The sequence below is a fragment of the Camelus ferus genome, chromosome 9 (genome assembly GCF_009834535.1).
Source record: "Camelus ferus isolate YT-003-E chromosome 9, BCGSAC_Cfer_1.0, whole genome shotgun sequence".
Lineage (NCBI taxonomy): Eukaryota > Metazoa > Chordata > Mammalia > Artiodactyla > Camelidae > Camelus > Camelus ferus.
Window position 1 is genome coordinate 50,390,832 of NC_045704.1, and position 288,358 is coordinate 50,679,189.

Sequence of the window (288,358 nt, forward strand, 5' to 3'; positions counted from 1 at the left end):
TTAGGGCAATATAAAGATCGCTTATGAAAAGTGCACGTATGTTACAGAATGTCAAGTTCCTTAACTGAAAATGTAACACAAAATAAAAAATACCATTAATAAGATATTAACTAGATAAAGTTTCAATCCCAATAATGACAACAAGGAATATTTTTATATGTTGACTGTTATGGCAAAGAAAACATTATTTATATTGAGTAGAAATACATTTGGGAAGGGGCTTTTGGCAAAAATGTTATCACCTCATAAATAGGTTTCTGAGACCAATTTCATTGTGTGTGTGTGGGCTTCCCCACACCCACAAGCAATTCTCAGACACTAGCAGTGTCCCGAGATCACATCAGATTCCACAGGTTAAGGGTTTAGGCCTACCAGACAGTCATTCTCCCCCCACTTCAGACTCCAGTCAGGAGCCCAGGTTGTTACCAGTGCTTCTGACTGACCAGCTATAAATCAGAAGCTCCCATGACCCCTCCTTGAGTTCAGTTAATTTGGTGGAGCGGCTCCCAGAACTCAGAGATACATTTTACTTACTAGGTCTATGGTTTATTATAAAAGAATGTAACTTAGGAACAGCCAGATGGCAGAAATGCATAGAGCAAGTTATGGAGAAGGGCGTGGAGCTTCCATATCCCCTCCAGGAGCACCACTCTCGCTGAATCTCCACGTATTCACCAACCTAGAAGGTCTCAGAATCCTGTCCTTTTGGATTTTTATGGAATCTTTAATTCCATAGGCACGAATGATTCATTACAGCCCCTCTTCCCACCCTGGAGGTCAGGGGTAGGACTGAAATTTCCAATTCTTCAAACACATGTTTGGTTCTCCTGGCAACCAGTCCCCCATCCTTAGGTGCTTCTGAAAGTCACCTCACTCACATAACACAAGACACCTTTACCACTGTCAACACTTAAGAAATTCCAGAGGTGTGGGAGCTCTTGAGCCAGGAACCATGGAGGAAGACCACATGTATATGAGGAATATTTTTTGATCATCTGAATGAACAAATATATATTTCTTATAAATCACAAAAAGAATCAAGTTTGAGTAGTGACATCAACAAAATTGCAAGATAGGAAGACCAGCCTCTCCTTCCCTCAGGAAGACACTCACAAGCCAATTGCCTTTGTAAGAAATCCAGAAACCAGTTAAAAGTTTTAGGCACCAGATAAAAATTTACATGAGGAAGGGAAACAAAGGAGTTGCATCTTAATCTCTTCCCAATCTTTTGATGTGACCTTGTTCCACTATGACCTGATGATCCTTTTCCAATCTGAAGTACAGTCCAGGAGCCTCTGTGTACACTGTGGTGGGACATACATTTCTCTGGCAAGTTGTACCAAGAGGAAATTGAAAGCCTTATTTTACAAATTCTAACCCTTTGGTTTGATTTATAATGCTTTCTCAGGCAGGGTCTGGCCCATAATATGCGTATGCCAAACCCAAAGCACCAGCAGTTGTTTTTATCTTAATCGGTGGAAAATATAACCACAAATGCATACACAGGGAGAAATGATTTGTGACGTCTGAATCAGCAGTACAAGTAATGTGCAAAATTAGGTCTCTGTGCTTTTCTGATTTTTCCCATTCAGACTCTTTTCTTCCCCCTGACATTAAGCACCACTCTGGTGGAGTTGGAGAAAAGAAGCACAGGGGAGTGGGACTTGGTGACCAACACTTTCCTGCCACTAATGAATCATGTCCCTCTGGCACATTGTCATCTCTCTCCTCATCAGATTTCTCATCTGTGAAAGTGAGCTGTCATCATACAATGATGACAACAACATTGACTGTAACTCCTAGGGGCTTTCATGTAACAGGCATTGTCTCAGCCATGAGGTCGATACTCTACTCATCCTTGGTTCACAGATGAGGAAACTAAGAATCAGGGAGGATAAGCACCTTGCTCAATGGCAGGCTGGGTGGGAGGTGATGCTGGAGCAGACCTTGAACTGGGGCTGCCGGTCTCTGCATTGCCCGCTCAACCACTACTCTGTACAGTCAGAAGGCTGAGATCTAAGGCCAGAAATTGTGGACCTGCTAGGTATTAGGCACCTAGCAGGGGGTTGTCACACATTATATCACAACGGCTTTTTAGTCATTATTCTCTTTTTTTAAAAAAAAAGGAATCAAAGACCAGAGTAATTGAATCACCTAATCAGAACCACAGTGAAAGTTGAGTTCATATCCAGTCTTCTCTGTTTACAGTGTCCAGACTCTCCACTGCTTCACGTAGTCTACGGTCTCTCCCCACTGTGACCATCAGGCAGGGTGCTGGTGCAGTGGCTTGAAATGCTCAGTGCTTCTATTCAGTCCCAGCCTTCAACTCCTATTACCATAGCTCATTGATATAGAAAAATCCATCATTAATGACTGCCATGATAATTTACACTTTGTCATAGAGAAGTTATTGGCAGGAGAGGTTCCATTATTTTTCATTTTTGGTATGTGTTCAGAGCCTTTGAAAATGTATTATCTAGTTTGTTTTATGGAAACAATTAAGTATAAAGTATTAATAGGAAGACAGCTTTTCCAGAGAGCCTGGGAGCCATTCATTGAAGGTAACAGTTTTAGAGCTTTGCAAACCAGAATACTGAGCCTACTCACTGTGGCACTCTGGACACACTGCTTAACTTCACTGAGGTTCGGTCTCTTTGTCTGTTACCGGGGCATGGTGATACTGCCCTCAAAGATTGCTACAATAATTTAATTAGGTAACAAATGGCATTTATATCTGCTTTTGCTTAACACATTATGTTTGAAGATAGCAAAATCTGGGGTGTAGGCCTAGAAATACAGAGTGAACACTCAAGGAATGACCCTTCTTTTCCAGTGCTGTTTTTTAAGGGGTTTCACTACCACTCCCAGGGGTCAGGGAGGAGCTGTACTCTTATCCGAGGGACGTGCGTCCTAAGGGTGAGGCCAGTAAAATTAGAGTCAGATATAATGAAGTCCAGTCCTCAGTTCTTCACATACTAATTCTGTGATCTCGTCAAATCACTTAAATTCCCTGTTCTTGTTTTCTCATCTGTAAAATAGGAAAAGTAAAAATACCTATTCTGCAAGAGCTAAACATACTTGTTTAGCCGTTGTGGTTATACAGGAGGATGCTTCGTCATTTCTCCCCTATTTCATTTATTCCACAGCAAGGTTGCTGCTGCTGCTGGCTTGTGTTTCTTCTAATTTGTAATCACCAGAAAGTGCTTGAGAGCTCCAATATTCACTACTTTTACAAAATGTAGCACATTCTCAGTTAAATATGTTGACATTATTTTAAAGAGATTATTTATCCTTCTGTGACACCATGTGATACACTTATCATTATGTGACATTAATTCCATTATTTAACTATTTTAATATTCTATTCAAGAACTGGCAGTGTCCATGGACCAGCCATTAGAAGAGTAATTTTTCTGTAGTCGGTGATCTTCTGAATTCAACTTTACTCCTCTCTCTTTTTGACCATTTGAATTACATCTTTATATTGCTTAGGTTTGGTGTGTGTGTGGGTGTGTGTGTGTGTATGTATAGGGGGTTCCCTTCAGTGGTCCCATTATTTTTATTTTGGGGCCTTTTGGGAATCATTATTAAAGAATTTGATGTAGAATGCCACTGTTGTATTAATAGACTGACGCATTCATCAAAATAGATCTATCTGAAGCATTCAGTTTGTGGATTTGTACTCCTGATACACTAAAATAAGAAATGTTAATTTCTTGCAAACTATTACTAGATGATTTTAAATATTTGCCAAACAGGAATGTCTGTTTCCCTGTGAGGCATTTCCATAATAAAATCCTGGCACCATAGCTGAAGAGGATAGTTTTATATAAACAGAGAAAAACAACAGCAAGTATTTTCCCCAAGGACAGTTTTAGCTACAATTTACCAATGCTGCTTGGTTATTTCTGTCTCATTTTATGCCTTTGTTTTGAAACATAACGCAGTTTTACCTGGATACACTCCCGGATCATCAGGAATTAGCTCAGTATGTTGCCTGGCTCTGCTGAAGGCAAGACCTCCAGAGATTCAGGAGGCTTCACCACCCCGCCCTTTGCCCACCGACGTCTCCAGAGGGGAGCAAAGGGTTAAGGATTATTGAAGAATAGAGGAGAGGGGAGGGAGCCCCGAGGAGGCCCGGGAGCAGCAGGCCTCGCCTCCAGGTCCAGCTTTCATCAGCAGCGCTGCGCGCTGTGGAGCTCTGAGGGCTGCTGTGAATTTGGAGGAGGGATGCTGCTGCCAATTTCTGGCTCCACGGCTGCGAGGAGTGGGCGTGGCTTCGGCTGTGTGGATGCTTGTTAGAAAAGATGCTGGGCGCTTTTCAGTGAGCAGTCAGGGCTGTGGTGTGTGTGTTTGTGTGTGTGAGAGAGGGAGAGGGAGAGAGACTGAGAGAGAGAGAGAGAGAGATTGGGAGGGAGAGAGAGAGGGAGGGAGAGAGAGAGAGAAAGGGAGGAAGAGAGAAGGGAGGGAAGGAGAGAGAGAGAGACTGAGAGACCCAGAGGTGCTGAAGACCCAGACAGAGCTGGGAGAGGGACTGAGAGCAGGACTGGAGCGCTCGGAGAGCCACTCAAGATCCTTTGCGGGAGCCCAATAAATGTGAACATGGGGTCTATCACCAGAGCTGTCCTCAAGACGCTACTTCTGTTATCTACTCCAAACTGGAACAAGGTTTTAGCTGGAAATTCCTGTAAGTATACAGCAAATGATTTAAAACTTGCAGGGGGCCTCTCTGCAAAACTTTAATTCTATTTATTATTATTATTATTATTATTATTATTATTATTATTATTATTATTATTTATTTGCAGTTGGAATTACTGCAAGTGTATTGCTATAAGTGAAGCATCACTTAAAAATCTTGCAAATGTAGCTGGGTTTCCACATGCCATTCCTCCCGGTTTGGTCACAATTTGCAAAGTGTCATTTCTCTTTTTGTCTGTGAGCAGCATCTTATTCTCTGGTCTTTGTATCTTCATTGAGAAAACTCAAGTTCTAGTAAAATATTAAATTTGCATCTTAACCAGGGACTAGCCTGTGAATGTCTTTGCTTCTTCCGTGCTTTAGGATTACTGAATTTTATTGGAATTATGTCTAACAGGAAAACAACTGGCAGACTTTACATTATGCTGCATTAGCTTAGATTTCTGAAGTTTGCAATTTGGCAGACTGGTGGCCAGCTGCATTTTTAAAATGATGCCAGGATAATAACTGAAATGTACTGCAGAATTCAGGAGCAGAATTGGTGGAGGTGAACCTCAGTATTAGGAATTGTGCCCTCACTGCTACAAGAATGAGGCTTGAGCACTCCTGAAAGAAGGGACTTGATTCCTATGTTTTGCTTAAAGAAAAAACATTAAGGTGATTTTTCAAAAGTATTATTCTTTGGGGGTTGAATTTTTAACTTTATAAATTTGTGATTGAATATTATGATTCTGAGTTAATGAACTCAGGGAAGATTTACTAAGACCTTATTTCTAATTTGAGTATCATCCAAAATAATTTGGCAGAACCCCTTCATCCACTTCTCCTTAGAGGTAAGAGAAAGTTTTTTAAAAGTTACCTTTGGCTTCAAATCTCTAAATGGGAGAATTCCCCCCTCCTTGGATCCATGAGCTCAGCAAATACAACTTTTTCTCTCTTTCTTGGATTTTAAAGGAAAAGCTCATCTGCTTTTCAAGAAAGGGCTCTGAGGCCTATTCAGGAATTTATGTCACTGCTGTTCATCCAGTTGTATGTTTGGGGGACACAAATAAGACAGTAGCCAGGCATTTGCTATGTCACGTCCCTGGTGTGCACTGAAGGGCTCTGATGTGGGAAGAATATTATAAATGACCTTCCTGGGGCAAGTCAAATACTCATGAGCACTGCTAGGCCACTGTGCCTTGTTCCATTCCGTATTAGCTCACTTAATGTGTATCTATCACTCTGAAAGAAGACAACTTCACTCGGATGCTGCGCTGATTCAGCTTCTGTTTTAACTTGGGGTGGGGTGTAAGAATCCCAGGAGTCAATAAAATGTGCATATTTTTACCTACTCAAAGTCTTGGAATGCTGTAAATGGTAGCATTTGACAAACATTACAACAAACAATAACAACACACACACACACACACACACACACACACACACAGAAAGTTATGTAGAAAAGGCATAAGTAATTCATCCTCCAACTACCGAAGTTTCACAAAAAAGAAAGGCACTAGAGGTCACTCTTACAATGTAAAGCACATCATTTGAAGCATCCTTCCCTTAAAAGCAGAGCTTAAGTCTGGCCTAGAGGCAGTCTTGTCTTTCCAGCATGCTGCCTGTGCTTGGGCTTGAAATCTATTAATGTGATTGATTGGGCTGCTGGGTGTTTACATTTGTCTGTTTTCTTGAAGTCCTATAACAGGCAGATCAAAATTAAATAGCTTCCCTTGTAATGTATCTTTTTTAAAGGAAAGATGAGCTGCTAAGAAGATCTGAGGAGAACAGAATATTCGTAGGTGCTTAGCTCTGGCTGGGCCTCTCCTGACACCTGAAGTTTCAATCTTGTTTCTGTATTCTTTTAGCCTTGGTTTTAGTCTTCAGGAGGTAGTTTAATGCTCTTTTGAACATTCAGTAAAATTAAAGAACCTATAACATTCAAAATTATTAGGAACATTTAAATATTAAAGTTGGAATTCATGTTTACCATATATTTTAAGGGTTGACTGTTCTTAAGTGTCAAACATGCAATTAAATGACTTTAGATAATTAAAGTTGCATTTAGTAATTTCTTGTTCCTACCGCATTGACAGTGCGATTTACAGAAGTGGATATAAAAGAAAAAAAATCATTTCCTCATCTTTATTGCATCTTCAATATTTAGTACGTATTTTGGAGGTGGGGAAGGAAGAAACTTCTACCTAGTACCGAGTCATGGTACTTCCTATGTTGTATCTTTTTTAGGGGGAACAAACCTATATGTTTACCAGCAAGTTTGGAATTCATTGTATGGACACATCAACCAGCCTCAGCACTTTTATAGTGTTGCAATAACTCCAGTAATTCTTTTGGACAAGACTTTATATTAAAACATGAATCAGTCTTGAACACCAGTATTGAAGTCAGGGAGAACAGAATAAAAATAAAGTTAAAGGCCAGTCTCTCAGGTGAATACAAAAATATTTCGCCTTTATTTACAGCTGATTCACCAGGAGCTAATCTGCTATCCACTGATATGCCACGGCTGCCCGAGGCTGCCAGTGTGAAAGTGTCTTTGGGGCAGGACCCTGCAAACCAGGGATAGCTCACGGATTCAGTACACTTTAATTTGAGTGTCAGTTGACCTAATGAATCAACAAGGTAACTTTACATTAGAAGGATTCTGTGCAAACACACACACACATATACATGCTCATGAGTATATGTTCATGTGTGTGTGAGTATATGTGTATACCTGTATAAACATGTGTAAACCACTAGACCCATGTGCTCATCGCATTTTTGGTGGCTCTGCTTACTCCTCTGCTGTCTAAAGATGATATATGTTGAATGGACCGCATTCTTTGCCTGCCAGCACCCTACTTGACATTTCAAAATCATTGAATCAGTCCCAGATCTTTCCTCTTTGTTCTGGTCAAGGTGAGTTTGTTGTTAGATTGAAGGGTTTCCTTCCATGAAAGTTTAGAGAGAGAGCCTTGTGGCAGGGCTTGCTCTTTAATGAGTTGCACAGGCTATCGTTGGTTTCTTCACTTGCCACTAAAACGCATGCACTGAGAGGGGAGTCATCTCTTTATTTTACAGTCACTCTTATGAACCCACAGTTCCTTCTGAACGTTAAGACATTGTTGGGGGAGGGGCTGACTCACTAGAAAAGAACAGGTGTAAGCAGTGAGGCAAGTAAGAGTGTTGCTTTTATTTTGATTCTTGCACATCATGTGATGGATGCTCTCTGGCTTCAGGTATACTGAGAATATTTATTGCTCCACAAGTAGCCTATAAATGATGTAATTTAGAAGTTAATTTCTTGCTGCTTTCTTTCTTTAAGTAAAGGTTATATCTGATATCTACCCTGAAAGAAGCACTAAAGAATATGTTAAAATTAACATTAGGTGAAGGTAATTACTTGGGTAGATGATCAGTCTTGTGGGCTCTGGAATGCCACCTACATGCCACTGGACAGATTCTCAAATTATGAAAACTCAGCCTTGGACTTCTTTCTAGAACCCCCCTTCTTTTCCTCCTCCTCCCCCAGATACCTTCCCATCTCAAAAAATAACTGGATAAAACAGTTAAGTACTGATAAAATACAATTATATGATGCATTATATAAGTAGCTGGGTTTTGGATGTAAATGTGAGCCTGAACTTTGACTCACTTTCCTGACAGTGATACTGATTTGTTTTCGTCAGTCAGGTGCATCCTCCCCACTCCTGATTGTGTGCCCCAAATCAGTTCATAAGGACAGCCTCCAGCTATGGGGATGACACGGTTCATAGCCAACCCGGGGATTGAACACATGACTTTCGCGTGGTGCCTAGTGCTTACTCTAATGTCCTCTAAAATTAATTTCAGAATTTGTATCATAAATAATTCCTTTATGGGAGTGAATCTCTATATCAAGATTGAATTAATTTAGCTCTTCAGTGAAAACAAATTAATAGAATTCTATAATGTCAATTGTAAGATAATTTAATATTTAGTTCAGAGGTTGTGCTATGTGCCATGTGCCAAATCTGGCCCACTGACTTTTTTGTGTAGCCTGTGAGTTAAGAATGGTTTTTACATTTTTAAATGTTTGAAAAAAAATAAACAAAGAATTCTTTGTGGCACAGTTCTATGAAATTCAATCTCAGCTGTTCTTCCTTCTCATTAGTAAACCTGTATGGCAAACATTTATATCCCATTATTATTATATTTTTAACTTAATCAGTAAAATTACTTAAAATTGATTTCCCTTTTATTATATAAGGACCTATATAATATTCTTTACTACTGAGCTCTTTATAAAAAAGTTCATTGACCTTCATTTAAATAATATACAATATAATATGAGACATGGATAGTGTATAAATTGTGTAGTGCTGTGATAAAATTTAGTCTTACTTATTTAGCACACAAAATACATTCTTGAAGAATTGCAGTGGTGAAGGTATGCTCTACTGCCAGGAACTGTAACAGAAGAAGCCTTTGTTCGTATCTTCTTTGTGTGTGTCTTCCTAAAGACTTTATCCTTCAGAAATCTTGTTATTTCCATGGGTATGAATTATTTATAACTATTTGTAAAGTTTCAGCAGTTTTGGTTGCTAAAGAGGCACTTTCAATCTCAAGTAACCGCATTATTATCAGAAGTTCAATAAAGGGTGTAAGTAATTACGTCTTAGATATTTTGAAAGAAAATTCTGTTGTTATTTTATACTTTCATGAGTGTAAAATATTCCACTCCATACTAATCAGGAACTTGCATTTGAAATCACTGATTGTATGAGGAAATCGTCTTAACTTGGAAGAGTGTTCTTGTCCCTATGGCTTTTACAGTAGTAGCTTCCTTAAAATTCTGAAATTGGCAAACTTTCTAGAATAAATTGAAAAATAGATTTTCATTTAAGCACTGCCCACTGAGAATTCATAATAATTAAGCAGGTGCCTTTCACCTACTCATGCCAAGATAATTAATTCGTAAATGCCTTGTCCATTCGAAATTGTATTTAATTTTCATTTCTAAGAGCTGATGATTGGCCTCATTTTATTTACGTTACATTGTTTATGACAGTGTTTTTAAAAAGTTTAAGTTAAAAAATATGATGGGATATAATATTTTAAAAATTCTTTTGATTGGAATTTCATTGTGCCATTTTTTCCCCCCAAATAAATGGTCATATGTTGGAATAATTTATTTTTCATAATACTGTTTATGATGGTTCAGCTCTAATAGAGATTTCTGTCTTATAAAAAGACCAGTTTCCATATCAAAGACAACCTAGGACACTCTCGTAGAGCTTACTTAATGTGACTTACTCTGGGTGTCAACAAGAATGGTGATGGGGCCCATGACTCTTCCACAATAAATAGATGATAAAGGATCATGACACTCGAATTACATGGTTCTGAGGTTTTTTACAACAGAATATCAATCTTGCTTTACAGATACCTATTTTTCACAATTTGATACTATATTTAGAATCTGAGTCCCCTTGACCTTAGATAAATCAATATTGAGGCCTTAATATTGTCAACTTATGAATCACATGACCAATTAGTCAGGTTATTTAAGAAATCCTTCTCCATCCTATAAAAAAATCTTTTCCTTTCCTCCTTTGTGACTGGAAGTTTACAGAGTGACCTAGCCTCAGAAAACAGTAGGGAGAATAATAAGAATTTATCCAGCATTGTTACATAAGTCCCAGGTATGCGTATTCAGATCGGTAGGTGAATGTTTCTGGTGAAACATTAAACAGTACAGACTTTGATTTTTTCAGTGGCCTGGTGTTTCAGTTATTGCTTAGCTTAATTTTTTTTTTTACATTTTTATCGATTCAGAAGTCTTGGCCTCAATAACTTGTTAGAATTTATCTAGAATTATTGTGGTTTTTCAAGTTAACTAGCATGATAAGGAAGGATGGACCTAACACAAAATATGTGTTCAAAACAGAGGATGTTTCATGGATTAACCACAATCATAGAGTGAACTGAGCTGTGTTATTGTTGGTGGTGGGGTGAATTCTCATAGAATATATGGAGCATTGTTTTAATGGGTATTTCAGTTGGGAACTTTTAGAAATACTCTTTAACAACAGATCTTTAAAAACATATCTTGAATTGTGATGTCGTATGCTAAAGTCAGATTGATTTTGGTCCCTTTAAAAAGAAAAAATCTTAGAAAGAGAGATAAATGCCCCAAACTAAATGCAGACAAAATTGATGGCACTTTAGAAGACCTTATGGATATCATTGCAAGTCCTTAAAGGAAGAATGAACTCATCAAAAAGCCTCAATTAATTGAGTATACATAAATAAATAATTTACCCACAAGATTAATATTGTAATTTGAAGGCTTTGAGTTTTTTTTTATAAGTTTAAAATTTCTTGAGAAATAATGGATACTTTACCCATACCACTATGTTACACTAAATGCAATTCTAAATAACAAAGATGTCATTGACCGTTCGATTATCTTCTTAGTTACTTTTTGGGGGAAACTTTGATGTCTGAGATTTCAACATTTAAATTTCTTCAGTGAGTTCTAAGGCGATCATGTGGGCTTCAATTGGGCATGTTTGTATGTCTGTATGTGTTTATATTTATTTATATGTCTTCTAGAACTAATACATTACAAATTATTATTACTTTAGTTCTCCTGAGGAAAACTGGCATTTAGAAGAGAAAGAGTATGTACTTCATTTTTTTTCTCCCAGTGAATTTTCGTCATGGTTCACAGAAAAGTGGTACTCTGGTAATAAAACTGGAGAAATAGCATAACAGGAGGTAAAAATGAGCCTGTTTATGTTACAGTTAATGAGTCATTCCAATGTAATAATTGGAAAAGTGAGTGAAGCCTGAAAACATTTGACATTTTAAGTAGTTTAAAATTAGTAACTATAAAATTTTTTTATACCATAAGTATTTAATAAAGCAGTGATGAAATTTACCTCTAAGGTTTTTAAATCACAAAGGAAAAAAATAGTGTAGTATGTATCAGTTGGCCTATACCTCTAATTACCTTTTTTATTAAGTACCTCTCATTACTTGGCAGTGCTCTAAGATGTTATGTGCTTCTAAAATGTAAAAGACACGTTTGTTTCTGTAACCATTTTTCCCCCACTGGCAATTATGGTACTTATTAGTGAGGTCACAGGTTGACATTAGTTTAGAAACAGCATGTGAATATATGAATTCACCTGCCTTCCTAAATTACTTTTATTGTATAGTTTTAAGACAAACTACAACCTGTCATTTCATTTACTTAGACTTGCTCTGAAGTTATAACCTATAGAGACATATTTTTTAAATCCTTTGAAGGACACAGTCCTCCTAGAAGTTGCTTGCATGCCTTGGAGTGGTAGATGCCTGGATGACAATGAATAGACATTTGAACCCTGTGGCCCACGGCTGAGAGCGCCACATTTTCCTCTTAATAGAAACCAATTATATTTGCATATCAGACCCAAAAGAGAGATTTTTTCAGAAAAGTTGAGAAAGTTCAATTTCTCTCTGGACTAATAGCTCTGTTCTAAAAGATTGAATATGTGTGTAGATCTTCAGGGCTTGTTTTTAGTTTTCAAAGATACTGATATGTGTTTGTCTTTTAAGATTATGTTCATCAGCAGATAACCAAACAGAAGGAACTAAACAGAAAGTGGTCTGTAAGGGAAATGAACTGCTGAAGTGAAATTGTCATTGTGTGTGTGTGTGTGTGTGTGTGTGTGTATGCATAAATATGTTGGAAGATATTGTGGGTGGGAATTGGAATACAGGCCACGTTGGTAGAGAAGTGGAAAACATTGCCCTAGGTGGCACATTTTTAATTAAATATTGTTCAGATATATAATAAGATTTTTAATTGCTACCGTACCAGAATAGTCTCCAGTATAGTTTTAAAATAGCATGTGGGGTTAAAAAATAGTGAGAGGTCTTTTTGGATCCAGTTTAAACTCATCCCAAACAGAGGGACAGTGTTGCCTTTTTGTGCCCAAAGTGCTTTATTTTCTGGGATATGCCATGAAGACCTCAGGATTCCCCACACTTAGCTCAGCTTCTAGTCAGTCCTAGGGTGCTAGTCTCTATGGCAGACGAAGGCAGAAAACAACAGGAGAAATTTTGACACTTAAAAGCCACTAGGTAAATTGAAATATAATTTAACTCTCTAAGACAATGCAATAAAGTGATGCTGGTACCAAGAGAAGGGCATTCTAAACAGTTGTGCGTCTTTCATGCCACTCACTTTTATCTCTCAAGTTTGGCTGATCTTAAGCAAAAAGACTCTATGTCCAAGGCAGAAAGCTGCCTGAGTGCTCAGCGATCCTCATAATTAAGGATTTATAATATTTACATTTGCCATGTTTTAGATGTTTAGGACTTAATTAAAAGAACATTGCTAAAATAAAAGCAATTCTATCTAAAGTGGTGGGGAGGGAATTCTGTGCAAGGTTATAAAGCTGCTCAGTGAGGCTCTTTTGTTCCATTGTGGGTATGATTTCTGTGCTTATTTGAACTGTTGTACTTTACGTGGAGCCTGTATGATGATCCTGTTAAGAAAACGTCAGGCACCTGTAAAATGTCATAACACAACCTCTTAAGTACCATAAGATGTGTAGCCCTTCCTAAAACACACAAAAGAGGAAATTTGGAGAGAGAACTAGGATACATTTAAGAAAGCAAAGAGCAAACACTGAAGATAACTTCTGGTTTTTTAAACTCATAGCATCCTATAGCATCTAATCACAAAACGGAATATGATAAAATACTTCATAGTCAAATGTCTACTAGAGAAAGGGGAAAAGGAAGCCACTAAAAATATGATGTAGAATTTTAGGTACTAAGAATAAAATTATGATCGCAATAATATGCTGTGCTCGATGTATGAAACTGAGTCATTTGCTGGCATGGCCTTCTAAATGATCATAGTCACTTCTTGAAAGCTTTGATATGTGCTTGCTTATGGAATGTTTCTCTCTATATCTATATCTATATATCCAAATATACATTTGAGGAATCTTAAAAGATGATGACATTTTACAGGAAGATAATTTAAAAAAAACATGCATGCAATTAAAAGAGGAAAATAAAAATTCAGGACTCATGAATGGTCAGAATTACTAAAGACAATGAAAAAGTTTTGCAAATGTTTATAGGCAAAAGAAGAGCAAAGAAGCTACAAGCACACTCTTTATAAAGTTAATGATAAACAGAAAAAAAAAGAGAAAACTGATTTTATTTTTCTTTTACCCTCCATCAAGGAGAAAAGTCTTCAAATGAGGAAATGTAAAATAAAGAAATTGAAGTGCAAAATAGATGAAGGAGTTGAAAATCTCTTCCTGACATACAGAAAGAACTTTGTAGGACAATTTTCCAAATAGAAAGCAGCGAGCTAGGAGGTGCTACAGAGATGGAGAGGCACGGGGATGGCTGGAAGGGGGAAGGTGCTGTTCCAACTTTATACTCATGTATTTTTTGTCCACTGAACGTCTTCAATCCAAAAGTCATCTGATATCATGGCCTATCAAGTTACATTTGCTATAAATAAAAAAGGAAGCAGAGACAGATAGACATACATTTTCTAAAAAATCAGGTTTGATACTCTACGGTCAGGAACAGGTGAACACTCAAGGTCCTACTGAACTTCTGCTCAGAGAATGGAGAGAGTTCCACGGAGGAAGGAGTGAGAATTGCTTTCAGTAGAAGTTTTCCAGGGGCATTTAGAGGGAAGTGACTGAGGGCAATCAGGCAAAGGGAACAGCAGATGTAAAGACCCTGTGACTGAGGCTAGAGAGCACTTGGAGGGCAGGATTGTGAGGGAGAGAGAGCAGATACAACAGATAAAAGTGGAAAGATCAGCAAGCACAGAAGAGGAAGATACTTGTTTTCTATGCTAATAAGTTTGAACTTAATTTTGAATACACCTAACAGTGAAATACAGCTCTGAGGCAAGACTTGCTTTCTTTTATGATAAAAACCTGAAAATTTGATTAAATATATCAATGCCTTATGGCAGACTTACCTAAAAATACGATAATATGTGTAGTATTTAAAAATATTGCATGAGTCACAGGAAGTAGTGAGGAAGGAAGGGGACAGCTGCCTCGCCAGTCCTATCAGCCAAATCAACCCTGGCAATCGCAAAGATGACAGATGCCACAAGCAGATCATCCTCACATCCAGGAAAATGAAAGAGGGAAATGTTCACAGAAGGCTCAGTTCTGCTAACTCAGAAAAACAGAGCACTGCTGGCATCTTCTCTAGAGAATGTTTCAGAGATTAATGATACTACATACATTCTTTCCATGCTCATCTATTTCATGTTGCAATTATAATATATTTATATATATCAGTGTATATGTAAGTGTAAAATTTTCTTCTCTGAATTGTGCTGACACTCCTGTACCCATGCTCCTTGGTACCCAAGGACCTATCCATTCTGTCTAAATTCCTTTGAGACAACAGTTTCAAGAACGGATTCTAAGGGGCTGGAACAGCTCAAATCTCAAAGAGAAACCAACTCCTTTCTGCAAGATTGCAACACTGCCTGACCAAGCATGCTGCCGCTTTGCTTCTTTCCTCTGTAAAACCCCTCTCCCTCCCCACGTTCAGAGATATGCTCCCTTTGGGCAATGTATTAGTCTGCTTGAGCTGCCATAGCAAAAGACCACCGACTGGGTGACTTAAACAACAGAAGTTTACTTTCTCAAAGTTTTAGAGGCTGGAAATAAGAGATTCAGGTGCCAGGTGGATTGATCTCTGGTGAGGCCTCACTTTCTGACTTGTAGATGGCCACCTTCTCTCTGTCCTCACAGGGCCTCTCCTCTGTGTGTGTGATATGTCAGAGAGAGCGTTCTGGTGTCTCTTCCTCTTCTCATAAGGCCACCAGTCCTATCCCATTAGGGCTGCATCCTTATGATCTCATTTAATTTTATTTTTCTCCTTTTTAAAGGCCCTGTCTCCAAATACAGTCACATGGCGGGTTGAGGATTCCCTGTATGAATATTCAGGGAGGACATAATTCAGTCCATAGTAAGTGCTCTCCCTGTCTCAACTGCCCTTGGTATTTGGGAGAATTTTTGAAAGTTCAACAGCAGATATATTGCTTTGACCTATTCAAACCTATCAGGTGAGTGAAGTCGTCTTCAGGTAGAACCACCCTCAGTGGGTTGCTGGGATCACATGCAGTGTGCTCGTCCCCCAGCTCCCACTGCTTGGTTGCCAAGGGGTGCTGCCCCTCCCCGCCCCACCTCTCTTTCCTCTTACCTGCTCCTGGTACTCTCCAACTGCTTCTGCTGTGGAGTTTCTGATGTCCCACAGAGGGCTGCATTGTAAGGATACCAAAAAAATGCCTTCCCATCATGTCACACTAGTTTTATATCTTGGAAGCAAGTCATTCCCTTTGAGTGCATGATTCTGTTCTAAATAATCCTTCCAGCAAGTCTTAGACACAGATGAGACAATACTCTACTGTCCTCTATTAAAGTTACCTCTCTATTTATCACCTGCACTCACACAGCTATTACCACAAATACTGTTTTATCCCCCTCCAAATTATTTTCTCCTTAATGGTACCAAGCTCCCAATGTGTTGTGATTCGCTCTCCGTGTTTCTCACGTCCCCTCCCCAAAAGTTGATTTTACAATTTGTTTTCTCTGGCACTTTTCCAATTCTAAGCTCTAAACTCAGAGCACACATATTCTCCCCTTTTTTCCTGTGATGCCTTCTATGTCTAGCTAAAAAACAAACAAAACACAAGTAAAACAAACGAGCAATCATCATTATAATAACTACTTTAAATTCAATTTAAAATTTGTCTGATTTAAAATTTGTAGAATGCCCTCCTAGCATTGGGAACTGGGACAGATGTTTGCCATACATTGTTTCACTCAATCTTAACACAGCATCTGTTCACACCCGTCTTTTCTCTTATGCATATTTTCCCATCCTCTCCAGTGCATTCCTCTTGTGGCTAAATAATCTTTGTATTTATCTTTTTAAATGGCACTTAGTAACTTATCATGTGGATGCGTTCTTATTTAAACATTCCTCTATTTTGAACCAATTGGTTGTTCACTGATTTATTTTTAAATTTTCTTAGTCTGTCAGTGTCTGCTTCTGGTAGTGTACAGCTATCTTAAGATTTCTGTAATTCTCTAAGATCACAGTATCTTAAGCCATTTACAAATGGCAGTGTCACGAAGTGTTCAATGTCTTTGTCTCATTTTAGTGAAAATCTAAATTTATTTTGGAAGGAGAAATTCAAAGCAATAGCTGTCTTACACCCTTCCCTTTCCTGCTCAAGAATTTATAACACTTGAAGATGGTTCTGTGTCTCTTCCAGCAGTATCATTTGTTCAAACATAAATCAGAGGTGGTGGGTAGAGATTGCCACATTTGACAGATCGCAGAAGCACATCTGTCACCCTCCAGGAAACCTGCTCACTCATCAATTGGTCTTGTCAGTTATACACATAACCGTCTCGTCTCTGCAGCCCTCAGCAGCACCACCAATCATCCCTCCGTGTGTCCCTCTCAGGAGTTCGGTGCCCGTGGCCTCTGATGGGCTGTTGCAAAGGCAGGTTTTCAGTTGTAACCATGAGCCTAGTGTCTTCTCCAGAAGGTATGAGTCAGTATTTATGGGAAGAACCTCGTAACTGCCATATCAACTCCTCCCTTGGTACTGATTTTGATTTCCCTCTGGCGTCATCGAGTTTCATCTGCCTTAAAAAATATATATAATTTCTTCCATCTTTTTGAGAAAAATTTCAAGATCTCAAGAAAACAGACTTGTCTTCCTCAATACTTTTATTCTCTCCTTAGTCAGGAAAAGCAACCTATGTTTAATGAAGATTGTATTCAAAAAGAAAAGCTTCAGATTTACAATTTCATTGAGATTTTACAATTTTCAGTAAGAACTGTTTCCACATAGCTAAATGTTGAGCCAGTCTCCCGGAGAGTAGATGATTCTGTGAAATATCTGATGTGTGTTTGAATGGTGTTCATTAATCCCAGTTTCCTTCTGAAAAAGAAAAATATCAGACATTCAGGGCACTTTGTGTCTCACTCTTTCTCTGACTGTTGACCCCTATTCATCTAGTCCAGCTCTCTTTATATCTATGCCTGAGGCTCTTTACAATTTCCTCCTTACTCTGCACAAGCAGTACACTGCCCCTTTAAAAATTTGCTCTGTTGAACAAAGCAATGAGATAGATTTTATATTATCTTTGATATAACAATATTGATGAGCTTTCTAGTTCTTGACATACCAATATTGAATGTTTTCTAGTTCTCCAGCTTCCCAATCACATGGGTAAAAAATATTAAGGGAAAATGATTTCATTGGACATTAATTAATTGGCTCTAAATGAATTTATTCTTAGTTTGTACAGTCCACTTTTGGGGTGAACTTCTGTGACTCTGCACTTAAGCACTCTTTCACAAAGTATTTCTTCATAGTTCTATGGCTCTTTGCTTGGAACTAATTGGCTATTGTTGAAAATAAATGTATTTAATTACAAATTTCATCTGCTAGGCAAAATACCAGGTTGAAATACCATCTGAGAATTGAAATTTATTGCATCTTCTAGAATGAGCCATATTTTTTCAAATTAAAATATACAATTGATGCCCAGAACTGAATGTTTAGCATTTTTAGCAGAGTGATTTGAACTGAAAGTTATGATCAGCTTTTATTCTTTATGTTCAGCAAGCATCTCTTAAGCCATACATCCTTCTAAGTGCAAAGATGTAAACAGAGTTAGTCCTTATCTGTCTACCGGTTGCCATTTCAGGGATTCTGCTTATTTTCTTATTTTTTAAGTGAGCTTCCAGTGTGATGCACAGAAAAACAAATCAGAGTTACTCTAGAGTTCCCAGATTTTGGAGGGTGAGTGGACTAGGTAAGGAAATTATCTGTCCATCTGTTCAGCCTTTAAAACAGCTACATGTGAGTTTCTTGTTCTAGTCAGAGTAGTGGGGTAAAAATCATAAATCCCTGCCATTCAGAGGCCCGAAAACCATATGGGGAAGACAGAAAGACATGCCTTAAAGTAACTCAAATGAAAGAAAAACTATGGTACACGCTACAATCTAGATTCCTGGTGTAATTCCATTCTTATTTATTTGGTAACCAATGTGTTTCCTCTCATTTCCTTTAAAAATCAATATATGACCAGTAATATTACTAGAGTTGTAAGATGAGTTATTGTATTTTTCATTGACTGTGAGTTGGTGGTCTGGGAATTTATCCCCATGAATTACACTGGGTGGATATGTTCCATATTAAATGAACCCTGTAATTGCATTCTTTGGGGCTCTGGTTGTTTTTCAGTTGGCACTGATGATTTAGAGACTTAAATTTAAGAAAGAAAGAAAGAGTAGCTAAGAATATTATGAAAATTCTTAGTGAAATAATGTTTGCATTGCCTAGACATATTTAGCTTCAGACAAGCAATTACTTTTCACTGGGTTGGGTCTATTAAAGTCTTCCTTACCCTTGTAATTTGAGGCTTCTTGGGGTTTCACATTACTTTGCTCATTTTATTCATTTATTCACTCAACAGATATTTAGTAAGCCTCTGCATTTAGTAAGCCTCTGCTACCTACTTGTGGTACTTCAGCATCGGTGGTTTTGAAATGTTATAATGGTCAGAGTCAGTAACTTCTTGCTAACAGTGGAGAATGGAAGTTTTGACTCCTAGATACTTGAAGCTTTTGAGATCATGTTTTATGGCTAAGATTTTGATTTTCTTACAAGGAAATGTACAGTATTGTTCAGGGTGCTTACAGGGTGGCCAGTTTTACTACAGACAGTGTGCTCAGTTGCTGTCTTGGCTAACTCTTAATCAGCCCACACTGAGCTCAAAGCTCAGCATCACCACTTTCTAGTTCTGCAGAAAAGCACAGCAGTGTGATGGGCATGATGAGAGAGAGAAATACAAGGCATTTGGGCTGATTATAGGCAGAGCATCAGAGCATCAAAGGAAGAAAGCTCTTTCTTGGACAAATAGAAGAGCCAGGAAAGGTAAGTCGAGGGAAGCGTATTTCAGTTCGAATGAGCCTCAGAGTTTGGAGCATTTGAATGCACCACGAGTAATCCAGAAGGACTGGCCAAAAGTGAGGAGTGGCAGCAGATAAAGCTAAAGAAATAATCACAAAGCATCCTAGGTTATGAGTCTTATATGTAAAGCAAAGACCTAATTATTCCCTAGAGGGTCATCTTAATGTTAGAAGTGTTACGTGCACACGTGTGGGGGACACTGATTAGATTTGCATTTTGTAAAGTTAAGGATGGAATGATGAGGGGAAGGGAATGGAGTCTATCTTGGAAACAGAATCAGATATTTAGCTGGTGATTTAATTCCTGTAAGAAGTAATAAGAGCCCCAGAATAACCAAGACAGTGACACTGACAACAGACTTGCTCCATGTAAACATGTAAGACTGACAGAACACCAGGACTGATTGAACCTAGAGAAATATGAGGGCAAGGAATGGTCAATTCCAGTTGGTGGCTTTACTTTTGTTTTATTATAACTATATTTATATGCCAAAAAGTGTAACGTGCTTTTTGTATGTAGCTGCTTTCCTTCTGAATAAGGAATTTTAATTCATTTCTATCGTTTCTTTTTTTTTTTTATTCTCTTACCCACCCTCTTTACAAAGGATCATGTTTGAATTTTTTTGAGATTGTGTGTAATATGTATGATGCAATATTTTATGAAGTTCTGTGCCATGGTGATATATTGAGTAAAATCTTTTTGAAATAAGGCTCAGAGTACTTTTTGGCATCACATGTTGTTGCATTTTAATGACATCTCTTATTTTTGGAAAGAACAAGAGTAGATTCTGAATGGAAGTTTTCATAGAACATTCTTCTTCCTCATCACTGATAACTATGATGTTTTCCTGTCTCCCACTCAAATGTCTACCCACCCCACCCAGATGGCTTAGAAAGTAGAGATTCAATACTCTCTCCTTATGACAAAAGGTTGAATTCCTGTAGTTGGGTTGATTTTGTAGTTGAGTTGTTTAAATGCTTCAGGACAAATAAAGTATGGGTTGAAGTTTCTATCACTTGATGTGTAAAAAGAGGGCATAGATAAATTGGAAAAGCAAAGTTCGATTAAAATTTTACAACATGCACTTTAAGTTATGTTTAATTTAATTAAAGAAACGTTTAGTTAAGTGCCTTCCATGTTGAAGCACGTGCTAGAAAACGGGTATATAAAGAGTATAGACTCTGCTCTCTACATGGAATAGAGAGAAATGGTACAGTTCACTGCAGTGGTACTAATTGTACCATTTTTGGAAATGCCTCATCAAGTCCATTTCTTTTGCTATATTAAGGATTCAGAAGCCATATGTGAATGCTGTTGAATTACTGGCCATCTTTGATACCCCAGGCATTGAGAAGAGCCAAGGTAATTGCCCCTCCAGAGAGCTTTAATTCTCCAGTGTGTTTTGCAAGGTTATACAGTCTTGTGAGATTTAAAAATCTGTGGCAGGAAACATTTGAGGCTTACAGTTGCTCTCCAGTGGCAACTGTTACATTTTTAAAATATACTCCTGGACATACCTAGCTATGAAGAAAAACCCTGAAGATTTTTACTCAACAAAGCAGTAAAGAAATAACCTTCACTAACTTAGAAGTAAACTCAGAGGATTTATGAAAAATAAGAAGAAAAGCTCTATTTTAAAAAGTATTTTAGTATTTTGAACATCAGAATTTCAAGAACAACAAAATCAGCAACTGGTCTTTAACAAGCTGTTTTAATTGATGATAATCATTTAGCTAACTCTCTTGGCCACTTACATTTAAGCATTTGTAACCCATTACTATTTAATTTGAATTTTGCTTAAAACCAGCAAACATGTATTCAAAATTCTATTAGGTAGGAATGCGCCCTACCCATATTAGTGCTCTACATTGCAAAGAACTTGAGGTATTGAATGAATTGCAATAAAAGATGATTATTTATATTTATTTTTTACTCAACCACAGTAATATATTTAATTTATTATGTTGCAGCTTTAAAAAATAAAAGGGACTTCCATATGTGCATATTATGAGCTCCATATGTGCGTATTATGAGTTATTTTACAATGGAAATTAAATCCTTAGTGCTGAGGAATGAGTCAGTGATTTTACAGAATCTTGATTCCAGTCTATCACTTAAACTTCTTCCAAGTTAATTTAAATATATATTCTCAGACTATGAAATAATGGATTGTTGTCACTTAAATTAGTCAACATTTACTAAACAAAAAGAAGCCCAGAAAGTTATGATTGATAGATAGACAGATAGATAGATAGGTAGATAGGTTTCCACTCTGCTAATGGTTGTATGTGATCATCCAACATACTGTTTTCAGATCCCTTCATCCAAAGATTCCAAATAACTCGCTCTTTCTGATTTTATTTGGCATTTGCAACATGTAAAAATGTTTTAAATATTTCTTTGAAAAATATTACTCATACCACAAGATCTGATAAATCAGATACTAACCTAGAAGCCAGAGATCATGTCTGGCTCTTCTGCCCCCTCTTCTTTGTATCAAATGTGTTATTTTTTCCTGACAACCCATGGTCAGAGACCCTACAAGACACTTGGATTTCTCTGCTACCTTCAGCCATCTATTCAAGTGGTCACAAATTACTGGGTCTTCCTTCTTCAGTGTCTCTGCATCCACCCCTTGCCTTTCGTTTTACTGTCACAGTCAGAAAGATGGAGCCTTTCAACTAAACTGTCAGGCTGAGAATTTAGACAGGGACAAGAAACGTGTGAACAAAGAGTTTCAATATATTATTTTAATTACTATGCAAGAGTCTTAGATGTGGTACCAGGAGGACAAGGAGGACACTTGAGCCCAGGGAGGTCAGATGATGGCTCTTTGTGTAGAGGCCATTCTCAGCTGACAGCCTCAGCAGTAGCACAGAGCAGTGAACCTGAATAGAACTGCTAGTTTAATCAAAATGTAATAGTCGAGTTTAACCAAAACATAATCATCAAAATGTTATAGTCCTGGAGCATTCATATGAAGGGTTGCTGGGATGGGGGTGAGTAGAGTTGAAAATGAATTTAGAATGGGTGCTCCAGGGTTTATGGACGGTGCTTAGATAATTTAGGTTACCCCATTCACATGTAGGCGGAGAGGCAGTGCTGGGAACGAGCCAGAGCCTCAGTTCTAGGGTTGAACCAAGTGGAGACATTCATTAGAATCTGAAATTAAGGCAGAAAACCAGTAAGTGGAGTGACCACATTGTGGAAGTAATAGGTGGCTGTAGCCATTTGCTCTTCAAGGGCCCAGTTGTATGCAGGGATATTGGCCAACTGGCTTGTAAACCGTCTCCAGGACCACACTCCCATCAGTGAGGATATCTTCTGAGATGCAGACCCTCAGCTCTCTTATCAAGCAAAGGAGTGTGCATGGTGGGCTTTTAACATTGATTATGGATTGGGGAGGAGTGTGTAGGGCAGAAATGATGTTCAAGTGAAATTCGCACTGTACGGATTCATCTTTCCTGATTGTGACTCAGTGTTATCTAGAACCTGTTAGAGATTATTATTTCTTTTCTTTTCTTTTCTTTTCTTTTTTTACAGTGTTTTATCTTCAAAAAATTAAATTAGCCAGCATTTTGAAGGCGATATCTGTAATATCATAGATGCATTTAAAGAAGGCTCACAACAGAGAATATGTTCCATTGTTGTCTGTTATATAGAGAACTTTGCCTAGCCCACATCAGGTCCACTTAGGATAATGTACTCAATGTACTTGCTCAAATAACCCTTTAAAAATTCAGGCAATAAAGTAGGAGAGTTGTGCTGGTAGCATAATATAGTCATTAAAAGTAAAGATGTTGAAGAGGAAAAAAAAGCCCGAAGTCTTCAGCAAGAAATTTAAATTCTCTGACCTTCAATTCCCCATCTAGAAAACGGAGATAATATCTTCCTCACAAGGTTGTTGTAAGGATTTAACGTGACCAAGACGTAGCATGCAATACTGGTAACTATTATTGTTATTAGCATTTTTCTCTAGAGGGCTCCAGTTAAAATATCACTGGTACATTGGCTTGCATCAGGTCATCCTATTAATGCCTCAGTTGCTACCTGTAAGTCATTTTGCAGTAGGTTAGATGCTGTGACATATGTCAGGGAAGTACCTGAATGATGGGTCAAGGAGAGGATGTCTTTTATATTGGAGTGGTGATGGTGTGAACAGGTCACTAATACTTCGTCAACTCAATAGCATTTTGTAGGAACTAACAGGAAAATGATAACTTATATACAAGAAAACAAAGTAAACACTATACTTCATTCTTTCTAATCCAGAGAAGTGAGAGTAGAAGTATACAAAAAGTTACCGTAAAAAAGAGAAAATTTTTGAATGAGACTATTGAGTTTTATCTTTTATTATGGGAATAATCAGTTTTTAAGTGTGGCTGTCTTGGAAAGCAACATGACATACCATGGCCACTTGTAATATCATCATCATATTAAAAGCGCTAAGTATTATTTTAAGCTAATTATTTTAAGTACTAAAGTCAAATGACAAATATTCAAAGATTTTTTCAAAAATTGTGTTTGGAGGCCAAAAGCAAATCATGGATTATGCAAAAATTGAAACATGTATTTTCTATTTTTAAATAATTTATCTAATTCAAGAAAGTACACATATCTAAGGTAATATTAACAATTTACAAAGTATGTATACTCATCATATACATTAAAAGAGCAGAAAGTAAATGAGTTACCAGGATTTGGTTTAGTTACAGAGGACTGTTATCAGGATGTTGGCAGGGTTACAGTAATTTTAAAAAGAGACGAAGGACCTAGAAACATCAAGGGTGCATCTTGTGGTCTCTTCTAAGTCTTGGAGTCCTCTCCAAACTCTCATGTTTATTAGCAGAGCTACTTTGCAGCCAAGGCCCTCAATTCTGTTCTTGCTGTCAGTCTGGAGTAGTTCTCAGCTCCTAGAGACCACTCTGTGGTACAAAACACATGGCAGTTTGCTCCTACAAGTGGGAAAGATTTTTCTCATACTTCATGTCCTCTCTGACTTCTTTGTGTCTTTAACCTTTAAGACTTTTTTGAAGGGATTCCTTGATCAGGTCATGACCACCCAGGATAATCTCACTTTTGAGTAACTAAAAGTTGAGTAAATTAGGGATCTTATTTAATTAATTACATCCCCAAATCCTTTTTGCTCTGTAATGTAACACGATCCCAGGAGTGATATGCCATCACATTTGCAGGTTTTGCCTGCACTCGAGGTGGGGGAGGGTTGTACAAGGTTCTACAACAAGGGGCTAGAATCCCCGGGCCTGCTGAGAGGCTCACACACCTGGCTATGGGGCCGTGATGCTACCTACGTTCAAGGAGAGCAGGGGCTGGAAACATCTAAGTGTCCTTGAAACTGTGGTGGTTCTTGGTGGGAGTGTGGCCTTGTTGGAAATAGGAAGGTTCCACAGCTCAGAACTGGTATCAGCCTGTTCCCCCGTTGAGCTAACTCCCACCTGCTCAGCCAGCTTTTAACTAAGCTGTCAAAAACAGTGCAGGTCAACCCCAGAGGCCAGCCAGGCTTGTCCCTTGCTCAGTTATGAAATCAAACACAATAATCTCAGCCAATGAAATGGAAATATCCTCCACCTAACTTCATGTTATTACTCAGAGAAGCTTATTCTGTTTCGTTAACTTGGTTCCCCCTCCACCTGCAACCCCTTGCCCCTTAGTTAAAATAACTATTTATTAAAATAGCTCTATGGATTCACCCATTAAAATGCATTTATCTGCAGAAGATTTTCTTATCACAGGACTTGAACCTTCATCTTTAAGTGTGATATTTTGAGATACCAATAACAACTCTCAAAATAATCTGGTAATAAAATGGAATATTTGTTCAGAAATACCAAAATATCACCTAATATGACTAGAAAAGGAATTGAATTGAGGCTTACCCAATTTTCCCTCCAGGAATCAAAGTCTAAAACATGGCAATTTCAGGTTGAAATTATCAGTTAATGGAAATAGCACATACTTAGGAGGTCACCGTTGCTGTGGCTTCACGCACGTGTGATGTTGCCAGGCACAGCATGAATGCCTCGAACATTCTAGCTACATCATCAGAGGTGTCTAAATGAAGAGATGCCCGTGTTCTCTGAGTCCTTTCCGCTTTCCTTATGAATCATGGCTGCTCAATTTCTGCACTATGTGCAGTCTTAAATTCTATTTTTCTGGAGTAAATGAAACAACTCTAAAAGTTAAAAGATATAAAGAAAAATACGGCTTTCAGAACATTTTAAGTTCTTCCTTAATAGAAAAACAATGCATCCCAAGAACATTTAACTTCCTTTTTAGGTTAATAATTCTGTGCCACTTTTTTAGAGAGAAAATATCAGTGTGACTAGGCATGTTAAGTGCTGCCCACTCTTTCTCCTTCTCAAGGGTTAAGTCTTATAATAAGATTTTTATAAGAGATATGCAGCTAAATTTTAGTCAGTTCCAACTCTTGAAATTTTTGAGTTTATAATAATAATTACTTCAGGTGGAATAACAGACACTCACATAGTACTTACTATATACCAGGTACTAGTGCCCTTTATATGCTGACTCATTTAATTCTCAGAAAGCCCTGCTTACCTTAGTACTGTCATTATCCTCATTTAGAGATGGGGGAATGCAGTTTTAACAAAGTGCCTGAGATCAGTCAGCAGTTGGCAGAGGTAGGACCTAAGCCCTAGGGGATGGCTCTGAAGCTACACTGATCATCACTATGCTATGTTGTATCTTGGCTTCTGGGCGAGGTAACAGGTAACTTACGATGCTGACCCCCTGGACACCTTCATCCCAGCAAATGGAGACCCAGGTCACCTGAGAGGTGCCATAATAGAAGCCTGTTCAGGTTAAGGAGGCACCTTCCTGAGTGATGGGAGGGGTGGTGGCCTTCAGGAAGGGTATCATAGAGAATGGGGAGCCGCAGCTGAGACTTGGAGAAGCAGGTGCTCAAAATGAAGGGAAGAACATGTTTCACCTTTGTGCATTGAGGAGAGGATTGGGATCATCTTCCAAGTGATGTTGGGAATGATGCAGTCTTGTCTATCTCAAATTATAATCACACAGGTCGATTCCATTGTGAACTCTAATGGCTTTACTCACAATAGGAGGTCTCATCATTAAAGCAGTATTTATCTGTCACTACATCAGACTCAAAACTACTTTTTAACAATCTCTGGCAATGTTTTAAATCTGAAAATAAAGTCATTTTTTGATTCTACACCTACAGTTTGGTGACTGTGGGAGGTAGAGTAATGACCTCGCAGGGGTGCCTAAGTCCCAGTCCTAGTGATGCAGGAAAAATGGATGTGGGGCATGAGGAGGGCCATGTCCTAGGCCTCAGTTGAGCCCCTGGGACATGCCCTACCAAGTGTGGGGTCCTTGGCTTTGCGCAGGAAAGAATTCAAGAGCGAGCCACAGTTTGAGTAAAGGCGTATTTATTTAGAGAGATACATACTGCATAGAGCATAGGCTGTTTCAAAAGGTAAGAGGAAGGGCCATGAGGTGTGAGGATTGGGTGCTCAGATTAGAGTAAAAGTAGGTACACACTCCATAGACAGAGTGTGGGCCATCTCTGAAGAGGAGAGAGAGAGAGGTGGCCACGAGGCGCCTTGTTGCCAGTTTTTATGGGCTTGGTAGCTTCATATGCTATTAAGTGGAAGGACCAGTCTAACTAGCCTGGGGAAGGGGCTGGGATTCCCAGGAAGTTGGCCATTTCCCACTCTTTGACCTTTTGTGGCTAGGCTGTCATGGCACCTGTGAGCATGTTATTATTCACCATGGTAATATATTACAATAGGCACATAATGAAGCTCAAGGTCTACTAGAAGTCAAATCTCCCACCATCTTGAGCCTCAAGGCCTACTGGGGGTTGAATCTTCCACCATTTTGATGTTAATTGCTGCATCATTCCTTGAATGGCTGTGCGCTGCCCCCTTCGTGTATCACTAGAAATCTGAATATTTTACCTTACAAAGGGACTAGCAAGGGGACATTGCAGATGTCATTAGATTAAGGTTTTTGAGATGGGGAAAATATGCTGCATTATCCAGGTAGGCCCAATGTCATCACAAGAATAAGTGAAAGAGGGTGGCAGGAGTGTCAGTAAGCAGATAGGATGATGGAAGCAGAGATCAGAGGGCCATGCATAATGCAGCCGGCCTCTACAAGCTGGAGAAGGGAAGGAAACAGATTCTCCTTTAGAACTTCCAGAAGGAATTTCACACAGCTGACACCTTGATTTTAGTCCAGTGAAACTAATTTTGGGCTTCTGACCTCCAGAAACGTAAGACCATACGTTTGTGTTGCTTTAAGACACTTAGTTTGTCGCAGTTTGTTATAGCAGCAACAGCAAACGAATACAGCAGCCATTCACATCCTCTGCCTCGATTCCTGGGCTGTGAAAAATAAGAGTTTTTACACGAACCTATTAAAAAGGAAGAAAAAAAACAGAAGAAAAATTCTTTATACTATACATTTAAACCTATTGTCTTTTAAAGACAAGCCTTCATTACTGTTTGACTAGCTGTTCTATCATAGATTTATAGACAAGTTAATCTATGTTGTTTGCAATAAATGGAGGAGGGTTCACATAAACTTCTATGCATGAGCTCATACTGTATACATCCCAGAATCCGTGTATAAGCAACTGTAGACAAAACTGCCTTGGATTCATTTAACTGTAATACTTTCTACATCTTCCATCCTTTTGCTTGCTTGACTGTATGTTATGTGTTTAGATTGTCAACAGCATAGACCGCATGCTTGGTAAACATCATTTTTATTTGCATTAATTTTCTTTTTTTGTACCTATCAGCTTTTAACCTTACATAAGAATTTTCTTTGGACTGGGCTTCATCTTTATTAATTTGAAGCATATGTTATCCAGGTTACATGCCTATTAATGTTCTAAACCTCCCCCCACCTCCACTCCACAAAAGTCCTAAGTTTGTGAGAGGACCCTTTTATCACTGTTTTAAACATCTTACATTCTATAATCTATTATTTGAATGATTTTGAGTTTTATGCTTATTTAAAGTTTCTCTCTTCAAGTCCTTTTTCAGTCAAAAGTCAGTTCTGAAATTTAGGTTGGTCATAAAAGGAACAAATTTGAGATATGGTTACAAGTCTTAAATCTACTTATCGTGATGTCTCATGTGACCATTTTATCCGTGTTGTGTGCAGATTCCTGGAACACTGATACCCTCTTTACTTTTTAATTATTTCTTCCACCCCTTCACCTTTGGTTGGTTTTGTTTGGTGGATTTGTAGGTCTCCTTGTCTTAATATCTGGACTTTAAATGGTTGCTATTAAACCTCTAAAAGCAATCAGCCTCTGGCTGTCCTGTCATTAAAAGTTAACTGCCTTCCCATTAATCCATTAATTGTGAAGAATAATTGGGAAAGCTATTCAAACCAAGGCTATAACTTGGGGCATGTAAGCCAGCATTTACCTCCAAGTGAAAGCTTATCCTGTTAACGTCACAGAGTATTAACTACGACATATTTGTGTGTGTGTGTGTGTGTGTGTGTGTGTATGTAATTCACCATGGCTTATGTAGGAGAAAATGCATAGAAGCTTGTAGGCTGCTGCCAAAATAAATTCCTGACAACTAGAAAATCATCCTTGTCTTTGACTCAGCTCTAGAAAAAATACTGATAAATATTTACTTGTTTTAAATTGCAGCAATATGTTACTTTCTAGATTTAAGCCAATGATTGACAAAGTTAAAAAGCTCATGTTTGTCTTATTTCTAAAACTAGTATCCTCAGTAAATGTTAATTTTCACGTCAAAGTCAAATCACTACTCCAAGAACCTGAAGACTTCAGCAGTGATCTATACTCAGTGGTAGTTAATTGAGCTGAAATGTTATTTTGGGTAATGATGAGACAGAAAATCAGGATAGACCCGTATTTTATCACCTACTCTTATGAAAAATTACATTTTATTGAAGCCCAGTTGTATCACCACTATTCCCTAAAATTTATTCTTTTTCTTTTTTCTCACCAGAATGTCACTGTGCGGTAGCTGCCTCCACACACTGTCAGTTGACATAGCTGCATAGGGAGAAAGAGATGGGGTGTGATGCCATAACCATTTCTTCCATCTTTAAATAGCCTCATGAAACAGTATGAAAAGCATAACGAGTTTGGCGAAAGGAACAAAACTCTCCATTGGATAGAAGTTAATTTACAAGTCTATTTTAGTGGTTTCCAAATTAGCATGGTCCTGGCTAAACTGCACCCCAGACAAAGGAAGTCAAGGTGACCTGGAATGGAGCACAGTCATGGGCAGGTTTTAAATCTCTTCCATATGATTCTACTAAGTAGCCAGGATGAATTACTGAAGGTGCATGTTCTATGGAAGTGACATCTTAGGGCTGGTCCATCTATTTTTTTTTAAATCAGGAGGTTGATGCTACTTTTCAAACGTACTTTTCAAACTTGTTCTTCGACAGGCTCTTAGGGTGGGCTTCAATGGCTTTTCTTTGATGTGCTGAGTGAATGCTTGGGGGTGGTTTCAGCTGTGAGGATGAGCCTGCAGAGCTGGGAAGAGCTCACTGGCATAGAAATCAGTGAAGACCACCCAAATGAGAAGAGGCACAGACTTGTTTTAAATTTTAAAATTTATTTATTTTTAAAGTTGCAGTATATATATTCCTTTTCCTATTCTTTTTCATTATAGGCTATTACAAGATATTGAGTGTAGTTCCCTGTGCTGTAGAGTAGGACCTTGTTGTTTATCTGTTTTGTATATAGTAGTTTGTATCTTCAAATCACAAACTCCCAATTTACCCCTCCTCCCCTCCCCCCCTCCAGTAAGCATAAGTTTGTTTTCTATGTCTGAAGCGCATACTTTTTGTTTGCTATAGCAAGGGGTCAGTCACCATGGCTTGTGTTTGGCACAGACTCAAAGGCAGGCACGGGAAAGCTTTATTGTGAAAAAACAAAACAGAAGGCTTCAGGCATGCCCTGAGTGGAGGCTGTTGGCAGGAGAAAGCTGTAGGCAGGCTAACCAGAAGCAGGCCATCCTATGTAATTGATTATGAGTGTACATTTGACTTCCTCTGTATTTAGTAGAGATTTATCCAGTCCTAGGTAGGAAGCTGTAAGATAGTTATCAAGTCCTGGCCGTTTGGGGCCATTTACTACGGGGGTTATTATTTGGCTTCCTGAGGAAGCTACTGAGGATGGTAGGTTGGTTCCTGGGCTGGTTGCTGCAGGTTGTGGATGAGAGTTCTATTTTTGTATCTAGTGTGGCCATTGTCCGCTTGTGTATTCAGTCTCTTGTCGGGCAGGAGTGGGGCATCAGGGACTGGATCCTGTGTCATGCCGGGGCAGGGAGATGGGACTCCTCCTGGAATCCTGACACTGGACCTGAATAATCTCTAGAACTAACTCATATTTGGCTTGTGGTTAGAGAACAATATTGTTTTTCACTTTTTCGATAAACTCTTGCCTTCTACACAGTATCTTTGATGTGTGTCAGCAGTATTTTTGATAATTCTACACTTTCCTAAATTAGTCCATGATTTCCAATTTCAACTGAATGACAATTTCAATAAAATAGATTAGAATAAATCATTTTATTCAAGGAAATGGATTTCTTGAAGGGAAAGTCATTCCTTCATCCTGAATCTATCAATGGAATATTTGCTTTAGGTCTAAATAGTAAACTGTTTTCTGAAAAGACTGAAATTCCAACATTTCCAACGCTCCCTGTAAAGGTCCCACTCCTGCCGCTAGTATATGGGAATTTTGGAAGATTTTACGCATGTTTCCTACCTACCCTATCCTGTCCTTTCCTATCCTTCGTCAATGAATATCCCCACGGAGAACATGATTAATTAGCTGGCATACAACTGATTTTGGCAGGTCTTCCAAATAACAGAGATGATTGTTTTACTCAGCTGCAACTAAGCTGAATGCTACTGAAAGTCAGCCCTATTTTTTGCTTAAGTATGTTTTAAATTACCAATACTTGTTTCACCAATGTGCCAGCTCAGAACAGCAGCTTTGTGTCTTTGGGTAAATTTTGAACAATTGTGCCCTCTTCTCCTCAATTGTATAGTGGAGTTAATAGTATCAAATAGTATAAGGTATTTGTCAGGATTTAATACATACAAGCACTGAGAACTTAAGCAGCCAATAATATATACCCATTATCTTAGTACAGATAATATTTTACAGAGATTAAGAAAACTAAATTACTTTTATTAAAAACTGAACAGCTCTTATGCTTTAAAGCCCTTTGTAAGATACTATTAAGTTACTTTTGATCAAGCTATATTAATATAGCTTGCATCTTTGTTTATAAGAGGCTATTGAGTTTTTTCAAATACACAATTTGCCAGAGATCTAATTTATCATTGTCTTTTTAATGACAATGGTAAGTTCTTCCCTCACTGTGAGAAGTAAATGATGACTTCTCTGAGATATCGACCTGAAAGCTGTAGATTTGTGTGTGTGTAGTGTGAGTGTGTGTGAGTGTGTGTGTGTGTGTGTATGTATGTGTGTGTTTATGTGTACACGTGCTCAGGAAAGTCTCAACAGAAATTAAAATTAGGTCTTTTTTTTTTCTTTGGACTATGTCTATTTTAATAGAATTCTTTAAAACTCTCTAGATGTAATCTATGTATAGAACAGTTTTTTTTACAAAAAAAGACAAAATGATAGTTTCACATTTCCAACTGTATATCAAGTTTAATGTGGAAATTCTAATGTGACTGTTAAAACAGTTGTATGAAAAGTAATATAATTCTGGAAAAGCATACAATAAATAGTAAGAGTGATGGTCATTTCTCCTTCTAATAAAAAAAAAAAAAAAAGACAAATTAACCAAACATAGCCTGCTGCTATTTTGAATTGTACAAGCCTTCTCCTTTGATACCGTTTTTTAAAATTTCACTAGTGACTGGAGTCTTTCAGCCTCTCCTGTGCCCCCCCCCCCCAAGAAAGTGCTTTTTTTCGCCTAGTCAAAGCCCCTTCTTTATTAAGTGTTAACCAAGCTGTACCCGGTCCTCTCCACTTTGGGCTGTGAGTAGGGGCAGCGCAATTCACCAGCTGCACCTGAACGGGGTCAGAGTGAGACAGAGGGTGGGAGCTGAGTCCCAGCATGCAGTGCGGCAGCCCCAGGCGTGGTCAAGATTGGTAACTATGTGTGAAATGGTTGTGAGTTCTTACTAGAGAGTGCTCACTGAACGTGTGTGTTAACTATATAAGAATAACTTTAGAATATTTTATTGGTAAGTAAACATTCCACAGATTGTGGGGAAATGTACATATCAATGTAACCGCTACTCAGGCCAACAACTAGAACTTTACCGAACACCGGAAGCTCTCATCTGCCCACCCCTGATCCACTTCCCATGTCACATGTCCTCCTCCCCATAGATGGAATTAGCACCCTTTCTCTTGTATTAATCCCATTCTTTGAAGCCAAACATAGAACAGTATTGATTTTCAATTTATAGTGGCAAAACAAATGAGCAATAAATATATGCCCTCTAGAGTGATTGCAATAGAGAGGCATTTTACATCTGAAACATTGATTTGAATCTGCATAGTTGATTGTGAATTGCAGTTAAACAGCCTTTTGGGGTCACACTCATACCTGAATACTGATAATGCTTAAAAAATTACTGTGCTTGTGGTAAACACACACCCACATACGCACCCCCCCCATAGATAATGTACTCATTTGTGTGTGCAAACATACACATCATAGTTTCCACAATGTACTAAAGCATTTTGGTTGTTGCTTGTAATTGGATGTGATCAAAATTTCCTTCAACACTCCAAGGATTGTTATGTCTTTTTATTTCTACCCTCTTTAACACTTGAATTACAGCTAGATTGGCAGTGTCAGTACTTAAGCCAATCAATAGACATGTAGGAACTATGGGCCGGTTATCAAGTCTGTCCTAGGAGTTAGCTAAAGAATTGAAGGTGTGAAAAGATAAAGTAGACTTTAAATGAAAATGAAACAACCTTAAAAAATAAAATGCTGTCTTTAGCAAATTCTTGTGAAAGGCCTTCATATGTTAAGTTGGTAAATTTTTACTTACCACTTATACCTAAAGCCTTTAACTTTAAAGAAAAGTGCATATTTCAAATAGCAGGACTGCAGAAAAATATTGTTGTTTGTATATTTAAGCAGTAAAATTGCTAGTGTCTATTTTAAAAAACTATATCAAGCAGAATAGACTTTATAAAATTGCAGCTGAATCTAGATAATTCATAGATTTATTTCACTTAAATTGTTTATTGTTAATTTAAAAATTGGTGCGATAATCCTGCATGATTTTTCATTACAGATATATGTTAAATCCTAAATAGAAATATTTTCTGATTAGAGCAAAAATGGCAACAACTTAATAATGGTAGAAAATGAAAGACAAATACTCTGAAGATGTGTAGAATGAGGAAAATCAGCTGAATAAAATGAGCATGTATAGATGTGGCCAATGTGAGATTATTCTTAGACTTTTCCTCACCCTTTGGGCCTTATTTTTTTATTTGGTATGTGATGCACATAATAGGATAGATGATAAGACAGGTATATACTTTCCTATATATCCTTACACACTCACTAATATACACATCTGTCACACACACGCACACGCACACACACTGCCTCCCCTCAGAAGTAAGCACTATCCTGAATTTTATGCTTTTCACTTCTTTATTTTTTTGCAATACTTTTTTTAAATCACATATGTCCCTAAACAGAGTATTACTTAGCCTTGCTTATTTTTAAGATTCTCAAAACTATCAACATATACTCTGTGGTCTTCTATAACTTGAAGACCATTAAATTTTTTGTTTCATTAAATTTTTTGTTTCTAAGATCCAACCGTTTTTTTGTTTGTTTGTTTTTTGGTGCGTGTTGGTATAGTTCTTTTTACTGCTGTGTTATTTCATTGTCATGATTTATTGATCTGTTCTTTGATTAGTAAATGTTTGGATTGTTCATCAGTTTCTGCTATTATGGTATGCTATTATATTGTGCTAGATTGTTATACATCTCCCTGTGCACTAATACAAGAGTTGCTCTAGGTCAGTGCTTCCCAACTTTTTTCTGATGGCACACAGTAAATACTAGTATTTGTGTGACACCCAGAAGGCAAGGCTTCTTGAGACCAGCAGCTCATAATAGGGAGGTTCTGCCCAGGAGGACACACATCAATGGAATTGTTGGAACATAGGGTATAGAAGTTTTAATATGCAAGCTAATGACAAATTGTTTTTTTTGAAGTAGGTGCTCATGTTTACACTCCCACTAGCAGCATGTTGGAGCTTCTTTTGGTCCACATTGTATGGACCATTTGGTGTTGTCAGACTTATTAAATCTTTCTGGTCTATTGTTCATAAAATAGCATTTAATTGTAGTGCTAATTTACACTTTGGGTTTGAGCATCATTTTATAGAGGTTCTGTGCTGTGAACTCTCCGGTCTAACCTTGTTTATAATTTTTTTTCTTGTGTGTTTTCTGATTTAAAGGGAATTTTTGTTTCTGTTTGTTTTTTGTTTTGCTTTGTTTTCTTGCAATACTAATTATATTCTGTTTGTGAGTACTTTCTCCATGTTGTGATGTTTCTCTTCACATGTCTTTTGGTGACCCCAAGTTCTGAATTTTAATGTAATTAAATTTATAATTCTTTCCTAATGTACATTTATTTGTGTAAGTTAGGTATACTGATTAGGTATTTTTGTTTAAGTAAACCTTTTCTACCTCAAGATATCATTTTATAATTTCTTTGACATTGTCCTTCTCCATTTCCATATTCTCTTGTCTTTAAATTCCTTTTCTCTTATTGAACTTATTAGACCTCCAGGAGAATACTAAACAGAAGCAGTGGGCATATTGTTAGAGATCCTAGGTTTATTGTTTTGTTTTCTTTGCTTATTTATTTGTTTTATCTATTGAATCCAAGAAAGCTGTCAACATGTTACTAACCTGAATGTGGAATTTTTCATTTTGGCAGATAATTGTGATGACCCTCTGGTGTCTGCCTTGTCTCAGGCATCCTTTAGCAGTTCATCTGAACTCTCTAGCAGCCATGGTCCTGGATTTGCAAGGCTAAATCGAAGAGATGGTAAGTCTGCTTTTCTTCCTCTGATTAGTTCATAATGAATCTCATTCCTTTTCCATTCTCTTTTTAATAAAATCATTTTAAGTGATATGTTATAAAAGGAGGAAAATTTCCAACTAAGCAAATGGGAGAAACTCATGGGATGTACATGAAATATAGGATTGGTTCTGGAACGGCAGAGGGATGCATCCTATTTCAAAATCCTGTCTCATCATTTTAGCACCCAAAGAATTGAATTCCCTCAATCTGGTGATTTTTTAATGTATCTTAGAAACTTTTAAAAAATTATTTAATTTTATTATTTTTATTGAAATATAATTGATATGCTGTATTATTTTAGTTTATGGTGTACAACATATTGGTTCAGCATTTAAATACATTATGAAATGATCACCATTTTAAGTCTAGTAATCATCTGTTCCCTATACTAAGATATTATGGTATTATTGACCATATTCCTTATGCTGTATATTATGTCACATGACTTATTTATTTTATAACTGGAAGTTTGTACCTCTTAATTCCCTTCATCTATTTTGCCCAGCCCCCCGGCACCCCCTCCTCTGGCAACCACCCCTTTTTCCTCTGTATCTATGAGTCTGTTTTTGTTTTGTTTGTTCATTTGTTTTATTTTTTAGTTTCCACATATAAGTGAGATCATACAGTATTTGTCTTTCTCTGTTTGACTTATTTCACTTAACATAATAATCTTCTAAATCCATCCATATTGCCACAAGTAGCAAGATTTCATCTTTAATGTCTGAATATTTCATTGTGTATATATACCACATCTTCACCCATTCACCCACAAAGTACACTTAGATTGCTCTTATATTTTGGCTATTGTAAAATAGCCAAATGTAGAAGTACATATCTGTTTGAATTAGTGTTTTTATTTTCTCTAGTAAATACCCAGAAGTGAAATTGTTGGTAGTTCTGTTTTTAATTTTTTAAGGAATGTCCATACTGTTTTCATAGCAGCTGCACCAATTTACAGTCCCATTGACAGTGCATGAGATTCCCTTTTCTCCACAGCTTCACCAACACTTGTTATTTCTGGTCATTTTGATGATATCTCATTGTGGTCTTGATTTGCATTTCCCTAGTGATTAGTGATGTTGAGCATCTTTTCATGTATCTGTTGGCCATCTGTATGACTTGTTTGAAAAAATGTCTATTCAGGTCCTCTGCCCATTTTTTTGATTGAATTGTTTGTTTTTTTGGTATTGAGTTCTATGAGTTCTTTATATAGTTTGGATATTAAACCCTATTTGGATATGTCATTTGCAAATATCTTCTCCAATTCATCAGGCTGCCCCTTTGTTTTTTTGATGGTTTCCTTCACTGTCCAAAGCTTTTTATTTTTATTAGGTCCCATTTGTTTAATTTTGCTTTTGTTTCTCTTGCCTGAGGAGACAGATCCAAAAAGATATTGCTAAGACCAGTGTCAAAGAGCGTATTGCCTTTTTCCTCTGAAAGTTTTATGGTTTCAGGTCTTACACTTAAGTCTTTAATCCATTTTGAGTTTGTTTTTGTATGTAGCATGAGAAAGTGGTCCAGTGTGATTCTTTTACATGTAAGTGCCCAGTTTTTCCAACTCCATTTATTGCATATTCTTGCCTCCTTGTTTAGATTTATTCCTAGGTATTTCATTCTTTTTGATAGAATTATAAATGTGATTTTCTTAGTTTATTTTTCTTAAGTTTGTTATTAATGTATAGAAAAGCAACCAATTTCTGTATATTAATTTTATATCCTACAACTTTATCTGAATTTATCTGTTAGTTTTAACAGATTTTTGCTGGAGTTTTTAGGATTTTCTCTATATAGGATCATGTCATCTGCAAACAGTGAAAGTTTCATTTCTTCCTTTTGAATTTGGATTCCTTTTATTTTTTCTTGTCTGATTGCTGTGGCTAGGATTTTCAATACTTTATTGAATACAAGTGACAAGGGTGGGTGTCATTGTTTTTTTCCTATACTTAGAGAAAATTCTTTCAGCTTTTCACTGTTGAGTATGATGTGTGCTGTGGATTTGTCATATATGACCTTTAATATATTGGGGTGTGTTTCCTGTTTCCTCTGTACCCAATTGTTGACAGCTTATTATATGATAAATTGATGTTGAATTTTGTCAGTAGCTTTTTCTGTGTCTGTTGAGATTATCATATGGGTTTTCTTTTTCTTTTTTTTTTTTTTTAATGTGGTGTATCAAATTGATTAATTTGTAGATAGTGAACCATCTTTGCATCTCTGGGATAAATCCCACTTGATCATGGTATATCATCCTTTTAATGTATTGTTGAATTTGTTCTGCTAATATTTTATTGAGGATTTTTTCCATTCATGTTTATCAGTGACATAGGCTTGTAATTTTCTTTTTTTGTGGTGTCCTTTTCTGGTTTTAGTATCAGAATGATGCTGGCCTTTTAGAATAAGTTTGGAAGTATTTCTTCCTCTTCAACTTTTTGGAATCGTTTGAGAAGTGTTAAGTGTTAACTCCTAAAATGTTTGGTAGAATTCATCAGTGAAGCTGTCTGCTCTTGGACTTCTGCTTTTTGGGAGTTTTTATTTTTGTTTTTGTTTTTTTCTCTTACTGATTCAGTTTCATAACTAGTGATTGGTCTGTTCAGATTTTCCATTTCTTCCAGATTCAGTCTTAAAGATGGTATGTGTCTAGAAATTTAATCATTTTCTATGTTGTCCAGTTTGTTGGTATATAACTATTTGTAGTAATCTCTTATGATCCTTTGTATTTCTGTGGTTTTGATTGTGAGTTTTCCTCTTTCACTTCTGATTTTATTTATTTGGGTTCTCTCTCTCTTTTTCTTGATGAGTCAGGATAGAAGTTTATCAATTCTGTTTATCTTTTAAAAAAACAGTTCTTTGTTTCATTGATCTTTTCTTTTTGGGGGGGAAGGTCTCTATTTTATTTATTTCTGCTCCGATCTTTATTATTTCTTTCCATCTGCTGACTTTGGGCTTTGTTTGTTCTTATTTTTTTACTTTCTTTTTGTGTAAATCTAGATTGTTTATTTGATATTTTTCTTGTTTCCTGAGGTAAGCCTGTATTGCCATAGATGTTGGAATGTTGTATTTCCATTTTCATTTGTCTCAAGGTATTTTCTGATTTTCTTTTTTATTTCTTCAATAACCCATTGGTTGTTTGGTAGCATATTGTTTATACTCCATGTTTTTATGTTTTTTCTAGTTTCTCTCTTGTAGTTAATTTCTAGTCTCATACTGCTGTGGTCAGAAAAGAAGCTTGCTATGGTTTCATCTTTAAATTCACTGAGACTTTTTTTGGGGGCCTATCCTGTTTGTGATCTATCTGGAGAATGTTCTGTTGCCTGAAAAAAAAAAAAGAATAACATGAGAGTTGTTAGTTAAGTTTTATTTGGGGCATAATGGGGACTATCACCGGGGAGACAGACTCTCAGATTGCTCTGAGGAACTGCTCTGAAGAGGTAAGGGGGAGGTCAGTATATATTTGATTTTGCTGAAGGGGGATATGTAGTCAAGCACACATTTTGGCAGAAAGTTGCTGCTACTCACAAGGAGCAGATGTCTGTTAATGAGACTTTTCTAGATATAAGAGGATGCAAGAAATTGGGCTCATAAAATCTTCTCCTGAAAATATCTATCTGAAGGCCTTAGTCTACCAGTTTTTCCCAGAGCACAGGGTGCCTCGTTCCTGATCTCCACCCTGAACTCCTTTCAAGGTGTATGAAGGTCAGCGACTACAATGACTAGTGACCTGTTCCTTGTATAGGCAGATGGCAAGTGACAGTTTTTAATTGGCAGTTCTGTGTGCCTTTGAAAAGATTGTAGTCTTCTATTTTTGGATGAAATGTTTTGTATATCTCTGTGAATCCATCTGTTCTAATGTATAATTTAAGGTCATTGTTTCTGTATTGATTTTTTTGTCTGGATTATCAGTCCATTGATGTAAGTGGAGTATTAAAGTCACCTACTTTTATTGTATTACTATCAATTTCTCCCTTTATGTTTGTTAATATTTGCTTTATGTATTGATGTGCTCCTATGTTGGGTGCATATTTATTTACAGGTGTTACATTTTTGGTTGGCTTGATCCCTTTATTATTATGTGATGTCCTTCTTTGTTTCTTCTCATACTCTTTGTTTTAAAGGCTATTTTGTTTAATATAATTACTGCTAACTTGACTTTCTGTTTGTTTCCATTTGCATGGAGTATCTTTTTCCATCCCCTCACTTTCAGGCTTTGAGTGTCTTTAGATCTGAAGGGAGTCCCTTATAGGTATCATATATATGGGTCTCTTTTTCTAATCCATCCAGCTACTGTATGTCTTTTGACTGGAACATTTAGTCCATTTACATTCAAGTAATTATTGATAGGAATTGATTTATTGCCATTTTGTTAATTGTTTTCTGCTCATCTTTGTTCTTTTCTGTTCTTCCTTCTTTTCTTTTCTCTTCCCTTGTGATTTGGTGATTATTTTTAATGTTATGTTTGGATTCCTTTCTCTTTTCTTTGTGTATGTATTACAGATATTTTTGGTTTGTGGTACTATAAGGTTCATATATAATGACATATATATATGTATCTGTTTTAATTTGATGATCTATTAAACTAAAACGCATTGTAACAGCCTTACATTTTAACTCCTCTCTCCACATTTTATGTTTTTGATGTTATGTTTTACATCTTTTTATTTTGTATATGCCTTAATTACTTATTGTAGATATAGATGATTTTACTACTTTCGTCTTTTAACCTTCCTACCAGCTTAGAAGTGGTTAATTCCAAACCTTTACTATATGTTTACCTTTACCAGTGAGATTTTTTTTTACTTTGTAATTTTCTTATTTCTAGTTGTGGCCTTTTCCTTTCTGCTTAGAGAACTTCCTTTAACTTTTCTTGTAGGCCAATTTAGTGGTGCTGAACTCTTGTTGCCGAAAGATTGGCCCCCATCCCTGACGAGCCAAATAACACAGAGACAGGGTCTTAGAGTTTAGAAGAAAAGAGGCAGTTTTATTGCTTTACTGAGCAAAGAGGACTCACAGCAGGCTAGTGTCTTCAAAACTGTGAACCTGTCTTGGGGTGGAGCTTAGTGATTTTATAGACAAACAAGTTGGAGCGTAAAGGTGATAATGGTCAACAAGGGTCGCTGGTGAAACTTCCTCCTAAATCTTGATGAGTCTGTCTGGCATCATGGAACCGTCCTGTGGTCTGGAAGGTCATCAACCCATGACCTTCTTTATCTAGTCAGACTCATCTGGTGCCATGGAGAAACTCTGGGAGGTCTGGTCATTCTCCTAAGGTTATTGTCCTGTGACTCCCTTACTGGGGAATAACTCAGAAGCCAAATACGGTTGTAAATTTTAATTGCCAGAGTAAGGCAAAAACAAACAGTAAAATCAGTAACTTTAGCTTTAACAATGGGCCTGGGGCTGGGAGCAGTGTCTGGTCAGTCAGGTTTGCTGACTATTCTAAAAGCAAACAGTAAGCATAAAGCCAAGAATTTGTTAGCCTAAGTGCAGCCATTTTATTATTTCTCCTTTACTCCTAGCTTTTTCTTGTCTGCAAACTCTATCTGTCCTTCAAATCTGAATGATAACTGTTAAGTAGAGTATTATTGGTTGTAGATATTTTTCCTTTCATTATTTTGAATATATTATGCACTCCCTTTGGCCTGAAAAGTTTCAGTTAAAAAGTCAGCTAATAGTCTTATAAGAGTTCCCTTGTATGTAACTGGTTGCTTTTCCCTTGCTGCTTTTAATATTCTCACTTTAATTTTTGCCATTTTAATTACAATGTGTCCTGATATGGACCTCTTCGGGTTCATGTTGTTTGAGACTGTGCTTATTGGATGTCTGTTTCCTTCCCTAGGTTAGGGAAGTTTTTGGCAGTTATTTCTTCAGACAAATTCCCTGCTCCTTTTTCTCTCTTCTCCCTCTGGGACCCTTATGAAGTGAATGCTCCTATGCTTGATGTTGTTTCAGAGTGCCCTTAAACTATCTTTATTTTTTTAAGTTTTTTTTTTCCTGTTTAGTTTGGTTGATTTCTATTATTTTGTCTTCCAGATCACTGATCTGTTCTTCTGTATCATCTAATCTGTTGATTCCCTTTAGTGTATTTTTTATTTCAGTTATTTTACTCTTCCTCTCTGATTTTTTTTTTTTTTAAATTCTGACTCTTTGTTGAAGTTCTCACTGTGTTCATCCATTCTTCTATCATGATCTTTATCTTGAATTCTTTATTGGGTAGATTGCTTTTCTCTGTTTCATTTAGTTCTTCTTCTGGAGTTTTGTCTTATTCCTTCATTGGGAACATATTCCCCTGCTCCCCATTTTGCCTAATTCTGTGTATTATGTAGGTCCATTACATTTCCAAATCTAGTTGATGTGCCTTCCATAGGAGATGGCCTAGGGGGCCAATGGCACACTGCTCTGGCCATCAGAGCTAGATGCTGCAGGGGTGTCCCCTGTGCAGGTTGCATACACTCTACTATTGTGGCAGGGCCTACTACTGTGGGTGATCTGGTAGGTGGTGCTGGTCCCCCATATGGCTGGCTTTGTGACCCACTGGTGCATAGCTGTTGTGGGCCTGCTGGTGGGTGTTGTCGGCTCCTGGCACTAATAGTCCAGAGGGAAGATTCCACAATGGCACTTGCCAATGCTGATGTCAATGCAGTAGAAGGAGCTAACAAAAATGGCCACCACCAGTGTCTCACTCCCCTGGGGTGGTCTCTTCTTCCTCCTGCCTTTCTTGGAAGCCTCCAAGGACATCATGTGGGTCTGACCTGGGTGTCTTTCAGACTGCTTCCTCTGTGCTTGGACTTGGAGTGTGTGAGATTTTGCTCTCACCCTCTAAGAATAGAGTCTCTGTTTTCTAGGCCCCTGGCTCTCCCGAACATAAGCCCTGCTAGTTTTTGAAGATGGGCTTTCTGGGGTCTGATTTTCCCTGGGCTGGGAGTCTGATGTGAGGCTTGGACACCTTGCTCCTCATGGAGGACCTCTGTGGGTGTGATTTCCCTCCTGCCTCTGGGTCCTGACTAGACTACATCTCTGTCTCTGTACCTGTATTATTGTGGCTTTTTCTTTATATCTTTAGTTGTGAAAAATCTTTTCTGCTAGTCTTCAGGTCATTCTCATAGATAGTTACTCTGTACGTAGTTCTAATTTGGGTGTGCCTATGGGGGGAGGTGAGTTCAGAGTCTCCCTACTTTGCCATCTTGATCCTAAAATGAACTTTTCTACAACAATATACAACCATTATGTATACACTAGCCATGAAAACCATTGGCCTTCTAATTCAAGATAAGCAGGGAAGTTTTTAAGAAGTGATACTGAAAGTTGCTAGTTATTTAAAAATAATCTCTGTTTATTTAATTCTCAATGTGGATGCCATGATTTTTCTCTCCTGTTGAGGAGTAGGAAGTTAATAAGCTTTTATGCCCCTTTAGGAATACTCAGTTCATATTGTTAGCTATCTCCTAGGTAGATTGTGTTTGATTGCTTGAGTATGTTTAAAGGAAAGTGCAGATAATTAAATGGCAACTTGCTGCAGAAATAAGAGAATTTCAAAACTCTATGCATTTAAAGTCAGAGTATCATTGTGATCACTTTCTGTAATATGCTAAGGCAAAACCCATATGCTCATGCATCCTATGGAGAGAGGATAGAGCGGATTGGCAATACTAACAAAGAAGACATTCTGAGCAACAATAAAAAAACACACCAACATCATATATTATTAAAACTGTGATTCATTCATTCATTATTCCCTTCTCACATGCCATATGTCGGCCACTTCTTCTAATTTTACTCCCTGATGTTATCCTTAGTGCTATTGTTTAATGTTTGAGGACACTGAACACTGAGCATAACAAGTAGATTGTGTGCATGTTTGTGTGTGTGTGTGTGTGTGTGTTTTGCCATCTGGTACATGTTATAAATATCTAAGACTGTAGCATGAGTTTAAATTTAAGTTTATTTAAAATCTTTATCTGATATTGAGACAGTCACCTATGTGTATTTCTTTTTTTTATTGTATATAATTGCCATAGCTTTATGTATTTCTTAGTGTGAGAGTATCACTGGAGAGTAATAATTAAGATCCTTATAACAAATGGGGAATTGGAGGGGCCTTGAATATATTTGTGTAGATAATGCTTGTCTGTTGCTTTTATTTGCCTTATAGTGAAAGTTATTGGTCACACTGGACTGTCTCTTTCTATTTTCAATTTTGAATTGCTTTCCATGGGCAAGTGGGCTTTCCTTTCCCCTATGGGGGTCGATCCAGATCCTGTACCAAGGGTCCTCTCTGTAGGAATGCTGTCATCACAATACTGCTCTTAGAATGAAGTTTCCATTTTGTACTTCTTTTTAAAGTAAAGAGGAGTTTTAACTACCACTCCATTTGAGTAATAAAAGCTATCATAGGATTTGGCCCATGAAAAGAGATACAAAATTTAATGTCACTGTTTATTTCCTTTGTTGAGGTTCAATAAATTACTATGTATATAAAATATATATGTTATTTTTTGGATCAAATCGTATTTTTCATTAATTTATATACTCATCAGGAGCTTCCATCACTGAGACTCATTTTCATTCTTAATTTGTTTCTATGGCTCTTGGTGAAACACAATATTAAACTTCATGAATCTCATTTGCATGTTAATGAAATGGAGAAACAAACAGGATCTTTTTAATTATCTTTTGCTGGTTGTCAACTTACTTGATTACATTTTTTCTTTTTTATTTAGTTTTCCTTTTTTTCCTATTAATTAAATGAAGTGTTCACAAAGAATTGTCAGCTTTTGAGTGATTTATTAGAAGTTATATATTATATCTAGTATGGCAGTATTCCTTGTAGTGTTTAAATCAGGCTGTGTAAGGGTATTCAGCTAAGTCAGCAGGTCATATATAAATAGACTAAATCAGCAAAGGTTCCAGTATCCTAGAAACACAAATAGGGTGACCTCTTTGCTGTGGAATCTATAAAATTTGGAGCCAAAGAATAGACAAGCAAGAAATGAGGAATCAAGTTCAATAACACACTGCTTTCCATCTATAAGATAAGAGGTGCCCTGGATAACACTGTGATAATGAGTAAGCCCTGTAATCAGGAAAGGAGATCAGAAAAATACTGCTGTTAAACATAATGATTCTATTTCTACTGGTAGGGAGGAAGAAAAATTTACTTTTTTTTTTTTTGAGGTATATATTAATTTAATTTTGCCACTTAATCCACTGTGGGTTGAAATGTGTCCTCTGAAAGGATACGTTCATGTCTTAACCCTGATTACTTTATAAGTGTGACCTTATTTAGACTTGGAGTCTTTGTAGATGTGAATAAGTTAAGATTAGGTCATTTTGGATTAGGGTAGGCTCCAGATAAGGCCTTATAAGGAGAATGAGATTTGGATACACAGAGACAGAGAGATCCATGGACATTTAGGTTGCTTCTATGTCTTGACTGTTGTAAATAGTGCTACTATGAACATTGGGGTGCCTGTATCTTTTAGAATTATAGTTTTCTCTGTATATATGCCCAGGAGAGGGATTGCTGGATCATATGGTAACAAGCTTTGACAGAGCAAAGGAAACCATAGATAAAACAAAAAGACAACCTACAGACTGGGAGAAAATATTTGCAAATGATGGGACTGACAAGGGCTTAATTTCCAAAATGTATAAACAGCTCATACAACACAATAACAACAACCAAAAAAAAAAAAACCCAATCCAAAAGTGGGCAGAAGACCTAAACAGACATTTCTCCAGTGAAGGCATACAGATGGCCAATAGGCGTATGAAAAGATGCTTAATATTGCTAATTTTCAGAGAAATGCAGATCAAAACTGCAATGAGGTGTCACCTCGCACTGGTCAGAATAGCCTTCATTAAAAAGTCCACAGATGATAAATGCTGGAGAGGGTGTGGACAAAAGGGAACCCTCCTACACTGTTGTTGAGAATGTAATTTGTTGCAGCCACTATGGAAAACAGTATGGAGATTTCTTTAAAAATTAAAAACAGACTTACCATATGATCCAGCAGTCCCATTCCAGGAAGAATTCTTATCCAGAGCTTTTAGAAGGTGCGTGACTGCTGTGACACCTTGATTTTGGACTTTCGGGCTCCAGAATAGTGAGGGAATAAATTTCTGTTATTTTAGGCCACCCAGTTTGGAATACTTTGTTGCAGCCACCCTAGGAAACTAATACAGATTTTGGTACTGTAAGTTCTGTGCTACTGAAACAAAGATTTAAAAATATGGACGTGGCTTTGGAACTGCGTAATGGGTAGATGTTGGAAGAATTTTCAGGTGTATCATAGAAAAGTCCTAGATTGCCTTGAAGAGACTCTTGGTGGAAATGTGGAGGCTAAAGTGCTTCTGGCGACGTCTCCGAAAGAAAAGAGGGTCATATTATGAGACACTGGAGGGAAGGCAATCCTAGTTATAAAGTGGTGGGACTGTTGGATGAATTGTGTTCTAGTAGAATTTGTAAATGATGAACTTCATATTTAGCTCAGAATGTTTCCAAGCGACATACAGAAGATGTGCCCTGGTTTCTTCTCACAGCTTGTAGTAAAGCACCGGAGGAAAGGGATAAATTGAAGAAGGAACTGTTAAGCAAAAAAAGGAACCAGAATTCGATGAGTTGGAATGTTCTCAGCCTATCCATAGTGCAAAAAATGCTCTAGAGAGAACATCGAGTATGTGGCTGGGCAAATTTTGCTAAAGAGTGTGACTCATGAGTCTAGTCATCTCAGTTGAACCTAGGAATATAGATGAGGTTATTCAGAAGGATCTGGGGAGAACATGCTCTGTAAATTGCATGGGAGACAGTGTTTTAGAGAACTTTATCCTAGCAGAAACACTACTTGCCTAGATTAATAGAGGTGGAAGCTAGGGCCAGCAAGATCTCCATGGGCCCAGATTCTGGGACCAGTGGGGCCTCTGCAGGACCACAGGGCAGAACATCAAGCCACAGATGGTTATTCTTGGGCCTTGAAACCTAGTGGAGTCTGCCCTGCTGGGCTTCAGACTTGCTTTAGTCTCATAACCGCTTTATTTCTTCCAATTTCTCCGTTTTGGGATGGGACTGTCTGTCCTATGCCTGTCCCACTATTCTATTTTGAAAGCAGATAACTTATTTTCTAGTTTCACAGGTCTACAGATGGAATGGTTTGTTTCCCCAGAATGGACCATACCCAGAGTCTAATTTAGATGGTTTCGAAGATAAGATTTGTGAGTTCTCGTATTGATTGTATTTAGATGAAATTTGGGACTTAGAGTTGATGCTAGAATGGGTTAAAACTTTTGGGGATGTTGGAATGGGGTGAATATATTTTGCATGCTGATAAGTTATGAATTTTGGAGGAGCAAAGGGTAGATGTCTGTGGGTTGAATTGTGTACCCCTAAAAGCTATATTTAAGTCCTAACACACAGTATCTGAGAATATGACCTTGTTTGGATCTAGGGTCTTTGCAAATGTAATCAAGATGAGGTCATGATGGGTTGGGGTGGGCCCTAAATCCAGTGACTGGTGTCCTTATGAAGGGAAAGAGATACATAAAGACAGAGGAGACAGAGGGAAAAGGTCCATGAGAAGAAGGAAGCAGAAATTAGAATGACACAGCTACAAACCAAGAAATATTGCCAGGAAACTCCAAGGAGAAGGATTTTTCTGTAAAGCCTGCAGAGGGAGCATGGCCCTGCTGACACATCAGTTTTGGCCTTCTAACCTCAAAAACTGTGAGAGAGTAAATTCTATTCTTTTAAGCTGTGCAGTTAGTGATACTTTGCTGTAGCAGCATTGAGAAGCCAGTACAAGTGCCGCTGACTAAGTGACTTCTTTTTTGTGTCTCTTTTGCACTGGGAACATGCATCTCTATTTGAACCCAACAGGTTTCATAGCTTGGAGACATGTGATCCAAACTTAACTGTTAACCACACACACAAACAAAAACCAGTCGCTGCTTATATTGGCTATGTAATGGAGTTAAATCTCTCTGCTTTTATATAATATTCCCATTTTTGCGGTTTCAGTGTAGTTTGAATGATAATCAGCACATTAAATTTTTGCCATTATCAGTGTAGAGGTCAAACAGGTTCTAGTGTGCCATTTGACAGTCCAAGTGTGTTCTTAGGACAGAATATAAAGAAGCCATATATATAGCACTGTTCCTAATTTGCAGTATAATCCAAATGAATGGTTTTTATTTTCATGTATTTTATTTCCATGGGAAACCTTGGAAATGGATTATTGCCAACCAATGTGCTTGTGTATTCAGGTAAAATAACAAAGCAGTAAATTAAATGATTGTACTCGGAAAAGTAAAATATTTATATGTGTGAATATAAGCACATATATGTACTTTTTTTTTAAATTATACAGCAGGTTGCTTCTATAAGTAAAAATGCTATTAAGTTTTTTTCTCATCTGTTCTGTAAGATCAAAATATTTCCTTTGTTGCTAAGTGGAATATTTGTCTATATTTGCCCATTGTCCATTTTATTTATCCACAGCCAGGCCCTTCTACAGTAAGCGCTTATAAAGCAGTGCTTTCCTCATGCCTATAGCGTCTGCTGTTAAAATCAAGCATCTATCTGTAAATAAATTAGCATATGTAGTTAATTGACAGAACTCTCATTTCTGGATGTACTTCTAGTGAGAAAAATTATAACATTCTGTGCACAATTGTTTGGCTATTCTTACTGCCCTAAATCATTGAGCTTGTTTGCATACAACTATTACACTTAAATTAAAATCTCAGTCCAAAGATAAATTCCCAAGATTTGCATGGTACATATTAGTGCTTAAGAGGACAGATGAGGTGAATATTTCCTGCTGCTAAACATGTTGCATAAAATTGTTCATAATTATCACATTAAAAAATGATAGCATTAATATATTCAATAATCAGTTCTTTCTTTATGAGGAAAAGAATAAGAGATGAATTTTGTCTGGGATGAAGAAGCTCAAGCCTCTGGGAAGGAGAGCCTCATTGGCAAAGTGGGTGTAGGGCTGAAACACGCCTGGTGGTCCACAGGACCAGAGATGGAGGGTGAGCCTCACCGAAGGAGGAGTGTAGAGAATTCACTGCATTGGGGCCGGTCTGTTCTCGTGGAGTTTGTTAAAGAATAAAAGATGCCAGCAGTTTATTTCCTTCTGTATCAACTGCTTCCCCATCACCCCCAGAGTGTGATGTGCCTGAGTAAGCCCTCAGCACCAGAATAATTACCTGAATTGCAAGGGTCCTGCACCTCCATGCTGAGTCAGGCTCTAAGTACATGGCTCCATTGTAGCTTTGCCTGATTTTTTTGTCTTGCCCTAACTGATCGCCGAGATTAGGTGATGTACAGCTCTTAACATTGGGATGAGAGCACTTAAACCCGACGAAATCTCTAATCATCAGATCCCTGAGAGTCACCCCTGCAGTCACAGGACACAGGCTTCTCCAGCACACGTGAACCTCAGCTAACCTCGTCTACTTCTTCCTTTGTACTCTCTCCAGTGGATCGTGAAACTTTAGCTGAAAAACGAACACTTCCATCTTAGACATATCAGGGATCAAATTCACCATTCCTGGGTTTAAACCACTCCTACTTCTTACTCATTTAAGGAGAGAAGAAATATTTAACTTCAAGGTTTTAACTCACTAATTTTCTATTGGAATAGTAGAGGTACTACTGAAATGGCTTTGGCTTTATTGAAAATGATCATGGCACTGTGGTATGGCTGCAAGAATCACAAAAGCGCAGTCCCAGTAGGATGTTAAATAGTTTCAGAACGTGTTCTGCCAATTAACCCCACTTTAGCAAACCTCACAGGACCAGTATATACATTAATTTATACAAAGGTAATCTCAGAAAATTCAGGCTTCTGCATAACTCTGAAAGAGTCTATTTATTCCTGATCAGTTATAGAACAAAGCAGGATCAAAGAATTATATTTTATATGTTCATTATTAGCTTGAAGTAAAGATAAAATGTTCTCAAATATCCTTAGTCAAAGTCTGTGAACTAAGGTAATCTGTTGGTTTTATTTAAAATATATTTACTTCTTTAGCAATTGGAAATTGGTTTATGAAGTTTAAAAAAAAAACTTACTAACATTTTGATAAAAATTTGGAAAATGAAGTTCCAGATCATTTTTTGGTCAGTGGTGTGTCACATGTGCTTGAAGATTATTTTTTGTGTACTGGCCTTGAGAAGATGAAATACAGATGAGTGAAGATTTATATCTTATTTCTCCATCTGCCCGTATCATCTGTTCATTAAAGCACTGGCGAGTGCGGTCACTTCTGGGATTAATACGGAATCAGTTCTATTCTTCTGTCAGTTAATTTGACTTAACACTAGAGATGTTGCCCACCTGACCATTGGGTTCTCTCTTACTTGGGTTGGAGCTCTCCCTGCTGGGCCCCCTTCTTTAAGGACATGTTTTACCCTCTTAGAATCTCTCGTGAGTCCTTTGTTGTCCTTGTCTGCCCTGTGGCATACTTTCTTCAGCTATAAATCAGTCTGATAATGTAATCCCAGTGAATATACCAAGTAGCCAATCCTAAGCAATTTATATTGATAAAAAATGCTGTTTTTGAAATCACAAAAACTAGGTTATAATACTAAATTGTGGGTGGCCTTGGGGGAATGACATTTCCTGTCTTTTTTTCCTTTCCTGTAGAAGTACGGGTTTGAATTGGAAGATCTCTACATTATAGGACTTTGCACTCTTTTTATTTGTAATATTCCATAGGGAATGTTTCTTTCCCTTTTAACTCACTCTAATAATGGAAATTTTTAAAGTATGTGAGTGAGTGACATTGATGGCTTTTTGGTGTAAAAGTAGGGAGAGAATCTTAAGGCAGACAGCCCTTCTAGGTCCCCTCAAACTGGAAGATACAGGATGCTCCTGATGTAGGAAATGTTATAAAATGTAGGAATTCAAGTTATAAATGTGATCCTATTGAAACTGATACAGAGGCTAAATTTTAGGTCAATGAAAATGCATTCATAAGATGAAAAATTATTGTTAATGCATAACTTATATTCCTTTGTATATATCTAATATTTTTCACTATGTTGAGGAAAATTTCACATGAATGTGTATTGAAAATGAACAGTGAGGAAGTAATCAGGTGGTGTCTTGCGTTGAATTCTCCCAGAAGCACACCCTGGGCCAAAGATTGAGGTGCCAGTTGTTTCTTAGAGGGTGGCTCCCAGGAGAAGGCAGTGAGGGAGTGTAGGAGGCAGGGTTAGAAAGGGGAAGAAAGCAGTTTTGAGGGAAGTCACACACACAGCCTGATCTCCCAGGAAACTCTGGATGATGAATTTTACCTAAGACTGACCTCACGTAAGGGAACTGAATCTGGCGAAGTGGCTGGCTGTATGACTCACTTAGAAAAGCTAGTGTCTAAACACTCGCTTCATACACCATAACAAAATACAATGGACTAGGTTTCTTAAACAGCGGATGTTATTTCTCACAGTTCTGGAGGCTGGGAAGTCCAAGGTCGGGATGTTGGCAGATTCGGTTCCTAACGAGAGCCCATCCTAGCTTGTAGCAGCCACTCTCCTGCTGTGTGCTCACCTGGCCTTTCTTTGGTGCTTGTTTGTGGGGAGAGAAAGAAGGATTTCTCTGTCTTCCTTTTCTTATAAGAACGCTAATTCCATCATGAGGGTCCCGCTCTAAAGACCTAGGTTAAACCTCACTACCTCCAAAAGATACCAAATATCGCGTTGGGAATTATGACTTCAACATATGAATTGGGCCAGTGGGACCACTCAGGCCATACCAGTTAGCTGCATTTCTATAAACTAGTAAACTAACTAGAACGTTTAACTGCTTGACAGTATCTGAGAGAAACCAAGATAGCAAGGCCTTCAGGGTCAAAGATCCTGGAGAGAAAGGAAATACCATATAGTGAGCCTGACATTTTCTGCACCAAATAACACAGAGATTCAAGATACAGAAAGAAAAATGGACAGAAATAATAGGAGAATAGACATCACAAATTGAAACACAAAGCATTTTGAGGGGTTTTTACTCTCTCTTTCTGTAGCTTATTGAAATATGCAAAAGAAAAAATCAGTGGAAATACAGATTTTAACAGCAAAGTTAACAAATTTAACAAAATATTTAAATATGTAATTTATATTTATATAATGCATAACTATATAAAACTCTACCCCCAACAGCTGCAGAATACACATTATTATCCAAGGTACCTGGAATATTTACTTAAATTTATTCTGGGCCATAAAAATTGTTTCAGCTAATCTCAAAGGATTTAAATCATGCAGAGTAAGTGCCCTTGGTACAGTTGAATTAAGCTGGAAATCAATAATTAAAAAATACTTAAAAACCCAGAAAGGTGTGGAATTTAATTAATACACTTCTCAAAAAGAAATCTCAATGGAAATTAGGGAACATTTAAACTCAATGATAACAAAATACAATAGGTCAAAACTGTGAGATGCAGCTTAGATCAAATTGATAGCCTTAATTGTGCATATTACAGAAGAAGGAAGTCTAAATATTAATGATCCAACCATTGCATACTTCAGTTTCTCAAGAAATTGGAGAAAGGACAACGGATTAAACCCACAGTAAGAAAAGGAAAGGAAAAAAAGAAAGGCACATTAATTACTGAAATAGAGAACATGCAATATAGACAATCAGCAAGACAAAAACATAATAAGAGGCTATTTTAACAAACTTCCTGCTAATTATTGTGAAAACTTAAATGAACTAAAAAATTTATTTGGAAAACACAACCTAAAAAATTGTACCCGAGGAGTAAAACAGAAAATTTAAATATTCCTCTGTTAGGTAAAGATAGTAAATCTGTAATTCACACACTCCAACAGAGAAAACTTCAAGCTAAAATGAATTCATATGTGAATTCTTCCAAACACTTTTAAAGAAACTTTAACTCTAATCTTACTCATTCTCTTTCAAAGGATAGGAAAAAAGTCAAAATACTTCCCAACTCATTCTATGAGGCCAGCATAACCTTGATACCAAACCCTGTCAAGGACAAACAAGGAAGGAAAATTAAAAGCCACTCTCTCTCATGAATATAAATGTGAAATACTCTAAACAAAATATTAGCACACATGTATAAAGGGACTCGGGCTCGGCCTCAGCATGAAAATGCACCCGCTACCACAGGCCCTTTTGTCCAGGGGTGGCTGCCACATTATTGTTGCTGAGGGGGTATATGAGTGGGAGACTTTCTTTTGCCATCTTGCTGACATCACTTCATACCTGTCTATGTATCTATCTATGTAATAGTTCTGTAATTTAAAATCTCTGCCCATAAATTATCTCATTTGATTTTAAACTGTAACTCTTTTGAAGGCTGCCCTGCAGATGTAATTCCATGAGATAACAAAAATTACATGATTTTAGGACTTCTCTGTTTCTGCTTAAAGAGGACTTTATAGCAAAGATTTTCTCCCTCAGTGGGAATTATCAAGTCCTTAAAGGTCTAATAATTTAAGTAGGAAGCTAGCCTAAAATTACATTTCAGTGATTTGATAATTACTTATTTTTCTCATCTTTTTCTCTGATGCCTTTTTGAAAAAATTGACACATGATGAATATTAACAATAAAAGAGACACATATCAAATTAACTATATAATTGGCTATATAAAATATAACTGACTTAATAGACTGTATACAATTGTCTGACTGTATAAAAATAAAACACAAAATAAAAAAACTCCATGCCAAGCATATTCGTGTGGGTTTTTTCCAAAGCTGCATGTTTGACCTTGGCGTTGGGCACGCCCTCCCTGAATGAGCTGGTCCTCTGCCCGTGCAGACCCCTCCCACATTCGAGCTGGAGGAGGAACATGTCTAACAATCTCCTTTCTTATATTTTCAACTGCCTGCTGGAATTTTCCAGCTGCCTGCTAGATGTCTTGTCTTCACACAAAAAAAGCTCAACATATCTTAAGTTAAATATATTGCCTCTAAACCAGCTTCTGCTTGTAATTATTTTTCTTTTCTGGTTCCTGGTGGTTATCTTAATCACCATGGCTTAAAGATCTTAGAATCACCTTTTATTTCTCCCCTGATCCCTGCTGGTGAAGATGATAAATTCTGTGTATTCGTGGTTTGCAATCTCTCCCTCTCAGACTCTTTTTTGGCAGGGGGTGGTTTCCATTGCTACTACCCTAATGTACTTTTTTGGATTTCTAACTAAGGTGGTTTTAATGACCTTGCATTTTTGAAGTCATGCAATTTTGAAGCTTTCCTCAATAAAAATAAATTTTAAAGCACAGCTGTGACCTTGTTTTTTGCCTGCTTAAGACTTACTCAACCTTCCCCTTCCCCCTTGCACGTATAGGTGTTTCTGAATGTGCTTTCCAAAGTCCAGCTAATATTCTACAGTGGTTGGGCAGATAATTTGGTAGTTTCAAGGAAAAAGGAATAAAAATATCCATAAACTTTCCACAAATTAAACTGTAAGAATTTATGAGTTGTCTGCAGTTCACTAACAGAGTGTTACAGGCATACCTCATTTTATTGCTCTTTGTTTTATCGTGCTTTGCAGATACTGTGTTTTTACAAACTGAACATTTCTGGCAGGCTTGTGTCAAGCAAGTCTATTCGTGCCATTTTTCCAAGAGCATTTGCTCACTCTGTCTGTGGCACATTTTGGTAATTCTCACAACATTTCAAACTTTTTCATTATTATTATATTTGTTGTGGTCATCTGTGATCAGTGATCTTTGTTGTTAGTACTATGGTTTGGTGTAGGCTCAGATGATGGTTAGCAGTTTTTAGCAATAAAGCATTTTTAGTTGAAGTATGCATGTTGGGGTTTTTTTTAGATATAATGCTCTTGCACACTGAGGAGATGACTGTGTAGTGTAGACACAACTTTTGTCAGCGCTGGGAAACCAATTTGTGTGACTCATTTTATTGCGATATTTGCTTTATTGTGTGGTCTTTATTCTGCAATATCTCTGAGGTACACCTTGATAGTTTCTCTCAGCTGACCTTCCTTTGCTTAATTTGTTTGCTATTACTTATATTTCTTCTACAAATCGAATAAATATACAGCATCATAAATGTGAGAAGTGACCATGATTTTAGTACAGAGATTAAATTATACAGGCTGGGATATGTGAATATTAGAATGCGGTGATTTCATAAAAGATCTAAATAAGAAAACCACTGGATAGACAATTGGACTTACTAGACAAAGACTTTAAATTATCTCTCTTAAATATGCTCAAAGAGCCAAAGGAAACCAGGAGAATGATGTCTCAACCAATAGAGAATATCAGTATAGAGTTGCAGATTATAAAATGGAACTAAACTAGTGTTTTCTAATGTGAATGTTGTGAATTTTTCCAGTGGTAGAAAAGAACAGAACAAGATATGGATCAAAGTTGCACCCCATCAATATCACAATATTATGCTTTGGGAGCAAAGCAGAATGAACTGTTCGCAGATTCCTCTCTTGAAAAACACTGTCACAACCTGTAAATTTTTTTAGTAGTTCTGGATGTGGAGGAGTAAACATTATGATGAAATGCTAGTGGACCCCTGCTTTCTTCAGTAGAAGAAGTACTTTGATTTCTGAGTTTTAATCCTGCTTCTGCCTATATAAGCGCAAACCACTCATCAGCCTTGCAGACCAGTTAGCCTTGGTGACTCACACTGTAGGAGGAGACGCTGTTCCTTGCATTCTGGATCATTTGGTGCACCATGCTGCTGACCGGAAAATGCCGTGGAGCAGGGCAGAGGCCGCAGTGGGTGGACACAAGTAGCCCTGGTCATGGAGGAGAGTGGGCAGGCAGTAACAGGTCTCAGCGGGACAGTCTCACCAAACCGAGGTCACTGCAAAATGTGGGGTTGGCGGTTCTCTTTATTGTGTTGTACAGAAAAAGTGGGCAGGAGTTTGTGCTTTTTTTGCATGAAAGTAAACTGGTTAATGTTGGGAAAGGTGAGTGCATAAATTCCTTTAATGAAGGATGAACTAAAAGCATTTTTAATGACAATGACAGTTGCCTTAGAGGCTATTTCTGTGTTTGGGGTGTTGGGGGAGTAGGCATGGTCCTTCGTCTCCCCTCCCAGCTCAGATAGGCACACACCACCTGAGGCTTAAGGGAAAGGGGATCACTGCCCAGCTTGGGAACAAAGTTAAGTGGGTACCTTTTAGATCTAAAACATAAACAATTCAAAAGGGGAAATGACCAGCCTGAAGGAACCCCTTACCCCACTGAGGGAAGAGAGAAGGAGAGTGGAAAGGAATGAAGACGATTAGATGTGAGGAAGCAGGTGTGAAGGATCATGCTCCCAGAGGTCCTGTCCTCAAACTAAGTCCACAGTAGGAAGCTTGACAGAACCCTTCATTCCCATTCAGGTGTCTGATGTGAAAGGTGTGCTTAGAGTGGGTGCCTGGAGAGGAGACTGCCCACCCCAGGAGAAGTCACTAAATCCTGCTGTTGCTGCAGTGCAAAGATGTGGTGTGCCAGAGACCCCACATCAGCCCCATATGGCGTGCGAGGAGAAGCAGGAGCTGCTGCGGGCACCAAGGATGGATGCAGGGGTTAGGGCGTGGAGCGGCGGGTGTGGGCAGGGCATCACACGTGGGGCGGGAGGAAGAGCATCAGCGTGTGGTGATGAGGCACGTCCCGACTCACCTGCCACAGATCCCCACAGAGCAGAGCGGAAGCTGCCTGACTGGTCGCGCTAAAGACGGGGAGGTGGTCCCCATCTCCACTGCCTGCTGGGTCAGCAGGAAGGGAGGCAGATCCCTGTGAAGATTTTGAAGCTGAAGGTGACAGAAATAAAATCCTGAATTGACTGAGAAACCCACGAATTGGACTGAGTTCTCTGAAATGATTAGATTGATTTTTTACATCGGACAGAATAGGAGCTCAAGAGAGAAAATTAGATTGAGTTAGAAAAAAATGCGTTTTTCATACCTGAGGCCATAACCGAGAAATTCATAACTGCAGTGTGATTCCAGCTGCTTTGCCCAAGTAGCTTATCTGAGACACAGTCTGTAAGCTGCTGGCTTGTGAAAGGGGCTCTCCCCAACTCAGCATTGTCAAGTTGGGAGCTTGCAATCAGCCACAGAGGGAGCGTTTACACCGCAGGAATTGACAGGTGCTGTAAAGCAGGACTTCCCCCTAGAGGACAAGTTATTAAACCCTTACCAGCATACCTGGACTTACCTCTCATGAGCCAAGATCTCACAATGTTGGGAGAAAGATGTTAGAATTTCTTTTAAAAACTGAACTGTGATGCAAAAGACATGAACCAAAAGAGTCTGACATGTTCCCAGTGCTTGATTGTTTGTTGCTCAAAAACATAACTCCATAAATGTTGTTTTGTGTATTCATAGTGCATATGTGTTCTTCTCAGTGACATTTAAATTGAGTTAAGGTTTTTTTTCTTTAATAAATATCAAGAGTGAGAAGTTAAACCAATTAGCTATGGAAGCTGCCCATACACACCAAACTATATAGCTTGGTAAAAGATTACAAATACCATCTTCTTGTAAAACAGTGTGAAGAATCATGCATATTATTAGTGATCTTAAAATAGTGTTTATTCTGTACATTTGAAATCAGGGCTGGTGCTCTTTATTAAGTTTTCTAAAATTGGTGATCCACATGTGTGCCAAACACAAAACACATACTAGATGGTCCTCAGATGCTGAAAATTTGATGGCTGTTTTCTTAGCTTTGAATGGAGATCTTTCTGCAACCTGGTTCAGCTCTCCTTTCTTGTCGTAATGCCCACTGCCCTCTCCAGGCCCACTCACTCCCTTCAGCCTGGTTACTGCCATCCTGAGAAATGGGCCTTGCACTTGTCTGCCCTCACATCATCCCTCTGCTCACCCCCTTCCTTTTGACCTTTCAAGATCCCACCTTAGAGCCTGCATGAAAGATGTCTGTTCCCCTGATCACTCAGCCAGCACTCTTCCCATCCCAAACTTCATTAGTTTGTGTTCCGTTTCTGTTCCTCATAACACATGTCTTTCCCGCCGACGTGCCATCTTATTCTTTCATAAAGGATGAAGTCTGTGAAGGTGGAAGCCACATCGTATGTGACGAAGAACAGGCTCTGAAGGTGGACCCTGTTCAGGGTTTTGCCCGATTTACTACAGCTTCTGTGACCTTTCACAAGTGACTTTACCTCCCCTTGCATCAGTCTCCTCATGTGTAAAATGGGAAAAATAAGTTTCTATCACTTAGGCTGATTGTGAGAATCAGGTAAGTTAGGACAGTGAAGGACTTAGTACATCATAGAACACATAGGTGATTTCTATTCTAACTAGCAGGTCTGGAGTCATTCCTAGCATTTCTTTCGTTCTTTATAAAGTGACGTATAGTTGATTTACAATACTGTTAGTTTGAAGTGTGCAGCAAAGTGATGCAGTTATATATTTCTTTCAAATTTTTTCCATTATAGTTTATTAGAAGATATTGAAGATACTGAATATAGTTCCCTGTGCTATACAGTAGGGCCTTGTCGTTTATCTGTTTTATATGTAGTAGTGTGTATATGTTAATCCCAAATGCCTAATTTATCCCTTCCCACACCTTCCTTTTCCCCTTTGGTAACCATAAGTTTGTTTTCTATGTCTGTGAGTCTATATCTGTTTTGTCAATAAGTTCATTTGTATTATTTTTTAGATTCCACATATAAGTGATATGTAATATTTGTCTTTGTCTGACTTACTTCACTTAATATGATCATCTCTAGGTCCATCCATGTTGCTGCAAATGGCAGTATTTCATTCTTTTTATGGCCAAGTAATATTCCATTGTGTGTGTGTGTGTGTGTGTGTGTGTGTGTGTGTGTGTGTGTGTGTGTATCTCACATTTTCTTTATCCAGTCGTCTGTCGATGGACATTTAGGTTGCTTCCATGCCTTGGCTATTGTAAATAGTGCTGCTGTGAACATTGGGGGTATGTATGTTTTCAAACTAGAGTCTTTGTCTTTTCCAGCTACACCTTTTCATTATGCAGTGCCGATGGATATGTTGATCAGGATTTAGGATGTAAATTTTGGGTATTTATGATGGTGATTAGAAGGATATTGATAGTTCCTTGTGTAGAGGAGTTTTCTCTGTGTGAAGAGTTTGTGTGTAATGTAGTACTGAAAACCATGACTAGTCTTTGTGATTAGGGAGATAAATTCTATATACTTTATTATGAGGAATGACATTTATGGATTTTAAAGAAGGTGGTATTTTATAACCTTCCAGTTTCTTGTGCTTAATAATTTTTCTTAAGAATTGGAAATATCCTAAATTTCATAGCCTCTCCTTCATTCAACTTTTAACATCCCATTTCTGTCTTCTTCCTATGTTGAAAGGTATGAGGGGCTGTCTGTTTATTAGATTGTTCAAAAATATGAAATCTAACCACTTTGTAATCTACACACAAACTACAGTAATTTAAATTTTAAGATATTTAATTATGTTGACACTTTATTACGTTAATATAGCCAATATTCATTTATTCATTGGCATAATTGCAGATAACTCCAAAAAAAAAAGATGGATGGAAATCAATCAGAGCTATATCTTAGGAAAGCAATGACATAAAGAGAGATCCTGTAAGATCCTTTGGTATGTCGACCTTGCTCATTAAAAAGTCTGTCATTTTACTTTGTTACTAGAAAGCAAAACTCTTACAGGCCCTTTGACCTTCTGAAGTCATCTCAGAATCTGCTGTATTTCAGTTGCTCGGAGTTTGGCTGTATTAGAACCATAGCAGTTCAGCTGATGGCAGGCCTCACTGTCACGTCTGAGCAGCACACAAACCTTTTTAAAAGTAGGTTTCAAATACGACAGCAGTATTCTAATATGGAACTTGAGTCTTAGTTATTAATTTAACAAACATAAGTAAACTATCTTATCTCATATTACAAAGTTCTTATAGCTAGATTATGGGAGAGGTGGCATTTGAGCTGCAACTGAGAGATGGAGGAAACAGTCCTGGCAGAGAGGCACAGGAATAAGTATAACTCAAATAAAATTGTGGAGAATGAGAACAGATTTCAGACAAAAATGGACTCTTTTCTGAGGCTCCAATACCAGACTGAAGTTGCATTAGATGCTGTGCTAAAAAGGATGCTTTTTGCAACCAGGAGAAAGATTACTCAACCTGCTTTTACCAAAACAACTCTGGGAACAATGGCAAAAAAAAAAAAAAAAAAAAAAAAAGACTGGTTATCTAAAAGACACATACTGAAGATTTTTAGGAAGGGTAGGCCATCAGGCCCAGAACACAATTTCCTGATTCCCTCTCTGAATCCTATAACCATATGCAAATCCCCCGGGCCTTGCCTATTTCATGTTCCTCACCCTCTGAAGACCTGCCCCTGTGCTGAAGTGACTCACTCACAACATTCTGACTTCTTCTTGCTTCCTTGTGATTCCCGTTCCTTCAGTTTTACGTCTTTCAGATTCCCTTCCACTGATGGCTCTTCACTCTCCGCCCCGCCACCCAGAAGTTTCCCAAGCTGCCAGCCTTGGCTTTGTCCTCTCCCTTCTCCTGCCCTCCCAGCGTCTCATGTCTAAGGAGTTATCCACAGGTCCTCAGTTCTGCCAGTTCTGCCTCCCTAAGATCTCTCAAATGCTTTCATGTCTTTGTCATTCTTTCATTCCCTCACTTCAAAGTCATACCCCCAGTAACTGAAAATAAATACAGAAAATAAGTTTTTAACTGAATAGTTGACATAATAAGGGCTCAAACTAAGGTAGGAATCGCAAAAAAGCAAGAAAGGGGCACAAAAAATCACTGTGGAGGTAATATTGACCAAATTTGGTAATTTCTACACATAGAGAAATTTCTGTTATTGAAGGGGAATAATTAGAAATGATTTTTATATTTTAGTCTGAGTGACTTGGAGATTGGAATGACGTGGCCATCTGGTTTTGACAGGAGGGAAGGCATCCATTTTTGGAATGTGGAGTTTGAGATATCTATAGGGCATCCATGAATAGACGTATAGGGAGCATTTAGGATCTGAGATACAGATTTCAAAGGGAAGTCAGAGCTAAAAATAAAGATTCAGGCTCATCATCCGAAAACAAAAAAATTAATTATTGCAGCCAGAGGCATGAGAAATGTAGTCCACTGAGAATGTAATGTGAAAGAGGAGAGGAGAGTTGTGGTAGCTTCTCAACAAAAGTAGAGAAAGGGAGCTCTATGAAGGATGCTGAAAAGGGCTGGGCGGAGGGGTGAGAAGAAACTCAAGAAGTCACTGTGTCACCTGGAGCTAAAGGGGGGACTTGCTCTAAGTGATGAAATTTTGGTCATGAAACCTTTCCTGATGGTTTTATTTGCAGCTTATTTATTGACCTAGATAGATATTTTAAAGATACAGGATGTCAGAGCAAAAGCAAAAAGCTGTTGTTCTTTTTTATGAAAGCATCACTTACCAAGAATTATGTAAATCATGAATCTGTTGTTGAAACTCTAAATGTAGATCATCTGGGGGACCCCCTTATATATAACATCGATACAATCATACTGTCCCTCCTGTTTTTATGTGAAGGAGCCTAAAATCCTAGGAAGTTTGTATCCAGGCTTCTATAGAGTTTTGCAAAAAAATTTTTTTTACAAAAGGCAATTAGGACACCACAGTTTTCTTCTACTCAGTTACACATCTGATGAAGGAAAAATTGGTGCCTTAAATAAAAATATGAAGTTCTTGACATTTATGTTTGGCAAGCTCAGCTGACTCTGAAAATACTACATTCATATTTCCTAAAATTATGAATTGCTAATTTTTAAAACCACTTTGTTGAGGTATGATTGATATGCAGAGGACTGTACGTATTTATATGCAACTTGATGAGTTTGGAGATAAGTATATATCCACGACACCGTCACCATAATCAAAGCCATAAACTTACTCATCACCTCCGAAAGTTTCTTTCTACCCTATCAATCTATGTATCTATGTATTTATTTTTCTTAAAAATTAAAATTTTGGTGGTAATTTAAAAAATTAAAATGCATAATTCTGAACTCCAAAGGTACATTCCAAACAGTATCAATAAATTGACCTTAATTTTTTTTTCAGAAAAAGAAGATAGTAAAAACAACAATTGCAACATAATAATCCACGTTGATAATTGACTTTCCATTTTGCTTATCAAAGTGTTCTTCAGAGTCATTATAGCTGTCCTCATGAACATGCACTGAGCTGCTTCTGCTAAGATGCTGTTTTTCAGTTGCCACGCTCTCCCGTGTGGCGACAGTGTGCGGGAAGACGCAGTGGTGTGAGTGAGAGTCACAGCATTGCCAGGAGCGATTTGAAATTGGCTGGGCACCAACATGACCTACTTTTGGGGGTCCATCTTTTCCGATCCAGAAAATGTTTGCGTTAACCCTCATTCCCAGCTGGAAGCCCTACTTTATTTTGACTCAGTGGATCAATATACACTGGGAACCGTGCACCATGACAGGTGGCCTGACAGTCATGTGAAAGGCCTCATTGGTTTGAGTGGAAATGAGGTGGCTTTGTGAGACTTTCTTTTTATCAAAAAGAACAGTTAGAACTTTCCATTTTACATTACAAATAGAAATAAATGGAGATAAACAGAGCAAAATGATGTTTTTTCCCTCTTCTGCTTGGGCTTCCCCACTTTTCACATCCTGAAGGACTCGATCATTCTCCTTAAAAATAAGATGATTTTTATCTTGGTGAAGCCAGGGCACTATGTGCCTATTCTTTCTAATATAGAATAATTGGTGATGTATAATTTTAGAAAGTCTTTATTGCTCAGTATAGGTGATACAATGACAAAGTGACAAGTTTATAACCATAGGCTAAAATCAGATTAATAAATAAAAGAGCTTAACTGGAAAAAAATCATCCAGCAGTGGTTTGTTACATTTACATCTATTTGGACTCTTCTGTATTTTGGCACAATAAACTATCCCAAAATCAAATATGCTGAAACTTGATTTGTTTTCTATAATGAGGTAAAGAAACTTTTAAACACATGTAATAATTTAGGGTAGGTTAAAAATCTAGATGTATGACAATCACTGGCAAAATTAATGGTCATGTATCACAATTTTGACAAAAATCTCATAAGAGCATATTTTCCCCTATATTTTAAAAATAAAATTGTAACCCTTGTGTGCTCCTATATTTGTACATAGGCCAGGAGCCAGATGGAGCTGGCTTGGGTGCTCAGATGTTAGAGGAAGCGATTCATTTGTATAGTGAAAGAGTCTGCAATCAAAAGCATTTCTAGAATTGAATGTGCGCAATAAGGAATATTGTACCTGCTGGCTTCAGACACTGAATTCTATTTGTATCCTACTCCACTATGCTATTGTAGAACATTATAACTATTAAAGCCAGTAGATTTTGTGTATGTGTGTCTGTGTGTGTGTATTGATGTGTTTATTTCTGTCTGCTTTGTACCAAAAATCTTTGTGATGCCTAATGGATGCTGAGTGATTCTGCTCTAGAATGCAGACCTGACTGTGTCAGTGCTATGCGTATGGCAAAATATTTTTTGAATCAGATAGATATAATCGATTCTGGTTGACCAGCCATGTACGCATGCAAGTGACATTGTTCTTGACAATCCACATACAGTTTTAGAAAATTATGACTTATTTAAAATGCATAAGCAGCAGTTTGGGGGATGTTAAGCATGCACACAAAATATTCTTAAAGATAGTATCTTCTAATCATTTATACCTGAAATACTGGTTGATCTGATTTTCTCAAGCCAGTTTCAAACCTCTGAGTCTGCAAGTTATGTTAGTAGTTGAGAAGTAACATGGAAACACTGCATATTTTTCAGTATTTTAAAAAGTTCATCATATGGAGTATTGTTTTAAGATGACAGAGATCGTGTTTACTCTTCAGTCCAGAGACTATTTCCATGAGTGCCCACTTATCAGATCACCTCAAACCTTCTATCCTCTGCTGGGTAAATTGGCCTTCTTTGGTTGTGTCAGTCTCTTCCAGGTAAATGCTCAGACCTTCTGATTTCCTAATATTTTCTCTGTTCCTTTACAAAATGGCCATTGGCATAGAGGAACTCAGAAGACGCCATGGTGTGGTTGGGCTTCCCTGGCATATGTTGGTTATTGTGTTGATGTCCACACAGGATCACTGTTTGGATCCTCGTGTCCCAGGTCAGTGATACCTGCTGAGCGTGATTTGGTTGATCTTAACCCTGAATATTGACATACACTGCCACATTTAGTGGCCAGTTTGTCCCTTTGACTATTCTCTTGGCAAAGGCCATCATCTTCTCTGGCTGGGCCCCATGGCACTTCTTGTTGCTGTTGGGATTCCCTCAAGCTGGCTGTGACATTCTTTTGGTTGATGGGGAGAGCAGGTGTGTGGTAGTCTCTGGGTACTGTCCCTAGCATGAAGAATCCCTCTGGTTAGCCCTGTTCAGACCCTCATTCACTTCTAAGCATTGTTCTTTATCTCCTTAGACTGTGATTGTGTAATGGTTTCTGGGGATCATGACTCATTAGGTGGAAAAATGAAAAACGCATTGTTCTAATAAAAAAAAAACCATTATCTCCTGTCAAAGAAAAATTACACTGGATTGAGTTAAACAGACAAGAAAGACTTTATTCAAGACTGTAACAGTGGAGGGTCAAGACTTTTGCAATAGGGAAGGAAAACTGAACACAACTCTGTTGAACCAAAGGTGGGAAAATTTTTAAACACTAAACTGAGCTAGTGGAAAAGTACTGGAGAGCATCAGGGGAAAGTTGGTCAGCGTGATTAGGCCATTTGTGTTTGCTAATTGGTGCTTGTGGAAGTTAGGCTCCTGCCCTCCCATGGAGGCTGGGAGACAGGGGCGCTATCTTTCTTGATGACTACATTTCAGAGGAATGACTCAGGTCCTTGAGAAAAACATTCTTGAATTGTAAAACTGTGAAGAGGCTTGATGAAGATTTACATCTCAAGGGGCAGAGAAACAATTTATAACTGCAACTTCCCTAAATTAAATGCTCTGAGAAAAGAGGTCAGGGGGTGCCTATGGTCAGGAAAAAACCTGTCTAAAGTTTAGTCAAGCTGAGGGGAAAGTTAAGGCTATCTTGGTCATAGGCATCACTAATCATTTTTCCCATTGCCTGTGAAATAAAGTTTCCACAGAATAATACTTAAAAAGGACTAAATCATGGAATTAAATAAAGAGTGTGTATTCAAGACTTAATTCAACAAATAACTAAGCCTAGAGGTAAACATATCTCATTAAGTGGAATCATGATGCTGTATTAATATGTTTTAGCATTTTTACACACTGGGAAAACATTGAATGATTCAATCAGTCAAATGCCTGGAATTGATTTTGCACTTTTTATCTTTCTGCTGTACTGTGCCCTAGTATTGCTGGCTTTTCCAATCATTACTTGGAAATAATGTCTGTTGGGTACAAGAGAGCAGCTTCGGTTTCTTGACCCACGAGTGATATGAGGACATTTGACTCATGACAGCTTATCATCTCCCTCAGGCTGGGGAAGATATAAAAAAAAGGTAGGGAAGCAAAAAATGGTTTTTCAATCTCTGGGATATTGTCAGTATGCTCTTTGTGATGCATGAGGTCATTTACTGAAATGACCTGCCTCACTGTGGTGGATCTAAATCAAGACTTTTAGAAAAGTAGTGTAATGGTGTTAGAAAGCCAAACATGGGCCAGTCCTGATTCTCATCTGAGTTTGTAGACATCATGTGCTCAAAGTCATTTTTCCGAAACTACTAATTTGAATGAAATAAAACTGGCTGTGGCAAAAAAAATTAAAGCACAGAATTTGTTGTTTTTGTAATTTTATTTTAGTATTCTAGAGGAAATTTGACTGTCCCAAAATTTGCACATCAAATATACAAATCACAGTGCCTGAGCAGAGAAAGGATGTAAATATTTACTGATCAATCCACTGAATTGTTGAAGACTTCAGAAATGTTTGATCTGGCAATACAAGAAGTAGGACTGAAAGTCAGGCTGCCAATTTTCTGGGAGGAGAAATTGATCAACAGCAAAGAACTTAAACCTACAAGAATTTAGTGAGGTATTATTAATTTAGAACCTTGCTGGGGAGATGAACTGAAAAGCTCCTCTTTTTCGTTGTATCACAAGATCCAAAAACCAAGCAATAAGTATATTTAGGAAATGTAGTTTACACGTGATTAAACTGTGTAATTTTGAGACAGGTGATAGACATTTTGTGTACATGTGCATGATGTGTATGTGTGCACCAAGTGCATAAGCTTTCTCTTTGAGGACTTCATTGAAAACACCATTCTACCAAGAGAAGTGTCCTGTGCTTTTGCTTAGTTTGGCTCCAGCTCTGCCACTAGTTTGGTGTATGAATTTACAGGTTTATACCCATATGACTGTGGAGTTTTTTATTCCCTTATGCAGTAAGTATTTATTAAGTGTCTACAGTGTGTCAGTCAGTGTGCTAGATGCTTAGGATCTAGGATCTATCAATTAGCAAAACAGGCAAAGACTCTAGGCCTCACTGAGCTTATATTCTAATAGGGCAAGGTAAAGGATAAACAAATAGAATAAATAAGAAATGTATGTATAAAGATGTCAATATCTGACAAAAATGAAGAAGTGGTTAAGATTAAGATGATTGGGAGCAGGATTGCTGGGCGGAAGGAATTTGAATAAGGGAGCCCAGGAGACGCAAACTTGTATAAGGGCGATCACAACTGAGCAAAGACTTGCTGGCAGCAAAGATGTTAACCCTTCTATCTCAGAGAAGAGCACTCCAGGCAGAGAGGATATCCTAACAAAGCATGGACTGGGCGATAGGAGGATGCTGTTTGCTCAGAGAACCTCAAGGAGGCCATTGTTGATGGAGGGGAGTGAGCTGGGAAGAGGAGGACAGGAGGTCAGATCTGGGCTGGGAGCCGTGCCCAGCGGCAGGTCATATAGGAATCTGAAGGCTGTATAGTAATGACTCTATCTTTCATTGTATGTGAAAGTGAGAGTTACTGCAGCTTTTTGAGCCTAGAATACTATTTTAAGCCTGCTGTGTAGGGCATAGAGTCTCAGTGAGCAAAGGAAGAAGCAGGGAGACCTGTTAGGTTGCTTTGGCAGGAACCAGGGCTGGAATAGTGTGGCTTTTAGGAAAGGAGTACCAGTGAAGATGGAGGGACCCTCCAATTCTGGAGAGGTGAGTGGCCCTGACAGTGTTTTCTGTTGGTTTGGTAGAATGGTGAGAGAGAAAGAGAAGGGTCAAGCACAACTCCATTTTTTCTTTCTTTTTTGTCCTGGGTAACTAACTGCAAGAGTGGAATCATCATAGACTGGGCAGGAGAAGTATGTGAATAGAGTAGGATTTGGGGGGAAAAAGAGGGGCTTGGTTCAGGAAATATATCAAGTAGGGAGTAAATATACAAGTCTGAAGTTTAGGGAAGAGGTGGGAGGTGGGGAGGTAAATTAGGGAGCTATCGTCAGGTGATACTTAAGTCCGTGAGGCCAAAAGAGGCCACCAGGGGATGAGTGCAGGTTGTGAAGGAGCAGGGCACAGGACTGAGCCTTGGAGCATCTCAGCCTTAAGAGGGAGGAGACGAAAGGAAGAACCAGCAATGCAGACTGAGAAGGAGCAACTAATAAACTAAGAAGAAAATTAAGGGAATGAGCTTTTGTGGAAGCGAAGTGAACAGAGAATATCAAGGTATTGGGAGTAGTGGAAAGTAAAAGTGGGAAAAAAACAACAACTCACATGTACATTAATGGGAATGATCCACTGAGGAGAGAAAAAATAATGAAAGAGAGGAGGATTGCTGTCACAGTGGTCTGAGCAGGTGCAGCACTAGTGGAACAGGCTGGCTAGTAGCTCACGTGCCTGGGAAGCGCAGGGCATGCACTGCAGGCCCAGTGGACCTGGTGCCGACCCAGCCGTTGGAACTGGGTCTCGCCTCATCTCTCAAGTCCACTTGGCTCGACGCTACTTCGCTCAGGTTTCCCACAATGATTGCTCCTATACAGCTCGATGCCTGATTCCCATCCTTTCAGCATTCACAGCAGGAAAGACAGTCTTCCTCCCATAGTCCCAGCACAATCCTGGAATTGCCCCACTGGCCTGGCTCAGCTGACCTGGCCATCCCTGTACCAGTTGCTGTGACCAGGTGCGGCACTGCCAAGATTCAGGAGTGTCCGTGTGCAAAGATGAGCCAGGCACGCGGCATGAATTGTGTCATATTTCCTCCCGGCGAAAAGAGCTGCACCAGTAAAAATACAGTGCTTGATAAGATTCTAAATGGTGGTCCTGGGACACTGCAAACCATTTTAGGGAGCCAGACAAGTAGTGGCACGATATTCTTTGTTTCTTTACATTATTGTAATTTAATGTCAAGATCAAGATGAGCCGGGCAAACTAACACTTTCAGTGAAGTGTAAGTGATTTCTAGATGAAATCACTTGTGAAAAAAAACACGTGTGACAATTTTATTTTATTTATTTTTTGATAAATGTTTATTTTATTTTTTACTTTATTACTGAAGTATAGCTGATTTACAGTGTCACGTTAGTTTCTGAGGTGCAGCATAGTGATTCAGATATATATATCCCTTTTCATATTCTATTTCATTACAGAGTATTACAAGATATTGAGTATAGTTCCCAGTAGGACCTTGTTGTTTATCTGTTTTATATATAGTAATGTGTATCTGCAAATCCCAAACTCCCAGTTTATCCCTCCTCTCCTCTCCCCCTGGTAACCATGTTTGTTTTCTATGCCTATGACAATTTTAATTAAGCCAATTATTTTTTAGAAATGTAGATGCTCTAATGGTGGCAAAGACTGTCATTCAACTATGTTCATTTATGTTTTGTATCCTTGAACATCTGTGTCCATTTACACTTTAAATCTTGAGAAAGAAATATGACTCCCCTTTCTGTGGTTCCAACCTTTGCAATGTTGACAGACTCTGACACCTCACCTTCACTGAGGACCACCAGGAGTGGCAGTCATGCCATCTTTAATATTAGCAGGGAATAGAAGTGATTCTTTTCTGTATTTTAAGGCTCCAACCAAGAGTATTTTTTCTTCAGTTTTTCTTTTACTTCCGTGAAATTGTAAGATGTGCCTCCATGTGCAGAACTAAATATTGGTGCTGCCTGGTAGATGGGATGTAAGAGTTTTACATATAATTCAGCCAGCTAGCTATTTCTATTTAAATAACACTGAATGTATTATTTGAAGTTATTCTTGGAATAAAATATACCACTCTGGGGCAATAATAGTTGTATAATTATTTCAAGGGTAAAGAATGAAAAAGGAGGCAATTTTAAAAAATGAGATCCTAACAGATTAAAATCATTTAAAAGGTAATTTCTCATCTATACCAAAATACTTTGTATAATATTGGGAAATTTTACTTAGCCTCTGTAAATCTCTTTTTGTAAATTTTTATTTGAAAAGAAGAGTGGTTAAAACATGTTTCATCTCACTAGGTAATTTTAATAATTAAGTTTAATATGGTACATAAAATTTCTGGTAGCATACTTAGCATATAATAGGCAATGGATAATTTTTAGTTCGCTCTTCTTTCCTGGCAGTTCATAGCAACATGTGTTATAGAAGCCAGTTCCTTTGGAACCTGATTTTTAAAAGTGGTAGGCAACAGATACAAGAGATCCTTTGATTGTGGTCATTCAATAACTAAATTTTTTCAAAGCTTAGCTTTACTGTGATCGGAACTCTTTGGAGTCAATAGCAGTAATAATTGTTTTATAATTCAAAAAGTAACAACCACCATATCCTCACCTGCCTGCTGTGTGTGAGAGAAATCAATAGGCACTAACTGTGCTTTTTAAATTTACATCTCATAGCGCTACTGCAACACTTAATTTTTAAAAGTCTCATCAGTAGGGAGAGGGGTTTTATTTTTAAGTGTGAGTTTTCATGCTGTGATACGAAGATGCAAGAAATGGTTCTGTTTGAATAAATTTATGACATTTTATTAAGCCAAGTCTCAGTAACAAGGCCAAGGCAGGAGAAGAAAGAGGATGGAATAGGGGAAGGAAGCCTGTGATATGGGGAAGAACATGAGTGGAGGGACAAGTCTCTTTGTTTTGTGGGTTGTGTCAGCAACCATGGAACAGTGGGGTTATGGGAAGATGGTCACTGGTGTCACATTGGTCTACTGTGATGTTGGAAATGTTGGCATATTGAAAGTATCACTAAGGACAAATAACACCCAATCAGCAACTGAAAGGTTTAATTAATAAATATTCACTTTATTTTGTATTAATTCAGGGTTAACAATTTGCTGGAGTTAGCCATCATTTTCTCCATTGAAAAAGTAAAAATGACAGTAATGTGTCTCCAGAAGACTAGACGGTTTGGCAGTGGCCATTCAGCTGGTGTAGCTGAACCTCAGCTGCAGTTGTATTTTCAGTTAATGTCACTGTTGTCCCTACATGTCATCATAGGCTGGCACTACCAAAGTGTGCCAAGTTCTGTATCCATGTCTGTATATCTATATCTGTCTCTGTGTATTTGCATTTTCCATATTACTGTTCAACGTTTGTTTTAAAATTAGAACAAGCATAACACCCCATCACACACTTAGACCGTATGTGTCTGCAGAGCCACACAGTTGAAAACCCGGTAGGAATCTCTGGATTCCCTGTGGCCGAATTATCCTGCTGAAATTACTTGGTAATGCCTAGGAGCGGCTGAATTTCCATTACTTTATTGGTGCACCTCGTTAATGATATCACTTGATTAGCATATCAGTAGTACCTTTTCGCCACAGGTGAGAAATTGAAATGTTCAAGGTCAATTAACTGCGAATGTTTCAAGTCGGTTAGTGCAGCTGTGACGGTGAGCGATGCTGGGAAGAGGGGCGGTCAGTGAGAGGCTCCTCTTGCTCCTGATGAGAATTGATGATCCAATTTTAACTCACTGGAATCACACCGATTCTTCTTCTTTTTTTTTTTTTTTTCACCGTGCTTCTCTCTTGTGTCCATGTTTTAAATACTGGTCTGTAAGGAAGTGTCAAAATGCCAGAAAAATATTATAAAATTCTGTATTAAAAATGGATCTTCATTACTGCCTTTAGACCATTAAAATTAACCAGAAAGAGCAAGAAGCAAAATAACCAGCACTTTCCCGAGGTATAAGTTGATGGAGCTAAAATTCCAAATGTAGAAATTTCAGGTAAAGATGATGGCTGGCTCGGGGCACTTCATTCATCCTTTTTCAACTTTTCTGTGTAAAAAAATGATAAAAATACAGAGAGGCAGTTGCGGCTATGTTGCAGTTGGGCCAAGGATGCGTGGTTAACGTCAGGCCCCAGGAGACTGTCAGCTTCCAAGCTTTCGATAGGCCCTGAGGCAGGACAGTAAGATCAGAAAGGACGCGGGGGTTGGGGGAAGCTTGCACCCGCTGCCCCCTTACTTCAGAGACATGGTCATTTGTTAACTCCAGGGGGGAAGGTTTTTTGGGAAAAAAAAGTGTGTAGTCTAAAAACAATGTATGAGGTAATCTTGGGAACCGTCCCCTGATACAAGCAGGAGGTAGTGTGGTACTGTCGAGAGAGAACATTGTTGTCATAGAATTCTTTTTTCAAAATACTTTCTTGACTCAGTTTGAGGCCCTGACTAGAAAACAGTCAGTTCCCCTTCCTGAGCAGCTGCTTACCTCCAGACCCAGCCACGTCCCTGACTGGGCTCACATGCTCTGTGACCGCCGTGTGTCATCCTTAATTGTTCTGGAGCTGGGTCCCCGACACCTGGATGAGCCCCTTCAGGTTGGCCGGTCCACAGGGAGCTCACAAAGCCTCGCCAAGCCCTCCCTCCCTGTCTTGCATCAGCTGCCCCCTGCGGCTTCCGCTTGTTGCCCTTTCTGTGGGTGCACCCCTGGAGGGGCCCTGCCTGCCAGTCTTCTCTTCCGTGGAGCTGTAAGTGGCACAGAGTTCTGCCTTTCGTCTCAGAGTGTCACTGTGTTGTGCCTGCCACCCAGAGGATTTTTAAATCTTATAAAACAGTTGTTAACGCACACATGTCCCTTTAGGTCTGACAATGGCATACCATAGTAGTACACCTGCCACACCATGTAGATCTGTGCCACGCCAGGGTAGCAAACACTTACTGGGTATCTCTTTGTGCTAGGGCCTGATTCAGGGTTTATAAAACAGGGCATGGATGCCAAGAATAATGCTTGAATAAAAACTGTATATAAATTAATGGTCATCTCTATCTAAAATGTCAGCACTTATTAGAGCCTTAAGGTAGATGACAGAAGAACAGGGGAAAGAAAACATGTACTAAGATTCTTATTTGGTATGTTATATAACAGATACTATATTTTAATGGTTATTGAATACTAGATAGTCATGGATTCAAGAATGAGTTAAATTGTATTTCATGACTTTTACAGTGATTACTTATTATTTACAAAATAAGCAATGTTAGTATTACTTAAAATAAATAAATTCCCAAATAAAGCATTATTATAGTAAATTGGAAGAATGAAACATCTTACTAGGACATACATTAGGTAGTCAAATCTGTAATCTCCTAGTGTGCATTGGATAAAACCAAACAATAAATTCTGCTCTATCCATACCACCTTGACTATACAACAAACTCCTGTTTTTTTTTTTTTTTTCTAACCTCTGTGTGCTGAAACACAACTTGCTCTATGATGTTTTCCATGGCTTTCCCATCCCCTATACTCTCACCCACCACTCCCTTTCCCAGGTAGGTAGGATACAACCAGTGGATGTACTCAAAACTGGCTGAGGTGGGAGTGGGTACTGATTTGTAGAGTTTGCCAATTTTCTTGGTTTAAATACTCCCACCAGGGCCAGTTGCAAAGATGGCTATGTTTACCCATCAGCTTGCAAAATTCCTGAAAATTTAATCGTTTAAATTGCACACACTGTTGCAAGCCAGTTACCCCTGGATAGACCTCTCCAGCATTTACTGTGTTACTGTTGCCTGCACCTGCCTCACCATTAACATTTTTCATGTTGTGTTTCAAACGTGCTTTCAATGTCTGTTCCTCCCCTAAGACTGCAGACACAGTGAAAGCAGGAACTGTTCCTTGATCATCTTTGTATTCCTGAGCTTAATGCTGTACTTCTTTCCCAGGAGCCTAAACATGATCAGAAAGGGAGTTTTCTAGTCCTGCTGTAGTGTGAAGGTAAATCAAGCCCCGGGCCAAGGGACAGAAGGCCAAATCATTACGTAGTCATGCATGTGGGCAGTAAATATGCTAGCTCCAAGTGTTGACATGGATGTCTGCCTATTGGATTAAGCACTTAAACACTGAATGAGTTTAACCTCATTGAATTAAGCTTCCCAGTGTCAGAAGGTTGTAACAACTAGAAATGAGCATAATTAAACACAGGCTCCATCCGTTTACATTACATTCTTGTTTTTCTGTATTCTTCTACAATTAAGGGAAGTTTCAAATTTTGGAAATTTGACTTTCTTAATTTCCATAGAGCAATACAGTCTTAATTGGCATTTCTAGTTCACTAATAGATTTTTAATGAATTCTTCTTTGCCAATTTCTCCTGTTTCTGTTTTCACAAAAGGAGCTGGTGGCTGGTCTCCACTTGTGTCAAACAAATACCAGTGGTTGCAGATTGACCTCGGAGAGAGAATGGAGATCACCGCTGTGGCCACTCAAGGGGGATATGGGAGCTCCAACTGGGTGACCAGCTACCTCCTGATGTTCAGTGACAGTGGCAGAAACTGGAAGCAGTATCGGCAAGAGGACAGCATCTGGGTATGTTTCTTTATTAGAATACACAGTCTCTCAGAGAAAGACGCACAGTCATCCCTGCATGCTGTTTATGAGTCTCTTTAAGTCTAGAAACAGAATCTTCAGAATTACTTAAGAAACATTTTTCAAGAGAAGAGGTATTAATATTCATTTTCTAGTATATATTATGGTATAATTTATGAAAATTCTAACTGTAAACTTACTTCACAGAGTCCTCAGAAATAGAAAAAAAAAATCTTACTAGTCCACAAAATAGTGTGGAAGTCTAGGAAGTAAACAAAACCTGTATAAAAAATGTTAAGCTTTGCCCAGTAACGTAGTAGTTTTGCATTGTCTTTATTTAAGGTTAGTGCAAAGAATTTATTCCTTTTATTTCCTTTGGTGACTGAGATTTCTGAATTAATCTCTTTCTCTCTAGTATGTGGAGGTTTTTATATATAATATTTGGAATATTTATATATGTTATATGTACACATATACATATATATATATGATTTGTATATAAACTTGAAAAGTCTTTTCAAGTGTGTTAAGTGTGTAAAATGCTGTGTTTTGTGGACAAGGGCACAGCTGTTATAAGAGAGACTGACAGGGAGGCAGTTTTTAACACAGTGGGTGGTATTTGTAGTTGACTGATGGTGTATAAACACCCAATGGAAGAAGGAAGCTGAAGGAGGTTTGCTTGGTGATGAAGACAGGACTTCTTTGTTAGTGTAGAAAAGTATTAGTTTGGATCTTATGTGAGCCAGGGACAACATAGTGCAATCAAAAAACTTTTTTAAAAAAAATTTTCCTCTGGCTGAGCTGCTGGAACCAAAGAAAATGAGTAACTTAATGAAGCATCATTCTTAGCATACAGATAATTTGGAAGCCTATTTGGGCACATAATGACAATTTTCTTTGATCAGTCAGTGGCCTTTCTTTTGAAACTTCCTACAACTCTGTTAGACATGATAAACTCATTGAAGAAATGGACTGTGATTTATTCACCTTTGTATCTCTAAAGCACTTGGTGGCCATTCAGCACATGCTTATTGATGTAAGTGTAATTGAGAAGATGTAGTCCTGCTCTTTCTCTAGAGAGAACAACAGTCAGGCTGGAAGAAGTTTTCTATAAGCATTTTTAAGAAAAGCTGCCTTGAAGTCCAAAGCAAGTTGAAGTTCTGTATAAGAGCGGAAAAAATGGGTATTATGGTTGAATTAATTCCATGAAAACCATTCAAACTAGGGATAATATAAATAGTAATTATGAACCAAGAGCAATGAAAGCTTAATGAGGTATTTATTTTAACTAGGTGTTTGGATTATCTTTTACTCTTTTTTCTAAATTAAGCATTGGATTTTAAACTAGATAAGTAGTGGCTAATTCATGCTAATATTTATCTGTGTTAAGTAAAATGTATGTTTTTGACATTTTTTTGAATGATAGATTAACCATGAAAATTAATCATTTTTCATTAATCAAGTCTGAGGAAAGCCAAACCTAGAAAGTACTATTTGCCTTCTGTTGCTTTCTTATTAAAGGTGAGGTGCGCAGGGTGGAATAGCGATGTGAGTGAAATCCTCAATTAATCCAAGCCAATCATTGTAAAGACAGATGCCATCTATCCAAATTACCTGTTAAGGTAATACTAGATTTTAGGCTATGTTATAATTTGTTGGCTTATTCACTGTTTTTCCCCCTTGAGTGTGAGTACCCTGAAAACAGAGGCCCTTTCTTCCAACCTTTCATCCCAGCATCCCCAATCTTAACAGTACCTGGCATGTTGCAGGCTAATACTAAATGTTTATGGAATGAATGAATGGGGGAATGAGTGAATGAACCATCATGAAATGCACATTCCTGTAGGATACTTTTATGACCATAGCAACTGAAAGTGACCCCTTCCCCCTCCCGTCAACTCCTCCCTAAGCACTTTTATATTGTACCAGTTTAATATACTTAGAGTTAGAATGCTACGCTTCTCTCTCCCCTGTCATTTTGAACTTTTTTATTGGGAGAGGGATTATCTCTCTCATCTCTGCATTTCTAGCTTTCAACACCCAGTGTGGCACATGACTTGATTAGTGAATTGGTGAAAAAAAATCAATCAGCGAATGAATAGATTTGAATACACTGATTTCCTAATCTGTGCCTAACTTTGTACAAAATTCTGTAATAAAAGAGCTCATGTTAATGTTGTGGAAAAGATAAAGCACCAGAGCAAACCAAAGAATGATTCAGAGGAGCATGCTAGTGTGTGGTAGACTCCCAGAGCTTTCGAAATTGACAGAATATGGAGATCACTATAGACTGAATTGTTCAAAGAGGAGAATTTACCTGGGTATTTTAAAAAGTATTAAAACTTAGATTATGGAAGGATTAAGGAAGCTATTCCATGAAGCTGGAAAAGTGTAAACAAAAGCACGGACACTGGAGATATCCAGAGATACGGTTTCCCATGTCATAACCAATGAAACTGTGGTCAGATTGGACGGTCAAGTTTGAGAAGGACTGGACTATAATTCTGGATATGGTAAAGAAAGTTGATGGATAACTCTGAACGTCAAGATCAAAATTGAGACTGTGCCCCAGATGCCCTGACCACACATAAAACGATTGTAAGGTTATTATACAGGTAAAACAGCCTCAGATCTTCACACACACACACACACACACACACACACAAACACACACACACACACACCCATACTCCCTGTTCATCCCAGGTAGGCTTGAAGTTCTGTTCTTATCACTCAGTTATTCAGGTCCCACTCTGAGGGAAGCCCCTCTCTGTGAATCTACAATTGACAAAGCAGGAAACAATGAAACATGGTGAATTGTGCTCTGGCTCTTGACATTTTCACCTGGAATAACACAGATCAATTTGGTTTGATTTTTTTTTTTCAGCCAAAGAACAGTTTTTAATTGATGTACATAGTAAGGAATTTAACATTTTGTTACATGTAAAAAAACATGTATTTCCTAACTTCTTTTTCTTTTCTTTGGTCTTTTTTTTTGGGCCCAGTTTTTCTGGATATTATGGGATGTATCCAAATTACACAAAACATGCCAATTTTCCTTAAGAGCTTCACAGTCTGCTCCAGATGATACAAATAAATCTATGAAAGTTAGGAAACACATAAGGCATTATACGAGTATGTGATGGAAAGAGGAAGAAAAGGCAGTTGTTGTAAGGTTGGAAACAAATAAAATAAAACCCATCAATGTGGATGGAAATGCTGCAGTGACAACTCCTCATTCTCCCTTAATTTATCCCTCCCAAAGCACTAGAGAGAACAATGACTTCTGTATACCTGAAAGAATTAATCAAATGCTCTGCTGCTTCTTGCAAATAATCTTTAAAAAAAGACAAAATATTTTATTTATTATCTATGCAGTCATGCATATATTTAATAGAACTATAAACTCAACAGATACATGATATTAAAAAATTATTCCTTAGAATAAAATTATAGCCTAATACTCATAAATGCAATTTATACAAAGTACTCTACTAGATGGCATATAAATATTTTATAAAAAATTAGAAAATGCATGCTGCTGAAATTGTTCCTCTCAAACTGAAGACAAAATAAAATCCCTCAACCTCTATGATCAAGGCTTTTTAGCCAGTTTATTGTAAATGATTGGAAAAGGAAATGTAAGGTATAATTTTCACCCATTTAAGAACAATTGCTGAAATTTCATGAAACTAACATCTTAGAAATTATTTTAAGCAGATCAACATGTGCAGGAACTTTACAGCCAAATTACACAAATTCTCCCTTTAACACTGCAGACTATAGGGCAAAGAATTGGATGGTACTAATTTTATGAACTTTTATGAAATGAATCATATTTAAGTAAATGGGACTGTTAAGCACAATAGTTTACTTTTCTGTGGATTTCAATTGTATCTGATTTTTCAAACAAAAATCCATAATTTCATATTAGCATATTTTCTAAAGTTAGTATTACTGTTTTTAATTAGAAGTGTCAAATGTCATGGTTTTGGGTTTGGCTGGTGAAAGACACAGAGCCCCTATGACATGAATAGTCAATTAGACATAAGTATCACCTGTCACACGATATTCATGCCATTATTATCACTGTGAATGATTGAGTTGTCAACCTTATGTTCTAGACAGGGCAGAAACACCACCTGCAAAGATTTTAACATGTATTTATCTCTAGTCAAATAAATAAGTGACTGGGGGCGTTTAATAGAAAACCGAAAGAGCAGAAGTGTAAGCAGGGGGTGTGCAGTAAGCCTGGTGGACTCCCCGCTTCATGAGGCCCGTCTTTCCTGGACTTTTCCCTGTATTGAGCCCTTATTCTAGTGACCTAAGCCTACAAAAATCACGTGTGGTGATATAAAGTGTAAAAGTCCTGGTCCCGTGTCACTGTCAGAATGTCAAATCATCAAGCTTAATGCCTTGCAATCCTTGGCTCAGTACTTGGGCAAATGCCTGCAGAGTGCCTTAAGCTGCTTCTGCCTTCAACATTGCCTCTTCTTGAATGCCAAAAGGATGTTTTTATCGAAAGTCTGTATTATTTGTCTGTATCCTCAAGGAATCTCCTGTTTATATTTCTGACTGTGAGTTCTCCACCCTTTTGAAAATGATTACCCTAGTAGTGGATGGTTAAAGGTGGCTGCATTTGGGTTTTTAATGTGGCGTCAATCAGGATCAGCCCAGTTCATTTGCTAGGCGCCCTCTCTATCAAGCCACATTGTTTATTTCTCCTTGTTGCATCCATGTCCGTCCTATAGCATGCTCTGTCAGTCCCTTCTCACAATCTTCTTTAGGCACACGTATATCGGAAATTTATAGCAATATCTAATACACAAAAATTTTGTGAATGCCTATGAACTGTGGGTGCACACATACAATGGGATATAAGCTAAATGGTAATGCTGCTTCACATTCTTCCCATTGACCTGTCCCTAAGCAAGCTAAACACAGATAATTTGAAGAGAGTAATTAGAGTTAGCTGATTTGATTTGGTGCCCTCTTCAGAGTGCACAAGCACATTCAGGTTATTCTCAAGTCATCAACCAGAGGTTGGCATGTTTTAAAAACGCTTCACAATTTGTTTCTCACATTTTACCATGTGCTAGTTCAGTGACCAAACATCACCCTCTTTTCTCCCTTCTTTCTTATTATTGCTGTGATGCAGCATCCTGGATGACTGCTTCTGACTTTTCTGATTCCCCAGGCCCAGGAGGCTACATTTGGAGAGCTTCTCTCTTGGAAGCAGTTCTGTCCTTTTGAAATGCTTCTTTGTTGTCCTTTAAGACCCAGGCAACTAGGTCTTCTAGAACACTAGTGCATGAGTCTGTCTTTCCTATTTCACATTTTTAATTTTAATTTCCAAACTTATCAAGCATGAATCTATCAGAGAAGAGGACAGGAATATATATAAAGCTAGAAAAGAAGATCAGATTTGGCATTGATATAATATATTCCTTAAAAAGCTAAGAGAATTATTATTTTTAAAAAGATAGTTCAGTAATGCACCTAACAATAAAATTAATTCTTAAAATCAGTAATTTATCTTCCTACATGAAAATAACTAGGTAGACAATATAAAAGAAATACATACTCCACTTACAATAGAACCAAAAATGAATAAATCTTTAAGAAAAACTGAAAAGAAATTGTAAAAGATCTATGAAAGAAATGAACAGATAGTGTATTTAACCGCAAGGACGTATTTGTTTTGAAATAAAAAACAATATTATACAGCTACTAATTCTACCTAAAACTCACAAAAGGGAAATCATTCTGAATTTCATACATAGTGACTATGAGAAAATAGAAAAGTTGGCAAAAATAACGGTAGTAAGGAGAATCTACATGTTAGGAAAATTTTACAAATCTTTGTTAATTAAAACACATTGGTACCGGCACATTAAAACATAGTGGAAGAACTAATTAGAATATCCATTACTAAGTCCAAACTCATTTAGAGTTTTGCCTAAGATGGATATAGCATTGAAAATATGTGAAGGAAAATTAGTCAGTATGGAACTTGGTAAGGTGTAGTTTATAGAAAAACAAATAACTTTTTTTATATCAAAATAGATTCCAGATGAACTGAATATTTAAAAACAATACAGACACAGAAAAAAAAGTATTAAAAGGACAGTGTGTAATGTAATATTGGAAGGGGCATGTTTTTCTAAGCAAGAGAATTAAACCCAGATGCCACAAAGATGAAAAATTAGGTAGTATTTTAAAAACTGATAAAAAATAACATAAACAACATTTAAAGAAAGAGTATAAATTTTAGAAAATATTTCTAGCCTGTCTGATGGTAGTGCCCACTTTGATTCACCAGCAGCAGTGGTCTTGGGTTAAGTTTGATATTCGGACTGACTATGATTGAATAGACTGCGTTCACCTGCAAGTTGTCTTAGGTATAAGAAAGGATCAAGGACAAGCAACAGCAGAGCACGTGCAGCAGCAGCATAGTGGGTGCTCAGTTATGCTGAACAGCTTCCAAGTATCCCAGCAACTTGAATTGGGATAAAAAGAGTCACAACGGACAAGACTGAGTGGGTGGGACCACCACAGACTAGGACAGCCATCAGCATAAAAGCACAGGTAAAGATTAGATTTATATGAGGTTTCAAAAGGAATAAAGTAATCTGGGAGTGAAAGAAACAAAGGATTAACATAAAGGAATGGATTGGAAATAATCCAATTATTGAATTTTTAAGAAAAATATATAATGGACATTTCCCCCTTGTTAAATGACATTATCTTGTAACATTTATTGATATTTTCGAGCCTATGGGAGTTCTCAGGCAGCATCATATATTATTTTTAACATTTATTTTAGTAGGTTAAAATACATATTTGTATTACGTATGTAATGGTTAGATGGCACTTATTTCTGTAGCAAGTCATCTAATCTTTGATCATATTGTGACAGAATAAAAAAACACCATAGTTCTGATGCTAAATTGGTTTATGAGTCAGTACCCAGTCAGAAAACCAGAAATTACTCTGGGCATCTGAAACTGCAAAGTCATCATAGGAAATTGATTCTAGGTAATGGAAAAGTTGATCAAAGCAAATCAGATGTGAGGTAGTGAGAAACTCAGAGCCTAGCGATAGCAGATACAGTGACTCCAAGAGCTGGAGGGATAAGGAGAAGCGTAGAGGCTGACATCGTCCAGTTAGTGCGAGAACCATGGCAGGGGCTGCCCAATAGGGGATTCTGGAAGCAGACGGTGTCCATGGGGAGCAGGAGCCTTGGAAGAGACTCAGCCCCTCCGGAGAAGCTGCCTGAGGCAAAGCAAGAGTGGGAAGAAATATCCTGGCTCCTCCCTTCCTTTCCCCTGTCCAGCCCTAAGCTCACTAACACAAGAGCCTGGGATTCTCAGTCTCCATCTCTCAGCCCTCTGGTGTCTCCGAACAGAGCAGGCACATGGTGATGCATGGTTCTAAGTGAAGCAAGCAAATGACCAGCACAGCCCTAAGAAAGTGTGTTCCTAAGGACAACTCACCTCTGTGAACTTCTTTTTCTTTGCCTACAGAATGAGAGAGAATCTAGGTACTTACTGAGTGATCGCTCATCCCCTTTCAGTTGTAAAATTGCATGCTTTCCCCGCCAACCCATGAGGAAAATAGATCCACAATATTTGATCCTGAAGAAATTGAGATTTAAGATAAGTTCCCACCTAGGTTCATGTTAACTAGAGCCAGATTTATAAAGTTTTATGTTTCACATCATGCCAATATTGATGAATATGCAAAGCTAAGAAAGAACAGTATTTCAAAATATACTGAAAGAAAGGAATTCATGATGAAGGTTAAATCATTGGTTTGGTGTCATTTTTTAACACATAATCTACTCTAAGGCAAGAGAACAAACATAATAAATTATGAATTCAGCCCTTTGTTGTTTATCCAAAAAGGATCGTAGTTCAGAGTATAGGGTTGCTTTCTATGTGGGAAAAATAGCATTGCTCTGTTTCTCATCAGACGTTTTGCAGATGCGTGCCAGGGCTCCCTGAAGAAGACTGGGTAGAAGAGTTTATCTGTGGATTAGTACACATTTATTGTTGGGCCTGGAATGGGGCTGTTACACGCGTTTGTTATACAAAACCAGCATGCTGCTGTTTTGTTGAAATGTTTTTGCTTGGCTGGCAGAACTGATGGCCCAGTCCAACTCCAAATCTGGCACATTTCATTGGCGGCTTCCTCATGCACCACAGCTCCAAGCTCATCTCAGATACTTAATCGTCACTCTTAGGACACTCACCAAGGTTTCTTGTACTTTGACACCTCTCTTCTGGGTCGTGCTCTTCATTTATCTGAGGCCTGCTTCATCCCTTCCAACTCAAGACCTTCCAGTCACTTACTTTCTAGTCCAACTTGCCCTGTCACTTTTCCAATAGTCACCAACCCATCTGTAGGGTCTTATTTCCAGTGACATCTTCCACGGTATTATTTCTAGGGAGTCTTTTTGGGTTACTTTGTATGGTTTGTATAACCTTCATCGGCTGAATCTCAAACCCATTCATATATTTTTTCATTCTTTTTTCACCCTACTTTTATGTTTTCCTTTATTTCAGTTGTATACTTGACATAAAAAAATACCCAAATGCTACTGGCTAAGATGCATATTATGCATACTGTATTTATTAAATAGTGTAACCATTTCTTCTTTAAGGTAGTGAATTCTAAGAGATGGGAACACCATGCCTTTTTGCTAATGTGGTTTAGAACAGATATTAGTAATGCTATAAATAATAAAAGGTAATGCTTTTGTTATTACTGCAAATCCCCCCCCAAAAAACAATAGTCCGATGATTTGTCTCCTGGTTTACAATGCAGAAGTCTGCTTATGTGTTGAGATCCATCTGATACTTTGTATAAATATGTAAAAGAAGAAATCTTAGTCATAAGAACCAGAACTAGATCTATATGTCTTTATCCATCCCTATTCTCAGTTGCCATTTGAGTCCTACCTCTGAGCTGGCATTGTCTAAGATTTTCTCTTTATTATCTGCATCTTAACTCCTTTCATAAATGTTCACAAAGAATAATCCTTTGGTTGATTTAGGAGAGCCATGCTTTAGCAAAGTGTTAGGGCATTCAGCCAGAAGTAGCCATGAGGACGAAAGGAGGAAAACAGGAAGCAAAAATACCAGGAAATATTCTGCAGAGCTTTGTCTATAAATCAGAGAGATGCAGTTCAAAAGAAATCATATTTGATTTGTATTCTGCAAATGAAAATTTTATTTGGCTTTGAACTCCTATCTTCCCTTCTGTGCTTCTTATTGTTATTATTAATCTCTTATACTGAAAGGTTGTCTTCCTTTTGGAACCTTGAACATTTTAAGTACTTAATAATAGGGTTCTTTTTCAATAAGAGAGAGGGAAGAGAAAAATTGCTGGAGCAGTGAAAAGAGATCCTCAGGGAGCAGTGGCTTTATTACAATATGTCAGGCTCATCATGAGTTGGGGGTGGGCTGGGGAATATCAGTTTCAGGGAAAAGAAAACTTGTATTTATTTTAGCAAGTTTGTAGAAAGTTGCAGAAAATTGTCCCAAGGGCTACAAAACTATTATGGTAATGGCAGTTCCATTTTTACACTCTGAAATGTAAAAAAAAATTTTTTCAATAGGTTACTTTGGAAATAGATTTTGATCCTTAGATTAGAATAAATACGTGAATTAATTAAGATCACAGTGATATTTATGTTCTCTTTAAAATTTGCATGTCAAAGATGACATGTAGATACTTCAAACTTCTCTAAATTAGAAATTAGTCAGTTTAGTCTTTTTTTTTTTCCCATAAAATCAAACTGTCTGGATACATGAGCACACAAATACTAAATTTCCGTATGAGCTTCTCTCACTTTCTTTGTTTGTACTTTAAAAATCTTAGCCTTCAAGTATTTAAACCATCTGAGCTGAATAACATGTAAACTTGATTATAGCACAATTTTTAAAACACATTTTCACCACCAAGGAACTACATTTTGTGTGATTAGAACAGGCATATATTCGTGAAATATATTCCTCTATCTCACTCTACTTTGAGCATTGCATAGGGCTTTGCATTTGGACCCTTTTGCCACGTGGGAATCTATACAAATTTTCACATTGGGCCACACCGTAGAACATGACTATCTCTTGCTCTACTCCAGGGAAAACCCCTGGGAGTCATCCCTTCCTCTCCTCCATTGAAACTCACCATGCCCAGGCTCTGGATTGGAAGCAGAATAAACATAACTGGACCTGATCATCTGGGACAAGGGTGGCAAACACCATCAGCACACTGTCTCAATTTTTGTACACATGCTTAGGGTGGCTTTCTGGAAACCATGGCCCTATTTCTCTAGTCTGAGCCAAGAGTGACTTAAATAGCTGGAATGTCAAATCAAGTCCAATTCAAAGTACCAGCGCTATAGCACGCCAAAGGAGGAATAGATGGGAGGCTCTGGATGGTAGTTAAAGATGTCATCTCTCTTACTGGATTGCATGTCCTCAGGTGCAAGCTTCATCTTTTACAAGCTGTGCGATCTTGTACAAGTTGCTTTTACCTCCTCCAAATGGGCATAGCAATAACACATGCCTTAAAGAATTTGTATGAAAATTGAATACAAAAGAAGATGAGAAGGAGGTGGGGTGGGGGGAAAGTGAGGGAAGAGAAAGAGAAGAAGGGAGGGAGGGCGGAAGGGAGGAAGGAAGAAAGAAACCTTTGCCAAATTAAATGCGAAAAAAAAAAAAAAACAAAACCCAAACAAACTCAGAACTTATGCAAAACTCATGCAGAACAATAGATTGTAGGCTACCAGCACTTCAGCTAAGAGGTAAAAATAAATGCCTGACTGAGTGCAGTGGTTTTTGGAAAGGAAACATAGTGAGGAGGAGGAGAGAGGAGATGGCACATACTATTCCCAGTAGTTTGGCTGTGTAGAGAAGGAAAATGGAAGGACCATAAAGAGATGGAGATGGCTGATGTGTAGACAGATAGAGGATTTGTTAGCGGAGAGACTTGAGCTTGATTAAAACTTGAGTGGAAGCTCATAGAGGTCCAGAGGTTGAACATGAAGGTGACTCCAGAGGGTAGTTGATGGAGCAGGGGATCCACATCACAGCTGCTTTTGAAGAGAGACGTGTCTTCTTATGAAAGAAGAAAAAAAAGTAAAGGTGGGTTTGAACTTCAGTCCATGAAGGGTCCTCAATGAGGAGAAATGTCCTGTATTTTCTGAGAATGAAGAGAGGGAAGTAAGAATCGTGCTGACAAGGAAGAGAATCCCCATGTAGCACTGAGTGCCCAGTTTAGGCTAGAGACCACACACGGGCACCTGTGGGCACTGTAGATTGGTTTTCTCCATCCATGAGCGGCTGCCCATGTGCAGGAGCAGAGGGTGTTGGTTGTTAGTTTGATCCAGGGTTGGAATCTTTAAGGATACTGTGGTGGATGTGTCTAGGATGAGGACACAGATGGGCTGGCAAGAGCATAGAGAAAGAAAAGTGTCGTAGAGTTAGCACTGTGTAGGGGAGGACGTGAAGTCAAGGGGGGATGATGGCAGACTGTATTAGTTAGGGTTCTCCAGAGAAATGGAGCCAATAGGATGTACAGAGTCTTATTTTAAGGAATTGGCTTGTGTGATTAGGGAGGTTTGGCAAGTCCACAATCTGCCAGGTAGGTTGGCAGGCTGGAGACCCACAGGAGAGGTGCAGTTTGAGTCCTAAGCAAAATTCCTTCTTCTTCTAGGAAGGTCAGTCTTTTTTTCTACTGTGGCCTTCAACTGATTGGATGAGGCTCACCCACATTATGGGGTGTAATCTGCTTTACTTAAAAGTCTGGAGATTTAAATGTTAATCTCATTTTAAAAACACCTTCACAGAAGCATTTAGAAAAATGTTTGACCAAATGTCTGGATCCTGTGACCTAGTCAGGGTGACACACAAAATTAACTGTCATGGAGATGGAAGGAGTCAAAGGAACAGTGGAATTTTTGAGGCTGAAAAGCAAGTAAGAGTGAATTGAGAGAGCTGGAGAGATCTAGTGGTCTGGGATCAAAGAGTAGAATATGAGCATTTATAATTTCAAAGACGGTGCAATCACAGGAGATGATTAAGGACCAAGATGTGAGTAGGGAAGTGCTGAAAAGGAGCATATGAAGGTTGTTTAAGTCTAGGATGTTTTATGGGTCATCCAAAGGGTATTGAAGCAGAGAGTTGCTAAGAAGATTGCAATGAAGATGAGAAAATGACATGTAGTTTAGGAGAGGACCCAAGCTGAGAGGACCAGAATTTGCTATAACCAGCTAATATCCGTAAAAAGGAGGAGAAATGTGTTCTTTCTCTCTTTTTCCTTTTGCTGGTTTATTTTCATGAGGAAGAAAGAAAAATCACATGGAATTGACAAAAGATCTATAAAAATACTTACTCCACAGACAATGTAGCATTTGGGAAAAGTGAACAAAATCACTTTAGTTTCCAAAGTGCTAATTTGAATTTCACTGGCTATGCTAATCTCTTTTGGAAGCACTGTCACAGACACACTCAGAAATAATGTTTTACCAGTTATCTGGGCATCCCTTAGCCCAGTCAAGTTAACACATAAAATTAGCCATCACAGATGCCTTTTATTCTGCACTGTTCCTCGGCTATCATAGGATGTAATTAAATCTGAGCCCTATTTTCTGGTCCTTAACACATCACTCTAGTTCACAGGAAGATATTGGAAACAGGAGAAAAGAATGCAAATTGCTCATAATTTTTGGAAGCGACTGCGGAAGGCATCCCAGGGAAGTTCTTATACCTGGAAAAAGAATGAAATTAATAGGAACTCTTACCACAATCTAGGGTTTAAATAGTTTTCCTCTGCTAGTTCTCATTCTATGTATAAGTTTCTTTTCCATTAAAAATTTAATTTGTTAAATTTATTTCATCATTTAAACTTTCTTTGAAATTTGGAGTTGGCATTGGTTTTACTTTGTCTTTGTCTGTTTTTGATTTTAGCTGAGTCGATTCCAAAATAATGAGACTCGTCCTCTTAACTGATTTTGTCTTATTATTGCCATTCTACCTTGTGCATGGCAGCCAGAGGTCACAGCCTCATTACTCAGATGCTGTTTTATCATTCATGTAAGCTGCATCTATTAATCATGCTTTTCCTCCCAGTGGAACTGGAGATTAACCAAGCTGTGACATTATCTTTTGAGTGACTTCCGATATTCTACTTTTAATTTAGTAGTTATGTGCACACACATCAGTTTCAATCACTACTGACTGATCTTAGCTGGTTCTGACCAGGACAATGGTCCTCATCTTTTGTCTAAATTGATTCATGGATGTGTAATATTCTGGCTTCCTGTACCGTACTTGGGTTAATGATATGTGAAGGATTTCTCTATACTTAAGTTCAGATTTAGAAAGATCTGCTTAACGTCTACAAAATGGTATGCATCTTGAGGACCTCAGGGTGTGAAATCCTTGGCTATGAGTAGATTCGTCTCTCTGGTTTAATGAGACTTGCTCAAATGCTTGCTGTAGAAAGTCAGAATTTCATAGTGACTGGTTCTACCTATTTGTTGAGGAAAATATTCCACCAACTGAAATTGAGGTTTACTGCAGTATCTCAGACATTCTAGATCCACTATTTTCTGCTGGAAAATGTGTTCAAAATGACCCTATATATTTAGGACTAGGTGACATACACTGTATTTTTAAAATTTGAATAAAATGCAGTATCTTGCGGTTTGTGGCGTTATTCTAATATGGAAATCAGTGGGGTTAAGGGTGGTGACAGATACGTATGATTGCTGAGGGAATCAAACTGTTTCTGGCATTTGCATACAGGCCTAGGATTTGCATATTCTGATAAACTCCATAGCTCTCTGTATCACATAATTGGTCTCGGTTTCACTGATGAAAAGTATGTTAGAAACTAAGTTCCTTCAGATTGCAAGATTACTTTGAAATTAGTGGTGCTGTACTTGAAAGGAAAATGATGGGTGCATTTTGTGTTCTGTAATTTTTTCTGCTTTTCCCCATTTTTAAAATGCAAACAGTTATGTGAATAGACTCAGGCAAAGTGTAACAATAAGAGGACTAAGAGATGACTTTGAAACTGAATGTGATTAGGGGAATTTTTTTTTTCCTTAAAAACTTTCAATTGCTTATTCGTTATTAGAGAAACTGCTTCTGTAGAGCTGAAGAGCTGTGTTCTTACCACTAGACAATGCTTGGAACAGAACAATGTGTACTTCAACCATCCATAAATATTTAAAAGTTCTGATGATATAGCAGCTACCGAGGATAGAGCCAGTGTGCGCTCAGGAAGTCATGTACACGGGATGCTTCTTCCACACCACAAGCATCAATATGTGCGCCTCAGAAAGCCAAGAAAAAATTATGAGCCATCATGAAGTCATAGTTACTTTCTTTTCAGTTAGCTCCCTTCCATTATAATTATTATTATAATATTACAGACCATCCCTGGACCTTGTCTTCTGTTACTGTCTTCTGTGACTGTGCTCAGCAACTTCCCCAAGTTTTCCTCCATACTGTGTAACTGCTTTTCTCTATTACCTATTCGCATTTACCCACAATTCCTTTTCCTAAAACTGTCTCAGGAACTTATCGATACTTTCACATTATCTTCCCCAAAGTGCATTTCATTGGATGGGCTAAATTTTAAAATCCAACAACTTTAATGAAGGAACTTTAATGAAGGAACATTGTCCAAAACTCAGCAGCCCCTGAAGAGATTAATGTAGAAGCCACTCACGAGTGTGTGGAGTGAATTCCCAAAACTGACACATGAGAAAACACACAATAGCTTCCTTGTCCCCCAACCCGAGTCTTTTCCCAGCAGAGGCTCTGAGAGTTGTTCTGCTCTCTCCATGAAAAGTCATAATAAGAATTCTGACATCATGCTATTGGAAGAAGATACAGGTAGCCAGTGATACTTGAGGGATTAGGCTGAAAAGGGCTCCAAAATTTACTGTAGGATGACCTGGATTCTACTTACCCTTCCTTCACGGGGTCATCACTTTTCATCTGGATAACCCTTCAAGGGTGAAGACCATTTCAAAAGATTAACACGTGGCTTATGTCTACCACTCACATTTGGTCAATCATCTTGACGGAGATGAGATGAAGAAAATGACTAGGGTATACTACCATTTATTTAAGTAAAAGGAATGGAAATTCACACATATATTTACATATTTGCTCATATTTTTTAAACAAATGGGAGGATAAGCGAGAACAATTTTAAAAAGTTAGCTCTGTGAAAACCTATGGCAGGGGAATGGAATAGGAATAGGAGCCAGACTTTTTTGAATATACTTTGTTTTTCACATATTAGTATAAAGTGATAGATACAATTTAATAATTGTGCACCAATATTAAATAAAATTTAGGAAGCTATTTCTGAAGCTCAAAAATAACATGAAACAAATAAACCTGTGTTGAGTTAAAGGCAGACACACACAGAAATGAATTATTTTAAATGACTTTAAAACACACAGTTGTGTATCCTTATTGTTTGAGATCCCATTGACAAAAAATCTTAAACTGTTTCCAATAATCATATTTTATTAATTATACTCATATTTTATTTAAAATATTATATCATGACTAAAACTTATTCTGATGAAACAGTTAAGTGTTCATATTAATATCATTAGAAATCATAGTGTAAGAGAAAGAAACAAATCTAAAATTGAAGAGGTTAAGTAAATATTCTACAGTTCTGAGTTTGAACTGAACATATCAATGTGAACTTCAAATGTATTTTCTCTTAAGGGAAATTGAACTATTTCCTAGTTCTGTTGATCAAGAAAGTCTGACCAACCTAAAACTGGTCTCCCCTAGCACCTAGATTGTGGACCCCAAATATCACTTTATTCTAAAAGAACTTAGGACTCCTTGTGAAAAATAGCTGAATGTATATCTGAAGCATTAAACATACAAAATAAATCTGAGATATCTCATTGTACCAGAAAACTAGGATTTTTACCAAAGACTACTGGGGTCATGTCAAAAAACTCAGGAGCCAACTCGAAAAGGATTTCACTGGCCAAAATAAAACAACCGGAACATCAATAAGAATAATACCAGAAATGTATTGAAACACCAAGTAAGTTAAACATTCATTACTTCATAATAATACAAAAAGTTCCTTTTTACCATCATTGGAAGATACTAGAGAATCAACTCACTATTCTGAGCACTGGTTCATAAAAGGAATAATCAATACTATGTGCTTTTTCTGATTAAACTATATCCTAGAGTAACCAAGTATTTGATGAGAGAAAGTTTCTCTTTACGGAAGTATTCCAGATTTAAAAAGATACTGAGGAAGGGATGCTAGAATCAGAATATCACCATTTTATAACCTCTGGTGAAGTAACGTGCTTGGAGAACATCAGGGACCACAATCATACAACCAACCACGTATAACGCATCTCCTGCTGGATGTCCACAGTGTGTTCTTTGAGGGATTCTTGCTAAAAAGTCAGACCTAAGTCAGGTCACGCCTCCAAATCTAACTACCAGCTTATAAACTGGGTAGAAACAGGACATATACAACACCATAGAGGGGCAGTTAGCAAACTGTGGGAAACCATAAGACCATGACCAGCAGTTTTCCATAACAAATTGCAAGAAAATGAAAGGGAGGTGATCGATAGGTAAAAAGATAGTTGAGAGAAACATCAACCATATGGAAATTTTGGGTAACCTGATTTGAACAATTTTGCATACACAGGCACATACACTTTTATGAGATAAGCGGTCATCACAGGATGTTGATGATATGAGAGAACTCTTGTCAACTGTTTAGGTGTTGAAATTAAAGTGTGCTTTTGTTTTCAAAGTAATCCTTTTAAAGACATATTTTGAGATATTTATGCATGAAATAATATAATGTCTGAGTCTAGATTTAAAATAATCTGAAAGGAAAGGTCGTGAAGTAGGAGGGGACATGGATAGAGTTGAAATAAAACTGGCCACAAGCTAGTGGTCTTTGAAACTGGATATGGATGACTTTATTGTTCTATTGTATATACTCAAATAGGGAGTAAAAATTTTAATGCCAGATATATGCTTTCTCCTATTTAAATTTTTAGTAGCATACATTCCATTCTTACACAGTATAATTTTACTTGCAATAAGGCTGACAGTAATGAACATCATTAGAGTCAGGTTGAATAAAGTATCAAGACCAATGTGGATTTGGCTGTCTTCATCAAGGATGAAAGGAGGTGGCCCAGACCCGAGGGAGGCTGATTCTGATAAAGGAGCTTGGAAGCGGAGAGACAGAGATTCTTACTGCCACTAAGAAATAGAGAAAAGGAGGGAGAGGCAGGTTTTACAGGAGAGAAAAAGGAAAGAAATGAGGAAAAGAAGGAAATAAGAGGATGGCCACATCTTCTCTTGTTTCTCCATCCCTACACTTCAGGCTAAGTCATGCCTGAGCCCAGCGACCACGTGTAGCTTTGGCTGTAACTGACTTGCCACTCAGTTTTCCACACTTGGAGAATGTTGGGCAGAGAGGAGCGGACTAGGGGATTAACTTGTCTGGTACCGACCTTAACAGTGGGGTAGCTCCTTCACTTCTCTCACAGGGACACTCACGGAAGGTGATTGGAAGTGCTGATTGGTGTTAGCCAGGCCTTCTGGTCACCTCAAAATCACCTAATTTGCATTTGTCCAGGCTTTTAAAAATAATTTCAAAAGTATAAAGCATACTTTTCAAATATATATGCTTTATTGATAACACATTTTCACAAATAAGAGTTTCTTTTATAATGATTCATCAGCATCAATGTTTATAGTTCTGCTGTCTTTTCCTCTTAAAATACCTAATATCAAGTAAAATTAGAAAATGGGAACAACATGGAAAACATATTTTAGTACATGAGCTACATTTGAAGTGTGCATTTAAAATTTAAAAAAGTCAGTGATTTCATTTACAGTCACTATTCAACCAGCAACATTATTTTTAAGAAAAATAATCTAAGGCATACACATAGTGAACATATACATATGAATTATTCTGACACCTGACAGGTGCAACTTGTAAAGTATGAAAAGCTTATATGTTAGGAGGGAAATTACAAGTCTTTAAAGATCAGTTGTTTATGACATTATAGTCATTTTGTTGATTTGCCTTGAGGCTTACTACAGATTTTCCAACACTTCGTTAAAGCAGTAAGAGTTATACCATAAGTACAATTAACTTTAATTATTTGTGATACTTAATGTTTCTGTGACTTAGCCAATAGTAGACTGTTGCTCCTGGGGGACGTACAGGGTTAGGTTCCTGTGAGCCTCTGGTCACATTTTCATCAACCAGTCAGTGCATAATTTTGTATTATGTGTGTTTCTATTTAAAGACACTATGTTTCATATGTACAGGCATACCTCAGAGATACTGCAGGTTCAGTTCTAGACCACCACAATAAAGCAAATATTGAAATAAAGCAAGTCACACAAATGTTTTGATTTCCTCATACACGTAAAAGTTATGTTTACACCATACTGTTGCCTATTAAGTATGCAATAGCATTATGCCAATGTATATATCTTAATTAAAATATACTTTATTGCTTAAAATGCTAGCCATCTTCTGAACCTTCAGCCAGTCATAGTAGTAACATTAAAGATCACTGATCACAGATCACCATAACAAAGATAATAATAATGAAAAACTTTGAAATATTGTGAGGATGACCAAATTGTGACACAGAGACAGGAAGTGAGCAAATGCTGTTGGAAAAATGGCATGGATGGACTTACTTGATGCAGTGTTGCCATAAACCTCTGATTTGTAAAAAGCACAGTATCTGTGAAGCACCACAAGGTGAAGTACAATAAAACGAGGTCTGCCTATATTGCTGATTCATTGCCATTGAACTCACGGCCAGCAGCTGTGTAACTCATACCTGAACGAAGCTTACTGATCACACATACTTTCTCCATGAAGCACATCACAGCCTTCTTGCACTGGAGACTAGACCGCATTTCAGCACTAATGCTTATGGGGCAGTTCAAATAGCAGAATCCACAACAAAAGTAAAAAATATGAATCTATGACACTAAATAGACCACGGAAAGGACTCTACTTTACAGGATGACAACTGAAACAGGAAAGCAGGGCACTGCCCTGTTTCAGCCCAGTGGAAAACAGGCACCAGGGGCAACTCAGGGTCTCACCTCTGCGCATGTCCACCAGTGACCACGAAAGCACCACAGATACTGACCTTGAGGTTACAAATATGTGTCAGTGAGTAAGTGAGTTTACCAATACAGAATCTGTGAGTATTGAAAATTGGCTGTAATTTACTATCTGCTGAAAAAGTACAATATGGGTCACTAGCTCAGGTATATTTTCTACAACTTTTGTGATGTTTACAGAACCAGGCTTAGGCAAAATCGTGAAATGAGCACATTATTTTCTCTTAGAAACTTTTTCCTTCTCAGGGATATACTTTTTACAAAATTCAGTCTGTGTTTGCTTACAGGAGTTAGTAAGACTAAAATCTACAATGCAGCCTCCCAAAGATAAGTCTGTCTTATTTACATTACTTTTCCAGAGCCTCACTTGGTGCTGGAAACATAATAGGTGCTCAGGAAATATTTCAACAAAAATAAATGAGTATGTGTCATTAATAATATGCATTCTAGTATGGTAAGAAGAATGGCCTTCCAAAGATATTTACATCCTAAATCTCAGAACCTGTGAATATGTTAACTTACACGAAGGGAATTTCAGATTGCAAATGGAGTTAAGGTTGCTAATCAGCTGATTTTAGAATAGGAAGGTTATCTTGGATTATACTGGCCAGCCCAGTGTAATCATAAAGGTCTTAAAATTTACAGAATGAGGCAGAGTTGGATATTCAGAGGGAGAGATGGCTATGGAAGGAGGTCAGAATTATGATGTGAAAAAGACTCTCGAAGCTGCTGTTGCCAGCTTTGAAGATGAAGGATGGGGCCATGAGTCCAGGAATGCATGCTGCCTTTAGCAGCTGGAAAAGGCAGGGCAATGGATTGTCCCCTAGAGCTTCCCCAAAGGAACACACCCTGCTGATATCTTAATTTTGGCCCAGTAAGACCCGTGTCAGATATCTGCTCTACAGAACTGTAAGATAACACGTTTTTGTTGTATTAAGACCCTAAATTTTTTTGGCAACTTGATACACAGCCCTGCCATAGAAAATTGATGCCCTCACCAAGTGGTATTTATAGTCTGATAAGTGATGTCACAAATTTGAAAAGCCGTTAAGACACACAGCAATGTATATTTAGGTGTCAACGTCAATATCCTGATGAGGCCTGGAACTGATATTTAGGGAGAAACTCATTCGCAGTCTTCAGATCTCACGATATAATTTGGCAGCTATTCATGAAGATGACTGATTGATTTTGTAAATCCTTTGGAACCAATTGTCTATCTTGCTTTAGGGCTTAAATAATTGATTTTGTTATCTCACTATTCTGTCATTTTCACGTGTGAGATAAATTATTGTTTTATATATTTATAAATCATATACTTAGTGATCCCTCTTTATTTCTAAAATTTTTAAATAAGGTTTTGTGATAAAATATGGTAAGCTCAATGAATGTCCCAGTACTAAAAAAGAAGAAATCACCCTCTGAAACTTCAGAATTAATGTTCATGAAATAATTTAGCAAAGAAGTAATGAAAATTAATGTTGTTTTAAAAACCATTGAACATGGACAAAATCTTGATTGCATGTTGTCAGCTAATGTGATTTAATAGAGGTTTAGATAAGGATGATTATATTGTCATGAGGATGAACTAGAATGATGCAAAGCGCTTGTTTCTGCTGCTGAATGTTTAGGCTGTGTGCAGTAAATGTGAAGTTGTTACTGTTAAATCCTTGATGTCATTGCTGTTTTTGCAGAAACACAATAGGGCTGTGTCTCCCTCTTTCCTTCTTTTCTAGGCTAGTGAAAATATTTCATTAAAAACATTAATTTTTCTGAAACCTAAACTATGTAACTATTAGTCATTAGAGGTGTTTGCCAGTCTGCTTTGCCCCCAAAGTGAAAGGCTTTGTGTTTCACTATCAGTCACTGACTTGAGTTACATATAAATTACCCTCATGTGTAGGTGGGTAGCAATTACTTCACAAATTCCTACCTTGTGGATTTAGCTAAGTCAGCATCTTGTGGTGTCAGGAACATTTCTGAGACGTTTACCCGGAGAGTTCATTATAGCATGCCGTTTATTTCATCCATCATCAGAAAGGCAGCAGCATCGTGTAGTGCCAGAAATTCACTCTCCTAGAAAGTCAGCAATTTTCAAACATTGGTATAACAATTAAAATGGGAAAATACTTTTCCTCTGCACAGCAAAACACCATTCTTTCTTATTTGGGGCAATGATGAAGTGGTTCTGAAACATTTAGAATTGTACATTTAGTAGACTGTTGATTAAATGGATTTGAAACAAATGAAGGTGACATTAATATGGTTATAGTACTTTCATAAATATGTCACTTCACACAAGGTGAAGTGAACACAAAATAAAAGGAAAAACACAAGATACTAAAATCAAAGTTATCATGTGTCACACTATGACTTGTCGTAACATCTCCTGTGTAGTAGTATCATTTTCTATGATAAACGAATATGTGTATATTGATTTATTACCTATCCATGCCAGGAAGTATTTTAGACTGTATATACTTTTTCCTCAAGTAAGCCTACATTAACAGAAGTATTCATTGACATTGTACATTCAAGGAAACTAAAAGCAGAGAAATTAAATAATGTTTTCCCAGTCAGACAACCTGAGTAGTATATGACTTCAAAGTAAAGTCTGTCCCAGTATGTTCTGCTTCTAGTGTAAAATCATTCATATTGTGCTTTAAACTATAATATTTATTAAGAACTTCTGTGCCCTTATACAATTCTAGAAAAAAGGGGGAGTAGTTCTTTAAAAAATGAAAAAATGTGCATGCACCTAATGAATATTTTGTATATATGTATAAGCCAAAATATTATTTATTGGTATAATATAGTGTACAGCACACTATATAGTATATAACAAGATACAAGTATGTACAAAAATATTTTTACTGATGAAAGAAAGAAAATGGATATTGCTGGATACTAGGGAAGCTCACGTGTTAGAAAATGAATGAGCAGAGTAAATCTTTCTCTGTGTGGGATCAGGAATGCAGTGGTGTCACATAGGCCATGTAGACCTGTCGAAGTCCGTGTCCTGACACAGACGTGCACACACAGCACGTATCAACTGAGTCTACATTGTGTTTGTATCGGCCTCTGAAACTTACACCAACGTCACGGGAGTTCTTTCTGCAGCACTGCTCTCAGCGGTTCCTCCCGCCAGTGCCTCAGCGATTCTGTTTATGGGAACCTCATTATTTCACAATGGTGACCTCGTCTGTGCTCAGATATTCTGATTCTTTTTTCTAATATGCCTACCCAAACTCATGTATTTTAGTTTGGGTTCCCCCAGAAGCAGATGTGGGGGCAAGAATTTAAGTGCAGGTTATTTATTTGGAAGGTGATCCCAAGAAACAACAGTAGGAGAGCGGGGAAATGAAACAGAGAAGGGAGGGCGGCTAATGAAAGTGCCATTTGGGCCACGGGAGCTTGATCCCGGCAGGGAATTCTTGGAGCCGGTGTGCTTTGCTTGTCTCAGGGTTATCACCCACGGGGCAAGTCATCCACCTTCCCCTGCGGTCATTGTGGAGAGTTCATCCTTCCTCCCTGGGAGACATATGAAGCCCTCAGATAAACTTACATGGTGCTGGAAGTTGGGAGTTAGCAAGATGAATCTGGAAATGGCGAAGACCTCAGGTGTATGGTGAGTTATTGACATCCCTTGCTGCAGTGGTCCTGCTTTATCTATTGGAGCTCATCTGCTGAAGCCATTAAGTTCTTCATCATTGCACTCGAGGTCTGTTGGGCTGTACCACACTCTGAAGACCAGGGTCTGGGTTGTATCCCTCTGGCAGGACTCACCTCCTCCTCGAAACCTCAGTATGTGATTACACTAAAGAAGCCCAGTGTTCTTCATTCATTAAGCTTTCCCAGTAGGGGCTCTGTTCATGAACTGGAATTCAACCCTCTGTCTTCTGGCCCCACAAATAATAGGTACCAAGAGACTCTACTTGTGAGAAGTAGGCATTGTTCCTTCTTTTCAGTACATTCACAAGGGCAGTCCAAATCCAAAGCCTAGGATGTAGCCTGAAACCCAGCTTGTCCCTGCAGCTCCACTCCTGGTACCAAAATCTGTATTAGTCAGGGTTCCCGGGAGAAACAAATCCAGTTTTATTTGTGTGTGTGTGTGTGTGTGTGTGTGTGTGTGTGTGTGTGTGTGTGTGTGTGTGTGTAAATATATATTTACTATAAGGTATTGGCTCATATGATTATGAGTCGTAATATGATTTTTTCAGTCATATCCCTGCCTCCAGTTCTTTTTCTCACCAATGGCCGTCTTTCCAATTTGTATCTGACTTGTAGAAATTGCTTTTTTATGGGAGGGGGGCTTTCTGAAGCGTACTAACGTTTATTTATCTAAAATGTCCTCTTATGCTAAACTGCGTGGTGAGCTTAGTAAAGGTCAGGGTGGCATTTTGTGGCTCAACTAGACTACCCTAGGTGACCTCGTATGATATTCATAATCTGGTTTACTCATCAGCAGTGTCAGCATCACTTAGGAGCTTGTTAAAATGCAGAATGTGAGACCCCACGCCAGACCTGCCCCGTCAGAAACTCTGGGACTGGGGCCCAGGAATCCTGTTTTAACAGTTTTTCCGTGTTATGTCACACACCAAGCTCCAGGAGCACAGCCCACGGCTCTGCTGCTCCAGGTGTGGTTCTGGGACCAGCGGCATCAGCACCAACCAAAAGGGGAGCTCATTAGAAATGAGACATCTCAGGCACCTCTCTGGCTGGCTGAGTCAGAATCTGCATTTTAACAGGAGCCCCGGGAAGCTTGTGAGCACATTAAAATTTGAATAGCACGGTTCCATGGGATTTAGCTCGAGTTTTCGTTTCAGTGAATGAGATGTGTCAAATTATTCAATGAAATTAGCATTAGAAACAGATCCTAATATATTTTAAATGGAGAGTTATGTTAAAGAAATATTCCTAAATATCACCCACCCAAAAGGAGAAGGCACATTAACTCTGAAATCAAAGTTCTCATTGGAAAGCCGTGAACCAGGATGTTAAGTATCCACAACATGAGGCCTACAGGAAGACAGCAGCTGGAGAAAGAAGGGTAGAGGAAGTCACACGGCAGACCTACTTTCAACTTCATTATGTTTTTATAAAAAAGACAAGACACTATAAGTCTACTCAGAATGACTGGAACACATCCTTGAGGAGGTGGGGAAAATGTCTTCTCTCAGTGCGTGGTGCAGAGATTTATTTTCTAGCAAACACTGCCAGCTCTGCTCTGGCACATACTGTCATTCGGGAAACGAGGCTCAGTCAAACACAAAGAAAAAAAATAAATTTTTTTGGAGTGTTGAGTCCTTAGGGAAGCACTCTTATTTGGAATAACAAATGGACGTGGAATTTGAATTTTTAAAACTTGCACATGGACACGGATACCTGGGCACAGATTTGATCCTTTTGCACAGACATCCCTGAGTATCCTGCCTGGAGACAAGATGACCGTGGACTATCACCGCGGCAGGGCAGGTGGCTGCAGGTGCAGTGCTGGGCGGAAGGGAGCAGAGCGCTTAAACCAGTGTCTCTGCTTCAGACCCGCCCTTTGCTTCTTGCCAAGTCTGAGAAATGGAGTCTCAGCATAAGAGGCTTATCAATTTTTTTTTTACATCCTTCAAAAATGTTTTAATGTTACAGGCAAATTAGTTTTTTTTATTCTTTTTTTTTTTAACATTTTTATTGATTTATAATCATTTTACAATGTTGTGTCAAATTCCAGTGTAGAGTACAATTTTTCAGTTATACATGAACATATATATATTCATTGTCACATTTTTTTCTCTGTGAGCTACCATAAGATCTTGTGTATATTTCCCTGTGCTTTACAGTATAATCTTGTTTATCTATTCTACATTTTTAAAATCTCGTCTGTCCCTTCCCACCCTCCACCCTCTTGGCAACCACAAGTTTGTATTCTATGTCTGTGAGTCTATTTCTGTTTTGTATTTATGCTTTGTTTTTTGTTTTTATTTTTTAGATTCCACATATGAGTGATCTCATATGGTATTTTTCTTTCTTTTTCTGGCTTACTTCACTTAGAATGACATTCTCTAGGAGCATCCATGTTGCTGCAAATGGCATTATGTTGTTGGTTTTTATGGCTGAATAGTATTCCATTGTATAAATATACCACATCTTTTTTATCCAGTCATCTGTAAGAGGCTTATCAATTTTATCACAAAGATTTTAATCACTCTAAGCCTGTGAAATGGATGTAACAACTGTGATTGTCTGAATTGCATTCTGAGATCAAGCTCTTCGTCATCCTTTTTGTTCCTGACACATCATGCTCCAAGAAGCTCCACCAAATTCACTATCTTACAACATTTTTCCATTAGGAAAAAAAATCCCTATAAATTGATACTTCATTGTTACCATGGTTATTCTCAACAATTGAGAACTGTTTTCATATCCACTGAGGAACTCCAGAATGCACCCTCGATAGGACATGTAATGAATTGATCAGTAAAGCTCAGAAGTAGTATTACTCAGATCACAAAATGAGGAGGGGCGTGTCACCAAGTCGACCCTACTTTGTACCATATCCCTTATTTCACACTTATTTATCCCAGTGAACATGCCTTCCAGTTATCATGTGGGAGTTCGTATCTCTGTTCAATCAGAGCGTGCTCAGCACTGGACACCTATTCTGTGCTGCAGGACTTGCAGAGGTGGAGGAGACAGAGCTCTGGGCCCTCAGGTGACATAGCTCATGCTGCACGGACAGTGTCCTGACTGCGGGGGGTCTGGAAGGCTTTAGTGAGGGCTTGGGTGAGAGGAGGAGGATACTTTTGGCAGAGGAGAAGCTATGCAGTTATGGTAGTGGGGGTGGGGCTCGTGGATGCCACATTCAGGCAGCGCTGAGAGGCTCCACGGGGAGGGGAGGGCCACTGGAGGGAGGCTGCAAACAGTTCGTTCTGGTGTTGAGCTGCACCCCCAGCCCGCCTCCGTAAGAAGATTCTTCAGCCTTCTGTGCTGTGAGGTCTGGCTGAAATGTAGAAGTCCTTGATGCCTTTTCAGAGATCCGTTGCATCTATCCAGTAGCTATAAAATAACTTAAACATTGGGGGCTTAAATGTGGTTAGAGAAAAAGAGAGTCAGTGCAAATGACTTGTTTTTTTTCCCTAATAAAACAAACTCTATTAGGCTGTGAGCACTTTAGTGTGTCATATATTTCCTCTGATTGTTGTTCCTCTGGATAAACTTCTTCATGGGGATGAACAGAGAAGCCAAAGAAGATCAAATGGAGCAGGGAGAAGAGTTATGCCTGTTTATTATGGGAAGCTCTGGCTTCTACAACATCTGAAAATTCATGAGAAAATATGTACCTTTAAAAATTTATCATTTGACATTCATCATGAGAGGCTCTGATCTTGGTGGTAGAATAGAGTTGGTTTTGCAAGTTGACCTCGAGCAAGCTATTTAAATAGTGTCTATTTAAATGGAGTTTATTCTGTAAATCACAGATGCCATGTCCTTTACTGTCATTGAAATCGGGGAGGTTGGATTTGCAAGTGCACACACACGTGCACATCCCACGGTGTTTGGAGTGTGAAAGAGGAGATATGTCTTCCAAATGCTAATTAGCTGTCACAAAAATGAAAGATACCGTATTTGTTGGTATCAAATTTCGATTATAAAATTACTTAATAGATGGAACTATAACTTTCAACAAGTAGCTCTAGAGGAAATGACCCAATTTTCTGCTACTTTTTAGAGTGCTGAGATGGTAAGACTTTTTTCTTCCCTTCTTCTTTCCCCTGAAATTCTGTAACAACATTTAAAAATTCCTTCTATAATGAAAGTTTTTGCTATTTAAAATGAAAGTTATACTCTGATATAAAATACTTATTGAAATTAAATTTCTGCATTCTTGGTATCTACTTAAATATGATTTAGTTCAGTAAGAACATTATCATTATCACGGAGACCCTTGGCAGTGTCAGTGAACGAATGTGTAAAACCTAGAAGGAGCATGTAGAGAATTCAGCCCCTGTGATGAGTGATGGGTCAGTCACATCTTCCCACCATGGAAAGTGCCCAAAGTTGAAATCCCCTCTTGGGTCTTCTTCCCCTGCCAACCCTATAACAGGTCGTTCATAGGCCCTTTTTACTTAGGGCTGCTGTTACTCCCCCTTTTCCAAAGTGATAACATGATAAACAAATTTCTGCTGATTTAGTAAAACAACTAGGCAAATCAGTGTGACCAGAGCTGCCACACATTTCTCTTTTCCAGAGACAGTTGTATGTTTGAAATAGTTTACTTCTGATGACAACACATGACTGTCTTGGAGGAATGTGCATAATGACATTAAACAGAAGCCGATTGGAAAGCACTCAGATCAGGCTTCAGGGAGATCACGACCTTCTGAAATTGCTCAAATCAGATCCTTGGGGGACGTCAGAGGACTGGACATGATTAATTTTTTTTCCACTTTCACTGTTCCTTTTTCAGGCTGAAGGTTATTAAAATAGAATGTGATAAATTATTTCATTTGGAGAGGAATTGTATTTTGAAAATGTCTTCAGTAAAAATAAATGTATGAGGAGAACCTTTTGGCAGCTCTATCTTGGTCATTCAAACTAGTAACAGGCACCAGCCACACCGTGGCCCCCTAAAAAGATCTCTGGTTTTTATTAACCTGAACAATAAAATAAAATCATGTTGATTAAAAATAAGGAAAGCTCTCAACATCAACTAAAAAATAAGACATTTTAAGTGACTTCATGACGTGGAATTCATTGACAAATTTCGCTTCCTTGAACTGACTTCTTAGGCATTTATACATCTAAGAGAGCAAAAGGAATAGCTTTGCATTCCTTGAAACCCACACCATCGCAAGCCATTTAATTCAACAAAGAACAGCAAACAGACTGATTTCAGCACTCCCTGCCATGCTAACCACCGGCCCGTCCCCACCAGAAACAGACCTTCCACTAAAGTTGGGCTTACTGCCTGTTCTAACAAGGGAGAGGGCGCATCGTATTGAGTGTCCTGATGTTTGTCTAGGACCTGGAAGATGCACAGAGCTAAAGCCGCAACTGGTAAAGAAGGAGCAGCCAATCACACTAGCCCAAGAGGCGGGCACTACACTTTTGAGGTGTAGACGTTATTGCAGCTTTGGTATGTGTTCAGGCAGGATTACAGAGGGGCCTTATTTTTGTTTCCCTCCATCACAGTCTTAGAGTGACCTTGTGTGATGTTGGTGTCTTGTGACGTTGTTTGTGTTCAGTAGTAAAACACTGGCCTGGCTCCCAGCTGACAGCAGCCAGGGCTGCTTTGATCTTTCTCACTGTCCTTCACCTCCCGCATACTGTGTTCAGTCAGCACACGGGGCCTGCACACAGCTCACTCACTCTTCAGAGCTGCCCGGTGAGAACAGGAGGTCTCATGGTTCCCAGTTTCCACATAAAATCTCCACGTGGCTCAGAAGTCCCACAGCTTGCCCGTGGACTGTCCGGGAGGAACTGAAGCTATTTGTTATAAAAGCATAATTAGGTCAATAGCCAAACACACAAGAAGCCAGGAAAAGCTTCAAAGGAAGCAGAGACACAAGTGGTTGAGGGGAACCAAAGATTTGTGGAACTGGGGCATTCGAGATGTAATTTCAGTAGTGATAGAAATTCCAAGAGAGGTTTCCTGGATAGACGGGGTTTGGGAGTCGTTCCAGGTCCACTGGGAGAGAAGGCGGAGAGAGCAGGTGGGAGAGTATGAAGGGCCGTCTGGCCGGAATGATGGCACCCAGGGCCGGGGCTCGGGAGGAGAGTATGTGAAAGTCAGGAGTGGAAGACCCGGGGTGCAGGACTGGGCTGGATCTGAACGGGAGGCTTGAGAAGGGTGGGCTCCATTCATCACAGAGTGTTTTTGACCTGGGACTAAACAGTATTCCTAGTGGGGTGGGCCGTGTGTAATAAGAATGAGCTTTTAGCATCAAATATTCATTCATTCATTCAGCAAATACTTATTTAGTGTTACGCATTTAGGCAGTGAGATACTTGCAGGGGAATTAATCGTAGATAAAGCACTTTGCTAATTTTTTGAGGATGTCACAATCACACATGCAAACCAGACTTTATAATCCAGCATCTGTGTCAGTAACTATGTGAAGGAGACCCAGGGGCCTACAGGACAAGAAACAACATATCCTATATGGGCACGAGAGATGAATTTATACAGTAGGTGACACTTGAGCTAGGAGTTCAGAGGTCGGGGCGCCGTCTCCAGGTCGGGGATCCATGGATGATGTTGGTGGGGGGATGGCGAAAAGGAAGACTAAAACTGGGAGAAATTGTTGGATATGACAGAAGAGTATGGGTGACCATGAGGTTTTTTTTTTTTTTTTTTCTTGCACTGTTGTCAGAATTGTGGGGAAGTTCAATCATAAAGGGCTAAATATGAACAGGAATGGTATAAGCGGCAGCGGCAGTGGCTGTTTGCCCCACTTCTGAGCACAGCGGGGCAGGGCATGCAGTAGAGGGAAGGAAGCTTCAGATCACGATGGAGCAGCATTGGATGGTGGCGGGTAGGTTTGGTTTCATTATAATGCATTTTTCGGAATAGAACTATAGCAACTGTTACATACCTAAGGGTCATAGTAAAAAGCCAAAAATAATGAGGGTCTAAACCATAAAATACTAATGTTATAGTCAGTTCATAAATTCTGTCCTTTCATGAATAAAAGGTCATAGTTATCATCACAGCATTATAAATAAATAAACAAGTGAATATAGATGAATGTATGAATGTGTACACCCCCCCCCAACACACACAGAGGGAGACAGAGAGGGGGGGGTATTCTATGCTATAGGAAAACTTAGACTCATGTAGTGCAGAGGTTCTCGAACTCTGTTTAGCCTGCGTCAGAATCATCCAGACGGCTTGCTAACTGCCACATAATACTGCGTGCTGGGTGTCTACTTCTCCTAATACCCAGTCTCCCAGCCATGGACACTCGCTGTCATCTCTCAGCCACCATGCTGCAAAGAGCACCCCATACCTCCCCGCACGCACTGATGTGAGAATTACTTCTGTCTGCGTTACTAGGAGCAGTCACTAGGTAATAGGAGATTCACATATCAGTGGTCAATCAGTGACTGCGCCACATGGTGCAAGGGTGCTCTCAGGAGAAGCTGTATCAGTCTACACTCCCACCAGCCATACATGACCATCCCTGTACCCCTGCATTCCTGCCAACACACAGTATTATCCAGTTTCCTGAATTGTGCCAGTCTTTTAAGCACACACAAAGAGATATCTTATTTCTTACTGTCTTTTTGCATAATGGTGTTGAGCATCTGTTTGTACAGTATGTTTATTTTTCCTGTCTTAACTTGCTAACTGTGTAATCTTGGATGTCTTCTCACTTTTCTGAGTTTCAGTTCTCATCTATAAAATGAGGAGAAGGTAAATCTCTCTCTCATAGGAAGGTCATGGAATGAGATAATGCATGCAAAGTGATTTGTACTGGGTCTGCAGAGAAGTAAGCTCCCCCAAGGAATTATCTATATTTGTTGTTTTTCTTCAATATGATATAAAAAATGATTTATCAAAAGGCAAATTTAGAAAGAATTTAGGGAATTGGGTTGTTATAAAATTGCCAATATTTGGAATTCAATTAGGGGATATTCTTATGAGGTCACGGGAACCCATGATAAGAGATTGGGAGAAACCGCAATTGATAATGTGTAGGAAACTGATAATGTCCAGGATGAGGGCAAAAGGAAAGAGACTAACTGTGGATGAAAGATGAATAGTATATTTCTCTTTTTCTTTTTTTTTTAACATGTCTGTGTGTAAGTATTATCATGTCATTAAAAATTGCCAAATAAAGGAATTTAAGAGGAAGTTAAAAAAGAAATCCATAAGGTTATCCCTTAACAAACCACTATTAAAACTTTAATGTATCATCTTTATTCTTTTCTTATTATGCTTAACTTTGAATTAACTTACAAGTATTCTGATCACACAATCATGTACCATACTTAAGTAATGAAGAGAGCATGCTAATTTTTCAATAGTCTGCAAAAATCACCATTTTAATTGCTTCATAATATTCCCTCAAGTGCATGTGCCAGGGTAATTATATTTTAGTGCTCTGGACTTGAAAGCAATTCAGTATCTTCAAAAATGTATAGTATAAGTTATAAATTATTTTAATCAAATGGATTTAGACATGCTAACATATCTTAGTGGAAGTCAGTGTGCTTAATAATAACTCATATTTGCATAGCCCTATAGAGAGCAAACACTTTTAGTAATACTGTTTGCAAGAGGCACTGTGATCTGGGCAATCTGGGTATTATTACTGTGTTAGAGATGAAGGAACAAACCAAGGCTCTGACCTTTGGAAGAACCTGTACAGGAGTCCCTTCTCTAGGGCCCTTCCTTAAAACAACACCATTCTACTTCTTTTAGCGAAACAGCGCAGAGTAAGGTGCACTAAGGGGTGAATTAGAATCTCTCAGTATAGGTGGGTGTTTGGCAAAATTGATGAATCATTCTTAAGTTGCTTGGTACGTGGTGTCTTTATATAAGGTTCTGGCAAGATTTTTGTGAGCATTAAATGAATACATGGAATCATTTAGCACGGTGAATAGACATGTTAGAAATTTAAGATTTTATACAAGGATTGCAGAGTGCTTCATATGAACACTCGTATTTTGAGGACTTCAGAACTTACGACAATGACATTGTGGTAAAGAATTTATGATGAATGTATGATAAAAGCATGTGTATCAAATAAGGAAATAATTTCATTTCTTTAGTCTGGAATAGAAAATGACACAGAATTAGTAGATTGCTCCAACACAGTTGTTAATGAGCTTCTCATCAGTAGAGCTGTGGTTTTGCAGTGTCACTCTGTGAGCACTTAGCGCTCACTCTCAGAGGTAATGTTGGGTCACATGATTCTAGAGACACCCCCCCCCCAAAACCATGGAAGCTTACCATTCACTCCTTCCCTGTGGTCCTTTAGGTTTGACCAGTATAATTGCTGAGCAAAATAGAATGGAGAATTGCAATTTTCAATATCATCAGTGCTGTAATAAATTATTTTGGAAATGTAATGTATGACAGATTATAATTTTTTATATAACTAAAGAATATAATGCAGAAACTGATAATTTTATCAAACATTATCAATCTTGATTACTATATAAATCAGTTTTTTTATGGTGCATTGGGAGCTTTTAAGTTGACTATGTATGTTAATAAATAATTTCTTGCCCGTCAGTAGGTAACTTTCAAGATATATACTTTGATGAGTGAAAAAATGTTACTTATAAAGGGTTAGCTTGTAAATATATTATGCTTCTTACATACACTAATTCATTTAATCTTCCCAACAATCATGGCCCACAGGTACTCCATACACACAAGTAAAAAGAGTAACAAAATGAACACGTTTGTACTCATTCCCCAGGCACCAAGCCATGGCCAATCCTGTTGCATCCATCTCCCCAGCGTTTTACCCCCATTGCATTATTTTGAAGCAAACCACCAACATCCTAGCCTTTCATCCTTAACTATTTCAGTATGAATCTGTTAAAGATAAAGCTTTTCTTAAAACCAAATTTTAAAAAATTAACAAAAATTCATTTATAATATCAAATATCTAGTTGATTTTCAAATTTCTAACAGATAACTGAAAAAAACTGCATTTTCTTATTCCGAGTATACAAGTAAAGACTATAACCTTTCAAAGACCTCAATCTAATACGAAATAAAGTTCATATTAAGGACTGTTGATGCCAGAGCCTGTTCTCCACACATGTACTCTGTACAGTACTGTTGTCTATTCTTATAGAACCGTGACCTTCATACCTGAGCTGAGAACAAGGCCAGAATAGGTCACTGTGTCCATCATTCCTTTACTAATAGTTGTCACATTTGTGCTCTAAAAATTTGTGACTGTTCTGGAAGTATTCAAAGGAAACTTTGAATGGATGTAAGAACACACTTTACATTACATTTCATGTTAAGATAAATACTATTTAAGGGTAGAAGAATAATCCCCAATACCATGTCACTGGAATTGACTAGAGGTTGCTCTCAGACTCATTCATTTTAGCTTCTTTATCTCTAGAGAGGAAGGAGGCATTTCATCTGGTTCCCTAAGGACATATTTATGGTTATTCTGTATATTATAAACAATGTAGTTTCTTAAAATTCAAATAAACAGAATTTTAATACCTACACAATATCATTAAAATCACATGCAATATGTTTTATAAACAGACTTCAAGGATGCAGACAGATATCTCTTAAAGTTATCTTGTTTAAATGTATTACATACTTTTGGAAAATTTTTCAAATGTTCATCAACTAATCTCAGTTTCATTGAAGCAGAAATAATATGGGCATTTAGGAACCTCTTATTGCTGCGTGGTGCTATAATTACACTGACTGAAGTATAATCTCCAAAATTTATATTCAAACGCAAATGAGTTTAAAAAGAAATAAAACTCTATATTCAAGAAATTAAAACTATTTTTGTTTAAGTAAGTTTTCTGGGAAGTATTTTCTTGATAGTTTTTGTCTTAAAGTTAAAAATATTGCCAGCTATATTCAAATAAGTATTTAGCTTTAGTTCCTAAATGGGATTGTCATTTTGATCAAAGGACATTTAGAGGAGATGCTATTTCTCTTTTGACTGTTTGGCTGGGAGACTCAGATATTAAACCCAGATAGTGCTATTCCGTCAGACTAAGTCGCTGTCAGTGAGAGTGTACCATCTGCGAGGACTTGATTGCTACACAACACAGCAACCGCAACTGCACTTATCAAAGCTTGTTATGAGCCATGTGGATGTTAATTTCTTTATTTTACTTAATTCATACTTCAAACTTGGAGAGTAATTATTTCTATTCCCAATTTATAGCTGAAGAAACTGAGGTTTAGGAATGTATCTCATTGAAGTTTCTTCAGCTATTAAGTGGTAGATCCCTAGCTATTAAGAGCCACGATCATCTTGTTTTTCCAGGGCAAACTAAGGTCTCTAGATCAAGAGTTTAGATGGACATCTTGAGTTTTTCCTTATGGAGAGGAGGTGAAGGCATTATTAACATTTCAGTTGTTGTTATAATGATAATGATTATTGGGGCTTAAAAAAGTTGTCTACAAACGTAAGAGAGAGATTGGTTTGAACGTGATGAAGTAAGTGAGTTTTTGTCGTCTTTGTTGGGTAGAGGAACTATTTCCCAAATCACAGACATCCTAGCATTAAAAATGGAGCACAGGCCTTAAGGCCTTTAAGTTTTCTGTGTTCCATTTGTCTATGTCGAGGTACCTGTGGGCATGTGAGCCATTTACTGCTTTGTTTTGTTCCTCTGTTGCACCTGGCAGAGCTTCAGAAGGCAGTGCGAGTAGGCGGGTGTAATTATTGATTGCAGTGAAAACACTTTTGCACTGGGCCCTCCAACCTGGCGTCTGCTGCCTGCAGTTACTCACCCTGTGCTCCCAGAGGACCAGCGAGTTTGTCTCTTTGGTGAAGAGTGGAATAGGTCTGCACGTCTTTCCTCTCCGACTGTGCTATTGCTAAATAAAGTAGTCTCTCTTTTGACTTTGTGTGTAATGAAACTTTAATTGTGTGTCCAAATTATACAGAATCTGAAGGTCAAACAACCCAAAATAATACTGCATTGTACTTTCATCTATGTGTTCTAAAAATACTTGGCTAAATTTGAAGTTGGCACCAACTTTAAGGGTACTTTAGAGGCCATTAATCTTTGTATCTTGCTAAGACTCAGTGTTACAGTAAGGCAGTCCTCAGAGACTGCGTGGCTTCTCTGAGTGACAAGCTTCTTTGAAGGTCTAGGTTATGATCTAAATGAAGATACAGTGTCCGCCAGTTAAATAAAGTATATAGTATTTAATTTACATCACAGTGTCTACTGCAATATCAATGAATACACATACAATATACAGTAATAATATGAAGTATTTAATACATATTAAATAGGAAATAGCTTCAGAGGCCGAAATGAGAACCATTGATTCTAAAACTAAAACACTATGGGCTGATTGAACTCAATTCAAGCTTTTTAAACATTTCAGTTTTTCAATTTAAGCATAATAAATGGATATTTTATTTTATTCTGTTGGAAAGATTGGTTGGTTTTTTAGTCTCTTTCTAAAACATATATTTAAGTTTCTAGTTGAAAAACAATTAACAATTTATTTAACAAATAAATGGCATTTTGAAGCACTCTAAAGACTAATCAATGTATTAGAAAGGCTGCATAAGAGCGTTAATAGGATATGGAGGTAAGTGAAGAATATTTTACTGTAAATTTTATAATATCTGTAATAGAAAACTCAGTAGTTTTTGTTCATCACTGAACAATAGTTATTTTAGTGGTAATGGTCTTAAGAATGCCATTATTCTTTGTAACATTAATGGTAAAAGGAAAGATGCTAACAGAGCTCATTATGGTATAATGCATGATGAATTATACGTTATCTAAAACCCGAAGTTGAAAGGTACTTCTTATGGTGTTCTTAATGATCTGTAGAAAAGCACATAGTGAAAAATACAAATTTAATGAGGTATTTTTCAAAATCTTTTTTTTTTTTTTTTTTTTGCTTTTAGTTAAATACATGCGAATTTAAATCTGGATTATCTTCACTGAACTACCTTTTAAAGCATTAAGGACCTATTTATTTTCCATAGCTCCCAAGATTATTTTCATTTAACTTTTTATATTGATGTACAACACACATCCAGAAAAAGGTGAAAGGCATATATGTATATAGCTCATTGAATTACCAAAAAGTGAACACCCTTTAATATAAATATTACCTCTGCCAAGAGGTAATTAAAGAATCTCAAACACCTCCTTTCATGCTCCTCCTGATCCCTACGACCTCCCTCTTCTCCCAAAGTGATCACGATCATGACTTCTAATGCCAGTTTTGAATTATGTACAAGGGAGATAATGTTATATTTTTTTTTCCTTTTTATACCTGGCTTCTTGGGTTAACATTATGCTTGTTAAAAATATCCTTGTTGTGGTGTGTAGGTGTAATTGATTTATTTTCATTGCTTTACAACATTTTTTTATATGACCGTGTCTGAATTTGTTTATCCATTCTGCAAATGGACATGTGAGTTGTATTTTAGGACTATTCTGAATAATACTTCTGGACCATGCCTGTCTTTTGGTGCATGTCTGCTTTTCTGTTGGGTGCGTTCTTCAGAGTGGAATTTCTGGTTCATAAAAATAAATGTATGTTGAACTTTACTAGAGTATGTGAAAGGCTTTTTATGGAGATTGTGCTAATTTCCACTCTCAGCAGTAGTGTATGAAAATTCCGTTTGCTCGACATTCTGAACCACACTTGGTCTTGTCACATTTATTTTAGCTTTTTAATGTTTCCCTCAATTTTAGCCACCCTGGCTGATGTACAGAACTCTTCCTCTGTGGTTTTAATTAGTAAGGCCCCTATGACTAATGAGGTTGGACACTATTTTATAGATTTGTTAGTCATTTAGATGTTTCTCTTGTCCCTCTTTTTCTTATTGCTTTGTAGTCCTCTCTCTGCTCTGGTTACTAATATGCTGAAAAACAGCTTCTCCCATTCTGTGACTTCTCTTTCCACTGTTTTTAACAGTGTCTTCAAATGAACAGACGTTCTGCAATTTCATAAGACTCTGATTTGTCAGCCTTTCCTCTTATGGTTCATGCCTTTTGTGTCATATTTTAGAATCTGGACTACTCAAAGTTGTGAAGATATTCAGCTGTGCTGTCTTCTAGTAGCTTTATGGTTTTGCATTTCACATTAGGCCTACAGTCTTACTCAATTCATTTCTGCATATGGTTTAAGATCAACCTTTCACAAAAATTTGTTTTCTTTTTTCTTTTTTTCCAGTGTGGATATTTGAGTGACCTAGCTCCATGCATTTAAAAGAAGTTATTGTTGTTTCCTCTTTTTTTACTGCTCTGCATTGCAGATATTGTCAGAATTCTCTGTTCTGTTCCATTGGTCTGTTTGAGTAATCCTCTGTCAATGTGACATTCTCTTATTATTTTTTTTTTTTGATGCCAGATTTCTTTTTATTTATTTATTTATTTTTTACTTAGTAATATTTTATTTTTTTAACTTTTTATTGATTTATAATAATTTTACAATGCTGTGTCAAATTCCAGTATAGAGCCCAATTTTTCAGTTATACATGCTCATATATATATTCATTGTCACATTTTTTTCTCTGTGAGCTAACATAATATCTTGTGTATATTTCCCTGTGCTATACAGTATAATCTTGTTTATCTGTTCTACATTTTGAAAACCCAGTCTATCCCTTCCCACCCCCTGCCCTGTTGGCAACCACAAGTTTGTATTACATGTCTATGAGTCTGTTTCTGTTTTGTATTTATGTTTTGTTTGTTTGTTAATTTAATTCCACATATGAGCGATCTCATATGGTATTTTTCTTTCTCTTTCTGGCTTTCTCTTTCTGCCTTTCTCGTCCTCCTCCTCCTCCTCCTCCTCCTCCTCCCCCTCCCCCTCCTCCTACGCCTCTGTAGAGAATATGCTTGTCTGGGTCCCAAACTCAAAACGGCTGTCAGCATTTCACCCTACTTGGGATGCTAACGCTAAGATTTCTGTAGCTATTCTTTACAGAGTTAGAAATCCCCTACTTAGCTAAAAGTTTTAACTTTGTTTTGGTACTGAATTTAATCAGATGGTCTTTCTGCATGTGTCTAGAAGACCATCTTTTTTTTTTTTCTTCAGTTTGATTAATTACATCAGAGGGTTTTTAAATATTAAGGAATCTCTATATTCCTGGAATAGACTTGATTGAGTTTTGACCTATTATACTTTATTTTTATGTTCTAGAATAATTTTGCAACTATCTTTTAAGGATTATTTGGTCTATGTTTTAATAAGATTGGCTTTTATTTTCCTTCTTACAAGTTCTTTGTCAGATTTTGATATCAAGGTTTTGCCAGCCTCACAAAACAAGCTGGGAAGCATTCTATTTTTCTAGTTTTTGAAGGTGCTTATATGATATCAATGTTATTTTATCCTTAAATGTTTAGAAGAATTCACTAGAGGAGACAACAGGGCCTGCAATTTTCTGCATGGGAATGTTTTTAAATTATGGATTTAATTTCTCCTATATATGGGCAACTCAAACTTTCCTGTTTCTCATCTGCCTCGGTAAATGGCAGTTTGTTTGGAATTTGTCCCCTTCACTTAATTTTCAGAATTACTAGCATAAAATTATTCCAGATATCCTCTTATTATCATTGTAATGTGTGTAGGATCACAGTAAGATGCTTTTTTGCATTCCTGGTATCAGTTGTGTCTGCTCGTTTTCTTTTCCTTGATCAGTCTAGCTAGGGTGTCTTTCATTTAAATATTTTTCAAAGCCTTATTTTTATCATCTACTTTCTGTTTCATTCTTGGTTCTCATTTATTGTGTTTTTTCTAATCTCTTCATTTATCCTCAGGTCATTGATCTCCTTTCTTCTTTTGATGTCCATGTGCTCCATGTCAGTGATTTCCCTTCCACTTGTAATATTAATAATTTGAGTCTTCTCTCTCTTTTTTTCTTGGACAGCATGACTAGAGATTTATCTATTTTAGCAAACTTTTCAAAGAACCAGCTTTTGGTTTTGTTGATTTTCTGTTTTCCATTTCAATAATTTGTGGTCTAAATTTGTATTCTTTCTTTTCTTCTGCTTATTTTAGACTTAAATTGTTCTACATTCTTTAGCTTTTATGATGGAAACTTAATTATTTATTTAGATCTTTGTTTTTTCCTCATTTATGTATTTAATACTATAAATGCTGTTGTATCCCACCAATTTTGATAATTCATTTAGATTTTTTCTTTTTAATTTCACTTGGGATTTCTGCTTTAACTCGAATTCTTTCCAAACATTTTGGGATTTCCTAGCTATCTTTCTGTTACTGATTTGTAGTTTAATTCTATTGTGATTTGAGAGCATTCTTTATATGATTTATATTCTTTTAAGTTTATGAGGGTATATTTTTAGGGCCCATAATGCAGTCTGTTTTGGTGTATGTTTCATGAGCTTGAGGAAACAGTTTCTCCTGTTGCTGGGTGGAATATTCTAAAATGCCAATTAGATCCAATTGATTTATAGTGATACACAGGTCTTCTACATGCTTAACTGTTTTTTTCTGCCTCCTTGATGTATCAGTTACTCCAACTGTAATACTGGATTTATCTGTTTCTCCTTGCAGTTTTGTCAGTATTTGCCCCTTGTATTTTGACTCTCTTGTTAAGTCCATATGCATAGAGGGTTGGTATACTATCTTGGAAAATTGATCATTTTGTCATTATGTATTGTGCCTATTTACCTCTGATAATCTTTCTTCTTCTGCAGGCTGCTTTGTCTGAAATTAATATAGCTATTCTAGGTTTTTCCCTTAGATTTAGCGTTAGTGTAAAAAGTAAAGTACAAAATGAAAACCAAACTTGAAAATTACCTGAGCAGACAAAACTTAAGCCATGTAAGCAAAACTAAATCTAGCTTATTTCGTGAACATAAGCAAAACTTAACTTAGTTTACTTCTTGTAAAAGCCTCATAATCATGAAAGAAACTTAGTCATCTTCCTAAAAATTGTATAAGACAATCACTTTTAATCAATCTCCTGCTGTCTAGAAACCCCCACTGTAGTAACCAATCATTGTAAAGGTTAAGCCATTTCCTCATTTTCACCTTATAAGCCATCCTGTAATATTATGATTCTGAGCTTCATATTAGTTTTGAGGTTGAAAGCTCCCAATTTTCAGTGGTTCTTAGAAGCAAAATAATCTCTTTGCTGATTAGTATTTTATTGATCTGTTGGTTTTAAATTTGCTATTTCTGGATTTTGACACTAGCATGGTATATCTTTCTCCATCCCTTTACTTTTAATCTAATTTTCAGTCTTTTATTCAAACTGGATTACTTGTAGATAACAAGAATGAGTCTGGTCATTCTTTATACTCTGATGATCTCTGTCTTTTAAATAGTGTATTTAGATCATTCACTTTTAAAATGATCTTTGATATATTTAGATTCATACCTGTCAGGTCTGTAGTTGTTTTCTATTTGTTGTATTTGTCTTTTGTTTTTTGCTTCCCCTTTTAAATGCTTTTTATAAATTCATCTGAGCACTTTGTATGATTCCATTTTATCTCTTACCATTGTTTCTTTAAACAGTAATCTTGTAATTAAGAATAAGAAAAATGAGTTATTTTATCTTATTTCCTTTTATTCTTTCTCAGATACTCTTCATCTTCTTACATAGATCCAAATATCTGACATATATCATTTTTCTTTTGTCTGAAGAACTTCTTTTAAATATTTCTTGCAGTGCAAGTCTGCTAACAATGAATTCTCTCGGTTTTTGTCTGAGAAGATCTTTATTTCTCATTTACTTTTGAAGGATAATTTCTCTGGGTGTGGAATTCTATGATTATTTTTATTTCTTTCAACATTTTAAATATTTCATTTCACTCCCTACTTGCTCTTGTGATTTCTGATGAGAAGTCCAATGTAATTCTCATCTTTTTTCCTATAAAGGAAAGGTATTTATTTACCTCTGGCTTCTTTCAATATGTTTTCTTTATCTTTGCTTTCTACAGTTTGAATATGTTATGACTCAGTATAGTTTTTAGTTTGATTTCTAACCTGCTTATTATTCTTTGAACTTTCTGGATCTGCTTTGGTGTCTGTCATTGATTTTACAACGTCATTGGACATTATTACGTCAAATATTTCTTCCGTTCCTTTCTCTCTTTACTTACCTTCTTGTGTTCCACTTCTGCACATGTTGTAACTTTTTCAGTTATCCCACAGTTCTTGGGTATTCTCTTCCACTTTTTTCTTTTTGCATTACAGTTTGGGAAGTTTGCATTTTCTTATTCAAGCTCACTGATTCTTTCCTTGACTGTGTTGAATATATAGATGTGCCCATGGAAGACGTTCTCCATTTCTGTTACAGTGTTTTTGATTTCAGAACACTTTGGAATCTTTACTTCTTTCTTCGATTTTCATCTCTCTTATATTACCCATTTGTTCTTGCATGTCGTCCACTTCTTCCATGAGAGCATTTAGCGTATTCGTCATGGTTGTTTTAATTTCCTAGTCTGATAATTCAAACACCTGTGACATATGTGAGGCTAGTTCTGATGATTGTTTTGTTTCTGCAGACACTGTTTTTCCTTGCCTGCTGGCACCCTTTGCGACTTTTTATTGAAATCTGGACATGTTGTCTCTAGTAATGGAAACTGAAGCAAATAGATCTTTCATGTGAGAATTTATACTAATCTGGCTAGAAATTGCACTGTATTTGTTTGCTGTAGGAGCGTTAGGTGCCAGAAGCTTCAAATTCATCCAGCACCCTTGTACTTGCCTCTCCTTTTGACTTTGGTATCCTCTTCAGAGATGGTCTGGGTTTTGCTTTTCTTTCAGTTTTATCCAATGTTATTTTACTGGAGTCCTGTTGGTGTGGTGGTATGATGTAAGGGAATGAGCTCATGATACAGTATTGCAGTTTAAGTCAGTGTTTTTATTGGGCCTTTGTCTTGAAACTGTGGCCTTCACTAGTGTTTCTAGTGTATAGTTTATTCCTCCCCTTCCTCTTCTTTTCTTGGCTGCTGATTTTCCAGTTTATATCCTTGAATCCCTGACTCCTGCTGACTACTCTTCCTCTTAGGTGGGACAGGAAGTCTAGGGAAACTGGAGTGGGAGGAATGTCCTTCCCTAATTGGGGGAAGGTCTGGCCAAGTCTTTCCCCCAGAAGGTAGCCCTTTGTTATGGAGAACACTCTGGGCATATTTCACAGTATTTTCCTTCCCCGCTCCCTGCCACAGCCAAGAGGAAGTCTTTTTCTCTGACCTTCACCTAGTACAGGGAGGCTCCTGGCAGTAGGGCCTGTGAAACGTGGAGGCCCTCTGAGACGGCAGTCCTCAGATCTGAGACGGCAGTCCTCAGAAGTGTCTCACTTTCATCCTAGGCCACGGTCGGCCTCCAGCAGTCAAAATTACCAGAGGAGAGTTCCTATCAGCTTATGGCACCCCTGGATTCTGCTTTGGGTGGACAGATTTTTGCTCTGACTCTTTGAGTGGACTTTTCTGATTTCAGAGGGGTGATTTGCCATGTGTGTTAGTCAGCTCAGGCTGCTGTATCAAAATGCCATAGACTGGGTGGCTACAGGCATTTATTTCTCACAGTTCTAGAGGTTAGAAAGTCCAAGATTAAGGTGCTGGCTGATTCGTTTCCTGGTCAGGCCCCGTTCCTGGCTTACAGATGTCAGTCTTCTCTCTGAGTCCCCACCTGGCACAGGGAGAGAGAGCTCTGGTCTGTCTTCCTCATCTTATGGACACTAATTCCATTATGAGGGTCCCACCCTCAAGACTTCATGCAAACCTAACTACTTACCAGAGGCCCCACCTCTAATCACTGCCACATTGCAGGTGATTAGGGCTTCAGCCTATGAATTTTAGAGGAACACAACTCAGTCCATAGCACCATTTAACCTCAGCTTTCTGATAAGTTTAAGAAAATTCATTGATTTTCAGTTTGTCCTGCTTTCTTGTTGTATAGCATAGAGTGATGATTTCCAAGTTCTTTAAATAACATAGCTGATGCCTTTACTATTTACGTGTGTGTGTGTGTGTGTGTGTGTGTGTGTGTCTTTAGGAGTATAGTCCTAAATTTCCCTTTAATAACATTTTTTTGCTGATTTTTTTTATTTTGTATTGTGTGTAGGTCATTATATATGAAAAATTGAACAGATAATTTGAATCTAGAAGACTGTCTTCCTACAGAGTATAATTACAATTGCTTCTGCAGGCAGCAAGGAGCACAAGGCATCTCTGAGCATTGTGATGTAATTCCACAGATGGAGAAGATGGGAGGAGGAATTTTCATCTCTGGCGGGGGGGCTGTCTTTCTCTGACTTACCATATATTATGAGTTGTAGACACAGAGTTCTATCATAAAACCTGTGGAAGCTTATGGCATATTACTATCCTTGAGGATCTAGAACTAAAATTTTAAAAGTCTCTAATCTTATGAAGCTGTTAAGAGATCTGCTTAGTTTCTTTTGTGCAGGAGCTCTGAAGTCACCTAAAGAGGAGAAAAAGGGCCACAAAGTTAGGGCTGATCTTCTTGGGTGTTCTTCTCCCAGATCTTCAACACTTAATATTTTATTGTCTTTCCGCACTTCCATTCTTATTTTGCATTTTGTATAGTTTTTTTAGCTGGAGAGTTGTTCAGGAACTCCTCATCTACCATTACCATAATATAATTAATTTTTAGTTATTTTCCATCTCAGTCAAATTTTAGTCTTCCATAAAACTGTATGTGTGTGTGTGTGTGTGTGTGTGTGTATATATATATATATATATATATATATATATATATATATATATACATACATATATACATATATATACCGCCCTAATATAAATTTAAGCTTACTGATTTGTCCATGCATCATTCATGAAAGAATTTATTGCTGTGTCTCAACAATAGTTACAGAGTGTAGCAAAGACTGTCTCTTTCATGTGCTTTTTCTCTCTTGCCCTTTGGTATTTCTGTCTTGAGAATTCAAACACTTCTATGCTAAGAAGTCCTAATCAGTATATTTTACAATTTTGTACCTCCACAGATTCTGGTATAATGGCTGGCTTGTGGTTTCTCAATGAACTATTATTAATAATTTGGTATCCCTTCAAGTAAATATTTTCAAGACACTGAGTATTTTCTGAGGGGGTAGTACAAACGGCTTTAATATTAATAAAATTGTACATTCTCATTTTGAAAATTGAGAGTTAGTGTATATACAGAATAAAACTTCACTTTCTGGTTTGACTGCTATACTCTCATTGCTGTTTTTCTATTACAATAAATGAATTCCATTCACACTCAAGATAGAATCAACTCTTGTAGATATTGTTATAATGTCTTATTCAACATATGTTTTAAGTGGTACTCTTATCTGGGTTTATGTTGGCAAATTTCCCATTTTTTTGGTAGTTCTTACTTTTCTTTTACACTTTTCTAGATGAGAAGATCTCCTGGGAGACACACTTAGTAAAGATTTATGACTAACATCATAAAATAAAGAGCTGATTTCCATTAGACAGTATGTTGCTATGATATACTTAGTGTCTGCATATTAGCTGACCGTGTCAGAATGAGCTGTTCTTGGAAAGAGGTCATATGTAAGTCACACGAATGAGAGAGTTGAGAAGATGTTAATGTTTGCCTGTGTGTTGTGTTGAATTTCTTCTAGTGTTGCTGTTTATTTTGATGGGAGCTGGATGAATTTTTATGTAATGACAGACCTGCTATATGACCACATGGAACTGGTCGTGTTTCTGATTTGTTACAGCAGGGTTTTGGAGCCCCTCGTGGACTGCCATATGGCCATCTCCCTTCATGCACCTTGGCTTTCATAGATGAGTTGCTCAATTAATATTTGAAAAAGAAATGAACGCTATTACACTTCTTCATAAACTTTAGAATCGCTGTGAAAATACTTAAAATCCTGTGACAAACTTTCCTTCATTAACTCCATAAATTATCTTGGCTAGCACACATTTCTAAGCCATCTATGAACACCTCATTGAGTTTGAAAATCATTGGGTCTCAAAGAAAAGAAAAATACAATTAAGGCTTTTTGATTTTTATCACGTAAGACACATCAGCTTAATTTTACTTGTAGATATTTCATATATTTGATGATCTAACGGCACATTCTTTTGCATTCTGCATCTATTAGGAGATTGCCATTTATATGCAAGATTCCTGTTGATGATTGAATATTTGTCTTTTATTTTTATTCAACTGCAATAATTTTGAGATGTAAAATTAATAGAACAATCCTTCTGTCTATAAAAGTCCACTGGTAGAGCTGTGTCCCAGTTCAGCAATAATCTAAGTTGCACTACTTTCCAATGTGTCAAAGATTTTAAATATAAATTATGAAAGAAAGGAAAAAAAGCCTCAGATAAAATATCAAGTTTCCTCTGGGGTGAGTTGTTTGCTTTCATGTTCTGTTACAGTGAAGCCTTTTGATGGCTTAGCTAAATTATGGTCTTTTGATTCAGAAAAGACTGGAATTAAAATCCTTACTCTGTCACTTTCTAGCTATGTGGTTTTAGGCACATAACCTCTATAATTTTCATTAGTCTCAGTTTTACAGTGGGTACAAAAATGGCTACTTCACAGAGCTGAAGCAGATAGTAAAGCTACATAATATGTGTTTCTGCTGTGTCTGATGCTGAGACGCACACTTTTACAGTGAAAACATTTAGATTGGTGACACAGAAGACATTTTGGTACTTACTTCTTTCTTTGGAAGTTAGCCCTAGTGAACTCCTCTCTTAGAATCTTGTCCTGCTCCGAAAATTTTTGAGATAAAACAGAGAGAGAAAAAAAGAGCATGATTTACCCCCAAGGTGGAAGAATGTTTAAAGAACAGGCCAAAGACCAAAAGGATGAATCAGGTTGGCCTCATTGAAATGCAGATTCCAAGGCCTTTCCCTCAGATTTGGTGCATGAGATGCAGGACCTAGAAATCTGTGTTTCTAAACAGCATCTCAGGTAATTCTGACATGCACTAAAATTTAGAATCTATTATATAAGGGAAGACATAAACATTCTTATACTAAAATTATTTTTTAAAAAAAGAGAATGAGACATTTAAACTCATGTATTCTTTTATGAATTGTGATGGTATGAAAACGATCTTCATAGTAAATTGAGAAAAGTCCCCTAGGCAAAGGAATTACATTAGAAACAGTAATTTGCTTTGGACTTTTCATTTATAAAGTAACATATCAATTCCATATCACATTCACAGACATTCTAAAAAAATCCCCACTAGATATTGAATTTCACAGAAGAATCTTTGTAATCTTATGTATTAAAAATGTCAAGTGGATCAAAACAATACCAATACTGTGGTTCAGTTAAATATATTTAAGTAGTAGTAATGGTGCATGTTTTCCCAATGACGTTGATATTAAAATATGATTTAAGGTGCCCAGAATGTCACTAAGTGATATTTCTGCCTGTTCTATCACTGTACACACTTCCATGCTTATGTCTTACTTTATTTTACTAATTCTTATAAACTTAATACATGCTCATTAAAAAAATCCAGACATGGGTAAAATGTGCCAAGTAAAAATCCCATATCCCCCATCTCACAATTACTTTTGTCCCTCGTGAGAAATAATCACTTAAAATTTTGAATGTGCCCAGATGTTTTTATTACTTGCACAAAGTAATTTACATTTCTTCTTTATGTTCTAAAAATTCAAATAACTCATAAATCGACTAGGTAAACTGTGACAGGCTTCCTTTTACAGACTTCCTCTTTCCAGTTACCTGTCTGCTGTCACTGTCACGTGCATCTTTTCTTGCAGTGCCATGAAATGCTGAGGTCGTTGTAGTGCCATCTATCTCAGTCTGTGAACTTACATTAATTTTGAAAAAATGTGATCTCTTTTGGAGGGTTATCGAATTCATCATCCAGCTGTTCACTGCAAAAATCATAATTAGGTATTGTATTAGTCTGCCAGTGGTACCCAGGAAAATAGAATCAGAAGTGGAAGAAGGTCTGATTAGGATGAATGTCTGTAAACCAGATCCTCCACCCTGGAGGCACATTACCCTGATTTGGGGAGCCTGCAAGGACACACACACATACAGCAGTGCCCAGGGTCTGAGCACTGGGAGCCATAATGTATAGTCCAAGTTTGGGAAACACTGTCCTAATGGGAACTGCCCTACATCAGCCATTCTAAGGACAGAGGTGGTAGAAATGGGCATCAGATGGAGACCATGGTGCCCTAGAGGTGGACTGGGGATGGGGATTGGGCAGTGCAGTGCAGAATACAGTTAACCTTTCCTGTCAAACCCTCTGTGTGAAATTTTGGTGGAATAGAATGGAACATTCTAGAAGGGTCTGGTTATCAGCGTCTAAACATCTGTGAGATTAAATAACGTCCTCCGACTTATGTCCTGGGAGATATCAACAGGAATGTGGGCCTAGCATGTTTGAAACATGCTGGATAACTACTCCTCCCTCAGGAGCTGCTGTGCTCATCTGTACATCCTCATCTGACATGTTCTGAGACAGACTGTAATCAAGAAACCTGTTGAACTTTGTTATTTTTTGTTTTCAAGCCCAGTCTTTTCAAAACATACACATCCAACAGATATTTTGTTGAGAACCACTTTAAGCCAAGCCATGTTCTAGGTACCAGAAGGAAGGAAGGCAGTAAAGGTCCCTGGTCCCTGCTATAACAGAGCTTGTCTTCTAGGGGGAGACTATACACAAATAATGAAGAAGACCCCCAAATAATGAGTGACATGAAGAGAATAAAACAGGAAGAAAAGACGTGGGGTGCCAGGCACACTGCTTCCGAAGCTGTGATCGGGAGGGGCCTGTTTTCCGTAGTAGTGTTTTCACCGAGGCCTGAGGTGGCCAGAGGAGCTGATTGCGCAAAGAGCTTGAGGGAAGGACTTTCAGAGCTGAGTTAACAGCTGCTTCAAAGGCCTCTGAAAGCAGGGCTGAGCTTGGCTTCCACAAGGAGGCCCTGTACAGTTAAAGGATCATGGAGGATGTTGCCGAAGACTGTGTATGTTTGGTAAGGAGACTGGGTTTTGTTTTAAGCGGTAAAGGCAGCAATGGAGGTAACGGTTTACTTTACCTATAAAAATCTTACTGACTGCTCAGAGGGGAAGAGATTAGGGATTTGGATGAGGATGGAAAAGATAAGAGGCCTAGATGGTTCTGATGAGATGATAATCTGTTGAACTAGGTGGTCATAGCGGAGATAAAGCGAGATGCCCAGATTTGGGATATAATTTGAAGGCACCAATCCAGAGCTGCCTGTGGTGTGTGAGCCTGAAGATAGGGTGTGTGAGGTCTGGGGCGGGTTGGGGGCAGTGGGTAGAGTGTTGACTGATAAAGGGAAACAAACCAAATTAGTATGACTATGAGAAACCCAACTCCTTTCTTTCACTGTATTAGGAAATATCTTGGTAAATGCTACTAAAGTGAAGTAGAAAGTAAAAGAGGCAAATGAATAGACTCCCTGGGTATTGGTATTCCTAAAATATTTGCTTTGTCTCATGTGACCTACATGAGAAGGGTGACCTTCTTTGTTGATCCAGTCATGGTCAGGGGGCCTGTCACGAAGCAAATAGGCAGTAGCATCATCCCTTATTTTGTCCTGCCATATGCTGATGGTTACAGTTCAAAAAAGAAAGGAGGAGGAGGGGAAGAAGAAATAAAAATTAAATATCAATTATTCACTGTGTGGTGAATGAAATTTAACAACCTGTTAACAGAATGTAGTTCTGATTTGAATGTCAGGTGATACTTTTATGTTATTAAGATGAGAAAGTAAAACTATAGAAACATGTCTTAACCTTCCTCATTCATTGACGATGTGAGCAACTTCTGTGCTAAATCAGACCTAGTTTTTGAGTACTGGGAGAAGATTCTCTCAATATTTTGCATGGTTCCTAATGTTAATAACTTTTAAGTTTCATCTGCACTTAATAGAAACACACTTTACTGAGGGTATCTTAGTTGAAAGATGCCTTAACAAGGATGGTGGAATTTAAATTACTCGATATAGAAAGTTTAGACAATAGTAACTTCTGCGGATGGAAACACATCATGGCATAACTGTTAATAATGTGATTTTCTTAAAGAAGGTAGCCATTTTGTAGCAAAAAAGCAAATCCAACATTGCTTATTGGTGTTACAGGGGACAAAGTGAGACGAATATTCTCCAGATACGCTGATTTTCTTCTCTTTTCTTCTAGGGATTTTCAGGAAATGCAAATGCAGACAGTGTTGTGTACTACAGACTCCAGCCTTCTATCAAAGCCAGATTTCTGCGCTTCATCCCTTTAGAGTGGAACCCCAAGGGCAGAATTGGAATGCGAATTGAGGTGTTTGGCTGCGCATATAGTAAGTGTTTGTTTATCCAACACGGTGAAATAGATATCAGAGGAGATGTTTTAAACGCCAACTGTACACTGAAATTGACTTTAGAGCAATGCAAAGAGACATAAAAACAGGAGTGATTTTTGCAGAAAGCTTTTTTATTTGTGCCCCAGACATGCCAATATTTACTTAAGTTTTTAGCTGCTCTATTTTATATCAGAAATGGAAGCATTTCATAGATAGACAAGTTGATAAACAGACATAGATATATGTTTATATATGTGAATCCCTGTGTCCAAATCTGATATTATTGACTAGATACTAGCTTTAAAATATCAGAACTTTCCCCCCATGGACTATATTTGATGAGGTTTCATTAAAGCACCCTAAATTTAATAAAAGAGACAGTGATCCATTAAGTATAACCGGTCATCTGTTATGAGACCAAAGAATGTTTTTCTCTCTAGACTAAAAATAATACGCTGTGTAACGCACTTATAAATATGCTATGCCCTGAGCATAGATTCCTACAGAAGGTAAAGACCCCTGCCAAAATGTAAAATGTGTTTGAAACACTTTCACAGAAAAAAAGGTAGAAACCACAGATTTCACTTAGTCTCCTCTTAATGAAGCATTTTATTATGTCTTTTTGTGGGACAGGGACTTAACGGTTATTGATAGCCCACCTCAAGCCATACCATCCTGTCAGATGCTCTTTTATTATAGAACAATGAGTTAGTTAACATGATCTACGGTTATCAGACGAGCAGTCTGAGGTTTGGAGAGAGTCAGTAATTTGCCTGGCGTCTCATAACTAGTCCAGAGGAGAATCCGGAAAAGAACCCAGACCTGTTCAATTCCACTATACCCTTATTCTGCTAGTAAACCTTTATTTATTTTTTTTTTTTAGCCACTAAAGCTTTTTGCACACACATAGTTCATCACTTTTTCAGGTTCACTTTATTTACATTAAAGGAAGGCATGTCAGAGGGAGGGCAGACAGCTTGTGGTAGTTGTCTCCACTCAGACAGAGAAACCACGTTGACAGAATGTAGTAACGGTAGTAATATCAATAGTAATCATAATAATAGCAATAGCACTGATGTTGATAGGGTGAATTTTTATAATTCTAGACGTAAGTAATCTTTCTTGAGTGCTTTTTATATGCCTGACACCCATATTAAACAGTTGGTTTATAATTCCATGCAAAGCCCGGGTAAATATTGTAAGAGAACTAACTATTCCATTCCCCTACTTTGCAAACGAGGAAGCTACAGCTTAGAGAGTCGACTTTGAGGCTGTATGACTTGCTCCAGCCGCCCAGATAGGAATCAACAGGGCTGGGTTTGCAGCCAAGTCTGCCAGACTCCAGAGGCCCATCTCCGGCTCATGCCTCCTCCAGCGGCTGAGTCAGTGATGAGCCACGGGCCGCTGGCTTCTCACCATCTGCCTAACTTCCTGCTTCCTTGGCTTCCGCAATTCAGCTTAGCTGCTCCTGGTATGTGTTATCTCCTCTTTTTACAAGGATCCCACTTGAATAAAATCATCCTTAAGAAAAAAAGATCCCACCAGAATTGCAGTTCTGGAACACAGAATCTGGACAGTGAGCCTTATTTGTCTTTGGATTACAGAGTTTTAGCAAGCCCACGCCATGCAGTGGACAATCAGCAAAACCAACTCCAAGATGATTCGTATTTATAGTTACATTTTCTACTGATTGAGAGCATCCACCTTGCAAAATATGTATTTATCACAGTATAGTAATAGCGAGCGGTTTTGAGCACTTATTCTGTGTGAGATAACAGTTTTTTATGGGCATTCTAATTTAATTCTAAAAATCACCCATCTAGTAGAGTCACAGAAATATCAAGCAGTTTTCCCAGCAGCACACACTTAGTACACATTCCATCTAGTATGTAAATTCAGCATCAGTCTCACAGGCTATTGACGCCGTTTTGCCGACACTGACGCACCAGTCCTAACGTCCCTGGGAAAGTGACTGCTGAGGTTCAGGCTCCCGATGCTGAGCTCTCTGCTGCCATGTGCTGGGTGACAGCCCGGATTCCTGTCATCCCGCGCTTTCATTGGTCTGCAGCCCCCGCGGCACATGCTTCTTGCTGTGACTTCACTTGCTGTCTCTTGGAGTAAGCACATCGTCCATGCGTTTAGTCAGCCTCCTTTCACAGGCCCATGGTTGAGGGAGCAATACTGGGAGCCAACATTTGGCACTCAAACATAAACACATGTGGTAGAACGATACAGCAGAATTCAGTGTAAAATGGCTGTTGGATAATCATGGATAAAAGAGAAAACTAATACACTTAATAGAAAAATACTCTCATAGATGACCTAAAATAACCTCATACTGGGTTGGTTGTGAATGCCTGTGGGAATGTATTTGATCAAATTGACTGTAACTCCTCAATTACACCATAGTCAGCACTCATATTTTCCACCTACTCATAGCATCAGCCTTGCAGAATATTAGTCTTTTAATATTTAGCACTGAGTTATCAGATTTGAGCAGCTATCTGGAAGGTGGTGTCCTCTATTGGGAGGGGGCACTGGAAAATAAGTAAGCTCTGGAAGGGAGCCAGAGAGAGAATTAATTCCATTGTTGACTCGTTGAGTTCAAGTGCCTGTGAAATATGGAAGATTGGAACACTACACCCTCTGGGTTGAAGATATAGAATTGAAACCTATAAAATATCATTATTGTTATTAAATCACATTTCCACTTACTGTTGATAGTAAAAGTTTAAAGTGCTGTGTTTGAACAACTACTCATGTCTTTGAAAAACAGAAATGCATTTTATCATAACTAAAGCAGGCCCTTTATAGTGTCTTTCAGGTTCAGATAGGGTGCTTTTTTATGCCAGGACCCTCCCCGCCCTGTGCCTAACGTGTGTGTTGGCTGAAGTTACAGGTGCAGGCGGGTTCTGCGAATATTGCTGGGAAAGAAGCTGTTGTGAGAACCACACATAGTTTTATTACCCTCTCTCTCAATGAGTTAGGGCAGTAACTTGTTATAAAGGAGCATCAGGTGAACGGAAAATCCATATCAAAGAGCATGTTCTACTTTTATGTCGGTAAACCTGAAGTTGTTTTCCTGAGTAATGAGAGAAACAGAAGCTAAATTTTATGGGTTCAAAGGGAAAGTATAAATTTCAGATGTCTTGGCCATTACAACTGTGACCATGTTTATAGATCTAGACAGGAGGTGCATGTAAGAAAGTAACTTGTGGAAGAAAGAAGAAGACAAGGACATGTTTGATGTTAAAGAAATATTACTCCGCTTACTGTGTCCCAAAGGATAAACAATAGTAAACAAAAGCAAAAAGGGAAGAGAACTCGATGGACGTGAGTGTGTGAGAAGTCCCTGGGAAGTGGCAGTTAAGCCGCAGGAGGTAATGTTTAATTGCGGATGAGCTGCTGAGGCGATTGCCCTGAGTATAAATCCTAAATTTCTTTTCTCTCATTCTTGCATAAACATTCTCATTTTGCAGTCCGTGACCCCTCCTTCCTCATCCTCAGCAGAATAAGCACATCCCACTGCCTGGCCTCAGTGAACTAATTTCAGTTTCTTTGACATGCCTCGATTTCAGGATTTTTCTGGTTTTAGGATCTTTGTGCAGTTCGTAGGGCGATCGCCACACACCCAGCCTTCATCCCTCTGCCTCGATAATTCTTTTACTCATTGTCTTTTCTTGGCATAGGAATCACTGTTTCTGACAACTTCTCAAGGACCTCCTGCTTAGGTCAGAGGACGTTTCCACCGGCTCCTGGAACAGCTGTCCTGCTCCCGATCGTATCATGCACACGTTAGGCTCTGTTGTAACCAGATGTTCCTTTTTTTTGGCATTAGTCTTCTGAATAGATAAATGGATGACTGGAGGCAGGTTTGAGGAACCTGGGGAAGCCTTTTCCTATCATGCTAGCGGCACATTCAGCCTGTTAATGATCAGGCATCGAACCCACAAAGAACTGAGTGAGAAAACTGGAAGAGAAGAAATGTACAGAAGTGTTAAGCTGTTGTGTTTATTTGCTTAAATGCAGACCGTTTTAAGAGAAAATTATGGATTGTGTTTAATAAATGGAAACAAGTCAGTAATTACAGAACTCGTGTGTAGTTTAAAAAGTAAAGAATGTGCATTTCACAATGTAAAAAATCTTGAAGTTGAAACCACTTACATCAGGAGATTTCCATACAGAAAATATTTGAATAGGAAATGTAAGAAAAGAGCATGAGAATTGCAAATATTCACATGGGTGAAAAAACCCTGAGAGAAAACTAAGTAACAGTCTTCTGTCTCCTCAGGATGCTGCTCTCACACCACGTGCCCGCTTAGGGGAAAGATGAAAAGCAGGGAGTTTGTTAGATGTTCTCTCCAGAATAGTTGTGACTGAATCCAGTGCCTACTTACTGAGCAACTCCAATATGCTAAATGCTCAAATCCTGACAAGGTGCTTTAAATACAACCCTGTTCTCAGATTGTTTATCAGCTAATACTATACCTGAGGAATCCCGTTTTGTTTTTTTTTTTAACATTTTTTATTGATTTATAATCATTTTACAATGTTGTATCAAATTCCAGTGTAGAGCACAATTTTTCAGTTATACATGAACATATATATATATATATATACATTGTCAAAAGATATGGAACGCTTCACGAATTTGCGTGTCATCCTTGCGCAGGGGCCATGTTAATCTTCTCTGTATCATTCCAATTTTAGTATATGTGCTGCCAAAGCGAGCACTGAGGATTCCCGTTTTATGTCAGAGTTTAAAAAGAAGGTAGATTCTGGTCCATCTTAAATCAAAGAGGATAAATTCTAATTCTTTGCAAGTTTATAGTCTTAATATTTTAACTTGATCCTAAGTGAGTTTATGTTAAACTTAAAATAAGGTTAGATATTATAATACCAGAAGATAAGGGAACTATGAAAATCTACCAGGATTATGTCAAAAGAACTCAGAGCCAACTGAGGAGGCTCTCACTGACCCAAGATGGAAATGTTTTAGCATCAATAAAGATAGTAACTACATAAAATGTGTTAAATATACTTAAATGAACAGGTTCATGCTTTACTAAAAAAAAAAAACTCATTGGTCACCTCTGAGAGATATTAAGGGATCAACTCATTATTTTGAAAACTATTAAGTGAAGGAAGAGCATGAAGCATTTATCCTACTTTTCCTATGTAATCTCTACCTCAGGGTAATCAGGTAGAAGCCCAAATAGAAGACAAGAGGGGATTTCTCTTTAAAGTTCTCTTCCAGGTGAGAAATACAGAAGGAATAGCAGACTTAGCAAATGCCCATTTTGCAATCCTAAATAAATTAATAGACCAAGTCAGTAATTATAAAACTTCACAAGAAGAGAGACTATTTGCTTTTAGGTATCCGTCACAGCAGAGTAGCTTTTAGTGGACTGTCTTGCTGCCCACAGCAATGATAACTGCTGAATAAAAAAAATATTTTAAAAATTGGTCCAGGGTTTTGAAGTTCAACTCAAACCAGGCAAAAACTTGAGAAGACTATATGCCTGAAAGATGGAAAGCAAACTCCCAGAGGTCCACGTTTAACTGACTTTCTCCTTATGACATCATAACGCTTGAGCAGAGAGTAGCCAGATTTTACTAGGCTGAGGAGACAGAGGTCACAGTTCAAGGTTGTCAAAGAGGCTTGACATTTAGGTGGAATACTGAAAAGAATGGAGTCAGAGAGGGAGAGCCCCGACTCCTTCATAAACATCCCTCTTAAATTCTTGCCTGATTCCTGACCTGCGCATGCCCACGATGCATCAGGAGATTAAAGTCCTAAAGACTTCATTCAGCATTTGCCTAGTTCTGGGAAGGACACCTTTGGAGTTCAAGTCTTGCCAATTTAGACAAACTTGTTACAAACACTTTGGGCTTTTAACTGAAAAGCCAAAAGTGTACTGCCTTAGGAATAAAGACCATAACTGCGGACCAATTGTTATGTCTTAGGACTAAGGACAAAACCAAAATAGACCTGTCCCAGCAAAACTTGGAGCCAAGCTTTCACAGGGCCAAGGTCATCTGCCAGTGTTCGTTTCCCTGTGGATCTCTTCTGCTGAGTTCCTGCCATGCCATCTATCCCTCCGCAGTCTCTCCCACCCTCCTAGTTCATCTCACCCTTTCCTCGTTACCTCACTTTCCCCTCCTCTCCTGACCCTAGACATTCTCATAGGTGTCATCTAGCCAGCTTAAAGATCACTTCCTCAGAGCTGTCATTCCTAATCAACAACCTAATTTAGATCTTTCTGCTCAGAGCTCTCATATAACCCTGTGCTCTTCCTTTAAGCTCCACTTACAATTTGTGAAAACATCTGTTCACATGGGGTGAGTTGCCCAGTGTCGTTCTTTTCCTTACAACTAGAGGATCCAAGAGGACAGAGTGTGTTTACTGTACCACCAGCTCCTCCTGTAGGACTTGCACAGAAAACGTTCAGTAACTATTTGTTAAATGGATGAATTCAGAAAAATATCTGATTAGACATGATATAAACCAAAAAAATGAATAAATATTGTAAACATCCAAACTTATTATACTCAAGCAGTAGCAATTGACAAAAGGAGAGATATCTCTGAAATGAACATACGAGATTTTCAAAGCTGTTACTATTAAAATGATAATAATATACTAAATAATAAATGTCAGAGCATTTTGATATTTCCATTGGATACCAACAGCTTTTTTGTGTAGCATGAAAGGTTGGAATTATTCTCCACATATTCCAAATAAGGAAATTGAGAATCAGCATTTAATTGATTTCTGTGACATTATGAAAGTTACTAATGTTAAGAAACCCAACTTAACATAGTCCAGCAACACACTCAAGTGTCCTTGATGTTGTAAATGTTACCTATTTCAAATCGATTTAAAAGGTTAATTTAGATTGATACGTTAGTGCCTGATCGTGTTTGCTCCCATAACCTCCTGGAGTGTTGACACTGACCTTAACTCAGTCTATTTAAAACCATGATGGTAAAGTCACCTTTTCCCTGTGGTTATATACAGCACTTGATCCTGTGCCTTCTTCCTTTTTATTGTATTAATTTTAGTTGTTTTAAAGTTGAGTCCCTTAAATCATCCTGTGTTCTCTTATGCTACTGTGCAAAAATAGAACAACCTATTTCCTGTTGATTTCTCGAGTGCATGGTCTGTCCTCTCCATCTCTTTAAAACCCAGTTCTGTAATGCAGATCTCAAGTGCCTATACATCATGCTGTAGCTTTCATATTTCACTATATAATAGTTTAACGGTGACTCAGTCTGATTAATGTTTCTTAGAAGTCAAAATTGGACCTCACTTTGTTTGGTGATTCATAGGTAGTAATTTTCCAATAAAGAGGCAGTATGATCGGTGTTTAAGACTGAATTCAATTTAGACAAGAAGAGTTTGGCCCATAGCTCTTCTCTCCAGTGGTAGCACTCTTTTTTTGTTTATGTTTCTAGGGTGATTCCCAAAGAATTATTAGAAGACTCTTGTGTCTTTTTCAAGAACTCTTTCATGACCTTCAGTGAAGTCAACGTTCTGTTTTTTAATGATTTGTTCTTCAGTTCATGCATTTTCTATTCCAGTTTTTCTCTTTTTAAGTTTCTTAGTTAACCAACCTCATCAATAGGGTGATGATTCATGGTTTAACTCACAGAATCCATTTCTCCCTGAAACATCTTTCTGAGACAAGTCGCTACCACCTCCATGATTTTCTGCAAGTACCACCTAAGATAGAAATAAATAAAACAATTTTGTTTTCCATAGTACAATTCAATATGCAATGAGGTTGTTCATTTTCAGAGAACAGTTTTCTGTAAGGTACTCGTTCTTGTCGAATAACCCTCATGCTGTCGTCTGCCTCAGAATCACTCAGGATCCTGTATTCCTGAGACAGCTCCCAGAGATTCTAAATTAGTGGACATCAGGCAGAGCCCAGGATGTTGAATGTTTATGGAAACCACAGGAGACTCTGCTTAGCTGCTTGTAACATGGTAGGACCATGGAGCACAATTTGAGAAACCATGCTCCTGGATATGTTTTTCCTAGTAACTCACTTGTAGGGTGGGGAAGACATTGCTTTTTCAAATGGCAACCCCTCACAACTGAAGAAGCCTCAAACTTCTGGAGTGGAGTAGGAAGCGGGGGGAGGGAGGAATGCTGGGTTAAGTGGAAGACATTACAATGATGAGTGTGTTTGCACGTGAAATATGCAGCGGTAGAAAAACAGTTTGCTGCTCACAGAGGTGAAGCATCTCTGCAATTTAGTTAACATCCTTCTCTGAGGCTGAGAGGTTCAGCTCCCGCTACACATGTTAGAAGTCATTCGGGAGCCAGCCCTGATACAGAAGCGAAGCTCTGAGCACCGGCATGAATAATCACAACTCAGGGACATGTGTCCCCCCACACCCCCGCTAGACTATAAGCTCCTGAAAAAAAATGCACTTGGTTTTATGCATTGCTGTGTCTTCCACTGTGTTCGCAGAAAGGTCTCCATAAATATGTGTGGCAGGAAGGAGCACAGAGTATGTGTTTCAGCAGTCCACTTCTGACATAGCTCCCTGAAAGAAATCTGAATATTTTCTATCAGAAGACTTCATTCTATAGGAGATTGTATTTCTGAATCATGTGAATCAAGCAGGCTTTCTTTAGCTGATTTATGGAGTCACAGGGAGCACTGATACAGGAGTAGGCCTGCAGTCTTTGTGGGCCTCTTCTTTCCCTGATTCCTGCTGTAAATGAGAAGATCTGAGGTGGAGGTATTCACCGAGGGGGATTCAGGTCACTGACAATTGCCGTGGTGAGTCAGCGCAGGCATTTGCTGACAGACAGAGAAAAAGCCACAGAACCCGCAGATGGCTCAAAATCATTCTTGCTGCATAACCTGGCAATGACATTGGTAATTGAGCATTTCTTGTGCACTTCAGAAATTCATTATTTTTTAAAGAGTCCACTTTAAAAAAACAAACACACCAAGTGTATTTATTAAACTACTTTTGCTATACCCTTTTCCCTGCCCAACATTCTAATAATAAATAACAACATTAGCATTACTAGTAGTTAACATTTATTGAATTCTAATTATGTGCCAGCAACTTCAAAAATTATGTAGGTATGCATTCATCCAACAATCCTATGAAGAATATACTGTTATTAACATAATACTGAAAATCAACCATACTTCAATAAAAACAAGAATATACTATTAGTATTCACATGTTACAAATGCAGGAACAGGGACAAAGAGGCAAAGAGAGTAAGTAATTTGCTATGATAGAGTAACTCCCTTTGACCATAAATACGTCACATTACACAACAAAGAGACTTCACAGTTGTCAGTAAGTTAAGGATCTTTTTTTGTGTGTGTGATAGGCAGGTGCTTAATATCTTTAATATAGAAGCACTTAGTTAAAACCATAACATTGATCAAGTTCAGGTTTTTAAAAAGTGTAGCTGGAGTAAGTTAAGGATCTTGGGTTGGGGAGATTGTCCTGGATTGCCCTACTGGACCCAGTATAATCACAGGGGTCTTAATAAGGGAGAGATGAGAGGGTCAGAAAAGAAGCTGTGACTAGGAATGCAGAAACGAGAGAGAATGAGAGAGAGAAATTTGAAGATGCTGTGATGCTGGTCTTGTACATGAAGGAAGGGGCCATAAACCAAGGAATGCAAGTGGTCTCTAAAAACAGAAAGTGGCAAGAGTGGAGTCCTTGCCAACACCCTGATTTTAGGACTTCTGAATCCCAAAATTGTTAGATAAGAAATTTGTGTTGTTTTATGGAACCAAGGGCATGGTCATTTGTTACAGCAACAGTAGAAAACTCATACCCTTGCCCAAGATAGAATGAATAGTCAAATCCACACTGATTAGTTGCCTTAATTACTAGGCTAAACTATAATTTATTATGAAAAATGGCTGAAAAGAGGACTAGAGTAAGAGGAGGTGAACGTGTCAAAAGAATTTGCAACTTGTTACTAGAAAATTAGAATTCATGGCCTCCCCATGGTGGCCACATTATTCATAGTGATGATAATCCAGTCATTAAAAATATAACCCCAATTATATGCCAATCTCTTTTGCAAAAAGAAGTAAAAGAATTTAGACAAAATATTAGCAAGTCAAATACAGTGATGCATAAGGATAACATAACATGCACATTTGCGTCCAGGAATACAAATTTAGCATTTTTGGTAATCAAGTAATATAATTCACCATGTTAACAGAGTAAAAAATAAAAAATATGGTCATCTGAATTTATTCTATATCAATATTTGATAAAATTCAATACCTAATTCATGATGAGAACTCTTTACAAGATAGGAAACAAAAGGAACCACTTCAATCTGATAAAAGTTATCTACAAAGAACTTAACAGCAAGCATCCTACTTAATGGTGAATTATTGAAAGTTTTCCCCTGAGATCAGGAATGAGACAAGAATGGTTACTGTTATCACTGCTATTCAGTACTCTCTTGAAAGTCAGTGCGATAAAGCAATGAAATAAATACCCACTTAAAAATAATAACCTCAGTTAACATAAGCACACTACTGAACAAATTTACAATTAGAAAAATAAATCTCCCTTACAATCAAGTAACATGTCTCCTCCTGTGTCTTTGGACTGTAGACCTTTCACTGTTACAGATCTTGTTAACTTCTAATTTTCAGGTTTTCCCATAGTCCATTTTCTAATAATGGGGTATTTTTCAACTTTTCCTATGTATACAATTGGACTGTGTACAAAAGATTGTTTTACCAAAAGTGTTTGACAGAAGATTGGAATAAATGTGTTATTGACTGTTAATTTAAATATTAATATTATTTTGGATGCTTAATTTAGTGTTCCTATCTAAACAAATAAATATTGAGTTGGATTAATTTTATTAATAGTGTATATTCATATTAGATCTTTTATAGGTTAGTTTCAACATGAAGAAATACTGTTACAAATCATCTGAACTCACTCTTTTGTGAACGTGTGTTTGCTTGGCAGTACTCTTTCAAGAGTTAGAAAATCTGAAAATCTTTGTGAAATAGTGAAAACAAATTCACCCTAAACGTTATCAGTGATGGCTCAGACTTGAAATGTTGCTTTCCCCAGTCAATTATGTGAAGCCCATTTGCACTTTTAAATTAGTAGTGAGTTTAAAAGCAAAATCTTCAAAAATGTGAAAGCATGGCTCTCATTCAAATATAGAATAAATACATATTAAAGATGCATTTGATTTATTAAAGAAGGAATCTGAAGAATGAAAGCTAGTTCAAAGAAAATTCAAGAGACTGAGTAGATATAGGAATCCAAGAAAGAAAGTTGGATTACTATTACTAGGTTAAGTACACAAATGGTTAATATTCAACAGGGCAATAAAATCATAACTTTTGGGAATATATTTTCTACCAGATGAAAGTTATTTACATCTGTACTGGGGGAAAAAATTCTGTAAATTAACGTGTAAAAACCTAGAGTCTGGCCCTAATCAGTAATAAAGAATAAAATCAGACATTTGTGAATTCACCAAGTATTAAATAATCTTTAGACAGGCCTCTTTTAAAAAGCTCCAGTATGACACTGAAAGGATATGAAGTTATTCCTTTGATGTATTTCCAGTTTTTCCAATTTTTCCTAACAGTGGTAAGATGACTTTCAAGAGCGGCTACATACCTCTCTCTCCCACTGGCATCCTTGGAGAACTAGGTGCTGATGTTAAATTCACATTCTTTCTCTCCCACTCCCCCTCTGTGTCTCTCTCAAAAGATTGTTTTTCTCAGATAGTTCCAGATTTTTATATCACTAACTATGTATCATAGCATAGTGTTTTGTGATTATTGCTCAAAATTGTATGCTTTTTATATATCAGATAAGTTTGTAAATAGCTTTTTATAACAATGACTTATATCAGACCTGTTATGAGTGAGTTTTCTACCTAAAGTATTGCTGTCAGAAGCCATCCTGAATTTGGCTGTTTTGTAAGAATCCGTGTGCATGTGTTGCACTCATGTAACTTGCAGTTCTCCTGTACTGACATTGTATTCACATTCTGAATTGTATCTAGCCTCTCCCCCCAGAGAGTATTATTTTCCACATGCTTGTGAAATCTGTGATGTGATTGTGGTGAGTTTGTGGAATCCTATCCTGTGCTCCTTTCTTGCTTTCAGGCCCCCTTCTTCAAGGGCAGCCCCCTTACTCCTCCCTCCTCCCTCTGGGAGCTGAGTTTCTGACTGCCACTGGAGTGTGTCAGCGTCCTCACAGCTTCCTTTCATGACAGTGAAGGAGAGAATGTCTAGGCCTCTTGAAATTAACATAATAAGAGCAGTTCTAGTTTATGGGGACAAGCATGGGACTTGAAGACTGAGAAGAGTAAGAAGATTATTGATTACTATCTGCTTAAGCCTCAGGTTTCTAATCCCGAGAACTGAGTTTCCCCAACTACCTTAACTAAAGAGACCCCAGGCTGCTTTTATTCTTGATCAGAATGCCTGTTACAATCTGTAATGATTTATGGACATATTTGTTCACTGGCTACTTGTCCATTTTCACTGAACGTAAGTTCCCTGAGGGCAGGGACCATGTTGGTATTGATCCCTCTTTTTATCTCAGCATCCGTCACAGTGCCTCCGACAGGATGCGCTGAGTAAGTGTTTCTTGAGTGAAAGCATCCAGTTACTTAGTGTGGTGCCTGTGAAGTAAGAAGATGATAGGTAAGAGTGAGAGAAAATGGCACGTGCCTTCTGTGTAAGACACGAGACAGAAACAGTATCCCGCTGCTTTAGGCGCCACTGCTCTAATATGTTTTTCACTGTCCCGTGTGGCTGATGGAAATGTTCCCAGCACAAAGGCTTTAGGTGCCATGAAAGGCTAATATGACCATTATAATGTAATAATAGTGAAGAAGAGAGAAAAAAAGAAATAGAAGGCTAAAGTAACACAGGCTAGACCTTCATTAGGAAAAAAACTCTAGCTAATTCCAAAAATAGACTTTATCGGAAATAAAATCATTATAATGATGGTTGCCTTTAAGCGATACATTAACTCAGAGATAACTGCATTGCTCCAAATGTGTCAGCATTTAAAGTCTGTCTTATTGGAATTTTCTTAATTTATTGTAATCTAATAATCATAGAACACATTATTTGTATTTGACACAGAGTTATGTTTTTGCCATGCACATTCATTCAGCTATATAACAAGGAATAATTGTTCAGTTAACATTATTCTTTCTACAGAATGCAATGTTTATTCATGTGCACTTGGTGAATGAATTCTTTATAAGCACATTAACAAGATGTGGAAAAATCAAACCTCTGAATTTCCAAAAGATAGCTGCATAAAATAGTTGAAAAAAATTGGGGGCGGTGGTAAATATAAATGGTTTGCATTAGGTATGATGATAATCTGAGTGAAATGCATATTTGGTCACACAAGTAGACGTAATAATTTTGTCGAATGAAACAAGATGAGTAAACTGTAATGTCATTGTGTTGACTGGGAGAAGTCACCTAACCAGTTGAAAAATAGCTTCCTATTTTATTGGGTTTCCCTAACCTCTTCATTTGTTACATAAATGCGCTCTCAAGGGTAATTGCTTTTAAAAAAATCTTTGACTTGTGAAATGTGGAAAACACTGCTAGGCTTTGTGAGCATCATCGGTTCTTTTTTGTGTCTCTTGCTCAGGGTGCAACTGATTTTGACAGATGTACTGTTATGTTACTAGTATAACATGACATCTTTTTTTCAGATGAACTGAATAAAAGTGATCTTGACAATGAGTAGATAAGACACTGTCAGAAAGCTGAAAAACCTGTCAGTGTCACAGTTGTGACACAAATGCAGCAGAACAGCCCTTATAATGTCATTAAGTGACTATCTTTCCAACAATGCCCTTGAGAAGACAGAAGATAGCATTGCTCTTAAATACCATTAGTTAGCCATACAAATAATAAAACACAAAGAGCAGTTTAATATATACTTGAGGAGGCATTTGATGAGTCTGGTACGTGTATGTATTTATATGTGGATCTCTTTTATATATAGCACATAGAAAAGTATTGTGAGATTTCAGAACCGTGTTTTAGGAACTCAAAAACCATTTAACTTCAACATTTCAAGAACATCATTAAAATGTTGATCATGAAATATGCAAAGTGCTTTTATGGATATTGATTATAACCTTCTCCCTGATTTTTTTTCTTATGGAATGAGAAACAGTCTTTAATAATATAAAAGAGAATTAGGAATACATTTCACAATGTACTTCTGGATCATGCATTTTGTAAATAGGTGTGTAAAGACTGGAATGGAATCAATCCCAGGTATCAAGAAGGAAATAAGATGTTTGGCTGTTTTATTTTCCATTACTATGATTGCCTTGAGCTGAACCACATGTACGGGTGTATGTATAATGCTCTCTTTATATATGTACATTTAAAATGCTTTAGTGAAAAGCGTATTTATCCTTAGAGTGACTTTTTTAATTTCTTTGTCTCTAGGATCAGAGGTGGTTGATCTTGATGGAAAAAGTTCCCTTCTCTACAGATTTGATCAAAAATCCCTGAGCCCCAGAAAGGATATAATTTCTTTGAAATTTAAAACCATGCAGAGTGATGGGATTCTACTCCACCGGGAAGGGCAAAGTGGAGATCACATCACATTGGAATTAAGAAAAGGAAAACTCTTTTTACTTATTAATTCAGGTAAAACTATTTGGTCTTAAAAATCTGGCCATTTAGATATCACTTTAGTAACTTTATGCTTTTATAGCTTATCTTTTTAACAATTAAGGTGCCTTATTTCCACATTCAAGAGTTTATGTGTAAATGCCATTATTGCACTTTTGGGTAGAAATGGTTCCTAATTTGAAAATTGTACAGGACTCTCATTTGATGTTTCTAATGTAGTGCTGATAGAACTACCCAGCTATTTTCAAATGATGATGAAGGGGATGGGTCATTGAAAAATACTGAAGGTAGTAAAAATAATGAGGTTGTAGCAAAGATAAAATTTACATTGTAAATGAGTGTGTGATGATGGGTAATACTAATAAAAAGAATTAACAGTGGAAGAAATTACACCAAGGTTGAGAGGATATTATATTCAAACATCGGGTAAATTCAGATTGGTGTTTTGGAAGGAGTGCCTGGAAAGAGATTGCAGTTATTATGAGAGACTCTGCTCCACAAAAAAGAAACTTTTTTTTTCCTTTTTTTAAAATGGGGAATAATGGTGCTTTATTTTTTTCTCTTCTAAGGTGAAGCTAAGCTGCCCTCCACACACACCCCGATCACCCTCACCCTGGGCAGCCTGCTGGACGACCAGCACTGGCATTCTGTGCTTGTCCAGCACTTGGGCAAACAAGTCAACTTTACGGTGGATGAGCACAGGCATCTTTTCCACGCCCAGGGAGAATTCAGTTACCTGCATCTTGATTATGAGGTGTGATGGTTACCTTTCGATTAATACAGGTTTTGTGATGTATCTGTGGTGTAGCCACACGAAAGAAAATGCAGTATAGAAAACCCACCTTCAGAGTAAATCAAGGTCCTGATGAAGTGGTCCTCTAGGTGACCTAACTCACAGTAGCAGGTTTTGGGTATACACTACTGAGACGTCATTTTTCTCCCAATATGTTAATTTACTATTATAGAGAAATGTATAGTCACAAATGGCCACATGTGGGAAATCTCCACGAAGAGATCTCATTACCACAAGTAACTGTAGAGTGTGTTCCATGATTCTGAGGGGATACAGGGCACCACAGTGTAGATTTATTGTGAAGAGAATGTAGCAATAAATAGATTAATTAATTTATTAATAATCAATTCAAATGCACAAGTATCAATGCCAGAAGTGTATATAAAATAAAATATCATAATCATTTACAACTGTTAAAGAAGTCAAGGTTTACCATGGATATAAAGATGTATTTTTCTTCAGCAACTGATAAATACCAAAATCAGGTGTGATTAGCAACTTGTAAGAATAAGCAAATTCTGATATAAATAAAAACTGAAAGTATATAAATTTTTTTAAAAATCTGCATCTTAATTTTTTTAAAAATCTCCTTTTGAAATTGATGATACGGCAGTGTAGGAAAATGAAAAATTGATCTATCTGTGATGATTACAGCTATAATTGCTAATCATAATTATTTAAGCAAATTATCAGGAAATCACTAAACAATATTATTGATGCCATTTTTCTTTCTAAGATCAGCTTTGGAGGGATTCCAGCACCTGGAAAATCTGTGTCATTCCCCCATAAAAATTTTCATGGCTGTTTAGAAAATCTCTATTTCAATGGAGTGGATATCATTGATTTGGCCAAGCAGCAAAACCCACAGATCATCGTCACGGTAAGAAAGTCTTCAGTGAATGAACGAGGAAAACTATGTGGCTTTTTCACACAAAACATTTTGCTTCTTTCTGGATTTCCACTTGATACGATATTTTAAAATTTACTCTTTTTCTTTAAAAAGATTTCTCTGCTTGGCAACATGCATGTAAGGAATTAATTCTATGTAAAAAATTTAAAATTCACAGGGTATGATTATTTTATTTCTATATAAAGTAAAGCAGATTTTTTTTTGGTACAGCTGTTAATGTATTTTGTTGTGATATTATTAGTCCTAGGAGACTAATTTCTTTTGCTTTGTAATTTTCTTGATAAGATATTCACTGACACACTCTCTAAAGAAGCATACCAAGTTCCTGGAATCATAACATCCATGTATATTAGAAAAGCATTTGAAAAACTTGTATTTTGCCATGGTCAATCATAACTGATAAAAGAAAGTAACGGGCTCTTACAATATTGCATCTGCCGATCTGTCCCAAGAGCAATGCTGATCAGGCTGCATTGTATTCTAATTATATGGAAGTGCGGCCAAATTTAAATACAACAGTGTTGGTCAGGGTCCAGTCAGGGAAGCAGCACCAGTGTGAGTTTAGAACAAGGAATCTATTTTTAGGACTTGGATCTTAAGAGTTGTCACAGGCTCGGGGAAAAATGGAGGCCAGATGTCTGGAAGAAGAGATGGAGCAGAGTGAAAGAGAACCATCACAAGCTGGAACAAACCAGCCCCTCTGTGACTGTTGCCGAATCCCGGCCTCTGTGCCCCGACACTGAACTGAGATCTGGAGACAGAGTTTTGGGTGAAGCAGAAAAGAACAGCTTTATTTCTTTGCCAGGCAAAGGGGGTCACAGCAGGCTAATGCCTTAAGACCGCGAGCCCGATTTGGGGAGGAGTAGCAAGGACCTTTATAGTGAGAGTCCAAGGAACAAAGCTTCTGATAAACACCTGTGAACGTGTAGGGGCTGCATTCTTTCCTCCCTGACATGGCTGCTTTGGCGTCAAGAAAACCTAATGATGGGGCCTCCTGTTTCTTTGGTTATCAGACCATGTTCTCCTCCTCCAGTGGGCCTTAGTCTGGTGTTTGTCTTCTGCACCAGGAGTTAACAAGTCATATCCCTGGACATTTCTGTGCCTGGAACAAAGGTTGCTTAAGAGGGAAGATGAATGCTCTAAGGAAGAGAGAAGCATGTGCCGTTCAGAGTCAGGCTAGAATGTGCTTCAGCATGAGGAAAGCCATCTTTGGTTACTGTTATATGGGTACTTCAGAGAGGAGCTACAAGCAGAGATTTGGGGGAGGGGCCTGTCCCCGGAAGGCCCCATGGGGTCCTGCTCCATTACATGATCATCCTTCACTGTGCTTTATCACACAGAAAAACTTCGGAGTGAAATGGCCGACCTTTCACTCCTGACTCAAATGTCATACCGGCCCCCTTTTTGGCTAACTTTTAATCAGAACCAGACAAGAAAGGTGATTCTGGGAAAATGTGGTTTCCAGCTTAACGAGCTTGATGATAGAAAAGCAGACATAACTATCATTTGAATACATTTCTGTAATTGTTCAAAATTCAAAATATGTTAATTTTAGCTCATGTTGTGTCAGCAAAACCTAGCACACAACGTGGGAATGTTTACTGTTTACAAAAGATTTTATTCCTAATTATCTGTGTGAATTGATAGCATTTATATGAGTACACCATCCAGCAAGATTTTTAGATGGTTTTTTTAATAAAAGGGAAAAGAATTTAAAAAGAAAAGAAAAATATTACAAAGAAATAGATGTGAGTGTTTCATTGCAAAATGAGTTTCCAGAAACTGCTCACGCAGCTAACACTCACTCTTCATTGCCAAGAGGATTTGCTGCTTGCAGGGTAGTAGACAGCTGTCCAAATGCAGCTGGTAAATGTTTCCATTTTTACCAGGTTTGTTAGTCTTATAATTGCCTTTACATTACGGGTCAGTGTAGTTCACTCCTCAGCTTTCGTTATTTCATTTATTGGGACAGGATATTTGTCTGCAGTGAAAGCTAATTCACTTTTAGCAGTATCACAATATAGCTAAATGTTTTCGTTTAACCAAGACCTGTGGTTTAATTCCAGTGTGTATTCTCTTAAATAAAGTCATTTCATTGACTTTTCAAATCTATGCTTAGAAAATTTGTTAAAGATTATTTTCAGGAAAAATGAAAATATTTATCTTTATTTCTGAAGCCTGCTAAGGAACATGCTAATTATTTCTAAATAGTTCATACCTTAACATTTTTTAATCCATAAATATATATTTAACCCTAATAGTAAAATGATTTTTCATGCACAATATTTTAATGAAAATTCACACAATTCTAGTGTATCTTGAAGATCTATTTTAAAACCATTAGATGAGAAGTAATACATGTAAATCTGATGACAAGGGCATAATGATAAGAAAAAGATAAAAATCTTCAAAAACAGAATGCCAATAGTACATCGTAGTGTGCAATGTTAAACCTAAAAAAAAAAAGAAAAGAAAAATGAAAAATAGGCAGAGATTATGAACAGACCATTCTAGGGAAAGCAAGTTCAAAAAAGCAACAAACTCATGAAAAATGCTCAGGTTCACTATTAATCAGGTAAGTACAAAGTAAAAAAGAATGAAACATCATTTTGTCATTTTGTCATTAAATTTGTGCAGATTTAAAGGACATATAATACCTATGGCTGTCAAGGATGTGGGGAAAAGCATATCTTTGTATACTACTATTGGAAATGTGGAGAATTTTAACTTTTATTTGGAGAGGGGAGGAGATGCTGGAAATATTTATTAAAACATGTAGATACAGTAGTTCTATATGTCAAACCCTGTTCTGCAGGACTGAAAATGCCAGCACAAAGAGAAGCCTGCAGAGTTATTTATTCCAGCATTGGTAAGAGAGGCAAAACCTGAAAGCAAAGTGAATGCACATTAATAAGAAAACAGTTGACTAACAACTGAAACATTCACATAGTAGAATATTATGCAATCAATAAAAGTAGGAATTAAGCTTATGCCAGATAACTCAAAGAAATTTCCATAAGATATTTCTTAATGATTAAATCATGATACAATAAAGGGCGTAAAACATGGCTCCTGTTTTTGTAATACATATAATGCCTAGTGTGTAGATATATGTACTCAAAACATTTATTTATGTGTATGTGTATGTACATATAACTGAACACCTAATTTAAACATATATCTAGATATATATGTGTATATATACATATATATGTCAATGGAATCAGAGAAAATTATGAAAAAATATGGAAGGAAAATGGGTAGCTCATTAATATTCGTTATGTTATGGGGTGGGTTACAAGCCAAAGGCAGCAAAAGGGTGAAAAAAGTGACAACAGAAAACCAACTAAACCATGAATAATTGTTTTAAATAAGTTTTTAGTGAATTCAGTTACATTGAGTTAGATGTGTTTATGAAAGCTGAGAGATGGGGAGAAAATTTCACCCAAAACTCCCAGGAGAAGATTTGCCTGACCCTAATATCTCTGGATTTGAAGAACCTTTAAGACATGGCAAGGTTTTGAATACCCATGTTGATGACAATTTTTGTTGTTGCTTTAAATCAGGGGTAGTTAGAGACTGATCCACAACCTCTGTGACTATTTCAGATTGTATTACTAATATGATATGTGTGTTATTCTTAAAGCTTTTTCTTTTACTTTATTCTCAGGGAAATGTGTCGTTTTCCTGTTCACAACTGCAGTCTGTGCCTGTGACTTTTCTGAGCCCCAGGAGTTACTTAGCACTGCCAGGCTCTTCCAGGAAGGACGAGGTTTCTGCCACTTTTCAATTTCGAACCTGGAATAAGGCAGGGCTTCTGCTGTTCTGTGAGCTTCCGCTGGTTTCAGGGGGTCTCCTCCTTTTTCTTAATGATGGAAAACTTAAGCTGAATTTCTACCATCCAGGAAAATTATCCAGTGACATCACAGCAGGTAATAAGTGTATCCCCACAGGCAAAGCATATGGGTTTGAAAGATTTCATTATCTCTCTGTCCCTTCTCCATAAAACTTTATGCATAACCCCCAAATTAATATTTGCTTAATAAATGAATACTTGAGTTAATAAGATTATCTCTTCTTAGAGGAACTCGATTCCAATTTTCTTTTAAATTTGGTTTCAACACTGGTGGTTCTTATTAACCAGAATAATAGTTATGGGGGAATAGAAATGTCCCTCCTAGGCCCTCACCCAATCCAGATGAATCATCATGTCCTGAGGAAATGTGTTTTGGGAAAAATAGGAAAAACTCTGAAATGGACCCCAGTTTGCTGGGTGTCCTCAGTGGAAAACGAGTCTTCGTATAACAGTTATTACTCTTACCTGGTCTTTGAGAGATGGGGAGTGGTCTTTCTAGACTCCATATTTGTATCTCTATATTAGTGTGAATGTACAGCCTAAACATTTAGTCAGATTGATTTTACTTTCTGATGTAGTCTGTGCCAAGGTGCAAACATTTGGGAAGGATGGAAAGATTCCTGTAAAATTCCTCATATGGGCACCAAATGCAATTCTCTGCATTTCTAGGCAATACGGTATCATTTTAATGATTAGAAGTCATATAATTAAGGAGACTATATGAGTGTCTGGAAAATTAGTGTCTAATTTAGGTCAGTGCTTTGGGTGAGGGATATTTTTGTCTCTTCATTAAAATTATATAGTTCTTGACAAAGGATCTCCATCGCATTTTCATATATATGAAATAATACCCAAACCAAGCAACTGGAGGTCACATTGGGGTAAATTGCTACATCAATTTAATAAGTGATCTTTAAAAACAACTTAAAGATGCCATTGCACTACTCATCTATAGCAGCTATGACCAAAATTAATAGAATATGACTGGGAGAGGAAAAGAGGTACAATACAGTCAGAAACTAAATGTAAGAAAAACAAGTATACAGATGGATACGGTTAGTCTTTATATATCTTTTGTGTTGTTCATATATCACTGCAGCTTAAATGTGGAGACTGAAATTTCAGTATCAATTATAATTTTTCAGAGGTACTGTGCTGCGACTTTTTAATGTAATGCTCAAAATGAGGTAGATGTGCTGGCTTGACAAAAAGAAATAAATTAATCAGTGTCATATTAATAATTAATAGGCTCCCTAAAATGAGAGTCTAAAAATGTAAGCTTGCCATTAATGTGCAGTTTATTGTGATGTATTTGACATCCTCTGAGGTGGTTGCATTCATAGCCTCATTTTCAACATCTTAAACAAGCTGCTTCAGCGCAATGCTGTTGTAGTGAGGCCCACAGAGCTAGTCCATTTCTAAACACTTTCCAGGCAGGCAAATTTAATAAATTACTAGATGCAAGTCTATCTAGATTACCCCGAATGATTTTTTTAAATCTCTAAATTAATGTTTAAATCCACTTGCATGTAATCTGTCATGACAGCATATGACTTAGTGAGATTGTGCTCATAGCCAATAAGGATCCTCAACAAAATATGAATGTTGATATAGTGAAGTTGTTACATTCAGATAACACAAGTGGGCCTTTACTCACCAACTCCCCCATTCCTATTTTTCTGATTTCTTTTAAAATATTAATTTTTGCTAGTTTCAGTGAGGCCAAGTACATTTTGCATTTGAAAGTAGGTTATGTCAGTGGTCTGGGTATGTGGTCCATATGTTTATCTCAGAGGAGAGGACTTTCACAGGTCCAGTGCCTGGTAATTAAATCAGTTGTCAGAGTGTATTTTAACGACACTGAAGAGATTCCATTACCTATTGGTGGGTTATTATCATATGATACAAATCATTTTATCATATAAGGGTGGCTCAATTTTTCTTAGCTAGTGGAGATATAGATTAGTAATCCTACATGTTTTCAAAACTCAAAGTTTTTGTCTTTTATAATGGAATAAAAATTAAATTGTGTTGGGAAGAACAGAATTGTACAAATTTTTTAATTATCAAGCTAAATTTTTAATGTGACGTGCAGTTTTGCAAATTGTCATTTGGAATGGTTCAAAAATACTATATCAGCCTATGTCATTTTTGAAATATTAAAGGTATTATATTAGTCTAAATCATAAAACACAGTAACAGTACTGTAAAATCCCTCATGTCACAAAATGCTTTCAGTCTTTGTCACCTTTATAGATGGCAAAGCAGAAATCATTCAGATGGTATCAAGAACCTAATGAACAATTCGGTTATATTTTCCTATTTAAAACAAACTCCTTACTGTCACCTTTGAGATTTCTGCTATGATTTTAATGCTGCAGTTACTTTTGCCTAAAGGTGAAAATCAGGCCTGAAAGCACGCTTCCTGCCCTCGTGAGCAGAGCCCAGCAGATACAGGCTTGCAGGACATGAGATGTTTCTGCGTGTTCCATTTACTAGGCGTTTGTGATTCTTGTGGCCCTGGCAGTGGGGCAGCCCTCTTGATTTGCCTTATCCTGGGGAAGCCATTTCTTTGAGTTCACTTCTTCCCTTTCACTGTTGGAATATTCCTACCTTTCACATTAGAGCCCCATCACTCCCTGAAACTCTCACTTTCCCCTAAAGTGAGTGGCAGCAGTGACCCCCGTATTTTCCTCTTGGCAAGAGCCATCTGGTGTCGTGGATCTTTAATTCTGGTTAGTGGATATAGTTAGTGAACATAGGAAAGTCTGGCAGTGTTTCAGAGTATAAAAGTTATTTGGAACAGACAAAACCCTTCAGTTGCTCCTTGAGTAATGGCCTTTGTATAACTGCCTTTTGCTCCTTTGCAAAGAACATACCCTAAACAGCAGGGTTTTCCCCCCTTTGCATATCTTCCTCCATGGATGTCTGTTACAGTCTTATGAGAGAGTGATGGCAGCTAAGCTGTCACAATGTTTCTGTAGTAATTTAGGACCAGTACCTGAAGGGTATATACGAGGGGCAGAGATAAACCATTTTCCTCCCTCTGTATTTTCTGTGTCTATGTGGTTTGGGCCTGAGACAGAGAGAAAAAAGAGAGAAGGAAGAAAAGGAGGAGGAGGAGCGAGAGAGCGATCTTAAACAATCCCACATTCTGCTATGACCTACAGTGGCAAACCCTTCCATTTATTCTTCCAGTTGGTGTTGTCAGCGGTTTCCATCCAAAGACCACAGTGATCACACCTGCAATCAAACAAGTTGGGTCTTTGTTTATTGCAGCAAGGAGAACACCCCCAGGGGAACTGTAAAGAGTCTCATTGCAAAGGTGTTAAGACGACTTGTCCCAGGATTTTGTGTTGTGTTAGCTGATTTGGGGGAAAGTTTCAAGAAAGTAGAAATTTGCTCTGGATTAAATGCTGCCAGGAGGTGAAGGTAATTGTGTGATTAAGTGTTTTTTTGTAAATCTTAACTAGAAGGATGGAGGATTGAAGTAAGGCTAACTCTGTAATTGATTAAAAAAATCAGTTGTCATTCGCATTATCCAGGAAAGCATTTGGTGTTTTTGTGGTTTGGGTGGTAGCCTTGCTTTTGTCTGTGCTTAGACCAGACTGTAAAGTAGTCTTGATGTTTTTGATCCCATTTCATTGTAGTGACAGAGTGACCTTCTGATATTGATGTTCTGTGAGCTGGTTTATGCTCTGCGGGAGAATGCCAAGGCCTAGCTCTGGGTGCCCGCCAGCGTCGCACACGACCAAGGCCTCCCTGCGAGCGCCAGGCCAGGTCCTAGCTGTTAGGGGCTGCTTTTTCCTTTCTCAAGGTTAATTGTTTAACATGAGTGAAAAGGAAAAAAAAAACCCAAAAAACAGAGGGGGTGCTGTCTGTCCTGAAGGCAGAGCAGAGTGCGGGTTTTGAAATCGGGTCACCTGGGCACTTCCTTGGGTGACTTGTGTATCCTCCTCGGGCTCCACTTCCCCAATATTTAACATGAGAACAACAGTAGTCAGGCTGGAGGTGAAACGACATGCGTGTAAAGCACACAGCACCTGTTATGAGTAACAGGCACTAAAACTGTTGTTACTATTTTGTTATTATACAAGCAGGATGCCCCCTCCCCTAGATTCAGAATTCGTGAGTGGTGGGAACAGTGTATTAGAGTTAGCATTCACCTATAATACCACGAATCAGAAAGAATACAAATTCTGCAGTGCTTCTCTCCCCTCCTCCCTTTTCACTGTGATGTGGCCTTGGAAAGGGGCTCACTTCCCATCAGACCTTAAAGTGGAAGGAGCTGTAGACTTAAAAATCAAAGCCAATTTAAGAATGATCCTTTTTTTAAATGTAAAGTAAGGTGAAATGAATGAAATGGGTCTTTCATTATTTAACTTGAGTAATAAATCCCACTGACAGGTAATAAAATCCTCATCATACACAAATGATGTCCATTACAAGTGAGGCTGAAGAAGAGCTTTCTGAAGGCTCCCCCACAAACATCGTGCAACCTCATGACCCACCTAGCTGGGCACATAGGTGCATTTAACTCTGTCAGGTCATGGAGTGGTGGTCTGCATGTAGCCCCTCTCTTGTGCACCCGTGAACCCCCCCTTTAAACTTTTGTCCTCTAACCGGCAACTTGTAGATGGTCTTGGGACATTAGTCTATCGTCTTCCCAGGTTGCTGGTCTCCTCAATAAAGCAACTTTTCATTTTCATTAAAAAAAAAAAATCACAGAGTGGGCTATCCTGGCAGGCTTGTGTTCATCATCTAAGTTAGCTTCTGTATTGACAGAAGATGTCCCCAAGATTTTGATTTCATCCTGCTGCAGCTAGCCAGCAGCTGCCCGGAGCACTGCTGCTGGAAGTACGCTCCTGGAATACACTGGTTCCGTGAAGTACTAGTTACCAAGATGAGTAGAAAAACAGAGAGTAAGCTCTTAGAAACTGTTGCAGCAAGAAGATAACTGCTGCAGCATCTAAGCGTGCGGTCAGTGGGCCTGTATTTTATGTGTCTTCTTTATCTAATTTTTTAGTAATTCATTTTTATTGAGTTCTATAAAAGTATCAATCTGTAGTAGATCAGAGATGAAAATGTGCATCACTGCGAGTGTTGAGAAGCATAGTCTGAGGCCACTGGAAAGCCTAAGATGAGGTAACAGAAGTGGAGCCATGCGCACAGGCACATCCGAGCTGCGAGAACGAGATGGCAGGAGACGCTTGGCGGGGCGGGGAGGTGGGAGGTGTTCGTCCCTGTGACGCAAAGCTCGAGACGAGAATTTGCACTCTAAATGTATCCTCTTAGAGGAAGCACAGGATGACAAATTTGGGACATTTGATTTATTTTCGTCCAATCTCATACCGTCAGGGATTATGTAACTCTATTCAGCTACCTATTTGAGAGTCCACTCTTAGATAATGTGTCTAAAATTATCTAGCCTACATTCTTCGTTTTGCAGTTTTTAGCCCTTTGTCATTATCTTTCACAAACCAAATCAGACATGAGTCTTGGGAAATCTTTTTTGCGTCATGGATATAATGTAAAAACGAGCTTTGGTGGCCGGGATGGGATTTGTGTTATACTAAATGAATCCGGGGCTAAGAGCTTCGTCATCTAAGGGAGCTTCCATGCAGTTTCTCTCTGAAAGCTTACGGACAAAAATAGCTGGGGAAATTTTAAAAATTGCACATAATGTCAGGAAAGAGGCCCATGACTTTAAGGTCTAATAGAGTACTTACATTTTGTTTAATACTTTGATCTGCAAAATCATACAGAGGTGAATATTCGATGGATGTAAACCTTACTGGTTTATCTACAGCAGAGACACAGATTCCATCTGTCTGCTGACTAGTCAAGCACAGAACTCCTCATAGACCTCATTCCCTCCTAGATGGAAAGACTCCATTAGCTCATGGATTCATGACACCGGGACTGCCTAAGGATGGACTGGAGAATCTTTTTTATAGACAATAAGAAAATTTTGATTTTTGATCATAGCAATTTTTTATTATATATACAAACTTGGAAAATACAGAAAAATTATAGAAACAACCACTATTTTCTTTTATGCAAAAAATTTTTGTTTACATGTAGGGATATTTCCTTTCAGTCCCTTCCCATATTTATATAAAATTAGGAATATAATTAGAATTGCATACACAGAATCAATTCACATAATTTGCAATAGTTATCTTCTTTGAAGTTGCTGTGAACATGGAATTAGTAAATACTGAACCATTGCTTCCAGAGGAAAAACAGGGTTAGGTTCATGCAAGCCTCTGGTGACAACGTTTTTGCCAACCAATTGGAACAATTTTGTGTGTATGACTGTGTTTGAAGATACCTTGTTTAGTATGTATTGTTGATTCACCAACAGTGAATTCATGGCCAACAGCATTATAACTCAGGCCTGAATGAAGCCTATCATATGTGTTTTCTCTCTAAGTCATAGCATAGCCTTCTTGCACTTGAGAACACTAGACAGCACTTCATCACTGGCTAGGGGGCCCTTTGAAGAGCAAAATCACCAGCAAAAATCACAAAAATGCGAAGATAGGCTTACATGTGAGAGCTACAATAAGAAGCTTTGCCTCATGCATGTCGTATGCATGTCAGTCAACTCAAATATTTCTCTGCCCTGTGCATTTCTGTGAGTGACCCCCAGAGGACCCTGAGTATTGATTTGAAGATTACAAAGAAATTATGGCAATTGGGGGAATTTGCAAATACAAAATTTGCAGATTATGACTATCAACTGTGTAAATACAGTTTCACACACTGCTTTATTTTTAAACTTTGCATTATAGCAGCACACTTTCAGCAATTCCTTATAACCTCTTCAAGTAGTTTTATAATGATTGACTTGATAAACTTTGCTAAATATTCTATTCTCATATTATAAAAGATGACTACACAAAAGTGTACAGAGCAGATAAATCATTTGATTGGGTATAACCTAAAGTTTTGGGAAGAAAATATCTTTGCTCTTCCTAAACCCCTTTCTGTCAAAGGTAAGTTACATGACAAAAGCTGAAAATGAGTCCATGCCAAATAATCAAAAAAAGTTTTTAACTATTCAGGACTGTCTGAAGTGGAGAGAATTTGTTCTCTCTGTCGAGACCCCAGAAAGGAAGGTAAGGATGCACATTTCCACAGAGAGGGTGCTCCTTTCCCACTTACCTCCCTTTCCTCTGTATCTTCTTGTTTCCTTTTGTCAATAGATGTGATGCTGCACTTGAGTGACGTGTACATTGCTGTTACTAACCAACTGCTTATGATGTTCACTGTTAAGAGACACCTCTTTTAAGTGATTTTATCTCCCCCAGGCGCTGGATTAAATGATGGGCAATGGCATTCCATCTCCTTATTTGCCAAAAGGAATCACCTGAGTGTGGTGGTGGACGGCCAAGTGGCTTCTGCTGCTCCTTCCCTGGGCCCTGAGCAGATTTTTTCAGGTGGCACCTATTATTTTGGAGGTAAGAGAAGCTGTCAGGCATCATGTTTTAACGAGTGTCAATATTATGGAATAATTTGGAGTAGTTTCTCACTTTCTTTGAACATGGAAATATTGAGTGGATCGAGGCAACAAATTGTGACCTAAAACGCATTTTTTTTTCCGAGGCGGACTGACTTAACGTTTATGATTTCTATACAGAGATTGATTCCAAGTAGGCCACCCTCTTCAGTTCTTACTTTTAAATTTTGTTATATTTTCCTAATGTTAAATGGTCCTTATAAGTGTGTCTTTTTCTGGTTTTATGGGCTGATTGCATTGCAGTGTTTTCTTGATCATGCCTTTTAGCTCTCCTAGAGCATCCTTATTGCTTTCCTCTGCTCAAGGCGGAAGGTCAGTATTATACCAGTGGACAAATACTCTAACTCAATTAGCCATTGAAGCCACAGAAGCCATAGATGGATTTGATTCCTACTATAATATTATTTTATAATGAAATATGTTACATGTGCATGCTATAATTTTGTTTGTTTATATTATGATACATATGCTATGTACCATTATAATTAAATGAACTTATAATTTTTGAATAGTTTTAGATTTACCAAAAAGTTGCAACAACATACAGGGAGTTGCCATATACCCCACACCTGGTTCCCTCGCATTGTTCATATCTTACATCGTATATATATAATTTAAAAATACTGTTATTTTTTAATTACACATCTATACACATGCATTTCGCAGCTTGAGAAAGATTGTATTACCAACATCCGTTTGTCCTTCCAGGATCATATCCCTTCATCTCCTTAGGTAAACATTGTCTTGAAGTTGGATTTTATTCCTCTCCAACGTGTTCTTCATGATTTGACCTCGTTTAAGATGGTTTTGGGTTCCTAAACAGTATACTTTGGAAGCTTCCAATAATAAAATTTCAACCTCAGGGCTTTTATTTAAACAGCGCATCGTAAGTTTACTTTGACATTTCTGTTTATTCAGTCATCTTCTCAGTTGGTATCCTTCAGTACCAGAATATGTTTGATCTTGGCATGAGATTCTGTTATTAATCACTAAACACATACTTGGCAAACCCCAGGGCACCCTAACATCTCCAGGGTTGGGAGCAAGGGTCCAAAGGAAGGCAGGAGGTGTCCTGCTGCCCCGCTTCTCCCTCCTTCTTCCAGCCTGGTCCTCCAGCACCTGGTGGAGGAGGTCCGCTCTTCTGGAAGCTTGGGTTGGGCTTTTGGGCTGGGGATGCTGGATTCTGGGAGTGAACTGGAGTAGGAGAAGGTTCCTAGTGGGCACATCCCCTGCTGTGAGGCCTCCTGGGGGGGCCATGGGCAGAAGCAAGGCTGGAGAATGGTTAGGATAGGGCCCCCTAAAGTGCAGGACTGCCAGGGGCCCCAATTGCCTGAGTGGCAGTGGCAGCAGGGTGACCATCTCTCCCCAGTTTTAGCACTGAAAGTCCAGAGTCCTAGGAGCAACCTTTTCACTTCCCACTTCCAGAGCAAACCTGACACTTGTCACCCTATAAACCTTCTCTGCTGTGTGAACAAGTCCCCTTTCTTCCTGGGATCTGTTTTATCGAGGTGGGAGGCTTTTCTTAGGTAGTTATTTCTTCAGCCAGTTTATCTTCAAGTCAATAAACACCCCACGTTCTGAGATACTTGCCATCATCAGTTCTTTGCTTCTCTCTAAATTCAACTGCAAGTTATGTTACTGACAGTCAGTCTAATCTGGCTGCAATGCCCCTGTGCAAAGGGGTGGTCTGTCCCAGCAGCCTGGGGCGTATCTGTTTCCTGGGCCAGTCTTGAGGGTGACAGTCGTGTTGGGAGAGTGGGCCACCCTGGAGCTCACAGGGTCCTGCACACGCCACACCAAATGCCACCCTCTGCCCACCATCATCTGCTTTTCCTCCCCCTCAGTCGTGTGCTTGTCAAAAAATTACTGAGGGTAGCTTTTATCATTTATAAACTATACATTTAAGATCTGGATTCTCCAGATTGAGGTATATTCCCCTGTGGAATCTTTGTGCTACTGAATAACACACTGTGCAGCCCAGGCTAGAGATACTAGACTGTGTGCCGAATTCTCACACTCCCGCTTGTGTAAATCAAGCTTGATCCATCCGGTGAACTGGCTACGCCACCTTGAAGTCAAACCCGACATCTTACTTCTGGTCCAGTGACGTGCAGTGATAATTTATCTGCCATCCTCAGAGGTGCTTAGCATGCTGCCTGCCTCTAGTAATGGAGCCATCCATTAATTCAGCATGAAGTATTCCCCCAGAAATCTTCATATTTTAGAACTCTCATCGCAAACCGGTTCAGTGCTGAATGCCTCTCTGCTATTGCATTATATTAACCTGTGGATGCCTGTTCTTGTAGACTAATGAGGCTAACCTCGGTTGACCTCTTTTTTGTTCTTTAGAATCTCTTGCTTATTAAACACTGTAGCCAGGAATCTGAAGGGCCTCCTAATATGACCAACGTGCTCTCTGTCAAGTTCCATGACCTCTCCTTGTGACCACGAACTTGCTTAGTTTTGTTCCCTAGAGGCATACCACACAATTTATTTTATTCTGAAATAGCTTGAAATGTGTCTGGAAACAGCACCTGGAGAAAAGGAGATTAGGAGAGCTGTTTATATTCCTGGCATATTGTAGTTGCCCCCAAGTATCATTGAACTATTATCCTCTCGGTTTTTATTTTAACATTCTTAATTAGTTAATAAGTCATCTAGAAAATACATCCAGATTATGGTAACCATATCCTACACCAACAGAAAAATTTTAAGCCCTGAAAAATGTGTATAGAACCATCTACAATAAATTGATACTTAAAAAGCTTTCATCACCTTCTCTTGATGTATTAATTTTGAAATTTCAGAGTCTCCGTTGCTTAAGATACACTGTTTCAGTGTGCCTGATAACAGTTTTAAATATGAATCCTGGCCTTTACTTGCCATGTAAATGTATTTCGTTAGGAAAACAAAGCATTAAGGAGAAATATCCTCAGTCAAAATATTTAATTATAATGGAAATTCCCTGGTAGAAAACTAGCAGGGACTGTGCAGGAATTAGGAACTTGCTGATTCATTTCTTGTTCTTTGAAATTGTAATAGTGGTTGACAACCATAACAGCAAAGAAAGATTAATGAAAAATGCATAAGTATAATATATGTGCTCATACTCCATAAAATTGTTTATTTCACTTGGATAGAGAAACACTTAGAACATCATTAAACCTCAGACAATAATGGTTAATATTATAGTTCTTTATTATTTAAATAATTAGAAACAGGTCTTAGATAAATGTTAGAAAAACATCTATAAATGGAACATTCTTTTCTGAGACAAAGAAGAAATAAAGTCAAACAGTGAAATGTTTTTGACATGAAGCCATTACGATGTATTAAGATGTGTGTGTATGTGACCCTTCCATGCATACGAAAAGTATTTAATTAAATAAATCATTCATAAATTTATTCTAAGTCATTATAACTCCTTTTCCAAATAGCTGTAAGCATAAAGGTATTTCACCATTATTGATTTACCTTTTCTTATCTGCAATGCGTATTTTCATACTTTATGCTCTTCTTTTTGCATCCCAGGAGACAAACTGCCTATGTTTAAGTTATACACAATTTACTACTGCTGGATAACATGTTTAGGACTCCGGAGCTAATATGTATATTTTTAAAATTTGAATTAAGTCAGTATCCTTGCACATAATTATTATAACAGTAATTTCCTATGAATCCTGTATTAATAAAGAGAAATATTTTGTACAGATTGCAATTTGTAATTTAGATCAAACTGCAATTCGTACAATGTAATGGGCTTTCCTCTCTCTTTTAATTTAATAGTCAACTGCCTATTTCTTTTATTTGTTTATTTTTAATGACAATACTCAGTCCTGATTCATTATGATGCATCCTGATTTACTTTGATTTGTATTGTTTTGATCAGGTTGTCCTGACAGCAGCTTTGGATCCAGCTGTAAAAGTCCATTTGGTGGATTTCAGGGATGTATGAGGCTCATTTCTATCAGTAACAAGGTGGTAGATTTGATTTCAGTTCAGCAGGGGTCCCTCGGGAACTTCAGTGACCTTCAGATAGACTCATGCGGAATCACAGACAGGTAAAGACAATCTCACTTCTTGATTTTGACCTGTCCATTTTCAAACTTTTGGCAGCAGATTGAAATTTACATATAAAGAGAACATTTTTCTCTCCTTTTTCCCATCATCATGTTCCACAGGAAATAGATAATATTCATGCTAGAAATAAGAAAAATATGCTTTTAGTTTTATACTTCATATTTCTGATGATAAAATTTAGAAAGAAGACACATGGCCATATTATTTACATGTACACATACCTACCAATTCACAAAAGATTTTTTTATTGAAGTATTGTTGATTTACAATGTTGCATTAGTTTCTGGTATAAAGCATAGTGATTCAATTATATATATGTACATGTATTCTTTTTCATTATAGGTTATTACAAGCTATTCAATGTAGTTCCCTGGGCTATGCAGTAGGATCTTGTTGTTTATATATTTTGTATATAGTAGTTTGTATTTGCTAATCCCAAACTCCTAATTTATCCCTCCCTGCCCTTTCCCCTTTGGTAACCATAAGTTTATTTTCTGTATCTGTCAATCTGTTTCTGTTTTGTAAATAGGTTCATTTGTGTCACTTTTTTAGATTCCACATAAGTGATATCATATGATATTTGTCTTTGTCTGACTTACTTCACTCAGTATAATTTCTAAGTCCATCCATGTTGCTGCAAATGCATTATTTCATTCTTTTTTATGTTTGAGTAGTATTCCATTGTGTGTGTGTGGATATAGATATATATATATCTATATATATATCTCTGGATATATATGGATATATATACATGTATAGAGAGATGTATATAGATATATACACCACAACTGCTTTATCCAGTCATCTGTTGATGAACATTTAGGTTGCTTCCATGTCTTAGCTATTGTAAATAGTGCTGCTATGAACATTGGGGTGCATGTATCTTTTTGAATTAGAGTTCTCTCTGGATATATGCCCAGGAATGGGATTGCTGGATCATATGGTAAGTTTTTTTAGTTTTCTTAAGGAGTCTCCATACTGTTTTCCATAGTGGTTACACCAAATTACATTCCTACCAACAGTGTAGGAGGAGAGTTCCCTTTTCTCCACAGCCTCTCCAGCATTTACTGTTTGGGGACTTTTTAATGATGACCATTCTGACCAATGTGAGGTGATACCTCACTGCAGTTTTGATTTGCATTTCTCTGATAATTAGTGACATTGAGTATCTTTTCATGTGCCTGTTGGACATCTGTATGTCTTCACTGGAGAAATCTGTGTTTAGGTCTTCTGCCCATTTTTGATTGGGTTTTTTTGTTGTTGTGGTATGAGCTATTTGTATATTCTGGAAGCTAAGCCCTTATCAGTCACATCATTTGCAAATATTTTCTCCCATTCTGTAGGTTGTCTTTTCTTTTTGTTTATGGTTTGCTTCCCTGTGCAAAAGCTTTTAAGTTTAATTAGGTCCCATTTGTTTATTTTTGCTTTTATTTCTGTTGCCTTGGGAGACTGACCTAGGAGAACATTGCTATGATTTACGTCAGAGAATGTTTTGCCTATGTTCTCTTCTAGGAGATTTATAGTGCCCTATCTTATGTTTAAGTCTTTAAGCCATTCTGAGTTTATTTTTGTGTATGGTGTGAGGGAGAGTTCTAACTTCATTGATCTGCATGTGGCTGTCTAGCTTTCCCAACACCACTTGCTGAAGAGACTATCTTTTCTCCATTGTATATTCATGCTTCTTTTGTATAATTCAGTTGACTGTAGTTATGCAGGTTTATTTCTGGGCTTTCTGTTCTGTTCCATTGATCTACGTGTCTGTTTTTGCGCCGTACCACGTTGTTTGAATTACTGTAGGTTTGTAGTATTGTCTGAAGTCTGGGAGGGTTCTTGTTCTTCAAGTATTGCTTTGGCAATTATGGGCCTTCTGTGATTCCATACAAATTTTAGGATTATTTGTTCTAGTTTTGTGAAAAATGTCCTGGGTTATTTGATAGGGATCACATTAAATTTGTAGATTGCTTTGGGTAGTATGACCATTTTAACAATGTTGATTCTTTCAATCCAAGAGCGTGGAATATCTTTCAGTTTCTTTAAATCATCCAGAAAGATGATGTTGATGCTGCTATAATTTTAGATGGGTATAAATGTATCAAAATTATATCACTAAACTCAATAGCTTAGGATACCCTAACAGTAGTGTAGATCATCAAGTACCAGTAAATCAGAGACCTATGTGGTTGGTTATCAAACTGGCTTTTGCTTCTCTGACAGCTGAATAATATTTCAGAGGCGTAGGAATGTGACTCGTTTCTATGGTCCCATTGTGGACCTTTAGAAACCTATTGTTACCTTCTCTGCATGGAAAATGAAGAGGAACCTCTCCTGCGGAGAGGTTTGGAGCCACAGTATTGATAAAGGTGTAAGGATGATTCAGTAGTTTCAATAGGAACTCCAACACAGGATTTGATAGTGCAAGATTGGGGAGTTCATTGAAGAGGACAAGTAACTTTTAAAATAAATATGATAGTTAATAGTTAAAGAGTATATTTAGGCATGGGCAACTATAGCCAAATAATCTTGGCAGTCATGCCTTAATAGCAAGGCTGTTAATCTTTTTTTTTGTATATATATTTTATTGAAGTACAGTCAGTTTACAGTGTTGTGTCAATTTCTGGTGTACAGCACAATGCTTCAGTCATACATGAATATTCATGTATTTGTTTTCATATTCTTTTTCACCGTGAGTTACTGTAAAATATTGAATATAGTTCCCCGTGCTGTACAGCATGAACTTGTTGTTTATCTATTTTAAGGCTGTTAATTGCTGAATTCAGTGGAATGTCATGGCCATTCCAGGTCAAAAAAAACCCAAAAAACATTAAACAGTGTGACAAACTTAGCCCCTATTGTGTAGTAGTACTCAATGTATGTTTTGAATAAATACATAAATCCTGAGTTTTAAAAATAACTCTCTATTTGTATGAAACATTTTAGCAACACAAACACACATCTATTACATCTGAAGACCATTTAGTCTATCAATGTCTGTTGATCCTATTTTGAATGTTAATGGATATTACTATATATATAGAAAAAAGTTATTTTAATCTTATTTAGTAATGGATTAGAAGAACATTATTTCCTCTCCTCGAATATGTGTTTAAATCAATTTGTAGATAAAACAATTCTTTCTATAATGAAAAATGATACGTAAAGGGAGAATTTAGATGACAAACCTCAATTGTCTTGATTTGGGGATTAAATGACAGTGACCTTCACCATAGCTACAGCCACACCACCTCAGGAACCTTACTCCTGATTTTGGAGAAGGTCTGTAGCAAGCCTCCATGGCCAGCTCTCTCGAGGTGGGGCTCACTCGCAGAAGCAGGGAGCCCTTACCCCCAGTAGATAAGAGCTACGAGGGACCAGTGGGGAGGTTCAGTCATTGACACTATGAGTGATAATCATGTTGACCATCACAGATTGCAGAACATTCTTTCAATATGAGTAGATCCACAACCATCCAATATGGGCTTCTCTAAGCCACCATGCTACATGAGGAATCGGTGTAGCCTGCTTTCTGGAGGTAAAATAGAGTCTGATAGAGCACGCAGGAAGAACGTGGGGTGTAGTTCCACACCTTAAAACACTCTTCAGAAATAGCGAGCAAATCATGGATAATTCTTGACTATACATTTTTTTAAAGAAAAATTTTAGGCTAATTACAACCCTAGCAATCTTAAAAATAATAGCAAAAAAAAAAAATCAAAGTAACTTTTGTATTTATATACCTTTTAAATTTCCAAAAGTATCTCTAAACCCATAAAGTATGTATTCATCTATTTTGGTCTTATATGCTGTACCTATTGACGTAGCTTCCAAACATTATTAAATAGAGTTGTTGTTTTTTAAAATCTGTTTACCAGGCTATATTCTAAGCACTTGTCATGAATTAGTACTGAAATTTGTATGTGTGTCAGTGGCTGTGTGTAAGGATGATGTGAGTGTGTGAGGGGTCTGGGAATGCATTCGAATGACCTCACAAGTGTGTGTGGCTATGTAGGGATGGTGTGGCTGAATGGGAGTGTGTGCATATGTGAGTGTGAAGGGTTAATGTGTGAGGACTTGTGTGACTGTGTGTGTGAGGATTTGTGTGAACATGTAAGGAGACTGGATATGTGAGTGAGTTTTTGCATGTATACGTGTGTGAGATTGTGCGATGTCTATGTTCTAAAACTAATTTTAAATAAATAAATTTGTATTTAAATTAATCTTAGAGCCTGTTCTTAAGAGTGTTTGTTTCTTGTCAATATGGAAACAGATGCACAGAGAGGTTGAGTAAGTTGACTAAGATGACAAGGCCAAGAGGCAGAGCCCAGCATCAGATCTAAGCCCCCTGGTTCAGGAAGTCTCCCTGCTTGTCTGCCTGCTGGCTGTACAGCTTCCCTGGGTGCACATCAACATTTATTGTGGTTAATGTTTAATCTGTGTATAATAAACACATAATTTTATGGTTTAATAAATTGCAGTGAAAACAAATAGGAACATTAAAAATATATTTAAAAGTCTGACAGGATCTTAAACAATGTAGTTTTTATTTCCCCTTCGACTGTAACTAAGTTGGATCAAACCTACACATGAAGTTGTGCATACATTTACACATATACCCATTCACACACGTTCTTTACTTACAAACTAATAGTCATGGCACACAGTCTCCCACACACATCTGCACGCTCACGCACTCATTTATCCCAGAGCCCCTCAGCACATACAGTCCTTACACACACACCTCCTCACTCATTCACCCATGCACAGGCCCACTCACACACACACTCTCCCATACCCATAGTTTTGAGGAAGAATATGAGATTTGAATTCAAGTGGTCACCATTTTCCTAGGACCCATTCATATCTAATTTTGTTTAATTTTCCTAAATGCGGTTAGGTTATACAGACTTTTACTTCAGTATTATTAATTTCAGCCAAGTTCTATACTGTGTGAAAGTCTTTTGAAGTTTAAATCAGAATGGACACAAAATCAGGATAAACCAAAATCACACACGTCTCTTCAGTTTTGGGCATGTTGATGTATACATTTCTTTAAGTTCACAAGCAGTGAAAGTTCATATGGAAATGCCTAAGGAAGAGCTTTGGAGGCTGGGAAAAATGGGTTGGTGGATTGTTTTACTTTGTGTTGGAATGACAATCGGGGAGAAAAGTGTAAAAGATAATTGTTTACAACGTTTATAGTGCTTCACTATACATGTCATTTTTCATAGGTTACTTACTAGTAGTCAACCAGAGCTACTATATGATGAATTTAAATAAAATTCACAATCCAGTCTTTGACCCTGTAACTTAAAAATGTGAAAAGTCAAGTCTAACAAGAATCAAGAACAAAATGGTTTCAGTATCTTTCAGTAGCAGATCACATAGAAATACCACATGTATCACAATAATTAAAGATTCATTCTTTAGAATTTTGGTTAACAGTCACTTATACCTGCCCCCCTTTAAAACATGGTCGGAGGACTGTTAAACAATAGCTTGCTCTGTCCTTTTCTTTTCTGATTACCAACTAGGATTGTTTTTGTTTAAACTTTTTAAAAAACTCCCTCTTTCTTCTGTATTATTATTGATTTGAGATGCTCAAAAAATTAAGTACATCTTTAAATATTCTTTGAATATTCTTTGAATGGATTCCTGTGACTCTATAAAAATGCTAAAATGCATATAAACTTAATTGGCATGGAAAGATGCCCATTATTTATTTTTGAATCCTTAAAAAGGAGGTTGTAAAGTAACATGTACTTTATGGTTACCTTTATGAACATAATACATTATACACACTCATATATATGTGTTTCTAGTGGTAATTTTAATATATTGATATTGTTAATTATATTTCTTCTCTATTGTTTCCTAGATTGTTTGGTTTCTGTACAGTGGACACCTAGTTTTTATAATCAGGAAAAATCACTAACGTTATTTTCAGTTAAAATTAGAAAAGACCTGTAAGCAAAACATGCGGTTCCCAGTCTTAGTTTTAATAAAAAGAGGCGGAAGAAACTTCATCAAGAATATATTCTTAAAAAGAAATATATATATATATTCTTGACAAGTTTTTTAATTAATTTTTTTTATTCTGGGGTGAATGAGAGCATTTCAAGCCTTGGTCTCAATATAATTTTCAATTTAAATTCTAAAAAGCATCAATTGTCTGATCAGGGCTATTTGAGTTGGTACCAGAAGCTCTTCAGCTTTTTTGTCCCTAGGGCCTATGTATTTCAATAATTTTCTCACAGTGTTCCAAGCCAAAAGGTATAACTAACAGTTCATTTAAAAAGTGGTTTAGTTCCAAACAAGTTTATAACTGTTTTTGTCCTAACAATTTAGAAATGTTTTGAAAAAATATTATATACCTACTTTTATTTATGTATCTTTTATTATATATCTAAAATTTGAAAAATACTTTATTTTTAATGTGCTGTACAGCCTTTCAGAGCTTGAAATCAGATCAGACGCTGCCACCCTCATTTTTGTTCAGCATGATTTCACATGGTACTTACTTTTTATCAACCACTAAAAATCCAGCTTCTCAAAGATAAGACATCATTAAAAGGAATGTATTATGAGCTAATATTGAAATTGAACTACCTCAGGCTGGGAAGTTGCACAGTGTTTGACAGATGTTGAGTATGCCTGTATTTCTCTTAAAAATTTAAAATATCCTGGGAGCCCCTGTGATTTTGATTCAGCACCCTAGTGTACCCTGACCCACCGCTTGGAATTTGTGTGTCTGTCCTAGACACCTGGATGTGTGCACCAAGTGAATAAAGATGTCTCTCCTTCCCAGTTCCTTCTTCCCTTCCCTAGTCTTTATTCCCTCTTCCTGAAAATATTCAGTGTAGTAAATCAATATGATTAAATGTTGTTATTTTATGTAAACTATTGATAATTCTGGCAACATATTGAATTAGTGTTGTGTCACTTAGGGAAAAGAAAGGGCCTTGGTATAGTAGGAGATGTTGGAAATTCAGCCACAAGTACCTGAGAATTGGTTGAAATCTGATGAATTTATTGACCTAACATTTAGTCCCGTGATTTAGGTACCATAAACGACAGTGGGAATAACCATTTGTCATGCTCTGTCTACTCTTTATGTTACTGTTGACATTCTTCTTTCTCATGATTGTATATAAATTATCGATACTTTAGGATATCTCAAAATGAATAGTAGTAATTGTATCTGCACCTTCTTTTAGGTGTTTGCCCAACTATTGTGAACACGGCGGCGAATGCTCCCAGTCCTGGGACACCTTTCACTGCAACTGTGCAAACACTGGTTACACGGGAGCTACTTGCCACAACTGTAAGCCAAACACACCTGCTTGTTCTTGCCTCTGTTCTGATTCCCTTGTTTCATTTCTTTTTTCTTTGCTGTGTGTGGCTGTGCCCATGTGTGTGCTGCCACATACTGGGATGTACAACCCCGAATCTTAGCATTCAGTTGGTCTCTAGTTTATTTTTAATCCACATCTCTTTTCATAATGTAGTCAAGGTAGCTTATAGAAATGCCTAATATAAAATGAGATGGAAAAGAGTAAGGGAGCTGGCAAAAGGACAAGACATATAGAAAACAGAGGTATCTAAGGACAGACATAAAATACAGTGCAGAATAGGTAATCTTTAAATTCTCTCACAACCCCATTAATAAGGATGCTGAGGATAAGGATGGCAGATATGGTCTTAATCATGATAGTTAATTTTACTGAGTATTTTCTGAATGCCGGGTATTATGCTAGTGTTCTACATGTCCCAGCTCACTCAGGTCGGTGACCACCTTGGTAGGTGGGTGTAGTTACTGCCCCTAGTTTATTCCTGAGGGAGCAGCGATGAAGCACCTCGCCCAAAGCTCCTGAAATAGTTGAGGCCGAGCGAGAACGTGAACACTTGCCATTGTGCTCCAGACAAGGAGGCGTCGCAGCCAGTGCTCTTCTCTTGTGTTAGAAGCCATGCATGTTTTCTGATGGAATGCTTGCATGTGTTGCAGGCGCGTGTCATTTTTCTGGCCCGTTTGTTCAGGACACAGGCTGCAGAGACCCAGGGCTCATTTTCCCTCCCGTTTTTCATGTTATTGCTGCCATTGCTGGGCAGCTTAGCTTCTGGTACTGCTGCCTGTAGCCTTTACTTACGGGCAAGGGTGTTAGGTGCAGTCGTCAGCCTCACCACTCTCGTCTCTGCAACCCACACTGCTTTGTCCTCCTGCCAGCGTGGAGGTCAGAATCCTGGGCCCCCTAGCCCCAGAGGCTCCACAGAGGGACCCTCAGGACCCTCAGGAGCCCTGAGCCGAAGCAGCTCCGAGCCCTGCCCTTAACAGCCGGTCCTTCCCCCCCCGCCCCCCCGCCGTCAACTTGTGTGGGTTAGAGTGCCTGCTATCCCTGAAGCCAGGGCCAAGCCACTTGTCCCAGGTCACCGGTAGCAGAGACACAATGTAGTTTAATTTTTCATGTCCTCCATCATCCCAATTACAGTAACTAACTCAAAACATAAAGCGAACTGAATATGTTTTAATTGGCTGATTGCTTATTTTCAACTGTTATCAGTAACTGAGTCTAAATGTAAGCACAAACTGCTCTGAGCAAATAAATCAATAAAGTATTGTCATCTGTGGCCCACAACTTGATCCAATCATTGAGTTAATTTATTAGGTTCTTGGGCAGGCAGTCTAAAGGGAGGGGAAGGGTTTTTGCCAGTGACCATTCTGAGAAATGGCGCCAGGAGGACAAACTGGATTATAGTGAAGCCAGCCCTATCATTAGCTTGAGTGGAGGGAGGGACAGGGACGGGGTCTTTTAAAAGGTTTTATTAGAAAATAACATGTTAAACAGTCATATTATAAAAAGTCAAGCAATCCACATGAAGCAAATGTGCTCCCAGTTACCCTCCTGTAATCATGTGTCCTCAGTAATACCAGCCCTCACTGCAAAGTTATGTGCGTATCCCACCTGCCTCTTCCAAGGAATTTATGAACATACGTATGTGCATATAGAAATACAAAAATTCATTTTCACATGCCCACTTCACTGCACAAAATACAAATGTGACTAGGAAACAATCCATCTTATATTTCTGTCTACATGATATACAATAGGAACAAAATAAAACCAAGAAATTGTGGAGTAAAGAAGTAAGTTTGTATGACTATCTGAAATTTCTGTAACACAGAGCAAATTAATTACATTATTGTATATTGTCTAAAAACTCATTAACGTAATTTTCAAAATATAGAATAAATCAGGGAAGGACATTCAGGGATGGTTTATTTCTCATTTCACAAAATAAAAGCTTGATGAAAATCAGTACATTGGCCAAGTGTTCGGTGAGATGACTGCATCATATTCAGTTGTTAATATCAAATCTTGTACATGGCAAATATATAATTGTATAATTAAAAACATCCAATTATGGATCAAAACATTTTTAGACCACTTGAGGGCATATTTCATATAAATATTTCTTCTGCTTTGAATTTTAATTATCTTAAATTCTCATTACAGAGCATTAGAGAAAGTTTCTTCTGTAAATTACTTTTTAAATTATTGACGAGGAGCTTTGTAAGTCATATTTGTTTAATGAAAAAAGGATTTTTATCTATAGATAATTTTATGTGAGAAAGGAGAATAGTTACAGCATATTTAAAACCTTTTTATTGCATAATTATTGGATAACAGCAGATTATTTAAGGAGATTACACTATTATGCTTCAGATGTTGGGTTATTACAAGTTGATACTAGGATTAGAACCAAAATGGTTGTCAAAAGATCCATTTGGATGGATGTCCAGAATGGATGTCACATTATACTTACAGGGATCTTAACGTTTAAAACACATACGTTCTCTTTTGCTGTTCTGCCTGGTGTAAACAGAAGCTAAATTGTCATTTTGACTGAGTAATCTCATATTCCCTTAGTGATAAAAAGAAATGCCATAAAGCACAATCTCATTCTTCCTTTTTTCTATCTAACCTTCTTTCATCCATATTAATTTTTTTTAATGAGTTTTATTTTAAAGTATGTGCTACTGTTTCCCCTGGTCAGTAATGTACATATTAAATTTCAAGATAGAGTATTTTATGTCCAAATTAAAATTTAAGATATTAATTTTATACTATTTCATTTGCAATGATCCCCCCCCCTTTTTTTTTACAGCTATCTATGAGCAGTCATGTGAAGCCTATAAGCATAAAGGAAATACTTCAGGATTTTACTATGTAGATGCAGATGGAAGTGGGCCCCTGGAACCATTTCTTCTATATTGCAATATGACTGGTGAGTTAATCAACTTTCATTTCATAGTTAAATTGGCATGAATGCTTTAAGCACACAAAATTAAAATGAAACAAGTAAAAAGTTGACCTAATTTGCTACTTGATTAAAATGTATATTGTTCAGTAGAAGAACCTAAGGTAAATCTTTAAAAGTTTAATGATAATGATTTAAAATATCTTAAGTTTCCATGCATGTGGTATCTGTGTAGAACATCTAATAATAAATGTATCATATTAAGTCCTAAAACAAAAAGGATAGATTCTGTTCCTCTGAGAAGATTGATACATACCATATGATTTCACTTATATGTAGAATGTAAAACACAAAACAAATGAACAAGCATAACAAAACATTAACAGACTCATAGATACAGGGAACAAACAGGTGGTTGCCAGTGAGGAGGGGAGTGAAGGGATGAAAAGAAAAAATGATGTAACCACATGTGGTACTGAATACTAGTTAGCTTGATTATGGTGATCATTTCACAGTGTATATTTATATGAAACCATCATATTGTATACTTTAAATATGTACAATTTTTGTCAATACAAATAAAGCTGAAAAATATTTTAAATAATAACAGAAAAAAGATTGATACAGTTGAAAGCTTTGCAAAATACTCTTTATATTGGGGTAAACATGAATTTTATTCTTGAATTCTTTACTTACATAAAGTTAAATAGGAATTAATAGTCGTGGAATATGTGCTTAATTAAATTCAACATTCATTCATGATAAAGAGAAAATGAAAACTCAGTAAATTACCAATAGAAGGAAATTTCCTTAATTTTGTTAAAGAGCACCCACAAAAACCTACAGCATATATCATGGTTTATTGTGAAATATTGAGAACTTTGCACCTGTTAACAACATGCACACAAGGATGCCTGCTGTTACTACTCTGTTCACCATTGTGTCGGAGGTCCTAGCCAGTGCAGTAATGCAAGAGAAAGAAAGATGTACTGGAAAGGAAGAACTGTGACTCTCATTATCTGTAGATGACCAGGTTATGTATTGAGACTACTCTCAACAATCTACATTAGCTATTAAAATTTAGCATGATCGCTAGATATTGAGTTAACATAAAAATTAATTTCATTTCTGTTTATTAGTAATAAGCAGTTAAAATGAAATTTTAAAGGATTCTATTTTTAGTAGCATCAAAAATCTCAAACACATGGTAATAAATCTAAAGAAAGATGTATATAGCTTTTACACAGACAAGTATAAAATACTCTTGAGATAAATTAAATCCTAGATAAATGGAAAAATATAAAACTTTCATTGATTAGTAAACTCAATATGGTGGTATAGATGTCAGTTCTTCCCAACTAGGTACTGGGCAAACCTTAATTAAAATTCTAGCAGGGTTTTTATTGGTTGGTGTAATTGTTTTGGTGAAAATTGGCAAGCAGATTCTAAAATTTATCTACAAATCTGAAGCGACAAGAAGAACCATTTCAATCTTAAAGAATAAAGTTGGAGGACTCAACTCTACCAGATAAAAAATAGACATTCCACTGATAGGCTAAGTAAAACAGTGTGTGATTGGCACAAGGATAAACAAATAAACCAATGAGACAAAATAGAGAATCTATAAATAGACTCCCTCATATATGGATAGTCAATTCATTGCAAAGGTGGCACTGATGCTAAGGAACAGTTACAGTTAAGGAACAGTACAACCAGTGGTGCTGGGGAAGTTGTATGTAAATAATGTAAAAAGGAATCTGGTTCCCTTCATCATCAAACACAAATGGATTCTAGGTGAACTATGCTGTGCAGTGTGGTAGCCACTAGCAATAACTTCCTATTTAGATTCAAATTTAATTAAAAGCAGTTAATAAAACTAAGTGAATTGAAACAAATTTTACAAATTTAAATTAATTCATTAAAATAAGATTAAATTAAAAATCAGTTCCTCGGTCTTATTAGCCACATTTTAACTCAATAACCACCTATTCCATCATTGCAAAACTTTACATTGGATAGGACTGTGTTAGGAAGTCAACATTTTATGGAGCAAAATAAATAGAAAAAAAGGAAATATTAGGCAGAGTCGTGGGTCCTTCTAACATGTAAGGCATATGGTTTTTACTCTGAATGAGATGAGAAACCACTGGAGAGTTTTAAGCAGTGGTGGCTGCAATCTGCCTTCCTTTAACAGGATCAAGATGGCTCATGTGTTGGGAAATGCCTATCTCAGAGCAGGGGTAGAAAGGAGTTAGAAGACATATACATATATATTTATGTACATACCAAATATGTACATCCATATAGATAAAATGTAAATGTATACATATTTGTATAATAGGAGTTAGGAAACCTGTTTGGAGACCAAGTTCAGGTCATGCAAGAGCTGATGGTGGTGACTTGCACTGGATGACAGCAATGTAGATGGTGGATGGAGATTCCATTTTCTCATTGAATATGTGTTAGGCATGAGAAAACAAAAGCAACCAAAAAATAATACCACATTTTTGGCTTGGCCAGCTGGAGTGACTGAGTTGCCATCATTGGAGATGTGGTCAGAAAAGGTTTGAAGGGAAAGATCAGGAACTCACTTTTACACATTTTGAGTTGGAGATGTCTGTTCCACATTCCAATAAGATACTGAGAAGGCAGCTGAATATGGGAGCAACAGTTCCTTTGTATTAATGTGAAAATCTGAAAACTGCAGGGTAGTGGTAAAACCTTGGCCACAGATATTTAGGAAAATGACCAGAGAAGGTGTCTAGAGATTTTTTAGATAACACAACCAGGCAGGAGCATCACTGAGGTCCCTGCCTATCTTGGTCTGTTTGGGCTCCTGTAGCGAAATACCACAAGGATGTCCAAGATCATGGCACCTGCATTGTCAGCATTGTAACCTCTCTTCCAGGTTACAGACTTCCGGTATCCTCACATGGTAGAGGAAGCTCTAAGGGGCTTCTTTTATAAGAGCACTAAGCCGAGTCATGAGGGCTCCACCCTCTTGACATTAGCTCCACCCTCTAGACATAATCATCTCCCAGAGGTGCCAACTAGTGCCATTACCTTTGGGGGTTAGTGCTTCAACGTATGAATTTTGCTGGGGGACACAAACTTCAGACCACAGCACTGCCCCCTAATATGCCAAAGCAGCCTGAGACAGCTGCTGATCCCGCCGTGTTTATCCACTCAGTGAACCTCCCCAGTCTGCACAGTACAGATCTCAGGCCACACCCTGAGTCAGAAGGGTTGGGGTGAGACAGTAAAATCAGTATTTTTAAAAATCTTCTCAACTGATTCTTCTGTGTATCCAGGGTTGGGAATTGCTGTTTTAAACCTGTGGTTCCCAAACTTTGGAGAACTCCCTGCTCTACTATCTGGGAATTAAACATAATAAGAGTGAAAAGGCTTCACAGAAAGAAAAGGAAAAGTTTCTGAATGAAAGACATGAATTCAAGTGTCAAGTGACTTTGTGATGGTTCTTGTTTGTGTAACTTGGGTTGTGAGTGAGATTTAACAGTCTTATCACTGCATCCCTGTGAATCCTGCGTTCCCACAAAAGCATCCTGAACTCTTTACATGCACATGCTTTATGGAGTTTTGATTCTGTGAATCAGATACGTCTAAGTTGATAAGTATCTGTAATCTTTAAAGCTTTAAGGAACACCCGTTGTCCCCACTCCTTCCCCACACACAATTCTCGTTATCTGTGATAGTCCCGTTCTGTAAAGTAACCACAGACACTGAATTGGCGAATACTGGACCATCACTTCCCGGGGAAATACAGTAAGGTTAGGTTCCTGTGAGCCTCTGGTCACAATATTCTCATCAGCCAATCAATACATTACCTTGTTTCACTTGTATTTCAGGTCAGAGACACTTTATTTAATGCATATTGTTGATTCATTAACATTGAACTCACAACCAGCAGCACTATAACTCATACCTGAAGGAAGCTTATCTCACACGTGTTTTCTCGCAAGACACACCGCAGCCTTCTTGTGCTTAGAGCGCTTCAGCACTGCACTTGGAGGCCATTATAAACAGTGACATCACCAAGCGCAATGATCAAGGGACTAAATGACCACAAATGGGGTATGTGTTTACAGAATGAAATCTGAAACAAGGAGATAGAACGTTTCTTTGCTCAGCTTTAGCTGGGCAACTGAAGTTCGTATCAGGCCACTCAGTTTTTAGCTGCTTTTTGTCTGCAGACATATGAGAGTGCCTCAAGTATTGATTTTGGGGTTACAAATAAATTTTAGTGAGTAGGCAAAATCACAAATAATGAGGATCTGCAAATAATGAGGACTGACCATATACACATACATGCCTGTATTACGTTTATTATGCATAATAACTCGGTAATTTATAGGCATTTTTCATTACCATCTAAATGATTAGGAAATTATCAATTTCATTTTATTGAATGAGTTATTTCATTTCTATTAAATCAGCATTTACCTCATCATATTACATTACTAATTAATGTGTCTTGTTTTAGTCACCTGAGTCTCACTTCAACTTCACAGTTCAAAGAAGTACATTTATATATGGACACACACAGAGGTCAAAGATGTTTTAGCAAAATTATCAAGAAGTATTGATGAAAAAGAGGACATTGCACAACTTAAAGCCATTTGAAAAGCATCTGTGGAGGACAGAAACAGCAGAGTGTCTTTGGAAGCTCTGGAGTATTGAAATATATTCAAACAAAAGTGACAGTCCCAGAATGTAACAGTCCAGTGAGAAGTACGTGCTACAACTTGCAACATTCCTTACTGGTCTGATTTTGCAAACGAGGAAACCAAGACTCAGGGAGGTTCAGGGAAGCAGGCTGAGGAATATCATTAGGGATAGATCAAGACCTAAAACCCTGGTCTCTTCTCCCAGCCTGAAAATGTTTCCTCTAGAAAAGGCTATTCTATCAATGTCTCATCGCTTGTAGCCAGTAACATATTCTCAACGTACAGCTATCAGGTATGCCAATCATGAAGCCGAGGCAAAATGCCGAACCGGCAGCTTGCAGACGCAGTAACATAAAGAACAAAACAGTTCTTAGCCTAGAATTACTGTGCAATAGATGATTTCACGTGGATTTAAGCATCTTTAGGCATTACAAGTTAAAGATAAAAAGAAAATCTCTTTTGAATGGGTAATTTCCTAAACTGTGTTAAAGGCTGCAACTTCTTTCTAAACAGAGTATTCTAAACGTAACTTTAAAACAATTAGGATAATACGAATCCCAGTGGTTGTCCTTGTTGAAATGTACAGAGCTTTTTTCTTCTTCACAAAAACCATTGCTTTTACTATAATGAAATAATTTTGTGTTCAAGAAATGTTTCATTATCAAACATTGCACTGTAAGGACAGGGGGTTTCATCAGGGAGAAACTGATGAGAGCTACAGCGGTGGCTTTCTAACCATTGTGAAAATGATAATTCTGTGGCTTAAAGTCATATTTTTCTGCTGCACCACTGCCAAGACTCCTGGACGTAGTTTCACTGCCTCAGTAAGTTGAGAGACCAAGGCCTGGGTCTCTGCTCTATTAAATACAGGCTCTCAGGGGATTCTGAGATAGGGGTTCCTGAGACCCTTACGTGAGAAGGCTAGAGAGCGTAAAACTTGTAATAGCAAACATATTTTTACTTTGGGGATTTCAATAATAAAGATCTTCTTAAGAGCTACAAGAGTTCATAACTAGCTATCCTTGTTCAGACGCAGCCTTGTTTACATCAAGTTTTGCTCCAGGAAGCTAGCTGTGCTTTCGTCTCCCAGCTTGCCTCAGCACAGCGCTTCCTACCTGCCCTGACAGTCTTTATCACATCTATCTATCACCTGCAGCTATTAATCCTGAAGGAACAGGCACTCTGCAACTGTGTTGCTTAAACAGCATGTTTTTCTTTATACTGTTACCACACTGAAAAATAGCAGTTGGCCCAGGATAAATCAAGTTCTTAATTACCCAGTTGCTTTACATACAATCTCTGTATTAGGAATCACTTCAGGGAGAGACACAGGTCAACCGAAACTGCTTTTTAGTATATTTATTAATTTCATAGATTTTTCTGCTATCTCTTCTAACTCATTTCCCTGTGTTTCCTTATCTTAACAACTCTCTTTGCACTTGGTAAAAGATAATTTGCAAAAAATAAAATCGTGACTCTTACATGCATATAAAAATAAAAGCTAAAAAACATGTCTTGAAGATCTTCTTTAATGTTTCACCTTATTAATGAGGAAACCGATAAGATGTTATAACCAGTTCGAAGGAGATCCAAAGAACAGATATGTCTGTATCTCAGTAATATTGAAATGACTGTGCCAGTGGAGGCAAAACTGGCTTCTTCCATAGTGAAGGAACTCAGCTGACCTCCCCCAGCTAGAATTTGCTTGTCTGTAGACAAGAATTGTTTGTTGTAAGGAAACAATGCCTTGCTTGTTAAGCAAAAAAAAAAAAAAATCAGAGGCCTGTGTTAAAGGATAATTTAATGTAAATACGTCTTAGAAGTTAGAGATGGTGGATTTCTCTGGAGAGATTTAAAGGCTTATCTTCCCCCAGATGCATTCTAGGAGTGACAAAAACCTAAGGAAGGACTTGCCCATCCTCTGCTCAGAGGAGATTTGTTGCATTCCAGGGCCAGAGTTTCTCTCTCGCTCTTCGGAGGAGAGATGTCCCAGCCGTCCTGTGTAAGTTGGGAATCCCTCTCGCGGTGCAGCTACAGCGTGCACAGGTGCATCTGGCACTCACTGTATCTAGACAGTTAGATACAGATACATAGATATAATTTGTATAAGAGGCAAGATAACTTGTTAGCTTGCAAGTGGGGTAACCCTCATAACCTTCACAGTTTTAGCCTTAACATTATTTTGTGTTTGCATCAGGTACCTACCATTTACAGAGTTCTGTAACAGCTAAAAGACAATGAAAATCTCAGAGCCACCATAGAATCACAACCAGATAACCTGGAAGTCTATGCTCTAGTCCGGACACTGCTTTAATTTTTATTCATTCACTTGTTTATTCCTTCAGTAACTCATGTCTTCTGTGTGTTGTGCCAAGCCCCCACGCTACATGCTGGAAGTTAGCAAATCAGAACCTATCACTCTTCTAATAGAGTTTACAGACCAGTGGAAAAAACTGATAAAATATATCACAAAGTATTGAATTAGGAATTGTGAAGTCTATGTTTTTTACAGTTGTAATTTCTAAATAGGTGTTTGTAGAAACATCAGATAACATGATGATGTCTGAAACAACAGTAAAGACGCCCTAGGTTAATAGTCTGCAGAGGCTCCCCTGTTAGTAAAGCACATGAGATGTGGAGCGTGGCTGCCGGGCCCTCATTTCCATTGCTCAGAATCTGCTGTGATGATTTCCTTGTCTCCACTTCGCCCTGCACAGCTGAATTATCTAGTAAGAGAGGCATCCATGTAACTTCATCCTCTGTAGCACTTTTTATTAGAAAATGAAATCACTTAACAGGAACTATCATAATATGGAAATTTTAGAATTTCAGAAGGAAACGTTTCTATGAGCTGCCCTTTAAGCGCTGTCGTGCACCATGGCCTTGGATTTCTTACAACACCTTAAAAGACCTCAAAAGAACACAGTGTGTTCATGGTGACCCAGCGGATGCTAAACAACACAGAGATCCCTCTCAGGGTGACCCAGAAGGGAGAGAGACAAAGGCTTCAAGTCGGTTTATTGTCCTGCTCTTTTGGCAGCTACTCAGCCAGAGGTGAGCGGCTTCCTGCACGCCATTGATTCACCGCAGGAAAAGATGAATCGTTCTGCTGCATAATAAAGGCAGAGTCCAACAGATGCTAGGTTAATGGGTTTGCCTGCTTGATAATCTTAAATTTCTACTAGCCAAGGTTGTGTAGGTAAAGTGATAGAATTTCAGACCTACTATATTGCCTCCTATGTTCTGCCTTTTTTTTTTTTTTTTCATATTTGGAAATGGAGGCTGATTCTGTGTGACTTTCATAAGGGCACAGACCCACACCAGATCTGCAGCTCAGGTCTCCTGATAATCTCTACTGTGTACTGCTGCCTGGCCATCCGTAATTAATTTCATTAGCTTATATATCATGTCCTCTTTAAGGAAACTAATTTGCTGATAAAGTTCTTGGGGGAGCTGAAATGCATGGTGGAAGTAAAAGTAACAGCTATTGTTTCAGAGAAAAATAATGATCCACGTGTGGAAGGCAATAAGGCTGTCAAATTTGCCTCCTGCCTCATTTATTTCGCAGGCCTCTCTATTCAAAATTCTGTTGACCAAGAAAGAGAGGGGTGGGGGTGGGAGTGAAATTTCTTATCTTGTTCTGATTGTTCATCCATGTGAACATATTAGCTAAAAAGAGGGGGTAGGATTTCTACCTACTGTTTTCCTCCTATTTGGAATATTCCTTTGTAATACAGAAGAGTTATGTGCCTTAACAGCACATATATAGCAGAGCTTTGACAACTTCCAATCTGTTTCTCACCTATTAAATCAGAGGCTTTTTGATTAATCTTTTCTTGGGCCTGCATCTATCACAGTGAATATAATATGAAGTCTATAGCTGGGGAAGTTGAAGGATAGATACAATATGCCTATCTTCTGTTACAAACCTTGTAGGATTTTTATTTCATCGAAATAATTTTGGTAATCAGTATGATGGAAATGTTTACAGACGTTCAGGTGCCAATAGCGATATCTCTAGGACATACTCTGAGATATTTTATTTTCTGTGTTAGTTGAGTTGCTGATGCTGTGTTCATAAGAGTATAGGCAGATGACATGATACCAAAATGAATGCTTCAAATTTGACTTAAAAGGAAATAGATGTACACTCATAATTAAAAGTTGTCTGAAGAGAGATCTACACAGGCCATAAAATTTGACTTTCTTTTTGCTGGCAGTATGAATGACCTCTAAGACTAGAAAAGTTATTGCTTACACTATGTAATTTAAAATATTTTACAAATTCAAAGATGCATTTTATTCATATTGTAACATCTCTGAATTCAGAGTGTGTCAACAACCAACAATGTTTTACAGTTTTAATAGGCAGCATTATTTTCTTTTCTAGAAGAAAAATAATGACGCATCTTTTAAGAGTTGAATGTCAGATTTAATGAAATGTACCACAAATTTTAATAATCCGTTTTCTTAATATTTTTCACCATGAATATATTTTCTGGCTGAATTATATGAAAAAGTAGAATAAAATCACTGCAAATGCATGGCAGTCATATACATGTCAGGGAAAAGAATCATTTTACTATAATGTAAAAATTTTAAGAATCCATTTGTGTTGATTCTACCTCTCAGAGAGGTTTGATTACTAGGAAACTTTGACTCCAATAAAAGGTGATTTTGATTTTCTTTATTTATTTTAACTTTTGCAGACTAGTGATGGTCTCCTCTCTTTCTTCCCCCATTTCTGCATACAAGAAACTGCGTGGACCATCATACAGCACAACGGCTCTGACGTTACAAGAGTCCGAAATACCAGTCCAGAGAACCCGTACGCTGGGTTTTTCCAGTATGTGGCCAGCATGGAGCAACTCCAGGCCGCAATTAACCGTGCGGAGCACTGCGAACAGGAGCTGACCTACTACTGCAAGAAGTCACGGCTTGTAAATAAGCAAGGTAAATAAATTGGGGCCCTTGCCCCCCTACACATGTTACATGGTGCGCTTTACTTAACCAGCCCCTGCGGAGCTGAATTCTGCCGAGGCGGTGGCATGTGGCCGCCAAGGGTGTGTGCCCCCTGTGTATTCAGCAGACATGCTACAGTCTGGAAGTCACAGAGATGCTATTGCTGGAAGAAAAGAGCAAGGTCAGTTTGCACTGAGCTTTGTTCCAAATCTTGATTGTCTTTGGAGTCTCTCCCTGGCCTTAATCAGAGAGCTGAGCCGACAAGAGCTTCATTCTGATACTCGATGAATGCACAGGGTCGATCCCTTGTAAAGGGCAAGTGACATGTACCATTTGTTTTCTCATGGAAAAGAGCTAATAAAAATATGACTTTGTTGTCTGAAAATGACTATTCTGTGTGGCTCTTTTTTCATGGATTGTTGACAGCTACCCTCTGGGTAGAACTGAAAATTAGAACAGGCTGCTGGAAACACAGGTTTTTTTTTCAGTAGCTCAAGTAGGAACCAGAAAACTATCTTTAACTCTTTCTTTTGTTCCACTTTTAATAACCAGTATTCTCCTCAGTGAGGATTCTGGCATTGTGTTTTCTCCCTGCTGAACGTCTCATCATGTGAGGACATCTCGAGGCCCTCACACAGGCCTCACTGACCTAATTCATGGAGTTACTCCCACTGGCCTCTCGGTTTGCTGTCTGCTAGTGTCTCCTAACCACCCATATTTAATCCAAAGTATGAATCTTTGTGAAGAGAATTCATCTTTAAGAAGCACTGCTTCTGTCATGACCCCTTCCTCTTTAAGGAGCTCCAGGGCCTCCCTCACTCCTATCTGTCCAGGACAGACTCTTCTGTCTGGACACCTCAACAGGACCCACCTGCTTATGAACCATCGTGTGTCTCCCAATACACTTTTCTAGCAGCAGTATTTATTTAGGTGTTTCTTTCGGAAGTCAGAGAAGATTCTAAGACATCTGCACAATAAAGCCACTTCATTCACTCCCATTTGTTGTCTTGAACAAGGTTGGAGGTCCAGATAGAGTGACGAGAACTTGAAAAGGAAATGTGTTTCCTGTGTGACAGCATATGTTGTATCAGTCATACAGAAACATTCTGAGCCCTTGGTATGACCTTTGAACCTTCAGTCTCCTATTGACTCTCCACCCGCTTGATTCAGTCTGATGGTTTTCTCCCTGATGCTTGCGCTCCACTCCTCCTCCTCCTCTTCCTCTTTCTTCCTCTTTTTCAGAATGTCCTCATTTAGCCTCTTACCTCCTAACTCCTCCCATCTCACTGATCTCCCCTCAAATCTTATCCCCCTGAAGCCTTAATCCCACCTGAGACTGACCAGCAGAGAATTGTGCAAAGTGCACAGGATTTAGAGGTTAGAAGAGATCTCAGTTCGGGTTCCAGGTCTCTTGTTGATCAGGCACAGGACTTGGGTGGATGAATATTTCTGTCTTTGTTTTCTTTTCACCGAATTGGGATTTATCCTGCCAGCCTGGGGCAGGGCGTGGTCATGACTGGGTGACAGTACATACGAAGTGAGCCCCTCTCTTCCTGGCTTTCCGGTGCATCATGGCCATGGTGAACATACCAGTTTAGTAGTCAGCTAATTGTTCATTGCTGCTGCATATTTGTCTTGGGATCTAAAATAAATAATTAAATAAATAGGTAAGCAAATACAGAAGTGTATTTTAAGAAGAATGAGAAACCATCACTATAGAAGGGCACATGAATGTGATGTAAAATGAACTGAGTTGCTTAACTAGAGAAGAAAGACAAAAGGAAAGACGATCATCAGTCACAACTGAGCCAAAGTCTAAAAGAACCAGAAAACAAAATCCCCAAAGATGTTAGTAAGCAAGCTCCACACAAGGTACAGGGGGCGCATAGGATGTGAAGGAGGTCCCTCTACCTTCATGGCCAGTGGTGCCCCTGCGTCTCTCTGTTAAGGCTCCCCAGGTGTTCAGTCAGGCTTGAGATCCACTAGTGAAGAAAACAGTAAACTCTAGAAGGCTGTAGAAAAGGGGATGATGATAACTGTTAAACACACCAATTTTCCTCAGGTCCATGACCCTAGAAGTCATACAGAAAAGATTTGAGGTGGAAAAGAGAGAACAATGTGGATTTTTGAAGTCACTCGAAATATATATATATATATATATATATATACGGGGACGATCAGGAAGGTGGTGTCAGACAAGTTAAATCTTCAGTTTCAGATCTTGAAAATATAGCAGCTTCAAGTAACAATGGTGTCATAATTGTGGATAAAGTGAAATGTATATGAAAATATGTTTCCAGCAGGCTGTCATTCTGCAACTCAGCACACTGGAAGGAGGATCAGTGTGAATGCTCAAGCCATTTGGAATTTTAACTGTGGGACTTGGAATGATGTACTATGATATCTGATATTTCATCATTTTAATTTTCAACTTCAAACATTTCTCATGATTTTAATTCTTTCTTATACTTTTGTAAGTTCTTTAGGACACTTCAAAAAGTCTTGAAGGAAACCAAAGGTATTTGGTATTTTTAAAATATTCAGTAGTTTCTATTTTATAGGAAAGTTAACAAATTTAGATGTGAAAATATTATTCAATATTTAGGAATAGTGATTTACTTTTTAAAATCTATGAACACATAATACTTTAAGCAATATGTTAAAATAGATCTATTAAATATTTCAAGTAGATTTTGCCTTCAATTAAGTTAATCATGCAATTGAAAAATGAAGATTCTGGATATTAATTAATGCATACGCAAGCTTCCAATAACTCCTTGTTTTCTCAGCATGGCATGGACAGGAATTTATAGTAACACAGGGAGAAAGGTGTTCTGCATTAGCATTGGTCTGATCTAATAGTAAGTTTTTATGAGCATTGACATCTGTAAGGGAGAAATTAGTAAAAGCAGGGCTGATGGCAACAACTTAGAGTTGAAAGGTCAATGGAAAAATGATCAGGCGCCTTTGGGGAGCTGATAGATTTGATGTCACCCTCTTCTCATTCCCTGATTCTCAAATGACTATGATTTTTCCTCTCTAACTTGTTTTTCCCTGAGACAGACTGCCTACATGCCACATCTAAATGTTCTGTCTGTTCTTTGCTCTGGTTCCTTGGCATCAATGTGTAGTCTCAGCTCTTTGATTGAACTGGTAGCTGAACATTCATTGGAGAAAGAGATGCATTTGGTTCGGGGTGACCTTGTTTTTGAGTGTAGTATTTGCTTTGGGCATAGAGTCTGTCAGTGTTATTTCTGCAGTCTCCAAGTAAGTAGCCAAGACAGCAAAAGGAAGGAAAAGCACATACTTCCAAATAGATCTTAAATCATAACAGGGGAGAGCCATACCATGCCGATGTGTAATAAACAGCTAGTCTACTTTTGGCCAATAAATACTTTGAGATAAATCACTGACTTCATGTAGCACTTCATAATGTTTTAATGGGCATTTCATGATCTCAAATCAGTTTTGTTTCTGATAGGCTAATCACTGTGGTTTGTGATTTGATGCCTTCTTGTTTCAAAAAAGTATTTTTAAGGAAATTGCATATGTGAACTGCTCTCAATACATTTTTTTTTTTTACTATTATGACTGAATTAAGTAGGAACTGCTGGTTTCTTTTCTACTCAAAGAAAAATATATCAATCATTTAAGCTTAAATAATGAAATACTTTTTTAAAAGCTTTCTTAAGGGAATACCATCATTTACAGTGTTTGGAATATTACGACATCAAATCAGATCTTTCTCTTTCTCCTTTTATCCTTTTTAACGGTTTGGGAAGAAAGGGAATTATACTGGGATGGAAGGCAGTGGGGTGTGAATGGGACATCACACTTCTCGCCTTTGTCTTTTCAGATGGAAGCCCTCTGAGCTGGTGGGTTGGAAGAACCAATGAAACACAGACTTATTGGGGAGGTTCTTTGCCTGATCTTCAAAAATGTACTTGTGGATTAGACGGGAGCTGCATTGATTCTCAGTATTACTGCAACTGTGATGCTGACCGGAACGAATGGTGATTTCCATATGATTTCCTTATGCAAATGCAGTTTATTTTTTTTAAATGAATCCCTCAAAATATATATAGCTAGGCAAACACTGAACAAGTTAGTACAGAGAAGAAATTAGATTAAAGTATGTTTTGATGAAATGTGTTACAGTCAGTCTAATTCTAAATGTTAAGATCACTGTTTTTTTATTTGAATTTTTTGGTAATGGACGATTAGTCATGCACCTTTTATTTTTGTAATAGAGTGAAACAGGCATCTGTTTCATATCTGCTCTTCATTGTAAGTCAACCAGCATTCTCTTTAAAATTAAGTATAATTTAGAATTACATTACTCTCAAAATATATTTATAGCCTTTAATTACTAATGTATTTCCTCAGCAATCTGCCTATAAAACCTTTAAACATGTGAACTTAGAATTTCCCACAATTATTTGAACATGTAGCTCTTTGATTTTTTTAAAGGATACTCTACGCTACAAGGAACTAATGTTCTGTTTATCATATTTAGGAAATCTATAATATTTAGGGGTTTGAAAATAGAGCTTAAAATATTTTAAGTAGAAAAGTCTTATGTATATGTTTCCTTTTGAACAATAAAAAAAGATATTTATTGTATTTGAGACTAGAGTTGGAATATACATTGATTTTATTTATTAGTGAAGTGAAAATATTTTTAAATTTTCATGTTCACGTTTCCACATACCACATATATATCTTACTTTATAAAGCAACTGTGTCTGCACATAAGAACTATTTTTAAAAGTATTAATTGTCCACCTGGCTGTAAATATGATTGCTTTGGTTACAGAATGTACATTAATTCCAGTGATCAGTGCTGTTAATTGAGCTCACATTTTTAAGTGTATGATATTCCATTTATTCATTTGGCAAACTCCAAAGACTATGTTATATCAAAAAACAGATTGTTTTAGGATACCCTAAAGGAGGTGATATGTGGAGTCATGATTATACATTTATTGTTACAGGTTCAGTATGAAAAAATATTGTCTCTCTTACTCAAACTACAATTTTTTTCTACTTTTTTGGAAGACACTTTTTTCCTCTCTGTGTTCACAAAAAATGCCCACACAGTAACATTGTATTTTAAAATGTGAATTTTTTTTTAAAAAAATTAAAAACTAATCTAATCACCTCTCTAATGCCTGCTTAAATATCCATCAAAAATAACTTTTAAAAATAAGATTTTGAAACTTCTCATATGAAATTCTGCTTATGGTGAAGTAGCTTGCATAGAACTAACCTAACCCAGATAACGTTTGTAATCCCAGGGAAACTGTTTATAAAAAACACCTACTTGAAGCAAGTGGAGAATAACCAAATGTAGGCAGAAATCACCAGGATTGGGAGCCTTCAACCCTGGAAAGAAGGGAACTTAAGTAGGTGAGATTTATGTTTCTAAGCCTTTTCCTTGAGGCTACTCACCAGACCGCCTGCCATGGGGTGGCTAGAACTCAAAGAGAATACTTAATTTTTTTTTTTGGCTCAAGGTATCAGAGGAAAGTTTAAAGCTGCCAGAATGACGAGAAATTGATTTCTGGACATGTAAGAAAGGAGAAAACCACTTGGAGGAAGTCCACTAGATCAGCTCCCCCCAGAGCCCTGACCCCCAAGCTGCACATGCACAGGGAAGGCTTCTGGGAACTAAGGAGGGAGATCCAACTGGGAAACCGGACAGACTACACAGAGATTTCAGCAGCGACAACCAGGGAGAAACAGAATATGGAGTTTGTCTCATTGACTGAGATGGACTTTGGAAGCCCTCAGCTTTCCATAGAAATAACAGAAGGTCCACGCCTTTGCAACAAAGACTGTCTCAGAACTGAGTAGGATTGAAAGCTAACATGAGACTGACAGCGGCCCACTAGGATAAAGTCTAAAACCAAGCCTCCACCGTTTCTTGGGATAAGGTTGGAATTTAACTGCCTGGGAAAACAGAGTCTTCAGAGAATGATAACTGGGCCCAGAGTCTCTACAGTCTGTCAGCCATAATATCCAGAACATCATTACAAGTATTGCTTATTCCAAAAAAAGAGTAAACTGTGATCCAAAGTCAAGAAAATGAACGCATCCGTTAAAAACAGACCCTGGAACGCTGGTGTTTGATTAGCAGGCAAAAATGTAAAACAACTGTTAAACACATGCATGAAGAATTAAAGGTGAAAATAACCACAGGTGAACACAGTATTCTAAACAGATAAATGAGAACTTTATTAAAGAAGCAAATGTCAATTTTAGAACAGGAAAGTACAACATTTAAGTAAAATCTTCACTGGATAGACTTCAACTCTCATGGGAGATAGCAGAAGAAATCTTCAGTAAACCTGAAGCCAGATCAATAGAAATCATTCAATCTGAAGAAAATGGGGGAAATGATTGGAAGAAAGATTAACAGATCTTTTCTGGCTTGTGAGAAAATATCAAAGATTTAACAGGCAAGAAATTGGAGTCCCAGAAGGATAGGAAGTAAAATGACGCTTTTTTCTTTTTTCTTTTTTTGCTGAAATTATGACTGAAAATTTCTCTGATTTGTTTAATAAACATCTCTGGTAGCAGCCTCCAAGATGTTCCCCGATCATCCACACTGCCTGTTAACTCACACCATTGTGTAATTTCCTTCTCTTTTGTGTTACAAGGACTTTGTGATTTGCTTTTAAAGAATAGAATATGGTAAAGGTGATGAGATGTCACTTCAGAGGTTAGGCTACAAAAGACTGACTTCTGATTTGCTGGAAGCTCTCTCTCAGACTCTGCTAGCCTTCTTGTTTTGATAAAGCAATCTGCCACGTTGTGAGCTATTCTGGACAAAGAATCGAGGGTGGCCTTCTACCAACAGCCAGTGAGCAAATGAAGCCCTTAGTCCAACAACCGGCAAGGAGTAGAATACTGCCAGCAGCCACAGGGGTGGGCTTGGAGGCAGACCCCTCCTCTCTCCGGCCCTCAGATGACTGCTGCCCTTGCCAGCACTTGAGTGGAGCCTTGGGAGGGGCCCTGCGCCGGAGGACCATCCGTCAGAAGAACCACGGATCGTAAAAGGCATTAAGTCACTGCCTTTGGGGGTAATTTGTCAGGCCATAATAGATAACTAACACAGCCTCAGTGTACAGATGCCAGAAATGCCGAGGACCTCAAGCAGAGTAAAGCCAGAGAAAAGCACACCTTGGCTTATTGTTCAAATTGCTAAAAACCTGTGATAAAGAGGAATGTGTTGAAAGTGGCCAGATGCAGCGAATCTGGTGGAACACAGTCCATCCAGCGGAGTAAGGGTTCAGACGAAGACTGACCTCTCATCAGAAGCGCAGGTCAGAAGATGATGGCATGAGATCTTCAATGTGCTGAAAGAAGAAGCAGGGTCACCCAGACTTCCATCAGGGACGAAAGGACATCTCACCAGTAAAGGTGAGATAAAGGCCTACTGATGGACATTCGTCATGCTGAAGAGAACTAGCACCAGCTGGACACACAGATCCTCAGGAAGGAATGAAGAGCCTTGGAAAGTGAGAATATGTCAGGAAATGTAAAAGCCAGCGCCTACATTCCTCTCTTGATTGAAAAAATTAAAATTCATTGTTTAATTATATTATAAGGTTTTCAGCATCTGGGTTTAAAGCATATTACAACCGTAGCACAAAGAACAGGTGTGTGTGTGTCGGGAAGGGTGTTAAAAATTATCCTATAGTAAGCTTCTGACATTTTGTATTAAGTAAGACAACATAAAATCTAAGTAGACTGTGATGAATTAAGGATGCTTTTTGTAATTCCTAAAGCAAATGTTAAAATACAAAAAACAGACCACATAGCTAAAAAAGTGAGCAAAAAAATAAAACTGAATACAAAAAAATATACGGAGTAAACCAGGAAGGGGCATGATGCGGGAGCAGAAATACAAGATGTCCTGTGGGGAAAAAAAACAAATACCGAAACGGCAGATCTAAAAACACACCACCAATCATTACACTAAATGGCAGTGGATTAACACTCTCATTTAAAAGGTAGAAAATGGCCGACTGAATTTAAAAATCACCCGCTACATTCCGTCTGCAAGAGACACTGAAATGTGGCCAGATTTGCCTGTGCTCAGATGAGCAGTTTCATCTTGACTCTTTTTGTGGGTCCAAATTTCGCTCAGAACCTCTTGGCTTTGAAATGCATTAAGGACTATTGTTTACTTTATAATTATATTAATTAGAATAATTTTAAGAATGTTGTTGTTACTGTTTTTTAGGACCAATGACACCGGATTCCTTTCTTATAAAGAACATCTGCCAGTAACAAAGATTGTGATTACAGACACCGGTCGACCGCATTCAGAAGCAGCTTATAAACTCGGGCCTCTGCTCTGCCGAGGAGACAGTAAGTGATGATGTGCCGTAAATGTATCTGAGGAAAGTGCCATCACTTAAGAGCCATGTTTCTATCATATCATAATTAATCAGGCTTCTCTTGTGGAAACGCATAAGCTGTGTCTGAAATACTTCTTTTAGTCAATCAACAAACACAGTGCCCCTATAAAGTGCAAAGCTCTGGAATAAAAGCTGTGATGGCAAACCTGGTTAAGATTCCCAGAGAAACAAATCACTAAGCATCTCGATTTGACTGGTTCATAAATTCACTCCATCATTTCTAAATTTCTGCCTGCTGTAATCCATATAGGAAAGCCTCAGCGCTGCATACAATTATTAAAAATGTATGGTGAGTTTTCTCTTACTGGGCCGAGGGTGAAATTAGAACATCATTAGAATCAAATGTCAGTTTCATCAAACATGTTTCAACTTTTAATGTCATTTTTCTCCCCAGTCTGTGTGTGTGTGTGTGTGTCTGTGTGTAGTTACTGTAACTCAGTGGGACATACTGTTTTGTATATTTTCACTGTATTAACACTCTAAACCAGAATTTTAAAATTCATATAGTTTCACAGAAAATACATATTTTCAGCAGGGAATGAAATGAGCATATGTATCCATTCATAACCTCTCTGAAATCTATTAGGTTAGAGACTGACACATTAATTATTTATGCTTTAAGTTATTTCCAGAATTTAAAATGCAAATAGAAGAAATACTTATTTCCATTAAAAGTATATCTATCCTAAAATAAAATTTTACTCTAGGGGTGCAACGGAGACAGAGATGATCTGACAATGCACTGGATTTATGGAGATACATAGCAGAAGGTGCTTAGTTAAAAAGCAAAGATGACACTGGCCTATAAAAATATATATACACATTGTAAAAAGAACGGTCTGCCAGTACTCCTCCCATCCCTAATCTGTATCATCTCTACTTCCTCTTCTGCCAGTAGGCCTTACACGGTCACTTGAATTTGACATAGGATATTTCATGGAGAGAAAAGTTATGTGCAAAGAGATGAGGTTGTAAACTCGGGATGCATCCAGAGGAATGCAATGATTTTGCGTGACTGTAGAGAAATTGTTTCATACATCACACGCACCCTGCACTGCTGGCTTTGATCTTAACCCTTCAGGGCTCAGGCTGGCTTCCTCCATACCCCTTACTCTGTCATAATCCCTGGGGAATTGGCTTCAAGGTGAGAGGAATTTTGCAAAGGGAGACAGGTAAAGGAGGTATTCTGTATCTTGAGTATGGTGGTGGCTTTGTGGCTTTATGCACTTGCCAAAATTCCTAGAGTGATACACAAAAAACACTCATTTTTATTACAGGTAAATTATCCCTCAAAACATCTGACTCAAAAAAAAAAAACCCAAAAATGAAAACCCACAATTAATTAATAATATGAATAGTTATTGTTGCTTAATTTTTAAAGACTTCATTTTTTAAATGGTTTTAGGTTTACAGCGAAATTGAGAGGAACCTACAGAGTTGTCTAGTATATCCCCTGCCCTGACACATGGATAAGCTCCCCATTATCCGCATCACTCATCAGAATGGTACACTTTTTTTTTTGTTTACCAAAGGTGAATGTTGCTTAGTTTTAAAACTGGGGCATTTAAAAAAATACCAGAAGTGAACTCATAAAACATACAAACTGGTAGTTTTTAGTAACATGAGTATTCTCCAGGTTGTTCCGAGGATCTTACTGATTATGTTTCTGACTGTTACTAACTTTAGAGACAAAACGGTCAAAGAAGAGAACCACGGGAAATCCCCTGGGTTTACAGTCAGCAGGAAGGTTATAACTAGGAGGGCTCGCACACGTATTTTCCTTCCTACTCATTCTCCCGGGAGCACTGGGAACATCTTCGTCTTTGAGGTACCATCAGAAGTCTTCTAGACCAATAATTCCTCAACTTCAGCATGCATTACAAATTACCTGGAGAGCATGCCAGTTGTAGTTGTGTTATCTTCAGAACTCTCCGCACAGGCTGAGGAGAAAGACTAGAAGTCTGGTGTTGACACCCAGGACTAAATGTTTTTTTGGACATCAGTCAGGAGGGCATCTGCATAGTCCTTCCCTACTTCTGCAGGTCCTGCGGCACAAAGAAAATTTGTTGACCGCTGATGGCCTCTGGCCCCATTTCCTCTTCACATGTTTTCTTTCCTTCATCTGCAAAATCTCCCCAGTCCTTAAACAGAAACCTTTCATATTTGCATTCACACCATTCCTCCAGAAGTCTTCCACAGGTCTCTCGAGGACTTAATCCTACACTTTCAAAGAATGTTCAGTAAATTACAAAGATATATTGCTTATGCTGGCTTTTAATTATTTTTGAGCCTCTCAAGAGCAGGTCCCCCACTCATCTATCATTGTGTTCTTGGCACCTAGTACATTACCTGTTACATGAAAGATAATCAATAAGTAGCAGTTTATGAAAGAATGAGAATGATTCATCATACACAGCTTGAGAAGTCTATAGCTGGTGAATCATCCAAGAGAGACAAGAAGACGTTTTTGATTGTATAAGCAATTAAATGATATGCAAATATATGCTTTTAATTAAAGGACTTTAGATTATATTTTGAAAGACTTATTCTGATTTAAAAAAAAATCACATAATACAGAGGACATCTATTTCCATCCTGAGCCATTTCTCATTCGTACGCTTGGGCTTGAGGCAGTGGAAGAACTTTCAAATAAGCACATGATTTTACTTAATAGTTTTGATTTTCACTCTTTTAATAATACAGTGCCTTTATAAATCTGAAAGACTTTCTACTTCTTGGAGAAAAAATATTTTATGACTTCTTTTGCTTTATTTTCTCTTGAAAAGATTTACATTACTAACTAGTCATCGGTATTCAAGAAACTTCCTAAATTGGGGAGAGCAAACATTCTTCCCAATATGTTCATAAGGTTTCCATTTTTTTGAGACTAAGAATCCTGATGATTCTCAGGACTACAATAATATCCTTCTGTGACAAGATCATGCACACATATACCTTTGTTTATTGTGTTAAATATTAATGAAAATTGATATGAAGTCATTACAAAATGTTAAGATATGCAGAAATGTCAGAGAATAGACTATAATCACCAAGAAGTCATACAACTCAGAAATAATCATTAATACCAGTGAGTATTATTCCAGACATTTCTAAATATATCTACTGTGGGGTTTCCCACCCTCAGTGCTTTTGACACTGGGGCTAGGCAGTTCCTTGTGAAGATCGGGGGCCGTCCTGTGCATTGTGGGCATTCAGCAGTCTCCATGGTCTCCACCCGCTAGATGCCAGCGGCATCCTCCTCAGCTGTGACAACCAGATATATCTCCAGAAATTGCCAAATGTCCCCTGGGGTGCAGAATAGCCCCAGGTTGAGAAGCACTGTTTTAGACAGAAGAATAGAAAAAGAGATTGAGAAATAAATTTACAAAACTTTATTAACTGAAATTGACTGAGGAAGAAGAAAGCAAATTGAAGCCATGGGGATTGCTTTATATTATTTATATATCTAATAAATATATATCCAACTTGCATGATCTCACTAAACCTTAAAAAAAGATTATAAAAATTTAAAAGCTTATAGAGTCACTAGGTTTTATATTAAAGTCATTTTAAATTTTAGACAGCATGGATCTATTCTGAAAAATGGGCAAATTGGCACTCATCTGTCCCCTCCTCTTCTTTTTCTCGCCCCAACTCCCAATTTTTGCTAGTTATGCTATTATTTGTATAGTTATTTAATTTTAAATGCAAAACACTGGTCCCATCATCACAGCCTCTCTATTCTTGAGTGATTTTTATTTTGTTTATTTATTCTTGGATTGCATTGCCAGGTAATTGATATTTTCTGGGTTTTTTCCCCTCTAGAAAGACACAGGAATGGGGCATGCCTGAGTTGGCATGTACTTGAGATTAACCTTAGGTTATTTTTTAGAAACAGCTTTATTAAGCTATAATCCATGTGCCCTGCAATTCACCTATCTAAAGTGTACAATCTAGGTATTTTAGTATATTTAATTATTTTAGTGTATTACACGGAGTTATTCAACCATCACCACAATCAATTTTAGAACATTTTCAGACCCTGTGAAGAAACTTGTACCCATTAGCAGACACTCCCCATTTTCTTCTCACTCCCATCCTAACCCTAGTCAACCATGGATCTGCTTTTTATCTCTGCAGACTTGCCTATTCTGAATGTTTCATATAGATGAAAACACAGAATATGTCATCTTTGTTACTGGCTTCTTTCACTTAGCCTGACATTGCCAAGGTTTATCCATGCTGTAGCTGGTATCAAGTGTTCATTATTTTTTAGGACCAAATAATATTCCTTCATATGGATACACCACATTTTGTTTATCCATTAATCAGTTTTTGGCCGTTTGGGTTGGTTCCACTTTTTTGGCTATTATGAATAATGGTGCTGTGAACAAGCCATGTATAAATCTGTTTGGGGGGCATATATATTTCTGCTTCTTATGAGTATACATCCAGAAGTGGAACTTCTGGGTAATAAGGCAACCCTATGTTTAACCGTCTTAGAAACTGATGTAATATTTTTGGATCACGCTTTATGGCTTTTCATCAATTCATACATATTATCCTCCTCTGCCTACAGTAAGAGATGCAGTCAATCTTCTCTTTTATAGCTTTTCTAAATATCTTTTGATGGGCTATATTTCAGTATGAAGTGATGTTTTATTGTTATTTTTCCCCAAAAGGGCTTGTATGTGCTTTATTCTCAGAATTCTTTCAAATTTAAGAATGTCTACCTGTTGCCTTAATACTTAAAAAAAAAATGTTAGGCTGGGTACATTTTCCTTCTCTTAGTAATTTGTGGACGGTGCTTCTTTAGCTTCTAGTATTGAATGCTGCTGTGGGAAATTCTGAGGCCAAGTGGACTTTTCCAGCTTGAGGTAATTTAAGGAATAGTTATCCATACACGTCAGTAGCTTCACAAGGATGCATCTCAGGGTTGTGTACTGGTATTAATTTTTCCTGGAATAGGATGTGATGTGGTAAAAACCTATGCCTGCATTTTATAATCTGTTTCAAGAGTTGCTGCAAGCGTGATCTGAATGTCTGCTCTCGGTTCGTTCATCTCAACAAGGTGGTACTTTTAACTCTTTGGCATTTGAACTTTTCAGCCAGTTTTACTAAATGTAGTTCTTCTCAATTAATTCATTGTGTTGAAATTTTATGTCTAATCAAGGCACCCTCAAAAGTTACATGGTTAGAAAAGATTGTTTTAAGTTTCTTGTTCTAAGAAATTCTTGTCATTGAAATTAGTTTCTTCATTTTGTCTGCATCGACTTGTTCAGCTGTCTGAGAAATCACAGCTGCTCAGAATGCATTAAATAATCAAAGGTGCATGTAGGCAATAAATAACTTTGCAGAAGTTGTATTCTTAGACTGGAAAAAGATACTGACTAGTGATTTGGTTAATTTCTCTTCCGTTTGACAGAGTTCTGTTCCATTTGGTGAACTACATATAAACCATTAAAAAAGAATGAGAATCAATTCCATTTTAACAGATAATCATATAATATAATTTTGCAAGTTCCACTGTATCTGATAATCCTCCACCATTAAGAAATTCTTTTTATTTTTATTCTTATAGTTTATTTTATTTTATTTCCTTAGATATCCTTTAATTTTCTTGAATTTTCTCCACCTTCCATCCCCTCCTCCTCTTCTTTCTTTTCCTCTTCCCTCTCTCTCTTTGTTTCCCCTCTTTACCTTCTTTTTTCTACTTGTGTACCAAAGAATTTGAGTATATTTATGAGATATATGTAATACAGTCAAATCCAAATCATTGGGAGTGATTGCTCTAAGCTTTCTGATTGCTTTTATGACAAAGGGAATTTTGTAATTTCATTCAACAAATATTTATTGAGCCCATAGTACATTGTACTGTATCTTCCTCACATCAAGACTGATAGGGAGAGAGAGAGAGAGAGAAAGGAGTGAACAAAATAGACAAAAAATACTCACATTCTTGGAGCTCAAGTTTTCTTCAGGGGCTGGGAGATAGACAGTACACAAATAAGTAAAATATATGGTATGATAGACACTAGTAAGTGTTCTGAAGGCATTATAGTTGAGGCAGAAATGAGGAGGGATTAGACATTTTAAATAGGGTAGTTATTAGATGCTCACTAAGAAGGTGGCATTTGAAGAAAAATCTAAGGGGATAAGAGAGCAGGGCATGTATGTATCTGTGAAAGAGTACTTTAGACAGAGGGAGAAGCCAGAGTAACCACACTGAGATGGGACTGCAGCTGATACGCGCATGCAACAGCAAACTGGTCCATGTGTTCCGAGCAGAGTGTGCAAAGAGGAAAATGGCATAAGTCAGAGAGGCAACTGGTGGTTAGCTCATGGAGGGTTTTGAAAGGTCTTTATTTTTCAACCTGAATGAGATTGGAAAATATTAGAGAATTTTGAGAAGAGGAGCAGTGTGATCTAACTCATGAGACCAAACTGGGTAAGGCTGAAGTAAGACCATTTATGAGACTGCATCATCAACCAAGCTGAGGGATTATGGTAACTTGGACTGTGGGCACAATGATGATAGTGGTAATATGTGAATAGTTTAAAGGAAGAAGCAATCAAATTTGCTGATGGATTGATGTACGTTGCAAAAGGAATAGGCAAGCTGTTTGGTCCAACAATGCATCAGAGGCTTAGAATTGGCATACATTGAGATGGAGAAGATTGCTGCTGGGGTCATGGAGTTGCAGAGGAATAAAAAGAATTTCTTTTTTGAACATATTAAAGTTGAGATACTATTAGACATTCAGATAGAGATATGGCATTGTTAGTTTGGGAATTCGGGCTTCAGCTATATGTTTGTAAGTCATCAGCATATTTAAAGTCACAAGATGGACCAGCAGGAGTTATTGTGGGTGAAGCTGTGTAGTGATGGGGCCTGGAGCATTTCAGCATTGACAGGGTGAAGAGTTGAGGAAGAGGAAAGAAAAGAAACAGATTTCTCCCACTGATAAGAAAGGCAAAGGAGTATTGGTATCTTGGATTCCACATGAAGACAGTGTTGCAGAGTGGAAAACAGTCAACCATTCATTGTCACGGATAGCTTAAGATGAGGGCTGGAAATTGACAAAGGACTAGTATCTAGAATATACAGAGAATCCTCAAAAGTCAACAATGAGAAATGAAGCAACAATCCAATTAAAATATGGATGTTATGGACTGAATTTTTTCCTTGCTCCCAAAATTCATATGTTGAAGCCCTAACCCCAATGTGACTATACGAGGCAGTGGGGTCTTTAAGGAGATAGTTTTAAGTTAAATGAGGTCACAGGGGTGAAGCCCTAATCTGGTTGGATTCCTGTCCTTATAAGAAGACAAAGAGACACCAGAGGGCTCTCTCTCCCCACCAGTGCACAGAGGAAAGGCCCTGTGAGGACACAGTGAGAATGCAGCCATTTGCAAGCCAGGAATACAATGGGTAAATGACATGAAGAGATTTCAAGTAAGGAATACAGAGGGCAATGAAAAAATACTTAAAAGTCATTAGCCCTTGGGCAAATGCATATTAAAACCACAATGAGGTATCATTACATACATTTCAGAATGACTGAAAATGTCTTTAAAAATAGTGACAATACAAATTTCTAGCCAGGATGTTGAGAAACTAATCACTCACACATGCTGGTGGGAATGTAAAATGATATGGCCACTCTGGAAATTTTTGTCAGTATCATAAAAAACAAGGATGCAAGTCTCAAATAACCCAGTAATTACACTCCTCAGCATTTACCCCAGAGAACTGAACACACATTCATACAAAACCTGTGCACGGATGTTCATGGCAGCTTTATTTGTAATAGCTGAAAACTGGAAACGACCCAGATGTCTTTCAACAGGGAAATGGTTAAATAGATCGTGTACCATCCACACCGTGACATGCTACTCAGCAGTAAAAAGGAATGAGCTATTGATATACGCAACAAGCAGGTCGAATCATTCAGAGAGTAATTATGAGGGGAAAAAAATGTCAGTCTCCAAAGACTACAGACTCTATGCCTTTATTCAAATGACAGTGGGAAACTGGTGAGTGGTTTCCAGGGGTTAAAGGGGTTGAGGGCAGGATGGAAGAGGGTGTGGCTTTCAGAGGGAAGCATCAGAAATGCTTGCAGTGATAGACATGTTCTGCATCTCAGTTGTATCAGTGCCAGTATCCTGGTTGTTATATTGTACTGTAGATTTGCAGGATGTTACCATGGGAAGAAACTTGGTAAAGGGTATACAGAATATTTGTTATTTCACACAACTGCTTGAAAGTCTACAGTTATCTCAAAATAAAAAAATTTTTTAGAGAAACCCAAATTTCCAGCTTTTTTAAATGATTAAGTATTCAGAGAGATTCATTTGACTAGTAAACTGTCCCCTGCTTTGGCATTTCTGTATTTCACTTATCTTATTCACTTTTAGGAAAGGGAGCATCACCACACTCATCAAGCTGGTAAATATGTGCAGCTTTTTGCGTGTCAATCGTACATCGTGTAAGAGGTTTAAGAAGAGAAGGAAAGGTAGTGTTAGCATGTCGTACGCATTTTTATTTTAAAAGTAAAACGTAGTGTCTTAAAAAACAACATTTTTCAAATACTATTCCTTTTTTAAAACATCTTTATTGAGATATAATTCACATAGCATACAGTTCACCCATATGAAGTGAACTATTTGGTGACATTTAGTATACTCATAGCATTGTGTAACCATGGCCGTAATCAATGTCAGAACATTTTCATCATCCTAAAAAGGCACCCTACACCCTGTCATTTTTTCGTTGTTCCATCTTTCCAGCCAACTACTCTACTTTCTGTCTCTATGTCTGCTACTTTTAAAAGAAGAATCATTATCATTAATGAATGATAAATAAAAGTTTAGCAAAAAGGGTATTTTTTAAAGTACTTATAATCTTAATATTCTGCTAAGTGAAGTTTTCCTGTATGGGCTCTTTTTACTTTATGTATGGACTTAAACACTTAGGACAGCTTCCTTTTCTATGTAAAAAACTGTGTGAACCCCATTATTCATTACAATTTGTTTTTAATTTTGGAAGGTCAAAAGGTGGCATCCCTGAAGGAATCTTTCAAATCTCCAGTACCCTATATTGAATTTAATTGAGAATATATTAATTGTTAATTAGTTTTATTATTACTGATTATTAATTAATTGATTAGACTAATCCATCATGATTTGTTTTTGCTGAGATGATAAAAAGCATTCCTATAGCAAGTGATTGCCGTCAGGTCTGCTCCTGGTGCGGCTGAGGGGTTTTTAAACCACCTTAGCCATGGAGTGTCCTCTCTTCAAAAGACCTGCTGCTTTTGCCTGGTGCCTGCCTGGTGGGCTCTGTTCGGGCCCCTTTCTCTGAGGCAGCCCAGATCCTCCTGGGTGCTTTTTAGCACAGTCTGTAAAGAGCTGAGCTATGACGGGCCAGTAATGTTATTTGATCGTGGAAACATTGGCCTTCGCTTTCTTTATAATTGTTGTGTATTAGCTGCAATTTCTTAATTCAATAAAATGTTCATTTATTACCTACTGTGAGTCTGTAAAATAAGATTTGCTCACTAGACAAACTAGGTATTATGTGTGTGAGAGTTTAAGCTACCTTAGGTAATACATTGTTTGCATCGCTGTAGAAGCAGTCATTGTAAAGATAGCAATTCAAAGAACTGTTTCTCTGCTGCAGCCAGGCCCCTGAAGCTCTCTGTATGATGCCCTATTGGGTTAGTTGTGATACGAAAATGAAACACTTGGAATATTACGTTCTTATGGTAATATTATCTAATTTAGACCTCTAAGTAATTCTGTGTTCCTCTTTATAATCAGACCAAATGAGTAAGTATTAATAATATTCCATAATTTAAAGTTACAGCTTTATTTTAACGTTCATACATTTCAACAAAAAGGCATTTAATTCCTTCTAAAAATAGGTCAGATAAAAACTTTTAAGAACAGTAATGTGTTCTTACTCCTGACTTGATATTTTGCATTTTCTTGCACTCTTTCCTAGAGATAAATCAAAGTGTCTAAGCATAGAAATAGCTGTAAAATGGAAATAAGGACAAACTTGGACATACTCAGAAAATGCACAGTTTTTATTTGGCTGTAGGGGGAAAAAAGCCCTCAAAGTGTATTCTCAGCTAAATAAATTTGGCTTTAAAATTGTCCTCATATCAGCCAAGAATTGACTTCTGAATCAGATCCTTAGGAAGAACAAAAAAATTACAGTAGATATAAGCACTGTTTATTTGGGTCCAGAATGTCTAGAAAATAAGTTAAAATCTAAGGAACAAATAGAAGCTGAGTCAAGTTTGTGACTTTTAGCTCTAAGTAGGTCTCTGTTCTCTGCTAACGTAACGAACTGTTGTTTTGAAATTACTGTGTTCCAGTGTCAGAGGATCAATACATCTTTCTTCCAGGAAGGTAATTCAGTAGGAGAATTTTACTCAGTGCTGTGAGTGCATATGAAAGCAGTTGCTTAAAACTCAGGATGTGTATTTACTTTTGATGTGTTGAGGACTTGCTGGTGGCCGCAGCAGCACATAGTTCATTTCTCTGGTACTGCTTCTCACCAGCCACGCACATCCAGGTGGATTTCACTCCCCTGTCACTTCATACCACTGCGTTTAGATTTTTTCCCATACTTTATGCTATGTAAGACTTACAATTTTTTTTCAAAAGGAAAGTTGTAGATATAACCAAAAAATGAATGAGAAAGTGAAGATATGAAGTTGTATTTGTACTGAAATTATAATTATAGTCCACACAATTTTTTGCAGATGTCTTACTTTATACCCCAGTTTTTTAAACATTTTGTCCTTATTTTGAGCATTTTAAAACTTTTTGAGAACCCCTCTCCTACTGTCTACTTCACTATTATAAGCAAAGTAAAATGTAATTTTGCGTGAAAAGAGCATTTTTATGAGAAAATCAGCATAGCACAGAGTAAGCAGTGGCTTGATCTTTAATTAGATGAGAATATTTTGACTGCCAATCTCAGTTTAGAAAATTACAAAGCCCATTAATGAACACAATTAGTTGAAGGTGTAACTCTGTGAAGTGTGTGTGTTTAAGAAGTGTTAAAATAAAAAACACTGAGCTTCTTTAGAGTTTTTGTTATTCAAAGTAATGTAGGTATTTAAATTTCAAGTTAAAAAAAATTGTCTATTACTGTTTGCCAGATCCTTCTCATAACACGTTGGCATTCAAGCTGAAGGCTGTGTTTCTTACATGAAGCATAACATTTAGACCATTTCTGCAGTGACCATTCCTCTCCTGTGTTGGAAGGAATCCGGGATTTCAATCTTTGTAAAATCTCCAATCATGTTCTCATATCTTGTATACTGTATAGTTAATAGAAAAAAAGAAAAGCAGGTTTGTATAAATGAGCAATCTTTTCACAGTTAAAATGCAAAAATAAAAGTAAAACAAAATGTAGTTACGCCATTTATTTTATGAATTTATTTTCTTTTTGATTTTTCTCTTTTAAAAAAAACAGGGTTATTTTGGAATTCGGCTTCCTTCAACACTGAGGCTTCATATCTTCATTTTCCTACTTTCCACGGAGAACTTAGTGCAGACGTGTCTTTCTTTTTTAAGACAACAGCTTCATCTGGGGTATTTTTAGAGAACCTGGGCATTACCGACTTTATACGGATAGAGCTACGATGTAAGTCTTCTTTTTCCTTCCAAGTCTGGAATTCTATTTAGCAGGCAACCTTTTAACTAAGTTTTAGAGTTCTGTGTTTCTACTCGATCAGCTGTCTCTTCATTGTGTCCTTTTGGGAAAAAAATTATGATATTAAGGTAGCATTTTTGCAAGAATGAATTTATATTTAACGTGTGATCATTTGGGAAAATTGTTAGTATTCTCTAGAACCAACTTAAGTCTTTTAAATTCAAAAAATTAAAAATTTTTGAAAAGCGAAATTCTCACTTAATTTAATCACTTAATTAAATCAACCAGCCAAATTATTTTGATATCCTGACTGCTATTAGTATTTTGATATCAGATGTATATTGCATGCTTTTGAAATTATATCAACTTTGAATCACTCTAAAAATTATTTTTATATAAAATACCAGATGCTAGTTAGTTTTCTTGCCCAAGCTAAAGAGCTTTAGTTTTTATCAGTATAAAAAATTAACTATGGGGATGAATTTCTTAGAATCCTTTTTTTTCCCTGCAAATATAAATGTATTTTGATGTCTTAGTTCACATCTATTCTGTACCGACATCACTGGTTCCTTCAATAAAGTTCTAACCATTATCTTCACGTTTAGTGATTGTTTCTGCTGTGGTGCTGTTCTGAGTGTATTGAAGACGCACCTCTCCACCACCGGGGCTCACATGAACCGTCTTCATGTCTAATATTTGCAGCTCCTGCAATTGTGACCTTTTCATTTGACGTGGGGAACGGGCCTTTTGAAATCTCCGTGCAGTCACCCTCTCACTTCAGTGACAACCAGTGGCACCACGTTAGGGTTGAGAGGAACATGAAGGAGGCGTCCGTTCAAGTGGATCAGCTCCCGCCGAAGACACAGCCTGCTCCTGCTGACGGGCACGTCCTCTTGCAGCTCAACAGTCAGCTCTTCGTGGGTAAGTCCCATTTCAGGCAGTTTGTCATTCAACTGTAGGATGTAAGTGCAGAGACGGGCCAAAATGAGATAATGACCACACCACCTTTTGTGGAGGACCTGTGCTCCAGGCTGTGCCCGGGGCTTTCTTAGACTCACAGCCAACCTATCAAATGGGTCTCTTCTGTGTTTTACAGAAGAGATAACTGAGGTTCACGGGCTTGAAATGACTTGGCTTCAGAAATCCACCTACTAAATGAAACTCAAATTTGTGTTTGACTGATTCCTAAACCTGCATTTTCCCCTCTTCCAGTTTTATTGAAATGTGATTGACACACAGCACTGTACAACTCTAACTTGAACATTCTTAATATTACAGATTATATGATTGTCACAGTCTTTTTTTTTTTTTTAGCACTAGTGCCTTTAGCATGATACTGGAAATGTTTCTCTTCCCTGGGAAGTTGAAGATGCCTCCTTGTAATTCCAGCTGATGCCAACCAGTTACCCCTGCCAAAAACAGGCCAAATAGCAGGGGCGTGGGGAGGATGAGCAAAATGTGTAAAATCCACAGTTTGACCAGTTTGACCAGTTCTTCTGCTGGTATCCCTTATTTTGCCCATTTCCCTGGTATCTTCTGATCACCTACTTTATAGTTATATTCAAATGTTCCTTTCTTTTTTAAATACATTCACTTGTATTTATAGACTTAATAACAGAATCCTTCTGGGTGTGTTTGTTTAATTTTGCATCTTTGCTAATTACAGAACTTATCAACCATGAAGTTCAGGGAATTATCTCTTACTTGATCACTTTTCATGTATTTTAATGTAAATAAGGACACAGCAGCACTATCACGCAGGGTAAGTTCTAGATTATCAAACATTATATTTCAAGCATCTGTAAGAGTTACCTTCTGGAAGAAAATTCATCAGATCCCCATTACATCTTCTGTGGCTTAACAGCCTTGTTTCACTGACTCTCTCTCACTGCAGAGGATGAAGCTTATTTGTGACATATTTGGCTAAGACGTATTTGAGATTTCTAATGAACTTACGTACTTATTATTTCTATCACTTATTCTTTCACTTAATAAATATTTGATGAACAGCTTCTATGAGTAAGGCGGTATAACAGGCAATCTAATCATGATCTTGTGGACGCTCCCCTGACTTATTTAAGGGCATGGAAATAATAAAGGAAACATGAGAAGAAATACATAACTTTTAATAACATGCTAGGAGCTCAGTCAGAAAATTGACATAGATATTTCTCGAGTTATAGAAAATAAGAGATGGCCACCACAAAAGGTATGGCAATTTAAAACCTGTCAGTATCTAGAAAATAGCCTTACTATTCTTAGAAACTGAGAAGGCTGAAACAGTCCTCGAATTTTTCAGTGAAACCTGCTGCAGTTTACTTGTGCATGACCTTTCATTCTTGGTATGAATCTTAACTTCAGAGAAACAGAGCCCCTGCGTATTATGTCTGATAGGAATCCGGCCTTGACTTGATTCCAGGTAGCTGTAATGGATAGAAGTCCTATTATAGCACCATACAGACGACTGTGTTAGAAGAGACTTGAGTCTTTTGCCATGAATCATGTGTTCTAATTTTAATAAGAATCTAAGAGATTTCATCTGTGGAGGCAGTTGGTTAGACTTTTGACATTCCCATGTGTGTGAAATTCAAGGGCGATCATGTTACTTGAAAGTTTTAAAAACTGAAATCTTTATTGTATTTAAGTCAAAGTCATGGAAAATTAAAAAGGAAAGGCAGAAAGAAAGATCTCTGGGAAAAAAAGTGGTATCTATTAATAGAACTGTACTTGTACAGTTCCCTGCTTCCTCCTCACAGGTGACTGAGTAAATTGAAATGATTAATGTGATAATACTCAAAGATGGACCCATGTTAAGAAAGAGGCTTGCAGCTTTAAATAGAGGCACATCATTGGCTGTCAAGAGGCCACATAAGGTCTGTTTTATCTTTACCACCAGAGTGGACCACTCTTAGGAAGGGGCCCCAACCAAGTTCATAAAATAACTTGTACAAGACAAAATATTTATTTGTCAATTCACAACATTACTAACTAACAAATAAGAATGTTTTTATTTCTAGATGAAAACATCTTTTCCCTGTAGAAAGATTCAATGGAACTTAAATTATAATTAAAAGATTATACTGAATTATAATGCCAAATAGGTGAAAAAGTAGTAAAAAAAAAAAAAAGAAAAAACCACAGTAGTAATTGCAGGTAACTTGACGTAGCACTTACTAAGACCAAAAGTAATTCTCTGCCTTCCTGAGTACATTTCAGGAAGAGACAAGAGACAATCAATTAAAAAGTAAAAAAAAAAAAAAAAAAGACAAAATAGGGCAAAAAACTATGTATATATATACACATATATATAAAATACACACACATGCAAGCATCATACACATATATATGCATTCACATATGTATAATGTCTGATAATGATAAATACAGTAAAGTAAAAAGTAGAGTGAGGCATCAGGCAACAATTTGGTTTCGGGGCTTCTATTTCAAGAAGGGTGTTCACAGAAGTCCTCTCTGAGAACCTACGTTTGAACAGAGGCCAAAAGAAGCAGAAGAGGGAACCCTGTAAACACCGGAAGGAAGAGAATTCCAGGCTGTGGAATGAGCTTTAGGGAGTCAAGGAGCTACTGGTGGGGGCCGAGGGGCATCAGGAAGGGCGGTGCGGCGCGCGGTCAGGCTGGGTGCTGGGCCTTGTGCGGCCACAGCAGGGACTGTGGATTTCACCCTGAAGGGCAGATGAGTGCTGTAACCTACTCCACCTTTTCCATGGTCTCTCTTCTCGCCTTGAGGAAAGTGGGTGGAGGGAAAGGGTAGAAGCAGTTGCGGCACTGATCCCTGTGTGGGACGGTGGGGGCTGGGCTGCCGGGGACCCCAATGAGCAGAGGCGGCCTCTGTTAAACGAGGTGCACACAGCTCGCTACCGGTCGGTTGTTGCTCTCGGTGTTCCGCTCTTTACTCCTGCTCATACCTGTCAGCAAGGTCTCTGGGTTCCTCACGTCATTTCTCAGTCTTTAATATCAACTGAAGTTAGTTTTTCTGGTTTTCTTCCTTTGTCCTAACTTGCGGCGTGATTGAAGGTGTCCCCTGGCTCCACAAATACAATACAAATACACAAATACAAAACAAACTTTTGCCAGGCTGGAGACCTCTGGTCATTCTTCACAGTCCGGGGAAAGTCTCCCACCTCCGTCCTCTCCTTCCCTGAGGTTCCACCCGCCCCACGATCACACCCTCACCAGGAAATCGGGCGTCTTTGTTTGTGTGTTCTGTGCCAGCACAAGTCAGAGGTAGAAGGACCTTCTCTTCTAAACTGTTCCCCCGTGTACTAGTTAGTTCCTTCAAATTGTTGGAGTGAAGTCTGCGCTCAGAGCCAGCGACTCCGAGGGTGACTGGGAATCTCTGCTCTAATCCAATATAATTGATTTTCTGGTTAAGATTTTAAAGGGCAGTTTCATTTCCCTTACTCACAAGTTCGAGAGTTTAATTTGTAGTTCACCCATCCATATTAAAAATAATTATGAGTAATCAGTATTTTCAAGTATGCGTAACGACTATCATTTATATTTAGGTATCAGGACAAATGAGTGAGATAAATGTGATTGCAAAGAGTAGGTCTACAGTTTTCAGCATAACTTTTTTCTCCTAATAAAAACATTTGAACTGACACTGATGATGATGATGATGTTTTAAATTACATGGAAACACAATTTTTGTAAACACAGGACAAAACAAAGTTAGAGTCAGTCAGTTTAAGTTTGATTATGTTATTACTCCAGCATTTAGTAGTTTCAGCTAGAAAGATACCTTCTTGTTTGTAAACAAATATGACAGAATACATTAAAACTATTGTGGAATATTTCAAATGTCAAATTTTATGGTACTGCAAATATGAAATGTTAGGAATTTCAATGATGTAGAAATGTGTTTGAAAGAATTTCTTTAACACTTTTATCTACAAGTAAAATGTGGCAGGTATTTGAATATATGTTAATTTTGATTTAAGTTCTATTCTCCAGCTCTGTGCCACCATAGGCAGGCCTATGTTGATGATATTTATTGACATTACATTTTTTTGAGATTAAAGTTTTTGGCAGTCTCTCAGAAGTGACTCCTGCAGAAGGAGAACATGGAAGAATCCAGTGTATTTTCTCCATCGCTTGCTTCACTCTCTCCCCTAAAGATCAGTCATAAAGGGTGTTCACATCTCAGAATGAAACTCGGAGGCAAGACTAATGCTTTAACTTCTGAGCAAAAATCAGTGAAAATAAATAGAAAGCATGATCACAAATGTGATTCAGCTGGGCGACAGTAATATCTGGTGGTTGAAATAGGAATAAGGAAATTATACTTTCAGAGATTCAGCTAGTGTTAGCCTACACCACAGGGTTATAAGACGGAGAGATTTTAACAGTCCATGTAGTTCCCAGCATTAGCACAGTTATTGTTGACTCCGCTGTAGGATGGCACGCAAGGTGAAGGAGTGGTGAGACCATGAACACGAGTCCTCGTGTGGAAAAGCTGGCATTAACGCAATGTGATAGATGAGAACAGTAGCGCCAACGCCATGCATGTCTTCCCGTCCCCAGGTGACCTCAGCCAGCACATTGCTTTTCACAATGAAAATGCTCATTCGCCTTCTGTTTGTAGCCCCTCTTTCTCCATTTGTGCTCTTAGTTGTGCTACTGGGCCTTGACTGACCTTTCCATGTTCTTTCATTCTGTCCTTTTTTGTATGTGTGTGATTTATGCCGTATCTTGTTAAATAGTCCTAGTCAGAGGTGCTGTTCCTTACCTTAAAACCTAAGGTTAGCAACACGATGCCAATTCATGTATTTAACATCTGCCCTTGACCTCATTAACACTCAACGTGCAGAGTCACTGCTGCGATTATAGGTCCACAGACATTCTCCAACCACGGAAATGTTGTAGAGAAAAGAATCCATCCATATTTTAAAGCTGAAATGTGACAGTGGTCATTTTCTATTTTGGTTTGTAAACTCAGCATTTTTCTTAGAAGCATCTTAAATTAGCCTTGAATTGATTTTCATTCAACCAGCTCTGCAATTTTTGTTTGCAGCCTAAATTCTTTCACTGACAGGTTTTCAAATGGGGCAAACTTCATTTCAATTCTTTGGGACTAGGACCCAAAGGAGAGGTAGGGACTCCTGACATAGAAGTCATTTGCATTGCATTTGAATTGCATCAAATCTACAGATATTTATTGAGTATCCGGAGCAAAACATTTCTAAATGCCATACACAAAATGCCATGTTTAACATACATAATGTTAAACCCTAAGCATGTTGCAGCTCTGAAGGCTGATTTTCAACCTAGTTACACACCAGTTATCACTTGGGGAGCTTTTGGGACACTGGCAGTGCCAGTAAAAGGTTTATTTACTTGAGGTGATGGGCATTCGTGTACTTTCAAGGCTGCATGTTACAAATGCATCCTTGTGCTGGTCTTTGGCTGATCATATGCTTGTGTTTCTGGTGGGTGTGTACCTAGGATTGGAGTTACTGGGTCGTAAAATCCGCATATGTCAAGCATCAGGAGACGCTGCCAATCTCTGACCATTTGGATTTCCTCCTTTCTAAAGTGGCTGTTCAGATCTTTTGCCCATTTTCTGCAGGGTTGTCTGCTTTAAAAAATAATTGTAGGAATTCTTTATATATTTTGGATGAGTCCTTCTCAGATAAATTTATTGCAGATATTTTCCTTTCTCTCTGTGGATTGCATTTGCACATTGTCAATGAGGTATTTTGATGAACAGAAGTTCTTTATTATATGCTACATTTTTTCTTTTTGCTTTGTTTTGTTTTTGATAAGCTAAAATATAGTTATAGGAAGAGAATGCCAAACAACTTTATGTTTGAATAATTTTTATTAGACTAATTTTCTTTTGTAGTCATAAATATGTTCCCTCATTACCAAAGTCCAGTGCAATAAAAGTCACATTTCTCTTTAATGTAATCATATCATTTATTTCAATTATCTTCTTCTCCCCTCCTTGAGACGTCTTTTTCATGAATAGCCAAAGAAGTTCCCAGTGCACTTTTCAATGTCCAGTGAGCAAATCTGAGTGATTGTTGACTAAAATCAGAATTTAAATGGGATCTCTTGAGATCAGGGAATATAGCTAATACCATCAACAGTTCATTTCTTTAAAACAGACCTTAGTATGGTCAAACCGGACAGCTGCCGTGGCCTTAAGTCTAAGGAGACCCACTTTTCCCTGCTGCTACTCCCACCAGGACATGTGCTCACACTGACTTTGGTTCAGGGAAGAAGACTGCGTTTTCTGCCTGTGACATGGTTGCTTACAGCAGCTGCCTCTTTCAACTGTAATAGTCCTTTGACTATGAGGCAGAACAGGCCTCCTCTTCCCAGCCCTCCTGGGACCTTGCTGAATGAGGAACATTCCATGGCAAAGTTGTAGCAGGGCTTCCAGTCTCCTAGCTCGGTACACTAACTGATACCATAACTTCTGCAAGGCTGCATCCTCTGCCAGATGTAGGGGATGGCTGGGAGACAGGACTAAAGATCCGACAGTGATGTGCCGAGGACCCCTTTTCCCCGACAGTCCTGGCCCTGGGCCCAGCTCACGTGTGCCTTCACTTTCCTGCTCCCAGTCGCCTGTGGTCAGGGCCTTATGGCCGCATCTGTGCATGGTGCCGTGGTCAGAGGGAGCCCCTGTACCCTGCCAGACAAGCTTCTGTGACTTTGGACTTTAAAGAGAGGCATGGGGATCTTGATTTCTTTTTCCCTCTAAGACCCCTGGGCAAATTATGCCTTTGTTCCCAACTACTCCTCAATAATATTCAAGCACGGCGCATAAATAACTTGCCATTAAAAAATGAAAGGTCTTCCTGCCACAAAAGTGGCAGAAACTTGGCATAGGAAAGAGCCAGCTTGTACTCTGTGACAATAGAATCTGTCACTGAGACCAACTTCCTGAGGGTAATGAACATGAGAAGAGGACTGAGCTCAGTCTCCACTCAGCACCAAGCACTTGGTGGGTGCTGCACCCCCATACTGTTATGTAAGGGAACAGGTTCCCCTGTATCCATCCACACAGGAAGGCTGCGCATTCGCTTCACAAAATACTTGGTGTTTGTGAAGTTCCGGAATCCATTATATGTGATATAGTATGGCAGGTAAATTGATAGAAAATTAATTGGAAGACAGTTGCAAACATAATAACTCAGCAGAAACATCCGGAATCAATTAATCAAACTGCAGCTCTTTTTAATTGGACATACTCTCACCCGGAAAAGTCACTGGGATCTTTAATTAAGCTTTCAAGCCCAATCCCATTTACATCAGCCACGTTTTCCTGAATAGTTGCAACTTAAAATAAAAGGTTATTAACTTGAAACCTAATGGTAAAGTAAAAACCCTCACTACATGTATGCTGCAAATGTTTACTTTTAATTAGACATTACATTTTCTTGGAAAATTTGAAATGTAATTTAACATTTGATGAGGCAGACATTGAGTCTTAAAAAGTACAGAATTAAGAAGTCCTGTTTTGTGAAGCTGTGTTGATTTTCTTCTCCCTACCCCAGATACTATTTTAGAATGTTTTCCACACATATACATGCGTATGTTTTCCTGTGCATATCCCCGTCCTCTGACCTTCTTCTCCACCTGTATCTGTCTCTGCCGTTAGCAGCATGTGGTGATGATGTGTTTCCCTGTCTGCATCTATTACTAGACGTGAGAGCTTTGAGAGCAGGGTCAGTTGCATGTAACTCAGTACCTCCAGTGCCAGACATGGTGTCTGGCAAAGGGCTGCTGAATAAACCTTACAGAACTGAAATGCCAATCAAACCAAAAATGATCTGCAGGGTAGAAGAAAATCGAACTTTTCTTCTTTGATCATATTTTGGTTTGGAGAGGAAAGGGGTGTCCTTGTAACAAAAGGCCAACTGTAGGTTCTAGTCTTAACTCTGCTTCTAACCAGATGTGTTTATTCTAAAATTTCTCAGCTATGGTCATGGGCTAGTTCCTGGACTTCTCTGTGCCTCTAGTTTCTTATCACGTGAAACAAAACAAAAGAAAACAAGAATGAAGGAGTTGGAATGGATGAAAATGAATGTATTCAGTTGGTGGACTCTGGGTTATTTACTTATTATTATGTCACTTGCAGACTGAGATCAGCCCCTAAATCAGAGAGACTGGGTGTTTCAGAGTGATAAATGCATAGCAGATCGTGATTTAACGTTCCTGTGTACTATAAACTCTACACCATGATTTAAAGTAGTGTAACATGAAGTAAATGAAATACACCAGAAGTACACCTCTAATCCAGACTTCACAGCATCTGGCCCGCCTCCAAAGAGTTCCTGGGCCAAAGCTAAAAGCAAGGCTTCAGGATGCCTTTACTACCCAGAAAAAAAAACTCCAGCAAGGATGGCGAAAGAATCTCTGTCGGAGACTTGACTCTGAGCCCTAGACATTCTCACGGAGTAGAGTTAGCAGCAGCTTTGAGGTGGAAGGAAAGAGAAAATGTCCCGAAGATCAGGAGAGAAGAGAGACTTCAGAAATGGCAGGAGATTGAGTAAACGTAGGACAAAGGCAACAGGAAGACTGTCCACTGTTCCTGAAACTCTGGGATGAAATCAGCTCCTGGCCAGCCTTGCCCACGTCACTGGAATTGTAAGAGGTCTGGTTCCATATCGTACTTCATCTGGGTTTGTAAATAGGAAATATGACCCACATCCTCAAGACTTTTATACTCTTCATTGAAAAGCACAAATTATGTCAGCTGAAGCCACTTGAATACGGACACTTAAATACAGTCATTTGAATAGGGACCATTATGTCTATGAATCTGAATTATAAATGGCATTAGTACCATGAGTCCAAAGTTCTCAGGAATTCTTTTAGTTGCCTCTTCATGGTATTTCATTATCCAAAATACAGAGTTAATTTATTCATAAATATTCATTGAGTTTTATCGATATTCTCAGTCTCAGGGACCCAAGCATCCCTCTGAAGAAAGGCTTTTCCTCTTTTCACCCTGTGAAGCCCCAAGCTCCACCTCCTACTCCTAAGGTACAATCTGGTTTAATGAACCAGTGAGTTAATGATTAATTAACGGTAAATTAGTTGAGTATTAATAATTAGTTATGATTAATGTTAATCGATAATTAGTGTTATTATAAATAGTTATTGCACAGCACTGTTCTGTGTGCTGGGTTACAGTGTGATTGAAGCGGCCCTTGATGTGCATTTTGATGGAGAGACGCTGATCATATACAGAGTAAACTGTTAAAATGTAAAGCTTGCTGGATGATGACAAAGACCTATTTATTTCGGGTCTTCCTGGCCAAGTTTTGGTTTAGAAATACAAATTTAAAAAACTGTTTAACCTTTGAGGATGAGGAGATGTTAAGTAATTAAGACCAGATTAGGAGCTGGCTACATGAAGCGGCAGCGGGTGCTGGGGGGCGGTGAACACGTTCTAGGACAAGAACAGGGACAGAGCAGGATACGATCCTGGCGGCGAGGCAGCGGCATCTGCTCAGAGATCAAGCTCCATTTTAGAGGCCCCATGACCATCCCCCTGCCTCTGGGTAAACCGAGTAGATCAGCCATTTAGATTTTTTTTCCCCTGAAAACGCTTGATCATAATGCAGAACAATTACATATAGATTACTTACATGAGGATACAGTGTTCCTACTTCGCGTTGTGAGCATTGATTTATGGTACTGCTGGGCACAAACTGATGGGCAGGTACACCCAGAGCTTTCATTCCCACTCGGATAGTGCTTTAAACGTGGGCGCAAGTGACCGATTAAGATTCACCTGTGTGCTTATTGACCATTTAGATTCACAGCCATATTTCTGGCCCACACAGTCAGTATTTCTTGGAGCAAGTCCCTGAGCCTGTATTTTTAAGGAGCATTCCTGTGCGGTTCTCATATTCCTTAACATTTGAGAACTTCTGCCTTAAGGTAGCAGGGTCTGTTTCTACCCAAACGCTGTAAATGTCTTCATGGGGGGCTTGATAAATGCATGTTGCCATACATCAGTCAATACATGTTACATCACTGTGTGTCTTCATTTATCCCCTCTCCCGATGTTGCTGAGAATCTTTCCAAGCTTAAAATAATGAACGCTGGTCTGACTCTTAGAGAAAATTCACTGGGAAATATGCCCAACGAAAGCAAATACTCTGGTGCTCAGTCTGATGCTGTGAGTTTTTGATGAAAGGATAACAGCTCAAGGACCACACCCACGCACAGTCAAGCTAGAAAACCTCAAGGATTCCTACGGACTTCTCACTGAATTAAAATTGTCCTGGCATCAGGATCGGGTTTCAATGTGAAAGACAAACTTCGCTTACCCACAAATATACGCTTATTTAAAATTGCAGGAAAAAATTGGTTTCTACATAAGAGTATCAATGCATGTCACTTTTATTTGGAATGAAAGAGCCTTTATGTTGTTCTTGGAAGTAAAGAGACTAATAAAAAAGTCTCCAATGTAAAGTTTAATAAAACGCTTTTAGAAAACAAATCTGTGACATATTCAACTTCTGGGAAAAATTGAATCAATATTTTCTCTTTGATCTTTTTGAATCCTTCTAACATTGTGCCACAGATCATGCTTCCCAAATTATATTGGCTCGTCTAACTTCGGCGGTTCCCCGTTAACGCCATGGTTGGGGCCGGTCCCTGTGAGGCCTCAGTTTTGTTTGGTCTTTAAATCCTGAATGAAACACCTAGGAACGTGTTTGCATTTGCAGTATTTCCCTTTTAGGTGGAACGGCCACCCGACAGAGGGGCTTCCTGGGATGCATCCGGTCTCTGCAGTTGAACGGAGTGGCCCTGGACCTGGAAGAAAGAGCCACGGTGACTCCGGGAGTGGAGCCAGGGTGTCGAGGGCACTGCAGCAGCTACGGGAAGTTGTGCCACCATGGCGGGAGGTGCAGGGAGAAGCCCCGCGGGTTCTCCTGTGACTGCACCTTGTCCGCGTACACGGGGCCCTTCTGCTCGGACGGTGGGTGAGACATGGTACCCACAGGGGGACCTATCCAGCATGAAAAAACCTCTAGTAGTGCTTCTCTGTGTAGCTATTTCAAACAAAAATATTTCCACTTCTGAAATTTTTTTTTTGAAAATTACCTGTTTTATACCAGTCACATTTCATTACTTAAATATTTGCCTCAGTTATTTAAAAACTAGTGTCTATTGATGATAAAGACCCAGTGGTCACTTATAAGTGTTGTAAAGTGTTAGCTGCTCAGTCTGCTTTTTTTCAATCTACTGTTGATGCTCTTAAATAATCCATGTGTCAACAATGTGTCCCACGGGGTAGTTCTCATTTTTTAAATCATTAAAGGCATTATTGTTATTTTTCATGAAGATGGTCAACAATGCAAAGACATTTAGGAAGATTTGTTGTTTTACTAAACAAATTTTTTTTCCAAGAAGATAAATAAATTTTCCATTAAATATTGATGTACAAAAAAAAGAGAGGTCCTCAGGCATTTTGCTCTATGAAATGCCGGCTGTCTGTGGGTGAAGTAAAACAGTGGACTGTTTTCCAGCTAGTCTTGTTCTCTGATCCGTGTCATGAAAGAAGGAAGGAAATGAGCGTAGTACTCAGCGTTCTGAACAGGCTTCTCTGAATATGCAAACGTTTGTTACACGTTCATGGTTCCTCATAGAAAACTGTCATCCAGTTTAATTCAGTTGCTTTATTTAAGCGTTTCTGGGCTACTGAATCTTTTCATCAAGGAGACTAACAAAAATTGGCTCCAAAGTGAAGCAATCCCTGATTTGCAATAAAAGCATTTGGGATTATTTAACAGAAAGTTGGCCAAAATGCACTGTTCATCTACTTTTTATCAAGAGTAAGTTATCCTTTAAAAACCTACCAGTGGTGACAAATCACACACTTGCTGCTACCATTCTACATGCCTCACGTTTGAAGTTAGAACTGAGACCATGTCCTCACAAGCACATGCCTTGATTTTCTGAATCTAAATGATTTCCAGTTCATCTTTTGAAGTGCAATCAGGAGCAGTATTGTGCATCTGCATGTTACACTGGGTATGAAGTGTATGTCATAGATAGTAAAACTAGCAAAACAGACAGACAAAGCCCCTGAAGTGCTGAGGGGGTGGAGATGTGGCTGTGCCACCCAGAGCATCATCCACAGCTCACGTTCAGCAGCTGCCCTGACATCACAGTATCGGACCAGGCAGAACTCAGGGAGTCCCAGACCAGTTTCCCCTCCTGCCAGCCTCTTCGTTTTTATGCAGATTTATTTGTGTGTGTGTGTGTGTGTGTGTGAATTCGGGATATTAATCTCACTTAAGTAAAATGACTTTTAAAAGTTTGGATAATTATTTCATTAATTTAGAAACTATCAGTTAATATAACTGAAACAAGATCCCTGTACTGAAAATTGTTTCACATAAAATGTGTATATCATTTCAGAGATTTCTGCCTATTTTGGATCTGGCTCATCTGTGATTTACAATTTTCAAGAAAATTACTCCTTAAGTAGAAATTCCAGCTCCCACGCTGCTTCGTTTCACGGCGATACGAGGCTAAGCAGAGAGACGATCAGGTTTAGCTTCCGCACGACTCGGACACCAAGCTTACTGCTCTACGTGAGCTCCTTTTATAAAGAGTACCTTTCAGTCATCATCGCCAAAAATGGTGAGTGCTTGTCAGGTGAGAGGACACTGAACTAGAACATAGATCAGTGATAAGACGGGTGGTTCCCGTGTTCCTGCTCCTCAAACCACAAGCAGGAGAAAGTGTGCCTGTTCTTTGTATTCAGGGTTGTTTTTTCAGTGCTGTCCTTTACATTTAATCTAAAGGGATTATTTAAAGCACTTAAGATGCCTTGATCACTTTGTCATTTTGATAATTTAACATATTCAATATGACTTTTTAGTTTATGTATAGAAAATATTTATTCTGTTTTATTATTGCTAGAATCTCTTTACTATTCCTTGGGAGTGTCAGTGTCAGCTTTGTGGTACATTTTGAAATCAGATGCCTATTTGTACATAACGAATATTTCCTTCAAAACAAAGTGGAGAAGTTTTGAGGGAATGTCAACAAACTAGCATTATGTATAAGAAAATGTCCACAAAATCATCTGTTGTTTCCAATTTTAGGCAATAAAACCTTCATGGGAAATGCTAGTGCCTCCATGCAGGGCAGTGATAGGTGGCTTAGGACGTGTGTATGCTCCAGAAGTCCTGTCTCAGAAAGCCCCTTACTGTTACTGTTCTCTTCTTTTTATCCGGATTAGAGATTAAAATTTCATAAATAAATTCTCTGGTTGAGGAAAACAAATGAACATACAAACATGTGAATGTGTCATTTCAATTAAATCTTATATGGCCCCCAGGGCACTGAACACCAAAATAAAAATAACATTGTTCAATAAGTTTATTTCTCCTCACTGTATACATTTTGAGCTTGAAGCTAATCTATATATTAGGACATTTTCTTTGTTAAGCTGGAAGACATCCTGTGAAGTAAATTTTTGACATCTTTGCAGACAATTAAGTGAGTGGCATTAATTCTAATAGTAAGTTTGGCTTAAAACTATTCATTTTACCCTAATTTCATTCCAAACTCTATGACTGTGACCACTGGGAATTATTTCTCATCTTTAGTGAAACTATATTTGCTTATAATAATTCCATTAATCAGTTGCATTTCAGAAATGGTAGATACGGTTTTTTTGAAAGATAAGATTACAGAAACAGAATGTTACTGCGATATTCTACAATAGTTTGGCATTTCATAATGTACTAAATTTTTTTTTTTTTTATGTTAGAGGCTACTACAAAGATTTGCGTGTACTTAGTCACATATTTGACAAATAAATATTTAATTTGCGGGAAAGAGCCTGCTTATTAGCAGCGTGTCTGGTCTTGATTTTGAAAACAGTGCACTTTCACAAGGAAACTGACTTCTAGGAATTAAGCTGAAAGGGTAGATCCAAATGAACTATTGTAAAATTTTCCCAAGAAATTAATAAACAATAGAAAAAGGACTCTGAGTTTTTAAAAGTAGTTTTTAAAATACAATTTTAACTAAAATGTAACTTTCCCCCTTACTTCAGGGAGTCTGCAGATCAGGTACAAGCTAAACACTTATCAAGAACCCGATGTTGTTAACTTCGATTTCAAAAACATGGCGGATGGGCAGCTTCACCACGTAAAGATCCGCAGAGAAGAAGCAGTGGTGTTTGTGGAGGTAACAGAGAACATGCAGCACAAGCAGTGGTTACAGTTATGACTCCCCAGCAGGAGGGACCTGCAGCAGGAATTTGATAATGAGTGGATGAAACAAAGACATCCTTTCAATGCCGCTCAAGCCCAGATCATAGACAGACCATCAAATGTGCTCAGTATTTTTAAGCAGTAAGATTCTGTCCAATATGTTATTAGTATTTATACATTAAAATGCCAAACTTTTCTATTTGTTTTACTTTGATCAGGAGGGAAATGCTTTTAGTTAGTTTATCCTAGTGCAGAGTAGCATGGTGGGACCATGGCTACTCTCATGCAACCAGCTTATTTCAGATGGGTATGAATGTGGCTGTGATTCTAGCACAGAAATTAATGACTGCAATACCAGAATAAATTTTTTAAATGATGTGAACTACAGCAGAGAAAGTGGAATTATTCATTCTGCCAGCTTTTGAAGAAAGCACTAATGTTTCAGCTCTCTACATAGAAGAAAATTTCTTAGCTGGATTACTCAAGTAAAAATAGCCAGCTAAGTAAAAATATCAAGATGAAAATAACTTGTATCTTTTTGTTGGTTTTCCCAATTTCGGACTTTTTACACAGTGGAGAAAAATAAAGTGAGGTAAAGGGCTAGAAGGTGGGGTGCAGTGGTATCTGGGGGTACCACAGAAATAGTACAGAAAATCGTACTCACCTTTGTAGATGGCTAAACTCTACATTTGGTTTTTCTAAACCTCTGGGGCCATATTAACAATTGCCTGTTTTATCATTTTCTTTTGTCCTCCTTTCGCTTCCTGTCCTCTTGTCAACATTGCCATCCGTTGTGGTGTTGGCACCTCATGTAACAATCGTAGATTGACGAGAATGCGAGGAGACAAGTCCACCTGGCATCAGGTACAGAATTCAGTGCGGTCAGATCTCTTGTTCTGGGCCGGATTCTAGGTAAGTAAAAGGAGAGACCTTTCCCTTAATAGTGTTGCATACACATGGATCAGAGAGTCATGTTCCAAACACACATCCCCCCCACATACAAATTCATCACGCTGAAAGGTGAATGAAAGGCTCTCTTGCCTTACTGCGGTTCTGAAGGGCATGATAATCAAGGCAGAAACTGTACTTTCCTGGAGGTGTGTGTAATCATTGAGTAAGGACTTCTACAAGAGAAGCAAGCATTCTCCTTTGATAGTAATACCACACTGCTCTCTGCCACGCCTCAGTCCAGCATAATGAAACATGATATTGCTCTCACACTTCAAAAATATAGGATAATAAAGGTAGAAATTACAGACTGTGTATCAGTCAGCTGCCAGATACACAAACCATCATCTAAGAATAAAACTAAGATTAGGTCTCGAAGAGAAGGAAGGAGAAAGCAATTTATTTTCTGCTAACGAGTGAACATGCTTTAGGTAATGGTCTGGATCCCGTCTGTCTTGTTGAGACGTTGTTAGTGGCTGGCCACTCCTGCTAGAACTTGGGACTTACCACCCCACATCTTATCATCCTCATTTCTAGCCACCAGTTACTTCTGATAATAGCATCAAAGTAGAAACATACTCTTACCATTTTAACATCAAAATATGTATCATTTTTTAAAATACTTGCCAACAAGGACTAACTAAATAGAAAGATGGGCAGTGAATTTTAAAAGGGATTTTCTTTTTAGTTATAAAAGTGGGGGTGGGGGATGTCCTGTACTCTGGAGTTTTCCTACTTTGATATTTGACACTAACCTGGAATATTTTGTCCAAGATAGTAAGTGGAATCTTTTCTTTTTTGACCTTTCAGTTACTTGTACCTTGATGAATCATTTCTTGTATTCCCTGTATGTAACCTCAGAATCTTGAGAATTTTTGATTAAGTGACTGATTAAAATATTGGCCTTTGAGAAGGTTAATAGTTAAGTTTATAAATATTTATTGGCTTTCTAGTACTACAAGATAAGCACCAGTGTTGTGTGTTCTTGCTCTTGAAAGAAACAGGGGAGATATTAATTGCAGTGTTCTTTCAGTATGCTATAGTGGACATAAAAATATGTACAAAGTACTATTTAGGTATTTGGAAGCTTAACTGGAAAATTCCAAGTGAGTTTCACGGTGTAAATTATATAAATTAAACTACAGTAGTAAAAAATCAAATAATCATAACAAATCCTTATCTCAAGAGTTCCTCAGTCTAGCAGGGTCTGAGATGAGGCATTGCATAAAAATGTAAAACACAAGATAGAAAATTCTAACAATTATGCATAATGTTGATAAAATCATATGTTCGAAGAAATAACATTTTCAAATTTAATGTCAGTTACTGATGAGAATATTTTGTGTGAATAGAAATATGTTATGTAAATTATTAAACAATTGGGAAACTGATCTGCATTCTACAAGGAGGATCATATTAATCAAAAAGTAGAATAACAACATTCATTATATAAATATTTGTCTCCTTTTTGTAATGAATAGGAGAGATTAGCAAAGAATTAAAGATATTAATGTTTTTATTCAAGAATAGCGTATTATGAAAATGCATGTCACTCATGCTGAGAAGTAATACTAAAGTTCAAATTCAGCAATGAACTTTACGGTCGAATCAATTCATTCTCCTAGGAGTATCAGTGAGAACTTACTTGGCATGCACCGAAGGTGTGGATCTTGACCAACTGATGCTACATCCAAATCATTTGTAATTATAAGAAGACTGATAATTATGATCATTTGGTGTGGTGTATGAATTTATAATAAAATGTTATGTAGTGTATTATGATATTGTAATATGGTATGTTAATTTATAGTAAAATAAGTACTAAAATGGAGCTGTTAATTTTCCAGAGAGTTGCTCAGTCTTAAAATTTTTTATCAAGTTGGTCGGGGTCCTCCAAGAAGCCTTTGCCAAGACAAAATTAACTACGTGAGGGTTTTATTAAGGGGACGCTTGTGAAAGAGAACTGGGGAGAGATGGGGCCAAGACTGCCAGAGCCATCAGATGGCCATGCACCTCTGCCTTGAGATGAAGGAGAGAGGGAGGGAAAGTTAGACAGATGTATCCTAGACTTCTGTGCAGTCAGGAAAGGTTACGCAGTCTTTGGGGAGGCCCTGAATCTGAGGAGTCCCGTGTGTCCCAAGGACAGGTCTGCCTTAGAGTCCCTGCTGTGATGAGCCATTGGCTGGGAACGGCCACTGGGAAGTAAGGCCTTGGCCCAAGTATAAAGATGGATTTCAGGGCCCAGCAGCTGAGGCCCTTGGTCAGTTACTCTCATCTAGTTGCAGGTCTGCAGGACACATTCTCATAGCCCCCCAGTTATCAACTATGTTTTTCATTTTTGTAAGGCCATTTGGCTCACTTATTCATTTAGCATGTATTTTACCCAGAGAATGCCACTCAGCAAAGCAACATTGCATCTGCCCTCACAGAACTTATGGATAGTGGATGGTCATTACATACAGATGATCATTATACAGAATGTTCCTGGGTATCTCATTGAGTATAATGTCCCCTTTGTTGCTTTAAATAAAACAGTACCCTCCAAATTAAAATAAATTGAAATACTTGTATCACTTTATAATTTCTGAATATTTCTTTTAAGGGAGCAGAAAATAAACATTGACCAGTTTTTTTTGGAGTTGTATTTGCCTACGTTTTCAACCAAAGGCTTAAGGATTTGACCATCCACTGCCATTTTAGATGGAAATCCAGAAATGTAGGAAATTCTTCCCCCCACCCCACCTTTCTCCAGTACTCATTTCTTAAACTTAGGAAGAATCATAGGGGGTAATTTTGGATTATTGTGACTATTAACCCAGTGTTACTAGGAGATACTGAAAAGGAGGGTAAATTTTAGAAATAATGTGAAGCTGTACAATGATGATACGGAGGCCATCTCTAATTCCCTATTACACTTGAAATATTTAAGGACTCAATAACTTTGGCAGTAAGAGTCATTAGTAGTTGGGGGTGGTGGTGGGAAGATCATGGTTTTAGCCCAGCAACTCAGTTCAGATACTCCGATATCAATACAGTACAATAAATTTGCTTTTCATACTCATATCTGAATATCTTGAATAGTTTTATGATTTATTTGAGCAAAAGCTGGACGGTTATTTTCACTTGTTTTGAGAAGTAGTTTTTGTGCATTAGAGGTGACTGATGACCGTTCGTGATCACTCTTCTCTTCTGAGGCCCCCAGAAGTGCACTCAGCTGACTGCGGGGAGATGGAGGCCAGAGGGAAGTAAAGTCTGTAGTCAGCTAGGAAAGGACACCTACCCAGTCTCCCATGAAGAGCTTTGAGAACAGTCTCAATGTGTCAGGAATCCTGTATATGAAACTCACTTCAACACCCAGAGGTGAGGGGAAAAAGTCAGTTAGGTAACCTACAGGCACTGGAATTTTGTAAATATCCTGTAAAACATCTCTTAAAATAGTGGAGAGATTATTTTAAAAGCACACTTTAAAAGAGGAGTTCAGTTTAGATAAAGAAGAATAAGGAATCTCCTTGAAGTCTTTTTTTTTTATTCATCAGGTTGATTTCTTTTACTATTTTCACAATTAAATTGTCACAGATGATCTTCAGTGCTTGACATGACTTCATCCTTGTGGAAGCTTTAATGGTTTCCAGAGAGTCAGCTATATCATTCTGAACTGGCCTCACCTAGAAACTTAAAAACCCCTTTCTCCTCATCGTGGTACATGAGCGTGGGTCAGAAGTGTCATGTTCCAAAACCAAAGAACACTCATGATGCTGAAACATACTGTAAGCTGATTTTACTTAGAGAGCAAATGATGAGGTGGACATTCAGAATTTGTCAGAGGCACGTATTATCACAAGTACGTGCTCCCGTGGGGATGGGCAGGTACCCTCCTCTGACTAGGATGTCCCCCTCATCACTTCCATTTGGCAGTCACACATAATAAAACAGCTCTCCTTCCACCTCAGAAAATACCAAATGATACAATCAAGTCACAAATTCCAAATTAATCAGCTGCCAGAATCTAGAACCCTCATACAATGATAAAGCTCGAATAATTTTTTAAAATAAAAGGGAGAATGCAACTGTTTATTTCTTTAATTACTGATGTGCTTTAAAATGTTCCTGCTCTGGGAATAAGTGAAAAGTAAAGCCATGATCAGGGACTTACACCCTTGTGTGAGTGAATTTAAAGAACAAGCATTGATGGAAGAGAGAGAGAGAAAGAGGCTGGAATTGGCGGGACCTTTGGGGTGGAGAGTGGGCACAGCCACCGCAGAGAGATCCTGGACAGACCAGCCTAGTGATGACTGATAGGACTGATCTGAACCAGGGCAGTGAAATTCGAATTCTGCTAGTTCTGTCTGGTAAGTGTAACAGAGGGTTAGAGATGGTTTCCATGTCATCATAATACAATTCAATATTGTTACCTATAAATTATCCTCCTTGCTCAATAGCTGCTAGTAATGCTTGTTAACAATGATTGGAGCTAAAATTGTTCCTGGGGTTCATCCTCATGTGTAGAAATGAGTCCTGGAGGACAGAGAGAAAGCAGATCCTCCCTTTCTGTTCTTCCTTCCAAAGAGGCAGTCAGTCTCATGTCATTTCTTTGTTAAGTATGTTCAAAATGTATTAAGTACTGAGGCCAAAGTGAATGATTCCTCAATCCATTCCTTTAAGAGACCTCTTTACTCAAAAATTATATAAAAAGAGATCTCTTTACAGTGTAATTAATCAAAGGAAATATGCAGGTGTAAAGTTGTTGACTAATTTATTCAGCTTTTATTGGGTCACAATTCGACCACATGAAAGAAAAAAAATCTCAATTAAAGTTATTACATACTCTTGAAATTGCATAAAACCTCTCATAGCAAACTGTGCCCCTGTTTTGAATAATGATATAATTTACTCTCTTGCAAAATGACAGAAAATCACCGTTCAAAGGCTGAGCGAAGTTGACAATGACTATTTATTACTTTTTTATGTCAGACAGGTAGTGGTACAAGAACACTGACAGCAGAAATTGCTTGGCACGTCATGGTGGTCATGAGAAAAACCAGGTGGCATCAGATAAACTGGTTTCATATTCTTCCAGAGTTAATATGCATTATGTTTGCTTTGTTTATCTCAGACTCATTGGATTAAGTTCTGAGTTCTGTTTATAGATTGTTTTTTATGTTAGAAGCGTTTTCTAAAAGCCTGAAGATGTTTTCACGCATCCTGAGCAGTAGCTTTGGTATATTTCAAGGCAGTGGCACATGGGGATCATTTATCTCTTCTGATGCTGCAGAGCCAGGAAGTAACTGAGATTTCTGCAGTGGAGATCTGGGCCACGTGTAAGTAAAGCGCATGGTCCGAGCGGGAAGGATGTCTACTGCATCCCCTGAGGGGAGCTTTAAAAACAGTCTTCAGTCTCACAGATATTTTATGTAAAACCTGCTTCTGACCCAAAGGGTACATAAGTAAGTTTAATTCGGTCACTTAGGGACACTGTGATTTTGCAAACATCCAGCCATATGACACTTCAGATGAGATAGGTCACGCTGAAAGCGAAAGAGAAGCACGGGTGACCCGAGGTGCCTCACTATAAATAGCGTTCACGTTCATCAGGTTTTCAAGGTCATATCTCAGCGCTGTAGGCTTGGTTGGCAAATAAGTACCTTTTATGAAAAACTGCTCCTCTGTCCACACAGTATTTGCTGTCTGCTTTGCCGTCTCACTTCCACTGCCTTCGGTTGTTGTGGGATCCTTGTTGAGTATGATGATGGTAAAAATGTCCTGTTGGGTTTTGGCCCTGCTCCTCTGATTCATTGCACCGTTTTCCCACAAGCTTTCTTTATCTTTGTGGATTAAATATATTGAGATCCTTTTTTTTTTTTTTTGTAAGCTGGCCCTTTCTTCGTAGGTGTGGCCAAACTACTTCGGCTTGTTTTGTGGTGGTGGTGTTCAGACAGCCACAGGAAGTTTCATGAAGCATCTCCTATTTTAATTGTTCTTCATTTACTTCATACCCTGTCCAGAACAGTCCTCTCTCTGGGTAACAGAAAGGCACTTCATACAAATTTTAACCCTTTAGTGCTCTATTTTCTTTTAGAGCTTTTTGTAGAAGAGTTCTTCTTTACAAGAGCAGAAGTCGTTCCCTTGGTTGGAAAATACAGTTGAGGCTAGTTTATTGATAAGCAAGAACACCCTCAAAACATGAGTTCGTGAAGGACTTTTATGCCAGAAACATCCCAAACATAATTGTCTTATCAGGATTTCAGTGAAGTAGGAAGCAGTTGTCTTCAGTTCCTCCATCTCCCCTGTTCTAACCTGTACATGTTGTTGGCATTTCAGCAATCAGATAATAGGAAAGATAAATATTTGTTGGTGGTGGTGGTGGGTTTTGGGGGTTTTTTTGTTTGTTTTTTTGTTTTGAGGGGTAGGTAATTAGGTTTATTTATTTATTTATTTTAATGGCGATACTGGGGACTGAACCCAGGACCTCATGGATGCTAAGCACGTGCTCTACCACTGGGCTATATATACCCTCCCAAGATAAATGTTTTTGTCACTGGCTTTATAAGCATGGTTGCCGATGCAGATACCCGATGCTACGTGTTGTTTTTGAGCACCTTCATATAGCTGTTAATTTCGTTTGGACTCAGTTCTAGGAAGACGGCTGCAAAGTTGCATAGTTCCCTTTCTCTCCAGATCCTAATTCCAACCTGTTGACTCTCCAGAAACAAGGAGTTGATGGTCCAGCCCAGCAGGCAGGGGTTCTGAAAGCTGCTAGTATTGTGAGAAAGTATTGTGAGACTCCCTGCTTCTAGTTGGAAGAGAGTCTGGGGACCAGCCTGGAAGACTCTCTGGGGAGACCCTGGATTGTGGGAATCCTGGGAGACACTTGGCTCACAGAGACCCCTGGGCCCCGGGGAGGACGAGCAGCATTGAAAACCTTAATGCTCCTGTGTTCCCTCCTTGCCAAGGAGAGAATGACCTGAAATGGGAGGATTTCCTGAATCCTGAAATTTGGGCCAAGTCCTACTCTATCCTGAGGCTGGGAGGGTGAGTGGCCTGCAGCCTCACTTACATGGATGGCTACTCTGTCTTCCTTCTCCGGGGGTCAGCCACCTAAGGAAGGCAGGGCCTGAGAGTCCACTAGCGGGTGAGAAAAACAACCCTGCCCTTGAGAAGATTCACCAGCAATCAAATGAGAGAGAAACCAAAACAACCAGAATTAAGCTATCCAAGGAGACAGACCCCATCCCATCCTGAATGAAGCTTAGTAAAAGCACCTTAAGGAAATCCTAGCAAAGCAACAAAAAGACCTCAAGGACTGAAAGTATGATTTTTCCGGACTGAAAAAGGATGATCTTTGTGGATACTTGAAATCATCCCTGGGAGGAGCAAGTGAATGGAGCTCTTGACGCCCACAGAAACAAGTCCTAAAAGACAGGAGCCAGGAGGGAAATTAAAATCGGTTAGGGAACATGCAGAGGAGACCCTCCGTGAATACTCCACAGCCCACAAGGATAAAGAGGACGAAAGTGAAACAATAGTTGCACAAACAATATATGAAGTTTTCTAAGCTAAAGAAAAACCTGGTGTCTGCGGATCAAAAGAGCCCACCCTCCCTGTTCTGTGCAAAATAGATGAGAGAAGACACACACCTAGGTACAATCTGATAAAAAAATTCCTAAGTCACAGGGAATCCTGCAAAATTTGAGAAACAAGTAGTAGAACCAGAAGATGCTGGAGTAATTTCCATAGACAAACAGGGCCCTGCAGAGTCATCCTGAAAATAGACACACTAAAAATCACCTAATTCATCAAGAGAAATCTCTGTTCCAGATACACTCCATCACATTTTCTGATTTGTTCTTTCATAGCATTATCACTCTTCAGAATTTTCATCCGTTCCCATTTCATGTTTATTGTCTGTCTCCCCTGTTAGAATGTAAGATGCTTGAACAGCAGGGAACATGTTTCCTGTATAATTTAGCTCTTAAAACAAATATTGATTGACTGACCATTTAAAATTTTAGAGTTGAATGTTTTTTTCTACAATACTTGATAATAGGCAAATATTTTCAGTTTGGAGGGGTAGGGTTTTTAAAAATTGCCTCTTACCAGATCTTTACCAGAGAAGTGAATTTTAGCTATTTACATTTTTTCTTCATTCAAAAGGAAAGATTTTTTTAAAGGTCTATAGAAATTTTATTTAAGATTTTAACCTTGCAGAAGAAATACAAAAAGCACTGTCCTGATTATGTCACTATTTAAGTGTATTCCTTTTTATTTCTTGTTAAAGTAAAAAACAAAGCAAACCAAAACACTCCAAAACAAGAATGCAGTCTTTTCTAAAAATAGGTTTGTTTGAATGTACATCTATTCAAATGAGCGACTCCTGTGTAGGGGGACTGAGTTAGTTCTTTGGTTTATACATATTGATGAAGTGCCTCACATGTAACGTCGTGATGCTGTATGTCGAGGGTCCCCTGTCCGCTCAAGGGGTTTACAGTCTTGCAGGTGAGCAGCAGAGCGGTACCTCTCAGGGCTCTTTGTGCAGAGAGGCAGGGCAGCCTGCTGGCAAGAACACGGCCTCCAGAGCTAGACACCTGGGTCTAAATACCATATCCCACAGCACAGAGGGAAAGTGACATAATCGCTCTCATTTCCAGATTTTTTTCATAGTGATATTCATGATGCTGAACGTCTATAATCAGTATTTTTATTAAAAGGTATAAAATGTGAATGAAAATGGAGCAAAAGGAAGTGTTCTTCAAAATATTGATATAACAAGACAGTCTCAACCAGAACTGAGTTGCCCAGCGTTATTTCAAGAATAACTCTCAAGCCAAAAAAATTTTTAAAGTTAAAAAATGCACCACAGAAGATATAAGCAGAGTAAAGGAAAGAATGTGTCAATCAGAAAGTGGCTCATAAACAGAACGAAGCTTATGATTTGGAGTCAGACAGGCCTGGAGTCCAGTACATGATGCCAAGAGTTGAGTAACCTCAGGCAAAGCACTAAAATTCTGGACCTAAAGGGACTGACTGTCTGTGCAACTGGAATCGGATGCTTGTGGCTCCTGTCAGGTTTAAACGCAAATGTGCAAATCCCTTAGAATAGCGCCTACCGTATAATAAGCATTCAATAAATACTTCATATCTATTATATTATGTTTTGAAAGAGAGACCAGAATACAAATGTTGGTGTCCACGTGTGTGCAGTGGAGGGGAGCGCAGTCTTGCTGTTTTCTGATCCTATTGGGCGGATGGGTGCATCTCAGTTTGAGACCACTTGGACTTGAAAACTCTACAGTTAGTTCCCCTTGTTTAGATTTCGTGCTCGCCAAGCATGAAATATATTCTTCACTGTCAAATTATGAATTCATGTTTTGACATTCAAACCAGTCTCTGTTCCACAATAGTCCCCCGCTAACTAAACACTCATTAAAATACGGGGAGGGGTTCTCTGTCCATAGAGGGCACACATATTTCTGAGTGACTGGTGGACGGTGAAACAGGGAGAAAAGGGAGTGAGGTGTGAAAGTTTTCACTGCTGTATGTGAATAATCAGAGAGCATCCCTAAAAACTTTGAGGTATAGCCTCTAACATGATGACAGCCACATGAACCCTGATCATTTCATTATCTGACCAATTCTTGTAGAGGCTTTAATCATGTCCAGAGGACTCTCAATGTATTTAATTAGCCATACTGAAAAACTTGCCTTCATTAACCTGGGATGTCTCACCAGTAGTTGTGGAGAGACTTAATGGAGCCCTTTTAATAAAGACAAAAGAAAAAGGGATTTATTAGCTATGATGTATGGCTGTTGCATTATCAAGACTTGGAATATCCCATTTGTGGCCTTCCTGTGTGCACATTCACTGTCATCAGTATTGCGGTGTTTCTTGGGCTTCACAGAACACAGCGATGTAGACCAGGACACGGCGCTGGCCGGCGCGCAGGGCTTCCTGGGCTGTCTCTCTGCGGTGCAGCTCAGCCACGTGGCCCCGCTGAAGGCCGCTCTGCACCCCAGCCGCCCAGCCCCTATCACCGTCTCAGGACATGTTACGGAGTCCAGCTGTGTGGCCCAGGCTGGCACTGATGCCACATCAAGGGAGAGGACACACTCCTTTGCAGGTGACTGTTGACTCTTCCTTTGCCCAGACTCGAACACAGCTTGTCCACTGGATATTAAAATCTTCTGATGTTGTGACGCTGTGTTCTTGAGATGGTTTCTTAAAATTGGCTTTGTTTAACTTTCAGTTTCCTTTCTGATTTCTTTCCTAGAGTCTCAGTTCTTTACTCATGTGGACCATTGCATGGGGGCCATGACTTAAGTTTCAGATTACAGACAATCTGCACTGAACTCCATAATTCTGTTCTGGTTCAAAATGTGAATGAATTTTTCATAATTTCTTTTATTTTTTACTTGCCTATATCACCTCTCACCTCCCACCCTTCCTTTTTCTTTTTTTGGCCTTTAACTGCAGATCATTCTGGGACAAGAGATGACAGAGAACCCCTCACTAATACAATCAGAAGTGACTCTGCGGTGATTGGAGGTAATAGAAAGCCTGGATGAGCTCCTCTTTGGTACTTAGTATCGTTACTAACGATGGTGAATATTTAGCATCATAGAAACTATGAAGAATCTACACATATTCGAAGAGTTAGGCAGGGGAAACTGAGGTCAGTGGAGGTGGTTTATTATTTGTACTGGATTATCTTATAGTCATCCTGAATTCCCAGCTTCCTTGGAGATTTTCAGTGTAAATAGTTGACAATTTCAATGAAACATCACACTCAAAGAATAGTGATTAAACTGCGTACCAGTGAATATCGTTCAGCTATCAATGGCCATCCCCATTCCCTAGGGTGCTCTGACTGTATCTGAGGAATTAGCATCTTCATTGGCTTCTTGCACGTATCACTGCTTCTGGAAGGGTTCATGTAAGAAGTAGGAAAACCTGGGATTAACATTAGAAGCATTTAGTTAATGTTGTCTTAATACTTAATAAGGTGGATATTTCCATGGTTTAGATGCTCCCCTCAGTGAAGAGTACAGTTTTATTTGCATTTTTGTCATATACTAGGCTAATGAATTAAAAGTGGCTTATACTTATTTTAAATTGCAAAATTAATACAAAAAATTTTAAAGTATATCTTCCTGGCAGTGAAACAGCATATTCTCTGAGACATAATTTATTCAAAATCAGCCCCCTAAATAAACCTTTTTCTTCCTGATTAATGGTCTTAAGAATGTGGAACAAGTACTTAATCTTTAGAATATTGTCACTTTGGGCAAAGATTTTGGCAAGATTTACAGAGTAAGGAAGAGGTGTGTTGGTAAGTCATTTGGTGTTATTCTAGAATGGACGCAAGTTAGAGGTCACCTGTGAAGTTCTCATTTGACTCAGAAGCCCAGAGCAGAGAAAGACAAAATGGAAGTTTTGCTACTCAGGAACTCTCCAGGGTGGTCAGATTTAGACAGAAAGAAGGCTGCATAGTTTCCTCGTAAAAACACATTCACACAGGTCTTTGGATGGCAACGTCGTAGAATGTAGTAGTTGGCTGTATTTCATTTAGATGATCTTTTTTCCTTTCTTCTTCTTCTTCTCCTCCTCCCCCTCCCCTCCTCCCCCTCCCCTCCTCCTCCTCCTCTTCCTCCTCTTCCTCCTTCTTCTTCTTCTTCTTCTTCTTTTTTTTTTTTTTGATATAACAGGTTAGATCAAGGTTTTTCCTGGACATAACAAACCCTGATCTAACACCTTCCCCAACTTAAAAGAGATGAATCACATACATGGAGCAAACTAGTTTGAGCATCCATCCGTGATTCCGACTGTCAGGATGTCCTGCCTGGGAAGCAGTAGCCTGCTCACTGAATGTAACTGCTTCATCAGCTTCCCACACTGAAGTTGTCCAGGGTTTCTTTCTTTCAATTAGAGGCCTATAACCAGACAAGAGTAGTATTTATAGCAACTCAGCTGATTACTTTTCCAAGATGAGAAGCAAAGTATATAAAAAACAAATGGGTATTCTGATTTAAATATTCTTTATTAATATGACCAACAACAAAAAAGTCATATCCATTAGTAAATTCTTCAGATTTCAAGTACAGTACAGAATTTAGTTACCAGATTTATGTTAGACCTCTCAGAAAGGAATTGCTCTGCCTCTCAGAAGGCTGACCCAGCCAAAAGTCAGCTTAGCCCCTGGCAATACTGTGATTGGCTGGGGCGAATCTGCCCATCAAATCATGTGCTCTGGAATCCATTGTGACCGGTGAGGACCTTTGAAGTTTTGCCTTTAGCTAGATTCATTAGAGTTGTTTACACCTAATTTAAACTAGAATGGAAAGTCCTCATTTTACAGTATAAGACTCCATCCAGGTTGTTTTCATTATTCCTGTTTCTGTCTGAAAATGCTACAGTAATACCTCCACTGATTTCATCCCAGAAGTCTAAGCGTAAGAGAACTCTCAAATTCTGGGTGACAGACAACAGTTTTCCAAATTCTGTTTTTCATTTGAAAGCTTGGCTTTTATCGTTGGCATCGTACGCCGTCAGTTGTTTTTCTTGAAGTGACAGGTTTACTTCGTTTTAGAGAAAATATCTGCCAGATATCCACGTTAAGACAACCATAGTTTGTCTGTCAGGTGTTCTTTCAAATAAAAACAGTGTTCTATAAAGCAAAAAGCAACTAGTTCGGCTCACAACTCAACTCAGACGTTCACACGAGTGTTCTTCCTGGAGACAGCTGTCACACTTGGGGATGCACTCAAAGTGCGTTATACATACTTCCACTTCATCACCCCAAATGTTCAAAAGACTTACGGCCGAAGGTCATGATTTGATTAAGTGAGTAATTTTTAGTGCTTCATCAAGGACAGTCTTCTTAAATGACACTCTGGCTGTGCAATGCCTGCTTTCTACTTTATGAATTCAAAGACCACTTTTCGGGTTGGGTGGCCTTGCCTCGGTTCATGAAGGTATCAGGAATTTTGCCTGATCTTGTTTTGTACTCTCAGTGGCTATGTCAACATAATTAAAAAAGCATCTTGGAATTATCATGAATATTTGTGATCCTGTGTCCAGGGAACCACCCGGGATTCAGAGATCACACTTTGAAGATGACTGAACTAACATAATGCCAGGATTGATCAGCATTTGCACTAAGAGTTGCGGTATTTAAATTTTTCGTTTACAATAAGATGTTTCAGAAAATCGGTGTTCCTCCTGTCAACCTAATCTAATCTATATTATCAATATCCACATTTCATTAGTCAAGATCATTCATATAACCTGTGCCTGCTATTTAGCAATATGACAGATTATTGATAATTAACTTGAATAAAATGTCAGCAGATGTAAGCATTAAAAACATTTAATTATTTTATGATGTCACTACTGCTCTATAATTTCAAAAATAATTAAAATTTGTCTAGATATTAATCTGAAGTAACCAGATGGTCTTAGAGACATGTAGGTAATGGCTTGTGTTATTAATATATTGTATATGTAAAGACACTAAATAAGCCCTGTATATGCATTCAGAATAAATGAAGGTGAACCCACAGGACTGATAGAAGAACTCAAGTAAACGCACCATGTTTTGGTCCAGAAATACCTGAGGTTTCAATATTTCTAGTTGTATACACTAGATGCTTGATTTCAGGAGAAAATAGTTTCATTATGCCTTGTTACACAGTGAAGTCCACACAGGTTCCATCTGAACAATTCTGATTTTGTATTTCCTCTCTCTTCCCTCCCCAGGTCTGATCGCTGTTGTGATCTTTATCTTGCTGTGCATCGCTGCCATCGCTGTTCGCATTTACCAGCAGAAAAGGTTGTACCAGAGAAATGAGGCAAAAAGGTCAGAGAATGTGGACAGTGCTGAGGCTGTTTTGAAAAGTGAGCTTAAGATACAAAATACAGTCGGTGAAAATCAGAAAGAGTACTTCTTCTGATTGGCAGCGATGATTTACCTTATAATTCCAGCAGTCCGATTTAATCGCCAGGGCGCTCAACAGACAAAAAGACGTTCCTTCACTGAATGTATGGGCAGTGGGGTTGCAGCCCTGCCACGTTGCCATGTCAGACTCGAGGTGGCCAGGGAGCCTCCTCCGGTGACATACTCCCCCTAGCAGTCACTCTGTATACCAAGGAGTGAGATATTGCTGCTGATTTCTAACTGTCCTGATACGATCTAAAACGGAAATTTAATTCGCTTGATAACTACAGCTTTTCAATGTGAAAACTGTAGCACTGGTCTCTCAAACACGTGATACGTAAGTTTTGTTAGAGGTAAAAATCAAAATTGAACTATAATGACCTTGCTTTATTTGAGAACATACGCTGTGTTTGCTTTCGTGTCCCCCTGGTGTTGTTCACAGACCTGGAAATGCTTCTAAGATCCCATTTGGCTGGTGTTTGCATCTTAAGTGGCCAAAAGTATACAACCCCCTTTGCCTTTCTCTGTGTTGCATTCAATACAATTTATCACTAGTCTCGAAAGATGTTTTGTTGTCACTGGTTTGTTTGTATTGCTCTTTTTCTATTTGACTCTTCTTAATGATTTTGAAAACATTAGGTTTTGAGTGTCAGACTCCAGCTCTGACCATAAAACTCATATGTGACAGCATCAGAAAGTGCATTGGTCATCAGTATATGATGTCTTGTCTTTGAAATGTTTTTCTGTTTAGTTTGCTATCATGGCTCGGTACTGGCAGCAGTTAAGACCCCAGGTAATGCCAGTTTCCCAAAGAATGTGAAATGTTTGCAACTAAACTTGTTGGTGTAAAAAACACAATTCTGAACACTGCAAAGAATTATTTTTATTTACAACTGTAATATCTCAAATGAAGTATACTTCTGAGAATATTTTCCCCAAACCTATGTCAGCTTTCTTTACAGGTTTGTAATTCTGTTTTTCTAAAGTTTATCACCAACTTTCCTTTAATCTCCCTTGACTATATTCCATGGAGCATCTTCTTACGGAGTGAAAAAAAGACTAATTTGAAGTGTGGCGCTCTGTTCCCCACTCTAAACTACATCCCCTCTTTGGGCGTTTATTTTGCTGTGCACTCACCTCCAGGACATACTTTTTGAAATGTAAGCTGCAGTCACGTCCCCTTTTTGCAAAACCAGTAGTTATTGAAGAATGCTCATCTTAAGGGGTAATGACATATTATAGATCCTATTCTAAGTCTGTCATTCTAGTTGCTTCTCATTTACAATGATGGGGTAAATTTTTCAAAAAGTACCCAAATCAATGTAACTTACTAACTAGTACATTCTGATTAGGGGGTAGATACATACCAGAAGATCAGAGAACACTGGTAATTCATAAAGTTAGTAACTTTATGAACCTGTTGTGATAGTTATCTTTGCGGCCATGTAAACACGATGCTTGCATTTGGCTATATTTAAAGTCCACAAACAAGTCAGTTCAATAATAAGCGCACTTCGGCATTAACACTCCCGCTTTCCAGGCGTCTGCTGAGGGAAAACCGGATTCCTTGGTTTGTCCACACCAGAACCACTTGAAAACATGTACGTTAAACATACTTTCTCCTTATTTTCCCTCTTAACTCTCTTTACAAAACCTGCCTGTCTTTCCCCAAAGCGCTATCTCCATTTTGATGTTTCTGTAAATGTGAATCTTAAGGATATGAGTTAACAGTAGTTTATGAAGGACCTCTGTGGATAAATGGCATTTTGTTCTTCATTGAAAGGCTTGTGGTAGCTCTCAGAGGATTGTACAGAGAAATGGTAGTAGTTTCCATTTGATGAAAAGCTGAATACAGACAGCGTAACAGCCCCGAATCTTTTAGAGGCGTTCTTGTCATTCAGCAGCAGAGTTACCCCAGTGGGAGCAGAAGGCAGACGGGTGTGTAGGTCGCACTGCGGGCCGCACTGCTGGGACCTGCAGCGCGGTGCCATCAAAGCACGCCGGCACGTTGTATGCTAGAACTTTCACTCCCTGATTTGTAATCTGTTCCTTCTTCTTTTCTTAATAAAATGCATTTTTGAAGTAAAATGCAGAATATATTTTGAAATGTTGTATAAAAATTTAAAATGAGGGAATTATACTGGACCTTTTTTTCTCAAAACAGTAAAAAGATGTGTCGATGTATGCCTTCTTTACTGGTGTGTGTGTTTTTTTAAACCTTTTGATACCTCCCATGATTATTCTGAACTGTTAACAAAAGCTGCATGTATAATGTATTTTTCCTTTTACGTGGACTCAGAGATGAAAGAAAAAAATAGAAAGATGTTTATTGATTATAACAAGGTAAAGGAAGTTAAACTAGGTTTTACATTTTGCTGGAGAACAAAGATTTGACTGTTAGTGACTGTTTACTGAAAAGTTATTATATGCTTAAATTGGCTGACGTCCTTTTACTTCGGCAGAGAACTTGGCCAGGGAGCACTATATAAATTCACAGGGTTTTAGGGGAGAATAGAGCACACTCTGCTGTAATAGAAAGTTTAAACATTTGGTGATTTCAAATGAAAACAGTGTATAGTTAACATTCTCTTTTTGACAAAACTGATTTTCCCAAGTCTCACTAAATTCCTATATGCAATATGCAAATAAAGTGGACTTAGTGCGGCAAGTGAAGTGGGGGGGGTCATGCGTGGGATATGATACCTTAATTTCTGTAGAAGCTATGCTACTGAAATGACTCCTGTCCACTCTAGGAAACATGTCTGTTTTTAAAAATCCTTTCCCAAATGTTGCTCTTTAAAACACATTTAATAAATTCTTTAGAGGATAAGTTAAAAACAACAATGAGAAGAAGAAGCAACCAGACCACTAACCCCAGAGAAGGGAAGCATTCCAAATTATCTGTCATTAGATGGGGTTCCCTTTCATCTGTAACAAAACCTCACCACACAGTCCATCGTGTAATCACTGATAAATTGCTTAGAGTGCACAGCTCAGTTTTACAGATGCAATGTCCAAGACACAGATCTATGAGGTTCTGTTCCCAAGGGGACATGTAGTAGTGTGTAAGTGGTGAAGCTGTGACTAGAATTTCATTTTCACTCCACATTTTGTTGATCATTAGTGTTTTCAAGACCTGGCGTGTTGATAGTTATTCAGTGGTATAGAAAATTTGAAGGCTCGTGGTATCCTCTTTGTCCAGAATGACCTATAGTTCTAGATCTTTTCCATATCCTTTTAAAATGAACATAAACCTTTATATGGTACGCCATTGCCAGTGATAGATTTGGTTTTCTTTAAAAAAAATATTTATTAAGCTATGGTCCTGGAATCTAGGAAAGATCATTTTAACCAAAGCACTTCAATACAGTCTTTATGAAATACTCAATATGCGTTCGATCTGACTGTGTCATCAAATATTTTCCTTATGATAGAAGTTGATACATCTCATATTAAAATACATTCAGGTGATTGTTTGACTTTTCAAACCATGTGTCAACTAAATGATGAACTTACCAGATACATTCAGTATGTCCTGCTTGTCTTCTTCTTTTCCAAAGTTAGGATGATGGAGAGTGCTAACAGGGAAGAAGTTCCGAAGCCGCCTGTCCGTGTGTTGTGGATGGGTGTGAGTGAGCACGTGCATACATACAAACAAGGGTATGAAGTGAGCAAGGGAATGTGAAACCATTTGCGTAGAATGTGCTTAGAGTGTTGGACTTTTGGTGTATCAGTTGTTTTCCTGGAGCCTGGTTTTGAAGATTGGCAACTGAAAATACAGTGAGATGGAAAAGTCTGACCCACAATTATAATGGCTTCTCCAGTGAAATCATTTTTTTATTCTTTGCCCTATTTATAACATTATATGCAAATTTTTACTAAAAATGCATGCACATATTTTAAAATTCAAATAGTACAAGAAATCTTATAAGGAAAAATAGCTCTCCATTGCCATATCTCCTCCCCATTGCTTTCAATTCCTTTAGCTGTTTCTTTTTAGCCATCTCTATGTTTCTTAATTACATGCTGTAACAGGCTGGGTTCCCTGGGAAGCAAACTCTTGAGACAGATTATCCTGAAGGACATGTATGAAGGAGTGCTAGGGAGAGCACCATCTATGGGGGAGGCGGGGCGCAGGATGGGGCAGTGGGAGAAGCTGGCTTGTGGTACAGTCACCACAGACTCAGCCAGCTCTGTTGAGATGGCCCTTTAAAGATGTCCTGAGTTGGGGTGAGAGGGCGGGGCATTTACACTTCTGTATCAACCAGGCGTTGGATGTTGACCTGCTTGGTGACACGGGCATGAACTTGGACAAACGGCTCTCTTCAGCGTAGGCATTTCCTGAAGAGGGAGGATACATCTCCTCAGCATCTGCGGAAGGTAATCGTTTAGCCCTGAAACAGGGATGTGGGTGGCACAGAAGAGCATCCCTGCTGGTCCACCCTGTGCTGCCCAGACCCACCTGCTGCACATGGGTTCTGGGGGCAGCTCATTCAGGACGCTGGTCGGTCTCATTTCCCTGGGGAAACTTACACGAGGGAAGAGGATGGAACAAAGCACAGAGCCTGCCCCTGAGGGTGGCCTCCTGGCTGCAACTGGTACTCGTTCTCTCCCTCCTCTACAGCCCGTACCACCACCACCACCCCCCCCGTATCCCCAGCTGACAGCTGTGCAGAGTTTGAACCCTTGTCTGCTACGACCTTTTAGGCTGGAGCTGCTGTACTTTTGCATTTACCATTAAACTTGGTCAAAGGGGTGTCTACACGCCGAGCGTATTCTTCCTACCCCCACAGTGTAACAGCCGCTCCATCTGTTACTACGGGTCGGGACAACTACTCCTGACACAGCCTCACGTGTAACGTCACTGCTTAAGATCCACGTTACAGCAAGTCGTGTGAGAGTGTGCACTCCCCACGGGCTGTCTGGTCTCTCCATACCGTAGCATCAGAGGGTCTCTGCAGATCCTCAAAAGGTTCGCTGATGCCTTGCAAGTGGTAAAAGCAACCCATACACGAAATAAGGAATGATGCTAATCAAAAGTGGTCTCTGTCCATTTCAGGGTGGAAAAGATTTGATGTTGTCAGCTTACCACAGAACTGGTGTCCTTATAGTGGGGACTCATTTTGGGGAATGAACCATGGTCGCTATTGCTGACCATTGGGCCATTCAGGAGTGGTAGCAATGACATCACTTCTGATGGGTCGGGGCCAATCGCCCTGGGATGCACTGCTTCCATGCCTGCCGCCTTGGCTGCTCCATTCATGCACCCGTTGTACTAGAACATCAGTGGCCAGTGATTGGGTGGTGATACCGACTGGCCATCCTGTCTGCTGGGTTGTTGAGTGATTGTTCCGCATCAGCGTATAGTCTCTGGTGGGGAAGGATCTTTACATTTCATTTTCACTCCCGTAGGCCCATCCATGTGCTTCCACATCAGACTTCCTCTTCACTGATCTTCCAGATCTCCTTCTAAGTCCTGACAAACTGGCCAAATTACTGCCTGTAAGTTTGTATATGTTACAACCTTGGGCCTTTTCCTTCACCCAAAGTGAATGACCAGGGACACCATCCAAAAGTTCTGTTCACTGAGAGGCTGTCTCCTCACCGCTGTCTTTCTGTGCTGCCCTGATTGGTCCTAGAGTGGTGCTGCCTTTCAATTTCAGCTTCACCCATGTTCTGAACCAACCCATCCATGCCCGAAGCTCATTTTTACCTCCTTCTGTGGTTGGCAGTGAGGGCCGTTCATGCAGCCATAATGTGAGCTGGGGGAGTAAGGGGGGGAGAGAAGTGGATGGCACGGGGGTGTGGGCTAGTGACTTGTGTGGAGAGCTTGTGCCTGCTAATGCACGATCCCAGAGGCACCGTTTCCAGTTAATTACGGCCACCCAGCTCACATCGTGACTTGCTGGTTCTGACAGAACCCAGCTCATTATGGACAATTTCGCCCGCATTTAATGTCCCTGTGGGAGGCACTGCATCTCTAGCAGGCCTCAGTAGCATGCTGGGAGAAATTTTTTAAAGACTTGTGCATTTCTCTGCTGAAGATGAGACACAGCATTGCTGCCAAACCTTGAATTTCTGCAATGTGTTGTTCCCATCAGTGACTGCCAGTGAAGTCTGCAAGGCATCTTCTTCCATCAGTGATCCTGCTAAGAGCACGCAGTCCGCAGGGTTATATGGTCCGAGAGGCAGGACAACATGTCTACTATCTAGATGCGCTGTAGAACCCTTTCTTGTGCTGGCCCCCATTCAAAACTAGAAGCCTTGCATGTTACCCAATATGTGGTCACAGTTCTTTTCTCAAGTGTGGAAAAGGCTTCCAACAGAACCCGAAGTACCCTATCAGGCACCGTGCCTTCTTTTTCATAGTGGGAAGTGAGAGATGCCATACTTTGCTGTTTACTTTGGAGAGGTGTTCCAGCATGCCCTAGGTGAGGGATCAGCAGACGTTCTCTGTAAGATGCCAGAGAGTAAATATCTCAGTCTTGTGGGCCATACAGTCTCTGCCACAACCACTGAACTCTGCCTTGGCCACGTGAGAGCGTCCACAGACAGCAGGTAAGAAAACAATGAGCGTAGCTGTATTACAGCGAAACCATGTACAGAACAGGTGGGAGGTAGGCTGGATTTGATCCATAGGCCATAGTTTTCTGGCTTCTGCACTAAAGCACGAGCTCCTTAGTAAGTGTGCTGACTTCCACATGGACGACTAGTATGGTGTTCTGCGGGATGTCCAAATGGTATGGGTCTCTGGATGATACCTTGACAGAGAGAGGGGGTGTTAACATGGCCTTGGGGCAAGACTGTTGTCCACCCCAGGCGACTGCAAACTGTTCCTGAATTTCTTTTTGTTGTTGTTACGTATAGTTGACTTACAATGCTGTTAGTTTCAGATACACAGCACAGTGATTCAGTATTTTTACAGATTAGACTCTATTAAGTTACTGCAAGATAATGACTATAATGCCCTGTTCTGTCCAATATATCCTCGTTGCTTATCTATTTTATACATAGTAGTTCCTACCTCTTAATCCCTGACCCCTACCTTGGCCCTCCCCCGGCCCTTCCCCCACTGGTAACCATTAGTTTATTTTTTATCTGTGGATCTGTTTCTGTTTTGCCTATCACACCCCCATTTGCTGTATTTTTTTTTTCATCTAACTAGCATCCTTCACTCTAGATCCTCTTTGCTTGAACTTTTCTGGGAAGAAACCTGTATTCAGGTGTCTCTCTATACTTCTATGTGTAAAATGCTTGTGATGTCACTCTCTGTCCCTGTATTTCCTGAGTTAGGTATATAATGTCTGGTCCATTTCTTTATAAAAATGTGTCTCACTTTCCTTCTGTGAAGGCGATGCAAATAGTAACCCAGCCAGAGTGGGCCCTGGGCCCCTCCTTGGCTCTGGCTTTCTGCTAACTCTTCTTTCCTCCTGAAAAACAATTGGAAATTCTCGTAACTTGACTTGCTTTCTGAAAATTAGGAGCGCTAACCGTTATTTTCTGAAAAGTCATTAAATTCTTAACATATATTTTATCAAGCCATAAACTAGCAAGACCAGTTCTTATCATAATTCCTTACATCCCGTCAGACTAATTTGTGTTTGTTAATAATAAAAGAATGTTCCTGTTCTATGTGCCGATACTAGACATGACTTTATGCCCATTGAGCTAACACATCTGCTTCCAAGCTGTTCATGTGAGAAACTTTCTGATAAATTCTGTTTCTGTGAATGTGTTCCTATCAACAGGAACAAGTTAATTTTTTAACTGAGCAGTCAAATGACCTGTTCTTCCAAAATACATATTAAAAAAAGATAGTTACAAATGATGATGATGATTAAGGGACTCTTTGCAATAATTTTTTCATTTGCTTAAGATACATGACAAAAGTTTCGTAGTAGAAATCTATAACACCAAATAAATTACTGTAGAATGACATCTTCTGGAATAGGATTGTAGTTATATGAAGGAAAATAAACCAAATATAACAAAGCACCATATTTATCATACCGAAAGAGATCAGAAACTAAAACAAACACTGACCAAACTAATTTCAACGTAGATGACTTCTATTAAGAACCATAGGGTTGATAATGCTGATGATAGTTTCTGAATCGTGTCTCATGTCCACACATTCTTTTTCTACCTATAATTTGTACAAGAGAAGGAAAATCTCTCATCTTTCCTGATGACTTCCTTGGTGAAAATTTAGTACCCTTCGACATTACCACATTTGAAATTTCATGATGTATGAAATTGATATGGTGTTCAAATGCCTCTAAAATTTTCTTTGAGCAATTTCTACTCTTCTATTGGCTTCTGTCATGAAATTGAAGCTTACCTACAGACTTTAAGCTATAAAACATAATATAGAGTCAGTCTATCCTTGAAATCTTTAATTTTGAAGGGAAATGTTTGCTGAGGCAGTAATAATATTGTACAAAAAAACTGCTGCTAAATTGCTAAAAGAATCAGTTACACACATACAGCTATTTTTTTTTTAATTTTATGAATGCTTTTCCACCGAAGAAGTGGGTGTGGGGAGAGGTTTAGAATCTCCCCTAGGCTCCCAGACAGCTGAGGGAAAGTAAGGTAGACCATCCAGTGTTCACAATCCTTCCTTTCCTTTAATACCCAAGTTAAAAATTATGGACATCTTGGAAATAGTATAGAAGAATCACAAAGCAGAAAAACTGAATTCAGTTGGGTATTGACTGTTGCGGTCTCTGGAGTCCACCCTTCAGCCCTTTCAGTGAGCCCCTCTCCTGAGCCTCCGACAGACCGCTGCCTCCCTGCTCCCCAAATGGAAAGGCCATAGCCCAGGGGGAAGCGCAGTTCCTGGCCGACACTGGATTTCTTTCTGCCCCAGGGTTGACATTCATTGACATTTAAAAACCTTTACCTCAGAAACAGGATAAAGTCTAACTTCCAAGGCGTTGCCAGGACAATTCAAGTCCTTGACGGTGCATTTTCTAGACTATAGAATATCCATCCTTGCTGAGTACCAGGTGGAGGATTTCCACGTACCCTCTCTGTCCCGTTCTCTGGACTCACCACTGGGTTAACACGGAGATTAGCCTCATCTTTCATGCTCTCAGCTTCATGCCCACAGTGTGTCAATCTGCACCTCTCTGCTGCTGGCCTCTTCCGCTGTTTTCTGTTTTGGAGAAGAGCAACACCATCCCCCTCGCTGCCAGAAGGTGAAATCAAACCAGGAGTCCCTTTTCATCACACTCCCTGTTCGATTCATCGTCAAAATGTGTCCACCGGTCTCTTAATAATAGCATAAAGCTATCCTCTTGTCTCATTCTCCAAAAATCCCACTAACGCTGTTGTCGTCACTTGGATAGTCCAGTGAAGTGGCCTCCTAAGGAGTTTATCATATGAAGACGACAACCTCCAACCTCCCAGCCATTCCCTACTCGGCAGACCTCTCCATATGTCACCAAACAGTCGCTGTCATTCTTCAGAAGCATCCCTTTCTTTACTCTTCAGATGAAGGTCATGGTGACCATATATTCTGTATGGGTTATCATTAGTGTCCTGCTTTAATTATAAATGTATTCTATTTCACTATCAAGAACGTTCCATTTTTAATGACAAATTAAGTGGTTAACCTAAAGGTAATCATGATTTGGCCCCAGCCCCATATCAGAAAAATACACCCTACACTAAGAGTCTTTTCAGTTCCATTTATTTTCCCTTTACCTACTGCCCCCATTGCACAGATTTGGAGTTTGCAGTTCCTTTGCAGTAAATTCTTTTCTCCTCAATTCAATTGGTTAACTCACTCTCATCATTTTGAGTATCATATTCTTAGCCAAGCTTCCCCAGTCTCCATTGCTAGGTCAGATCCCCCTACTGAAGACACTTGGCTCATAGCACCACCAGATCAGGAGATGTGTCTCTCTGTGTTTCACATTCAGTCCCACCACCAACGTGGGGGCTGATTCTCAGGCACACAATGGAGCTAACTGAATGAACATGGAGTATGTAAGTAATGACTAAACACTGGACGCCTTCTGTATACATATAACTGATACAATTTAAGGATCAATTTCAAGTGACCTGCCCCATAGGAAAGTAAGACTGCTGCAAAGATAAATAATTATCTTTATCTCCAGAACCTGACGACCACTAGTAATGTTTAAATGCAACCTCTATTTTTAGCAAAACATATTAACCCATCTCCCACACCACTGTACTTATCAATAAAGCATCTTTAATTAGCATCTTGGTTAATACTACATTACAAAAATCAATCTTCTACTGTCTTACAGATAAGCAAACAAAAGGCAAATATGTGCACTGAAAACTTTATCCTCCACTAGTTGCAATTCATACATTGTCTGGTCCTTGTATCTATTATTTGCTTTTAATGAAACACATTAGCCTCCAGCCCACTTTTCCATATTTTATAAACAGAGTGCTGCCACAGTCCCCCATTTACTTCTGTCCGTTCATTATTCATGCCGTTATGTAGGATTGAAAGCTAATTTCTCAACAGCTATCTGATAGACTTTCTTTTATTGGGTTTATGTAAGATTCAGTCTGTGTAGTTTCTGAACAGTCAGCGATTGCAGGTTTTAAATAGTAAATTTTCGGTTTCTACATGCTTTATCATCGACTTGTGATTTTTTAATTAAAGCGTTTTCATTCCTTTCTCTGTTCAGCTGTTAATACTGAGATCCATATTTGGTTTATAAATTTCTCCCTGGTTTATTTTTTTTGGCTATGAATTTTTTTGTTTGTCATGCAAATGTAAGAATAGAATATTAACACATATCAGTTTAGTTCTCTGACATCAGGAATTTTTCAAAATAAAAATTACAGGATGGACTGGAGCTTTTTCTTTGTGAATAGGAACTGGATGCCCCAGTAAATCGAATGGATTTTTTGAAAAATATAGTATGTGCTCACAGTCATCCAATGCATGCTTACTGTTATGAGCTTTTGGATTAATTTAAAAGAAAAGGGCACAGATGGAGTATCATAGATTAGATAGTGTGTCTGAATTGGAAAGCAATGGGGATTTTCAGTATTGCAATGACCTTCCATAATTTGTTGGGTGTATTGTATTTTGTAATATAGTCCTGCTTGGTCTGAAAATTGTGTCACTTGAAATCCAAGTGGAATAGGGGAAGAGAGGAGAGCGAGCAGGCTGCACTCTTTAATTGGACTGGGCGCTTCCAGTTGCTTCCGCACTTTGGCTGGACGGCAGCAGGGCGCCATTTGCCAGTGACTCTGGTACGCGGGATGATGGAGGGTGATGGTTTTCACTACTTGATTAAAATTGGTAGAAATATAGACAGTCCTCCAGTTATTTTTTATGCAGCTTGCTGACTACTGTTTTTCTTTTTAAATGGACATTTACTACCTATTTAGAGCAATAAAATACCTCAAAGCAAACATTAAGCAAAATGTAGCTTATCTATCACATGCTCAACTCCTCTGGATGGTAATAACCATGAATACAGTGTCGATTACATGGTGAATTCTACATTTTTACAAGTTGCTTTATAGATTCATTTTGTGATCACTAATAAACCTGTTTCGAACGTATCCAATTAAGAAAATCTTAATGAAAGTCAATTACTCAATGCCCTAAATTTGCTAATTTTATTTTTGAGGTACTGAAATGTGTTTTTAATGTCATATTATATACATTAGTGCTAAAAATGGTGCCCTTGTTCAATACCCATTTACCCACAATAACACTTATGGGCAATTAACATTTCATTTTGCATGCTACATTCATCAGTAATTTTCTTTTACTTATTGTAATGTTTAAAGAGTGTAACTACATTTATAGTAAATGCGTTTTATGACTAATCAAGCTGAATTTTCACTCATCAACAGACCTGGCACTTTACATGAAAGGATATGTCCATTCATACACTGGGTAGCAACTTGCAGAAGAATAAACTCAAACGTGTACCAGGAAGGAAATTAAACGTCCCAGCAGTGTTTTAAGTTTGACTTGCACATAGCGTGAGAAAGGATGGGGCCACACGAAAATACTATGTCTCTGTCTTTTTAAAACCTTTTCTTATTTGAAATAATTTTAGAAGGGCAGGAAAGTTGTAAAACTGGAACAGAGTCTGCATTTACCGTTCATTCGGCTTCCCGAATATGAACAACTTACACAATCTTACTTCAGTTGTAAAAACCAGGAAATTAATACTGGATACTAACCTACAGATTTTATGACACATCCTCCAGTTTCCCCCCCCCCGTCCTACTTTTGTTCCAGGTTCTAGCCCAGGGTCCGCGGCTGCACGGAGCCGCTCTGTCTCTTGAATGCCCTTCCGTCTGGGACAGCTCCTTAGTCTGCCCTTATCTTTCACCACCTTGACACTTGTGCTTTTTAAAAATAACTGATTATTTTGTAGAATATCCCTCAATTTTGTTTTGCCTGATGTTTTCTTATGATCATACTGAACATATGCATTTTTTTTTGGCAAGAAAACTGCAGAAGTGATGTTATATCATGCTCGGGGCGTTCGGGATATCACTAGATCTTATTACTTGTGATATGGGCCTAGGATTTTTGGTTAATATGGTATCTGGTGGGTTTCTCCTTTGTAAAGTTACTTTTTAAAACTATTTTATTTATTTTTTATTGAAGTATAGTTGATTTACAATGTTGTGTTAATTTCTGGTATCCAGCATAGTAATTCATTTATACATATATATTCATATTCTTTTTCATTATAGGCCATTGCAAAGGTATTGAATATACTTCCCTGTGCTATACAGTAGGACCCAGCTGTTTATCTATTTTAAATATTGTAGTTAGTATCTGCAAATCCCAAACTCCCAATTTATCCCTATACCCTCTTCCCGCTAGTAACCACAAGTTTGTTTTCTATGCCTGTGAGTGTGTTTCTGTTTTGTAAATAAGCTCATTTGTGTCATTTTTTTTAGTTTGGGGGGTTTTGGGGGGGGGAGTAATTAGGTTTACTTATGTATTTTTTAATTTCTTTTATTTCTAAGTGGAGGTACTGAGGATTGAACCCAGGACCTTGTGCATGCTAAGCACACACTCCATCACTGAGCTATACCTTCCCCCCGTGTCATTTTTTTAGGTGCTGCATGTAAGTGATATCATGTGTTATTTTTCTTTCTCTTTCTGCCTTATTTAGAATGACGATGTCCTGGTCCATCCATGTTGCTACAAATAGCATTATTTTATTATTTTTATGGCTGAGTAACATTCCACTATATAAATATACCACAGCTTCTTTATCCAGTCATCTTTTGATGGGCATTTAGTTTGCTTCAGTGTATTGGCTATAGAAAATACTGCTATGAACATTGGGGTGCATGTATCTTTTTGAATTAGAGTTCACTCTGGATATATGCCCAGTGGGATTGCTGGATCATAGGATAAGTCTATTTTTAGTTTTTAAGGAATCTCCATACTGTTTTCCATAATGGCTGCACCGAACTACATTCCCTCTAACAATGTAGAAGGGTTCCCTTGTAAAGTTAATTTCAGCTGAGGCTGATATCTTGTTTCTCCTTAAACTTTCACCCACTGATTGCAGCATCTATTAGCAGATCCCGCCTCCTACAGTGATTACTGTGATGTCTGCCTCCTGTGGCTTTATATTTCTCTCCTTCCTCCCCCATTTATTAATTTCAATTTTTCTATAAGGAAGACCTGTCCTTCTCCACCATTTAAGTCTTCATTTAATTATTCATTTATGTTAATATGGACACAGGCAGATTAATTTTATTCAGTGGGCCATAACCCAGTCCCCTGACTGCTTGCTTTGTTGCTCAGATTGTTGCATATTTGGCCTCCTTGGTGATGGCCCCCAGGTGAGGCTTACGGATGGTCACAGGATCACATGATCACATCAGCTGGGTTTTTGTTCAAGAAATTAAAGTATTGATCTTGATATTTAATTAATCACAAAGACTTAACGGCTGTCTATGTCTAGGAGAAGAATACCTAATGGGGCAAGAATAAATAACCATAATTTTCCACGTGAAGCATCATTCTCTTTACGCCTCTGTTTTAAGCACAGCTCAGTTTAAGTCTGATTTCCCTCCCCCTCTGTTTTGATTTAAGAGGAAACCTCTGGCTTCTCCTTTGACTTGGCTGTTTGAGATAGTCCCTATTGCTATCATCTGAGAGGAACAAAGCCAGATACTCGTTAAAATGATAAGGAGAGATTTCAGTCATAAATATTGCAGTAGGAAAAAGAGCCCAGCATTAGCTGAACTCAGCTTGGATTTGGACAGAGGTGACTGGCATTTTAAAGGGAGGCTGGGGGTGGTAAGGAGGTGGGTGGGGGCCCAGTAGAGTCAGGAAAGCGCAAAATGACCCAGGGTGAGTCCGTGGCGGCGTGCTCGGCCCACCGTGCCTGCTTGCAGTCAGGGGAGTGCGGCGTCGCCCCTCCCATCCTCAGGGGTGGGCTGGAACAAGCACTGAATTATTTTGCCGGCCTTGAATTTTTCCAGGCAGGCACTTTAGTTGTGTGGGGCGGGGGCGGCAGGGGTCAGGGCTATTGTAGGGACGTTAGAAACTTCGTGTTTTTTCAAGTCTTCCCAGCACAAGGTTGAGGCCTAGTCTAGACGAGGACTCAGAGGAGCCTGCCAGGGAGGGAACCTTTGTCACTACATCCTCTGACTTTTTGTCCTTTTATTGGTTTTGCTCTGACACTGAAGTATAATTATGATTTTATACTGCAGACACTAGAGTTCTGAAGTTTCTGAATCTGTGTTGAAGAACATCTTTTTCTGACACGAAGCTTTTCAGCTCATCCTCACGCTGACTGGCTACGACCTGTGAGCGTGTGCCCACCGCAGAGAACGTTCTGGGCCCGCCTCCCACAGCTGACATGTTCAGATGTTCCAGAGGGTACAGTGTATTTGTGGACCTGATTTAAGAGACCAAAAATTCTCCTCTAGATATTTTTAAACACCTTTATATAAAAACCCAAATACATGTACTTGGTGTTTTATAGTTAATGTATCTGTATTTGTATATATGTGTGTACATATTTGTGTCTCTCTCTATGTATTTGAATATATATATATATATATGCCTGTGTAGTTTATGTACTTGTGTGTCTATATGCGTGTGTGTTTTATGTACTCAGTGTATGTTTTCTTCTACAGTCACTTGTCTGAATTACAAAAGGCATTTTAAAAATTTGCTTTGTTGGCAACTCACAAATGCAGTTCGATTATTTTCTAAAAGAGATGGTTAAAGGATACATTGTAAAAACTTTGCAGACTCCTGTGGCCTACTAAGTTCTCAAAGTGCCTCCCTCTTCCAAATTAACTTTATTTTATTTGACAAAGTATACTCCAGAGCCTTCTCATCACAGCCTCCCGGAAGATGTCTTATAAAACCTAACAGTGCGAGGAACTTTCAATATTACCTGTGTCAGTGCACTCAGGATACGTAGCTTGGCATAGACTTAGTGCTGTACAGGCGTTAATATCCATTATTACGCATTTCACCTCCAAACAATTGACTGATCATCAGTAATACATAGGTAATGACTCATCATGCAGTATTTAATGTAAATAAGAGTACATTGTTTTACTACAATCAAAGCAAAAATTCCAAGAATCTTTTCCAAAGCAGTTTCCAAATCACTTGGTAGAACAGGGTAGGGACACTAGGGGTGTCTGTGACTTTGATCTGCATTCTCTATTAGATGGTATAGTTCTCAAAATTTTGTGAAAATTAAAGTCATCTCAGCTGTGTGTGCCCGGGCCCCAAGTCACGTGATTCTGATTAAGCTGAGCCACAGGAATTTCCATTTTCAATCAACATCTCCGTGCTGGTCTGAGGCTGCGCTAGAGTTGGTTTGAGAGCAGTTACTGGGTTTGCTGGTTATCCGGAGGACGCAGCTCAGGAGGGCGGCCCAGCTCAGGGTAGGAGAGGCAGCCGAGGAGGAAGCCGACCCAGGAGAGCCGGGGACTTCAGGAGGTGGTGAAGCCGAATCCCTGCGGGGCAGCGTGGTGTGCCTGCGAGTTCTCATCCCCAGTGAGCCAGAAACCACCCTACCTCAGGGCTGGACCTCGTGTTGCCGTTATTGACAGGTAAGTCACTTCAGTATTGAGTTCAGGAAAAGGAATAAACTTTAAATGTGCGTTTATGAAACAAGTACCCACCCCGCAACCTAAGAAAAAGCTAAAAGTGAACATCTAGTATTTTTTGTTAATGGAAATTTTCAACTTAATTTGTCTAAGTATAGCGACTGGATTTATTCATTCCTTGGCTTGGGATGTGGACAGCAACCGTGGGTACATATGATTTGTCTATGATGTGAATGTTTTTTTTTCGCATGCCATTTTCAGTCTCCAGTTTCTGTTTATTTTCAAACGTGAATAAGAGAGATAATGTGGCAGTCAGCTTTCATTTCAGGTGTAATGTGACTCCTTTGAAGTTTATGCATGAATGCCTGGTGTGCAGAGTGGGCTGATGTTCAATCCAGCCCAGTGTCCTCTGAGCTGTGAAACGTATCAAGATTCCCTAGTCTCTGGGAGTTAAATACAAGTAGTGATAATGTGAATGTAAACAAAGGTTTTCACCTGGGAATTTGAACATGCTCTCAAAATGGTGTGGGAGCAAAATCTTTTTTTTTTTTCTGGTGATAATTAAGAAGTTAAATTATTTGCCCTGGTGTGTTTGCATAATAAGTAAGATTTTTAAAAATCATTTACAAAATGAAGTTAAAGTCCAATATCCAATTACGTTTTCCAGAGTTATTTGGAAAATTGGAATTCTCAGTAACGTAAATTAGAATTTACAGGGCTTTTGACTTTAATTCGGTGGTCAGTCTACAGTACTGGTTAGGCTGCCAAAGACCCCCCCCCACCACCAAAAAATATAAAAAACACCTCCCCCAAATTTAGAATTTTAAAATGCATTGCAAAGAAATCTGTTGAGATGTAACATAAATGCACATGGAGGCTAATGATAACTTATTTCAACAAGTTTGATGCGTCTTTCAAAGGGGAAGCAAAATTTAATAAAATCAGAATCTATCAACGTGGTCTGATCATTAGAATCACATAGGAATCTCTTTTGTTGTGATTATTCTTTTTACGACTTGAAATACTAAAACCAAAGTATCTTAAAGGCAGAAGATAATTCTGTTTTACACCCATAGGTGTTTAATTGCTATAGGTCTGTCATGGTGGAAGTATCTAGGCAGCACGCTTTAAATGTAAAACGGGATCTTAAGAGACTTGAGAATGGAGATGTAAGAAGGCAGATGATTTTCCTGAGAATGATGGTCAGAGCTATAGGGAGTCTGCGGTCTGCTGGGGAGGGAGTGTGAGAGCTGTGTGAGAACCAGCGGATAAAACAGAAACAGAACAGCTGGAGATCATTCATTAGTTTGCTTTGCCCAGTGTGACTTTCTTCCAAAAATCACTGTGAAGTTAAGATGAAAAAAAAAAACGAACACAAACTTTAAATGTATGAAATGCAAATGGTAAATGCCCTGAGAAATCTGAAGGGGAAGTTATCTAAAGCTGTGATAGTCAATTTGAACCCGCGCGCAGATCACCAGGGAGCTTGTTAAAGCCGGTTCTGATTCAGACAGTCTGAGGTTTGCCCTGAGAGTCTGGGCTTCTTAACGAGCTTCCCGAGACGCCAGCATGGCTAGCCCACCGACCACATTTTTGTTTGTAACTGAGCGAATACACGCCCACGAGTGTTTTTTGAGCAACCGGTTGGGAAGGAACACGGAGAAACATCAGAATCCTGTCAACACTCCACGCACTCCACAGATACAGAATTTCACTGAAGTACAACCTTTGTGAGACTCCATACCCCTTCTCCCGCGAGGCTTGGCGTGAGGGAGGGCCAAGTCCCGGATTTACAGCCAGGTCTTGAAATGCAGCTGATGCTGCTCGGTGGAGAAATAGACGTGTGGAAGCAGAATCCATCAGGTGGCATTCGGGGGAGAAAGAAGATTTAAACTCAGTGCATGAAAATATTTGGACCGAAACTCCTCGGGATTTTTAGGTCTTGGAAATTCCTGGGTGGAATGACTAGGCGAGGGACGTGTATCATTTCGCCAGATGGGAAGTTTCTGCTGGAGCCTTATTTGTTGACTCATTTGTACATTTTCTCTGCTTGGGAGACAGAACACAGGGCGTTTCCTCAGCAAACTGTGTGTTCTGGTTCAAACAGGTGTGAAAGTCTTGACATTTTATGACATTTAAACTTAAAACTATGATATTTTATGACATTTGTTTTTTGAAAAAAAGTTGTTTTTTTTTCTACCGAAACTCAGCCCACATCTCAATTAGAGCTTCAGCCTCCCTCAGCTGTAGTCTGTGTTCATGTTCATCACTCCTGGACAGTCTTTACAGATGTTCATTCTCTTGTGAAATGGAAAGCATTCATAGGTAAAAATGCAGATTTAAAAAACTTCTCTAGTGCGAAACAGATAAAATGGTGTCTTCACGTGAAGCGAACTTTGTCCTTTGTAGTCTGAAGTTGTGGTTGGGTTTCCTGCTATTTGTGTAGTATTTCCCATCTGAGTATGATCAGTGTAATCGTCCTTGAATGGATTTTTTTTTTCTTCCATGAGCTTCCAAAGACTGGCCATGTGTAAGATTCAGGGATATTTGGCATAACATATCTTAAAGAATTGTTTAACTTAGGGTTTTTCAAGCTAACAGGTAATTAGCGAAGAAATACTCAGTGACGTCAGTGGTGGGTGATGTATGGATATATTTGCTGAGAGATCTCTGTGGTATGTTTCTCCCCCTGAAGTCTGATAAAGTAGTGACCCCGTGTTGCCGCCAGCGAGGGTCTGGGGCAGTTCCCCCAGGACCCTTCACCGGGGACTTTTCTTGTATCTTTCAGGATTTCTGGGTCAGTCTCATTCTGGTCCTTAACCCCTGGCAGCAGGGTCTTGGAGGGTCTTCTCCATGCATGATCATCCCTCTGTGTGGTATTTTATCCTCCTTTAAAAGTCCTTTTCGACTTCCCTCGAGATCCTTCGCCCACTGTGTATTCTTGCACCTCAGTTTTTTATACAAATTTGACATCCTGGGATTCCTGATCTGTGCTGTGTCCTCTATCTGTTTTCAGAGTCATTTTGGCTGACTGTCCCTAATACAATGTTGAATCATTTCATCTTGATGGCAGTGGTTCTCAAACTTCCGGGGATCTTTTAAAAACCTCAAAGCTTAGGCTGCACGCTAAACCAATCAAATCTGAATCCATGGGGGTGGGACCTATACATTGGTGTTTTGGTTTTTTTTTAAACTTGCTGAGAGATTCCAACTCGCAGCCAACGATGGCAGCCTGTGTTCTAAGGGACAGTCTTACTTGCATGCACCCATGTAACATCACTGTTTCCGCTGGCTACGTTGACTGTCCTCTGCAAAGTCTCTTGGACCACAGACAAGGCTGACAGCACTGGCTTTGTCTGAGCGCCTAGCTGGCAAGCCAGGTGGACTCCACAATGGCCACTACAATTTCTGATGACCCTTGACCTCTCCTTTCTGATTGATCCCCTCCCCTCGGATTATAGTCATTTACCTAGCCCTAGAGAGACGCTCCAGGTTTTCATCTGAAATAATATTATGCTTTGAGGACATTCAGAAAGCTGTTCTCGTAAAATCATAAAACAAATCTGCGGTCAGAGATCTTCCATTTTCTTTTAAAATGGGCCTGGACCCTTGGGAGAAGATGAGTGAGTTACAGAGACTTAGGCATCGCGGACCTGTTGCTGTGCACAACCTGTTAGGCTTCTGGCAGTAACCACGTGACATGAGATAGATTCTTAATAGACGTGTTAGGCCAAAGGCCAAGAAGAACACAGAAGGTGGACGAGAGAGTGTGATTCCACCCGTGGCTTTCATTTCAGCCAGCCCGTGAAGGAGGGGTGGGATTTGGACGGGAAGAAAGTGATGGAAAGGAAGAGAGAGAATCAGGAAGGAAAGGGGGGGTGGCTGGCTTGGTGGAGGGAGGGCTTGGGGTGTTGAGTCAGTTCCCCTTTCATTTTGTGCAGATGTGGAGAAATTGGATAAATGAAAAGGGAGATGAAAATGGTACAATTTCTGTCATTTCCTCAGCAGTCATCTCTCTGAAAGTTGGTTCTGTAGCTGCTGGCAGGTGGCCAACGTGCTAAGTCCTCTTAAATTGACAGAGGAGCTAGATAAATATCCACTCTTGGCAGCGCTTCCCTGACAGATGGTCTGGCACTCGTGGTGGAATCCACGGCAACAGTGGTGGCGCTAAAAACTCTGCAGCCCGGCATCTCCTCGTTACTGCGTACAGCATGTAACGAGGATTTCAATGTGCTAGCGGTTACTGTGGTGGAAACTAGGGAGATGCAATTGCATATAATCACCAAGAAATTGCATCCACATCGAAGGGGGTGAGTGTTTCTGATGGGGGTGCCTTTCAGACTTCAAGTGCAAAAACAGAAGTAAGCACTGTTGTTAGGGTTGTTTTTTTCCTCACATCGAATGCCAGTAATATACCTGTGACCCCAAAGGAAATGGAAAATAAATGAGCTTCTAAGAAAGTTCATTCAGTAGCTTGGTCTCTGGTCTCTGGTCTCTGGTCTCATTCAGTCTCCGGTCAGCAGGTTGGGTATCAGTGCCAAGAAAAATCCAAGCTTCATGTAAGTGTCCTTGATGGCTGTAATTATTTGTACCGCTGCTTCCTGAGACTCAAGGAGCCATGTACAAGGACGAAGGACAGCGTGGTGTAGTCCCGGCAGTGTGACCCGGGGAAGTAGACAGTGGCAGATGACAGAACACCATCACTTCCAGTGGGTCCGTGCTCAGGGCACTGCTGCTCAGCTTTAGTCGCCATTTCTCTTAATGAAATCTCTCCTTTGCTTATCTGTCTTTGATGTGGGAGCGATTATTGTGATTCACCAAAAGCCACTTACTTCAATTTCCTAAAGAATGTCTTTGCAACTTGAAAACAAAGCAGAGAGATACGCTTAAGAAGGGAGCATCCGCGAGAATTATATAGATATTGATAGGATGTAAATTAACATCTGGTAATAGTGAAGCTGCTAACGAAGCTCTCTGAAGACAGGGTGGATGCCTAAATTAAGATCTTGAGAAGGAAAGTATGGGCTTCATCAGAAATAGAGTAAACTAAAGAAAAAGAATTATTGATGCTTCCAAGCCCTTTAGAGTCACAAAGCCATCTATTACCACGGTTGCCAATATTGTCAGTAGAAACTGTTGGAAACTTTGAGCCCCAGAATAATTACAATCTTGTAGTTCCTGTTTGAAAGGAGGTCATGATTGATGGTAGAATCCATAACCTTATATCAGTTTTAGCTGGAAAGCAAATTGTACCTATTTTGCCCAGAGGTCCAATTATTTGTTTCCCAAAAATGTTGCTTTATATTGATATTTTTGTTTCTACTGTCTGTTGAGAAGTTAAGATAAAGAAGAGATAAATTTCTGTGTCCCTACAGTAGATTTCTGCCTAAGAAGAAAATCCATCCTGTATTCTCAATTTCTGAGTTTAACAGTATGAAGTCACAGAAGAAGGGAACTTATGCAAAAGAGATAAGGGGTCCTCCAAACTCTGTGTGTTCCTGATTACTTATTTCACAATCCATATTTTGGGGATAGGAGAGAGAAGCCTTCAAGGGGTGAGGAGTACTACTTTCAATGATTGAATAAAAAGATACTGATCACTGTACCCAGGCCAGGCTCTGTTACAGGTGGCGGAGATACTGTTAGTGAAAACATACAGCAAAAATACCCACCTTCTCCGATGTTTTGATTTACCAATAATAAATAAGCACCTGTCTTAGGTCATGTCAGTGCCCTCCAACTGCAGACCGCCACCAAGACACCATTAGTTAAATGAAGCTGGTTTTATCACTCACTGCAACAAATGACCACACACACTCTATAAGGAAACAGAGTGTCTTAACAACAGCATGTTAGAGCGGACTTTAGAATTTGAGTCTGTGTCCGATAATTTGGGGGAGGCTTGGAGAAAGCAGGGCTTTGCTCTGGCTTGGATGCTGTCAAGAAATGGAGATAATTCTGTGGTTGTGAATCGTAATGAGTCTTATCTAGGAGTGAAGGATACAGTGAGGCCAGTGCTGGGGTCAGTAAAGATGCAGGAATCAATCGGTTCAGCTGGGAGGGAGGAGAGCCTGGGATTTTTCTGGTTTGCAGTGTTTTCTGTCTGTGCCTAGGTAGTTATAAAGTAGTATTTTGGGGGTCAGATTTCATTCTGGTCACAAGGTGGCCTTGTCGGAGGTTTGTCCTGGGAGGTGGTTCACGTTGGGCAGGAGACTGTCAAGGCCAAATGAAGTCAGACCAGCTCCTGGAAGTCAGGGGCTGCTTTTAATGTTCTCACTCATGGATGATATAAACCATGAAATAAAAAACAGGGTTCAGATACTAGAGTGACAGTGCTGTTTTAGATAGGGTGGACAGAAGGCTTGCCTGAAAAGGTGGTAGATGAACTGAAATCTTAGTCAAAAAAAAAAAAAAAAAAAAAGAGACAACGTGCCATGGAGACAGTTCTAGGGATAATTCGATCATTTCAGGCAACGGAAGAGCAGATGCAAAGGCCCTGAGACAGGAATGTGTCTCAGCAAGTTTTGGTTGTAGCCACAGCCGTTGTAGCAGCGATGACAGCGCTGGAATCCTTGCTGTGGCAGCCGAAGTGGGGACAGCGGTGGTCGTAACAGAGCTGAGGCTGCCCCCTGGTAAACAGCAACTGCTGTGTACTGAGGACCTGTTTTGAACTCAGGTAATTTTTCTCGATTAGATCACTTAATCCTCAGTAAATCAACACTGTACTTAAATGGAAGTACCATGCATAGATTACACTCAAATTTATGTTACCTGCTATACATTTGTCCTTAGTTATCCATTGCTGTGTAGCAAATCATCCTAAAACTTCACATTTCCTGGTTGTTGTAAGCTGCTGTCTTGTGGTTTCAGTGAGCAGGAATGCAGATACAGATTCTGTGCTTCAGGGTCCCTCAAGTCTACAGCCAAGATGCCAGCCAGGGCCCAGGTCTCAACTGAACACTTACCTGGGGCGGGATCTCCCTCCAAGCTCAATCACACGCCTTGGGTCAGGATTCATCTCCTCAAGGCTCGTTGGGCCGAGGGCCTCAGTTGTCCCCTGGCTGCTGGCTGCAGAACAGCCCTCAGTGACTTGCCGCGTGGCTTTCCTCTCCTTAGGCTTCATCAGATCTAGCCAGAGAGTTTGCTGGCAAAACCCACGTTATAATATTTTGTTACCTAATCACAGAAGTGGAATGTTCTCAAAGTTGATGTGTTCCACTGGTCAGAAGCAAGACAGTCCAAAAGGCGTTGGATCCCAGAAGCTGGATCATTTGGGACCATTATAGTGCTGCCTACCGCACTGCGTGTGCGCGCGTGTGTGCAGTGTGTGTATCCTGTTGTGTGCATGTATTTTCAGAAGGTTGAAAGGTGGTTGCTCGAGTGACAGTGGAAGGCTGGGAGGCAGATTATGTATTCAAGTTTCTTTGGTTCCTTTTGGACATATAAAGCCAAGTTTGAGACACCAGTTGGACATTCCATTGGCGATATCAGAGTGGGGACACATGGACCTGGATGTAATACTTGGGGTCATGAATCAGGAGATGATGGTTGAAGCCACGATCCCGGATAAGCTCACTTTGGAAGGAGTCAATAGGAAAAATAAAAGCTGTCTGAGGCTTGAGTCTGGGGTGCTTCCTCTTGTTCCTTTTAAGGACAAATGTTGTTAAGCCACAAAATTGTTTAATAAAATGAGTTGCTTATCAAGAAAAATGTTTAAAAACAAAATACTCCAAAAAAAGGAAAATGATAAATAAGGACATTTCTAAAATTGCATTTAGGGCAGTTGTACTGAGATTAATTAAAGTTTGGTTTACTACCCAGAGTCTACAAGCCAAGTATTATCCAGACTGATAACTGAGGGTGAAAAGTAAAGTTTTGAGAGAGTAAAATGTAGGGAAGTCTGTTGAAAAGAGCAAGGGCTTAGAGTCAGGAGAGCTGATATGCTTGGTTTAATTCTCTACCTTGGAAAACCCACAGGGCCCTATTTATCCACAGCCCACGGCTGCATCTTCTGTCCGGTAATGACCCTCTCAGGGCTGGAGTTTATTCAGCTCCTGTTTCTTCTGACAACTCCTATGGCGTGTTATCTTCCAGACATTTTCTCTGGGATACAGTTATTTTTATTCCCACAAATGCAGAGTCGTCAGTGGTCACTGGTACCTGACCAAGACCACACAGTTAGAATCCAAGTAGCCACTTGTGTCTGAACGGCCAAAAGAAAGTTTGAGTAATAAACTAAAACTTCTCTGAACTTCATTGACACCGCTGCCAAAGAGAGGATATGAAGTACGTTACCTCAATCACTTGAATCTTGAATATTTCATGGTTTTAAACAGAGGACAGGTGATTAGTGCCAGTGCTAGAGGAAAGCGTGTCAATGGCAAGTGAGGAGCATGGCGGGCACCAGGCGCAGACGACGTTCTGAAGCTGCTGAAACTCTGGTACCCACCCTTCATCCTGCTCTCTCCCCATCAGTCTCCTCTGCCTTCATCCCGGGAATTCCTCTCCCCTAGAAATCAGTAGTCACTGCTGAGGCTGAGGCAGGCCCTCTGTGTACAACACATAACCACGCAAACACCACACGCCCACGTGCACGCACACACCCGCCCCCCAACATCCCCCCTTATAAATCCCCAAGTCCCCCACACTCATCCCTCACGCAGCTCCCCATCGCGCGTACCCCTCCCTCATGCCTGTCTCCCATTCGTGTGTCCCCTGCGTCTTCCCCATGCACGCCCTTTACCCCCAGGTGCATACACCTGACACACTCACTCTCATACATGCATCACTATGAGACACACTCCTAGTTCGCACACGTGCAAACACGTCTGTACTCGTGCACAAATACACATGCGCTCTAGGATTTAGTATGCTTCTGAGGGAAATTCGCTAAATTCAAAACTACATAGTTGATTAAATTAAAAGGAATCATGAGTAATGTGGATCATACCACTAGAGCCATTGCTTCTACCAGTTTTAGAAGTTCAGCTAAAGTGGTACCTACTACATATCGAACATATTCAATAAAACAAAGCTTCTCCAGCATGCATTTAAATTAGCTTTTCAGTTTCACATAAAAATAAGAGAAGCTGTGAAACTACCTTGTCAGCGCTGGTTTTATAGAATCCTCTGTCCGTGTGAAAGTTAATGCCCCTTGCGTTGATGTACGGAGCTAATTTGATGGATGTATGTTCAAATGAAATATGTCTCAGTGATTCAAAGGCTGAGTAACACTGATACACTAGCTGGATGGATGGTAATTTTTTTTATATAAATCAAATTATTTTTATGATATAAGTACTTCGGGGCCAGCACTAGGAACACATGGCGATTGAGACTGTAAAGATAATGTTTATTTTAAGAGACAAATAGCACTACCAGTTTGACTTGCATTTATTAAACTTTCCATGATAATATTAGGTACACCTATAATTTTGTGGTTGCACCTATGTTGAGTTAATATGGAAGTGTACATTTATCTTGCCATAGAAGCCTTGTATTCACATAAGGGTTTCATGAACAGTGTCTATCTAGTTTTCTAAGTACCATGTTACTACAATTTGCATAAAGCAGAAGTAATTTTATCACATATATTCTTCTTAAAAACTTTATACCTTGAAAATTGGAGGTCTTGGAAAGGTAACAACTCCTCCATAGAATGCAGGCACGCAAAAATAGATGAAACTGAATGTCTTTTATTTGTTAGAAATTCCTGTGGAATATGAGAAATCAAATCTCCACTGAAAGACATAATTTCAGGAGGCATTTTACTAAATTCTCACAATATGTTAGTGGATCTGATGAAGACAAACTGTGTATTATAGCTGAGTTAACCGAAATCATGCAGGTTTTCCTTCTAATTGTCAGCCACTAACAAAAGCAGTATTAATAGTGCCTGTGATCAGCACCAGTGGAAACCAGATTACCTTCAAGTCACATTGTAGCTGTAATAGATATTTCAAAGTATAGTTTATATTCATATCTTAAAATTACAGTAATTAGCCTGCCACAAAAGCTTGTTATTTAATATAATAAACATACGCTTTTACAAAATATTTTGATATCTGTGTATCAATATTATTCTGAAATGGAATCCACAAAACTTACCAGACTGCCAAAGGGGTGTGCTGACCTAGCGTGGTCAAGAGCCCGCACTCTAGATGAATTTGCTGGGAGCCTGTTGTTGATTCAGTTGTTTCCAACAACAAAAAGCTTGATTTGAATTTAGAAGTTGAATTTACCAGAACAATGAGGGTTACTTCTCAAATTCAGAAATTTCACTGCAGAGCACAGAAAATGGATGGAGATAGAAATATACTGCCCATATAAACCAATAAAGATTTACTCTTTATCAGTAAGGTTTAAAAGCGTCCATCTTAGGGAACATCTAGGTATTTCCATGAACCAAATTGTCCCAAAAGAGTCCTTAGATCTTTATTGCACGGGGTGGCCAAAGTCAGACCAAAAAGTATTTGAAAATCAGTTGAGGGGGAAAAAAAGCTTAACTATCAGAGTGGAATCTCAAACGATACAAGATACCATGTATATCACCTGCTTTAACCTAACTGGCATGCGGTCTTTGGGGGCATGTTATTTAATGCACATAGTGTTAAGTTGACATGTGATTGTTTCTGTTGATATTAATTGGCTTTAAGAAAGAAAAGCAATTAACTGACCCCAAAAATGTATCCCACCACCAGATTAGCACTATAAAACACAGCCAAGATTCATGATTTATGACATATACATTTATAGAGAGGTGGTGTGTGTGTGTGTGTGGAATAGCCATATAAAATTGAAGCAGAATTATCTGCTATTCAAAATGATTTTTCAATTGTTATACTTGTATTCCTGATAAATACCTTCCTTTAGTGTGTGGTCTTCATCTGAGTGTGACGTGTTGTAGGTTTCAAATATTGTACATTCAAAACATTCAGAAAGCCCATTTTGTTGAAAAAATTTACAAGAAGCAACATAATAAAGATTCTTTGTTCCATCCCTTATGCATCTGCTTTAGGAAAGTGGTCATCTTTATGCACTTAATACATTTGGGAGAGCAATTTGTCTATTAATGAATGGCATTATGAGATTTTAATATAAACACAAACGATGTAAATGGTGTTCAGTGTGAGTGCTGTGAATCAAATGTGTGATTTGCATGGGAATTAAATATTTCAGTTATGTAAGTTGTGAAGATTGTTCTCTGGCATGATCACTTCTGTCCATTACATATCTCTTCTTCTTTAAGTCTTTATTCTTATTAAAAATTTCTTTATAAACAACTACATTCATTGATACCTTTGACTCTTCTTAAGACTCTTACAAAATTTAATGATAGCTCTGTTATTTAGATTATCAAAAAATGAATTAGATTTCCCTGGCTATATAAGCCCTCAAGTAACAAGAAGATGTGTAATCACGTTGGGGTGTCAGGACTCTGCGGAATTAACTGGCTGGACTGTGACTGGTCATGTCGATACAGTCTGAGAGGGAGCTGGGTCATATGCATAGCGTGATGAAGAGAACTGGGCGTACAAAAGGTAGAAGCCATGTCTGTAAGTTTTGCATAAGAAAAATGTAGACCAGACACATCAAATCTTCTACTGGAAAGTTTTCCCCTAATTAACTAACTCACTTCTCACTACCTCGTTCCTCTGTATCTGTATCTGTTATATGTACCATCTAAAATGGCAGGCCTTCTTAATTCATTTATTCCCTTCGGACATACTCTAAAGTCCCATGGCATGAATTGTGTCTCTATTCTGCATCTATTTTTCTTTTTAAAATTCTTTTATTTTTAAATTTTAAAAAATGTCCATCAACAGATAAATGGATGATGGAGATATGGCGCATATATATATAGACACACACACACGGAATATATATATAATGGAATACTACTCAGCCATGAAAAAGAATGAAATAATGCCATTTGCAGCAACACATCATCATTCCTAGTGAAATAAGCCAGAAAGAAAAATACTATATGATATCACTTATATGTGGAATCAAAAAAAAAAAATGACACAAACGAACTTACTTATAAAACAAATAGACTCATGACATAGAAACCAAACTTAGGGTTACTGTGGGGAAAGGGGATGATGAGGGATAAATTGGGAGTTTGAGATTGGCAGATACTAACTATATGTAAAATAGATAAACAACAAATTTGTACTGCATCTATTTTTCTCGTGGACAAAGTGGAGGTCCCACATTGCAGGGTGGGGTCCATGTTGGGAGGACTGGGGGATGAGTCATAACTGTGGACTCTTTGGGGACAAACCTTCGTCCACCTTCTCAGACTCCCACAAATGCCTTCTTTTTTCTCTCTTTCTTGGCTGTCATCTCACCTACTCCAGGCTCTTGAAATCAGGTAAATCCTCACACTTGAAGGTGTGAGACTTGCGTTCCTGTGTGGCTGTGGAGGGGCGTGAGGGGCACTAGTTCCCCAAAAGTGGGAAACACGAGGGAGCCAAGCAGATAAGTTCCTCCTCGCCTCTCTTCCCCAAGATGAGATTCTTCCTTGCAACCTTGGAGAATTTCCAGGTGCTGAAGGAACAATCCAGTGTCCTGCCGGGTCATTCTGTGCCTCCAAGTGAAGCAGCTGCCCTCTCAGGGCAGAGCCACTTCCCACGCTCACCGTCTCCTTCCCTTCCCTTCCCTTCCTCTTCTCTGGGCTCGCTCCACTCAAAGAAGGTTTTAGCCCTTGAATCGATTCTTCAGGCTCTATCTTCTCCTAAAGTTCCTGGCCTAGGACAGCTTGTACTAAAAGTACTTTAAAAATACAAAGGTTCAAGATGGGATTTAGGCTATGGATTGCTTGCTGGAATGGAAGTAATGGTAACCAAGTTGCTGGCTGCTAATGAGCCCTGGCACGCAGTGGCTGGTTGCTGGGAAGGCGGTACCAGCACAGAGTACGATGCTGGAGGCCTGAGGAATCCTCGCAATACATCCGGATAATGGCTGGCCTCAGACAGAACGCACAGAAAGATGTGACAAACTAGGGGCGGTCAGCTGCCAAAGGAAGACACGTTCTGAACGCCAGATGCCCTCAAATGCAGCTTTGAGTGGGCCATTCCTGGAGCCTCAAAGAGCAACGTGCTGTAGGTCAGTCCCTGATTATAAGATAGCAAAGCTGCTGATAAAATTAAATGTATAATCCCCGTAGATTTCCTATGGCAAAATCAGGACACTGGTTGGGGAAAAATTTAGTCCCTCAGACTTGCCTGGGGACGTGAGGAATGAGGGCCTAAATACAAGGCCAGCAGAGTAGGTGCATTCTTATTTTATTTATATATTTTAAAATTTAAAAAATCTATTTATATATGTATATTTATATATACATATTTATGTTATGTATTTTATAGATTTTTATTTATTTATATTTTTAAATTGGAGGTACTGGGGATTGAACCCAGGAGCTGCCTTGAGCTTGAGCTGCCTCCCCACCCCCAATACAAGACCTTTCTTGTCTTCTTCCCTGAGTCCCTCTTCACCAAAGGAAGTTAGCTTCCCCTTGCCTGGAGACCAAGCAAAGGCCTTACTGAAGTAGGTACCTTGCAGGATAAAACTTTTTCTGTCCCTCATTGCCTCCAAGTCAATAACCAGGGTCAGTTCTCAGCCTGTCCTGAATGACGAAGTACAAGCCCTGCTCCTGGGGGAAAAAGATGCCAGCACAGCGGAGAGGACTGAGGACATTGCTAATATGTCAACCAGAACCAGGGCTGCATGGAGGGGATTGTTAATGGTTTTAGACTGATCGTGAGTGTGCTGACTGAATATGACAGAATCCATTGACGTGAAATCTCCCTAATTGAAGGGTTAACATGTCAGTAAATTTCTTGGAACTGATCCTAGCAGTTTTCTTGGATGGTGCCATGGAGTGTAGATCAAACGGTACTCTGCCAAATAGATGAAATGAAAATACCTGTACATCATGCAGGAGAAATTGGAAGACCCAAGGAGGTGGGTGTGTCCAACTGATTTATGATGCACAGTCTTGAGTCTCCACAACCTGATGGAGCTGACCAGCCTCACTCTGAGAAGTTCTTTCTTTGACTAATTTGAAAAAAAGGAAACATGCCAAAGAAGGCTAGACCAATTTCTTCCAAAATGCACATGGTAATAGGATAGTAGATACATGAAATAGTCTATCAATGATTTATCTTTGTCTTTAAAGTATATTCTTGTGTGTGCAAGATTGATACTCAGTTCTGAATTTTACAGTGACATCGCCTGGAGGTGAGCTATGAAAGGTTATTGAGACTGACCTGTAGGTCAATTAACAATTATTGGCAAATATATTAAAAATTGCAAATCAAGTTATAAAATTAGAATGTGTAAGTAATTCGTCTTCTTGAAGTGAGTTCATGACCGAGAGTCCCTGTACCTGAATTCCAGTATTAGTTTTGTCATTAAAAATTTAAGTGATTTGAGGCAAATTGCTTCACTTAACTTACTCATGAAATGAATTGAGATTAAAGTATTTCAAAACTTTTTTGATAGGTGCTATCTAGCAGTGCCTTTATGAACTGTGATTCACATTGACGTTATTTGTGTGGGTTGAAAATGTCACTGGCAGTCGCTAGTAAATTAGATTTTAAGGAACACGTCACAGAACCAAATGGCTTCTAAGATTCTCCAAGGAGGGCTAAGACCACTTGTGGAGGGCTAAGGAGGGCTGAGTGGTTCTCTGAGTGAATTTACAAGCTCCACTTTTAAAACATGTTCTTAAATATTAGACCTTTGGATTGAGTCATTGAGTGCTTTTATCAACAAATCTGAGTTATTGCTCAAAGACAACTTGTTACTTTTCCAGTATTAGTAATTTTCCCAAAGCTAGTTGCGATCAAAATCTGCTGCTTCCGCTAAACAGGAAAAGTCCACACGTGTTATTAAATCATCTTTCAACAAACTAATTGGCACTGAGTGTAAACAACTACCCCATAAGTTATATAATACACTGGGATACCAGTACTCTGCAATACTTTGAGACAGCCCAGCACATATTGGCCAAGTATTTCTGTCTACCTTACAAGCTACAGATCAGAATAATTAAGAATATTGCCGGCATCAGCTAAAGTGAAAAATGAAGTTCATGTTGTTCCTAAGAATAGAAACACAGTTATTATGCATCTCTGCATGAAGTGATCACTTAGTTCCTGAGTCTTGCTTATATGTTTATAAATACAATCATAGTTACTAAATTTATACCAGTGTTGACAGAAATTGTCAAGAAAAATATTTTTCTAGAGCTTTCATTAATGTAATTTATTTCATTGATTGGTATTTCGTGGATGGTTGTGAAATTATTTCATTTTTTTCTCTTTTAAATTATGTCTTACTGTATTTTCATTAAGTCTTCATCCATGTAGTTACACAACACATTTGATTAATAATGGACAATTTTTATCTAGATCAGTTTTACTATTTACCATCACTGGCCTTGTAAGTTTCTTCACAGTGGCCATCTAATCCAACTTACATTACCCATGGCCAGATTTTGCAGTTGTATCATTTTTCCTAATTTCCAACTTTGGGCCATTATACTCTTTACCTCTGTGCACCATCTAGTCAACTATCCGCGCCTCCAGTTTTTTTTTGTTATTGTTCAAATCTGCTGATTGAAGACAAGTACAAGTTTGCTGTGAGACCTTATATTAAATTCTTGGGATTTTTGACATACTATTATTACTTTCTTTTCCTTGATATGTATAACCAAAATAAATCAATATCAGTGATTACTTTTATACTGTAATAATTTTGCTGCCTTTTCGTGGAAGTAAATATTTAGCATTTATGTGAACCAACAACATTGCCTGAAGTCTCTTGCCGGAGGCCAGACAGCTGTGCTAAGGTCAAGTTCTGAGGTCAGAAAGAATAGAATGAAATCAGGCAAAGTTCTTTTTCTAAAACCACTCATTCTTTTCTAATATTTGATCTGTTTTTAATTTGGCTGAAATTGTACTGAAGATCTGTCTATAATTAATGCCATTATTTCCCCCCAACTATTTTATGGCTGTAATGACCAGGATAGAATTAACTTATTTTTGTTACATTGGCCTCTAACAAAATTTTGTGATTAGTGGTAGATGGTATTGAAGAGGTTTAGGTGGGACCAACCAAACTGGGTTTTGCTGTAGACTGACAGACAGATAGTACTGTTGTTGCCACCAGGATCCTCATTCATTCCCTCATCCATTTAGTCAAAATTGGTTCATAGAGATACTGTACTGGGTACCCAGATACAGTAATCTACCAGGCTATCTCTTGCCTTCAGGGATCTCACAATTTAGGGAGACAAGGAATCATATGATAAGTACTAGGACTCAGGAAGTCCAAAAATACCCTGGAGTATTTAACCCAGACTTGGGGAGTTGCCCCATGGAGGATGTGATCCCCATTTGAGACAGAACGGGAGCGTGGTTCTAGATCTTGGCTTAGAGCTTTCACATTCCAGATAATTCCAGCAGAGCTCTGAGGGGTCATCATTCTCTTGGGTGTTACCAAGTGACTGAACCCAGACACATGATACGTGAAATAAAAATCCAAATAAATGATTTCTTCTGGGGATTCAGGTTTCTAATAAGCAGACCATTGGCCATCTATTCTCAAAGGCATCTTTTCCCTGTCACTGAGTTCAATGCTAAATCCAATTTTCAGTCTGGCATTTGAACCATTTTTGCTGGAAAGCTCAACAATCTGAAATATCATCCAGGACTCATATTAGAAATGCATCTTTTTATATAAATTCTTGCACCTCTTTGATTTTGTTCCTCTCCTCTGGTTACTTCAGGTTCTGTTTTGTCTTACCTTCACTTGAAAGCAGTCTGCCAGCCCGTCTTGGTTGGTAGTTCCTTTCTTCTCACATGTTACAGTGCGTTGAGATGCCCTTCAGCCATATTCAGTTTGAGCAGTAACACATCTCCTCAATCACAGATCATGAACCCTGGAGGAAGCGTAAATAAAAACTGGGTTCACATCTTTTCTCTGCCATACGCTTGCTGTGTGACATCATCAAAAGTTATAACCCCGTTTAAGTGGGGAATAATTAAAACCGTACCAGGTGCTTTAACAGGATTGAAAAAGTAAATGGGAAGTTTGAAGAGCGACATCTGGCATCAGATAGATAATGCAGCATATGGCACCTATTATTACCATTGTTGCAATAATAATTCCACAGTCCTCGCCTCTTCCCTCTTCTCCCAGAACTACTAATTTTCTCATTCACAGTGTGCTAAACTTTCACACGTTAGGCTCCTCTAAGTTTGCAGCTTCTAAGGGAAACTTACATCTAATGTACGTACTGATGATGGATAGCTGTTAATAAAAGCAAGAATTAAATATCAGTAAAAGTAAGTGGAAGATTTTGGAAAAGAAGGATAAATGTATAAAATGCCATAGACAATGGGGAATTTAAGAAGTGAGACTGAGAAAAAATATAATTTTTAGGAAGCATGGATTACAGGTGATAAAATAACAAAGTGAGAAAGAAATTAAGGAATGAGAAGTAATGTTTTATTCAGGTAATTGTTGCATTTATTTAGTCAATTTTTTTTTAATCCCCAAATATCTTTTCGGGAGTAACTCTACTTTAAGTTCATTTAAAATTCACTCTCACAAGTAGGGGTGTGTGGGTACACAGACAGAGAGACAGAAAATCCAGTCTTGATTTATAGCTTTTGCCAATTTCATGGTGTAAATACTCCCACCATGGTCAATTTCAAGCTAACAACTTGATATTGCTGAATGGAGAGTTTAAAAGAAATTCACAGAGTTGGCTTTCTTGTGAGCTGGTAAAAGCTGTCTCCAGTACACGTCTGCTTTAAACCTGGTTTAAAAGCGAATGCCTATGGCACTGTATTTTTAACGGTGACCACAAAATGAGCCTGACTCTGCCCGCTCGGGGGCTAAGTGGACTCAGTATGTATTGTGTTACTGTCTCTTTATGGGCTTTAAGGCTGCCTTTTAGGAATTGCTCATTTTCTCTGCGGTTCCATGGCTTCAATAACAGTTAATTATGACCATAAAAACTATTAATCACTTGGCAAAGGCTACTCCTGTGTAGGGAGAAATCAAGAGAATAGATGAACATACTAGGCAGGTAATAATGGCTTTTCCATTATAAAAATTTTATTAGAAGTAGCCAAACATAGCATGTAACTATCAACTCTTATTATTTATATTAACATTAAGCCAGTTGTAAAAGAATGCGAGGGTAGAGGTCTAGTTCAGCTCTTAATAAACATCCATCTGATTCTCCCTTATGTTACTGTTATTTCTCCTAAATCTAACATTTTTTCCCCCTTATTCTCTTTAAAGAGATTTCTGTTCCTTCTTTGATGGCACTTTGGACATCCAAACACCAAGGCTTTGACATGTATATGTATTTCCCCCAGTTAACCACTCAGGGTGGTTCTCTTTTTGGCTGATTTCCCCAGCACCTGTCCTAATCAGGTCTTTGGGAGGATGTAAGGATCTGTGGGAATGGGTGAGCCAGCCAAAGCAGAAAGAGGTGGTCCTGCAAGCAGACACTGAACGGTCTGCGTCCATAGCTCTGATCAGGCAAATAAAATTGTCCCTTTCATCCATCCCAGAGGCAACGGTGAAGGGGTAGGACTGCACAGCTTGATCTGTGAGCCTGCATCTTCCCTAAGGCACAGAAAGACGAGGAGCAGGGATCAGTCAACCAGGTGTGTTACTCCACCAGTGCATCACCTCGGTTTCCCAAAGGTGCTCTGAGAAGGCTCAACCAGCTTCTCCAGGAAGCATTTTTTGAAGAAAATCTAGCACAGAAGTGTGCCTCCACATATGGAAATACTAGTTAACTTGCCCTGGGGAGCGGGTATTGACAGGCCAGTAGAGAGTCATCGTTTCTCCTAAAAGTCAGACAATTTTTGGGTAAACATGGGACACAAGAGTCCCTCCAGAGGACTTGCACCATGAGAGGCACCGAGAGCTGTCCCAGCAAGGGGCCAATTAGAAGTAACTGTGGGGACTGGTGCTGTGGATGGCAGCAAGCATAAGCTCCCTCTGGTGTGGCCCAGGCAATACTGGCTTTTCCTTTCATCATGTTCTTTCTTAAGCTTTGACAAAAGCTATTTGAACTTAGGAATCCTGGTGCCTAAAAACTTATTGCAGGCACCCAACTCCATCCATCAGTCAAAGGGATGAGTAAGGGGCTTGGACCCTGGGTTGTAGGAATTAGAGCTTAAATACTCTGCTCAGCTTTCAGCCTTCTCTAGGGGTCAAGTTTAGACATTAAAGAGCCCTTTTAAAAATGACGCTTACACGTAACGTATTTAGAATGAATAATTATCACTTCTATTGCATGCTTATTTCCACGTGCTTTGTTTAGAAATACACATGCCTTACACCCTATTCGTACCTCACAGTCACAGTGAGACTGGTACTGTTACTATTCGTTATCATCATTTATTATGTCCAAATTGAAGGTGGGAAAACTCAGTTTTAGAGGGAATATGTATTGTGCCTCAGGAGTTATAGTTAGGAAGTGACTTGAACTCGTTATTTGTGACACTTAGAAAGGCTAAGCGTTTACTCTCCCTGGAGCTGAGTACATATGTATGTGTTAGACATTTAAGGAAATTACCAAGTGGATTACATACAGCATTGGAAATTGATTGGATGTCTCTACTTTGCTTTTGTTTTCATCTCTAAACTGCAGTTTTCAGACAATTCGGGATTAGTATTTACACACTTATGGTAAAGTAAAAGTAAGGAATTATCTGTGTGAGTCAGACCCATGATGTAGTTTTCCTATAAGTAGTGAACATTACAATTTTTTTCTTTTTTTATTGAAGTATAGTAGCTTTACAATGATGTGGTAGTTTCAGGTGTACAGCACCGTGATTCAGTTATACATAAATATTCTTTTCCATTATTGGTTATTACAAGCTATTGAACACAGTTCCCTGTGCTATACAGTAGGACCTTGTGGTTTATCTATTCTCTATGTAGTAGTTTCTGACTGCTAATCCCAAACTCCCAATTTATCCCTCCCCCAGCCAAGAAATTTTTTGTTTTTAGCTTTGCTTAGGTCGTTTTGTTTGGTGGATTATTTACTGGATGAGAAGGGAAAACCCAGTTTTGGTATTCTGTGGTGTAGGGGTGAACAGATGCTTAGGAAGTCTTCTCAGTCCTGCAGGAAAGAGATGGAGAGGGCAGAGAAGCATTCACAAAGGGCTTGAGGCAAGTGGGTATTTACAGTTTAACATCCTGGCTCACCAGTTCCGAGTGGCCAAATTAGCATTCCGCCGCCATCCTGAGGATCGATCCCCTGTCCTTGCCTGAAGTCTGATGTCGTTAGATGAGATGAAGCTGATATTTTTTGTCTGCAAACGCACACGAGTCAAATGTTAACCAGCTATTAAAAACTCAAATAATGTTATCTCTTCCCTGTCTTGAAAATGACAGTCAGAGCAGAGCCACTCAGCCTCGCCCCAACCTTCTCTGCCTCTGCAGTGTTTAGCTAATTTACTTTCTTTTCCAAACGTATTTTCTCCTGTAAGCACCTATAAAAAGGATTACCGTAATTGTTTTTGCATATGGCAGAGTATGAAGAATGCTAAGTTTATGTGGTACAGTTATTTTTTTAGACATGCAAACACAGCAGTTCCTTTTACATTTGACTACCCAGCAATTTCCATACTATCTTCACAATTACATATTACATAAATGCTTTCACTCCATAATGAATATTTTTATTTCTTGATTCAGTTTTATGGTAGGGAGACCATAATGGCATTTAAAAATGCAGAAAATTCCTTTTTCTTTTAATGCCATCTGGGTTTCTATAATGTATGCCAAATGGATATAGGAATTCTAAAATTTATATAAAATTGCTTACTTAAGTTCAGTCTCATGATCTTTAGAAAGATTTGATGTGTAATTAGCAGATCCATTCGATTCTACCATTTTGTTGGTTTTTAGATATCTACTTTCCCCCAAATGTGAAAAAAACCAAAAAAATTTAAAATTTTCCATTCAAGGAATCTTGTCTGCCATTATTTTTAATGATAAATGCATTCAACTCAAGCAACAAAGTACACAAGCAAAAAATAAAGCGTCTTCCTAAACCTCACCATCCAAAAATAATCATTGTTTACATTTGGTGAAACTCATTCTGGTTGCTTTTGAAAGCACATATACACTTAGAAGGGTAAAAAGATGATAGAATTTTAATGTACTTTTTCTATGAATTTATCTTTTTAAATGAAATTATTTTATTAAAAACTAATATATGCAAGTGATAGAAAATGTAGTCTATAAATTGGTGTGTCATCCTGTCCCCAAAAGTTTTTTTCGCAACACAAAACTTTATTCTTATGCTCCCAGAATAAGAAAGCAAATAATGTTACTTATGATAAGTAACTTTGTAAATTAAATGCTTATATATGTGATATGTTTAACATAAAGCTTTACATTTATTTTAACTTTAAGTGAAAAATTAGCAGGAGAAACTAAGAAAATGTATTATTTACTAATGTTTAAATAAGAAATGTTGCTTTAAATATAAACTGTCTTAAGAAAAAACTAAAAATATAATTTTAGTTCTTTAAAAAAATCACCCTACACTGTAATATTGCTTTAAAAATAAACTGTCTTAAGAAAAAATAAAAATATAATTTTAGTCCTTTAAAACCCACCCTACACTGTAACAAAGACCCAAATGTAAAGAATTCTGGGGGTTAAGATAGAAAGCACAGAATTCAGGTGTCATAACTTGTATGTTTGCTACTTTCTCTCTCTGGAAATTTATTGAATTGAGTTTTCTTTTTCATTTTTGAATATCAGGAACATTCTCTATCATTTTTATATGTAAATGCTTACTCCATTATTTTAAAATGCTCAGTGATTATTACTAATGGAATGTTTACTAAATGTTAAATATTGTTCACATAGGGAACTATCATTTATCCTTTTCTCACTGAAAACAGAAATGAGGTTGGAATAAAATGACTGTATCTCTACTTTAAATTTTTTAATGTAAAAATTTAAGTGCCCAAGAACTTAACTGGCTTAATTTTTAGTTTTAATTTGTATTCTCTTCCTGCCCCAATTTAAAAATACTTAAAAATTGACACTAATTGACTGTTTACTCAATGCCAAAAACTATTCTAGGCATTTTAATTTATTCCTCAAAATAATTCTTTGAGTCAGATATTGATAACCTGAATTTAGAAAGTTGTTCCAAGTTACAGTGTCAGGGAAATGAATTGTAATTCACACAGTTTAGATACTGATTCCACATACTTGACTGCTATGATCCATTCACTTTAACTTCTGGTCTACGTTAGACCAGAGATACAGGGCAAAAGATAGGTCCTGCACTTAAATATCTCACAAAGAGAGGAGATTGGGAGGTAAACCAGATAACTCTATCCAGGGTCATCCATACAAAGTACAGAGCAGGAGCAGCTAAGAAGGGAAACGGGAAATACTTCAAAGAGGAGAAAATGGGTGAGCTGGGAATCCAAGAATAAGGAAGAGTTTCAGATAAACATCTGTGTGTGTGTGTGTGTGTGTGTGTGTGTGTGTATAAGTGGAAGTGTGGGTGGTAGCATTTCCAGGTAGACAGAATGCTAAGTAGGGTTAGGAGGAAGCTGCAAAGCAGCATGAAATAACTGGGTAAATTCCAGGAGTGCCATAGAGGAGGTGTAAGAGGCGAGCAGTTTAACAAAATGAATTTGATGAGAAAATAAATGTTTCTGTATAGAGGACTTTGGATTCCTTGAAAAGACATCTCACTCTGTAGGTGACGTTTTGCCATAGAAGATTTTAGTCAGTGAAGGGCACACTGGTGTAGAAAGATGACCGACTATTGTGTTTAGATGGTAGGAGAAGAATGGGGGAAGCACAGATGTTGTTACAAGTCTGTCTTCATTGTCTTAGAAGGTGATGCTTTGTTTTATCAACACCCTTACTATTGCTCAGAAAACACACAGTATAAACAATTGAGGGGCAAATAGTTAACTGTAACATGAAACAATAATTGCCTAAAATGGAGGAGAATGTGTTTCTGTTGGAAGAATGCCGTTTTTCAATATGAAAAGGAAGTAAAATCGGGGAATACAGCGTGAGAGCTAATTGCAATCGCAAGTAATGAAAATAAAGGTCTTAGCTCAGAGTGTCTAGATAATGGCTGTAGTGGTTCTGCAGCAGGGAAAACAGCAGATCTTGATAAGATGTGCAACCGCTCTGGGACATTTTTAGCCCATGAGATAGGTGAAGCATGTTACCAGGATGATTTCATTGTCAGAACTACAGAACAGAATTTATCCGTGACGGTGATCATTTGGACTCTAGGCATGAGGGCACCTTTGCAATCGTGTGATAATATGGTATTCACTGACATACAAAGGAGCTCTACACAAAAAGTTTGTCCAGTGTGCCTAACATTTGACCTAGTATGAGACTCAGTATCTGTTCCACCATCTGCATCATCATCAATATCATCGCCATTAAATTCTAAGCACTTTTATTCATTTGACCCTACACTACTGCAATGTCAATCTCTCTCGCTCCCTTTTTCAAGCCACAAGAAAGCATGGTATTACAGGATTTAGGTTACTAGCCCCAGTAAATTGCTGAGTCTCTACCCAATCTCTTTGAACTGGGAGCCCATGCTGAATTTACATATTTGAAGATAATTCAAAAGAAGTTGAGATTAAGCCTTTTGCTGCATGATTCCAATGGGTGGGATTAGGACAATGAAAAGAAATTCCAAGGAGATGCATTTGGGCTCGACATAAGAATGATATGACCAACAGTCTGTGCTGGCCCCAAATAATAAATTCCCCGGAGGTTACCCAGCTAAGAACAGGTACTCACTGTGGGAAGTAAGGTGGAGGGGGTGGGTACCAGACACAGTGACTCATCTCATCCTTACGCTGATGCTATAGAGAGGTTCTATTACCACCATTCCTATTTTATGCATGAGAAAAATGAGACCCTAACAGGTTAAGTAACTGACTTCTTGCCAAAAGCTAGTACAGGGAAAAGCTAGTATTAAACCCCTTGCAGTCAAACTCCAGAGTCGACCTCCATCTGGAGATGCTTCAAGCATCAGAACATATGGTTGAACTAAGTAAGCTTTTTACCTTCCCTTCTGACCTTGAAACTTGATGATCATATGCACTCAGCTGACTGACACATTCCTGTAAAAGACACATGCACAGCATCTCCTTGGTGTTCCAATGGCTGTCACATTTGGAAATTTTTGAGGGAAAAAAAAAAACCCTCTCTCTGAAGGTTATGCACAGGCAAGTGCTATAATGTGAACGGAACTGAAATCCTAATTTGAGGAAATGCTCCACTGCATCTACATGCAGCCCTATGATTTATGACCGGGAGACTTCCAGCTCCGATAGGAGGTTTTCCAGTGTGAGTGGTTTTTCATTTTCCAGTTTCAACAGGAGCTTGTAAATCAAAATTAAAAAAAAAAATTAATCAAAATTGTAATCATAATATAACAGATCAATGAACTCTCTATAATGACCATGCAGAAAAACATCAAGGACACCCACGAAATTATGGTATATTTGTACGTGAAGTAGTTTGCTGTCATGAGAATACCCATAAGTACTAGTAGACCGCTTAGTAACTCAGAGCATCTCATCAATGCAGGAGGTGGCTATTTTGAAACTCTGTAAATCTTCATGGCATTTCACCCCCATTACGTAACTTTCGAAATCCTTTCTCTTTCTTTTTCCTCCATGATTGTGTAGGGAAATATCACTAATACAAAGGAACACAGTCAGTAAAGGGTTATCTCCACCTCTGTCTGTTGCCACAAAATACAAAATAATTTAGGAATAGAATCATTATATGTATTTTTAACTTACTCTTCTTTAAGCAGATTTTTATCTGCATATGATAAATATGAGCTATTTTGCCATTTTCATGGAATAATGTATTTTTTTTATCTTCTCCCCACAGTAAGCAGAGAATAGCAGGAGTAGTTACTGAAATGAAGACAGTGAGATATCAGTGGGAAAGATAATGTGCAACCTGGTTCATCTAAATAGGAATTTCATTTCCACCATATAATAACTCCTAGAGAGTCAAATTCCTATTTCAGATGGAAACTCTCACCATCATAAATCAGAAAGCCGCGTGCAGAGGTAAACAGGGCACTTCTTCAAATTAGAGTTTCAGTTCCTTTCATATGAAATAGAAATTTCATGACTTTCGTCCACAGGTCAGCATAACTTGTCAGACATAGTTATAATCAGTGTTAACACATCCACTTCCGGTGTGTATTCCCAAACTATGCAGTTTTACATGAATAAAATAGAAGTTGAATGAACAACTGACAGATACCTGATTTCAACCAGTCACTACAATATGAAGATTAAGTCGTAACCAGTAAAGAAGTCTAGGTGTGAAATTAGGACTTACACATGCAGGTGCTTGCAACTTTACATTAGAAATTTCAAAATCCTGATCATTTTTTTTTTCTTATCCAGTTTTTCCCAAATTGCTCTTCTTCTTGGTAATTTTGCCGAATTTATCAGCAGCTTTGGCATGCAGTCAAATTTTTGGAGCTGGGTCTCATTACAGTTCAAGTGATGACTTAAGTTAAGTGGACATTCTGAAGAAGTAAGTGGCATTAGGCACTATGTTTCCATGTGAGGGATGTTGCTGTTCCATATGCTAGTGTAGCTTCCCGTGCATTTGAAAATTATTACACTGTCTCACAAGATTTTACCCATCTTAAAACATCCGCTGGTGCCGACTAGCTCTGTGCTTCTTGCCAAACTTCAAGTTAAATGACACGGAGATTAGGATGGGACAAGAAATTGCAAGTGGCACGTCTTCCAGGGGAAAATCTGTGCTAATTACTTGAAATGATAATTGGGTGACTAGAGGTAGCCAGAAAATTGCTAAGCAGTGGACATTTTTTTGCATGTGAATATGACTAAAATTTTAGTATTTTACCTGCCTCAGTCCAATCTCAGATCTAATTTTTGAAAACAAATCTCATGTGTTTCTCAATATCTTTGACACTAATAAATGACATAATAAAAGTGACAAGGAATTATTAGTTATGATTGCACAAGGGAGACTGTTCATTGGGGGTTGTCAAGCTATTTTACAACATATATTTTAGATGCTTAGAACATTATATATGAATAGGATATATATGTATATAGGTACTTACGTTAGATGCATATTTATAACACAACTATATGAAGATTTCCCCACTTGAAGAATAGTATTAGCAAATAAAACCAATTATGTACACTGAGAATGGGATACTGACTCTACTGAGAATTTTAACAAAAGGTAGTTAACAGCCATTTATCAATAACCATATTAATCCAAAATCCCTACTGCCAACAGTTTTATATTTGTCTCTCTCACGCGTTCCAGATGGATGTTGGGTGAGAGGAAATTGTGTTTTACTGTGGCGATTATTTTTTGTCTGAGAGTAATTTTTCAATAGTCAGAAGTACGTACGCTTAGCAAGAAACTCATTTTATTTTCGAATGTGACGGAGGAATGGTGGTTCTTTGGTAGTTGGCCATTTGGTCCAAAGCACCAGCTGGCAAACAAGTCAGGATAATTTGTTTCTTTTCTTGGCGTATTGCCTACATGTTGAATGCAAAAGAGATGCCTTTTAAATAATATTGCTAAATAGAATCTTGAGTCCTAGCCCAGATGTTTATTAATGTTTATTGAGATGAGAGATCACAACATGATGTGTGGTTACAGTTCCAAAGAACAGGTGCCTGTTTTCACTTTTTTATGATGGTTATTGTTGTTTTTCAGTCTATCTAAAGGTTATGTGTTATAACACAAAAAAGCAGACTGAAAGGTAAAAGTTTTGTATAACTATGGTGATACTACACAGATTTGGGCAAAAAAGTATGAGAGTAGAAATTTTAATGGCTTATTTGAAATCTCCTCTAACGCTTCAAGAAAATGGACACTGTAAGAATGAGGTTGATTTTAGAGACCGGGCCATGGAAATAAACACACTTGTCCTTGAGTTAGAACTTTTTGTGTGGCTTATGTTGACATGACCTTCCCATGTGTGTGATGGTATCGTAGGTAAGAGCTGCACCTGTCAACATCCTTAGACGTTGATCAGGCCCTTGTTCCCCTCCGAGGTTTGCGCCCTCACCTGTGACCAAGGTGTCAGCTCTGCCAGCCTTCCACGGTGAATGTGAGAGTCTCATGCACGTGCTTATGCGTGAGAAGCAGTTGGCCCGTTACCTGGCACATGATATGGGATACTGTACTTCTCTGCACACACACAAAATGTCCTTGAAACTTGAAAAAAGCATTTTAACTGGCACGCGTCAGACATTATGGTAAGCATTTATAAACAGTTATCTAGTCCCCAGAGCAATCTCAAATATGTATATACATTTTAAAGTCTGCATAATGGTAAGCAACACGTCTAAGGTCATATAGCTATTAAGTGGCAGATCTGGGATTCAAGTGTTCATAAATTGAGAGGGTGGAGCTTGGCAATCAGTGTGTTCTTTAAGGTAGTCATTATAAATGTCACCTATGGGGACACATGTCAATGATAAATATATATCATATACAGAAGAAATGGAAAATAATTACATATGTGTAAATAGATTTCTATTTATAAGTCTTTTATATATAGAAATAAGTATAGAGAGATGTCACATATAAAGACATAGTAGCAACTGCACATACACATGTGTGTGTCACATATGTGTACATGTGTAAATTGCTTTATTTTCCCTTAATTGTTTCTATAGCAGAGTTTTTGACGACTCACAGGGTTTCCCCAACTATGGCGTTCCCCTTCTTGGAGACCATACTGGAGTGTTGGAAAGGTCACCGAGCTGAGAGACGACAGAGGCCTGTTTCAGATGGGAGCTTTACTTCCATCGTGTATAAAACGAGGGGCTTAGATCCTAGGACCATTCAAGTTCTAGATGGGCTGATCCTTGGAAGGGACTGAAGATTTTCTAGTACTGTGCTGGGAGAGGAAAGGAGACGAGAGTCAACAGACATTTCAAGAACCATTACCATCTGCCATGACTTTTACAACAATTCAGAAAGAACAAAAACAACCACAGAATTCCTGATCGAAGCCGTGGCTGAATTTATGAATTTGATTTTCATGCAAATTCAGCTCTGAACATGCAGTGAGTCATGAAATGGAATTTGAAGGGGTTGTGCTCTGCGTTCACGACTGACTTCAACATCCATCTACCCGACTCCCTCTCCAGCCCCCCGTCCTTGCACCAAAGAGATCATTCAGGCTGATATTTATCAGATGCTGTAAAATGGAGTTAATCATTTGAGAATAGAAAAATGAAGTTGTTTTTAGACTGGTAATGAAACTCCTGTTTGTTTTAGAGATTTCCCCCCTGCACTGGGAGCATTAAAATATTTCAAAATCTTACCTATTAAAAACTGTGTGTAAGTGTATCTTAGGAATAGGTTTAAATTTCTGTAGAGAGTCTATTACCAAATGCACTTTCCTTGTGAACCCTACATAGTATGTGTATAATGTAATACCTATATTTTACTTTTGGATTCACATTACATATGCATATTTTACATCATATATTTATGCATATAGGTTTTATATATTTGTATATAAATAATTATTTTGTTATATTTTAGTTACTTTAAATACACAACCCTATTAGACATTACTTTCCTTGAGGGTAGGGTCAGGATACTTTCAAATGAATTTCCGATGGCCAGTCCGTGGGGTGGCACGTAGTAGGGGTTAAATAAGTGTATCCTGAGTGGCACAAAGAAAGAAGAAGTAAATGAAGTTTGCCGCTTGCAGGTTCTTGTTCCAGAAGAATGAGGCTCCCCACAACATGTTTATATCACTTCCAATGGTCCCCTCTTTAAACAGGCTGGAAACCTGTTGGAACAACTGAAATCAAACAAAAACAAAACCAAATTTGAAGATTTCCAAAACTGCCAGGGAGATTGATCAGACATATTTAAAAGTATATATGCTTTTGATTTTTCACTTTCCCCCTGCACTGGAACATTAAAATATTTCAAAATCTTACCTATTAAAAACTGTGCATAAACATATCTTAGGAATATGTTTGAATTCTTGTAGAGAGTCTGGAGAGAGAGAGAGAGAGAGACACAGTAAAAATTCTGATTTTCTGCTAGAATCATCATAAAAGTTAATGAAAAATAATTAAATAGGGATAAGAAGGAAGCCACATTAATATAGAAATTTCACATCTTTTATTCCAATAAAAGATGACCAAGCTGAAAGCATCCATAGTATAGATAGTTGTGATATTATCCATAACTCTAATATGTGGAACTTTTAATGATTTAGGAAAGCTGAGTTCTCAAGGGAAGTGAATATTTATATTAATAATTTTCATGTCATATTTTCAAATGATTAGTCTTCAGTGTTTTCTTCTTACCTAGGTAAACATGACTCTCACCTTGAAAGAATATTATGAATGCTGTAATTTCCTTGTTGGTATTTCTGATTTATATTTCACCTCACATTTTGTGACTGAGGACTTTGAAGCGATAGCATTTATTCTGAAAGTTGATTTTGAATTTACAAGACAAAATGGTAATATCAATTTATGGCTGTGTTATTACAAGCAGATTATGGCCTTGGTAGTTTCTACCCATGAATGCATATTATCGTATTTCTCAAAAAAAAAAAAAAAAAAACTGTAAGAAAGAAATGCTGTGTACAAGTAACTCCAAAATTCTAAAGCTGAAAACAGCGTTCTAGCTTTCTGATCTCTTGATACCTGAGATAAAAAAAATACCAACCCAGAGTATTTGTAGAATAATCTCACAATTACGAAGGGAGCATTCACGTTTTAAATATGATTGATGAAGCACGGAGTCTCAGAGCTCCGTGGTGTTAATTTTCTGCACGCAAGCAGAATTATGTTTCTATTCCTGTCACCCTCCCACCCAGAACAGCACTTGCAATGTTGTATTTCTAGACTTTGTTTATGTTTTTTCAATTTCTTTCTTTACCAGAGTTGTATGAACATTATTTAATCACAGGCCTGGATGTTTACTTCTCTAAGAACAGGATATTATTTATTCAGAACACATATTTTTCATATTAGCCAAGGCTTTCTGAAATCATTCTGGTGTATCAGTTGAGTGTATAATTGGGTATTTTTCTAAATACACAATAATTACCCTGCAGAAAATTCTACCATTTCTATTTCTTAGTTTTAACATACCCAGAGTGGTTAGTAACTTAAAAAAAAAAAAGATATATGAAAGACCCAAACATTCTTTATTTGGTTTTTAAAGTAAGCTTTATACTGAGGCATAATGTTCATAAAGAAGAATGCACACATTAGAACTCTACAGTCCAGGGAATTTTCACCAAGTGAAGACATGCAGGTAGCTGCCTAGGAACAGTAGCAAGTCGAATTCTTCCCAGTGATTCCTCATCCACGTGTCACCTCTATTCTGACTTCTACCATGGATCAGCCTTACTTCTTTTATGAACATTATATGAATGAAATCGTGAAGTCAGGGCTCTTTTGGTTTTGGCTTCTTTCACGTAACATATTTCTGAGATCTTTTGGTGTCAGTAACGTAAGAGGAATTGATTTTCTCTCATTGCTCTCTGGCATTGCATCATATGAATAGACATGCAAGGAACAGCCATTCTATCATCGATGGAATAGGATGTTTACAATGGGTTTAAGCAGCTGAATGATATACTTGTTTCACATTCAACTTGGATCCATGCGATGTGTGGGGCATGGACTGGACTGAGGCGTTGTACGGCTGGTTTGCAGTTCTAAGAGATGGGTCAGCATGTATTAAGAAAGTGGGGTTGAGGAGGAGTGAATCAGATGACAAAAAATACTTCTGCTGTCAATTGCAAGGCTTTTTTGGATTAGCTGGGTATAGGGCTTGAGAGTCAGGAAACTGAAGACTAACTATGATTTTTTATTTTGCTTTTAAAGGGCTTTATGGAGGTATGATCAATACAGCACACACTGTGCATGTTTAATGCACACAACTTGATGAGTTTGGAGATAGTTATATAAACATGAAAGCATGACCACAGTTGTCTCCAAAAAAAAAAAAAAGAAAAGTGCAAATCAAACCTTTTTTTAAAAAAAAAATTTGAACAACTGAGTGAATGGAAAATTTTGTTAATGGCATCTTTGTCAGATGGTGTGGGTCCTGGTAGTCTGAGCTACCTGTGAGATGCCTGTGTCTGTTGTGTGGGCATTTGGCTAAACGAGTGTGGAGCTCTTCAGGGCTGGAAATGGAAATGGGGAACTACTGGTACATGGGTGGTGTTTAAAACAACGGGAATGGTCATGAGCATCTTGGAAGGCAATGAAGAGTGAAAGAGAAGATCTGAAGTCCTGAAAGAAAACTCTTGTTTAAAAGACCACTTGAAAAGGGAAACTTGAAACAGAAATATTTCAGTTTGAGAAATTCTGTCAGTCCTAAGTTTGTGTGCCTGACACACAATGAGGCCACACAAATGAAAACTTTGGAGTCTGGAGCAGAGAGAGGTTTATTGCAGGACCAAGCAAGGGAACGGGCAGCTCATGCTCAAAAGACCTGAACTCCCCATGGTTTTCAGGGAAGAGATTTTAAAGGCACGTTTTGTGGGGAGGGCTTCTGGACGTGTGACTGTCTTCTGATTGGATGGTGGTGAGGTAACTGGGCGGTGCTTCAGGAATCTCCATCATCAGCCTTCTGGGTCCAACCAGTCTGGGGTCTAGTTCTTTTGTTCAGCCTGAAGTTACCGTCACCCACCTGGGTGGGGGCCTTACTTCCCGTAGAAGAGCTCAGAGATTTGCATCAGACTGTTCTGTGCATCCCTTGAGGGGGGCTGGGACTCTGCTTGATCGCTGCACTGTTGCATCTTGACTTCTTTTCCTTTGTTTCCACATTCCCTCACTTCCCTAATTGGTGACTGTTTTGCTCTGCCCTTTGGAACTCAGGGAAGGCTTGCAAACAAGAACATGGGACACAGAGGATTTTATACCCAGGGGGCCCCACAGGGTCCTGCTCGGTTTCAATCCCCCCTCTTTGATACTCATCAGTCTAGAGGGGGGAAAGGGTGTAGGAGAAGAAAAGGAATGAAGTTCTGGGTAAGGAGGTTAAGCATAAGCTCAACAGAAGAACTCAGTTTTAGGGGGACTTGGTTTCAGAAACAAGGGTTAAAGTGATGATGTAAAAGCCAAGAGAGGAGAAAAGTAGAAGGAAGAGGTTGAGAGTAACTGAATCCAAGACTGGTGAGATGTCTGGTAAAACAAGGACTGAAAAACACCCATTGGATCTTGCAAAATGGATGTCTGGATGTGGCAGCCAGATTGGAGTGGGATATGGACATTGAGGGAATGGGGCCTGCGGCGTGTAGACAACTCTTGAGAAATTATGAATGAAGGGAAGTAGCAGATAGAGCATTAATGGGGGTGGGTGGGGTTAAGGATCTCTTTTTCAGTTAGAAATGGCCGAGCGCATTAGAAAGCTGACAGAAATGATTAAGTTAAAGGAGATACAAGATACCAAAAAGACAGACAGGGGACCCAAAACCCCGCGAGAACTCCCTCTTCAGCTCCCATCATCTGAAGGAGCTCCAGAACCAAATTCCAAGTGGCTCCAAGGAGCTGTGAGGTTGAATTGCCCCCGGGTGTAGCTTGCGGTCTCCCAGAGTAACCAGCCAATCACCTTCACTCCCTTTTGTGACCTGAGATCGCAGGTGGCACAGAGACCAGTCAACCCACAAGCAGAGCATTTGCAGTCACAGTCCTAGGAGAGTAATTAATGACCCCCTCCCTCTGCCTCACCTAGCCTCACATCTCGCCTTACCTCAGGGAAGAGGAAGTGCCCAGAGTGTGCCAGGCGTCATCGCACATCAGACGCGTAATGTACTCTGTTTCAGTTCTTAGCCTTCAGATCTTCTATGAGACACAATTTATTTTAGCAACTTTTCGCCGACTGCCTGCACTGGCATCCTCCTCCAGCCCTCACAGCATCTTGTGACCCGCCATGCTTATACGCTAAGACTGATTCTTCCCTGATCTTCTTCTGTGGACTGGAAGAGCTCAGGGACAAAGTCATGTGTCTTGTTCTTCCATTTATCCCATGTTGATTCAACACATATTCATCACACAGATCTTTAAGTTCTTGGGAGACTTTGCAATGACTGACTCACAGAGGGTGCTACAAAAAAATGTGTTGAATAAATGAATGAGTGAGGGCGAGTAGAAGGAGAAATCAGAGCTGGGTTTTGTGGTAATTATAGATCTGGCATACAGTCTTTATTACCTTGAACTTTGATATTGATGTTCTGTGAATGATGTTTTATCATATATTTACTTACTTAAAAAATTATTCCCTTTACAAAACATTGCTTCTGTAATAGGATTATATGAATATTTAATGTAGGTTGGGGGGGCAGATGATTATGTTTTTATTTATTTTATTATTTAAAAAAATTTTTAATGGAGGTATTGGGAATTGAACCCAGAACCTCGTGCATTCTAAGCAGGCACTCCACCAGTAACACATACCCTACCCCCAGGATTATATGAATATTTAAAACACCATCTTTTTTATTAAGAAATCTCTCAAACATCTAAATGCACTGTTTTATACAGCAAGCTAATTTTCCCTAAGCTCGCATGATATGCCAATCTAAGCAGAATATAAGAATAGTTCTAAGAAATTTTCAATTTTGTAATATCCATTTAAAAAGAAAAATTCAATGACCAGTGAGGGCTTCCATCACATATGAGCAAAGACGGAGGAGCTCTCTTATGGCCGAATGCCAAGATCCAACTAGAATTCCTCAAGAACTTACGTGCTATTGTGCGTATAGACATCATTCATGATGGTCACAGAATAAGCCAATTAAGCACCTAGAAAGTATATTTTTCTGTTTTCTGGCACTGGGATATAATTTGGACGACCAAAAAACAATCCACAGGTAAATGTCTGGAGTCTTATACTTACTTTATAAATAACACCTGCAAGTCTATAGGAAGGCACAGTATTCATCACTTTCATCTTTTGTCTTTCGTTAAGTCGTAAAAATTCCACACAACCATCCCTCCCCATTGCACAGCTCAGACGGGGGTCCCGGCGGGTGGCCGTGTTGGTTACATTGTGAAACATTTTCCCTGAACTTTACTTTCAGTCCTGTGTGGTTGGAGAGCAGAAACCATGTTTAATTCATGTTTTCCACGCAGAATGTAGAATAGCATTTGGCCTTTAAGAGAAGCACAATCTTTTTTTTTAAGTGACTGAGTGAATAAAGAAATAGGTGAAGTTTTCCCAGCATCCATACGCAAGCAGTCTCTTGGATGGTCAAGTGATGAGTCTGGGCCCAGAACTGTCACTAAGGCTTTAGGATGCCACTTGGGCTTTAGGATGTGAGATCAATGGAAAGAGATTACATGAAATTTAAATGTATTTTTCTGGCCAAGGAGACTTCTGGTTTCCAGTTCAGCATGGAAGGAGCTTGGAAATCATCACCCCATTCTAACAGTCAGTGAAAAGCTGAGCAGCCTGCGAATCCACATCTCTTCACGGATCCATAAGAGGGTGGAGGGCACTGGGCAACCTGACCCCGCAACTGTAGAGACCACCCTGCGAGTGCAGGGAGGCAGAGCTTCCTGGAGCGGAGACCAGTGCCGGGGCAGGAAAGCCTGAACTGGGAGGGAATCGCTGAAGACTCAACATGGGCAAATCTCAGCGTTAAAAACTCCCGGCGGACCCGGAGCCTGACCGACCTGGGAGAGAAAGGGTCGACTCTAGGTGGCTTTAGCCTTCCAAGGGGGAGAAGGGAAGTGGCCAAACCCAGCCCGGTCATCATCTCGTGTCATCCCCCCCAAGGGGTGAGAAAGTCAGTGAGGAACACTTGTGCAGTTCACACCCAGAGTCTCAGAGCAGAGACTGAGACCCAGTTGTGGACAGTGGAGCATCTTCCCCCTTCTCACCTCACCGCCACGTTACTAAAGGGTCATTTACAGTACTTCCTTTTACCAGGCGCATCATGGCCCGTTACCAAAAAAACCCCAAAAAACAAACAAACAAAAAAAAAACAAACAACAAAAAAACTAGGCATACCAAAAGGCAAAAAAGACAATTTGATGAGCTAAAGCAGACATCAGAATCAGACATGGTAGGGATGCTGGTGTTACCAGACCAAAGGAATTTAAAACAACTCTCAGCGGAAGGAGGGGGATGAGTTAGGAGACTCCTGCAAAAATCCTGTGACAGATGGTGTTGGACCAAGAAGGTAACCATGCAAGTGCTGAAAAGTGACTGGATTCTGAACATATTTTGGATGTACAGCCGAGCAGGCCTGTTGATGGATTAGTTGTGACTTGTTACAAACAAACAAAGAGAACTACAGGATAATTCCAAGTTATTCCAAGTTTTTGACCAAAGCCACAGAAAGGATGGCATTGCCGTGAACTGAGGTGGGAAGTACCGCCAGAAACCAGGTTTTGCGTTAGAAGGGCAGAAATTTTACTATTACCCAAGCTTTATCACCTAGATAACTGAATAGGTAATTTAATATGTGAAGTCTTGTACATTTATGTGTTTTTTCACAATATCATTGCAAAACCTGTCTAATTAGAAGACTGTCTCTCTCAATAATTGTGTGTGCCAATAAAAGACACACACACACACAACAAGCAGTTAGAATTAAAGAAGTTCTAGTTTTCACTTCAGGTAACAGACGACCACTCCCCTGCTTCGATTTTTGACATCCACACCATGGTGCCTGGTAGGTCCTGTGGTTCAGATTCTTCTAACTTACAGCGTTAAATCCCAGAATTGATAAACAAGTGCCAAAAATAAATACTCTGCTTTCTTAACATTTTTCTCTTGGCTTGAGTTTTCTAAGGGAAAACAAGGGCGCTGCAAACAGCAGCTGTTTCCTGGCTGCTGAGCTGGCAGCAGACCTAAGACAGACGATCCCCGGTGTGAGGAGAGAGTGGTTCTTGGTCCAGCGGTTGCGCAGGGAGGGCCCATCAGCCCCGCCACGCGGAAGGATCGCAGGCCTGGGACGAGGGCCGTGGCTCTCTCCTTTCTCATATAAGGGCTCAGATAATGAAATCCCGGATCTCTGACAACTTACCCCAGATTTTCTCCTTCCACTAAGAGACGGAGTGAGGCCAAATCAGTTCAAATAGGGTCACTAGAACCCTCTGATTCACTCCATTTTATTCTTCCGTTGTGATTCCTCTAACTTCTTTCACTCTGTCTTCACCAATTATAGTTCATGATGATACAGAATCGATAGTCTGAGAGATACAAAGTGGGAATGTTGTCATTCCACGCCTTGGGTATAGATAATAGATTTTTAAAAATTTGAGCATGAATACTTTATTTAAAGTTGTATGTATAACCTCCAGAATAATTGAAACAAAAAACTAGTTAAAGTAAGTTGTACTAAGAGCAAGAAATTACAGGTTGGAAGAGTTTTGCTTTACATGGTAAGACCTATTTATTTTTTTAGGTGCACGTGGATTGCTTTGCTGGGTATATATTAAGTAAAAGTGGGCTTTTTATTTGCGAATTTCAATTAAATGAGCACCCTAAGGTATGAACAGCTAATTATAGGCATAGCTGTGTTTAAAACCAGGACTATAAAGGGTTACTGTCATAGTGAGTGTCAACAGACCATTAACATGCAAAAAGACCTACGTGGTCCTCTTTAATGGAAATGTCTATACGCAATTATCTGGTGCTCCTTGATCTTTCATTCTTAGAGACTGAACTAAGACTAATAGGTCAATGAATGTCTGTAGATTGGAAAAAAACTGAAAGATTCTGAAACTAAGATTCAATCCTCATTAGAGACATTGAGGGGCCAATTTAATTTTGGAAAGCACAGGAAATTTTCGTTAAATTTAAGTCACCAAGTTTATCTTCATAAGCTGATGCATTTAAAACCATGCTATTATTTTACATAAGTGTGTAATATACCAGCATTTTTTCCACTAAGAATATACGTTTCAAGTTTCTGTGTCAATGCTATTGCCAAACTTACTGTCCACTGCTATGGACGGTAGAAGGGATCTTTCTGAAAGGCCATGTGGGATAGTTGTCATTTTAAAAAGGTGACCAGAATCTGGACACCTCTCTCAAATCTGTGATAGGCCCCATTGTGTGAGTCTTGGTGGTGGGCGGAGACCTGCCTCCTAACATGGGAGAAGCCATCTTAAGCTTCCTGTGGTGGGAAGGGTCTGGGCATGGATTATTGGGCTTCATCGATCAAATGCTCACACCTAGGATGTGGGAAAGATACCCTAGTACAGGGGCCATGGAAACACTGACATCATTAATTATTTAGTGGAAGGGGTGTCAGAACACAAGGAATGGACTTGATTGCGTTTCCCACCGCCTATCCCCTCTCTTCAGTTCCTGCTGGTTTCCTAAGCCTTATTCTCCCACCTTCTAGGCACGGCCTGCTGACGGCCGTCCAGTGCATTCTTCTTCTATGGAAGTTATCCCTTCTGCTGCTTGCCACCGAGAAGTTATCCTGATAAAATAAGGTCCGGATGAGCTATGATAGCACAATGGATTTATGCACATGCAAGTTAACGATCAGAAAATGGACCCAGTGATTATTGGCTACAACTTGTGTTTTTGCAGGATGAGTAATAGGGGTATTAGAGCAAAAGGAAAAGCTAAAATTATATTTAAAGGGATGAACTGCTAATTTTTTAAGGAACTAGGAAGCACTTAAAGGCTCACCATCCACTCCATAGCCTTGGGTGTGGTGTATGAGGGTTTATAAGGTCCAGAGGTGGTGGATTCTCTGCCCATGAGAAGCTTTAAGAAAGAACTGATGAGAAGCACTGTTCACTTCTTCCTTGTCATGATTGTAGATGTCATTACACGGATCAGCCCTGACCAATAAAAATATAATGTGAGCCACACACATAATTTAAGATTTTCCAGTAACCACATTTAAAGTAAAAAGAAACAGGTGAGATTGACTTCAATAATGTAATGTATAGGCGCCCTTGGTGTCCGTGGGGTATTGATTCTAGGACCTCCTTGCCCAATACCAAACCCAGGGATGCTCCAGTCTCTTAACGTAGAGAGCATAGTGCAGTCGGTCGTCTGTATCTGTTGGTTCCACATCTGCAGATATGGGGGCCGACTGATCTTATTTAAGCTAAGATATCCAAAATGTTACTTCAATATGTAATAAGCATATGGTGTTTATTAATGAGATATTGTCATTAAGCATTCAAAACTCAGTGTGTCTTTTCCCTTTATAGCATATCTTTTTTTTTAAACTTTTTTATTGATTTATAATCATTTTACAATGTTGTGTCAAATTCCAGTGTTCTGCACAGTTTTTCAGTCATTCATGGACATATACACACACATTGTCACATTTTGTTCTCTGTGAGTTATCATAACATTCTGTGTATATTTCCCTGTGCTATACAGTGTAATCTTGTTTATCTGTTCTACAATTTTGAAATCCCAGTCTATCCCTTCCCACCCTCCACCCCCTGGTAACCACAAGTCTGTATTCTCTGTCTGTGAGTCTATTTCTGTCCTGTATTTATGCTTTGTTTTTGTTTGTTTGTTTTTGTTTTTGTTTTTTAGATTCCACATATGAGTGATCTCATATGGTATTTTTCTTTCTCTTTCTGGCTTACTTCACTTAGAATGACATTCTCCAGGAGCATCCATGTTGCTGCAAATGGCATTATGTTGTCGGTTTTTATGTCTGAGTAGTATTCCATTGTATAAATATACCACATCTTCTTTATCCAGTCACCTGTTGATGGACATTTAGGCTGTTTCCATGTTTTGGCTATTGTAAATAGTGCTGCTATGAACATTGGGGTGCAGGTGTCATCCTGAAGTAGATTTCCTTCTGGATACAAGCCCAGGAGTGGGATTCCTGGGTCATATGGTAAGTCCCTTTATAGCATATCTTAATTTGGCTTAGCCACATTTCATGTTCTATAGACACATGCAGCTAGAGGCCACCATGCTGGATTGCACAAATAGGGCCACCAAAGGAAGTCATAACACTACTTTCTGATACTCTTAATTCTCATGCTTTAAGAAACTGATAATTGGCTTAAGGAGAGAATCACTCAATGGCTTTTCAAGGCTCCTCAAACTACCAGCACAGAAAAAAAGCTGTACAGAGCCTGTTACTTTAAATGAACACCAGCTAGGATTCACCACTCTGTCTCAGTTCCATCCATGGTCTGCAGAAGAGCCCCCCTTTTGTACATTTGCTGGAAATTCTTATTACTCTTGTGTAGGTCAGTGACTTTTGTTAATTTCATTTTCTTTTTGTATCATTCAGGGTGGTGGAAAGATGGGGAAAAAATCTGAACAAAAATGTTTGAATAAAATTCTTTGGTACAGTTTAATCATTCACTGTGTGGAAATGGCCAAAGAGACATGCGTGTTCATACCTGCGTGCAATGTCTATAAATGTATGACCTGCGGCCACAGCTCCAAAGAGTGCAGACCACGGGATTTAGCGGATTCATGATTGGAGAGAAACCCCGTGGCAGTTCACTAACCAATCTATTTCTGTTGCGTTGGCTGAAGGTTTTCTTTAAAATGACAGCTATGTAGGTAACTCTTGGAGCTCTGCATTAACTTGGTTATAAATGTGTAAAATAAGTGCTTTTTGAGTTGTCTGTGACGACCAGGGAGCTAAGTATGAGTCCAGCCCATACAGCAGAGCGGACCACAGCGTACAGACACCACGATTATCTCACTCAATGGAGGATACTGCCCTGGCTGCATCTGCACTCTGCTTCCTCACAACTCTTGTCCTTCCCGTGGGGGCATGCGTGTGAGGAGATACAAGTGCACATAAGTAGGTACCTGAGCGTCAGTGTGTGTAAACACAGATGCCTTTTAGATGTTCTCAGAAAAAGTTTTAATAATCAAAAATACCAATTTTGAGAAATACATGCATAAAATGTATATGAGATACATTTTTTTAAAGTAACATTTATTTCAGAAATTTTTTTTAACCCTTTCAATATTTTTTCATTTTTATCGAGGAATACTTAATCTACAAAAACTAGAACGTATTTAAAATAGACACTTTGACAAGTTTGGGTACATATATGCACCCATTATACCATCACTACAGCCAGGGGAGGAGACGCAACCATCACCTCCAAAAGATTTCTTGTGTCGCTTTGCTTTGTGTGTGTGTGGTAAGAACACAACATGACAGCTAACTTTTTACAAATATGTTATTTATTGTTTCATGTATCCCTTCAACAAGTATTAACTGCCACATTTGTTTTGGGCTTGAATCAAACATGCAGGATACAAAATGATAAGACACACCTGTTTCCTACCCTTAGGAAAGCAGAATGTGCCCGATGAGCTAGGTGTATAAAATAAATAAAATCTGGGGCATAATAGGAATTATCCTGAAGAGTTCAGTTCTTTGTTCAAAGACTTTGGAAAGGATTTAAAGAATTGAGTTGAGATAATCACATGTTTGAATAGGAAATATTACTCAGGCTTCAGGTGGAAATGAAGGAAGGGAAACAGCAGTGAGAGCGAGGTGGTGGTGAGACCAGAAGGAAGTGGATACATTTGAAAGGTGGGGGATGTTGGTGTCTGAACCAGGACCTGGGAATCTGATTGAAGAGAACCAGAGGATTTTAGAACTACTGGGGATGTGAACTGATCTGACTTGGGGATTAGATATAGATGAGATAATATGGAAGAAAGAGATGAGAACTCTTCACAGCAAGTTAAATAGCGTGGGTATTTAAGTTGAATACAGAGCTGGCATTCCAGATACTGTCTTGAACCTCCTAGAAGCAAGCTTCCACCTGTCAGCCAGGTTTCATGTATGTGGTACCAGGATGCGTTGACAGATATCCTTGTGTTCTGGTTAAGCATTTAATGAAGAAATAGGAGACAACGCTTTGTAGTAGGCAAGTTTTCTCAGCTTTACAGGTAAAAGTTTGGTTTTGAAACTCAGTATATTAGTTAGCTATTGCTTAAAACAACACACGTTTATTATCTCACATTTTCTGTGTCATGAGTCCAGGAATGGCTTTGTTGGATGTGCCTTTTAAGTGGCTAACAAAGCTGCAGTCAGTGTGTCAGCCAGGATGACAGTCTCATCTGAGGCTCAACTGGGGAAGGATCCCATCTCAGGCTCCTGTGGTTGTTGGCAGAATTTAGTCCCTTTGCAAACTATTGAACTGAGGATTGTAATTTTTGCTGGCTACTGCACAGAGGCTGCCCTTGGATGCTTGTCGTGCGATTTCCTCCTAGACCAGCTCGCAACATGGCAGCCAGCTTCTTCAAAGGCTGTGAAGGAGGAAATGTCTTCTAGCAAGGCAACTTTTACAATCTTATTTAATGTAACCACATAGCCATCACCACTGCTGATTCTACAGGTTAGACGGAAGCTGCAAGTCAGGTCCACACCCAAAGGGAGGAGATGGTGCACCTGAGGACCAGGAGGTGGGGATCCTGGGGTGACATGGAGATGCTCCAGGTCCTGTGAGCCCCTAGATTATGTTTTCCCCATCTACTCTTAAGCATTTAAGAACAGAGGGACACCTAACATGAAACCACGGTATCTTATATCTTTCTCGTCTTTGCCTGTCTTCTGTCTTTCTTTTCGATAAGTCAAAGGCTTTGTTGGTAAGCTTCTACTAAGTAATTATCCAAAACCAGTTGACACATAGAAAATACAACAGCATTTTCCAAAGCTGTGAAAATTGTGCCACAGAAGCTCTGGGGATGTCATTGTGAGCAAGGAAAATAGAGGCTTAGGCGAAAAAAAAATGTGTCTTAGTAACAGGGTTTCTAGTAATTAAATTCAACTTCTTGAAGCCTCTTTGCCTTCTACTGTCCTTTGGTATAATCCCTGATGAGTCCTTGCATGCAGTAACACAAACAGGCATCAATTTGGAACAATTTGAATACTGACTGGCAAGAAATTTATAGAGGACATCACAGAGCTCGTCTGACTGCTGGTTGTTCACATTTTCTACTAAGCCCTACTGAGCAGAATCTGACATTTCTAATACCACAGGCGCATCAGCAGTGAATGTAGATCTATGTTTTGGTTGCACACATGTTTCGTAATTCATAAAATTCACCTCTAACTACAACCACAGTCCAAGTCCAGCTAGCAGTGGGGCAGCACATTCAGCCTTGCATGCGTTTTCCATTCGTCAGTCACTACTGCCCCTGTCCTTGCTCGTTTAAGACTCAGTTACAACAGATAAGTTTCCTTTTATTTTAATTCCAAAGGGGCTGAAATGTGGAGTCTAGCACTTTCAATTCTTCTTCCTCTTCTTCTTTTTTTTTTCTTTTAATTGCACACACAGAAGAATGGAAGCCCCTCCCATGGTGTGGCATCTTGCTAGAAGTATTCCAAGATAAATTAGAATGACTAATTGCCACCAAGAGGCATACAGTCTGTTTTATAAAGGATATCCATAAAAAATTCATCAAGTGTGATTAGTGCTCTGATAATAAGGATGATGAAAATAGTGATGCTACAGCTATTAACTCAGTGACAGGCTCTACACAAGCTTGCTTTTTATGTGGATTATCCAATTTTAAATTGATCGCAGTTCTATAAGGATGAGTCTAATATGTTAGTATTCTCTTGCTGCCATAACAAACTAACATAAATTTAGCAGCTTAAAATAATACAAATTCATTTTATAATTCTCTAGTTCAGGGGTCCAGCGCAGGTTTTACTGGGTTAAAATCAAGGCTTTGGCAGGGCTGCGTTCCTCTCTGGAGACTCTAGGGGAGAAAGAATTTCTTTTTGCACATTCATGTTGTTGGCAGAATGCAGTTGTCTATGGTTGTGGGACTGATGCCCCTTTTTCCTTGCTGGCTGTTGGCTGGGGGCCATTCTCTGTTTCTAGAGGCCGTCCACATTCTTTGGCTCATGCATGACCTCTTCCTCCATCTTTAAAGCTAGCTAGAACTAGAGACGGTCAGGTTCTTCTCACATTGTGTCTCTTGGACACTCCATCTGCTTATTCTTCTACTTTGAGGAACCCATATGGCTAGATTGAGTCCACTTTAATAATTCAGGATTGGGTCCGTTTTTAATAATTCAAGATAAACTTCCCATCTCAGAGTTCTTAACCTTACACTCATCTGTAAAGTCCCTGTTGCAAGGGGCGGTACCATGTTTACAGGAGAAGAGGGTGTTCGCATCTTTGGCGACCATTGTTCTGCCTAACACACCTACCATTATCGCCATTTAAAGGATGAGGAAGGCCATTTCCCAAGCATGAACCCAGTCCATGTAACCCTCTCCAAGTCAGTAATTAGAAGTCTGTCTTGAGTAGAGTGAAGACACAGAGGTGGGACTGTCATGGGGGAGGATGCTTAAATTAATCAAATTTTAATAATCACCATCTCTCTGCAATAAATGTACTGAAAACTAGACTGAAGAAGACCCTTAACTAAGGGTCCAGATTCATGCACAGGTGTATAAATACTAGTCAGATTTCTTCATTTTTGTTGCCAAAAGTCTATCCTGTTACCCTTGTATGTGTGTGTACAGTGACCTCCCCAGATACTGGGAATATCAGGTTTAAGGACAGCAGGAATTACTTCAGTTAGCTTCCACTTACCAGGGTCCTGGAACAAACTGGATTCTCCATTGTTTGTTTTTGTGCCACCTGTTGATGTGTGCCCATGGCATTCCTACTTTTTCCTGCCCTCACCTTTTTGTTTATACCAACTGAATTACACACTTGTCGAGAAGCAATGGTGTTCCTTTCACAACTACCTTTGTCGCTTGTAGTTGTTGCTCTTGTTATATGTTTTAATGAAATACCAAAAAAAAAAAATCTGCTGAAATGTAAGTTGAAAATAGAGAAAGTTAGTGGTTCAATTTAAGCTAAATTAAAGGCTTCAGAAAGACTCAGTAGAGTAGCTTGAAAATAGCTGTCAAATTAAGTGTTGATGAGGGAACTGTAAAAGAATGGGGAAATATTTAGACAGATTCTGCCCTCAGAATGATCCAAAAAGATCTTTAATTTCTCACTCAACTTAAAGTCACCTAAAACTCAGATTCTTAAAAGATGCATAACGGGTGTGGATTGTGAGAAAATGACACAGAAAGACAATCATTGGACTATATTCACTCATGTCTCTTCCCGAACGTTAGGAATAAATACATATTAATCTTTGAGTTTTAAGTTAAAAATATTAAGTTATTGTTATGATTCAGTTTTTAGTGACCTTTATTTTTTTTACTGGCGTAAGTAATTCACCTACCACTGAAGTCACCCTTTAGGGATACAAGTCAGTGGTTCTGAAGTAGATTTATAAATCTGTCAACCATCACTACTCATTCTAGGACATTTTTATCACCCCCAAAAGAAACCTCATCTTTATGAGTAGTGACTCCCATCCTCCTCCCTCAGATAATGGCAGCCACTAATTTACATTTTATCTCATTGGATTTGTATATTCTGGGCATTTCATATAAGTGGAATCATACAGTATGTGGCCTTTTGTGGCTGGATTCATTCACGTCACATGCTTCCCAAGTTCATCCATGTTACCTCATGAATCCATGCTTCACTCCCTTTTAGGACTGAGTAATATTTTATGGATATACCAAATTTTGTTTATCCATTCATCAGTTAAGACATTTGAGATTTTCCTCTTTTTCCATTATTACAAACAATGCTGCTATGATCATTTGTGTACATGTATTTTTCAATTCCTTTGGGCATATACCCACAAACAGAATTGCCAAGTCATAAGTTAACTCTTACCTTTAATCGTCTACAAAAAAAAAAAAAAAAAAAAAAACCCAAAGCAGAAATTCACCACTTTCCATTCTGCCCAGCAGGGTATCAGGATTCTAATTTGTCCACATCCTTGCCAACATTTGTTACTTTATGTCATTGTGGTTTTAATTTGACTCAATTTCCTTTTGATTTGGGGAGATAGATGTCTTCAACTGTCATTACTGAAGCATCCCTCTTTTCCAATGTGTAAGGTTTTCTTCACGTATATTGGCCTCTCCTGTTGTTTAAAAAAAAAAAGACTTGTTTTCTTACCGTCCTCCAAAGATGACCAATCAGTTTTCATTGTTGTGTTTCAGTTTTGTTTGATGATTTATTGCTGCTCTTACTGGTTTTTCAGCACTCTTTTAGGAACAAGAAATAGAATGTTGAACAAGATTAGAGTCCTGCCTTCAAAACCCTCCCAGCTGACTTCTAGATTAAGCCACATTATAAAGCGATTTAGAAAAGGCATATGTAGAAAAATGGTATATTCTCTTTGTATGAAAACCTTGACTCTGATCATCTCTAGGATCCAAAACCACTGAACAATTGCAATAATCAACAGCATTTCTTTGTACGAGAAAGGATGGGGTCAGAGAACTTAGAGAGAGAACAGATAGTAAGCAAAAACTCTTATTTGTAAGTACATAAGATCCAAATGTTTTGAGGAAGTAGAATGTGGGGCAATGAGTAAATTTAACAAAGAACACCTCATTGAAACAGAATGGTGATTCTAAAGAAGTAATTTTTACATTGGGTCTGGCAGAATGAGTAGGAGTCAGCCAAGCAGAGAGGAGGGAACAAAATTCCAGGCCCGGAAAGCAACATGAGTGCAAAGAACTGAGGCATGAAATAACTTGGCATAACTGGGGAAAAGACAGGAAGCTTCACTGCAGAATGCCAGGAAACACCGGCTAGAACCTGAAATGCAACAATAATATTACTTCTCCTCCAGTTTACAAAGCATGTTTTCTGTGAACAAACGTACTATTAATAAATGAGAGAAAAGAAAACAAAAACTATGACATTAACAAATTTTTAATGTAGGAAGTTTTGGTGAAGCTGTTGCATCTAAGATTGATAGCAAGTTTCCAAATCTGTGAGCAAAAAGAGAAACTTGCCTGATAATCACATAGTCAAAGATTTCCTGATCCTTATTCTCAAACATTTCCAAGAACTGATAGGCATGAACCAGTTTGTGAAAAGTTGCGTCTCTTTTCCTCTTGGTGTTTCCAGGAAGGAGGAAGGAGCTGTCTTCTCTATTCAGTCCCTTGATAAAGCATCTGTTACCCTAAGCTGAGTGGTGCGTAGTCTACATAAAATGAAATACACTAAGTTGAAATATACTGTTAGATGAGTTTTGACAAAGTATAAGCCCATATAATCATCATCACAATTAAAATATAGAACATTTCTATCACCTTAGAACATTGTTTTATGCTATTTAAAAGTCATCCCCCTTGACTCCTGGCTGTGAGCAGGCACTGGTCTTCTTGCTGTTACTATAGGTTAGTGTATTATCTTATTATACATTTTTATAGAAATAGAATAATAAAGTATGGACTTTTTTGTGTGTGTGCCTTCTTTTGTCCAGCATAATGCTTTTGAGGTTAACCCATGTTATTGTGTGTGTTTCAGTAGCCCATTCCTTTGTATTGCTAAATGGCATTCTATTGCATGGATAAATACGTAATTTGCTTATCCATTTACTAGTTGAAGGACATTTGAAATGTTTCTGGTTTTGGTCTGTTATGAATAAAGCTGCTGAACAGTTATGCAGAAGTCTTTGTGTGGACGTAAGTTTTATATTTATTGGGTAAATTCCTAGAGGTAAAACCGTTGAAGCATGTAGTAAGCATACAAATAAGGAACTGCCAAACTGTTTTCCAAAGTAGTTATCCAATTCTGTATTCCCAGAGGAAATATGCAAGATTTCTAATTGCTCCACATGCTTGCAAAAGCTTACCATTGCCAGCCTTCTAAATTTCAGCTATCCTAGAGAGATTTTATTATACTGACATGCATTTTCCTGACGACTAATGATAGAGATAATTTTAATGTGTTTATTAGTTATTTATAAGTCTTGTGAATGACTTGTTCAAATATTTTTCACATTTTAAAGTTAGGTTGTTTGCCTTGATATTAAGTTGTTAGGGTTATTTATCTATTCTTGATATGAGTCCAGGTTTCTTCTTCTTATTATTATCTTACTGAAGGCTTCAAGTTTTGATGAAATCTAATATTTTATTTTATGATTCATTCATTTATTCATGTCTTTCAATATCACATGTTAATAATGTGTGGTTGTTCTATATAAGGATTTATTGTGTTCGTGAATGTTACAAAGATATTTTTCTGAAAGTTTCATGATTTCACCTTGTAAAATTCAACTATATTCTGATTTAATTTTGTGCATATCAAGAGCAGGACAAAGTTCTTTTATTTTTTAATACAGATTACCAGTTACTTTCACAGTATTTGTTGAAAAGAAAATCTTTCCCCCATTGACTTACTTTGGCAACATTTTGGAAAATCGGTTCTTATTGTACACGAGTCTACTTTTAGACACTCTATTTTCTTCTACTGACCTACTTTTCTACCTTCATACAAATACCACACCATCCTAATTAGTGTAGCTTTAGAATAAATCTTGAAATTAGATAGTATGAGTCCTTTCACTTTGTTCTTGTTCAAGTGTTTTTGCCTTTTGAAGTCTTTTGAATATCCCCATACATTTTAGAATTAGCTCATCAATTTCTATTAAAAATCCTGCTAGTTATTTGCATGGGATTGTATTGAATATAAAGATCAGAGAGAACTGAACT

General features: G+C 38.4%; 1 protein-coding gene and 1 non-coding gene across 2 annotated transcripts; one reads left to right on the plus strand and one right to left on the minus strand.

Annotated features, from left to right (window-relative positions):
• The first annotated feature begins 4,498 nt into the window (after positions 1-4,498).
• CNTNAP4 (contactin associated protein family member 4) lies at positions 4,499-226,976 on the plus strand. The gene is made up of 24 exons (XM_006193465.3): positions 4,499-4,687; positions 35,702-35,812; positions 73,361-73,554; positions 122,587-122,734; positions 137,224-137,427; positions 137,982-138,166; positions 138,942-139,085; positions 142,786-143,047; positions 150,288-150,437; positions 154,386-154,557; positions 161,788-161,894; positions 164,735-164,854; positions 174,268-174,465; positions 178,331-178,487; positions 182,726-182,853; positions 194,398-194,568; positions 195,280-195,498; positions 206,305-206,544; positions 207,990-208,214; positions 209,641-209,774; positions 210,625-210,712; positions 220,645-220,863; positions 221,217-221,288; positions 224,499-226,976. The coding sequence occupies exons 1-24, from the start codon at positions 4,603-4,605 to the stop codon at positions 224,690-224,692; spliced, it is 3,927 nt and encodes a 1,308-aa protein (XP_006193527.1). The 5' UTR covers positions 4,499-4,602; the 3' UTR covers positions 224,693-226,976.
• LOC116666162 lies at positions 127,365-127,471 on the minus strand. The gene has a single exon (XR_004323007.1). It is a non-coding gene; the product is annotated as a U6 spliceosomal RNA (small nuclear RNA).
• Positions 226,977-288,358: the final 61,382 nt, after the last annotated feature.

Excerpts from the sequence above, each read along its gene's own strand:
- CNTNAP4 (XM_006193465.3), top strand. The coding sequence starts at position 4,603 with ATGGGGTCTATCACCAGAGCTGTCCTCAAGACGCTACTTCTGTTATCT. Across the intron at positions 161,895-164,734 it reads GGGAGCTACTTGCCACAACT|CTATCTATGAGCAGTCATGT; the intron begins GTAAGCCAAACA and ends TTTTTTTTACAG. Across the intron at positions 208,215-209,640 it reads AGTCATCATCGCCAAAAATG|GGAGTCTGCAGATCAGGTAC; the intron begins GTGAGTGCTTGT and ends CCCTTACTTCAG.